The 257,334-nt window shown below is 42.2% G+C and overlaps 6 protein-coding genes and 1 long non-coding RNA gene across 12 annotated transcripts; all 7 read left to right on the top strand.

The window, feature by feature from the left end:
- The first annotated feature begins 55,702 nt into the window (after window positions 1-55,702).
- On the top strand, window positions 55,703-217,477 carry LOC138926845 (uncharacterized). The gene is made up of 2 exons (XR_011443509.1): window positions 55,703-55,762; window positions 217,132-217,477. It is a non-coding gene; the product is annotated as an uncharacterized lncRNA (long non-coding RNA).
- On the top strand, window positions 57,279-97,574 carry Arl4 (ADP ribosylation factor-like 4). Of its 5 annotated transcripts, none has more exons than XM_043213330.2 (5): window positions 57,279-57,437; window positions 57,494-57,613; window positions 57,674-57,771; window positions 57,848-57,950; window positions 86,605-86,757. In XM_043213330.2, the coding sequence occupies exons 1-5, from the start codon at window positions 57,372-57,374 to the stop codon at window positions 86,740-86,742; spliced, it is 525 nt and encodes a 174-aa protein (XP_043069265.1). In that variant the 5' UTR covers window positions 57,279-57,371; the 3' UTR covers window positions 86,743-86,757. The 5 variants fall into 5 exon arrangements, with proteins under 5 accessions (XP_043069265.1, XP_017106031.1, XP_070138436.1 ...); XM_017250542.3 differs by lacking the exon at window positions 86,605-86,757 and adding an exon at window positions 97,355-97,574 and having other exon boundaries at window positions 57,280-57,437; XM_070282335.1 differs by lacking the exon at window positions 86,605-86,757 and adding an exon at window positions 81,975-82,591 and having other exon boundaries at window positions 57,280-57,437.
- LOC138926853 (uncharacterized) lies at window positions 174,107-175,006 on the top strand. 2 transcript variants are annotated; one of them, XM_070282437.1, is made up of 3 exons: window positions 174,107-174,389; window positions 174,465-174,527; window positions 174,587-175,006. In XM_070282437.1, the coding sequence occupies exons 1-3, from the start codon at window positions 174,204-174,206 to the stop codon at window positions 174,587-174,589; spliced, it is 252 nt and encodes an 83-aa protein (XP_070138538.1). In that variant the 5' UTR covers window positions 174,107-174,203; the 3' UTR covers window positions 174,590-175,006. The 2 variants fall into 2 exon arrangements, with proteins under 2 accessions (XP_070138538.1, XP_070138537.1); XM_070282436.1 differs by having other exon boundaries at window positions 174,465-175,006.
- Window positions 217,478-233,613: 16,136 nt separating the features above from the next.
- On the top strand, window positions 233,614-235,809 carry LOC138926910 (uncharacterized). The gene has a single exon (XM_070282520.1). It carries the CDS (start codon window positions 233,614-233,616, stop codon window positions 235,807-235,809), a length of 2,196 nt encoding a protein of 731 aa, XP_070138621.1.
- Window positions 235,810-239,206: 3,397 nt separating this feature from the next.
- LOC138926909 (uncharacterized) lies at window positions 239,207-241,402 on the top strand. Its single transcript, XM_070282519.1, has one exon. It carries the CDS (start codon window positions 239,207-239,209, stop codon window positions 241,400-241,402), a length of 2,196 nt encoding a protein of 731 aa, XP_070138620.1.
- Window positions 241,403-244,799: 3,397 nt separating this feature from the next.
- Window positions 244,800-246,995, top strand: LOC138926908 (uncharacterized). Its single transcript, XM_070282518.1, has one exon. The coding sequence runs from the start codon at window positions 244,800-244,802 to the stop codon at window positions 246,993-246,995; it is 2,196 nt and encodes a 731-aa protein (XP_070138619.1).
- Window positions 246,996-250,622: 3,627 nt separating this feature from the next.
- On the top strand, window positions 250,623-252,599 carry LOC138926907 (uncharacterized). The gene has a single exon (XM_070282517.1). It carries the CDS (start codon window positions 250,623-250,625, stop codon window positions 252,597-252,599), a length of 1,977 nt encoding a protein of 658 aa, XP_070138618.1.
- The last annotated feature ends 4,735 nt before the right edge of the window (window positions 252,600-257,334 follow it).

The raw sequence follows: 257,334 nt of genomic DNA, 5'->3' as shown, positions 1-257,334 counted from the left end.
TCAAAAAAAAGGCTCTAGGAGTATTCCCAACCATTTTTTGGGGCTCCTATTAAAATTGGCACCTATATAGTGGCTAGATGTGCATTGACACACTCAGTCCAAGGTAGCTAAGATATCTGCGAACTGGGCGTAAAAGAGCTCAGTTTAAAATCGTAGTCCTCTGATGTTTCCCCCCAAGTGTTATGGGACACAGAGATTGAGAATTGCCATAGAGCAATAAGTGGGTTTATTGTTTAGCGCAAGACTGTCCGAGGCCTTACATCGGAATGTTTATACAAAATCTTTGGGCTGGAATTAAGCCATCGGATCTCCAAAGCAATATGGCGCAAGGAGTTAAAAATACAACTTGTGTAGGGAAAGATTCTGATCACAGTTGTGGGAAATCAAAAACAAGATTTCAATTAAAAAAAAATAAAATAAAACATAAAAAATAAGTTTTTCCGGAACAACGCCGGAAATACATAAATAATAAATTAATATACGGCGTGTTCTAGGCCAAATATCGAGCAAAAACAAAAAGTCGACAGCCAAAGTCTTTGGTATTTTATACGGCGGGACCATCGTCTGCGGCAGGACCACCGGCTAGTAGAAGAACATCAGCGCCAGAAAAAACAACCAGCTACACCATCAGCAGCATCAAGATCGGATCCTTTTACATCATCTTCAGGAGGAACACGCATCAATAAGGAAATTTTAAAAACTGTACGGTATGGTAAAAATTAAAAAAAAAAATATTTACAATTCAAAAAAATAATAATTAAAAAAAAACATCGATAAAAATTGTCAATTATATTTCCAAGGCCCTTTTGTGGCCCTTTGAAGGATGTTCAAACATTGGGTTGAACATAACAAATGAAAACTTAAAACATTTAAAATATTAAAATTCAAATTAAATTATACTATCACTATTTATTAAAAGAAAAAAAATTTATTATCAAAATACAAAAACAAAAATAGACTTTTATACAGTCCATTTAAATTATAATCGAAGAAAAGGTTTAAGTAACATCAAATTTATTCAAAAAATGTTAATCAAAAACACATCAAATTTACACCTCTTTTTGTGGCTCTTTCCAGAATTTTCAAGCATTGAACACTATTATATATACAAATTGTTAAGTTAGAGTTTCAAGGGATCCGACCCATGAAATAAGACACAAACAGCATGGTCTAAAACCGATCCCCTGTAGCCTAACACAAACACATACATAAGTGGTGCGCTTATCGAACTTGAGAAAGGGTCGCATAGCATGTCAGCGTGCAGTGCGTTGATAAGTAGTTTTAAATAGATTTAGGATTTTCATGTATCGTACTTATAAGAGAAATAACAAATAAAATCAGTTTCCGAAAGGAACTCATTGGAGTAAGACCTATTTATTTAGGGTTCCTCTTAGATTTGGTCCTTCGAGCCGGATCCTCTGTTGTTTCCCCATAAGTCGTAAGGGACACAGAAAAAAGAATTCCATAAAAATTGGAAGTAAGACTTATTTATTTAGGGCTCCTTTTAACATTTGGTCCTTCGAGGCACCCTGACGTTTTCCCCCCTGTAGTAAGAGACTAAGGTTTTAAGCTGGCACCTATAAGTGACTGTAGAAAAATAAAAATTCTCAGCCCAAGGTAGCTAAAAAAAATAAAGCTGCGATCTGGGTAAAAAAGAGCCCAGTTTAAAAATCGTAGTCCTCTGTTGTTTCCCCCAAGAGGTAAGAGAAACAGAGAATAAAATTATATAAATGCCAATGAGCATTCAAATATAAAAAATAATAAAATAAAAACAATAATAAAAATGAGTCAAAAAAAAGGCTCTAGGAGTATTCCCAACCGTTTTTTGGGGCTCCTATTAAAATTGGCACCTATATAGTGGCTAGATGTGCATTGACACACTCAGTCCAAGGTAGCTAAGATATCTGCGAACTGGGCGTAAAAGAGCTCAGTTTAAAATCGTAGTCCTCTGATGTTTCCCCCCAAGTGTTATGGGACACAGAGATTGAGAATTGCCATAGAGCAATAAGTGGGTTTATTGTTTAGCGCAGGACTGTCCGAGGCCTTACATCGGAATGTTTATAAAAAATCTTTGGGCTGGAATTAAGCCATCGGATCTCCAAAGCAATATGGCGCAAGGAGCTAAAAATACAACTTGTGTAGGGAAAGATTCTGATCACAGTTGTGGGAAATCAAAAACAAGATTTCAATTAAAAAAAAATAAAATAAAACATAAAAAATAAGTTTTTCCGGAACAACGCCGGAAATACATAAATAATAAATTAATATACGGCGTGTTCTAGGCCAAATATCGAGCAAAAACAAAAAGTCGACAGCCAAAGTCTTTGGTATTTTATACGGCGGGACCATCGTCTGCGGCAGGACCACCGGCTAGTAGAAGAACATCAGCGCCAGAAAAAACAACCAGCTACACCATCAGCAGCATCAAGATCGGATCCTTTTACATCATCTTCAGGAGGAACACGCATCAATAAGGAAATTTTAAAAACTGTACGGTATGGTAAAAATTAAAAAAAAAAATATTTACAATTCAAAAAAATAATAATTAAAAAAAACATCGATAAAAATTGTCAATTATATTTCCAAGGCCCTTTTGTGGCCCTTTGAAGGATGTTCAAACATTGGGTTGAACATAACAAATGAAAACTTAAAACATTTAAAATATTAAAATTTAAATTAAATTATACTTTCACTATTTATTAAAAGAAAAAAAATTTATTAACAAAATACAAAAACAAAAATAGACTTTTATACAGTCCACTTAAATTATAATCGAAGAAAAGGTTTAAGTAACATCAAATTTATTAAAAAAATGTTAATCAAAAACACATCAAATTTACACCTCTTTTTGTGGCTCTTTCCAGAATTTTCAAGCATTGAACACTATTATATATACAAATTGTTAAGTTAGAGTTTCAAGGGATCCGACCCATGAAATAAGACACAAACAGCATGGTCTAAAACCGATCCCCTGTAGCCTAACACAAACACATACATAAGTGGTGCGCTTATCGCACTTGAGAAAGGGTCGCATAGCATGTCAGCGTGCAGTGCGTTGATAAGTAGTTTTAAATAGATTTAGGATTTTCATGTATAAAATAAAATCAGTTTCCGAAAGGAACTCATTGGAGTAAGACCTATTTATTTAGGGTTCCTCTTAGATTTGGTCCTTCGAGCCGGATCCTCTGTTGTTTCCCCATAAGTCGTAAGGGACACAGAAAAAGGAATTCCATAAAAATTGGAAGTAAGACTTATTTATTTAGGGCTCCTTTTAACATTTGGTCCTTCGAGGCACCCTGACGTTTTCCCCCCTGTAGTAAGAGACTAAGGTTTTAAGCTGGCACCTATAAGTGACTGTAGAAAAATAAAAATTCTCAGCCCAAGGTAGCTAAAAAAAATAAAGCTGCGATCTGGGTAAAAAAGAGCCCAGTTTAAAAATCGTAGTCCTCTGTTGTTTCCCCCAAGAGGTAAGAGAAACAGAGAATAAAATTATATAAATGCCAATGAGCATTCAAATATAAAAAATAATAAAATAAAAACAATAATAAAAATGAGTCAAAAAAAGGCTCTAGGAGTATTCCCAACCGTTTTTTGGGGCTCCTATTAAAATTGGCACCTATATAGTGGCTAGATGTGCATTGACACACTCAGTCCAAGGTAGCTAAGATATCTGCGAACTGGGCGTAAAAGAGCTCAGTTTAAAATCGTAGTCCTCTGATGTTTCCCCCCAAGTGTTATGGGACACAGAGATTGAGAATTGCCATAGAGCAATAAGTGGGTTTATTGTTTAGCGCAGGACTGTCCGAGGCCTTACATCGGAATGTTTATAAAAAATCTTTGGGCTGGAATTAAGCCATCGGATCTCCAAAGCAATATGGCGCAAGGAGTTAAAAATACAACTTGTGTAGGGAAAGATTCTGATCACAGTTGTGGGAAATCAAAAACAAGATTTCAATTAAAAAAAAATAAAATAAAACATAAAAAATAAGTTTTTCCGGAACAACGCCGGAAATACATAAATAATAAATTAATATACGGCGTGTTCTAGGCCAAATATCGAGCAAAAACAAAAAGTCGACAGCCAAAGTCTTTGGTATTTTATACGGCGGGACCATCGTCTGCGGCAGGACCACCGGCTAGTAGAAGAACATCAGCGCCAGAAAAAACAACCAGCTACACCATCAGCAGCATCAAGATCGGATCCTTTTACATCATCTTCAGGAGGAACACGCATCAATAAGGAAATTTTAAAAACTGTACGGTATGGTAAAAATTAAAAAAAAAATATTTACAATTCAAAAAAATAATAATTAAAAAAAAACATCGATAAAAATTGTCAATTATATTTCCAAGGCCCTTTTGTGGCCCTTTGAAGGATGTTCAAACATTGGGTTGAACATAACAAATGAAAACTTAAAACATTTAAAATATTAAAATTCAAATTAAATTATACTTTCACTATTTATTAAAAGAAAAAAAATTTATTATCAAAATACAAAAACAAAAATAGACTTTTATACAGTCCACTTAAATTATAATCGAAGAAAAGGTTTAACTAACATCAAATTTAAAAAAAAAATGTTAATCAAAAACACATCAAATTTACACCTCTTTTTGTGGCTCTTTCCAGAATTTTCAAGCATTGAACACTATTATATATACAAATTGTTAAGTTAGAGTTTCAAGGGATCCGACCCATGAAATAAGACACAAACAGCATGGTCTAAAACCGATCCCCTGTAGCCTAACACAAACACATACATAAGTGGTGCGCTTATCGCACTTGAGAAAGGGTCGCATAGCATGTCAGCGTGCAGTGCGTTGATAAGTAGTTTTAAATAGATTTAGGATTTTCATGTATAAAATAAAATCAGTTTCCGAAAGGAACTCATTGGAGTAAGACCTATTTATTTAGGGTTCCTCTTACATTTGGTCCTTCGAGCCGGATCCTCTGTTGTTTCCCCATAAGTCGTAAGGGACACAGAAAAAGGAATTCCATAAAAATTGGAAGTAAGACTTATTTATTTAGGGCTCCTTTTAACATTTGGTCCTTCGAGGCACCCTGACGTTTTCCCCCCTGTAGTAAGAGACTAAGGTTTTAAGCTGGCACCTATAAGTGACTGTAGAAAAATAAAAATTCTCAGCCCAAGGTAGCTAAAAAAAATAAGGCTGCGATCTGGGTAAAAAAGAGCCCAGTTTAAAAATCGTAGTCCTCTGTTGTTTCCCCCAAGAGGTAAGAGAAACAGAGAATAAAATTATATAAATGCCAATGAGCATTCAAATATAAAAAATAATAAAATAAAAACAATAATAAAAATGAGTCAAAAAAAAGGCTCTAGGAGTATTCCCAACCGTTTTTTGGGGCTCCTATTAAAATTGGCACCTATATAGTGGCTAGATGTGCATTGACACACTCAGTCCAAGGTAGCTAAGATATCTGCGAACTGGGCGTAAAAGAGCTCAGTTTAAAATCGTAGTCCTCTGATGTTTCCCCCCAAGTGTTATGGGACACAGAGATTGAGAATTGCCATAGAGCAATAAGTGGGTTTATTGTTTAGCGCAGGACTGTCCGAGGCCTTACATCGGAATGTTTATAAAAAATCTTTGGGCTGGAATTAAGCCATCGGATCTCCAAAGCAATATGGCGCAAGGAGTTAAAAATACAACTTGTGTAGGGAAAGATTCTGATCACAGTTGTGGGAAATCAAAAACAAGATTTCAATTAAAAAAAAATAAAATAAAACATAAAAAATAAGTTTTTCCGGAACAACGCCGGAAATACATAAATAATAAATTAATATACGGCGTGTTCTAGGCCAAATATCGAGCAAAAACAAAAAGTCGACAGCCAAAGTCTTTGGTATTTTATACGGCGGGACCATCGTCTGCGGCAGGACCACCGGCTAGTAGAAGAACATCAGCGCCAGAAAAAACAACCAGCTACACCATCAGCAGCATCAAGATCGGATCCTTTTACATCATCTTCAGGAGGAACACGCATCAATAAGGAAATTTTAAAAACTGTACGGTATGGTAAAAATTAAAAAAAAAATATTTACAATTCAAAAAAATAATAATTAAAAAAAAACATCGATAAAAATTGTCAATTATATTTCCAAGGCCCTTTTGTGGCCCTTTGAAGGATGTTGAAACATTGGGTGGAACATAACAAATGAAAACTTAAAACATTTAAAATATTAAAATTCAAATTAAATTATACTTTCACTATTTATTAAAAGAAAAAAAATTTATTATCAAAATACAAAAACAAAAATAGACTTTTATACAGTCCACTTAAATTATAATCGAAGAAAAGGTTTAAGTAACATCAAATTTATTAAAAAAATGTTAATCAAAAACACATCAAATTTACACCTCTTTTTGTGGCTCTTTCCAGAATTTTCAAGCATTGAACACTATTATATATACAAATTGTTAAGTTAGAGTTTCAAGGGATCCGACCCATGAAATAAGACACAAACAGCATGGTCTAAAACCGATCCCCTGTAGCCTAACACAAACACATACATAAGTGGTGCGCTTATCGCACTTGAGAAAGGGTCGCATAGCATGTCAGCGTGCAGTGCGTTGATAAGTAGTTTTAAATAGATTTAAGATTTTCATGTTTCGTACTTATAAAAGAAATACCAAATAATGCAAATAATGCAAATATTCACAAAGATAAGTAAGCCTTAAACCTAGTAGACAATAGTTTTACAGTAAGAAGACTGAAAAGATACCACATACTCGATCTCCCCGATGTAAATGCAACCAACTGAAAAGATGTTAAATTTAATATCTCGGTTCATTGGAAAATTGATATTTCTGTCAATTTAATATTAATCATAAAATTTACTTATTGTTTCAACAAACAGATTAGAAATAAAAGAAGTTTAAAAAAAAAAAATTTTCGTCTGCTTTCCTCGAGTGTAAAGGCTGACTTAACTTAATAGACTGACTTAACAGATATTCAACACCTGCTTAAAGTATCGGTTCTGTGACTTCGGTGCTATCACATGCCGCAGGAGCAGTTTTACTATCTGTCCCAAAAGTAACATTTCTTCAGTTGGTATAACGATACCGAGAAAAAAAAATTATATGATAGGTTAGGTTAGGTTGACCTTCCCATCCACTTGAGCCACTGGGGATCCCTGTGATACCGCACAGGCAAAAGGTCTCCAAAGGGGACCTCCTCCCTCCAATCTATTAATGATAGGTAATGTAAGGCGATTCGCGGTCATATCCAGCTTTCCGGATGAAGGCAAAGAGCACCGCTAGTCTAGCCGCGTGCGTTCCTATTAACCAGTGCCTCGTGATGGCCTTGACCGTTGGACAGCAGACCTGCCTATTGAGGGCGATAAGCATCATTGATCTTTTCCTAGAACGGATTGCCCATATCATGCGTAAGTTTCTGCAGTCCTGAAATTCATACATTTTCTCCATGTAAATGCTGTTAACCATTCATTTGTTTTGTTCGCTCATAACAGACAAAGGGCGGTAAGAGCAAGGGCAGCAAGGACTAACAGTGGGTACAGTCGATATTAAGCACTATAAAATTTCTAGAAAATAAGAATCGTAAAAATCGTAATCCAATTTTTATTTCATCATCTCACTTTTCATCCGCTTCCCTCGAGTGTCAAAGTAGAAAGAAAGCTTCGGCACGTGTTTACGTGCTGATTTAATAATCTATAATCGGTAATTTGACGCGGGAGCAGTTTTACGATCAATCTTATCAGAATTACTATTGACGCCGCTTGGCTGATCACGGGGAATGCCTTTAACGTTGGATAAATAGTTCGAGTTCGATTCGTTCGTTCGTTTTATTCTGGAATAATTTACAATATCTACTTAGCTCTTACATTTACAAATGGCTAACGTACCTCAGTTTTCTGTTCCCTCTCCTTGTGATGGCGCAAATCGGTGTAATTGCCAAATATTGTTTTCCTTTTTACCCGATTTTAGTGCGACCAAATAACCTAATAACCTAACTGCGGCTGACGTAGGACGGCTCCTTTCGTTGGAGTCCACTGGTCGTGGCATTCCTCTCCTGCTTCCTCCATCTGCGACTGGCGGCCTTCTGGGATGTCCAGGTGACTCGTGGAGGAGGAAGTGATGCCACATTTGGCATCCAAGAACGTTGCATCCGCGGCTCTTCCTGCTGAACCGGGACATGTGTCCGGGCTCCAGACACGAAAAGCATAGCCTCAGCTTCCTCGCGGACTCGATCCGCGTCGTTGTAGATGCGCTTTTAAAATCCTTGCAGTCCCTGATCTGGTGTTGTCTCTCGCATATAGGGCAACATCTGGGGTGGTCGGCATACCGATCCTCCTCGCGAGTACTATTTGCGTGCAGGATCCTTCGCCTCGGTTGCTCCTTGGCTTCAGCGTCCGTGACAGTGCACACAAGTCTTGCGAATTCGTGAAGCCATTCGCTCAGGTGCACCACTGTCAGGTACGGCTGTATCGTTATAGCGTGCTTCACCCAGTCCAACCTCCTGCTCAGCGGCAACTTGGCGATCAGCTCCTCCATTAGGGTTGGGTTCCCTAGGTGCTGGTTGCCGATCGGGGTTGACTGCAGGAAAGCTGCCAGGTTGTACGAACGGCACGATCCTTGCGATGTCGGCCTCCTGTATTGGCTGCACATCGCGCACGCTATCCAGTTGGCTACGGATGAGTAGCTCCGGACGTCCATACTGGAATCGAAGCTGCTCCATAACGGCTCCTACGTTGCTGGGATGGATGAGCAACGACTTCACCGTCTCGCGGGCCTCGCCTCTCAGGGCTTTCACTAACCTCTGGTTGTTTTGGGGTGCACTGGTAGGCTGTCTTTTGCTACCCGCTGTCTTCCACCAGCTGTTTGCCACCAGCTTCTGGTCGTGGCCTATATACACCAAGCACATCATTAGAGGTCCCTTTGGGCTCTCTATTGCTGCGGATACGTAGTCTTCATTGCTGAAATTAGGTACCAAAAAGAGGATAAGGTTCTTTTTTGGGAGGATGCAGGCTCGCCTTTTACCTGTTTTATCGGCTTTTACTCCGACGCCCCCAAACCAAAAACCCTGTCCAAGGATCCAGGGTTCCTGGACGAGGCCCACATCAACACCACTCTCGGCGAGGTGGAGGTTGAGGGCAGCTGATGCCGCCTTACTGTGGTGGAGGTTTATCTGCAAGATTGTCAGAGACATTCTTGAGATTATCCACCACAGTAACCTCTGCGTCCATCTCGGCGCTCAGCAGAAAGTTATTCTCCACCCCGACGCCTGAGGTCTACCCTTTCAGGATATCCTCCTCCCCATCCGATGTTTCTTCCGGGTGCTGCTTTTCAGTCGGCTCCTCCAAGTCTAGCTCTTGTGCGTCTGCCTCCAGCTCAATGCCTCCGGCTTTGCTGTTGACATCGGACTTGTAAATACGGACCTCTACGTGCTTCCAGGATCTTCACGGTCTCTTCGTTAAGAGTGAGGACAACCTGCCCTACCGCCTCTTCCACCTTAACGACTCTGCAGTCCGCCGTGGGAAGCGTCGGGTTGCACATCCTCAGCATCGCCAGGATGGTGTTAGGGTCAGCCGGCTCTGCCTCTTCGCACTCTGCGCGATCTCCATGGCAGGATCCGTCCCAGCTTGATTTTTTGTCTCCAGCCTCACACCCACCTTTGCCGGTTGGAAGTCGGGTAGGATCTCCCTTGCCCACCTTATGAGTCTCGTAGCTGCCATTGAGGAGGCGGGATGGCTGTCTCCCAAGCAGTTCCAGTTCCGAAAGGGCCTTCCTCGACAGTGTATGCCATAGCAGAGGTGGTTAGCATTGCTGGCTGAGGAGTATCGAGCAGGAGAGGCGGTAGGGTGGAGAGTTGGGACCTGTGTCGGACGAAGCATTGCCTAGCGACCGTCCCACCCGTACTCAAGCCCTAAACTATCCATCACCAACCCCACCCTCTCCCTCCAAATATCTATTTGTTATTTATGTAAACATTATTGTTACCGAGTAACTAAATGCAACGAATATAAAAAAAAAAAATACTGTATCCATCAGAGACATCTTCATGTGGCATATTGGGATGGTCATCTTCTCAAAGTCCGGGATATACCAAAGCCATGGGGTCATCTCAGGCACATCCACTTCACCATATTTCCTGAAATATTAATTTTGCATACATCACGTAGAAGGATATGAGCCTTAAATGATCATATACACCTAATTATACTGAGAAACTCAACACAACAAGTCGATGATAATTTTAGGTCGCCCAAAAGGCATTCTCAGCGTAGCGATTATCTGCGCTTGCGACATGCATGCCGAAGCTGCATCAGATTATCGGCATCCGTGAATCCGCCTAACTCCGTCGTCTGCTCATTCGTTGCGATGAACAAGGGCCAGTCCTCCGACCTACCGAAAAACTTCACCAACTCAGCCGCGCTAGTCTTTCTCGCTGTTCGTAAGATGGTCTGCCCGCAGGTTTACTAACCTTAGCAGCTGAGCTGTCCTCTCCAGTGGTAGAAAAAAGCCATGGGGCCCAGCGTGGACTCTCTACCGTTTCCTTCCACACGGGAAACTTCATTTATTGTATCCGTACAAGCATTTATTGGGACCGTGTACTCCAGGCATCTTCTCTGCGAGTCCATTCTGCGATAGCCACTCCCTTGGGAGCTGCAACCAATTATCTTCTTCCAACAACCTTAGCTCCAGGTCCTGCGCTTCCTTTGAGGCCTCGATGACGTCATCCGTTCCTATTCTCTTCTGGCCGCGACCTTAATAACTCTGGTAGTCCCCAGCCGTCAGGTTGGTCAGCTTTTCTGTCCTGATCAACACCGAGTTCTGTGTTTGGACAGTTACGTCACATTCTGCACAGATCCATCTACGCCGCTATCCGCTAGAGCATGCAGTGTTCATGGTCAAGCTGTCGGAGCCGATACACCCAATCGTAACGTGCCCGTCCTCCACATCACAAAGAAAGCATGTCGCCATCATTCTGGCGTCTCCACCGGATTCAGTAGGCATCTCCAATAATACACTATAAAAGAATTTAAAGAAATTTTGCAGTTTTTCGAAGTTTGTATCGCCGTCCCAGTCAAGACGCCCGTGTAAATGCTGTTAATCATTTCTTTGTTTTGTTTGCTCATTACAGACATAAGGCGGTAAAGGCAAGGGCAGCAAGGGCTAACAGTGGGTACAGTCGATATTAAGCACTATAAAATTTCTAGAAAATAAGAATCGTAAAAATCGTAATCCAATTTTTATTTCATCATCTCACTTTTCATCCGCTTCCCTCGAGTGTCAAAGTAGAAAGAAAGCTTCGGCACGTGTTTACGTGCTGATTTAATAATCTATAATCGGTAATTTGACGCGGGAGCAGTTTTACGATCAATCTTATCAGAATTACTATTGACGCCGCTTGGCCGATCACGGGGAATGCCTTTAACGTTGGATAAATAGTTCGAGTTCGATTCGTTCGTTCGTTTTATTCTGGAATAATTTACAATATCTACTTAGCTCTTACATTTACAAATGGCTAACGTACCTCAGTTTTCTGTTCCCTCTCCTTGTGATGGCGCAAATCGGTGTAATTGCCAAATATTGTTTTCCTTTTTACCCGATTTTAGTGCGACCAAATAACCTAATAACCTAACTGCGGCTGACGTAGGACGGCTCCTTTCGTTGGAGTCCACTGGTCGTGGCATTCCTCTCCTGCTTCCTCCATCTGCGACTGGCGGCCTTCTGGGATGTCCAGGTGACTCGTGGAGGAGGTAGTGATGCCACATTTGGCATCCAAGAACGTTGCATCCGCGGCTCTTCCTGCTGAACCGGGACATGTGTCCGGGCTCCAGACACGAAAAGCATAGCCTCAGCTTCCTCGCGGACTCGATCCGCGTCGTTGTAGATGCGCTTTTAAAATCCTTGCAGTCCCTGATCTGGTGTTGTCTCTCGCATATAGGGCAACATCTGGGGTGGTCGGCATACCGATCCTCCTCGCGAGTACTATTTGCGTGCAGGATCCTTCGCCTCAATTGCTCCTTGGCTTCAGCGTCCGTGACAGTGCACACAAGTCTTGCGAATTCGTGAAGCCATTCGCTCAGGTGCACCACTGTCAGGTACGGCTGTATCGTTATAGCGTGCTTCACCCAGTCCAACCTCCTGCTCAGCGGCAACTTGGCGATCAGCTCCTCCATTAGGGTTGGGTTCCCTAGGTGCTGGTTGCCGATCGGGGTTGACTGCAGGAAAGCTGCCAGGTTGTACGAACGGCACGATCCTTGCGATGTCGGCCTCCTGTATTGGCTGCACATCGCGCACGCTATCCAGTTGGCTACGGATGAGTAGCTCCGGACGTCCATACTGGAATCGAAGCTGCTCCATAACGGCTCCTACGTTGCTGGGATGGATGAGCAACGACTTCACCGTCTCGCGGGCCTCGCCTCTCAGGGCTTTCACTAACCTCTGGTTGTTTTGGGGTGCACTGGTAGGCTGTCTTTTGCTACCCGCTGTCTTCCACCAGCTGTTTGCCACCAGCTTCTGGTCGTGGCCTATATACACCAAGCACATCATTAGAGGTCCCTTTGGGCTCTCTATTGCTGCGGATACGTAGTCTTCATTGCTGAAATTAGGTACCAAAATGAGGATAAGGTTCTTTTTTGGGAGGATGCAGGCTCGCCTTTTACCTGTTTTATCGGCTTTTACTCCGACGCCCCCAAACCAAAAACCCTGTCCAAGGATCCAGGGTTCCTGGACGAGGCCCACATCAACACCACTCTCGGCGAGGTGGAGGTTGAGGGCAGCTGATGCCGCCTTACTGTGGTGGAGGTTTATCTGCAAGATTGTCAGAGACATTCTTGAGATTATCCACCACAGTAACCTCTGCATCCATCTCGGCGCTCAGCAGAAAGTTATTCTCCACCCCGACGCCTGAGGTCTACCCTTTCAGGATATCCTCCTCCCCATCCGATGTTTCTTCCGGGTGCTGCTTTTCAGTCGGCTCCTCCAAGTCTAGCTCTTGTGCGTCTGCCTCCAGCTCAATGCCTCCGGCTTTGCTGTTGACATCGGGCTTGTAAATACGGACCTCTACGTGCTTCCAGGATCTTCACGGTCTCTTCGTTAAGAGTGAGGACAACCGGCCCTACCGCCTCTTCCACCTTAACGACTCTGCAGTCCGCCGTGGGAAGCGTCGGGTTGCACATCCTCAGCATCGCCAGGATGGTGTTAGGGTCAGCCGGCTCTGCCTCTTCGCACTCTGCGCGATCTCCATGGCAGGATCCGTCCCAGCTTGATTTTTTGTCTCCAGCCTCACACCCACCTTTGCCGGTTGGAAGTCGGGTAGGATCTCCCTTGCCCACCTTATGAGTCTCGTAGCTGCCATTGAGGAGGCGGGATGGCTGTCTCCCAAGCAGTTCCAGTTCCGAAAGGGCCTTCCTCGACAGTGTATGCCATAGCAGAGGTGGTTAGCATTGCTGGCTGAGGAGTATCGAGCAGGAGAGGCGGTAGGGTGGAGAGTTGGGACCTGTGTCGGACGAAGCATTGCCTAGCGACCGTCCCACCCGTACTCAAGCCCTAAACTATCCATCACCAACCCCACCCTCTCCCTCCAAATATCTATTTGTTATTTATGTAAACATTATTGTTACCGAGTAACTAAATGCAACGAATATAAAAAAAAAAAATACTGTATCCATCAGAGACATCTTCATGTGGCATATTGGGATGGTCATCTTCTCAAAGTCCGGGATATACCAAAGCCATGGGGTCATCTCAGGCACATCCACTTCACCATATTTCCTGAAATATTAATTTTGCATACATCACGTAGAAGGATATGAGCCTTAAATGATCATATACACCTAATTATACTGAGAAACTCAACACAACAAGTCGATGATAATTTTAGGTCGCCCAAAAGGCATTCTCAGCGTAGCGATTATCTGCGCTTGCGACATGCATGCCGAAGCTGCATCAGATTATCGGCATCCGTGAATCCGCCTAACTCCGTCGTCTGCTCATTCGTTGCGATGAACAAGGGCCAGTCCTCCGACCTACCGAAAAACTTCACCAACTCAGCCGCGCTAGTCTTTCTCGCTGTTCGTAAGATGGTCTGCCCGCAGGTTTACTAACCTTAGCAGCTGAGCTGTCCTCTCCAGTGGTAGAAAAAAGCCATGGGGCCCAGCGTGGACTCTCTACCGTTTCCTTCCACACGGGAAACTTCATTTATTGTATCCGTACAAGCATACTGGGACCGTGTACTCCAGGCATCTTCTCTGCGAGTCCATTCTGCGATAGCCACTCCCTTGGGAGCTGCAACAAATTATCTTCTTCCATCAACCTTAGCTCCAGGTCCTGCGCTTCCTTTGAGGCCTCGATGACGTCATCCGTTCCTATTCTCTTCTGGCCGCGACCTTAATAACTCTGGTAGTCCCCAGCCGTCAGGTTGGTCAGCTTTTCTGTCCTGATCAACACCGAGTTCTGTGTTTGGACAGTTACGTCACATTCTGCACAGATCCATCTACGCCGCTATCCGCTAGAGCATGCAGTGTTCATGGTCAAGCTGTCGGAGCCGATACACCCAATCGTAACGTGCCCGTCCTCCACATCACAAAGAAAGCATGTCGCCATCATTCTGGCGTCTCCACCGGATTCAGTAGGCATCTCCAATAATACACTATAAAAGAATTTAAAGAAATTTTGCAGTTTTTCGAAGTTTGTATCGCCGTCCCAGTCAAGACGCCCGTGTAAATGCTGTTAATCATTTCTTTGTTTTGTTTGCTCATTACAGACATAAGGCGGTAAAGGCAAGGGCAGCAAGGGCTAACAGTGGGTACAGTCGATGAGCACTATTAAACCTTCAAATTCCTAGAAAATTAAGAATCGTACAAAACGTAATCTAATTTTTATACCCTTGCAGAGGGTATTATAATTTTGTCCAAAAGTGTGCAACGCAGTGAAGGAGACATCTCCGACCCTATAAAGTATATATATTCTTGATCAGGATCACCTCCTGAGTTGATATGAGCATGTCCGTCTGTCCGTCCGTCTGTCTGTTTCTACGCGAACTAGTCTCTCAGTTTTAAAGCTATCGTCTTGAAACTTTGCACACACCCTTTTTTCCTTTGCACGCAGTATATAAGTCAGAACGGCCCGGATCGGCCGACTATGTCCTATAGCTGCCATATAACTGATTGATCAGTTATTAAATCAGCAGGTTAATATGTGCCGAAGCTTTCTTTCAACTTTGACACTCGACGGAAGCGGATAAAAAGTGAGATGATAAAATAACAAGAAAGAAAAGCTAACTTCGGGCGGAGCCGAAGTTGATATACCCTTGCAGTTAACACCGGATATATATCGCAAACATCGGATACAGTTGGCCGAACCTTATGATTAGATCATAATAAAACCAAATAAATTAAATAAAAAATCTAAAAAAAGTCTCAAGCTTCTATCTTCAAATATACGAAAGTTGATATATCTACCAAATACTATTTCGAATCGTTCAGTTATATGGCAGCTATAGGATATAGTCGGCCGATCCTAATGAAATTTGGTAGGTTGGATCAACTCAACAAAAATATAATCTGTACTAAGTTCCAGCTTTCTATCTTCAAAAACACGAAAGTTGGGTCATTTTCGATCATTCAGTTATATGGCAGCTATAAGATAGTTGACCGATCCTTATGAAATTTGGCATGCCGTAATGTTTTGCTAAAAATAGCTCTTATGTTAAATTTGAACTCTCTAACTCTAAAAACATTAAAGTTATACCATTTCCGATTCTATATGATCGGTTCTATAATTTTGGCGCTGCCAGATGCCGCGGGAGCAGTTTTACTATCAATCGTAACGTTAAAACTCAATCGTAATCCGCCTAACTCCGTCGTCTGCTCATTCGTTGCGATGAACAAGGGCCAGTCCTCCGACCTACCGAAAAACTTCACCAACTCAGCCGCGCTAGTCTTTCTCGCTGTTCGTAAGATGGTCTGCCCGCAGGTTTACTAACCTTAGCAGCTGAGCTGTCCTCTCCAGTGGTAGAAAATAGCCATGGGGCCCAGCGTGGACTCTCTACCGTTTCCTTCCACACGGGAAACTTCATTTATTGTATCCGTACAAGCATACTGGGACCGTGTACTCCAGGCATCTTCTCTGCGAGTCCATTCTGCGATAGCCACTCCCTTGGGAGCTGCAACAAATTATCTTCTTCCAACAACCTTAGCTCCAGGTCCTGCGCTTCCTTTGAGGCCTCGATGACGTCATCCGTTCCTATTCTCTTCTGGCCGCGACCTTAATAACTCTGGTAGTCCCCAGCCGTCAGGTTGGTCAGCTTTTCTGTCCTGATCAACACCGAGTTCTGTGTTTGGACAGTTACGTCACATTCTGCACAGATCCATCTCCGCCGCTATCCGCTAGAGCATGCAGTGTTCATGGTCAAGCTGTCGGAGCCGATACACCCAATCGTAACGTGCCCGTCCTCCACATCACAAAGAAAGCATGTCGCCATCATTCTGGCGTCTCCACCGGATTCAGTAGGCATCTCCAATAATACACTATAAAAGAATTTAAAGAAATTTTGTAGTTTTTCGAAGTTTGTATCGCCTTCCCAGTCAAGACGCCCGTGTAAATGCTGTTAATCATTTCTTTGTTTTGTTTGCTCATTACAGACATAAGGCGGTAAAGGCAGGGGCAGCAAGGACTAACAGTGGGTACAGTCGATATTAAGCACTATAAAATTTCTAGAAAATAAGAATCGTAAAAATCGTAATCCAATTTTTATTTCATCATCTCACTTTTCATCCGCTTCCCTCGAGTGTCAAAGTAGAAAGAAAGCTTCGGCACGTGTTTACGTGCTGATTTAATAATCTATAATCGGTAATTTGACGCGGGAGCAGTTTTACGATCAATCTTATCAGAATTACTATTGACGCCGCTTGGCCGATCACGGGGAATGCCTTTAACGTTGGATAAATAGTTCGAGTTCGATTCGTCCGTTCGTTTTATTCTGGAATAATTTACAATATCTACTTAGCTCTTACATTTACAAATGGCTAACGTACCTCAGTTTTCTGTTCCCTCTCCTTGTGATGGCGCAAATCGGTGTAATTGCCAAATATTGTTTTCCTTTTTACCCGATTTTTGTGCGACCAAATAACCTAATAACCTAACTGCGGCTGACGTAGGACGGCTCCTTTCGTTGGAGTCCACTGGTCGTGGCATTCCTCTCCTGCTTCCTCCATCTGCGACTGGCGGCCTTCTGGGATGTCCAGGTGACTCGTGGAGGAGGTAGTGATGCCACATTTGGCATCCAAGAACGTTGCATCCGCGGCTCTTCCTGCTGAACCGGGACATGTGTCCGGGCTCCAGACACGAAAAGCATAGCCTCAGCTTCCTCGCGGACTCGATCCGCGTCGTTGTAGATGCGCTTTTAAAATCCTTGCAGTCCCTGATCTGGTGTTGTCTCTCGCATATAGGGCAACATCTGGGGTGGTCGGCATACCGATCCTCCTCGCGAGTACTATTTGCGTGCAGGATCCTTCGCCTCGGTTGCTCCTTGGCTTCAGCGTCCGTGACAGTGCACACAAGTCTTGCGAATTCGTGAAGCCATTCGCTCAGGTGCACCACTGTCAGGTACGGCTGTATCGTTATAGCGTGCTTCGCCCAGTCCAACCTCCTGCTCAGCGGCAACTTGGCGATCAGCTCCTCCATTAGGGTTGGGTTCCCTAGGTGCTGGTTGCCGATCGGGGTTGACTGCAGGAAAGCTGCCAGGTTGTACGAACGGCACGATCCTTGCGATGTCGGCCTCCTGTATTGGCTGCCATACTGGAATCGAAGCTGCTCCATAACGGCTCCTACGTTGCTGGGATGGATGAGCAACGACTTCACCGTCTCGCGGGCCTCGCCTCTCAGGGCTTTCACTAACCTCTGGTTGTTTTGGGGTGCACTGGTAGGCTGTCTTTTGCTACCCGCTGTCTTCCACCAGCTGTTTGCCACCAGCTTCTGGTCGTGGCCTATATACACCAAGCACATCATTAGAGGTCCCTTTGGGCTCTCTATTGCTGCGGATACGTAGTCTTCATTGCTGAAATTAGGTACCAAAAAGAGGATAAGGTTCTTTTTTGGGAGGATGCAGGCTCGCCTTTTACCTGTTTTATCGGCTTTTACTCCGACGCCCCCAAACCAAAAACCCTGTCCAAGGATCCAGGGTTCCTGGACGAGGCCCACATCAACACCACTCTCGGCGAGGTGGAGGTTGAGGGCAGCTGATGCCGCCTTACTGTGGTGGAGGTTTATCTGCAAGATTGTCAGAGACATTCTTGAGATTATCCACCACAGTAACCTCTGCGTCCATCTCGGCGCTCAGCAGAAAGTTATTCTCCACCCCGACGCCTGAGGTCTACCCTTTCAGGATATCCTCCTCCCCATCCGATGTTTCTTCCGGGTGCTGCTTTTCAGTCGGCTCCTCCAAGTCTAGCTCTTGTGCGTCTGCCTCCAGCTCAATGCCTCCGGCTTTGCTGTTGACATCGGACTTGTAAATACGGACCTCTACGTGCTTCCAGGATCTTCACGGTCTCTTCGTTAAGAGTGAGGACAACCTGCCCTACCGCCTCTTCCACCTTAACGACTCTGCAGTCCGCCGTGGGAAGCGTCGGGTTGCACATCCTCAGCATCGCCAGGAGGGTGTTAGGGTCAGCCGGCTCTGCCTCTTCGCACTCTGCGCGATCTCCATGGCAGGATCCTCACACCCACCTTTGCCGGTTGGAAGTCGGGTAGGATCTCCCTTGCCCACCTTATGAGTCTCGTAGCTGCCATTGAGGAGGCGGGATGGCTGTCTCCCAAGCAGTTCCAGTTCCGAAAGGGCCTTCCTCGACAGTGTATGCCATAGCAGAGGTGGTTAGCATTGCTGGCTGAGGAGTATCGAGCAGGAGAGGCGGTAGGGTGGAGAGTTGGGACCTGTGTCGAACGAAGCAATGCCTAGCGACCGTCCCACCCGTACTCAAGCCCTAAACTATCCATCACCAACCCCACCCTCCCCCTCCAAATATCTATTTGTTATTTATGTAAACATTATTGTTACCGAGTAACTAAATGCAACGAATATAAAAAAAAAAAAATACTGTATCCATCAGAGACATCTTCATGTGGCATATTGGGATGGTCATCTTCTCAAAGTCCGGGATATACCAAAGCCATGGGGTCATCTCAGGCACATCCACTTCACCATATTTCCTGAAATATTAATTTTGCATACATCACGTAGAAGGATATGAGCCTTAAATGATCATATACACCTAATTATACTGAGAAACTCAACACAACAAGTCGATGATAATTTTAGGTCGCCCAAAAGGCATTCTCAGCGCACAGTGGTCCGGCTTGTATGGGGAGAGCGGCCAAAAATACTTCTAGTTGAGGTAGGGACTGGAAACTTGGCACAAAATATTTATATTTTTATTCTAAAATAATATGTTAAAATCAGCCAGATCGGTCAACTATATCATATAGCTGCCATATAACTGATTGATCGGAAATGGTATAACTTTGGTGTTTTTAGAGTTAGAGAGTTCAAATTTGACATGAGAGCTATTTTTGGCAAAATATTACGCCATGCCAAATTTCATAAGGATCGGCCGACTATATCCTATAGCTGCCATATAACTGAACGATCGGAAATGACCAAACTTTTGTGCTTTTTAAGATAGATAGTTGAAACTTCGTACAGATTCTATTTTTGGTCAGTTGATCCAACATACCAAATTTCATAAGGATCGGCCGACTATATCTGATTCTTGCGATATATATCTGGTTTTTTCAAATTGAGGTTAGATTACCTTTTTGTATTTTGCAAGCTGCACGGCACCTTACGGCACCTAAACTAAAATTTCTTATATTCTTAAAATGCTTAAGAATATTATACAAAAAGATTATTGAAAGCCAACGAGTGCCATCACAACTAAAACTCTAACCAAACACAGAGAAGACAAACTAAGAACGTTCACAATTATGTACTAAATACAACAATGATTTACACAAAACACAACAAATACCACATATACTTTTTATTGAAAAAAGAAAGTTAATACCTTTCTTTAAAATATTAACAACTTCCATGGCACAAACACTTGTTTAAAAAATGTTTAATAAGCTTTTTGCGGAAAGCTTCACTTGCACGTTGCTTACGCTGCAATTCACAATGAATATCATGCTATCACTTTCGATGCTATTCTTGAAGCGGACAGACAGATTAAAACAAAATGATGAATTATTTCAAATAGGTAGACAAATTATAAATAAGAATTGATACATTTAAAGTCAAAATTTGGTCTTTGGTTTTTTTATTTTTGGCCTACGGGCTGGACCACTGTGCAGCGTAGCGATTATCTGCGCTTGCGACATGCATGCCGAAGCTGCATCAGATTATCGGCATCCGTGAATCCGCCTAACTCCGTCGTCTGCTCATTCGTTGCGATGAACAAGGGCCAGTCCTCCGACCTACCGAAAAACTTCACCAACTCAGCCGCGCTAGTCTTTCTCGCTGTTCGTAAGATGGTCTGCCCGCAGGTTTACTAACCTTAGCAGCTGAGCTGTCCTCTCCAGTGGTAGAAAAAAGCCATGGGGCTCAGCGTGGACTCTCTACCGTTTCCTTCCACACGGGAAACTTCATTTATTGTATCCGTACAAGCATACTGGGACCGTGTACTCCAGGCATCTTCTCTGCGAGTCCATTCTGCGATAGCCACTCCCTTGGGAGCTGCAACAAATTATCTTCTTCCAACAACCTTAGCTCCAGGTCCTGCGCTTCCTTTGAGGCCTCGATGACGTCATCCGTTCCTATTTTCTTCTGGCCGCGACCTTAATAACTCTGGTAGTCCCCAGCCGTCAGGTTGGTCAGCTTTTCTGTCCTGATCAACACCGAGTTCTGTGTTTGGACAGTTACGTCACATTCTGCACAGATCCATCTACGCCGCTATCCGCTAGAGCATGCAGTGTTCATGGTCAAGCTGTCGGAGCCGATACACCCAATCGTAACGTGCCCGTCCTCCACATCACAAAGAAAGCATGTCGCCATCATTCTGGCGTCTCCACCGGATTCAGTAGGCATCTCCAATAATACACTATAAAAGAATTTAAAGAAATTTTGTAGTTTTTCGAAGTTTGTATCGCCGTCCCAGTCAAGACGCCCGTGTAAATGCTGTTAATCATTTCTTTGTTTTGTTTGCTCATTACAGACATAAGGCGGTAAAGGCAAGGGCAGTAAGGGCCAACAGTGGGTACAGTCGATGAGCACTATTAAACCTTCAAATTCCTAGAAAATTAAGGATCGTACAAAACGTAATCTAATTTTTATACCCTTGCAGAGGGTATTATAATTTTGTCCAAAAGTGTGCAACGCAGTGAAGGAGACATCTCCGACCCTATAAAGTATATATATTCTTGATCAGGATCACCTCCTGAGTTGATATGAGCATGTCCGTCTGTCCGTCCGTCTGTCTGTTTCTACGCGAACTAGTCTCTCAGTTTTAAAGCTATCGTCTTGAAACTTTGCACACACCCTTTTTTCCTTTGCACGCAGTATATAAGTCAGAACGGCCCGGATCGGCCGACTATGTCCTATAGCTGCCATATAACTGATTGATCAGTTATTAAATCAGCAGGTTAATATGTGCCGAAGCTTTCTTTCAACTTTGACACTCGACGGAAGCGGATAAAAAGTGAGATGATAAAATAACAAGAAAGAAAAGCTAACTTCAGGCGGAGCCGAAGTTGATATACCCTTGCAGTTAACACCGGGTATATATCGCAAACATCGGATACAGTTGGCCGAACCTTATGATTAGATCATAATGAAACCAAATAAATTAAATAAAAAATCTAAAAAAAGTCTCAAGCTTCTATCTTCAAATATACGAAAGTTGATATATCTACCAAATACTATTTCGAATCGTTCAGTTATATGGCAGCTATAGGATATAGTCGGCCGATCCTAATGAAATTTGGTAGGTTGGATCAACTCAACAAAAATATAATCTGTACTAAGTTCCAGCTTTCTATCTTCAAAAACACGAAAGTTGGGTCATTTTCGATCATTCAGTTATATGGCAGCTATAAGATATAGTTGACCGATCCTTATGAAATTTGGCATGCCGTAATGTTTTGCTAAAAATAGCTCTTATGTTAAATTTGAACTCTCTAACTCTAAAAACATTAAAGTTATACCATTTCCGATTCTATATGATCGGTTCTATAATTTTGGCGCTGCCAGATGCCGCGGGAGCAGTTTTACTATCAATCGTAACGCCAAAACTCAATCGTAATCCGCCTAACTCCGTCATCTGCTCATTCGTTGCGATGAACAAGGGCCAGTCCTCCGACCTACCGAAAAACTTCACCAACTCAGCCGCGCTAGTCTTTCTCGCTGTTCGTAAGATGGTCTGCCCGCAGGTTTACTAACCTTAGCAGCTGAGCTGTCCTCTCCAGTGGTAGAAAAAAGCCATGGGGCCCAGCGTGGACTCTCTACCGTTTCCTTCCACACGGGAAACTTCATTTATTGTATCCGTACAAGCATACTGGGACCGTGTACTCCAGGCATCTTCTCTGCGAGTCCATTCTGCGATAGCCACTCCCTTGGGAGCTGCAACAAATTATCTTCTTCCAACAACCTTAGCTCCAGGTCCTGCGCTTCCTTTGAGGCCTCGATGACGTCATCCGTTCCTATTCTCTTCTGGCCGCGACCTTAATAACTCTGGTAGTCCCCAGCCGTCAGGTTGGTCAGCTTTTCTGTCCTGATCAACACCGAGTTCTGTGTTTGGACAGTTACGTCACATTCTGCACAGATCCATCTAGCCGCGCTAGTCTTTCTCGCTGTTCGTAAGATGGTCTGCCCGCAGGTTCACTAACCTTAGCAGCTGAGCTGGCCTCTCCAGTGGTAGAAAAAAGCCATGGGGCCCAGCGTGGACTCTCTACCGTTTCCTTCCACACGGGAAACTTCATTTATTGTATCCGTACAAGCATACTGGGACCGTGTACTCCAGGCATCTTCTCTGCGAGTCCATTTTCGCTGTTCGTAAGATGGTCTGCCCGCAGGTTTACTAACCTTAGCAGCTGAGCTGTCCTCTCCAGTGGTAGAAAAAAGCCATGGGGCTCAGCGTGGACTCTCTACCGTTTCCTTCCACACGGGAAACTTCATTTATTGTATCCGTACAAGCATACTGGGACCGTGTACTCCAGGCATCTTCTCTGCGAGTCCATTCTGCGATAGCCACTCCCTTGGGAGCTGCAACAAATTATCTTCTTCCAACAACCTTAGCTCCAGGTCCTGCGCTTCCTTTGAGGCCTCGATGACGTCATCCGTTCCTATTCTCTTCTGGCCGCGACCTTAATAACTCTGGTAGTCCCCAGCCGTCAGGTTGGTCAGCTTTTCTGTCCTGATCAACACCGAGTTCTGTGTTTGGACAGTTACGTCACATTCTGCACAGATCCATCTACGCCGCTATCCGCTAGAGCATGCAGTGTTCATGGTCAAGCTGTCGGAGCCGATACACCCAATCGTAACGTGCCCGTCCTCCACATCACAAAGAAAGCATGTCGCCATCATTCTGGCGTCTCCACCGGATTCAGTAGGCATCTCCAATAATACACTATAAAAAAATTTAAAGAAATTTTGTAGTTTTTCGAAGTTTGTATCGCCGTCCCAGTCAAGACGCCCGTGTAAATGCTGTTAATCATTTCTTTGTTTTGTTTGCTCATTACAGACATAAGGCGGTAAAGGCAAGGGCAGTAAGGGCCAACAGTGGGTACAGTCGATGAGCACTATTAAACCTTCAAATTCCTAGAAAATTAAGAATCGTACAAAACGTAATCTAATTTTTATACCCTTGCAGAGGGTATTATAATTTTGTCCAAAAGTGTGCAACGCAGTGAAGGAGACATCTCCGACCCTATAAAGTATATATATTCTTGATCAGGATCACCTCCTGAGTTGATATGAGCATGTCCGTCTGTCCGTCCGTCTGTCTGTTTCTACGCGAACTAGTCTCTCAGTTTTAAAGCTATCGTCTTGAAACTTTGCACACACCCTTTTTTCCTTTGCACGCAGTATATAAGTCAGAACGGCCCGGATCGGCCGACTATGTCCTATAGCTGCCATATAACTGATTGATCAGTTATTAAATCAGCAGGTTAATATGTGCCGAAGCTTTCTTTCAACTTTGACACTCGACGGAAGCGGATAAAAAGTGAGATGATAAAATAACAAGAAAGAAAAGCTAACTTCGGGCGGAGCCGAAGTTGACATACCCTTGCAGTTAACACCGGATATATATCGCAAACATCGGATACAGTTGGCCGAACCTTATGATTAGATCATAATGAAACCAATTAAATTAAATAAAAAATCTAAAAAAAGTCTCAAGCTTCTATCTTCAAATATACGAAAGTTGATATATCTACCAAATACTATTTCGAATCGTTCAGTTATATGGCAGCTATAGGATATAGTCGGCCGATCCTAATGAAATTTGGTAGGTTGGATCAACTCACCAAAAATATAATCTGTACTAAGTTCCAGCTTTCTATCTTCAAAAACACGAAAGTTGGGTCATTTTCGATCATTCAGTTATATGGCAGCTATAAGATATAGTTGACCGATCCTTATGAAATTTGGCATGCCGTAATGTTTTGCTAAAAATAGCTCTTATGTTAAATTTGAACTCTCTAACTCTAAAAACATTAAAGTTATACCATTTCCGATTCTATATGATCGGTTCTATAATTTTGGCGCTGCCAGATGCCGCGGGAGCAGTTTTACTATCAATCGTAACGCCAAAACACTCTCGATAGATAGGACTGCCAGCTTAGTTGCGAGCCGCGGTGCTTCTCAAATCTCACTTCGTTCACCGGATGACCGGGATCATATACATACACGATATCCCCTTCTGCAAGAGGTTTACTCTTCTCGCACCATGATTCGGAGTCAGTGACTCTTCGTTTTCGTCTTCCACTGGAATGTAGGTTAGGGATCGCGAGTTGCAATCGGATCCATCTCCGTGAAAATTGGTGCCGTAGACGCTCCAAAGTTCCACTGGGCACACTCGTAGGGCCATAAAGCTACGCACTTCTAGAGTCAGATACAAAAGGCAGTGGGTCATGAATACGCTCCTTAAGATGTTATGCCCTTGTAGAGAGTCAGGTGAATATCACGCCATAGCCTTTCTCTGACCCGAACCATCAGAGACCCAAAGTAGTCAACATCCCTGAAGCTAAAGGGTCTATGAAAGGCATAACTTCCGTAACTCTCGTATACGGAAGTTACGTTGCTTGTCAGTTTTTGCATCGTTGGCAGGAGCGTCTTATCCGAGCAAGGGTGAACCTCAGCTTTTTTATCCAAAATTTTTTTCAAAACTCGGTGTCTACCGCCTCGTTGTTAGCGTGCATAAATCCTCGGTAAAAATCCTTTATGTTAAGCTGGGTAATGAAACTGCCGCAGGGGAGTACGACGCGGTTTATCATCTTATCACGTTCATCCAGCTTCAATACTCCATCTGAATCCATATTCTATCCAAGCTTGTATAGAAGATTATTCTTTTTTAATGGTTTTCCTTTTAATATTAGTGGAATATTCGTTTGGTAATAGTCTACTTGAGCGTACGACCACAATGACTCTCCGCAACCCGGGCGTCCTCTTATGAGGGCTGATTTGTAATGTCTGGAGTTTTTAAGAGTCGCTCGTCCTAAAGTCTGTGAATCCGTCTCATACGTCGATGAATTACGCCTTCAATTCCAATCCTGATTCGGTTCCAATCCAACCAACGACTTTCTCGGTTCAAATCAGGTCCTTTATTCCACTTAGTGGCGTCATTGGCCACGTTCTCGGAGGAAGGTACCCAGCGCCAGTCTTGACTCTCTTGTAACGTCTAAAATCTCGCTTACTCGATGCTACAAACAGTTTGTACTTTTTCTGGTCTGTTCACAGCCAGCTCAAGACGGTTCTCAAGTCGGTCCAGAATGTCCGTGTGCTCAGCTTTGTGTCGAGTGAGAGCTCCAGAGTCGGAGCTAACCTAGCTCCAAGCACTTCTCCCATGAGACTGCAGTAGACTGCAATGGATATCTGTACCGCTTTAAAATCTTATATAACTTGCGGCGGCAAATCCATTCTAACTTGCGTTCTGAATCCTGAGAGTCGAAGAAAGCGGAAGTGCCTCTTCCAAATACGGCTGAAATTAGAAAAGGAGTGGTTAAAGGGTGACCGGCCAGTTGGGGACGGATTCACCTTCCGTGTGAACTCAAATACCTCCTGGATAGGACACTAGAACGCCTCTTTCTCCTGGTCCGAAGCAGCCAAACAAACGTAGCTGCCCCACTAGAGTTGCGGAGGTCACGGGATCGGATCGTCAATCAGCTGGCGGTCAGCGTTGGGAAACGCATTGACAGAGTCTTGCCGGTAGAGGGCGCTAGCTCAGGGCCGACGCCACCAGGGGTGCTAGGTGGCGCCAGCTATTCCAAGGCGAAGTAGGAGAGTAGCATACCTTTAAGGGCTGCTTTAACCAGCCTACTGCGGAAGGGGCTTAAAAACACTGAACTGGCACGAGGGGATGAAGGTCTTGGAGCTGACCAACTGTCAACCTCTCCGCTACTGCGGTTCACCCATAAAAGGAGCTCTGGCGACATACAGGAGAGTGAGCTATGCCTAAATGAAGACTGGTTCCTTCGATGGATAATGAAAATTAGCTCCCTAAAATCTGTCTTTTTACTGTCCAAATGCTACATTTAACGGCTCACCAATTACACAAAGTACATGTGCCAACTATCTAAGCTTGCATCTCGACCGCAGACCAACATGGAAAACCCTCATTAAGCAAAATGTCAGCCACTGAGAATTAAAACACTAAAAATGTCCTGGTAGAAAAGTCGAAAACCAGAAATCACCTTGGAAACCAAAATTTGACACTACAAATCCATACTGAAGCCTTGGACTTATGCTAAACAGCTCTGGGAAACCGCAATTGAAATATTGAGATACTTCAGCATTACCAATCAAAAACTTTGCGACTAATTGTCAATGCTCCTTATTACGTATCTAATGCAAATATTCACAAAGATAAGTAAGCCTTAAATCTAGTAGACAATAGTTTAACAGTAAGAGGACTAAAAAGATACCACATACTCGATCTCCCCGATGTAAATGCAACCAACTGAAAAGATGTTAAATTTAATATCTCGGTTCATTGGAAAATTGATATTTCTGCCAATTTAATATTAATCATAAAATTTACTTATTGTTTCAACAGACAGATTAGATATAAAAGAAGATTAAAAAAAAAAAATTTCGTCTGCTTTCCTCGAGTGTCAAGGCTGACTTAACTTAATAGACTGACTTAACAGATATTCAACACCCGCTTGAAGTATCGGTTCTGTAACTTCGGTGCTGGCACATGCCGCAGGAGCAGTCCCAACAGTAACATTTATTTTTTTTTTTTTTTTAACGTTTTGAAGGTTAAATTTTATTCTTAAGATTAGCGCACTACTACCAAATTGACAGCTTAATCTAATCGTTTTTTACAAATTTTTTAAAAATACTTAGTCTAAGCGTTACTTAGGGCAAGAGGTGATTTAATGGTTTTTTTATTTTAACTTATTTTTTTTATTTATGATTATGTTGAGAGTGACGAAATTGGCTAGGTCAAGATCCGGTTTGGTAGGTCTTGAGAGTGGTGTCTTTTTAGTCTTCTCTTGACTCGATTAATTGGATCAGCGCTCCTGATAGCAGCGGTACCAAGTTTTTTAGCTAGGCTGTTGGGGTGCTCATTTAGACGTTCCATGTATTTCCGAGCAAGTTCCTGGAGCTTGTCTCCGATTTTAGGCACGTTGAGATCTCGTTCGATGTCTCTGGTTCGCATAAACCACGGAGCTCCAGAGATCCTTCGAAGAGTTTTCGCTTGCAAAACCCGGATTTTGTTTAGGTTGGTTTTTGCAGCGATGCCATAAACCTGGAGTCCGTAGAAAAGACTTGGCGCTAGTATAGACTTGTAAATCTGCACTTTACATCCAAGCGCGAGCTTATTGCGTGGTGTGAGGAGTCAGGACATCCGAGCCACTTTAGTCCTGAAAGAGTTTTGGATACAGGTAATGTGCCTGCCAAAAGTGAGTTTTTTGTCCAAGGTGACACCGAGGTACTTGTATGCAGGAAGGGCTCTGATTGGGTTATCGTTGAGGTTAACTCCTGGGCAGGTACTTCGGCAATTGGTAAAAGTTACATTGGCACATTTGTCTGCGTTTACACGAATGTTCCAGTTCGTGGCCCATTGGTGAAATGCGTCCAGATACTCCTGCAATGCAAAAGTGGCTGCCAAGATACTACTGCTTTTGGTCAGGACGGCCGTGTCATCAGCGTAGGTCGCAATTAGCACGTCTTGTTCGTTCACTTCAGTGATTGGAGTTTTTGTAGGCATATCTGAAGCATAGATAGAGTATAGAGTAGGGCCGAGGACGCTACCTTGGGGAACACCATCGGTTTGGTGGACGACTTGTATCCATCAGCAGATACGTGGAATGTGCGTTCTTCCAGGAAGCTTTTCACGAGCTGGAACAGCTGTGGCGTAAGAAGACTTTTGGCTTTATACAGGAGCCCAGGGTGCCATACTCTGTCAAAAGCCTGGTGAATGTCAAGGAAGGCAGCTACTGCATACTCCTTCTTCTCAAAGGCTTCTAAGGCAAAGTTAACAACGCTGTGCAATTGCTCAGGAGTTCCATGTTGAAGGCGAAAGCCGAACTGGAATTCCGGGATCGCACTGGTGACATTCTCCAGAGTAAGTAGCCTGTTCAGGATCAGCCTTTCCATGATTTTTCCCAGGGATGGTAAAAGACTAATGGGCCTGTATGAGTCCACGTCAGTTGGCGATTTTCCTGGTTTTGGGATCATATGTATGTTTGCCGATTTCCAAGCTTTCGGAAAGTATCCAACAGTTAGTATGCTGTTGAACAACGTCACCAGGAATTGCAAGGCTTGATCCGGTAAAAGTCGGATCGTCCTGTTGTCCAAAAGGTCTTCACCAGGAGTTTTCTTTGGCGAGAGTTTACCTACAAGGTCTTTCACTTCTGTCAGTGAGACAGGGTTAGCAGGCAGACTCATTTGAAATAGAGATTCTAGAAACTCTTCAACTTGTCGACGTATACTGTCAGGCGAGTATTCGTAAGGCTTGAAGCGTTGCTCAAGGTTGTTAGCAAACACTTCAGCTTTCTCTAGGCTCGTACGGCACCAGCCACCTGAGGGATTTCTTATGGCTGATTTTGGGGTGGGCTGAGCCTTATACCGTTTTGTGATACGCCACAGCGAGTAGTTAGAACTAGCATCTGTGTCTAGGTTTTCCAAAAATCTGTCTATGGATGCTTGTTTTCTTCTGGCGAGCGCCTTACTTAGACAGTTAGCCAGCCGATTATATATCTGATGGATTCGGTCGTCTCCCGTTCTTGAATATTCTCTTCTTACTCTTCGCTTTAGATTGAGGAGCGCACCAATTCTGGGCGGTAGCTGGGGATGTATAGATGTATCTGTATGTTGATGGTTGCTGGGTGCAGCTATCTCAGCAGCCTGGTTTATCATGCGCATGAAAAGGCTGATGGCATTGTCAATGTCAGAAGGTTCCTGGATTTCTATGCTAACCTCGCTCAGCTGTTCTAGGTGGACTTTGAAAGCGTTTAAATTGGCACCTCTGGCAAGGAGTCGCGAGCGCTGTGGTTTTCTCTCGGGTGTTGCGTGCAGTGTGGCCATTATAGGAGTGTGATCCGAGGATAGTTCATGGATTGTTCTTACTTGTAGCCTGTCTATAGCGTATCCATTGATAATGAAAAAATCAAGCGCTGTCGGTGTTAGTAGGGGGTTATATGAGTAAAAAGTGGGTTCACCCGTGGAAAGTACTTGGTAATGCCCGTTCGCAATGACTTCTTGTAACAGCTTACCCCTTCTACAGGCTCGTGAGTTTCCCCACCATGCATGTTTGGCGTTATAATTACCGCCGGCAATGAACTTACTTCCAAATTCGGCCAGCAAGGATTCGAATTCTGATTGAACCCATGTTTCTGATGGAGGTAGATATATTGCCACTAATCTGACATTCCCTTCCGAAGTCTGTAATTGGACGCTCGCTATCTGTCTGTCGTTGCTAGAGACGGAGGGCAGGGGTATGTGACTTAGGGAATCCTTAATAATAACTGCAGAGCCACCTCTGCTGTTGCCACTGGGGTGGTAAGCATGGTATATGAGATAGCCTGGCAAGTAGATGTGCTGACCGGCGCGCATGTGTGTTTCTGTGGCAAGCATTATGTCTATGTTATGAGCGCTGAGGAATAATCGAAGCTCTTCAGATACTCTGACTAGTCCACGAGCGTTCCACAATCCGATGTTTAGTGATGGTTGAATCATTTCGGCAATCGCGCAATAAGAGCCTGGACTAGCTCTCTGAAAGCCTTGTTGGACTCTGCATTTTCCTGCATCAGCTTAAACAGAGTGTCCAGTTTGGAATTGATGTCGCGGATGGCAATATCTATCGCTGTGAATTTATGGCTGAGCCTAGGGTCAGAAGGAGAGCTTGCGTCAGTCTGCAGAGTTGAGCCAGTCCTTGCTGGACTCTCTTTGGGTCGAGCTATATCAGCATACGATATATTCGTTCTTAAGGCTTCAGCTGATATGAATCCACGCGAAGCGCATGCTGGATGATTGGTTGTCGGGAGTCTAGGCCTCGGCTTTTGTTTTTTATTTTTTTCTATTCTGACTGGGCAGCTTGAATCTGTCGTGGCGTGGTTACCACCACAGTTTACGCACAAGTATGTGTCGCTCACACAGAGTAAGGAACCAGTAGCGTGAGGCCCACTACATTTACCACAAACTGGGTCCAGGACACAGTAGTTTTTCGAGTGCCCAAAAAGTTGACACCTTTGACATTGAAGCAATTCCTTTCTGCGGGAAGCACGCTCGACAGTGACTCTATATCTCCCAAGATTTGTTATTTTTAGGGAATCTGCTACGTTTGCACCCTGCTTTAGGTTGACATAAAACCAGTTTTGCCTAGTTTTAAAATTTATTGTGGATTCATTATCATTTTCGTTAACCTCTATGTTCTTCCAATCTGTCTTTTTGGGGCAGTATATGTTAAGGACCTCAAAGCCGTTGTCAGTAAATCCCTGTTCAATCTGTGATTTCGGAACATTTGAATGGATTCCTTTGAGAACTACTCTGAAGGCCTTGTCTTGTTTTAGCTGATGGTGCCAAAATTGGCAGTTAAGCGATGTCAGTGTTTTTACAGCTACCCTAAAAGCGTCAGAGTTGGCTGTATATATTCTAGAAACCCCAAATTTGGAAGTGCGAATGTTGTAGTTAGTGGAGCCAATGCTATGATCAAGAGACTTTTCCAATAAGACCGGATCGCTTACGTTCGGTACACAAATAGCAGGTATCTTGTTGGATTTCGCGGAATGATCGACACCACCAGGTGGAATTGTATCCCCACTGATAGAGTCAACATCCTCCAGGTCCTGTTCCATTTTTTCTGCTTCAGCAGCCAGAATTGTGAATCGATTGTTACCCAATGCGTTTGCGGAGGAAGAATCGGCCGGCTTGTTGATCGCCATTGTGGTCTGCAACTTAGTTTTGCGGATCGGGGGCGGAGTGCAGACAGGTAAAGAGGGCTGAGCCACGTCTTTTCGTTTTCGGCTGACTTTTCGTCCAGGAGCTTGGAACAGACATTTACTTGGTTTATTCGCTAACAGAGTTGATACATTTGTCAGCGGAGACGTAGTTGAGCATATGCTGCTGGCCGCAGTCGCAGCCACGGTGTAAGTAGAGGTATTGCCCAAGGTTGTTTTGGTATTTGTAATGGTGCAGATAACACTAGTAGTAGAGTTACTGCTGATTGTCACCATGGAGCTGGTGATTGCTGTTTGATCAGGCATACCTGCAAGGTAGGCGGATTGATCCGAATGGCGGGCGCGGATTTGGGATCTTATATCTCCAGGGTCTGCACCAGCTATTTGTCTCATCTTCTCAAATTTATCGCTCCTATTGCTAGGCTGCGAGCGAGCAGATGACTCTTCCATTATATCACTTGTCTTTATACTTATGACGTATAAAGGAAATGATATTCATAGTTCGATCAAAGTCTGCAGAATAAGTTGTAAACAACCTCCCGCTTACGCAACGCGCAGAGCGAGGGGTATAGACACCACGCTTTAAGTCTCGCTTATCGCTGTTGGATTTCTCGACAATAGCAGCCACCGCTTTGCAGTGGTCGAAAATAGACTTCGTGTGCAAGGTGTACACACGAGCGGTAACGGATTGAAAGAGGTAATTATCGAACACACGTCTTTACTCCACGAATGCCGGGGGGGAACTGGGGTAACATTTATACAGTTGGTATAACGATAACGAGAAAAAAAAATTATATGATAGGTTAGGTTAGGTTGAGGCGGCGATGTGGGGCCAGTCACTGGCCTTCCCATCCACTTGAGTCACAGGGGATCCTTGTGATACCGCACAGGCAAGAGGTCTCTCAAGGGCACCGCCCCCCTACAATCTATTAATGATAGGTAATGTAAGGCGATTCGCGGTTCTATTCAGCTTTCCGGATGAAGGCAAAGAGCACCGCTAGTCTAGCCGCGTGCGTTCCTATTAACCAATGCCTCGTGATGGCCTTGACCGCTGGACAGCAGACCTGCCTATTGAGGGCGATAAGCATCATTGATCTTTTCCTAGAACGGATGGGCCATATCATGCGTAAGTTCCTGCAGTCCTGAAATTCCTCAATTTTCGCAGTGCTACCAGGTCGAAGTGATCCCTGCATTTCAGCCTACACGTTGCTAAGGGAATGCCTACTAGTTCTTTCTCTGGGAGGAGAAGGTTGATAGTACCTGCCCTTGCTATTTCATCAGCAGCGCGATTTCCCTCGTGGCCCCTATGTCCGGTCACCCATATGAGGAGTTGGATGAGAATCCGTCAAGAGCTATGAGTGCCGCTTGAATATCTGAGAAGATTTAAATGGTTTCTTGATTGCCGGTAAGTGCTGGAGATCTAAGTGCTTCCCCGATAGCTAATACTTCTGTTTCGAACATACTACAGTGGTCGGGGATGAAGGATTCATTTTGACACATCCACTCGCTTCCTCCCTCGATGCAATGAAGACATTATATTTTAAGGTAGGATGATCGACAGGTATACAGTAGTCTGTAGCCCCCGTAGGCGTGAAATGGTGTAGGTCCAATTTGGTGTGTCGATAGTTAGTCCTTTTCCATAGACCAGCCTCGCGTAGCCTCATTGCTGATAGCGTAGCTTTCTTGACCCCCACTATCTCTACAGGTAATACGTCGAGTATGAAGTCTAGGGCGTCTATTGCTGTGGTTCGGAGACTGCCTGTAATACAGACCTCCGACATCCTTTCCGTTTTCCTAATCCTCTCTCTACATATGGAGTTTTGTAGGGCAGTCCACCAGACCACTATCCCGTAGAAGAGGATGGGTCTAATGACCGCTGAATATACCCATATTACTAGTTTGTGAGACATACACCATTTGAGTCCAATGGCAGGTATAGACAGCGGTAGTCGCATTGTTTCCTACACCTCCTTGCGGAGTGCCTTTTCTGACGTGTCTTTGATTAGACTCTCCTCCTAAATTCGCCTCAACAGTTCTGTTTACCAGGATCTGCTTTATTAGGCGCACGGATTGATCGTCTACCCAGATTCTCGTCAGCGCATTGATTTTCGAACATGGCAGGATGTGGTTGAACGCACCTTCTATGTCTAGAAAAGCAATAAATACGTATTCCTTATCAAGTGCCTAAGTGCCTTTTTCTAATAATTTAGGGGAGCAGTGCGATGTTTTTCCCGCATTGGGTATGAAGACAACCAAGTTGCTGGCACGAATTTCCTAGCCCATGACCACAAATTGGATTCGGCTTCGATTAATTGTGCCGGGAAAATTCCATCAGGGCCTGGAGATTAGAAGCTCGAGTTGGCTTAGGAGGGAGGCATTCCCCCTGGCTCTGCATCTCCTGGGTTGTTTCTTTCTAAGAACACCCCGAGAAATGTGCATTTGTGAGAGCCACTAGGGATTTTCTTCTGGACGTGATCCAGCTTCCATCCGAGGTTTTAACGTATCCAACATTAGGTGCAGTTGTTGCGAGGACCTTCCTAAATTGGGAGGCCTTAAATATCTCTTGAATGTTTGTGGGGAACTTGGTCCAGGCATTCCTCTTTTCCATACGCAGTTCTTCGTTGTACTGCTTGAGATACTGCTTCATACGCCTCCCACGCTACTTCTATGTTTGCCTTAATACCAAAATTAAAGGCTTAACGGGCCTAGGTCTTAAAGGGCGAAAGTGTTTGCGACCACCATGATGGTTTCTTTGACTTGCTACTGCCCGATCTGCTTGTGGGGCAGGCCTTATTAAATGGCCTTTTAAATATTATCGACGGCATAAGCCGTCGTAAGCGTACCCACCATGTCGTCCAGGTCTACCATGTTGTTAACGTCCCTTGTTGGAGGTTTCTCCAAGGATCTGTCTAGTTTTTTCTTGTATAGCTCCCAGTTCGCTTTTTTACGATTGGAAATTGACCACTAATTCTATGTACCAATGGTCCAAGATGACAATGGCTTATCTGGCAGCGGGTGGCTAGGGGGTCAGAGAAGAGAGTAATGTCAAGTACTTCCCATCTGTTCTTGACTATAAAAGTGGGTTCTGTGCCCCAGAAAATTTGAGCTTAGAACAAAATCGAATATTGATTCACCCCTTTCGTTTGTGTCGGGGCGTCCCCACTGATGATGATAGACGATGGCCTCGCAACCTATGATCAGGTCGATCTTTTGCTTTTCGCTGTCTTCCACCAGCTGTTTGAGTAGCGGGTGCAGAGGGAGGGCCTCGATCTTTTGCTTCCCGCTGTCTTCCACCAGCTGTTTAGTAGCGGGTGCGGGTGGAGGGCGTTTGGATTTTCACGATTCTTTAAGGATCTTTACATTCTCTTCGGTTGGAGCTAGGTCAACCTGGCTCCGCAATCCTACCGCCTCCTCCACCTTAACGATTCTCCAGTCCGCCGTGGAAAGCGTCGTGCTGCACATCCTCGGCATCGCCAGGATGGTGTTAGGGTCAGTCGGCTCTGTCTCTTTGCACTCTGCGCGATCTCCATGGCAGGATCTGTGCCAGCTTGGTTTTTCGGCTCCAGCCTGACACCCGCCTTTGCCGGTTGGAAGTCGGGCAGGATCTTCTTTGCCTGCCTTATGATCTCGGCCTGGTCAGGGTTGGCATCTACCAATGTGTCCACCCTCATGAAAATGAAGGCTGCTCTTCTCCTGTCTTTAAAGGAGCCTTTCCGCTGCATCGAGTGAAACGCTACAGGAACAGGGTTCACCTTAGGGGCCACGCCGGTTGGTTTAGAGGTTGACTGGGGTCTTCCTCTCCACACCGTTCGGTGGTCCCATGGCTAGCCCCGCTTTAAAAGAAGATGCCTTGGCACCCTCCTCCGCACCGGCACGTCTCCCCTCTGGATTTTGCCCCTCTGTAGGAAGCTTCTCCATCCCAGCAACTCCTTGGCTTTTGAGGGCCTTGGAATTTGACGGGTCCCCATTTCCGGACTTTATTAGGGAATTCAGTTCTCCACTGTGTTTTTTTGTTTGATTCAAATTGTTGATATTTGGACCCACGAGTAGGCGGGAAGGGGTTTGTCCGTCATGAAATAGGCCGCTTGTCATACTAAGCCTGGTTAAAACTGGGAGTTCGGCCGGTCCCCCAGAGTCCGCATATTAGCCTTCGGAACCCCCTTCCCCCTTGGATTGGGGTGATTTAAGGAAGGAGTGTTATCTCCCCACTATATATAACTATATAACAATACCTAAAAATTAGTAGGCGTTTTCAGTGATGCCAACTGAAATATACCCTGTTCCTATCTCAGTATATTGATTTTGATTGATTTGTAAGCATATATTTTTAAAAAAATCTACTGCTACCACTTGATTGTCATCTTTAAATAAAATAAATGCTTAAATATTGAAATACGTATTATAAAAAATAATAAAATTTCTTTGTTTGGTGCTGGCTTTGAAACGAAACCGCACACACACATGCACCAGAACGTAAGAAAAAGAGTAAGCTAACTTGGGCTTCAAGGGCCTGTCGCAAGAAATGTGTCGGGTCAAGCAGCAAGCAACTAATTTAAACACAACAATTAATTAGTAACTGATGTTTTGCTGGTCGCAAGCCGACTCTCTTTCGGCCGCTCGGCTTTGCTACTTCGGCGTTTATAGTTAGCGAGCATCCGCTCAGCCTATTCTGCAAGGTTGGCGCCACTCTCGTTCGTCTTCTTACTGCGCTCGCATCCTAAATTGGATTTCAAATATTGTTCATAAATCCTAATTTCATATGTGGCCTGAATGAAGTTTATAACGTTGAAATTAATTAAATTCTGATTTTTTATTTACGGCATCGAAAACTCTCGCTGACCAAACATTGGTGACCCCGACGTGATATAGTTAATATAATTAACAATTTAAAAAACTATTGACCCGCGAAAAAAAACATTTAAAAACATATATACATACGATCCACTTGCAAGTGCATTGGCCCGCGCATAACGCCTTCATACATATATATGTTCCACAACGCTACTTGCGGTTCTGAGCGCACAGTGGGACAGATCGTATTCGCCGCGAGAAAATATGTTTGAGCGATAAATTATGGCGGAGTTTCTGGAGCAGCGATGCAGGACGTTGGAGGTTTTGGATGTGACCACTGGCCACAACTATGGAGCTCATCCCTGGCTGCGATGGAGTACTTCGAGCGGGACGGATTATGCACTGCCTTTCCCCTTACGGATGGAGTTGGAGGACAGGCCCCAACGGCGGGGGGAATGTCGGGTCAAGCAGCAGCACGGCATTAAATGTTTATGTTTAAATAATGTTTATGTAATGTTTAGTGTAATTATGTTTATTTATTAGGCTTAAGTTTGTACAAAGGCTTTGTTGATCGCAAGCCGACTATTTCTCGGCCGCTCGACTCAACAAGCTTTCCATAGAGAGTTTTAGCTCGCAGTGACCAGTCGGGCCGCCCTCTCCATTATTCGAGAGCTTTAGCTTCGCAGTGACCAGTCGGGCCGCCCTCTCTGTACTTTACTTAAGTCTCTGCATGCACCATAGCTGGTCTATCTGCGGATCATCCAGCTTGATCTGCATGCAGAAATAAACATTTATAACGTTCAATTTAAATACAAAATCGTCTTTTATTTACGGCATTGAAAACGCTCAATGACCAAACAAAATGCTTGAGTCCATTTTCTTTGTATGAAATGAGTAGTCTATTACTATGTTTATGCGATGGAGTTCTTGAAATTGGGATATAAAAATAACCGCTGTTTATTTGATTTTAGTAGAGATGCCAGCCGTGTAAAATTAGGTATTTTAGTATAGTCAGACTTTCACAAAAAGTAAACAAACCACGCAAAGCGATGGATAAAGTTAAACTCCTCATTTAAAATCGGAACAAAAGAACCGGAAAATAAATTATTAATAATACTTTTGTGGATAATAATGCATTTATTTTGCATTTAATTAATAATGTTAACCACGGCTTTGCTACCTGATTTTTATAGGGTTATGTTTTTTACGCATCACTGATTCATGCTTTGAGGCTGAAATCGTAGTCAACTTTCGTATGTTGCCGAATTCACGAAATGGTTTTCATGCACAAAATAATCAGCTGAAATCTTGAAATGAAAGAGTGAATTCGGCACCACATAAACACAGTATGTAAAGTAAACAAAAATGTAAAGTAAGCAAAATTGAGTGCATGTTCACGACTCATGTGCATGTTTTGAATAGAAAAAGTGAATAACAGGGCTTTAGTGGACGTATTGATGTGCATCACGGGTGGAGTTCCTGCAGCCATTTAGGTCAAATTCAGGTCAGGTGAAAGACTCGCAGCAATTGGATAAAGTGATGATTGATAAACTGGCATAAATTCCAAATCTATACGTTGCCGTCTGCACCTTCGACCAGACCCCAAGCTTGGGTATGATCCTCGCGATAATCCTACAGCAGTAGTATCATTAAGGCAAAACATTTGAATCAACTTGTTACTTTCAGGCTCCTGACCGGAGCCCCGATTTCTTTACAATTTCTTTATTTCTCGTCCTAATGTTCACATACGGGCACGCCCGCAGACCGATGTAAAGTAGTCTAAACTTCTCACTGTTTGGTCATTGAGAGTTTTCAATGCCGGGAAATGAAAGACGAATTTAATTACAGTACGTTATATTTTATTTATGCTGCAGGCAGATGAAACTGGGATCAACCATTGTGAACATCCAGTTTATGGTGCTAAGCAGTGACTAATAATATGAACAGAGAGTGCGGCTCAACTAGACACACGCGAAGCTAAAGCTCTCGATAGTGGAGAGGGCGGCCCGACATAGTGATTGCGAAGCTAAAGCTCTCTTAAAATAGGCCCGTTAAAGTCGAGCGGCCGAGAAAAAGTCGGCTTGCGGCCAACTAAGGCGATATATCCATACTTTAGCTTAATAAATAAACTATTACTAATTATTACACTAAACATTACATAAACATTATTTAAACATTTTTTAAACATAAACATTAAATGCCGTGCTGCTGCTTGACCCGACACTCACTTTATCTTTTTTTCAAGCTTTAACGATTACGATTATGCGGTTAGGATTTCAAATTTCATTTTAGTTTAAGCCCAACACTTTAGATCAGTGATCGGCACTCAAAACATTGATATGATTTTAACGCATTAGTATTTATAACGAAAAGCAGAAAGAAGGCTGTGAGAATTACGTTTTACACACGTCACATTTCTTTTCCTTTTCTTCTTCACTTAATGTTCTTCCACTGCCCATTTTGAATTTTGAATATTATAAACACTTTGGTTGAAAGAAACAAAGTTAAATAAATCGAATACTTGCGCACAAATCAAAGTAAAAAATTGAATGTCCTATTGTAGTAGCGCCAAAGTCGGGAGTGCCCTTTTAAGAATTCTCATATAAAGCGAAACCAACTTAATAACGGTTTTATTCCAAATCTTGGAATACATCACAGAGAGTAAAGAAGCCGTGCACAAAGAAATTATCCAAAACTACAGTTACATAATCAGAAATACCACGGTTAAATGCAATTTTTCAACAAAATTTCAAATTTTCCTTAACCTTTAGGCTTTGGACTTTGGTTCAGTGGAGACTAAAGGTTATAAAGCAGTAGAAATTATTCATGAAGGAGCTTGTCCGCTTAGCACTACTCGAGCCTGGTAGACTTATTTTTGCTCCGCAGCGGGAAGGTCGATTGGGACCATGCCTCGGATGACGAAAGCTGCGTCATTCGAGAAAGTGCGGAAGCCCGAGCAAACCCTTAGGGCGCCTTATCTATATGTGCTGTCCCTGAGTTGTGCCTCGTGTCCAGAGTTACTCTCAGGTACCTGATGGCCAGGTTGATGTAAACGCGTGTCCGCTTACATTAATCATGGCCGTCTGCACCCGCTTCCTGCTTGAGTTCAGTACAGCTTGCGTCTTGTGGTGGGCGAGGCTTAGCCCTGCTTGGTCGAGCCAATCGTTGACGCTTGCAATTGCAGGAATCCTTGACTTCCTGGATTGTCTTGGCGACAACCACAATTCAATGTCGTACAATGCCCCACGTACATGACGTTCCATAGGGCTGGGACTAAGAAGGAGCCATGAGCGGCACCGCAGGTGACCGCATGCTCTTGGATACCTATGGTCGTCTCGTATCTGTTAGTACGATCCCTAAGGTACGACCTTGTAACCTCCATTAGGCTAGTCGGCCCTCGGAGATTGTGCAGCGCCTCCACCATGACGTCCCACTTGGCTGTATTAACGGCGTTCTTGGAGCCTCCGGCATATGCAGCTCTATAGCGCTTAGCCGGCACGGTTTATGAGGCAGATTAAGTTAACGACAAATCTCACAATATACCAAATTAACAACAAAACCTAAAACAAAAAAGTTAAACAAGTCAGCTGTTTTCGTGTCTTCACAATCCGTTAAAAATCATTCCAACGTTAGAGTATGCAGGCACAAGCGTCTTGCAAAACAACAAAAACTTCAAAGCAATCGGCGTTTTAAGTGATTCCGACTGAAATATACCCTGGTTCCTACCTCAATATATTGATTTTGTATGATTCGTAAAAAAAGATATATATAAAACATTATACTGGTAACACCTAATTTTATTCCTAAATAAATGTATACTGATATATTATTATATACTAATATAATTTCTTTTGTCATTTCACCCAATAACGAATGCCTGAATTTCCTTAGGGTAGCCAATCCTGAAAAGTAAAAACAATACAAATTGTGGACGCTGGCTTCGAAACGAAGTCGCACGCACACATGCGCCCGTGCAAGTGAATGTGCTACACGCATACATACAAAGATCAATCGAAGCGTAGACCAACTTCTTCATGGTGCTCCTTTCAAAGACAGAAAATCAAAAAACATTCAATAAGAATAGGAGCGTATTGTGAATGAAAAATAAGCGAAAGAAAGAGAGTAAGATTCTCTGCAGGGGACTGTCGCCAGAAATTTTTGGGTCCATTTTCTTTGTATGAAATGAGTAGCCTTTATGCTGTATGGTTAGTGATTCTACACATGTAAACAAACAGCGACGCATTATTTTTTCCCATTTTCGTGTTTTTTCTCTACCCACAGAATAACAGAAAACAAGAACGGAAAGCTATATTCGGGCGGAAAGCTAAATTGCAAATATCGTATATAGTGGGCCGATCCTTAATATGGCATTTCCGATCAACCAGTTGGCAGCTATAGGATATAGTCGGCCGATCCCAGCCGTTCCGACTAACATACTGCGTGCAAAGGAAAAAAGGGTGTGCAAAGCTTCAAGTCGATAGCTTTAAATCTGAGAGACCAGTTCGCGAACATGCTCAAATCAACTCAGGAGGTAATCCTGATCAAGAATATATATATTTTATAGGGTCCGAGATGTCTCCTTCACTGCGTTGCACACTTTTGGACAAAATTATAATACCCTCTGCAAGGGTATAAAAATTGAAGTCAACAAAAAACAACTGCGAAGATAGTACATTGGATTGGTAACGGAAGATAGCATTCCTTTTAATGTTTTAAATTCGCTAAACATGAGGAATATTCTACCTAGACCCAATTTGTGAAGGTCATAAAACTGCGGATGGACAAATAATGAGGTCAAATGCATTAAACTGCAAAAATACTTTGAAAGTAGTATCAAATAATATAAGACATATTTATTTATTAACAATGATCTGTTATTCTAGAATCTAGATTATTATAACTAATAGTAATGATAAAATAAGTTAAAAGATATTCCATCATTTTGGATTTAATTACATCTAGGGATAGTTCAGGGGATAATAAATGGGACAATGAGTTATAATTTTTACAAGTAACGCGAAATGGATCGTGTTCAGCAAAATTAGACCTAGAAATAGGTAACCAGAGAACATTAATTTTTCAAGAAGTACTTGTGAGTCAACCTGTCCAAGATTAAGAACATGAAGTACCATAACCCCAGCGCAAGTACGGCGCTCTCTTAAAGGAGGTAGGTTTAAAAGTTTTAACCGGCAATGATACGACGGGAGGCAAGTGGCAGTATCCCAGCTTAAGCTTTTTAACGAAAATAGCAAAAACTGCTTTTGGATAGATTCAATCCTCCTTTGGTGAACAAAGTATTGCGGACTCAAAACGCTAGAAGATGTAACGAACATAGATGCCGCGGGAACCTTGCTATCGACGGTAACGGACGAGAGATGAGCTGCACGCGTTTGCCGGCCTAGATCTCGTCGGCTAGTGGGTGGGTTTCCTGCAAATCTCATCTCTCCCCGCAAGGTTCCTGATGTTCATCATAGCAATCGAATTTGTTCGAATGCGTGCCTGGCCTAACGAACGGCGTAGGCCTGACCGTGGTCCCTATTGAAGCTCCCCTCCGGGCTAATGTTTTGCCCACTACGGCATCCTGGAACGGCTGGGTGTACGCATGGCGGCTGCAAACCAGACTGGGACTACACTATTTACCACATTATAAAATTTTATTGATTAAATTCATAAAAATATTTCATCTAGAGTTCTACGCTAAATACTATTAAATTCAATTCAAAAATTCTCGTATATTCTAAAATGACGGCCTAAGGATTAAACTAAAACTAATTATCTCCATTCAAAAAATCTCTTAAAATCTACAATGTTTTCCTTAACCTAAAGAATGAACCAAATGTCTTAAACGCCTAATAGCAATCCAAGTAGAGATTAAAAAAATGAAGGAGGTAACCGGTGAGAGGCGGATGTTTCATATCGGTCTACGGCCGATTTCGCTGATAAATATCGGTAGGCGATCGACGATGGGGGCGGGGCTACAGGGCTCCAAGTTGGAGAGCGATGGCGGATTGCTTTCTCAGCCTGACCGGAGCTGCCGCGGTAGGGACACAGCGAGGGATCAAACCCGAATTCGGGAAGGGTCCAAGGTACGGACGCCGACGAACGGACCTTTTTCTAAGCCTACTTCACTCACCAATTATTTCCCACGTCGCGATGATGGAAGCGCTTCCAGCATGCCACCTGTAGGGGAGTTTTTTTCAAGATTTAAGGGTCGCCGAACGCTTCCCGTAACGATAAACAAAAAGGCTTTTACGAAATGTCGAGGAATACCGCACGTGAACGCCCGCCTTAGGACGACTCTTCCCTCATCGGGATATCACACATTCGTCTATCCTCTAAGCGGCCACATCCGGCAGCACTAGTCCCGCTATGTCGCCTTTCGCCCACGTTTTGGGCCCGCTTTCGCCCGGGTCAATGCCCTGATCGATAACGGTCGGTGTCAAGCGCGATCCTTGATGGGGGTTAAGGGGGTAACTAGCGCCGCTGCTCCTCTTGTTTCGCGCCTCCTTGTTACTCCTCCTATTGGCTGCCGCTAGAGCTCTTTCTCTTCTCGCCCTCTCTGGGGGCTCACGGAGACAGCTACTTAAAGTTTCACCGCTCGTGACGCACACCACCGTATTTGCTGGGCTCCTATACAAAATTCCATTAAAACCTCCGCTTGATCTTTCGAACTCAACACTCACCTTAACACTTTCAAAAAAACCCGCGCTCAGGGATTATTATTTGTCGGAGGGTCGAATGCCTCCTTTCCTCCCTCGTTGCAAACGTTACGCTTTTCCAATTGCTCAAAATGCCGGCTCAGAAATGAAAATTATCGCACTCTCTCTATCTTTTCCCCTCTTTCCTTTCTCCTTCGATCCTACCCGATCTTACCCGTTTGCAGGGCTGCCAACTCCTGCCGCTTCTACCACTATCGATAATGTCCTAAGCGTTGCCACCTAGCCCCTTTATCCGCCTGCCTCTGTTACAAAATGCCCCCTTCTCAAGAGCTGAATTAGGATCGTTATGGATCCTAATCAGATCACCCACAGAGGCAGGACTCACTGCCGCAAGTCCTTAGCATGGTACACTCCTATAAAACGTCCTTGCCTATCTTCTAACTCATAGGTGGCCTAACCGGTCCGTTTCCTTATCCTGGCTTTGACATACTTCGGTCCAAGCTTGGCGCTATACCCGGTTGCAAAGTTGCTCTGCTTAAAGTTTCTACGGAAGACCTCCTGCCCCTCCTGCGCTCGGGTGTCATACCGTCTCTTATTCCTTTCGCCTTGCATCTCCTTGTAAAGACCTGAGGTACCCGATTCTCACGCATCAAACCCTTGAACGCCACTCCTTTACATTGGGTCCCATTGTCCGACACAACAGTCTCCGGCACGCCAAACATATGAAAAAGCTCCTGCTTCATAAACCTGACCACCGTATCGGCCGACAGCTTCTTTACCGCCCTCAGAAAAACGAACTTGGTATGATGATCTAAAACAATGAATATGCCCACATTACCTGACCGCGACCTTGGATACGGTCCCAGAAAGTCTACGTAGATTTTCTGAAAGAATCTCTGAGATCCAGCTACTCTGCCCATCGTCGGTCTCGTAACATAGTTGGGTGCTTTCGTTTCCTTGCACACCTCACAATTCCGTACATAGTCTCTAACATCATCCACTAACTTCGGCCAATAATACATACGCCGAATCCTCTCCAGCGTTTTATTGAGACCCCCATGAGCTGCCATTGAACTATCATGCGCCTCCCTTAGGACCTCTGGAATGACTTCCTTAGGAAGCCACAACTTCCAAACAAACTGATCAACCAACCCTTCTTCCTGGGCCAATCTCGCTCTCCGGAAGACCTTACCCTCCATCACTTTCAAATCAGGCGTCATATCCTTATTGGCCTCCACCGTCTCCGCCAACGTCTTGTATTCAGCCGACTCGAAGTGCGGCGACTCGGAGTCAACGTCTATGCCCGAAACATCTATCCCTTCGTCTTCGCCTTCAAAAACCCTGGATAGCGCGTCTGGAACCGCGTGTAGCTTCCCTTTCCTATGCTCGAATTTAAACTTGTAACCTTGCAACTTGGCTGCCCACCGACCCAAACGCGACCTCAAATCGGGCTGGGACATAAGCCACTGCAGCGACGCGTGATCCGTAACTACGGTGAATCTATGCCCCTCGACATACGGTCTGAAACGATTGATGCAGATAGTCGCCGCCAGGCACTCTTGTTCTGTGACCGAATAGTTCTTCTGAGCCTTGCTCAACTTCCTTGAGACGAAGGCAATAGGATACTCGTCCCCTCGATCTCCCTCTGTCTTTTGAACGAGCACCCCTCCTATTCCGTAGCTACTTGCATCGCAATGGATGAAAAATGGCTGCGTAAAATCTGGGCTGTGCAACACTGGGGCTTGGCACATCGCTTCCTTCAACTTTGCGAACGCCTCAATTCCAGCCTGCGTCATTGTGAACCTGCACTTCGGTCTGACTAGATCCGTCAGTGGGGCAGCTATGTCCGCGTAGTTGCTGATAAACTTGCTGTACCACCCGGTCATGCCTAGAAAACTACGCAAAGCTCTCAGAGTCCGTGGAATTGGGTACTCCACCATCGCTGCTATCTTTTCCGGATCGGTCTTGATGACTCCCTCCCCGATCACGTGACCCAGGTACCTAACCGAACGTACGCAGAAGTGACTCTTCTCGACGTTTAACGTTAGCCCTGCCTGTTGGATATGCTCTGCTACCGTCGTAAGGACTGCCAAATGCGACTCGAAAGAATCTGATACTACTAGCAGATCGTCCAAATAGACGAAAACTTCGTTCCTCAATGAAGCCGGGATGACCTTGTCCATGAGTCGCGTCATCGTCTGCGATGCGTTCGACAATCCAAAAGGCATCACTGTGAACTGGTACAAAGGCTTGCCTGGTACGGTGAATGCCGTTTTGTTCCGTGACGCTGGATCTAAAGGAATCTGCCAATAGGCGTCCTTTAGATCCAAACTCGAGATGTAAACTGCTTTCGGAAGCCTGCTAAGAATTGCATCGATTTGCGGCAGCGGGTATGCATCTCCCTGCGTAAAACTATTCACTTTTCTGCAATCCAAACAGAGTCTGACCTTGCCTGGTTTCTGGACTAAGACAACTGGTGACGACCAAGCGCTCTCGGCCTCTTCGATTACTCCCAATTTCAGCATTCTGTCCACCTCCCCATACAGCAACTTCTCCACTGCTGGTGAGACGGGATAATGTCTCTGCTTCACTGCTTTAGCATCCCCCACGTCGATGCTGTGACTGATCAGCTGTGTTTTGCCCAATCCTAACTTGGCAAAAGACGGAAATTTCTCTACTACCGCCGTCAGGCTAGCTTGTTGTGCTGCCGTCAACTCGTGACTGACCGACACCTCACTGACTTGGAACTCCGTCGGCAGAAGCTCAAAACTGTTCCAAAAGTCGATGCCCAGATATAAGTCCTGACTCAGTGTGGGCACCAGGTATAGACTTTGCTTTTTGCATTGCCCCTTAAACTTTATTTCGGTTGTCACCTGGCCTAGCACTTGCTGTCGTTGTCCATCGGCTGTTCTCACGCACGATCCCTTTCGCTTGAACTCCGCTCCACTTTGGATAAACCTTTCTGCCAACCTACCTCCCAAGCAGCTAATCGCCGCTCCCGTATCTAGCAGCCCTAGGGCTTTTTCCCCTAACAAATAAACTTCCGCAAACGGTCGCTTATCCGCCTCCTTGTACCTTATTGCTTCAATCTCTTTCACCGCCTGCCAATATAGTTTTAATCTGTTTGTATTCCTAGATTTTTTCGACTTAGTATCTAATTTGTTAATTTCTACAACTTCATTTATGATTCTGTCTACTTCTAAATTCTTTAACGATGGTTTCTCTGGATCTTCTACTTGTCCTTGCTCTGCCCTATCTGAACACGCTGAGTCGGACGGTTTTGCGCATTCACCCGCCCGTTTTTTAAACAGTTTGCGCAAGACGGTTTGTAGGTATTAGGCGCTCCGCATCCGAAACAAAATACCTTACGTTTCCCCGCACAGTCGTGATACCTGTGCCCTTCTTTTCGGCAATTCCAACAAATGAGAGCCACTGCTTGGATGTCCGGATCTCCATCGTCCGAAAACTCACTTGCATCCTCCATTTCCATTCCTTCATTCAACTCCGCTACCGCCTTTCCGGCAGGATGGCTCCTATGATGTCCTCTGTCCTCGCGTCTGAACCCCTCAGCATTCGCCTTCTTCGTATAGCCGGGCTTGTAAAAGCTGCTCTCGTGCCTTACCTCCTCCAAGAACCTCTCGCGGCGCCTGCAGATTTCTCTCCATTGACTGATCGATCGAATTGACACATTTAGCAACTCGTGTCGTATCTCGGACCTCAAATTTCGCCTCACAACCTCTACTATCGTGGCCTCGCTAAGAGGCGTTTCCAACCCGTCCATCAATTGCTCTATTGCGTCATAGAAAGTGTCGAAATCTTCCTTTTCGCGCTGCTTTCTATCCCTCATGGCTTCGCGTATGTCTACGTCCGACCGACTATCGCGAAAGTGATTCCTAAGAGCATCACACAACTCGCCCCATCTCATGCCCCTATTCGCTTTGTGGAAGCGCCAATAGAAATCTCCGGCCTTGCCATCGAATAAGAGACTTGCATTCGCGCAGAGTGCTGCAAAATTGCTATCTAGCGTCTGGTGGGTCAGGGCCTCTACTCGATAGATGAAGTTGTCTATTGTCATGCCATCTGGACTCCCGCTCAACCTGATCTTCCAGTTGTTTAGTATGTGTCCAACCTTGTCTGGACGACATGCTGGCTGTCTTAATTCGTCTATGATGGTATGCCCCTGGTCTCGAAACCCTCCCTCGTTATCAAAGGGTTCGCTAGGCTGTTCATTTCGGGATGTTGTCCTCCCAGCTCTTCCTTCGGCTTCCCTCTCAGACTGATCTCTTTGCTGGAACAAGCTCTCCATCTGTGCTGACAATTGTTCTAGTAGTGTTGCCTGCATGGTACTACCTAGGGACTCTGCTTGAGAATCTACCTGGCTTGTACCACCCGGTGAATCGGCCCTACGAATCTGTTGGCTTGTGCCTGCTGCAGACATTTCGCTCGTCGTCTGAGGTTTTTCAAAACACACCACCTTGCAAGTGGGACATGCTGCCTTGGTTTTCGCGTGAGCCGTTATGCATGCTTTGTGGAACTCATGCCCACATTTGGTTCTGGCCCTGCCTGTTGCCATCTCTTTATTGCATAACATGCATATTGGCACCTTTTGGGGCGTTGCTGCCCCCTTCACTGACTCTGCTGGGTTCATTTTACTGTTGTTATTTTACTGTTATTTTCCTAAAATTCTCAAAAACTAACACTTAAACTATTGAAAGATTGCTAACTTGTTGCTAACTAAAACCAAACTTTGCCACTGTCTGATCTGCGCACCGCCAATACGCCACCTTATTGTTTTTTCTTCTTCTTCCCGTTCCTAGGTTCCATCCGCTTCGTTCGGAAAATAAAAAACCCCCCTTAATCTCTACTCTCGCAAGCTCTGCTGATTCCCAGGTGCCGCGAGGTCGATGTCTCGGACGTGGTTAGCTGCTACTCCTGCTGCTAAACTCCAAGCGTCCGTCTCCTTCTTCGGGGGACGACGGGATCTGCCTGCTACCTAAAGGCGTGGTCAGAACTCAGTGTTTGTTTGAGCCTGCTTCTCCGAACACCTATCCTGGCAGCTTTCCCGTCTGTTAGTTATGGAAGATGTCTGAGGTCGTTTGCGTGGTTAGATGATTCCTCTTATCACCTAAGTTCCAAAGCGCACCTTCGATCTCACCATTCTACTCCTATTCTGTGGGGCTGTTGCGGTATCGTGGTCTACTCTTCTTCTTTTAAAAGTAGAATTCCCAACCGATGTTAGCTTCAGCTCCTGGGTGTTTTGGTCGTGGTTAATGCCATGCCATTATAACCAGCCGAAAAAACGTATCTAAACATTGTTAATTCAAAACATGGTTGCTTTTGTAGCCGTATCAAAAATACATGGCCACTAAGTTGGGCGCCAGAAAAACTATGATGAATTATAAAAATGATTATAACTGTAACGAACATAGATGCCGCGGGAACCTTGCTATCGACGGTAACGGACGAGAGATGAGCTGCACGCGTTTGCCGGCCTAGATCTCGTCGGCTAGTGGGTGGGTTCCCTGAAAATCTCATCTCTCCCCGCAAGGTTCCTGATGTTCATCATAGCAATCGAATTTGTTCGAATGCGTGCCTGGCCTAACGAACGGCGTAGGCCTGACCGTGATCCCTATTGAAGCTCCCCTCCGGGCTAATGTTTTGCCCACTACGGCATCCTGGAACGGCTGGGTGTACGCATGGCGGCTGCAAACCAGACTGGGACTACACTATTTACCACATTATAAAATTTTATTGATTAAATTCATAAAAATATTTCATCTAGAGTTCTACGCTAAATACTATTAAATTCAATTCAAAAATTCTCGTATATTCTAAAATGACGGCCTAAGGATTAAACTAAAACTAATTATCTCCATTCAAAAAATCTCTTAAAATCTACAATGTTTTCCTTAACCTAAAGAATGAACCAAATGTCTTAAACGCCTAATAGCAATCCAAGTAGAGATTAAAAAAATGAAGGAGGTAACCGGTGAGAGGCGGATGTTTCATATCGGTCTACGGCCGATTTCGCTGATAAATATCGGTAGGCGATCGACGATGGGGGCGGGGCTACAGGGCTCCAAATTGGAGAGCGATGGCGGATTGCTTTCTCAGCCTGACCGGAGCTGCCGCGGTAGGGACACAGCGAGGGATCAAACCCGAATTCGGGAAGGGTCCAAGGTACGGACGCCGACGAACGGACCTTTTTCTAAGCCTACTTCACTCACCAATTATTTCCCACGTCGCGATGATGGAAGCGCTTCCAGCATGCCACCTGTAGGGGAGTTTTTTTCAAGATTTAAGGGTCGCCGAACGCTTCCCGTAACGATAAACAAAAAGGCTTTTACGAAATGTCGAGGAATACCGCACGTGAACGCCCGCCTTAGGACGACTCTTCCCTCATCGGGATATCACACATTCGTCTATCCTCTAAGCGGCCACATCCGACAGCACTAGCACCGCTATGTCGCCTTTCGCCCACGTTTTGGGCCCGCTTTCGCCCGGGTCAATGCCCTGATCGATAACGGTCGGTGTCAAGCGCGATCCTTGATGGGGGTTAAGGGGGTAACTAGCGCCGCTGCTCCTCTTGTTTCGCGCCTCCTTGTTACTCCTCCTTTTGGCTGCCGCTAGAGCTCTTTCTCTTCTCGCCCTCTCTGGGGGCTCACGGAGACAGCTACTTAAAGTTTCACCGCTCGTAACGCACACCACCGTATTTGCTGGGCTCCTATACAAAATTCCATTAAAACCTCCGCTTGATCTTTCAAACTCAACACTCACCTTAACACTTTCAAAAAAACCCGCGCTCAGGGATTATTATTTGTCGGAGGGTCGAATGCCTCCTTTCCTCCCTCTTTGCAAACGTTACGCTTTTCCAATTGCTCAAAATGCCGGCTCAGAAATGAAAATTATCGCACTCTCTCTATCTTTTCCCCTCTTTCCTTTCTCCTTCGATCCCACCCGATCTTACCCGTTTGCAGGGCTGCCAACTCCTGCCGCTTCTACCACTATCGATAATGTCCTAAGCGTTGCCACCTAGCCCCTTTATCCGCCTGCCTCTGTTACAAAATGTATTCCAAGATAGGACGAACCAACGATACATATAAAGTTTTAGTTGTGAAAGGATCATCAAATTCTTTAGACCAACGTTTGATAAAAGCTAGCACACCTCTGGCTTTATTAACTGTTTGAGATATGTGTTCGTTGAAGGACAACTTATTGTCTAAAATGACTCCAAGATCCTTAATTAGGGAAACACGATCTAAGACGTTATTCCCAAGAGAATACGAGACGATGTGAGGCACACTGCGATTGAACGTCATAACCTTACACTTAGAGCAGTTAAGTAAAAGGAGATTGTTTGAGCACCACAAGAAGACTTCGTAAAGGTCTAATTGCAGGTGTCTATGAAGGAAATGGTCTGAGAAAGAAAGACATAACTTGACATCATCAGCATACATAAATGTAGTAGCATAGTTTACAACACTAGGTAAATCGTAGACAAAAAGAACAAACAGAAGTGGTCCTAAGTGACTACCTTGTGGGACACCAGATGAAACGTTTATAATCTGTGATGAACTGTTTTTAAACAAAACACGCTGCGTGCGGTTTGATAGATAAGAGGTCAACCACTGTACTATATGTGGAGAAAACCCAATAAGACACAGCTTATGAAGGAGGAGATGGTGGTTCACAGAGTCAAACGCTTTGCTAAAGTCAGTGTATACCACATCAATTTGCATGCGGCTCAGAAAACCTCTGTGGATAAACGAAGGGAATTCAAGAAGATTAGTTGTGGTAGAGCGATGCTTAACAAACCCATGCTGTGAAGTGGAAAAAATGCTTTTACAAAAATGTTGCAGTTGGAAAGTAACCAGTTTCTCAAGCAGTTTGGGTATCGCAGATAGTTTAGCAATCCCCCGGTAGTTCTCAATAAGTGCTTTAGAGCCTTTCTTATGAAGCGGAATAATAAATGATTCATTCCATCTCTTGGGAAGACGTGCTAGCTCCAAGGATAAGTTGAATAAGATAGTGAGAGGATGGCAAAGGATATCAGAACAGTACCTTAGAACACAGCTAGGAACATTGTCAGGACCAGCAGAGAATGATATATCTATTGTTGAAAGAGCTTCGAACAAATCCTGAATTCGAAATTTTGAAAAGAAGATGTTGTTTATACGTGGTAATTTGAATCGGACGTATAAGAGGTTTGAAAAAATGACGCAAAGAGATTAGCAATACCTTGCTCAGAAGAATGTGAAATATTTTTATATGATAGGGAAGGAGGAAAGAGATTTGATTTACGTTTCACATTGACAAAAGAGTAGAAGGAGCTTGGATCATTACGAAAGTTTACCTTAAAATTCCTGATATACTGCTTATAAAGTTGATCGTTGAGAATAATAAGCTGGTTGCGAACATAAGTAAGCTGTACACACTTTTTGTAAGCTCTGGATTTCCTGTTCTTAAGACGAGAAAGGTGTTTATTATACCTAGGTGGTTTTGTAGACAATGATACTGGGACTTCCGGAACAAATTTGTTCAAGGCATTATGAATTATTTTGTAAAACGAATAAAACGAGCTGCTTCAATTGTTTATAGAAAATAGAACATTCCAATCGATTTCAGCTAAATGATTCCGAAGGGCCATAAAATCAGTCTTTCTGAAGCAATTGAAACGAGGTTGAACATTAAAGCAAGCTTCATTGTTAGGCACATCAATTAACACCGATGCTAATAGTGTAGAATGGTGAAAGTCTTCAGGAAGCGATAGCGGCGGGGACCGAATGACTGTCACAGAGGATGACACATTGGAAAAAATAAGGTCCAGAAATCTGCCATGAATATTATGAATTGGATTAGTTTGGAGCAGGGCAAGATCGGTTAAGCCATCGATAAAGTCGTTATGACAACTGGAAAGCAGGGAATTGTCTACCTCAGACGGGATCCAGGAAATTATGGGAAGGTTGAAATCTCCCATGATTAGGATTAAATCACGGTCCTTGACCAACGAAAAAACAGACCTAATGGCATCAAGATAGTGAAAGTACACAATATCTTCAACCATGGGAGGAATGTAGGAACAGGTCAGGAAAATATGAGACGAGACAGTTAATATTTTCACCGAAATGAACTCAATTCCGAACTCGTTCGGGAAAGGAATAAGTTCAGCAGGGTACTCATTACTAACAGCGATGAGGACACCACCTGCAAAAGTTGGACGATCCAATCGAAACACAATGAATTTGTGCTCAGGCCAAGCTAAAGGATCAAGTGCTTTTTCAAGGTAGGAATCAGGTAGGACTATTTTAAAAGAAGAAATAGAACGCTTATGCTTAAAGTTAAACTTAAAAACAGCTATTTCATTAGAAGCTACCTTAAGATGGTTTAACATCATCAACAGCAGCATCCGGCATAAGCCGAGAGACCGCCCTCAGCGTAAGTCCAGAAGATCAGCACTTCAGGCGCCACACCAACCAGAGGCCTTGGAGACATCACAGAAAGAGCACAGGGTAGGTTGTCCAACGATGGGGGTTGTCCAACGATGGAGGCTCCAAGATGAGAGGTGGCTCGAGATTTGTACTCGGTACGCTGATCGCTTCTCGCAAGGGAGAAATATTAGAGTGCCCTGAAGGAAGGCTCATCAAGTCCCTTGGTACTGGAACAGCATAAGTAGGTAGACAAGTAGGCGACGGTAAAATGTTTGGTGTTGAAAAATCATCGACTTGTACAGCATGGGATGTAGGGGTATTCAGTAATTTAGCAGTCAGCAGGTTGTTGTTCGGAATTTTTCGTCTGGGGGATTCGCTTAACAACTTTAGCCCAAGGAATTGAGTTTCAAGAGCGTGGAATTGCTCGTTAAGGGCCGAGAATTGCTTGCGGACATCTAGAAAACCATTTCTCGTCTGTTTCATAAAAGTCCGCATCTCTGACTCAATTTCTCTACAAGCGATGCAAGACCATGTCAAGCCAATTTTCTTGTTGATAAGGTCACTTATCCGTCCATTGTGTCCTCCTCCAGCACATTTAATATGTGAGCAGTTGTTGCAGAGCCAACAAGACAGGTATGAGTCACCCGTGATGGATCCACCAAATTCACATTTTTTGGCTGTGCATGTAAGACTCATTTTTGACTTCTTTTTTAACGGATTGCAGACCACTGTAGTAGCGTGTAAAGAATTTAGGCTCTCTGAAGCACTTTGTAGCCGAGAGTGGATGATCAGATCGGATGTAAGAGATGACGTTACCTATGATGTAACGGGTTACGTCCAGAGAGAACAGCTCGGAGAGACTTATGTTGGAGAATATAGTTAAAGCACAACAGAGATAACTTCAAACGATTAAATGTATAAATTGGAAATAATTAGTTCAATGAACTTATTAAGTTGAATTTATTTTTAGAGATTAATCGTTATATTTCCACTTGTCGCGGAAGGAGAAAGCTTGAGTTCAAGATCAAAAATAATTGCAAACTGCCAAGAGCGATCGAAGAAACACGTCCGGACACGGCAAGTGAATATACAGAAGTGTCACACAATCACATATCAAATGAACTGAACAACAAATTATTATCTCTAAAAATAGACAGTATAACCCGATTATCCAGAAATATATTTAGAATAAGTGCACAATACATAAACGCGGTTGAGATAAAATCAATCATTTTGGGAATGATTGAGTTGAAAGGTGCAGGATCAAGTGGATCCTAAAATCTCGCCGCTGAAGTGTTGAAAGTGCTTAATAATTATAATACTAATATGAATCAAATCGTATCCATAACTTCTGATAACGGTGCGAATATACTAAAAACAACAAATATTTTGTCATTTGTTTCCGAACAAAATAATGAAACGGACGACGAAGAGTGCACCAACGATGATTATATACAAAAAATCGAGCTTATGGAAACAGTGCCCTCTGTATTAATAGGCAATACTTAAGTTTGTCGTTGTGCTGCACATACAGCACAGCTTGTTGCTCTTGGTGTGATAAAATCATTGGATATTATGAAGTATTTACTCAATTGCAGAAATATGACAAAATATATAAGAAAAACCTCCAATGGATATTGTGAAATATTTGAATTGAAAAAATTGAAAATGGCACAATTAGATTGTCCAACCAGATGGGGATCTACGTACATAATGTTAAACAACTTGTTGGTAGCCAAAGATATTTTAAGTAAAATTGAATCTATTAAAAACAAATCGGATGAAGAGAATTTTGATCTAGATTGCTCGATTTGGGATTTTATTGAGGATTATTGCAATGTTTTCAGTCCCTTGCAAAAAAGCATAAAAAAATGTCAAGAGGAACAATTACATTACAGTAACTTTTACGCCCAATGGCTCAAACTTAAAATATCTTAAAGAAAAATTTGTAAAGGATACATTAATGGATAATTTTACGAAAACTATCGGAAATGGAATTTTTAATTCTATTGAAAAACGAACAAAAATATTGTTTAACAACAAATTTATAGTTTCTTGCTAGTTTTTGGATCCACGTTTTCAACATATATTATCGCCGCAACAAAAAAATGACACAATGAAATGATAGACTTAATAGTCTTCACCCTACTGGCAATATGTGCTCAACTACGAATTCCAACTCTAATGAAATGCAGAATAATTTTTTTGATGAGGACGACGAGTTGTTAGAAGCGTACTTATCTCAAGGCGTGAAGTGAAAGGAAAGACAAAACTAGGGTGACCAGATAGCTGAGGTGGGAAATACGGACACCGCCGTTTTGTCGTATCCACCCCCCCCCCCCCCCCCCCCCCCCCCCCCCCCCCCCCCCCCCCCCGGTATATTGAAATTATACTTTGCATATTCTTGATTGACTGATTGAGAATAAAAAAGACAGATGTTACAGAAATACACAAAGCAACGCTAAAAGCAATGTACATATGTACGCGACAGTATGCATACATACATAGCAAACCGAACAACCAGACGCAATCGTACCATATTTCTAGGGAATTTTACCGTTAACGCGTGCTAAACTAATTGCGCGTTCTCTACGTCAGCTGCGAGCGCGGGCGCTTTCGAATGTTTAAGTCTAGAAACTCCTTTCGGAAAAATTGCAGGTGCAACCTGTTTTTTCGTTAAAAACGCGAAAAATACGGACATTTTACAAAAAAATACGGACGAACGGACACAGAGCTGAAAATACGGACATGTCCGTATTAATACGGACGCCTGGTCACCCTAGACAAAACAGTATACCGACCAGGAATTATACGCCATTAGTAATGTTTGTTATGCCGTACCGCCAACTCAGGTAAATGAAAATGGCCTAATTAATTAAAATTGTATCATTTATTTATTATTTTTATAACAGGTGTCGACTATCGAACGACTATCGCTATCGATTAGGACACGATGTTCTTGAGAACATATTGCTCGTGAAATTAAATCCCAGCTTTCTGGGCATGGCCATTGATACGTTGCCACTTTTTGAACAAGAGGAACTTTGTAATGATTAATACAAAAATGAATATTATTTTTATATGTTATTTTATTCCAACGAATTTTGATTTAGTTTTTTATTTTTGTAAACTTAAGAAAAATTAAAAAAGTTTAAAATGAACACAATAATAAAAAAATTCAAGTACACTATGGTATACATATGTAAGTAAATGATAAACATTTCTTTAAGGGGTTATATTCCTTCTTTGTCGAAGAAAAAGAGGAAAGTTCGGATTTTTTTTTAGGTATGTAGCAATAATTTAATTACACAGATGATTTAATTTTTTGATAGTACACTTTATTAACAATGTTTGTGCAAAATTTGGTGGAAAAATATTAAATAGTTTTTAAGGGGTGGCTGTTTCCCTTAGAGGCTTTTTTTTTTAGAGCCTTGCGGTGACAGTTCCCCAGGTCGAACAGGTCAACTTAAACCATAAAAGTAAAAAAGTTTCATTAGTTTAGTGTAATTACTTGTGCTTGAACGATCGATTAAAAAATTTTTTTTTTTTTATGCATACGCAACGTTTTATGCTAAAAATAAACTTTTTGGTCTCTAGAAATATCACTAAAAAAATTCACTTCGGCGAAAAAAAAGAGCACAAAAGAATTTCATTACGAACATTTAAAAAAAAATTTGAAGTAAATCGGTTCAGTAGTTTTCCGCCAATCCATGTCACCGCAAAGTCATTTTTCATTTTTCACACCATTTCGAGATATTCGCGTTTAAAGTTTCAAGTTCAGTTCAAGGCCGCGACAAGGCGCGCGGTTAGGAGCGCTGTAACTTTTTTTCTACTGCTCCAATCTCTATGAAAATTTGGGAAAATGTTCTCAAGGAGTTTTTCTTCAAGAAAAAGCAATAAAAAAATGTTAGATTTTTTGAAAATAAAAAAGGTATATAACCCCTTAAAGTAGTAGCTAATCAAAAACAGTCGCACCGCCGACTTCCGCGAATCGTACGCTTCTTGCTTTTTCGACTTACGCTGCTGAACAAAAGCAAAAGCGACAAAAATCAGAAGTAGGAAAAAGCCTAATGCATTACTTTTCGCGACTGTGACTGTCGACAGCTGCTGCGACAACTTATGTATACGATCGGAGGCAACAGCAAAGCAGAAAGCAGAAAAACGAAAGCCGGCGACTTATGCTGCTTTCTGATTTTCGTAGCTGTTTGATTTTTGTCTATGCTTTGACTGCGACTTCTGATTTTTTCAGAAGCAGTAGCAGAACCAAAATCAAATGAACTGAAATTTGCCGCAGTTTTTTAAGCGCTGAAGGGGAGTATAGGGAAGGCCGGTGATGATCCCAAGGATCCAAGATTTGGACCAAGGAAGGGAAGCCTTCGTGGTGCCCAATACCGTAGTGTTCTCTTGACCGCTGTGTTTTTTTTTTGTTTTGGTGGTTTGATAAATTATGTAACTTAGTCGTTTTTCCTTTTGCTTGTTTGTAATCTAATCTAATCTAATCTATGTAAACGCGTGCTAGCCGGCGAGGAAGAAAAATCCCGATAAAAAAAAATGGGCAGACCCTTACACCCTTATACTGTGTGTGTGCGGCAGAGCTCGGGCAGATATGTCCCTCGAATTGGGCCCTCCCAAGCACTGTTTTTATCCAAAATGTTTCTGTTTTAGGCTGCATCTTTTCGCCACCCTACGCGATATTTCATCGACGCACGTGCTAAATATCCGCGCCAATGAAGATGTCGCACAGACAGAGACAAACATCTAGATGGCGTGGTTACTACACGACAGGGTTGTTCCAATTCTCTTGTTTCACATCGACGATAATTGGCCGACGCTACTGTGACGGTTAATGTATATATTTACTTATGTCTCCCATGCATGAAAATTTGTTTATAAGATGGGCTCAACAATGGTGAAACCGTTGGTAAAAAATGGAAATTTGTTGGATGTACTGCCTACTCAGGTAATTTATCTACACTCATTTTTAAAATACCTAATAAAAATTTGTCCCTATTTAAGGGTACTCTACATGTAGTTATGTTAGGATTGGATTCTGCGGGTAAATCAACAGCACTATACAGACTTAAATTTGATCAGTATTTGAACACAGTCCCAACTATTGGATTTAATTGCGAGAAGGTGTGCTTACAGTTTTTCATGGTACATGTGCTTAACCATACTCATTTAAATTATTTTAAGGTACAAGGAACTATTGGAAAAGCAAAAGGTGTGCATTTTCTAGTTTGGGATGTGGGAGGACAAGAAAAATTAAGACCACTTTGGCGAAGTTATACTCGGTATTTAGTTGTTATTTATCTACTAATGAAAATTTTAACGGGCAATGTCATTTTCTTCATATTATTATTTATATAGTTGCACAGATGGCATTTTGTTCGTCATCGATTCCGTTGATGTAGAACGTATGGAAGAGGCAAAAATGGAATTAATGCGTACAGCAAAATGTCCGGATAATCAGGTAATTTTAAGTAACAAGTCGCCGTAGCATATTCATAACAATGAGGTATAACAAATACATTTATATGACAAGGGATATATTTAGAAATCATCTGTTGAAAAATAATATCTACGCAGATAACTTTAATCCATTGTCTCTGTATCATAGTTTCTTAGCCATGTACACACAGTGCTCATTTGTTCATTTGGATACAACAGGTACTCGTAGAGTACAAGGGTACATTGTATTCGTGTGAATGTATTTATGTATCACCCCATAAAGTAAATATATGTATATCGATCCCTATTTGCAAAACCTATTTGAAAATAGGGTTTCGCGACTACTAAAATAGGCGTTTTCCGCTTGAAATATTTAATATATTATTATTATTAATATATTATATAATATATTATTACCAAAATTTGATTGGTAATAATATACGCATTTAAAAAAAAAAAAAAAACGCAAATAGGACATATATTCTTGATCTCCAAGAATTATCAGTTGGGAGAAATTTTCTTCAATGTGAAATGATTTTGCTTCACTAAATTGGGGCTCGTGGGGACATTGGAGTCTACAGTGGGGTCATTGGAAAATGAAACCCAATATGTCCTGTTTGTTTGTTTCCACTATTTTGTGTTCCCCAACCTTAATAGAATTGGATATTTTAGTTACTTAAATACAACCAACATTTGTTCTACACTTTTTTTTCAAAAACTTTAAGATCACATAAAAAAAATTTAAAAAACCTTTTTTAATTGAAAGATGCATACCTTTATAACTAATAAAGATGTCGAAACCAGTGCTGCCAGATTTTGAGAGATAAAATAAGCTAGATTGAAGAAAATAAGCTTGAATAAGCTAAAAATTAAAAAAAAAACTAAAAACAAGAGAGGAAATTTGGGCGCAGCCGAAGTTGATATACCCTTGCAGTTAAAACAGGATATATATCGCAAACAACGGATATAGTTGGTCAATCCTTATAAGAATATCATAATAAAACCAATAAAATATAATAAAATATCTAAAAAATAGTCCCAAGCTTCTATCTTCAAAAATACCAAAGTTGGTATTTCTACCAAATACCAAAACATAGTCGACCGATCGTTATGAAATTTAATAGGTTGGATCAACAGACCAAAAATAGAATCTGTACTAAGTTCCAGCTTTTTATCTTCAAAAACACAAAAGTTGAGTCACTTCCGATCGTTCAGTTATATGGCAGCTATAGGATATAGTAGGCCGATACCGGTCGTTCCGACTTATATACTGCGTGCAAAAGAAATAAGGGTAAGTGCCAATTTTCACGTCGATAGCTTTAAAACTGAGAGAAACTGAGAGAAAACTGAGAGACTAGTTCGCGTAGAAACAGACAGACATACAGACGGACAGACGGACATGCTTATACAAACTCAGGAGGTGATCCTGATCAAGAATATATATACTTTATAGGGTCGGAGATTTGAACAAAATTATAATACATTAGAAAAGTTGATTTTTTACTTTTATTAATACGATTCGATATGATATTTATATAACTATTATGTTAAAGAAATAATTTCATCAACTTCATCATTAGATTCCATATATTTGGCGGATGATTGAACCAAAGCGAGGTATTTCGTTGGAAGTTTCGTTTATATCAGAGGTCGGCACCCCAATACATTGATATGATTTTACCGCATTAGTGTTTTATACTGTGTGTGTGTGGCAGAGCTCGGGCAGAGAAATTTCCTATGCCCCCGAGATAGGGCCGTGCCGACCTCTGTTTTATATATATAACTTAAAAAAAAAGTACTTAGTATATTTAAATAATTTGAAATTTCAAAAACAAACCTTATTCTTAATATTGCTTTCAAGCTTTTTAAACACATTTTGTTGCGAAACTTTGTTTTAACGATGTTTATTTGGCTGAGGTCCCTCTCAACCGCAGCATTCGACCATGGCAGTGAAAGTATATGCAAAGCAAATAAAACCAGTTGCTCGAAAGCTTTGTTTTGGCCATCATCCTTGTACATCAAAACTTATAGTCTGTTCCTTTTTTTCCCAATTAATTAGGTGGATTTTCCAAATTGGGATACGATTTAATTAATATTTTTATATTTGAAATAATTTTGAAAAAATAACAACGAAATAATTTTATCTGGCGTTTTATTTGCATTTAGCATATTGCCAACGGCAAAAATATCCATTTTTTTTAGAACTTCAATGTTATGAGGAAGTCTTACGCTGCAGATTAATACATATCATTTTATTAAAATCCAATTAAAGCTTACCTCTCCCTTAGTTAAATAATTAAAGCCTTGATGAAGTTTTTACAATCTTCTCTGATTTTATATTTTTCACCAAAATATTTTTCGTCTTTGATTTCCTCCTCAAAGGCATACCCCATATATAAGTCGTTAACTGCACAATTTTCCATGTTTTGTTATAAATTTTTTAAAGCCGAAATTAGCTAAATGAAATTTGAAAAAAGCCAGATTTTAAGCTGTATGCATTTCAAGTATTTTTGAAGCTATTTCATTCAATATATGCTAAATCTAGTTGGAAATAAGCTAAAATGGCAACAATAATCGAAACATGATTAATTAATAAGGAAGGTGTTTTTTATATCTATTACACCTTTAAGATAAAACGTCTAAATCAAGGGTGCCCACTCCCATTGCTTTCGTTCCTCCTACGGCAATTCCAATACTTTGAGAATGCAAGAAATACATTCTTGCTTTTGTTTCTGCCAAAATATGAACTTGAAGCGATACATTTTTTCTTTGAAGAAAATGTCATTGTATAATAAAAGGCTGTTGTAAAAAATGAAAGATTTATTTTTTATTGTTTAAAATAAGTTTAAGTTTACGAGAACATTAATTTTTTTAAAACAAGTTTTGAAAAAGTCCCAGTTTCTATCTTCAAAATGACCAGAGTTGGGAAATTTCCGATCTTTTAGTTGTAGGGAACCTATAGGATATAGTTTTCCGATCCTTATGAAATTTTTTTGGCCAAAAGCCGGAGTTAGTATGTTAATTAGTATGTTAGTAAATATATTCTTTATTAGCCAAGAATATTAGTTATAGCCATTTCCGTCAGTGTTTTTTTTTGTTGGAATTTTATATTTTTTAAGGCTAGTTAAAGAGTGGGTATCTCGTCTACCAGATATACATCTGAGTGTATCAGATATACATCATAAACGACTATAAACGTTATGCTTAATTTAGTAAGACTTGCTGCGGGTATTATAATATTATTGGTCAATAGTGTGCAACGCAGTGAAGGAGACACCTCCGACCCTTTAAAGCAAGCCCATGGCTCCTCGGACTCTCAAGGCTCTCCCCGTTATTCGTAATTTTTGGCGCCAGCAAATCGAGGCAGACGATCGAGTCACGCGGTCAGTGAGCCGTGAAGATTTACAAAAACAATGCTACACAAATTCCGAGGCAGGTAGCGGGCCCAACCCCGAGGTCCCGAGTTTGCAACAACAATTATTAAAGGTGCGTTTGCGCACAACGCGACGACAACCATCGCGAGGGTGGTGGTTGTTGTTGTAATTTGTTGTCTGGCCGTGCTGCGGCTCCGATCGCTAGATTTCGTGCCCATCTAGGCTTTAAAGTATATATATTCATGACCAGGATCACCTCCCGAGTTGATACAAGCATGTCCGTCTGTCTGTTTCTACGCAAACTAGTCTCTCAGTTTTAAAGCTATCGACTTGAAACGTTGCACCCACCCTTATTGCCCCTTATTGCCCACCCACCCCTTTGCTCAGTAAATAAGTCGGAACGGCCAAGATCGGCAGACTAAATCCTATAGCTGCCATCGGAAATGCTGTAACTTTGTTGTTTTTTGAGCTAGAGAGTTTGGATTTTGCATGAGTGCTATATTTGGCAAAATAATACGACACACCATAAGGATCGGTTAACTATACCCTATAGCTGCAATATAACTGAACAATCGGAAATTATCCAACTTTCGTGTTTTGTGAATATAGAAAGCTTAAACTTGGTACAGATTCTATTTTTGGTCAGTTGATCCAACCTACCAAATTTCATAAGGATCGGCCGACTATATCCTACATATATCCTATATCCGACTACTACAGCTGCCAAATAACTGAACGATAGGAAATGGTGTTTGATAAAAATACCAACTTTGGTACTTGGCACTTTTTTGTAACTTTCTTGTAATAAATTGGTTTTATTATGATGTTCTCATAAAAATCGACCAACTATATCCGATGTTTCCGGTTTTAGCTGCAAGGGTATATCAACATCGGCTCCGCCTGAAGTTAGCTTTCCTTTTTTGTTTATAGCAGTGGGGGGCAAAACCCACGCATGTTTAAAATTGTAGTGTAAGCGTAGCAGACAAAAAAAATTAGAGCAGAGCATTCACTGATAAAAAAAAAGTTAGTTTTTGATTTAATTTTTTGTTAATTCGAAATTTTGAATGGGCACTAAAATAGTTTATTTTATTTTAAAGAAAGCTTTTCTAGCAATAGTTCTTAAACAAATGAAAATCTACGCTTTCCTACCTATATTTTTTTATGGAAAAAACTTGTTAAAGTTAAAATACATAAAAAGAAACCCAAAAAATTAAGAGAATTTAATTTAACAGTGCAAAGTATCTGTTATAAAGACATAATTAAGAAAACTAACGAACTCTTGGTAGATTTTATGGTATCAAGAATAAATTCCGTATTAAAAACTCAAGGAAGGCCAACTAAATACTAAAGAACCCCAAAAAAATTTTTTTTAAAAACAAGAATATGTTTTTAAAGTTTTCAAATAAAAAATAAAAATAACAATTAGGAATTTTTTTATTTGAGATCAGAGATTCTTATTTAGACATTGAGGTTCCTATTTAAAAACATTAACTGGTCAACAATATTTGATTTTAAGGCGCATCTCCTATCAGATATAATCTGTCCAGCTTTGCTGAACGCTCGCTCTGAAGCGCAGGAAGATGCTGGCACGCATAATACTTTTTTAGACAGAATTGCTAAGGCTGTTGTATCGTTTGTATGCGCCTAAAAAAAAAGATAAAATATTTATGGTTATACGAAAACATAACATATTACATTGATTATTACCTTCCAATACTCAAGTGGATGCACTTCTTCTCCTTCATGTTCTACTTCAAAATACTGGCGCAAAATTATTAAGGCGTCAGCCTTGTTCGATTGTACTTTTTCTTCCAGCTTTTTGGTCATAAAAGAAAAGCGTTTTGGTTGCGGTGGTGTTGGCTGTGGCTGTGGACGCTGTGCAGTTTTGGATATGAAAGTGGATACCTCCAGTTCTAAGGCTTTTGCTGCCTGCTCAGCATTTGATGGCTGCAGGAATCCATTCTTTTTGAACCGTGGGTCCAAAATGGTTGCAAGCCTTGTCGTTGTTCGCGTCTCGTACTGGGAAAATCTTTCTGGCATTCGGACTTTTAGATACTCGACGACTTGTTTAGCCTCTGACGAAATGAAACAGTTCATTTCCGATATTTTTTGGCGGAGCTCGCAGCATATGGGAATAATCAAAGATATTGTCACTTTTGTGTCTGCAGAAATGGATCCGGTTGCATCCTGAAATGGATTCAGTATCTCAATCAGTTCCCTTATTATTGTTATTTCATCTGCGGTAAACGGCGGTAGCGATTTTGCGGTTTTTAATAAAACCTTCGAAATACTTTCATTTGTCGCCAAAAACGCGTTGGCACCTCCTGGATCAAACCGTACGGCTTACTAACGCCTTGCTCTTCTTAAAATTTTGCATAAGCTACATTGCTAAATTTAAAAAATGCGACTGTACGCTTGCACTTAAAAACAATGTTTAAAACGCATGGCAGTTTTAAGACATCTTGCACTAATAAATTTATTGTATGTGCAAAACAGGGAATATGCACTATCTTGAGATTCTGAGAGAGATGCATGCCTTTTTCATCGATGCATCATTGTCTGTTACAATGCAAACGACTTTGCCTACTAAGCCCCATTCATTTAAAACATTTCTTATAGTATCAGCAATGTTAACAGCTGAATGATTTGTTGGCGTAAGTAATTGAGTGGTTGACAATATTTTGGAAGCAAGCTCAAAAGACTGCGTTACAAAATGGCAAGTAACCGTTATGAAGGATTCATTGGCTCTTGATGACCAGCCATCGGTAGTTAGTGCGACGCTTTCGATAAGCTCCAGTTGTTTTTTTAAATTGTTTTTTAAATTGTTATACTCATTTTTTAAAAGTACATTGCGCAGGTGAGTTTTGCTTGGAATTTTGTATCGCGGATTTTTTTTAACCCGACACAATCAACCACATTTAGGGGGAAGACATCGGACGCGACCATATTAACAACTAACTTGTCAATGCGTTTTTTTTTTCAGACGTATTTGAATATGGAATATTACGCTCCATGAACTTTTTCATGCAGTTTTTCTTTTCTAAATTCTCCAATAATTTTGACCCACAATTTTCCTTTTCTAAGGACTGTTCTTTTAATAGCGTAGGATGCATACGCTTCAAATGATCCATTAGTGTTTCGTCGTGTTTCCACCGGTTTTATACTGCTTACCGCACTGTTTGCATTTTTTAAAAACTTGCCAAACAATCGACGTTCCCCTTTTGCGTTTTTCTACATGCTGTATATAAAGCACCTCTTCATCGTCCTTGTTGCCATTTGATATTGATGTTGCTAAAATAATAAAAATATATGAATAAATTAGCGCCTTTTTAATGCTTCTGCATACCAATACATACATATGTACATACACATGTATACATTTTTACTTGTATGCAGAGCGTCATTTAGAAACAATACTTACTTTTCACAAATTTCTCCATTTTGTAGCACCTCGCCTACAACCAACACCACCGTTCGCTTCCAAGTTTTTTAAATTTCACTACATGTGATCAAAAATTTAATAAAATAAAGTCAAAAATAAGTGTTTGCTCTAGTGTTTGGTCATTGATAGTTGTCAATGCCGGTAACTCAAAAAGCAACTTGTATTTTGTTCTAAACGTTATAAAAATATTTATTTGGCCGCATATGAAATTGGGATTTTCAAGAAGAGCCAATTTAGTGTGCGAGCACAATAAGACAATGAACGCGATGAGTGCGCTAACCTTAGATAATAAGCTGAGCGTATGCTCGCTAGCTTGAGATGCCAAATTAGTTGAAGCCGAGCGTCCGAAAGGAAGTCGGCTTCCGACCAACAATGCTTACGTTATTAATTAATTATTTATCCTTACAGTTGCTTACTGCCTGACCCGACAAACTGGTTATATTAAGATATTCTTATAAGGATCGGCCAACTATATCCGATGTTTGCGATATATATCCAAGTTGGATGAGATTAGTTTATCTCTCAGTAGTTTTCAACTATAAAAAATTAAAAATAAGGGTTTCTGCTAAATAGATAAAAATGTCGAAAGCGAAAATGATGTGTCCTCTTCAACGTTATAAATCGATCTATATTTTCTCTTATACCGCGCCTGTAGGCCCAATACGTACTCCCGGGACCATCGCTGCTTGAGCGATGCAAAACGTTTGCTTGATTGACGAGACAAGCCGCCATCGCCGCAAGCACGTTAGACCCTGCTGGTCCGGGGTCCGCGGTGCTGGTGGGACTGTGAGCGGCCCGCCTGTTAAAAGGTGCCCGGGAGTAAGCGCCCCGCCGTCGCTTATCCTAACACAGAGCCCAACGCCATCCGTTATTTGATGCGTATTGTGTGACCGCGTCGAGCTGCGGACATCCTCGGCGCCCAAAGAACCTTCAAAAAGCCAACAAAAAGGAATCAGTTGTAAGGTCAGAAACTACTTCTAAATAAACTGCCTTGGACGCAAAACAAACAAATAAGGCAATGTAGGAGTTATAGGGTGGCCTACCACGAATTTTCAATGTCGTATCAATAGGGCCACAAAGATCAACACCACATATGGAGAATGGGCGGAGAGCACGAATTCTATATAAGGGTAAATCTCCCATGATTTGAGTCATCAGTCGAGGCTTGCATTTTAAGCAGCTTATGAATGACCGTACTGTCTGACTGAAGACTTCCTGCGCATTTACGATCCATATGCGCTGTCGCAAAAGACTCACAAGTGCTCGTGGACCCACATGAAAATACGACTCGTGTAAGTATCGGACATAGCTCTAAACAAATTGAGAGCGTTATGTCAACAATACTGGAAACTTGGCATCGTACGATATAGGAGCATTAGCTAGTCGCCCCCCAACCCGCAACAACGAAAAGGTAAGCCCAGCCTATGATGATTCGTGTAGAAAGGGATTCAGCTTTATCTTGATACTCGTGCTTTTGGACTATTTCAAATATTTTCTCAAAGGCTTTATTATATTTGACAGGTGAGGAAACAATATCAAAATTCACTACTAATTTCTTCGATTCCCTTATAAAGCGGAACATATAAACGAACACTTGCAGCAGTTTTAGGTGAGAGGAATATCCTTCTATCACTTCCAATAAATATGAGGTAGAGGCGATTGCGGTTAATCCGACCGCATTCTTTTTTGCTTCCATCTGTAGAAGTTCTGGTCTGGTGACCTTCCGGGTCCTTTAAAACGATGGGTCTGTAAACCAGATCAATTCTACAGTCTCCTTTATGTCTCCACCTCTGGACCCTAATCTTCCGGGTTGTCGCCGATATCTGCTGTTTAGTTGGTACATGCCGCCACGTACTGACATCTGACCACTCTAGAATTTCAGCAACTCTAATCGATACGAACGTTAACAACGACGATGGATGGGAACAAATCCAATGAATTGGTTCTTTTGAACCCGACCAAAATACAGTTCGTTCGATCCGAACTATTATTAGAGGCTTTATCTTGCGGCAGAGATCTGCGAGAAGGTGAGCGGCATATAACTCAAGACGGGGAAGCGTCCTTATCTTGAGCGGCGGTTCTTTGGACTTTGCCGTCAACAATGAAACTTTAATTCCTTCTGCAGATTCGCAACGAATATAGACGCAGACTCCATAGGCTCTCATCGATGCGTCAGAAAAGGCATAAATTTGAATCGGGGACATCGGCTCGGTAAACACGAATCTCGGAATTGAGATGCCCTCCAATTGCGACAAGGCAAATTGTACTTTGTTCCACGCTGTTTCTAAGTGCAGTGGAATTGACTCATCCCAATCTAGCTTATTTAGCCAAAGTCTTTCTTCCTTTTATAAGTATAGGGCTTAATAAGCCAAGAGGGTCAAACAACTTCGATGTCACCGAAAGGATGTTCCGCTTGGTCGCCCTTTGACCCATGACTGACGCATCAATTTCAAATTTAAATACATCTTCTTTAGGAACCCAAGCGATTCCTAATGCTTTAGTCAGTTCTGAGTCCGAAAGTGTTATTGGCTTAACCGTGCTCTCGGATGCAGTAACTTCAGGCGAGTTTGAAAACCACTTGCTCAATTCAAACCCAGCGTTTTGAAGAACCTGAGTTACGTCAGACTTAATTGTCTTTAGCTCCTCAGTGCAACCAGCACCCGTTAACATGTCGACGTAATAGTCGGACCCAATAACTTCGGCAGCTCGAGGAAATGTATTTTTCACAGATTCACTCAACCTCTTCAAACACCTTATGGCCAGGAATGGGGCTGGCGCAGTGCCATATGTAACGGTGTTGAGCTTGCACAGTTTCAAGGACTCTGATGGGTCTTTCCTCCACACTATCAACTGGTATCGCCTATCGGCTTCATTTACCATTACTTGGCGATACATCTTTTTTATGTCGGCTATCAGAGCGAATCTGTTCAGCCGGAACCGAAGAAGAGTTGCATACAACTCTTCCTGGATGGTAGGACCAACAGATCGTTAAGGCACTAATGCGTTGATGTCTTACAAGACGCATCAAACACGACTCGTAATTTGGTCGATGTGCTTGGAGGCCGTAAGACACACTGATGGGGTATGACGTAGTGTGGAGTAGCCAGAACATCATTGCTTGTAGGGGACAGATGACCTAAGGATTTGTATTCTTCCATAAATTCCAAATACATTTTTTTAAATTCGGATCTCGAAACAATCTTCTCTCAAGCGACAAGAAACGGCGTTTGGCTACCTCCAACGAGTTTCCCAAAACGCTTGGATCCGATTTAAATGGAAGCGTGACTTCAAATCGACCTGAAGGCAGTACAACTGTATTTTTCTGATAATGTTCCTCACATAACTCTTGTTCAGGTGACAAAAGCTTTTTGGAAGTTGGTACTTTTTCCAACGACCAGAAATTTTTCAAAGTGCCATCTATCGACTCAAGTAATTCTTTTTGGCAATTCCGGCTAGAGACAGGCTGTTGAGGAGTTGAGGTATTTGCCTTATATTTTCCCGATACTATCCATCCAAGGAGAGTTTTTTGGAGGATGGGATGGTTTGGCCCTTGTTTTATTTGGCCAACGGACAACAGTTCGAAAAATGACTCAGCTCCAATTAACATGTCTATCCGCTGAGGTTTGTAGAAATATGGGTCTGCTAACGGCAAGTTCTTTGGTAGGTACCAATCTTTCACGTTCTCAGGGTGATAACCCGAGATAGTTCTCAAAATCCAAAAGTCGAACGGAAACTCACTACCTTTAATTGTTTTCACCACAGTGTGTATCTTTTTCTTAACCTGGGAATTAGCTTGACCAATTCCAAGCAAGTTGATACACGATTCCGCCCTACGGATCTGTAAGCGTTGAGCAAGTTCTTCAGTAATGAAGTTCATTTGTGACCCAGAGTCAAGTAGTGCTCGGGGCAATATGTGCTCGCCATTTTTAGTTCTAACGCTTACGATCGACGTCGCTAACAAAACCCTTTCTAGAGATGACGCATGCAAAGCATGTGACGTAGAAGGGCCATCAAGATGTAGCGCTGGAGAAGGATGTTCATTTGGTGGTGGTAACGCCAAGTTATTTTCGGTCACAGTAAATCGGTGCAGAAGTTTGTAGTGCGATCTTGCACAAATTTGACACCTTGTCGATTTACACTTCGCAACCTTTTACACTTTTCGCAGACAATTTAAACATAATGAGGCTGACTTGACAAACTCAAACCGTTGCATTACAGCAAGGCTAGCGAACGGACTACACTGGGCAAGACTATGGTCTTGTGCGTTGCAATAACTGCAAGCTTGTTTATTGGAAGCGGTGCAAGCCAACGAACTCCTATTGTGCTGCTTCCCGCACCCAATTTTCTCCTGTTTTGGCTTGCCAGTCTCTTCAGCTGAAAGTTGTTGGTACCAAAGATTCAACATTTTTTCGAAATCGGACCACAGCGGCAATTCCTCATAATCTAGTGACTCTTCCCATTTTTCTCTGGTCACTGGATCTACTCTACTCAAAGCTAAATAAATAATCATTGAGTTTGCAAATTAAGTCATCTGCTATGGATAATAATGACCCTTAAATCGATGACACAATAATATTAAAGCTAATTATCGAGGCGAGCACTAGCAACAAGGCCTTCAGCTCTGTAGGTAGATGGAAGGGGCTCTCCTTATGTCCTTTTGGTTTAATGGGATAACCGTTATGGTTGGAGATGTTGCTGTTAACTTAGCTGCAGCGTCCGCGAGCTCGTTGCCTTATATACCCTTGTGGCTAGGCACCTAGAACAGCACCAGCTTCGCAGGCCTCTGTATTAATGAATCTCTGATGTTACAAATCGTTTGATTTCTGTTTTCAATATTTCGAACTGCTTCTAGGTAGTCTGGTAGTTGGCCGGCAGCAATGATGTGTCGATCCTGATCTACACATGCGAATGAGGTGTTGTGTTCGCTTTTTGACCACCGGTGAATAGCCACGTTCGGTTTTTAAATACCGACCTGCTTGATTCTTCGGCAAAAGATTTGCGGTAGGACTCTCCATGGGGTATATCCTTGGGAATTTTTTGAAGTCCAGTCCAGGAGTCCCGTTGGGAAAAGGGGGATCCTTGCGGAATTCCGTTGTGAAGTTTGAACTACGAAGAAACGACATTATTTATCTTAGCGCGAAATAAGCGCTGAGTCATGAAAGTCTTTACTAGACTGTTGCAAGCTGTTGAAGAACCGTATCGACACACATCCGATCAAAAGCTTTTTCAAAATCAATCGCCAACAGGGTGACGTGATTTTTTGTTGAAAGAGCATCCGACGCAAGGTGCTGCAGGATCAGCAGGGAATCCATAGTGCTGTGCTGTGGTTTAAAACCGGCTTGGTTCAGACTTAGACGTTTAGTTTTGGTTATATACCACATAAGTCGACGGGCTAGCATTTTTTCGAGGGTTTTGCTGAGGCATGAAAGCAAAGGGCCGAAATTTGACACTTCTGATGGCGGTTCGTTGGGTTTGCATATACGAGTAACTATTGCAGACTTCCAAACATGGGGATAGCGACCTCGGTTAAATATTGAATTGACAATTTCGAGAAGTTTGTGGTCCTAAGTGCTTCAACATAAAATATAAAATGCAGTCGTTACCAGGGGTTTTCCCCTTAATTCGAGGTCAATAATAGAAAAGTCCTTTTCAAGTTGTCGAGCTGCCAAAGTTAGGTTATTTGGAGAGTATGTATAGCCTAGTAACAATAGTTTTTGTCGGGTATATTCGGTGTTGAAATTTTCATCCCTAGAATATTCCGACCATTTTTTTACCAAATTCGTTAGCAATTTCAAATGATTCTGTGAGCACATTGTTTTGAGCTTGGATATATTTAATTGGTTGAAATGGGGCTCTTGCAATTTTTATAATGTCAGCCCAATCTTCTTTGTTGAAGCCAGTGGGGTTATGTTGGAAGTAAAAGCTTCAAACGATTTCCTTTTTGCTGTTTTAACGGCTCTTTTAAAATATGCGTTGGCTTTTTTTGTAAGAAATAAGGTTTGCGTCGTTGATGTTTGTATACATGTCAAAAATGTTGTTTTTTTTTTGTGTTACTTTTGAAGCTCTTTGTTTCACCAAAAAATCTTTTTTGAATAAGTGTAGGGCTTGTTCTCGGGTATTGAAAGGTTTGCAGCAGTTCTTATGCATTTGGTGAATTTGGCTACTTGTACAAGAGATTCTCACAAACTGAACTAAATTTATCCCAATTTGCCAACTCTATTTTGTATTTGGAGGAAAATTTATTTTTTGTAAAATTATGTTGTTGGGTTAAATTTGTGAGAATCGGGAAGTGATCGCTTCCGTAAAGGTCAGGGAGGGCCGACCATTTACAGAAGGCGTATTTGACTGGCGAAGTTGAAGTGAGATCAACATTTGTGAAAGGCTTGTGTGTGTTTAAATGTGTAGCTGAGCCATCATTTAGCAGTACTAAGTTGCTCTGAGCGACTTTACGCCCTCTGGTGTTTGTTGAACAAGATCCCCAGGCATAGCTCCAGACGTTAAAATCTCCCAAAAGTATTAAAGGATGGCTTGTATGTTTAATGATTAGGAACAGCTCGTTTGCAGAAAAATTTTGGGCAGGTGGAATGTAGGCATTTAAGATTTTTATTTTTTATCCAAAATCTAGTTGAATAGCAATGTGCAAGATATTAGAGTTTTGGGCGGATTGCATTAAAGTGTGGGGTAGGTGCCTTCTAACAAGAATACCCACTCCTTGCTTCGAATTTAAGTTTAGTGGCAAATTAGTAATATAACCAATATATTGTTTTTGGCAGATTATATTTTTTGAATTGTATAGCAAGCGGGTTTCCTGAAGACATAATATCTGGCCTTTTATTAGCTATTCAGATTTTTAATTCATTATATTCGTTTATATAGCCATTTAAGTTCCATTGTATAACTTTAATTTGCATGGATAAGTGTTAAATAATTTAAGTTATATGTCAAAGGGGCTTAGTTATATTATTTTTATAATTGCGGATTAATTATTTATTTATTATTCTGACATTGACCCGTCGGAGTCAAGATCAGAGATGTGTTTCGTTTTGTTAGTCATTAACTCCGGGGAGCCAATGTCCGAGTTAATATTTTCGAGGTTTATGTTGTTTAGTATAGAGGTAGTGAAAGTAAAAGAAGAGTGGGAATGATTGTTAGTTGTGTGTTTTGATGTTGTCGCGAGTTCAACTGGAGCAGCTGATTTGTTTGTAGAGTCATTGTGATATGATTTAGAGTTTTGGGGAGAGGAAGGGGGAGGGAAAGAAGAGTCGCCAGAAACGTGGCAATCGTCAGCATATGAAATAATAGTGTCAAACAAGTGGCTATTTCGTTTTGTGTATGTTATCGTTTTTCGTGCTGCTTTAACGCAGCAACGCCTGCATAGCTGCTTGGGCTGCAAGTTTTGGGTTGAGAAGCTCTGAAAAAGTTATTCGCTTCGGGCATTGTACATTTTTTGTTTGTTTTTATTTTTAGTATTTTTTTTTTGCTATTTGAATGCGTTGTATTGCTTATCAGAGGCGGCGTGAGCTTCGGAACAATTAACGCATTTGGGGGTACAGTTACCGGAGTAGGGGGCTCCACCGCATGTATTGCATGCTGGCTCATTTTTGCAATTTTTTTGTGTGTGGCCTAGTTTTTGGCAAGACTTGCACCTCATTAGATTAGGGATAAAGTCCGATAAAATGAGATACTTATTTTGGAAGGGAGGTTTAATCAAATGTAAGCAATATGACTCCGCTGGGTTGCGGGCCTTTCAGGCCTCAACGATTTCGTCTTCGGGGATACCAATTAAATAGGGTGCGTAGATTGTCCCTTTTTTGGAATTAAAAGATCCCCGAAGCTTGCACTCAATTTCGCATTAACCAGGCAGTTGTGTTGCTTTAATGAACGCGTTTGCATCTGTTTCAGTGTTAACCAGAATTAACAAATTTCCGTCTTTTAAGGGGTTATATACCTTTTTGAGCGAAAAAATTGAGGGAACTTTGGATTTTTATTTCAGGTGTGTAGCAATTATTTTATGATACTGAAGTTATTTTTTATTGATAGTACATGTTTTTACAATTTACAAAGTTTTGGCAATTCTCTCGGAACCCTTTTTTTTTATAGCGGCTTGCGGTGACCACAATAGAAGTCCAGCAGGTCAACCGAAATCAAAAAACCAAACATTTTTTATTAGTATAGTATTATTTCCAGTTAGTGAACGATTATTTTCAAGAATACAGTAAACATTTTTCAAAAAAGTTGATTTTTTGAGTTCTAAAAATTGGGCGAAATCAAAATGGGTGCAAAAAAACTGAATCGTTCACGAACTCGGCACAATCATTACGAATAATTTAAAAAAAAGTTCTTGTGCAATCGTGGTCACAGCGAAGGCACTTTTGGAAAAACACGACTTTGAGATAATCGCATTCAAAGTTGCTTGACGCTGTCCGCAGCCGTGACGAACCGCGCCTCAAAACGCTGTTTTCCTATCGAACTATTATTCGGATCTCCATGAAAATTTGGGAAAATATTCTCTAAGGGATATACTTTAGGATTCAGCAAAAAAAATGTTTCGTTTTTTTTAAGAAAAAAAAGGTATATAACCCCTTAAATTAGAAATTGAGGCAAAATTATTATTTATAAGCTTAAGCGCTTTATGAACCGAAAAGCAATTGTATTCCGAAATAGGTTTGTCACTCCTTTTGGCGGAGATGATAATATATTTGGGGTTCGATGTATTTTTTGTTGGAAGTTCCGGGAAGTCAGAGTAGAGTTTTTGCAGCGGTTTTTGTTTCTTGGGTGGGGGCTGACGTTCGAAGCTAGAGCAGCGAACCGATTGCTCCCCAAATTGGGTGGCCCAGGGCCCCCTGTTGGTCTAACTAAGGCTAGGTTAGTCTTAGGTTAGACACACTTCGCGGTCGAAGAATATAGAGGAGAGAACTTAATTTGTTTTTGCGACCGAATGCGACAGTGATGTGGATATCTATGTATTTTGATGTTTATTAATTTAATCCACCGGCAGTTTGTTAATTATTTTAATCAAACTATTCAAATTGTTAGCTCTACTAATTTCAAGTACGTATGCTCCAAGAATTGAAAGGAGGGTGCAATATTTTAGCACAAGACGGCGATTTAATTCGTCTTTTCTCGACTTTCAATTTTTTGCACAAATACCTGCGGTTCTGCCTTGGGATCTTTTAATCCCGGTGCCACTTTCTTTGTGCAGTCAATGCAGGTACACGGCATGGATGTAGATGCTGTTCCTGGTGGCGATGATCCTGCGGTGATAATCCTGGATTGCGTCTTGAGGCGGTTTCACGACGCGGTGAATTTTGTTTTTTATTTCGCACTTCACGGACGCGTCGCGAGCAGCTCTTTGAATTTTTGTTTTTTTTTTTGTGTGTAATAACACAGTGTCACTGCCACTTTTTGCTTTTGTTTATTTTTTAAATATTTCGCACTACAGTCCACCCGGGGGCGCCAAAATGTTTAATGAGATTAGTTTATCTCACACTCTAAAAAATAACAAAAAGTGGTGGCTGCCAAATATTTAAAAAAGGGCGAAAAAACGAGAACGAAAAAATTATCTTGCCTCTTTAACGTTATAACTTCAATTATACTTTTCTCTAATCTTAAGCCTAACTCTTCTATTGCGGCGAAGCGGGGCGAATTCGCACAAGAGCGAATATGAGCTTTCGCTCCGCCTTAAGCTAGCTTAGAGTAATTTTGGAGACTAACAACTACAAAATACAATTCAACTATAAACTATAATTCAAATTTTCGACAACTTCAATGTAATAACAAATCAATTAACACTTATTTTTCCCGAAATCGACGTGCTCAACTCCCTACTTTAACGAACTCTCTAGTTCTTATGAATGCAGATGATGTAATGCTTTGTCTTCAGTAAAAATCCATCTCTGCCCAATGCAGTCTTCAGTCTGACCTTGATACCTTTCAAAAATGGTGTTTAGCTAATGATCTAATACTTAATATATCAAAATGCAAGCATATGTTTTGATATATATTCCTCGGAACGGAGTTTTGCCTGTTTCAACCTGATAAATGTCAATCGTTCAGTTTCAACTTTCACATACATATGTATCTGCAGCATATTGGTGAAATAGACGCCGACACTTTAAGATGTGATTGTCCTCATTTTGTCAAACCATCAGTCTGTATGAATAATAATTCATTGAACTGACTTTTTTGTTCGTTTCAGCACCTGTAAATAATTTTTTGTGTTAATAATATACATTTTAAGTTAGTAAACATATATTTTAATGTAGTAAACATATATTGTTAGTTTACCTGTAACTAGACTTATCATCTTAATTGAAAAATGCCGTCTTCACCTTGCCAAAATAGGATAGGATATTTTAAGGCATCATATGATCGATGTATTTCGGACACACGCTTAAGTTGATCGTTCCGCCAATGTAAAACAATGTCTCGGTTTTTTAAATTTTCTCCTACGACGACAATATAAGGATCTTCTGAATCTCTGAAGAATATGAATGTGTATTTGGATAATTGTAGAGCAAATTGTTTGCCATCATACTTACTTACCTTGAAAGTAGGTAAAAAATTGTCTCGAATAACTTTTGTTGCGCCAAATGACTTTATTTGAAAGCAATTATTGTATTGCTGGATATGAGTCAAAAAATGATTAGAATCTGGCCCATTTCCGGAAACCAATGAATGTAGTGGCTCTGCTGTGGTACCAATGGCGTCAATCTGATTTGGCCGCTGTCGCAACACAATCCAGGGGCTTCTTTTTTGAATTTCAATGCATTGCAATGTGGACACACAATATTCATTAGTCCAATAGCAACAATTTGCTCTGAACTGTAATCAATTGCCACATTATAACTGAATGCAGCTCTGTGGGGATTAAACACAACATTTCTATGTTGATTTCGATTCTGTTGAAGTTCATTTCGATCTTCGCGTTGCTCGTCAGTTAGATTTGCTCTTATATATCTTTGACTTGCCGTATTTCGAGTTCTGCGGCTTAAGTTTGTACATCTGGTTGCTGGCATTGTTGGTTTCTTGTATTGGTTTCTGTGTAGTCACCAAAAGATGCCAAAAATCGATATAAAGTGAAGTGAACTTACCGTGAGTAACAAACATTAATAACAACAAGAAAGCAAAGCTAACTTCGGGCGGAGCCGAAGTTCATATACCCTTGCAGTTAAAACCGGATATATATCGCAAACATCGGATATAGTTGGCCGATCCTTATGATTACATCATAATAAAACCAATTAATTACAATAAAAAATCTAAAAAAAAGTCCCAAGCTTCTATCTTCAAAAATACGAAAGTTGATATTTCTACCAAATGCCATTTCTGATCTTTCAGTTATATGGCAGCTATAGGATGAAGTCGGACGATCCTAATGAAATTTGGCATGTCGTAATGTGTTGCCAAAAATAGCTCTCATTTCACATTTGTCAAACTCTAAAAACACCAAAGTTATACCATTTCCGATCAATCAGTTATATGGCAGCTATAGGATATAGTCGGCCGTTCCGACTTATATACTGCGTGTAAAGGAAAGCGTGAAAAGTTTCAAGTCGATAGCTTTAAAACTGAGAGTCTAGTTTGCGTAGAAACAGACAGACGGACATGCTCATATCAACTCAGGAGGTGATCCTGTTCAAGAATATATATACTTTATAGGGTCGGAGATGTCTCCTTCACTGCGTTGCACACTTTTGACCAAAAATGTAATACCCTCTGCAAGGGTATAATAACATATTAGCAAACAAAAAAACTTTTTAGTCTTTAAAACAAACGAACTTAATGTGATGTCACTTAATATCAACCAATTACTAAACGCAACCATAATATTTGACAACCAGCCAAAGGCCAGTTTGATTTTCTTGTTTTCAGTTCGAACTTAAGAACGCTTTTCTTAATATTTTTTCCGTAAGTACCTTGTAGAGAGTATTAGAAAACTACAAAAAAACATGAGCTAAATCGGTCAAGCCGTTTTCATGTGATGTCGTGTCGCAAGGCTGAGCTAGCGATGGTAGACGCCTCCTTCTTATGACTTTTTACAAAATATCGATAAGCTTACTTTACCATTTATCCATACTTATATGAATAAGTATTGTATTAATATTATTAATATTTGTCTCATAATTTGAATCTAATGTCTCAGTTCTGCTTCTTCCTCTTCTTTCCGTATTTTCTTGTTCAATTTGACTCATTTGACAGACCAAACTTAAAAATCAAAATGTTTCCACTGAGAAAAATGTTCTCAGAAATTGAGTTGGAAAAAGTTTTCTTCATAGAATATATAGATAGGGAAGCGTAGTTTTTAATTTGTTTAAGAACTTTTGCAGGCAAAGCTTGCCTTAGAATAAAATACACTATTTTAGACCCTATTCCAATTTTTGACGTGTTTCTCTCATTCTCATGCTCTCATTGTTTTTCTCTGCTACGCTTACACTCAAATTTTAAAGATGTGTGCGTTTTGCCCCCCACTAATTTAATATAAAAATAGAATTCAAACTGGTTTGCTCAATAAGGTCGTGTAATAAGCCAATCTCCTCATTCCAGCCTACCAACCATTGCTGGCTATATGAAAACGTTGTACACACCAAGGGTGCCGGGTTCAATGCCTCAGTTTTGGATGCCATTTCCTGTAGGTGTGGTCTCCTTGTTGGGATTCGCCTCAGCCTGCTTAGCTGACAATAACGAAGCCGTTCATATCTCTGGCCACCCCAAGGGCTAGAACTGAGAATAATTTTCCGTCCGAATTTCTCAGTGCAAATGATCAATTGTCCGGAATGTCCTCCGTGACATCCTTTCAAGTGATTCCGCGGGTCCTAGTGAATGAAACCCCCGTTAGAGTCACCCAACAGGGTATTCCGCAGTCTGGACCACCGGTACCGACTGATGCTGCAGTTTTCGTACCTTCAACTCCAAAACCCTTGCAGGTGATTTCTCCATCGAAACATACATTTGTTTCTTGGCTTCCAAGTGGGTATGAACCGCTCATCAAACTTCCACATATTAGAATCAGTGACCAATCTTCCACCTCTTCTTCGACCACAAATTCAAAAAACTGATATCGTCACTAAAATTTACGTATCAGAATAATAGAGATCTACGTAGCTCTATTTCATAACTCTACTAAACTATATTCGGATAATTCATTGCATCCCATGTTATAGCCTTTACAGAAACTTGGTTAAAGCTGAAGATCTTTAGCTCCGAAGTTTTTCCAAGTAAGTACAACACTTATAGACTGGAATTCCTTTACCTTGAAGGTTCTGGAGATCCTTTACCTGAAGAGGTAACATCCCAAGATTTTGATGATTTAGAACTTATTTGCCTTGAAATCATTTTGTCCGGTAAATCTTTATAAATTACTTGTTCATATATACCTTCTTTGTCTGAAGCCCCCACATACTGGCATCATTTGTCCGCTATTCAATCCGTTTTAAATCTTTTGTCCGATTGTGACCAGCTTCAAGTTCTAGGTCTTTAAAATGACAGAACTAGAGTGATCAAATGTCGATAACTTATCATCTTTATCACTTATCACGCAACATGAATTGCTACACCGCGAGCATGTTTGACATCTCCCTAGGTCAAATTAACCATGTTAGAAGTTCGTTAGGTCGGCTATTAGACTTATTTTTGGTATCTGATCCTGATGGTACCACTCTTTTAAGAGCTTTGCCCCTTTAAACTCAAGAGGATCCATATCACCCCACGCTTGTAGTTTTAAACAAAAACTCTTCTCTCTTCCTCTTATGAGAACGGTCGTGTTTTTTTTTTGTGCGCACTGCGTTTATGATAAATATTGATAAACCGGTGTTTACTTGCTTTTTTGAGAAACTTTAGTTATATAAATGAAACTTTCACTTCGCGTGTGCTACGGTATATTTGGAGACGAATTAATAATATGTTTAAATTCAACTTAAATGGACCCTCCGAAGCTCCCGCTTCGGCTTCCTATTTGGCACAGTGGTTCAAGGTATAGTGTTTGTTTGGTCATTGATAATTTTCAATGCCGTAAATAAAAAAGACGAATTTGTATTTAATTTGTATTCGACTTCTTTCTTACGTTATAAAAAATGTTTATTTCTGAATGCAGATGAAGCCAGATGATCAGCTTATGGTGCATGCAGGGACTCAAGTAGTATACAGAGAGGCCATACAAGTCGCCTCGAAGCTAAAGCTCTCGAAAATGGAGAGGGCGGCCCGACCTAGACATTACCGAGCTAAAACTCTCTATAGAAAGCCCCTTGAGTCGAGCGGCCGAAAGAGAGTCGGTTTGCGATCAACTAAGCTTTTGTATAAACTTAAGCCTAATAAATGAACATTGCACCAAACATTACGTTAACACATTTAAACATTAAAATTACACCGCTGTGCTCCTGCCTGACCCGGCAGTGTTTTTTAACTTTTTATACAGTATTCTTTTATTGTTAATTATTAATACATATAGAATTTAAAATGGTTTGTTCGATGAAGTCTTGTAACATGACAATCTCCTCATCTCAGCCTACCATCCATTGCTGGCTATGTGAAAACGTCGTACACGCCAAGTGTGCCGGGTTCACTGCCTCAGTTTCGGATGCCATTTTGCGTATGTCTGGTTGACGTTATTGTTGTAATAATTGTCGTGCTGTCCAAGACGAAATGATGTCGTTCATGAGACAGACTAAGAATGGATTTGAAGAGTTGATCACTGGTTTTCGTAAAATCAATGACCAGCTCTGTGCGCTTGACACTTAGTTTAGCGGCCTTCAGCTGATAACTGAGTTCCCTATGCGTAAAAACTCCGCTGTTTGTGATCCGCCTCAGCCGTCAATAACGCATCCGCCTATATCTTTAGCCACCCCAAGGGCTAAAACTGAGAAAAATTCGCCGTCCGAATTTCTCAAGGAAAATGAGCAATTGTCTGATATGTCCTCCGTGGTATCCGTTCAAGTGATACCACTAGTAAACGAAACCTCCGTCAGAGTTACCCAAAAGGGTGTTCCACAGTCCGGACCACCGGCACCGACTGATGCTGCTCTCGTACCTGTGACACCAAAACCCCTACAGGTGATTCCTCCATCGAAACCTATATTTGTTTCTATGCTTGCCCCTGATACTTCAAAGATTGATATATCGGCTTATATCAAAGCCAAAACTAAAGCTGATATAAAGGTGGAGGACATAGCTAAATATAAATATAATTATGAGAGTCACAGGTCTTCTTTTAAGTTTTGTGTGCCTGCACAGATGTTTAATACGATTTGTTTACCCAGTTTTTGGCCAGAGAACATTTTCGTCCAAGAATATCTGCCTAGTTCCGTGAAAAAAAAAAAAAAAAGAAACCACGGACCAACCTTCGACTATATCCTGTAGCTGCCATATAACTGAACGATCGGAAATGACCCAACTTTCGTTTTTTTGAAGATAGAAAGCTGGGACTTAGTACAGATTCTATTTTTGGTCAGTTGATCCAACCTACCAAATTTCATAAGGATCGGCCGACTATATCCTATAGCTGCCATATAACTGAACGATCGGAAATGACCCAACTTTCGTGTTTTTGAAGATACAAAGCTGGAATTTAATACAGATTCTATTCTATATTCCGTTTTTAACTGCAGGGGTATATAAACTTCGGCTCCGCCTGAAGTTAGCTTTGCTTTCTTGTTTTTAGATTTTTTATTGTAATTAATTTGTTTTATTGTGATGTAATCATAAGGGTCGGCTAACTATATCCGATGTTTGCGATATATATATCAGGTTTTAACTGCAAGGGTATATGAACTTCGGATCCGCCCGAAGTTAGCTTTGCTTTCTTGTTTTTATTATATTTTTATTTTATGCTCATTGGCATTTATATAATTTTATTCTCTGTGTCCCTTACCTCTTGGGGGGAAACAACAGAGGACAACGATTTTTAAACTGGGCTCTTTTTTACCCAGATCGCAGCCTTATTTTTTTAGCTACCTTGGGCTGAGAATTTTTATTTTTCTACAGGCACTTATAGGTGCCAGTTTAAAACCTGAGTCTCTTACCACAGGGGGGAAAACGTCAGGGTGTCTCAATGGACCAAATTTTAAGAGGAGCCCCAAATAATAGGGTCGCACTCCAATGAGCTCCTTTTGGAAACTGATTTTATTTGATACAATTCCAATTCTTATAAGTAAGATACATGAAAATCTTAAATCTATTTAAAACTACTTATCAACGCACTGCACGCTGACCTGCTATGCGAACCTTTCTCAAGGGCGATGAGCGCACCACTTGAGTACATATGTATTTGTGTAGGCTGCAGGGGATCGGTTTTAAACCATGCTGCTTGACTTGTATTTTATGGGTCCGATCCCTTAAAACTCTAACTTAAGAATTTTTATATAGAATAGTGTTCAATGCTTGAACACTCGATCAAATTTTACCGTTTATAACGCTGTATGTTATAGGAAATATATTCACCGCTGCCCGATTCAATTCACTCAGGTTCCAAAGCAGTTTTATAACTTTGTAAACACTAAACGTAAACTTGAATGTTATAACAGTCATTCTCCGAGAATAGCTTATTATCAGATCTTCTAAGGGCCAAACTCGGGCCTATATCTCATAGCTGCCATATTACTGATTGATCGGAAATGGAATAACTTTTATGAGTTAGAGTTAGAGAGTTTCCGAACTCTTCGCATGAGGGCTACTTTTGGCAAAATAATACGACCTACCAAATTTCATAACGATTGACCGACTATATCTTTTTAGCTGCCATATAACTGAACGATCGGAAAAGGTATGTGGTGTTTAGTGAAAATACCAACTTTGGTTTTTTTGAAGATACAAGTTTGGCAATACAATTTTTGTATTGTAATAAATTGGTTATATTATGATATTCTCATGATCGTCCAACTATATCCAATTTTGGATATATCCGCCCAATGTATCCGGCTTTAACTGCAAGGGTCTATCATCTTCGACTCCGCTCAAATTTAGCTTTCCTTTCTTGTTTATTTTTATTTTAAATAAAGTACGTTTTAAATTATTCTTTTAATGGTAAGTCAATAATTTTAAAACTAAAAGACTAGAGTTTTATCAAAACAAAAACAAACAAGAGTAAGTTTTTATGAATGCAACTGCCAATTCGTAATAGATTTACGTGCATATTTTACAAAAATTTCTGAAATAAAGTATATATTAGTATTAGAAATAAAGTATATTAATAATTTATGTTTTAATTAAATATATTTAATATGTTTCATTTTTATAGGGTGTTCCGGTACTGATATTAGCTAATAAGCAAGATTTGCCAAACGCTTGTGGGGCAAAAGAGCTCGAAAGACTTTTAGGACTAAATGAACTTTCTACTACAGTTCCAAAAAAAACGATGACGAGTTCCAGCTCTTCATCCAGCAATTTAATCGGATGCAGCGTCTCAAACCAAAGAAATATTCAGACTCCTTTATCAACAGAAAAAAATCTTCAATTTTCAACACCAATGGTTAATATAGCGCCGGTTCTTGCTCAAAATATCGAAGGAAACTCATCGATAAACGAAGTCTCTTGTACACCTATTATCTATTCCGACTCAACTAGATTGGATCCATATATTCAAAATGACTCAAACAAGAGATTTTGTAACCAAAAATATACCGCTGCTTTTGATAACTTCCAATCGAAGGGTTGGTATATACAACCAACCTGTGCTATAACTGGTGAAGGCTTACAAGAAGGTTTGGACGCTTTATATGATATGATACTCAAACGTCGAAAAATAACAAAATCTTATAAAAAAAAAAGGTAGTTATATGTATGTTTCGATAATAGGCGTTGTCATATTGAAACTTTGTTTAGCACAATTTAATGAATAAAAATGGATAATATAAATTTTTTGATTTAATGGGTAACTTCTCAGATACAAATTTTAGGGTTTCTTTCGAAAGGCTAAATGCAGTCATTGATCTATACATATCACAAATATCGGATGTAGTCGGCCGATCCTTATGAGAACTTCTGTACATAGCTCGCAAATAACTGTTAACCGATTGCTGGGGTCTCAAAATAAGTGTTGCTCAATGAGTCTTTGAGCAAAAATCTGGAAGCAACCGTTTGCGTTTTTGCTCTCGCTTTCGATATTTTCTATTCCTATTTGCTGTGTTCTGTCCAGGACCGTTTGACTTTGTGAGACGATTCAAAAAGTCTTTTGCATGTATGTGTTTATGTGAAAGCTAGCAACAAAGAAGATGCCACTGAAATACAGGCTGCGAAAAAAAGGAAAATTACATACGAAACAAGTGAAAAATTCATTATAAATGCATGTATAATAATTGCAACCACAGAAGGAAACCCATTTTTGTTCCCGAACAGCAGGGGGTTCAATATTTTTAATTCCCTTTGTATGAACACAATTACTTCAAAAAAATATTATGAGTTTCGTTTCTGTCAAATAAGAGGCCATTAGAGACGGAAATGGTATGATATGAATTAAAAAAGGATCCAGAAAAATACAGAAGGGAGTAGATATGTATTTTGAGAAGACCTTGAACTTGAACAATAATAAGCTTAACGAGGTGACCGAACAAATTAATAAGTGCCGCAAATTATGCGAAACGTTGCGCATTGAAACTTATAGGTAAGTTAAGTAAAAACAAGAAAGGAAAGCTAACTTTGGGCGGAGCCGAAGTTTATATACCCTTGCAGTTAAAACCGGATATATATCGCAAACATCAGATATAGTTGGCCGATCCTTATGAAAATATGATAATATAACCCAATTTAATATAATACAAAAACCAAACCTCAAAATATCCCAAACTTCTATCTTCAAAAACACAAAAGTTGGGTAATTTCCGATCGTTCAGTTATATGGCAGCTATAGGATATAGTCGGCCGATCCTAATGAAATTTGGTACGTTAGATCAACGGACCGAAAATAGAATATGTATTAAATTTCAGCTTTCTATCTTCAAAAAAACGAAAGTTGGGTCATTTCCGATCGTTCAGTTATATGGCAGCTATAGGATATAGTCGGCCGATCCTTATGAAATTTGGAATGTCGTAATGTTTTGCCAAAAATAGCACTCATGTCAAATTTGAACTCTCTAACTCTAAAAACACCAAAGTTATACCATTTCCGATCAATCAGTTATATGGAAGCTATAGGATATAGTCGGCCGATCCCGGCCGTTCCGACTTATATACTGCGTGCAAAGGAAAGAAGGGTGTGTGCAAAGTTTCATGTCGATAGCTTTAAAACTGAGAGACTAGTTTGCGTAGAAACAGACAGACGGACAGACGGACATGCTCATATCAACTCAGGAGGTGATCCTGATCAAGAATATATATACTTTATAGGGTCGGAGATGTCTCCTTCACTGCGTTGCACACTTTTGGACAAAATTATAATACCCTCTGCAAGGGTATAATAAGTAAATATTATTGTATATAGCCTTGTAGAGGATATTATTATATTCGTGAAAAGTGTGAAACAAAGTGAGAGAGACATCTCTGACTGTAAAATTGAAAATATATGTACTATACTATGTACTCTATACGATAATATATAGGCATGCCCTTCTATCCGTCTGTATGTTTCTTTCTACACGAACAAGTCTCTCAGTTTTTAAGCTATGTAAGTCAGAACGGCCGGGATAAGGAGTTCTATAGCTGCCATATAACTTCTGTCTACATCGTATAGCTGTTATATAACTCATTGATCGAAATGTTATTTTGGGTGCGTTTGAAGAAATAAGATTTAATCGCATATATAAATATTCAAAATATCAAAATATATAAATTCAAAATTATACATCTATATTGACAGGTATCAACTTTTGTTCGGCCTTAGGTTAGCTTTTTTCATTTAATATATACGAGGGCTGTCAGATAAATAACCGACCTAACCATGATGCACGCGACTTTTTCAAATTTTTGTTTTTTATTTTTCTACATAGTCTCCTTGTAACTCCACACACTTCTTTCAGCGCTGCTTCCACTTCTGCAACCCTTCCAAATAGTACTTGACGCCTTTGTCTGCAAAACACGAGTGCACGAAGGAGATTGTCTCCTCATTTGACGAAAATCTCTGGCCGCCGAGCGCTGTTTTAAGTTGAGGAAACAAAAAAAAGTCGCTTGGTGCTGAATCCAGTGAATAAGGTGGATGGTCAAGCAGTTCGAACCGCAATTCGTGGATTTTCGCCATGGCGACTGTTGAGGTGAGGTGCGTTGTCTTGGTGGAACAAGACTTTCTTTTTTTTTGCAAATGTGGCCGATTTTTCGAAATTTCTTCCTTTAGCTTTTCCAATAATGATGCGTAGTATGCTCCTGTTATAGTTTCTCCTTTTTCAAGATAGTCGATAAAAATAATTCCATGGCTGTCCCAAAAAACACTCGCCATCACTTTCCGAGCCTAAACACAGCTTTAGGTTTTTTTGGGGCCGGTTCCCCTTTTGCAATCCATTGTTTAGATTGGATTTTTGTTTCGGGCGTATAATGATGAATCCAAGTTTCGTCTACAGGTATCAATCGGAGCCAAAACTCGGTCTTATTGCCTATAAACTGAGCAAACAGAGCGCTGGAAATGTTCATGCGCGCACATTTGTGGTCTAGCGTAAGCAAACGCGGCACCCAACGCGCGGACTCATGCTTTCTCATGCCCAAATCTTGGTTTAATATGGTTTTTTTATACCCTTGCAGAGGGTATTATAATTTTGTCCAAAAGGTTGCAACGCAGTGAAGGAGACATCTCCGACCCTATAAAGTATATATATTCTTGATCAGGATCACCTCTTGAGTTGATATGAGCATGTCCGTCTGTCCGTCTGTCTGTCCGTTTCTACGCGAACTAGTCTCTCAGTTTTAAAGCTATCGTCTTGAAACTTTGCACACACCCTTCTTTCCTTTGCACGCAGTATATAAGTCGGAACGGCCCGGATCGGCCGACTATATCCTATAGCTGCCATATAACTGATTGATCGGAAATGGTATAACTTTGACGTTTTTAAAGTAAGAGAGTTCAAATTCGACATATGAGCATTTTTTGGCAAAACATTACGACATGCCAAATTTCATAAGGATCGGCCGACTATATCCTATAGCTGCATTATAACTGAACGATCGGAAATGACCCAACTTTCGTGTTTTTGATGATAGAAAGGTGGAATTTAGTACAGATTCTATATTTGTTCTATAGCTGCCATATAACTGAACGATCGGAAATGACCCAACTTTCGTGTTTTTTAAGATAGAAGTTTGGGACATTTTTATGTTTTGTATTATAATAAATTGGGTCATATTATCATATTCTTATAAGGATCGGCCAACTATATCCGATGTTTGCGATATATATCCGGTTTTAACTACAAGGGTATATAAACTTCGGTTAGCTAAAAGTTAGCTTTCCTTTCTTGTTTTTTTTTTTTTTTTTTTTTTTTTTTTTTTGGATTAGCAGGGTTAAAAGAAAGTAAGTCTCCTGCTTTGAGAGATAGTGTTTGTAAAAATTTTTGTCGGTTGTTATCATAAACTGAACATAAGGAAAAAAAAAGATTAACAGTTATTTGCGAGCTATGCTTCTGTATCAGTCACGAGCTTTTATCTTTAAATACACCAAAGACCAAAGGAAAGAATGATGAGTGCAACGTTTAAGTCGATAATTTTCGAACTGAGAGACTAGTTCGTGTTCAAAGAGGCAGACATTCGACCAGGTAACGGACAAACGAATATGCTTATATCGACGCAGGAGGTAATCGTGACATGGCAGAGCAAACTCCAACACCAATGAAAAAACCACCAATACATTGCACTATGGGGTTTTTGACCACTTTATGTGACATTTAATCATTTTTTAAAAGTTCTCTGATTTAAAAAAATTAATTAAAATTAATTAAAAAAATAATTTTCAGTCGGCTATTTTGGAGAAGAAGCATCTGAGTCCTGAAACAAGCTGTATAAATCAGACAGGCGTCACCACTCAAGAAAACACTACCGATTACATTCTATCGCTGCACTATGGGGTTTTTCACCTGTTTTTGTGGCATTAATTAATAACTCGGTCAGTTTTGGAGATATCGACATGAAACTTTACCAATCGTTATTATTTTATCCTAGGCACATATAATATGCAAATCGTTCGGATCAGGAAACTATATCCTATAGCTCCCATAGGAACGATTTGGTAAAAGTAAAGATAAATTAATGAAATTTAAGGAGCTGATATTTGTTGCTATTTTAATACGATATAGCAATTTTGAACCAAATCGGACAACGCTTTCCCTGGGAACTGTCAGTTTAAAATACCGGATTTCTGTGTTCTAATTGGATCTGATGTATCCATAGCTCTGTTGAACACATAAGCGCACTATGGTCCAAAAGTCGCATTTTTTGGCATAAAGTCGAAATTTTTATGTTAATGTTTAGTATTTTTGGTTTTAAATTCTTAAAGTTAATACATCATACTTCTAAAAACTTAAATAATAAATCTTTAAAACCTTCACTGAAGCTTTTATGAGCTTTCAAAATCATGCAATAGATCAGCTGTTTAGAATATGGTAATTGGCGGCAAATTCTTTTGTTTACGTTTGTGGGTGCAATTAAAAATTATCTGTCCAAACAAAATCAGGTTAATAATGGAAATTGAAGATCAAGGTGTGTATTATTCACTGTATATTGTACATTTATGTTTAGTTTTACTATTTGAGCTGTGTTTAATGTCCAATTTATGTGTATTTTTGTAGAAAATTAACATGCGTCCCCTGTGTTTCGTGTGTCTGATTGGATTTACGAAAAACTGAGCAAATATCACATAGAAGATAGGAAAAACTTCCCAAATGTAACTACATGGTCGATCGATTTAAGTCAAAGCATGCTAAATGGATGTCGTCAAAAATATCAATTTCTTTAAAAGAAAGTAAGACACCACAACAACCTGGACGCCCAACGTTGTCGTATACAAACGCAGGTCCAAGATTGAAAAGGAAATTGGCATCTGAACTAGCAAATGAAAAAGGTCATGAAACAAATTTGCTTATGCATGCTGCAGCAGTTTCCGCTAAGAAGCAATGCAATAGGAACCTGGCTCTGGTCCTTCAAGAAACCATTACAGCACCTGAAAACAAAACGGAGTTAAGAAAGCAACTTCAAGTGCAAAAACCGAGTCAACTTACACCAAATGAAGCTCTAGCTTACATTTTGGAAAATTCATTAACCAAACAGCAATATGTCAACACTAGGGCTTTGAACATAAATCATCACAGCTATATTTATCCTAGTTACAATCAAGTGATAGAAGCTAAAATGCAGTGTCGACCTATGGGTATAGAAGTTACAGAAACTCTTGCTCAAGTTTCACTACAAAACCTTTTGAATCATACTGCACAGCGACTAATTCAAATGCAGTCCGATGTTTTCAAGCAATTTTCTGATAGTTTTGAATTCAAATTAATTTGCAGTTATGGCTTTGCAGATGTTTGAAATACAAACACCTGACGTACAGCTTTCAGATCACTCATTGTTTGTTACTTCTGTTATACCCATAAAAATGATTGACTCATTTCAGCGAAACATCTGGGTTAACAGAACACCGCAGTCTATTCGATTTAGCAGGCCGCTAAAAATTCAATTTGTTAAAGAAACTAGTGATCACATAATTATGGAAAAAAATCAGCTAGACTTTCAAATTGATAATCTGAAAACGTTTTCCTATAAACTCGATGAGGCTTATGATGTGGCAGTAACCTTTAAAATGCATATGACACTCATTGATGGGAAAGTACTAAACGTACTAACTGGTACTAAATCAACTCAATGTTGTCCAATTTGTGGTGTCACCCCAACAAAAGTACTGCAAATCAAAGATTTTTACTCGAAAACCTTTACCCCCAAGCTTGAAGCTTTATATTTTGGGGTGAGTCCTCTACATGCTTGGATCAGGTTTCTAAAATTTGTCCTAAATATATCATATCGAATGAAATACAAAAATGGCATGTAAAAGGTGATGACAAGATTAAAGTAATGGCTCGCAAAAAACATATTCAGGAAACGTTTTGGAATGATATGGGTCTTCGAATAAGCATGCCGAAACAGAATGGCAGCGGCAAAAGCAATGACGGTAATACAGCAAGAAGAGCTTTTGCAAAATTTGAACAACTATCATCCATAACCGGCTTTGACGAAACCCTTTTAAATAACCTCCACGTTATATTAGTAGCAATTTCCTGTAACCACTATATAAACTCTGAAAAGTTTCGAATTTTTTGTAAGAAAACGTTTGACTTATATATGCATAAATACCCGTGGTACCCAATGTCACCAACAATTCACAAGGTATTAGTCCACGGTTTTCAAATAAATAATTCGAAGTTGGTTCCACTAGGGTGCTTAGGCGAAAATGCTTCAGAGGCACGGAATAAAATCTACAAAAAAGACAGACTCTCACACGCAAGGAAAAATAGTCGAATCAATACTATGACTGACCTTTTCCACAGGGCGATAGATTCTTCGGATCCTTTACTATCTAGTATTTGTTTAAAGGAAAGAGAAAGGAAAAACATAAAAAAACCTCTTCCTAAAGATGTATTAAGTCTTCTGGAGTTGCCGTCTGCCGAAAACAAAAACCCAAATGAAAAAGAATTGGATGTGCAATCTGATTCTGATTCTGATGAGGACCTAAACGAAGGATGCTCTATAGAACTAGAAGAAGAAGAAGACTATGTTTAAAACAAAAACCAATTTATTTATTAAAATTTATTACACATACATAAATGTAAGTAACTTATCTGAATCTTAATTTTTAAAAATAATACTAGGAATTATTTAGTATGGGAGGCAAAAGAAGGCGTGGTCGCATAGACTCAAAATTTATTTTGCTTACTCTTCTTAAAAAGAAAAAGTAGTGTGAAAAATTTTAGGTCTGTAAGTCAATTTTCAGAGTTTATGCCAAAAAAATCGACTTTTGGACCATAGTGCACCGCAAGTTCGATGGATAATAAAAATATGGTTTATTTTTAATAATACTATGCTGATGACATGCTGTCGCCCGAGATGATGAGGGAGATTAGATAAACAAGTCCTGTTCATCGCCTGACGATGCGGAGCGACAGAGACGACAAAACTGCAAAAACGAGAGATAAACCGATAATGGAAGAGGTATGCCCCGGCAACCGCTTAACTTCACGGACACAGGTGGGGCACCGCAGAGTGAGGTAGAAAGAGTTGGGTCAGCTCTAACTTGAGGCTTAGACGAGATGCTAGGATCGTTGACCCAATTTGAACCAATAACCTTTTCTATGGTTTCGCCCAGGATTCTGCAGGATGGCCAGTCGACTGTTGTATTTACGTGGTTTTTTATTTTTTTTATGTAAAAAATACATAAAAAAAATCCAAGACTCCACAGGCAGAGGGGTTGATGTTACCGGCGGGATTTTAGCGACGGGTCGTAAAAATATAATCCTTGAAGCTTGGGGAGATCTCCTGTGGAAGAGCCGTGGCACCGTGGTGCTCACGTTGAATGGATGCCGGGGTTAGGTCAGGTGGTACCTCCAAATCCACTGGCATCGAGGGTCATCTAGGAACAAAAATCCGCTAAACGGGAAAATAAACACTAAGCCAATGCAGGGAATGGCGTGGAGCTTCATATTTTCTCACCTCTATTTTGATAACAAAAAAATCACACACTAATTTTTTCCCCATGAGGTTGGGTCACTGGTCCAATAATTTTTATGTACAAAATAAATGATCTGCCCCCAGCGAGATTCAGAAGAAAAGTGAAATCAGGTGGCAGACAGGTCTTTTGGTTGGGAGCAGCTGTGGGGGGGTGAATGTCAGTTGGGGTCAGCTGAGCCTATCGATATTTATAATTAGCTGCATTGGGTCAGAGGGGTAAATAAGAACATATTTTATTTTGTATACTATTTTTTTAAATTTTGAAATTTTTTTTTTTTTTTTTTTTTTTGTTTTGGGTTTGGTCCAACTAGCGACCCCCAAAATCCGCACCAAAATACAAAGACAAATTTAAGTAATCTTGAAAAGTTATAAATGTTTATTTCTTCATGCAGATAAAGCCGGATGATGAACAGATAGACGAGCTTATGGTGCATGCAGGGATTCAATGTTATGTACAGAGAGGTCGGCCCCACTAGTCATTTTATTAGTGCCACATTTTTTTTTATGAATATTTATTTAATAATGAATACTGGAAATTTTTTTACATCCCTATTCATTTTAGGTAGGCACCATGTAAAATACATTATACGTAATACTAATGGACGGTACTAAAACAAATATCAATGACTTGCCTATACTTTTCAATTAGTTTTGTAACCGTGTCTTAAAGTACCGGCAAATATGCATAGTTTTATCGTACGTCCTAAAATGCATTCGAAACAATTCGAAGTCTTGAAGACGACTATCTGTCTCGCCGAATCGTAGTCCTCGATGCACAGTGGTTGGGCTTGTATGGAGCAGAGGCCAAAAATGTTTCTAGTTCTGATATTGCACTAGAAATTTGAAATTATGAAATTTTGTCCTAAAATCTATAAATATATTCTAAACACACTGAAAAAAATTGTATAGTATAGCTTCCATACAAACGGATTGCGCGACTTTTCATAAAATAATTATTTCCAATTCCTGAATTATTTCACCTCCTGAGTTGATATGAGCATGTCCGTCTGTCTGTTTCTACGCAAACTAGTCTCTCAGTTTTAAAGCTATCGACTTGAAACTTTGCACACACCCTTCTTTCCTTTGCACGTAGTATATAAGTCGGAACGGCCCGGATCGGCTGACTATAGCCTAAAGCTGTATACCTTTGGTGTTTTTAGAGTTAAAGAGTTCAAATTTGACACGAGAACTATTTTTGGCAAACTATTACGACATGCCAAATTTCATAAGGATCGGCCGACTATATCCTATAGCTGCCATATAACTGAACGATCGGAAATGGTAGAAATATCAACTTTCTTATTTTTGAAGATAAAAGCTTGGGACTTTTTTTTAGATATTTATTTTAGTTAATTGGTTTTATTATGATGTAATCATAAGTGTGTAGGGGGGCGTGGTTCCGCAAATAGATCCCAGAAAAATTAGAATGTTGAAATAAGAAGTCGGGGGCGTCTTTCGGATGGTATAACGCGGTCAGCTTTATTCGGCTGCTTACATGAGATAACTTAACTTAGAAAAGCAAACAAGGCAAAAGTAATAGAAAAAATACGATCGACGACGGCCGACGAAGGAGCGAGAGCGCAAAGGGGGGCGAGCGCGGATGCGCTCTTCAGCTCGGGTGCGCTCTTCAGTGCTGGTGCGCTCTTCAGCGCGGGTGCGCTCTTAAAGTTGCGGCACAACGGCCCCTCACGTAAACATCCTCCCCCCCTTGCAATCGCTCAGGTTGCAATGGATCCCTCGTCGCTAGCTATGCGTCACTGCAGCTAGAGGGCGTACACGGGTCGATGAAGGCCCCCGTGTCGAAGATCCGGGTCCCGGTGTTGTCGCTGTTCCGGGTCAGCAGCGACGATAGGGTGGGCGCAGCGACCGCGTCCTGCGGGGGCCCTCGAGGAGAGGCGGATGACGCGGGCGGAAGAGCGGTGGACGGCACCCGATGAGTGGCGGACGAAAGCAGTGGAGCGCTTGACGACTGCCAGCCAGTGGCGGAAGAATGCCGAGGAGTTATCGAAGAGTGCCGGAAAGTCTGCGGCCGTGGATCGGTTTGGGAATGCCGGAAAATGGCGGACGCAGGGCGAGAAACACCCGAACCGCGCCGGGAGGTGGCGGATGACGGCCGACGAGAGAGCGGGACACCCCGTGTACTGTCTCCCGGGGGCGGTGACCGGTGCTCCTTGTTCACGGGGTGCAGCAGCGTGTGGTGATCCTGACCACACGTCTTACAGCCGTCCCCACGCCGACAGGATCCGTCGGAGTGCTCGTGGGCCAGGCAGCTCGAGCAATAGCGGTTCACGAGAACCGCTCGGAGCCGCTCCTCGGCACTAAGGCGTAGGAAGCGCCGACACCTCTTCAATGGATGGATCCCATTGCAGACTCGGCATCGGTAGGATTGTGTACCTCGAGTACATCTGCTCTCCAGTGACGGATCAGTCGGATCATCAGCTGATTGCCACCGTGCAGCGTGATGCGATGTGTAAATCGAAGAAGGAGTCGAGACAGAGTTGTGCTCGCATCCTGAATCGAAACCCTGAACCTGTGAGTCACCGAGGCTGCGGGCAACTCTTACGGAAAAGACAGACACGCTGCGGGGGTTAGCTGGAGACAATGGGCCTGTCAGCACCCATCCAAAAATGGTCTCCTGACCGAGAAGCGACCCGCAGATGTTAGCCTTGGAATTACAGAGGAGAATGGACGGAAGAATGTCAGCTCCTAATAACACATCGATTTGGGAGCTCTCAAAGAAGTTGGGGTCCGCCAGGGGAATGTCGGGCAGCCCCTTGAGAAGATCTCGCGAAAACGGATATGATGGCAGATTTCCTGCCAACTGCGGCAGAACGTAGGCCGTAGTCTCTAATTGTAGCCCGGGTCTAGACGGCGACCGAATGGAGAAATGGCACAATTTTGTAGACTGCGCGGAAATGGTCTGATTAAGGCCGGAAACTTGGGCTTGAATCGTCTTGAAGGGAGGCTTGACGAGGTTGAACAGTCGTTCCGTTATGAACGTCGCTTCGGAGCCTGGGTCTATCAGTGCTCGTGCCTGGACGGTGCACCCCAAATGGCACACGTTGATAAGGGCCGTGCCCAGTAGGACGGCTCCTGACCCGGAAGCGAAACACACCTGCACATTCGACTGATCCTCTGAGCCGTTTGTTGACGTAGGCGGACTTGGAGCGGTAAGCTGCGTAGGCGGACTTGGAGCGGTTGCGAATGGATTGCCGCGGTGCAAGAGGGTGTGGTGTCTGCTGTGGCATGTGGAGCAGGTATGGGCGCTCGTGCAGTCTCGCTGCTGGTGCCCTCGGGCAAAACAGTTTAAACATAACTGCTTCCTCCTTATGTAGTCAGAGCGCCCATTTACATCCATTTCTAGGAAACGCGGACATAAGCGAATGGGGTGGTCCTCCCTCGAACAGAGATCGCAGCCCTTTTGGCTCGGAACCACTCGAGTCTCGTATGAAGTGAGCCTCCGAGCAGGGGCAGTAGGAAGTCCCGACCTTGGCGGAAATTGCACGGAGCCACTAGGCCTGACGTCGTCGATGGCCTCCAGAGTGCGATGGCGCTCTGTCAGGAAGTTATCTAACTCCTTCCATGTTGGAATCTCGGCCTTATTATGTACGGATTGCTCCCACATAGAAAGTGTGACCTTGGGGAGTTTTGACGAAATCATAAATACAAGGAGACAGTCCCAAGCCTCAACATTAACGGAGGACATTTCTAGGGCTGTCAAACAACTCTGAATGGTAGCTTGCAGCTCCTTCAGCGCGACCCCGGACTCTTGCGAAATAGCCTGGATGTTGAAAAGGATCTTCAACTGGCTGTTGACCAATAGCCGCCGGTTCTCAAAGCGGTCTGTGAGGCTTTGCCATGCGGCGACAAACCCCTCATGGGTAAGCGGAGCCTTAGAAACAATGGCGTGGGCGTCACCACTTGTCTTAGACAATAAGTGGAACAACTTCTCTACCGGGGTGAGCCGCGAGTTTTGGATGTAAATGGCCGTAAACAAGTCTCTGAAGGTGGGCCACCGAAGATAATCACCCGCGAAGACCTCGGTATCCACCGGAGGTAACCGGCAGCCTGTAGGCGCGGGCGTGTGGACATTGACGGGAGCCTGAGTGGATTGGGACGCAATTTTCTCCCGAAGCTGGGCAATACATCTCGAATAGACGGAGTAACAGTAGCTGTACTTCGCTTCCAGCACTGTCGAGGCGGCCGCATTGTCGTCGGACACGGCTAGCAAATCGGAGCAGCTCTCATAGCTCTTCTCCACCTTCTCCCATAGTGCCCGAATTTGGTCCCGATGAACTTCGCACATGTATTGGGATCTTACTTCCGTATCTCTGGCGCCCGGAGTATTAATGTTAGCCTCAAATTGGCTAATTCGATCTGTTGTGGCGATGAACTTTTTCAACGCCACTTCGACCGCACTTGGAGCCATTTTTGCGACGGAGTGAGTCTGCCTCTGTGAAGGACCGGGGGTTGTATTGACGGATTCGTCACTCCTTGCCCTTGGACTGGCACTGGTAGCCTTAGGCTTCAAAAGAGGCGTCCGCGGAGATGCGGATTGAGATCTGTCCAAACGGATGGCTGGGATCGAACGCGGCTTTTTGTCGTCTCCCGTGGGCATTCTCAGAGTCCAATTCGCTGATCAGCGCTTGTCGACTGACTCGCGCAACAGGTGCCCCGTACGAAGTGGTGGCCGGTCGCACTAATGCGATGAGAACGGTGAGATCGCGGATGAAAGGCAATTACAAGGAGCAAGTGCGAACTAGTGGCGCCGATGTGGAAAGGAAAGTCGTGTGCGGCACAATTCGAATGTGGAAAGAAAAACTTCAGGCACCAGAAAAAACCCAAAAGGAGACGAGGTTTGTTCGGATTGTAGGCGGATGTTGCCTGATGCGGAGTAGAAGCAGAGTTGGAGGCACGAAAAAATGGAAAAGGTACCGGAAAATTCGTGCTTGTTCGGAAAAAAATGATGACGGTCTATATATGTATGTATATTTCGACTTGTGTGGTTCGTACTGAATTTAATATATACTGAGATATTAAACTCTTCACTATTTTCGAATTTGCGGAGCCGGAAGGTGGACTTAACTTTGGCTTGAATTAAACACACAAAAATATAAATAATTAATTTTTGGCTAACTTTCGGATTTAAATATGATGGAGCCAGAAGGGTGGAGTTGAAAATCTTAATTTTTAATCAATTGAGGTTAATTATCACGAAGCTGGAACGGTGGAATTGAAACCTAAATATTTAATTAATTGAATTTAATTAACACGAAGCCGGGAAGATGGAATTAAAAACCGCGGCTCTATTCGGACAGAAGGTGGATAATTAAATTAATTAATTATAATTTTCCGATAATTAAATCTTCGACTTTAATTATTGAGTGGTCGGAAAGGTGAATTAAAAAACCTGGCCCTTTGCTCAAACGGAAAATAAGAATTAAATAAATTTTCGTAGTTATAATTATAAATACATAAATTTATAATTAATTGATTTTTTAATCTATTTTGTTATGCAGCCGGTTATGCCGTCGGCACCCTGTACGTACCTCAAAGAAAAATAAACAGAACCGAAAAACACAACACGGCTAGGTCGAGAATTTAAGCGACACAATCACGGATTTGTAGTGAAATGGCGGTTTATAATTGTTGGTTTTAGAGAATGTAAAATATTTTTTTTAAATTTTATCGGCTATATATTTCCTGAAATTGGAGGCAGAAAATATTTGGAAATTATATGGACATGCATGCAAGTAGGGCAAGGGCATGTGGGGCATATGATGGTACAGTAGAGCTTCGAGAAGTGGACTGTATATGTTAAATTTTATCGGTTATATATTTCCTGGAATTGAAGGCAAAAAATATATGAACATGCATGCAGGTACGGATATATGTAAGGGCATGTGGGCATATGTTGGCACAGTGGATCTTTGATAAGTGGACTGTATAATTGGGGGAACAGAAAAGTTATGTGGTGTAAAAAATGACACTGATTGAGGAAGATAAAAACAAATATTACGACAGCGGCGGACTGTTCGGTGAATTTGGAAATTCCGGAACTAATTCACACCGGTGGCCAATATTAATTATGCCTTCTTTTCGTCACCACACAATTTCACTGTTCACTTGCGAATTTTTCGCGGATTAATTGCACCAAAAAAATATGTATGTGCGTATGTATGTATGCGGATGCACATATGCCTCGACCGTTGGCAAGCGAATGGATAACGGAGAGGCCGAAAACGGCGAGGAATATGGGCAGCACACAAAACGGAGACGGATAGAAAAATTTGCCGAATTTTAAGATTATTATAAATTATTAGAAAATCTCAACCTGCCGTTGTGTCGGAAAACTCGGACTTGGAGTTGACACGGAGGGAAAAACACTCTTGCAGCAGTGTGAACGAAATTTAATGTTCGGATCACTGCTGAAGACCGGCAGAGAGATGGGGACGGAAAAATGTACTTATCTTTTGGCGGAACAATGCCGAGAACTGCTGGCAGAAGAAAATCCAGTAATTATCCGGCTCGAAGGACCAAAATGTGTAGGGGGGCGTGGTTCCGCAAATAGATCCCAGAAAAATTAGAATGTTGAAATAAGAAGTCGGGGGCGTCTTTCGGATGGTATAACGCGGTCAGCTTTATTCGGCTGCTTACATGAGATAACTTAACTTAGAAAAGCAAACAAGGCAAAAGTAATAGAAAAAATACGATCGACGACGGCCGACGAAGGAGCGAGAGCGCAAAGGGGGGCGAGCGCGGATGCGCTCTTCAGCTCGGGTGCGCTCTTCAGTGCTGGTGCGCTCTTCAGCGCGGGTGCGCTCTTAAAGTTGCGGCACAACGGCCCCTCACGTAAACAATAAGGATCGGCCAACTATATATATATCCGGTTTTAACTGCAAGGGTATATAAACTTCGGCTCCGCCCGAAGTTAGCTTTCCTTTCTTGTTCTAGTGTGAAACTCTCGAAATTTTTTTATATCCTTTTTTTTAGATTCGGCAGCCTCTTCCGACAACTTTCCTATCGAAACGAGGGCATAGCTGATAATTTCAGAACCGTGGACTAGAACTTTGTGAATGGATGGTGGAAGGTAATTTAGGCAATGGATAAAATTTAGAAAGAACTTGTGCGTTGTCAAGTGCAAAGTATTGATTTTATAGCCAGATGCCCTAATTAAAACACCTAATAAAAACATTTTTATCCAATCCTGTAATATCAGCAGACAATTTTGTATCGCTAAAAAATTTTCTTGCCGTATTTCCATCATTTGAAGTTCCACTATCTCCACTTCTTGGTTGGTCGACATGTAATCCCATTTGGGCGCCCTAAATAATTTGTTATCTTCTGGTGTAGATATTCGCCAATTTTTCATATGCAATCCATAGGAAAAATGCATGGAATATTACAAAAACCGAATATATGAGTGCAATGGATACAACCTAAATTCAAAATGTTCTTTTGTGATTTTTTTTCTAAACATATTTTCAAATACATAATTTTTTTTGCTTTTATATGTAGCATTTACAAGGAGATTTTTTCACATCCGTGAACCATTGTTAATTGCAAACGATGTGAAATTTTTATAGATTTGGTAAGTACTTTACATTTATATGACTCCAGTCTCTCAAGTATTTAGCTTCATCTTGAGTTAGAATTAGTTTTTGAAATTGGTACCTTATTGGTCTGCAGTAACGTTATGATGACGGTCGACGATTTTTTTAAATTACTTTGTGTTTTCTGGGAGCATTATTTTGAGTAATTACGAGGGTTGCTATATATATTTCTGGCCTAATACTGAAAATGCGAATATTTATGATTAAAAATGGTTTTATTGTTTTTCAAAGTATTCTCCAGAAAGACTTATACACTTTTGCATGCGCTCAAACCAAAGCACTTTGTCCACTCCGATTGAGACATCGTTCACCACGCAGGCGTCGAAAATCGTTGACCACGCATTTTTCTCTTGATGTGCGGGAATAAAAAGAAGTCATTGGGTGCCAAGTCAGGGCTGTATGGCGGATGATCCATCAATTCGACATTTTGGCCGGTCGAAAAGGCGCTGGTTTGAGCTGATGCTGACCACGCAGGCGTCGCAAATCGTTGACCACGCATTTTTCTCTTGATGTGCGGGAATAAAAAGAAGTCATTGGGTGCCAAGTCAGGGCTGTATGGCGGATGATCCATCAATTCGACATGTTGGCCGGTCGAAAAGGCGCTGGTTTGAGCTGATGTGTGAGAGCTCGCATTATCATGGTGCAGAATGATCCGTCTTCTCTTGTTCGTTTTTTGAATTTCTCCGAAGATTTCAGGCAAACAAATTGTGGTGCACCACTCAGAAGTGACCGTCCTACGTTGCTCAAGCGAGCCAGTCGCTACATGATCTGTTTTACCGAAGAAACAGGCCATTTGCTTCGAAGTGATTCTTCCATGAACTACTTTCGTTGGATTTGGTTCGTCTTCGAAGACCCACACGGTCGATTTCTGTTTTGTTTGGGCTCATAAGCATAGATCCATGAGTTGTCACCTTTGACGATCTTATAAACGTCTTTTGAAACACCGCAACTGTATTTTTTCAAATTTTTTTTGCAATAATCCATACGAGTTTCTTTTTGAGCGATTGTCAAATTGTGCGGGATCTAACGAGAACAACTTTTTTTTACGACCAAATGTTCATGCAATATCGAATGTATGCTGGTGGAAGAAATGACCAAGGATGCTATATCTCACGGCATGTCACATGACGATCTTGCATTATCAGTTCATGAACGGCGTCAATCTTCTCTGGAACAAAGACTGTATTTTGACGACCTTCGTCTTCGAGCGAGCGTCGGCCACGATTGAATTCATTATACCAGTTTTTCACAGTGCTATAATATGGGGCTCCATCGCCATACAAAGATTAAAGTTCATCGATGCACCCTTGTCGTGTTAATTCACGTCAAAAGCAGTGAAAAATGATTGCGCGAAAATGTTTACGAGTTATTTTCATTTTCTGGCAAATTGATTTTTACAAGTCACTGTAAACAACACAAATTATGGCCGTACGTGAAAACGTTCTGAGCACGTTTCTGCTAAAACATGTTAAACTTCCAAATAAAAAGTTAGATGGCGCCAGGCAACATTTAGTATGGCCTAAGCCAGAAATATATATAGCAGCCCTCGTAATTTGAGTGGTACATACGAAGTCACGAACAAACTTGAATTATCAATGTTATTTTTCAATGTTTTCTGTTTATATTCGGAATGACCACATGCCAATTGTCCTTGGATAATTATCGGACCTTGTCGCGAGATCGCGAAGTGGAAATATGGGATAATCTACACAGGCTCTACGTATATCAATGTGGAACGCCATTGGTGTCTCACTGCATCTCACTAGAATTCTCACAATACTTGAGCGAAAACCATAATGTCGTTATGCTACTAGTGGAAGCGCTTCTTACAAGCAAATAGAACTTTCAAATAAGAGGCTACAAAATCTACCGCACAGATCATCCAGAGGGGAAAGCCCACGGCGGAACCGGAGTTCTAATCAGAGAACACGTTAAACACAGTTTTCACAAAAGGTTTGTCACAAACTTCTCGCAGGCTACATCGATATAAATTCAGTGAAGTAACGGAAGCCTTTCAATCGCTGACGCTCCCCGCTTTTCAATCTCAGAAGGACAATTTGTCGACTTCTACAATTCAATTGGGAGTCTCCTGCCACTGGAGACTCCAATAAGGCCAATCATACTGGGGATAACGTCTAGTGACTCCCAAAGGAAGGCAAATGTGTCAAATAAACTGGACTATGTTTCCCCTGGAAGCCCCACATACTGGTCAACAGACTCACACAAGCTCCCAGACCTTATAGAATTCAAAAAGTTATTCCTCTGCCAACTACACCTTCATTCCGGCCGTATGAAATTAAAAAAGTCATAAGAGGTCTAAAACAAAAAAATGGTCCCGGTGGTGACCTACTGACGCCAAAGATGTTGATAAAACTTCCAAAATCCGTTATAGAGGTCGTCTTTAAACTATTTAATGGGATCATCAATATTGTCTATTTCCCAAAAACGTAGAAGAAATCCATTATATGAATGATACCGAAGCCTGAAAAAGACCACACAATTCCGAGTTCGGTCCGACCAATAAGACTTCTATCTTGTTTGTCTAAATTGTTTGAATAATGCTTGTTAACTCGCATAATACCATTTGTGGAAGCTTACAATATTATCCCGGCACACCAACCTCGCTTCCGAAGAAACCATGAAACCATCGAGCAGCAAGAATACTGTAGCCCTATTTTTCTGGACGTATTTATATAAAGATTTCTATAGTCTATAGATTTAGACCGAGTTTAACTTCATGGACCCATGCACAAATTTGAAAATTTTTGCTAACATACATGCAACGCATCTACTTCAGGCGACTACATCATCAAAGCTGGTGTTCCAAGAGGAAGCACACTCGACCCTTGTCTATATGTTTTGTATTTTGCGGATATTGCTACGAACGCACAACTAACAACATCAACGTTTGCCGACGATATCCTTATTCACTCCAGATGCCCAACACAAGCAACAAACCAACTCGCTAATCATCTTAGCGTAGTGGAAAGGTGGCTGTCTGTCTAGCGCATTAAAATGCTTTAACTAAACGGTATGCAGATCCCTCAAGCTATCGAAGAAACGTACCTTGGCGTCACACTTGATTGAAGGCTAAGTTGAAGAATGCAAAAAGATGCACCTAAAACCATAAGCTAGCAGCCTAAACTAACAATCGCCACTGTGCCTGGGCTACAGGGTAATACTTAAATTCAATCCTAAAGCCAATCTGGACGTATGGATCCCAGCTGTGGGGGAACGCGCGCAGCAGCAACATAGTCATCATGCAGCGCGCACAATCAAAAATCTTGAGAACTATCACTGGGGCACCTTGGTTCGAAACGAAAACATCCACCGGGATCTGGACATCCTCGCAGGGATAGACTAAATTCAAAAGCAAACAGAGTCCTACAAAGAAAAACTGTCTTCGCACCCAAATTTCCTCGTTCTGGGATTGACTCTGGTTTCACTGGGATTGACCAACCCAGCAATTCCGAGTATCCACCGCTGAACGTAGGGAGCGGCAGAGGAGGCAGCACTTGAAAACTTTGACCTAACCCTGGGTCAGCATGGTGGACATTCCGTTGGCAAGGGTGGAGTGGGCAGCAATTCGAGAAGAGCGAAGGGTCATCCCATGCTCAATTTCGGCCAGCATCGTCGCTACGAGCTCCGAAACAGTCCATCGAAGGTCACTGCTGATCTGCAAAATTTCCAAATCCTCAAGTTCCCCGTGGATGGCCTTGAAGTCGCTGAACATGGTGGCTATCTGACTCTGTCGCACGTGTAGCAAGGCATCATCCACCTTGGAAACAGGCTAAAGAGCTCCTTGGATCCTCTGTAAGTCCTGGAGAATACCCAGGGTCTTGCACTTTAAAATAACACTACGGGTTGGAGTGGATGCTCCTGCGGCGGCGCCGCTGGAGTTCATAACTTATTGTATAAAGTTCCGAACAACCGAAGTAAATTTTATTTGCTCGCGGCGAACACGATCTATCCCAGTGTGCGCTCAGAACCGTAGCTGAATTGTGGAATGTATATTGGATCGTAAATATGTATGTGTGCTTGCGAACTAACGTTTATGTTTCTGTCTGTATTTTTGTACAATATATTATATATTATAATTTGTTTATTATTATAAACAAACGTATAAAACGTGTTCACATAACACTGTTTACAAAATTGTTTTGTTTTTGTTTATGTGTATATATATTTAAATAAATTAACGATCACGCCGGGGTTCACCAATGTTTGGTCATTGATAATTTTCAATGCCAGTAAATAAAAATCAGAATTTAATTAAGTTAAATGTTATAAACTTTATTTGGGCTGCATATGAAATAAGGATTTATGTAAAATATTTGAAATCCAATTTAGGATGCGAGCGCAATAAGAAAACGAACGAGAGTGGCGCCAACCTTCCAAAATAGGCTGAGCGGATGCTCGCTAACTTTAAATGCCGAAATACTAAAGCCGAGCAGCCGAAAGAGAGTCGGCTTGCGACCAACAAAACGTCAGTTAATTATTAATTATTATGTTTAAATTAGTTGTTAGCTGCTTGACCCGACATTCTCCCCCCAGTTGGGGCTTCTACTCCAACTTCATCCTTAAGAGGCAAAAGGCACAGTTTAGTCACTGCTCGCTTGGTAACTCCAGATGAGGTTTTTTTCACCGCCACTCGAAAGATTCCATCTCGACCAGGGATTAACTCCATTATTCTGGCAAGTGGCCATTTCATCGAAGGTAGATTCTCGTCCTTTACTAGCACCACATCGTTCGGAGCCAGGGCAGGACCGGAGGCTCCAACAAAGTTGGTTGCGTTGTCCGACCAAATATGTTGAGGCCTTCGGCGGGTGCATATAAACCGCTTCAAAGCCTGTAAAAAAGACATTGTGGACAGAGCCCTTACAAGCTCCAGATGGACGGCTTTGGTAGCAAAACAAATAAAAATGCTTAAGTAACATTTTACTTGAGCCTCATTGCGCACTTCCGGCTTATAATAGAACGGCCCACAAAAATCCACACCAGTGACTCCAAAGACCTGGGAGCCGCTAACTCTCTGCTCCGGGAGATCAGCCATAATGTGCTCCAACAACCGAGGCTTAGTCCGGAAGCATCGGATGCATGTGTGTATTGCCTTCGTCACGGGTTTTCTCCCCCCAATTGGCCAATATTGGGACCGAATAATTGCTAACAGCGCGCGAGGTCCCGTGTGTAAATTTCGCTAATGCAAGTCAACAATTATAGCCAGCGTAACAGGATGACTTCTTGGAAGAATAATTGGATGCTGACTATCAAAATCCAACGACGAATTTTTTCGACGCGCAACAGACCAAATTTATCCAAGAAGGGAGAGGATCCCTGCCACTATTTTTTTTCCATTTTGAAGCGCCTTTATGTCCTCCAAAAATGCACATGCTGCACTAGACGCAATAACAGATGTGTTCCAGATTTTATATCGCTAGCCGTGACACCGTTGTGGCGAATTCGTTTGGAAAACTTGTACACGTTAGCGAATACCCTCTGCAGAGCTGGAAACGAATTAGCGTACTTAGAAACCGCTGTTATATCCACGTTCGGAGACTGAATGAGCAAAACCCTTGCACGTAACTCCAGGGTTGATCTCTCAGATGGGACCGCGGTTGGCCACGCCTCTTGGGATCCAATGAGAAACGGAGGACCGTGAGACCACAGTTTATTCTCAACCAATTCATTGGGGAGAGCACCACGCGACAGGATGTCTGCTGGGTTCAAAGAAGTGAGAACATACCGCCACTCCATTTCTCTAGTTAGCCTCTGAATGGTCGAAACTCGATTGGCGTTAAACATTAAACCGAGAGGGTTCTTCTCGAATCCAAGACAGAGCCACAGCAGAATCGCACCAGCAAAAATACTTTCCAACGTAGACCTTCAACTGCTCTACTTCCGACATAAGTCGAGCCAACAACTCGGCTCCCGATAACTCCAGCTTAGGCACCGTAACAGTCTTTAACGGCGCAACTCGGGACTTCGAGCAGAGTAAAAAGCTTTCAGATCCTGCGCCCTTGGACACGACATAAACGCATGCCCCATACGCCTCAATGCTGGCGTCACAGAATCCATGGACCTCCACCTCGGATTTCGATGTTAGCGCCCATCTAGGGAATTCGGCGCGCTGCGTACTAACAAAGCTGCTACAAATTATATTCCACTCGCAGTAAAGAGCTTCAGGAAGACTTTCATCCCAGGACAACTTTTCACGGCACAGTTTCTGGAGAAAGATCTTTGCCTTTGAAATTGCAGGACCAACAAGGCCTAATGGGTTATAAAGCCGAGCGACTGAAGAAAGCAGGATGCCCCTAGTGGGCTTGGAGATTGACTAAATCCCTTTAAAGGAAAATATCAAGCGGACAGTTGCAGGATCCCAAGCAAGACCCAGTGTCTTTGTGAAGTTGCTGCCATCATCAAACCTTAGGAAAGACTCCCGATCTTCTTCAAACACCTTATCCAGCACGTCAGCAACATTGGAGCACCACTTCCTTAACCGAAATTGGCCTTTGGCAAGGATCCCGGATGTTTGCTGCATTATGCTAATAGCTTCATCTATAGAGTCGCCTCCGGAAAGTAGATCATCCACATAAAAGTCGCGACGCAGAATTTCGGCCCCCTTTGGAAACATTAATTGCTCATCATCTGCCAACTGATGCATTGTCCAAACTGATAAAAATGAGGCAGGCTTCGTTCCATAGGTGACAGTATCCAGCTTAAAAATCTGTATTTCATCCTGGGTGGAATCCCGCCAAAGAACACATTGAACATAGCTGTCTTCAGGAAAAACCTCAGGAATATCTCCAGTAATGGCAACCCGATGGCATCGGAACCTTAACAGAATATGCAGTAACTTTGGCTTAATAACTGGGCCAGACATCAACACGCCATTCAATGAACATCCAGAAGTGGTGACAGCAGATCCATCAAAAACAACGCTGAGCTTGGTTGTTGAACTGTCCTCCTTTAAAACACAATGGTGTGGCAGAAAGTATTGGCCAGTGACGCTCGCATCAGCAGAGACTGGAGACATGTGACCAAGCTCCAAATTCTCAGGCAGTATATTGCTCCTTCAATTGAGGACGGCGACAGAGCTTCCTTTCGAGGGAAAAAATCGTCGAACGGCTTGGGGGTAAGAGTCGCATTTTAACGGAAGCCTCACAGCGTAAGCGCCGGAATCCAGCCGAGCAACATGTTGCACGAAATGCGCATCGCAATCTAGCTCTTCCTTCGTCCGGTTCACAATAGGCTCGGAGCAGTCTTCGATTTCCCAACACCGGCGGAGCAGAGAATGCAACTGATCATCCAGGATTGTTGCACACTCCAAAACATCCTTGTGGGCAGTGGAAACGAATGATTTTCTCTGGACATGTGAACCGCCTCCACACACGACCCATCCAAGTCGGGTTTTCTGCAGTAATGGCAGCCAGCTGGGAGCTTAATTTGCTGACTGTCTCCGATAAGAAGGTCGATGCGCTGTGGGTGGAAAAATTCAGGATCAGCCAAACAAAGATTGCCAGGAATATTCGAACTGGAGAAATCCAAACTGAAGCTAAGCAGCAGGTCTGTGATATTGGCGGCGATGACGGCGTTGACCAGGGCTGAGTATTCGAAGCAGAAGAACATCAACAGAGAATCCAGCTGTCGCAAAGCCGTTATCGCCAATACCAGACACCGCCATGAATGATTTGTACCTCCGGAGCTGCAGCTGACTTGCCAGCCGGGAAGTGATCACGTGGACCTCCGATCCAGAATCCAACAGAGCTCGGCATGAAACAAGGGATCCAGCGCGACTACGAACAAGAATGTTCGCTGTAGCAAGCAACGATGTATCGCCGCTGCGTCCTTGAGCAACTAGTGCATTAGCAGTAGACGGCGAAGAGGCTCGGCGACCTCGGCTATGGCTGACGAGGGAGGACCAACCAAAAGGTTGGACGCTAGATGACTGTGGCTCCAGAAAATGCAACAGGCTGTGATGCCTCCTTCCACAACTGCGACCATTAGCAGCGAGGCACTCAGGCATGTGATGGCCCGTTTGCAGATACTTCCGACAAAGACCGAGTCGCCTGGCCTCACCAAGGCGGATCTCAGGGGGCATTGATAGAAATCGGGGGCGTGCAGACATTATATGGGACAACCCACCGCATAAAGCACAGGCAGAGGGAAGCGAATTAATAACAATAAAATGTCATAGGATAACTCCAGGGGTTAAGTTTTGTTGGGTTTTTATTTAGAAGGTGCATCTGAGGTGCCGCTCCAACGATCAAAATGTCTCTATTCTTTTACAATATTTTTTAAGTCTAAGTAAGGCTAAGTCTCGTTGCAGCGCTGCTCGCAGGCGGCGGCAGAGAGACGGCTATGTACTTATGTATAAAGGAATATAATTATATACGTTGTTATGCGCTCTCAAGTGGAGGCGCGAGGGGTATGCTGACACTAGCACTTTCTGTGTGCGGGCTAAGCCATAACGATCGGTTCATATTTCGGCCACTTAGGGATTCAATATATGTGCATACTACATCTCCCTCCTTTTGAAAAATAACGTAATATAATGAAGTTATTTTTATAATAAAAATTTCTAATTAGTACACCTTTTTTTTTTTTTTTTTTTTGTTTGTTTTATGTTGTTAGAATCAACGAAAATGAAATTATTAAAAGAAGATGTGTATTTATTTATCTATGTATGTGTGTCTTTGTATGGCCATACTAAGTGTAATTTATGAAATAAAGATTTTTAATCTATCCTTATGAACTGTTTGTTTCTTATGTTTATTATTTGTTATTACTATGTTATCTCTATTTCTATTTCCGTTACAATATACGGACCTGTATGTTTAGGATCTAACTTATGACCTGTCTCGTTTTTTAATAAAACTTTGTCACCTACTGATATATCTATATCCCTTACTTTATGATCGTATAGTAGTTTATTTCTATTCTTATTTGCTTCTAACATAACTCTAGCTCTTTTATAGGCTACTTCTAATCTATACTTATTCTCCTTAGCATAGTCATCAATATTATATAGTGCTTCTACACTATCTATGCTATTAAAATGTTTTGGCAAATTACTTGTTTTACCGAATACTAGCTCATATGGACAATATGTATGTGCCATAGAGGGGGTCGTGTTGAAACAGAAGACAAAATATTGAAGCCATACGTCCCAAACGTAAGATCGTATGTATTCATTGAAAGTTCTATGACTTCTTTCTATTGTTCCAACTGTCTGGTGGTGGTGTGCTGTGGATGTAAAATTTTCAATATTTAAATATTTGCACAAATCGTCTTTAATTGAATTCTTACATTCTGTTCCCATGTCCGTAATGAACGTCTTCATTGGTCCGTACTTCAAGATCAAAAATTCAATTATTGCTTTAGCGACAGTATTGGCATTTTTATTCGAAACAGGTATGGCAACTAAATCACATATTAAAGTGACTGCATACTCATTGCCATTTTCTGATTTTGGCAGTGGCCCAATAGTGTCCACTATCACTCTCTCGAAAGCATTTATTGGTGTGTCTGTAATTGTTAAAGGGGTCTTTGTGTGATTAGTTATTTTGGATTTCTGCCATTTTTGACATTTTCTTACGTACTCAGTTATATCTTTAGACATGCTTTTCCAGTAATAGTGTCTTTTTACTTTGGCCAAAGTTTTTGATATGCCAGTATGACGTCCATGAATTGGATCATCATGAAATGTAGACAAAATTACTTCTTTTTCTTTTAAATTTGTTATTTGGGTCACCGGGTTGAGTAGCGCTACTCCTAATGTTTTCAATATTTTATTGCCCATTAATTTAAATTTATCTATTGAAGTATAGTCAAAGATATTTTCCCACGGTGCCACTTTGAGTTGCCTGATTTTATGTATACCGGCTTGCATTTCAAGCCTTTGATCTAAAAAAATTGATCTAAATCAATAACTCCATTAGTATATAAATCGCTAACATCATATTTTGCAGTAATTTTTCTGCCTTGTTTAGATAAGCATAACCTATTTTTTATCTGCAAGGTGACTACTTTACGTACTTCATCATTGTTTATGACGTCGTATACGTTGGGCTTAGAAGCTTTATTTAAAGATTGCATTGGCAATTCTTGTTCTTGATTTTCCGCGCGGAATTTTCGTCTACTTTGATATCTAGTAGTGACTTTTAATATATTTCTAGTTATGTTTTGTAGATCTTTGATGGTTATTCTTGATAACGCATCAGCTACATGATTATCTTTTCCCTTTAAATATTCGACTGTAAAGTCGTATTCTTCTAGTTCGAGCCTCATACGTGTCAGTTTAGAACTGGGGTTGGTCATTGAGAAAAGGTATATTAAAGGTCTATGGTCTGGTCTTATTAAGAAATGTGTTCCATATATATATGGTCTAAAATATAATATCGCCCAGTGAATTGCAGCTAATTCCTGCTCAGTAGTAAATTTGTTACTTTCACCTTTTGTAAATGCTCTTGATGCGTATGCAATGGGAAGTTGGAGACCATAATGATTTTGAGTTAAAACCGCTCCACATGCTTGCTTACTTGCATTTGTTATTATACAGAATTCTTTAGTGAAATCTGGATATTGTAGCAAGGTAGGTTCCATAAGTTTTGTTTTTAAGTATTGGAATGCTTTTTCACACTCATCCGTCCATTTAAAAGGAACATTATTTTTACATAATCTTGTTATGTGCCGTGAATAATCGTCGAAATTTTTTATAAAACGTCTATAATAGTTACAGAATGCTACGAAACGTCTAGCACTGTTCGCATCGTGCGGAACTGGGTAATTCTTAATGACATCGTATTTCTTGTCAGCTGGAAGTATTCCTTTATCAGTGCATTTATGACCTAGAAAAGTCACTTCATGCATAAAAAATTAACATTTTTCTGAATGTAGCTTTAGGTTGAATTTCCTACATTTCTCAAAAACATCTGTTAAGTTTTTAAGCATATGTTTTTCGGAACAACCGATTACTATTAAGTCATCCATATAAAGAAACGCTTGAGAAGGTTCTAGACCAGAGAACGCAATAGTCATCATACTCTGAAACAAATTAGGAGCTATTTTTAATCCGAAGGGTAATCGTGTGAAGCGATATGAGCCGTTGCTCGTTGAAAAAGACGTTAGGTATCAATTCTAGGTAATGGGAATTTATCAGATAGTAATTTTTTATTAATCTGGCGGTAGTCAATTACTAATCGCCATTTCTTTACCTTTGATCCGGGGGATGATTTCTTAGGAACAAGTAACAATGGGCTATTCGGATACTGACGGTTCGACAATCCCGTCTGAGATTAATCTTTCTACTTGCTTTTGTATTTCGTTCACCTGGGCTTCGATAGTTCTTTATATAAACTGGTTCATCATCTTTTAATCTCAGTTTCTGTTTATAAAAATTATTTGTGGTTATTGATGCGGTTTCCAATCCGAATATATCGCTATACTATCGCGGGTGCATAGGCTAGTAAGCTGAGACTTGAACTGTGGAGGGAAGTTTTTTGATAGTTGTGATAGTACGGATTTTTTTCTATTGTCTGGATTTGTGTTGGATTGTCTGGATCGTAGTTCGAAAGTGATTCATATGTTAGATTATCTGTGCCCACTACTTGGTCGGTATTTGTTGCGTTTAACAGTCTTATGAAGGAATTATTGGATGTTGCTATGGTATTTGCAACGTAAATACCATGTTGAATTTCCTGATTTGGAATTAATACACTGTCTGCTCTTGAATTAAGTTCAATTTTCCGAATAACTTGGGATCTTGCTGGCGGAAGAATTGAATTATTGCCAGAACTATGAGCTATTGGTACTTTAATTGGAAATTTTAAATTATTGGGTCTAATTATAAGCCAATCTTCAGATGGCTTGAAGTCTAATTGACAGTTGTATTTTTTGATAAAGTCGATGCCTATTATCCATCGCATGGAATTGGGAAATGTGAATTTAGGATATGAAAATCGTGTGGAATTATGTATTTGGTTGCCTGTATCTCTATAGAAACTAAACCTTTGGATTTTATTATTTCTTGACTTATGCCTTTTATGTCTATGATGTAATCATCTTGGATGTTTTGGAAATTATCCGAAGTTTCTTTTAAAATGGAAATGGGTGCACCTGTGTCTATTAAAAATATAAGTTCTTTCCCAGTAGCTACATTAAAAAATGAAACGAATATATTTTGGCTGAGATTAATGGTGTGAACTCTGACTTCATTTATTGTTGAGTATTTAAAGGGTTTTGGGAGTTTTCCGATGTGTTTTGGTTATTATTTTGGGTCATTCTTACATTGCCTTGGTTATTGCTATTGTTGCCTCGGTTGTTGTTGTTATAATTATCGTTGTTGTAGTTATTGTGGTTGTAGTTATTGTGATTACCACGAAAACTACCTCTATAACTTCCACGTCCGCGATTTGATCCGCGCTGTGGATAATTCTTATAATATAGGACAGTGTTTGACTGCCCAGTTGCTTCAGTGCAACTATTGACAAATTTGGAAACGACTTCATTTATAGTACTGAATGTGCCAGCTTGCATGATAAGTTTTACCTTATCGATTGTGCAGTTTTTAGTCATTGCTTTGACTGCATGCTGCATGGAACAACTCCTGGCTAGCTCTAAAGATAAACCATCTGATATATATGCACCTTCTAAGGCTTTCGTCATCTGCTCAATTTCTTGTGTGTATTGGTTAGCAGTTGTATTGCGCTGCTGTAGGTTCACTAGCTTCGCTGATAATACCTCAACAGTTTCGCCTTTGACGTTGCTTCTTAGTCTGGCAATCACCTCAGTAATTGTTGTTTCATTACCGATTAGATTTCTGGCGACACCTTTTAGCTTTGTTTTAATAATGGAGACAGCTAATTCTTCGTGCTCGCCTTTTATTGATTGTATTATTTGTAAAGCATCAATGAAACTTGTTAAATTTTCAGCCTTACCATCAAAAACTGGTATAAGCTTAGATGCTGTATTAATAAAATCAATATCTTAATAGCTTCTTGGATTCTCTGTAAGTCCTGGAGAATACCCAGGGCCTTGTACTTTAAAATTGGAGTGGGGTTGGAGTTGGAGTGGGTCGGAGTGGGTGCTCCTGTGACGGCACCGCTGGAGTTCATGATTGATTATATTAAATTCCGAACAACCCGAAGTAAAATTTATTTGCTCGCGGCGAACACGATCTTTCCCACTGTACGCTCAGAACCGTAGCGGAATTGTGGAATGTATATATATATGAAGCTATGTGCGAGCGAATGCACTTGCGTTGTGGAACGTATGTTTGTATGAAGTCTATGCGCGGGCGAATGCACTTGCGTTGTGGAACGTAAATATGTATGTGTGTTTATGTTTACGTAACGTTTATGTTTATGTCTGTATGTATGTATAATATATTATATAATATAATTTGTTTATTATTATGAACAGACTTATTAGCCACGTATAAAAATTGTTCACGTAACACTGTTTACAAAATTGTTTTGTTTTAGTTATTTGTTTATGTTTCATATGTAAATATATTAACGATCACGTCGGAGTTAAATTGATAATTTTTAATGCTTTTTAATTTTAGTAAATAAAATCAGCTTGTATTAAGATAAACGTTATAAATATAAATCTTTATTTGGGCCGCATATGAAATTGTGATATATGTTTCAATATGTGAAATCCAATTTAGGGTGCGAGCGCAATAGAAAGACGAATAAGAGTGGCGCCAACCTACCAGTATAGGCTGAGCGGATGCTTGCTAACTTTAAATGCCGAATTAGTAAAGCCAAGCGGCCGAAAGAGAGTCGGCTTGAAACCAACAATACATCAGCTTATAATTAATTATTATGTTTAAACTAGTCGCTTGCTGCTTGACCCGACATAGACATAGAAGGTGGTTTCAACAACATCCTGCCATGCTCGATAATCAATGCGCTGACGAGACTAGGAATAAATGATTAATCCGTACGCCTTATAAAGCCAATCTTGGTAAACAGGACTGTTGAGGCGTCATTAGGAGGAGAATCTATTCAAAGTTTCGTCAGATGAGGCACTCCGCAAGGAAGTGTACTCTCACCCCTACTGTGGAACGTGGCGGTTAATAGCCTGCTACAATCCCTAGAAGGTGGTGGTTGCAAGGTTATTGCTTATGCGGATGATGTCGCAATTGCCTTCTCTGGAAAAGTGGGGGCCAAGATAGCCACGCTATCGGCAATAAGGCTACGCGAGACGGGCATATGGAAAAGGACCAACTGTGGACATACCAAGTTGGACCTACATCACTGCACTTCAACGGGGGCTACAGACTACTGTATACCTGTTGATCATCCCACTTTAAAATATAAGGTATACATTCTGTTTAGGTTAGGGGCCGTTGTGCCGCCGCCCATCTGAGCTAAGAGCGCATCCACGCTGAAGAGCGCATCCGCGCTGAAAAGCGCATCCGCGCTGAAGAGCGTTTCTATCCTAAGTTAAGTTAGTTACATGTATGCAGCAGAATAAAGCTAACGTGAATGCTCCCTTTTTTTACAATAATTAATATTATAATTTTGTCCAAAAGTGTGCAACGCAGTGAAGGAGACATCTCCGACCCTATAAAGTATATATATTCTTGATCAGGATCACCTCCTGAGTTGATATGAGCATGTCCGTCTGTCCGTCTGTCTGTTTCTACGCGAACTAGTCTCTCAGTTTTAAAGCTATCGTCTTGAAACTTTGCACACACCCTTCTTTCCTTTCACTTAGTATATAAGTCGGAACGACCGGGATCGGCCGACTATATCCTATAGCTGCCATATAACTGATTGATCGGAAATGGTATAACTTTGGTGTTTTTAGAGTTAGAGAGTTCAAATTTGACAAGAGTGCTATTTTTGGCAAAACATTACGACATGCCAAATTTCATAAGGATCGGCCGACTATATCTTATAGCTGCCATATAACTGAACGATCGGAAATGACCCAACTTTCGTTTTTTTGAAGATAGAAAGCTGAAATTTAATACAGATTCTATTTTTGGTCAGTTGATCCAACGTACTAAATTTCATAAGGATCGGCCGACTATATCCTATAGCTGCCATATAACTGAACGATCGGAAATGACCCAACTTTCGTGTTTTTGAAGATAGAAAGCTGGAACTTGGTACAGATTAAATTTTGATCCATCCTACCAAATTTCATAAGGATCGGCCAACTATATCCGATGTTTGCGATATATATCCGGTTTTAGCTGCAAGGGTATATAAACTTCGGCTCCGCCCGAAGTTAGCTTTCCTTTCTTGTTGATGTGGGATTTGTCCCTCTGTGCCTTCTACGACCACATCTGGAATCTTTTTGCGGCAGCATCGCCCCCCAACACATTCCAGCAAGGGAGGAATGGGCCACACAAATCCCGGGACCAGCCAGTTTCCATTGCGAACGGCTGTAGTGTGTTCCAAGCAATAGTAATAGCTATCGGATACAGATACAGATACAATCTGTATCTTCTCAGTCAGTCAAAGCTCTTGACGGATTTTCATCCAACTCCAGGACAGTGAACTGTCGACTGTCGCATATCTCTTAATAATATGGCAGAACAGTATGACATCCACCTTATATGGGTGCCGGACATAAGGACCACGAGGGAAATTGCGCCGCTGACAAAGCTGGTAGGGGCAGGTACTATCAATCCTCTCCTCCCGGAGAAGGAACCAGTAGGCATTTCCATAGCTACGTGCAGGCTAAAATGTAGGGATCCCTTTGACCGCGTAGCACTGAGGAAATGGAGAAATCTCCAAAACTGCAGGAACTCACTCATAATATGGCCTATCCGCTCTAGGAAAAGATCAATGATGCTTATCGCCCTCAACAGGCAGCACTGCAGTCTGGCAGTCAAGACCATCACGGGACATTGGTTAATAGAAGCACACGCAGCTAGATTAGCGGTGCCACATTAAGATTACTGCAGGAGCTGTGGGGATGTAGAAGAGGAAGAGACGGTCGCACACCTCCTGTGTCATTCTGTGTCATTGCCCTGCGCTGGGGCGCAGCCGACTCAATTTCTTTGGTGCAGCAGCACTCTCGGACCTAACAGACCTCGCGGAGATCGCTCCACTCAGACTAATAACCTTCATTCGTGAATCTGGATGGGACCGCAAGCTGCCGCAGTCAAGATAGCATATAGTGGGCACAGTAGTAGATAGGAGGGGGAAGGTCCCCGTGTAGGACCTCTTGCCTGTGCGGTATCACAAGGAGCCCCAGCGGCTCAAGTGGAGGGGGTGTCAGTGACTGGCCCGGCATCGCCGCCTCAACCTAACCTAACCTATACCAAGGAAGTTCTTAAGATTTTCATACCCTCACTGCGGCATAAATAATATCAGTACTATTAAAAAGGGCAACCAAGAATTTAGTATACCAATCATTTTTTGGTCATATAGGTTTTTTTTTTTTTTTTTGTTTTTTTTTACCGGTCTTTCAGAATTTGGAAATGGCTTGTGCATCAATAAGAGCATCAGCTAGCATTCCTGTATTCATCATAAAGCTTAGAGGCCCAGACGACCGAGGGGCGCTCAAGAAACGATTTGTTAGAATATATTAAGTTATTTGTTAATTATTAGGCTAAGAGTAGTTAGTAAGGAAATTTAGAATTCTATATTTTAAGTTAGAGGGACAGGAAGGAGTTGTAATAGAGTAGAGACCATTGTAGTTCGAACATAATACCCTAAAAGGGTCATGCAGTGCATATGTCGAACTACAACGGCTAAGGAACAGAGGACTAAAGTTTCGAGTCCTTCTATTAGGAATGTTGAAATTTAAGCGTGTTAGTAAATGCTGGCTATTTACATCCCCATTAATTAGGTTATGCAGAAAAACTACACCGAGCATTTTCCTACGCTCTGTTAAACTAGGTAAGTTTATAAATAAGAGTCTGCTATTATAAGATCGAAGGTGAAGATGTGCATCCCAGTTTAGGCCTCTAAGGGAAAAAGTTCAGAAATTCTTTTGTACGGATTCTATGCGATCCTGATGTATTCCATATTGGGGACTCCAGACACATGAACCGTACTCCAGTATCAGACGGACCAATGTGATGAATAATGTTTTATTTATGTACGGGTCATTAAATTCTTTTGACCATTTTTTTAATTAAACCATGGACTCCTTTAGCCTTTTTAACCATAAAGGAAATGTGGTCGGCAAATTTTGATCCATTAGGTATTAAATCGTTAGCTGAACACCTTTTTGGAAAGTTATCAAAGTCAGACTGAAGACTGCATTGGGCAGAGATGGATTTTTACTGAAGACAAAGCTTTACATCATCTGCATTCATAAGAACTAGAGAGTTCGTTAAAATAGGGAGTTGAGCACGTCGATTTCGGGAAAAACAAGTGTTAATTGATTTGTTATTACATTGAAGTTGTCGAAAATTTGAATTATAGTTTATAGTTGAATTGTATTTTTTAGTTGTTAGAGTCCAAAATTACTCTAAGATAGCTTAGTGCGGAGCGGGATTCGCTTTGTGCGAAATTTAATACAGATTCTATTTTTGGTCAGTTGATCCAACGTACCAAATTTCATAAGGATCGGCCGACTATATCCTATAGCTGCCATATAACTGAACGATCGGAAATGACCCAACTTTCGTGTTTTTGAAGATAAAAAGCTGGAACTTGGTACAGATTAAATTTTGATCCATCCTACCAAATTTCATAAGGATCGGCCAACTATATCCGATGTTTGCGATATATATCCGGTTTTAGCTGCAAGGGTATATAAACTTCGGCTCCGCCCGAAGTTAGCTTTCCTTTCTTGTTGATGTGGGATTTGTCCCTCTGTGCCTTCTACGACCACATCTGGAATCTTTTTGCGGCAGCAAAATTGCATTGGGCAGAGATGGATTTTTACTGAAGACAAAGCTTTACATCATCTGCATTCATAAGAACTAGAGAGTTCGTTAAAATAGGGAGTTGAGCACGTCGATTTCGGGAAAAACAAGTGTTAATTGATTTGTTATTACATTGAAGTTGTCGAAAATTTGAATTATAGTTTATAGTTGAATTGTATTTTTTAGTTGTTAGAGTCCAAAATTACTCTAAGATAGCTTAGTGCGGAGCGGGATAAGCTTTGTGTGAATTCGCCGCGCTTCGCCGCAATAGATGAGTTAGGCTTAAGATTAGAGAACAATATAAACATTTTTTTGGTTCTCGTTTTTTCGCCCTTTTTTTATATATTTGGCAGCCACCACTTTTTGTTATTTTTTAGAGTGTGAGATAAACTAATCTCATTAAGCATTTTGGCGCCCCCGGGTGGACTGCAGTGCGAAATATCTAAAAAATAAACATAAGCAAAAAGTGAATGTGACACTGTGTTATTACACACAAAAATTCAAAGAGCTGCTCGCGACGCGTCCGTGAAGTGCGAAATAAAAAACAAAATTCACCGGGTCGTGAAACCGCCTCAAGACGCAGTCCAGGATCATTACTGCAGGATCATCGCCACTAGGAACAACATCTACATCCATGCCGTGTACCTGAATTGACCGCACAAGGAAAGTGGCAGCGGGATTAAAGGATCCCAAGGCAGAACCGCAGGTATTTGTGCAAAAAATTGAAAGTTGAGAAAAGACAAATTAAATCTACGTCTTGTGCTAAATAATTGCACCCTCCTTTCAATTCTTGGCGCATACGTACTTGAAATACGATTCAACCATTGTCCGCTGCTATATATGTATGTATGTATATGCATTCGTTTGACGAATTTTATTTTACCGGAACGCAAAGTCACGCGCTACCCTATAATTGTTGGGTATGCACCTTTTTCGGTGTCATTGGCAACCAACTATTTTTTTGGATACTCAGTATCGACCATCAATTAATATATTAATTATTTAATCTTTTTCGCCATATTAATTAATTATTTTTTCGTTTTCGCCAGATATTAAATTAAATATCTTTTTTTCGTTTGTTTCCGTTTTTGCATTTAATTTATTATTTAAATAATTAAAATAAAAAAATTTTACATTACTCAAAAATTTTTATTTTTTACTAATTAACAAATAAATTAAAAAAATTTTTATTTAAAAATAAAACAAAATATTTTAAATTTTTCATCCTTGTCTGTTTATTAAAAAATAATTAAATTAGAAGAAGACTTAAGAAGAAGATTAAATGTCAGGGTAAAAAGCATTCGCCGGTTAGAGGAACGTTTGGAAGCTGGGTCAGTTCCTTTAGTGAAGACCGAGCTAGTGTGCAGGCTTCAGGTTTTAAATGAAACAATATTTAAGGCAAATGAGTTGCAAGACCAGATCGAGCAATTAGATGAGGAAGATGAACTTGGAGCCGAGTTGGAAGAATTAAAGATAACAACTAAGGCAAGGGTGATGTCATTATTAAATGCCTTCACGTTAGCTGAAGAGTCCCCACCAGCTACTGCAATTTCTGCAGCCCCAACTCGAGCTCGACTTCCCAGTTTGGCATTGCCAAAATTCAGTGGAAACTATTCGGAGTTTAAAAATTTCATGAGTCTCTTTGAGACATTAGTAGACAAGGAGGTGAACATTCCTGTTATCGAGAAATTTAACCATTTAATTTCTTGCCTTTCTGGTGAAGCCTTAGGAACTATTAAGGACTTCCAAGTCACCGAGAGTAATTATGACAAAGCTATTGCTAGTCTGAAAAGAGTTTACGATAACGAAAGTCTCATCTTTGCGAACCAAATAAGCAAATTATTCAGCCTTCCGAAATTTTCCCAGCCGTCTGCGTGGTCGTTGAGAGGTCTCATCGACACAGTGTCATCGATCTATGGGTCACTATTATCCATAGGAGATGACACTAAAATTGCAAACTCAATGATCATTCACTTAGTTTTGAGTAGAGTAGATCCAGTGACCAGAGAAAAATGGGAAGAGTCACTGGATTTTGAGGAATTGCCGCTGTGGTCCGATTTTGAAAAAATATTAAGTCGTAGGTACCAGCACCTGTCCGCTGAAGAGACTGGCAAGCCAAAACAGGAGAAAACTGGGTTCGGGAAGCAGCACAATAGAAGTTCGTTGGCTTGCTCCACTTCCAACAAACAAGCTTGCAGTTATTACAACGCACAAGACCATAGTCTTTCCCAGTGTAGTCCGTTCGCTCGCCTTGCTGTAATGCAACGGTTTGAGTTTGTCAAGTCAGCCTCATTATGTTTAAATTGTCTGCGAAAAGGTCACACGGTTGCGAAGTGTAAATCGACAAGGTGTCAAATTTGTGCAAGATCGCACCACAAACTTCTGCACCGATTTACTGTGACCGAAACTAACTTGGCGTTACCACCACCAAATGAACATGCGTCATCTCTAGAAAGGGTTTTGTTAGCGACGTCGATCGTAAGCGTTAGAACTAAAAATGGCGAGCACATATTCATGTATCAACTTGCTTGGAATTGGTCAAGCTAATTCCCAGGTTAAGAAAAAGATACACACTGTGGTGAAGTCAGCAATTAATGGTTGTGAGTTTCCGTTCGACTTTTGGATTTTGAGAACTATCTTGGGTTATCACCCTGACCAGTCAGTGAACGTGAAAGATTGGGACCTACCAAAGAACTTGCCGTTAGCAGACCCATATTTCTATAAACCTCAGCGGATAGACATGTTAATTAAAGCTGAGTCATTTTTCGAACTGTTGTCCGTTGGCCAAATAAAACAAGGGCCAAACCATCCCGTCCTCCAAAAAACTCTCCTTGGATGGATAGTATCGGGAAAATATAAGGCAAATACCTCAACTCCTCAACAGCCTGTCTCTAGCCTGAATTGCCAAGAAGAATTACTCGAGTCGATAGATGGCAATTTGACAAAATTCTAGTCGTTGGAAAAAGTACTAACTTCCAAAAAGCTTTTGTCACCTGAACAAGAGTTATGTGAGGAACATTATCAGAAAAATACAATTGTACTGCCTTCAGGTCGATTTGAAGTCAGGCTTCCATTTAAATCGGATCCAAGCGTTTTGGGAAACTCGTTGGAGGTAGCCGAACGCCGTTTTTTGTCGCTCGAGAGAAGATTATCTCGAGAGCCGAATTTAAAGGTCCTAGGTCCTAGGTTTAATCCTTAGGTCATATGTCCCCTACAAGCAATGATGTGCTTGCTACTCCACACTACGTCATACCCCATCAGTGTGTCTTACGGCCTCAAAGCACATCGACCAAATTACGATTCGTGTTTGATGCGTCTTGTAAGACTTCAACACATAAGTGCCTTAACGATCTGTTGATGGTTAGTCCTACCATCCAGGCAGAGTTCTATTCAATTCTTCTTAGTTTCCGGCTGAACAGATACGCTCTGATAGCCGACAATAAAGATTTATAAGTAATAAGTAAACGAATCCTTTACGAGTCCTTTTTCATCAGAGTCCTTTAAACTGTGCAAGCTCAACACCGTTACATATGGCACTGCGCCAGCCCCATTCCTGGCCATAAGGTGTTTGAAGAGGTTGAGTGAATCTGTGAAAAATACATTTCCTCGAGCTGCCGAAGTTATTGGGTCCGACTATTACGTCGACGACATGTTAAGGGGTGCTGGTTGCATTGAGGAGCTAAAGACAATTAAGTCTGACGTAACTCAGGTTCTTCAAAACGCTGGGTTTGAATTGAGCAAGTGGTTTTCAAACTCGCCTGAAGTTACTGCATCCGAGAGCACGGTTAAGCCAATAACACTTTCGGACTCAGAACTGACTAAAGCATTAGGAATCGCTTGGGTTCCTAAAGAAGATGTATTTAAATTTGAAATTGATGCGTCAGTCATGGGTCAAAGGGCGACCAAGCGGAACATCCTTTCGGTGACATCGAAGTTGTTTGACCCTCTTGGCTTATTAAGCCCTATACTTATAAAAGGAAGAAAGACTTTGGCTAAATAAGCTAGATTGGGATGAGTCAATTCCACTGCACTTATAAACAGCGTGGAACAAAGTACAATTTGCCTTGTCGCAATTGGAGGACATCTCAATTCCGAGATTCGTGTTTACCGATGTCACCGATTCAAATGCATGCCTTTTCTGACGAATCGATGAGAGCCTATGGAGCCTGCGTCTATATTCGTTGCGAATCTGCAGAAGGAATTAAAGTTTCATTGTTGACGGCAAAGTCCAAAGAACCGCCGCTCAAGATAAGGACGCTTCCCCGTCTTGAGTTATATGCCGCTCACCTTCTCGCAGATCTCTGCCGCAAGATAAAGCCTCTAATAATAGTTCGGATCGAACGAACTGTATTTTGGTCGGGTTCAAAAGTACCTCTTCATTGAATTTGTTCCCATCCATCGTCGTTGTCAACGTTCGTATCGATTAGAGTTGCTGAAATTCTAGAGTGGTCAGATGTTAGTACGTGGCGGCATGTACCAACTAAACAGCAGATATCGGCGACAACCCGGAAGATTAGGGTCCAGAGGTGGAGACACAAAGGAGACTGTAGAATTGATCTGGTTTACAGGCCCATCGTTTTAAAGGAACCGGATGGTAAGTGGCCGATGAGCCCCCGGTTTAATCTGTCACCAGAACTTCTACAGATGGAAGCAAAAAAGAATGCGGTCGGATTAACCGCAATCGCCTCTACCTCATATTTATTGGAAGTGATAGAAGGATATTCCTCTCACCTAAAACTGCTGCAAGTGTTCGTTTATATGTTCCGCTTTATAAGGGAATCGAAGAAATTAGTAGTGAATTTTGATATTGTTTCCTCACCTGTCAAATATAATAAAGCCTTTGAGAAAATAGTCGAAATAGTCCAAGAGCACGACTATCAAGATGAAATAGAAAAGATCCGGAAAAATTGAAGTGTTAGCCCTAGTCTACAAAAGCTAAATCCCTTTCTATACGAATCATCAGAGGCTGGGCTTACCTTTTCGTTGTTGCGGGTTGGGGGGCGACTAGCTAATGCTCCTATAGCGTACGATGCCAAGTTTCCAGTATTGTTGACAAAACGCTCTCAATTTGTTCAGAGCTTTGCTGTTAGATGTGGCGAGGCCATCTCCGGTATTAGAGAAGCTCACGCTGGTGTACCCCAAGGCAGCGTTCTTGGCCCGTTGATGTACAATGCTTACACGGCCGACCTCCCTGTTCTTCAGAGGCCTGACCTGCTCGCAGCAACCTATGCAGACGACACCGCCTTCCTTACCACCGCCGATAGCGCATTGGGGGCAGCCGATACGATGCAATTGCAGCTTGACTTGCTCAGCGACTGGCAAAAGCGATGGAACATTGCCGTCAATAATGAGAAGTCCACTGCCTCCACATTTTCTCTCTGCAAAGGCAACTGCCCTCCAGTTAACCTTAACGGCTCTCCAATCCCACAGGTAGACAATCCCAGGTACCTGGGATTCACCCTAGACAGAAGGCTCACCTGGAAGCCCCATCTGATTAAGAAGAGGAAACAGGCTATTCAAAGACTTCGATCCTTCAACTGGCTTATGGGTAGGAGATCGAAGCTGAGAACTTCCACTAAACTCCTCATTTACAAGGCAATAATACGCCCTATCTGGACGTACGGCATACAGCTCTGGGGAACTGCGAGCAAGACGAATGTCCGAACTATGCAAGCTTTCGAAAATAGAGTCCTTCGAATCGCCACTGGGGCCCACGTCTATCATGACAATCGCACCATCCACGAGGTTCTCAATTTCCCTTGGGTCAAGGACGAGATACAAAGAAGCAGCGCACGTTACATGCAGAGGCTTCATAATCACCCGAACCGGTTGGCCAGCTCCCTGCTGGACAGCAGCGAGCAACCCAGAAGACTTAAAAGGACACACCCGCTGGACCTCCCCTTACTACTCTAATTTTTTTTTCTACCATATTAATATTTAAAAATATCTATACGTGAAGTTTACGTGATAAAATTTAATGGTTGTCCCTAATGGACAGTTTTAAATAAACATTACCCTGCTATTACAAAAAAAAAAAAAAAAAAAAAATTTATTCAGAGCTATGTCCGATACGTACACGAGTCGAATTTTCATGTGGGTCCACGAGCACTTATGAGTCTTTTGCGACAGCGCATATGGATCGTAAATGCGCAGGAAGTCTGCAGTCAGACAGTTCGGTCATGCATACGCTGCTGTAAATGCAAGCCTCGTCTGATGACTCAAATCATGGGTGATTTACCCTTAGATAGAATTCGTGCTCTCCGCCCATTCTCCATATGTGGTGTTGATTTTTGTGGCCCTATTGATACGACATTGAAAATTAGTGGTAGGCCACCCTATATGTCCTACATTGCCTTATTTGTTTGTTTTGCGTCCAAGGCAGTTCATTTAGAAGTAGTTTCCGACCTTTCAACTGATTCCTTTTTGTTGGCTTTTCAAAGGTTCGTTGGGCGCCGACGATGTCCGCAGATCGTGCACTGCGACAGCGCGACGAACTTCATCGGAGCGAGTCGCCACTTCGCAGACCTTCGTCGGAGAATCGAGGACGAGGTCGACGCGGTCACGCAATACGCATCAAAAAACGGATGCGTATTTGCGTTCATACCGCCGCGGGCTCCGCACATGGGCGGACTATGGGAGGCAGGTGTGAAGGCTGCAAAACACCTACTCCTTCGAGCGGTAGGGAACGCCAGGCTGACCGCGGAAGAGCTGCAGACCGTCCTCGTTGAAGTCGAGGCCGTCCTGAACTCACGACCCCTGGGGGTTCTGAGTTAGGACCCAAGCGACGGTGGGGCTGCCAGTTGGTTGAAGCCTGATGGAGGCCTTTAACGGGGCCGGTGTTAATTGATTTGTTTTTATATTGAAGTTGTAGAAAATTTGAATTATAGTTTAAAGTTGAATTATATTTTGTAGTTGTTAGTCTCCAAATTTACTCTAAGCTAGCTTAGGGCCGAGCGATATATTCGCTACTGTGCGAATTCGTACCGCTTCGCCGCAATATATAAGTTAGGCTTAAGATTAGAGAAAAATATAATCGATATTATAACGTTGAAGAGGCAAGACCATTTTTTCGTTCTCGTTTTTTTGCCCTTTTTTAAAGATTTGGCAGCCACCACTTTTTGTTATTTTTTAGTGTGTGAGATAAGCTAATCTCATTAAAAAATAAGAATTCTTGCGGACATAAAGGGAGGAAAAGTCTTTTGCGGATCAGGGCAGAAGTAAAGACGTCGCGTCACGCAGAGCGGACGACGAGAAGCATGAATATAAAAGTGTGCAGAATTCGCGAAAAAAAGCACGAGACAGATTCAGAAAAGTACCATTTTGAGTATGCCGGCATAGAAGACGACAACAAAGCGCTAGCCGTCGATACGGCTCTCGATAGGGTCGATAGCACAGAGCGACAAAAAAAAAATGGAGGAACTTTTATAGAGACCTAGTAGGAATTGTTTATTAGTTCGAATATAACACAAAACCGTGTTTGAAATATTTTTAACACCCTCAAAATCTTAATTTATTTGCAAAAAACGGTTTTTCGTGACTTTTTTGCGCTTTAAAATTGCTAAACGCGTTATTTTAAAGCGATTTGAAAAATTTCCGACGCTTTTCAATAGTTAAATGTCGTAGCTTTTGAAAACAAAAATAGATCTTGAAAAAATTAAAACAAAAAGGATAAAATTTATACATAAGAAACTGACATTTTTGAATTTTTGTCCTGTTTTTCGGACTTTGACGCCATTTTTTCGGTTTCTTTAAAAGTTCCTCCAATTTTTTTTTGTCGCACTGTGTTATTAGAAGTATAAAAAGAAGCGTTTTTCTCAATTGAAGAAAATGGAAGAAGAAACCAAAGATTATAAAGTACATAGATGGGACATCAGGGCCCAAAACGGTCAACTTTTTTCGTCGAGCTTGTTGGTGAGGGGGGAACGCTCATGCATACGATTCTATTTTTATCACTCTATACATGTATGACTCAAAAAAATTTTGTGGCTTTGTATGTATGTGTCACAGCTCGCACGACGGCATGAAAATTTTTTGGCTTCCACATTTCAATTTCAATTTCTCGTTTCTGTTTTCAATGCGCCGATGTGGTAGTTAGTAGACAAATAGTATTTTTAATCGCTACAGATCGAGTCAGGGTGATAGCGTAACGCATAGAGTAGTTACCCTATGTATTTTTTTCTGTGTTCAAATCCTCGTAAGGACTTTGAACTCTTACTTTCTTTCATAATTATTATTATTATACCCTTGCAGAGGGTATTATAATTTTGTCCAAAAGTGTGCAACGAAGTGAAGGAGACATCTCCGACCCTATAAAGTATATATATTCTTGATCAGGATCACCTCCTGAGTTTATATGAGCATGTTCGTCTGTCCGTCTGTCTGTCTGTTTCTACGCAAACTAGTCTCTCAGTTTTAAAGCTATCGTCTTGAAACTTTGCACACACCCTTCTTTCTTTTGCACGCCGTATATAAGTCGGAACGGCTCGGATCGGCCGACTATATCCTATAGCTGCCATATAACTGATTGATCGGAAATGGTATAACTTTGGTGTTTTTAGAGTTAGAGAGTTCAAATTTGACATGAATCTTTGGCAAAACATTACGACGTGCCAAATTTCATAAGGATCAGCCGACTATATCCTATAGCTGCCATATAACTGAACGATCGGAAATGACCCAACTTTTGTGTTTTAGAAAGCTGGAACTTGGTACAGATTCTAGTTTTGGTCAGTTCATCTAACCTACCAAACTTCATTAGGATCGGCCAACTATATCCGATGTTTGCGATATATATCCGGCTTTAACTGCAAGGGTATATCAACTTCGGCTCCGACCGAAGTTAGCTTTCCTTTCGAAGTTAGCTAATGTAAGAGCGCATCCGCGCTGAAGAGCACACCCGCGCTCATCCGCTCGCCCCTTTATGCACTCTCGTTCTTTCGTCGGCCGTCATCGATTGTCCGTTTTGTTGTACTAGTTAAGTTCAGTACCATGTAAGCAGCCAAATAAAGCTGAACGCGTTTTTTTGATTTTACCAAAGACGCCCCCGACTTCTCATTTAATCCTTACTCCTGGAGTCTTTTGCGGCAACAACGCCCCCCTACAACATTCGAGCCGGATCATTCCTGGATTTTCTTCTGCCAGCAGTTCCCGGCATTGTTCCGCCAAAAGATAGGTACATTTTTCCGTCTTCTTCTCTCTGCCGGTCTTCAGCAGTGGTCCGAACATTAAATTTCGTTCACACTGCTGCAAGATTGTTTTTCCCTCCGTGTCTACTCCAAGTCCGAGTTTTCCGACACAACGGCAGTTTGAGATTTTCTTCAAATTCTTAAAATTTTTCCATCCGCCTCCGTTTTGTGTGCTGCCCATATTCCTCGCCGTTTTCGGCCTCTCCGTTATCCATTCGCTTGCTAACGTTCGAGGCATATGTGCATTCACATACATTCAAACACACTTACATGTTTTTTTGGTGCAATTAATCCGCGAAAAATTCGCAAGTGAACATTTTTTGCATTTTTGCATCAACGCTCCACTGTGCCAACATATGCCCACATTCCCTTACATATATCCGTACCTGCATGCATGTCCATATATTTTCTGCCTCCAATTTCAGGAAATATATAACCAATAAAATCTAACATAAACAGTCCACTTATCGACGTTCCACTGTGCCATCATCTGCCCCACGTGCCCTTGGCCTACTTGCATGAATGTCCATATATTTCCAACTATTTTCTGCCTCCAATTTCAGAAAATATATAACCGATAAAATTAAAAAAAAAAAACTTTAAGTTCCTAAAACCCACAATTTTATACCGTCATTTCACTACAAATCCGTTATTGTGTCGCGTAAATTCTCGAGCTAGCCGCCTTAAAAGCCGTGTGTGTTTTTTATGGTGCTGGTTTTTTCCTTGGGGTACGTACAGGGTACCCCACCCATGCCGACGGCATAACCGGCTGCGTAACAACTACCTTCAAAAAAAGGAATGAATTAGTTATAAATTTATATTTATAATTATAACCACCACAATTTATTTAATTAATATTTTCGTTCGAGCGAAGGGCTAGTTTTGTTTAAAGTCTTCTTTCCGACCACTCAACAATTAAAATTATTTAAAAAAAAATTAATAATCGAAATATATTAATAATTTAATTATCAACCTTCTGTCCGAATAGAGCCGCGGTTTCAATTCCACCTTTCCGGCTTCGGGATAACTAAATCCAATTAAATAAAGATTAAGGTTTTAAATCCACCCTTCCATAATAATTAAATCCGACAATTAGCCAAAAATTAATTATTATTGATTATTTATTTTTTTGTGTTAAATACAAGCCAAGGTCAAGTACACCTTTCCGACTCCGCAAGTTCGAAAAGAGTTAAGGATTCGATATCTACGTAGGAACCACACTTGTATACATATACATATATAGTTCATCATCAATTTGTCTTTCGAACGAGCACGAATTTTTCGGTACTTGTCCATTTTTCGTGCCTCCAACGCTGCTTCTACTCCGCATCAGGCAACATCCGCCTACAATCTGAGCAAACCTCGTCTCCTTTTGGGTTTTTTTTCTGGTTCCTGAAGTTCTTCTTTCCACATTCGAATTGTGCCGCACACGACTTTCCTTTCGACATCGGCGCCACTAGTTCACACTTGCTCCTTGTAATTGCATTTCATCCGCGATCTCACCGTTCTCATCACATTAGTACGACCGGCAACCACTTCGTACGTGGCACCCGTTTGCGCAAGTCAGTCGACAAGCGCTGACCAGCGAATTGGACTCTGAGAATGCCCACGGGAGACGACAAAAAGCCGCGTTCGATCCCAGCCATCCGTTTGGACAGATCTCAATCCGCATCTCCGCGGACGCCTCTGTTGAAGCCTAAGGCTACCAGTGCCAGTCCAAGGGCAAAGAGTGACGAATCCGTCAATGCAATCCCCGGTCCTTCACAGAGGCAGACTTGCTCCGTTGCAAAAATGGCTCCAAGTGCGGTCGAAGTGGCGTTGAAAAAGTTCATCGCCACAACAGATCGAATTAGCCAATTTGAGGCTAACATAAATACTCCGGGTGCCCCAGAAACGGAAATAGGCTCCCAATACATGTGCGAAGTCCATCGGGACCATATTCGGGCACTATGGGAGAAGGTGGAGAAGAGCTATGAGAGCTGCTCCGATTTGCTAGCCGTGTCCGACGACAATGCGGCCGCCTCGACAGTGCTGGAAGCGAAGTACAGCTACTGTTATTCCGTCTATTCGAGGTGTATTGCCCAGCTTCGGGAGAAAATTGCCTCCCAATCCACTCAGGCTTCTGTCAATGTCCACACGACCGCGTCTACAGGCTGCCGGTTACCTCCGGTGGATACCGAGGTCTTCGCGGGTGATTATCTTCGGTGGCCCACCTTCAGAGACTTGTTTACGGCCATTTACATCCAAAACTCGCGGCCGACCCCAGTAGAGAATTTGTTCCACTTACTGTCCAAAACAAGTGGTGACGACCACGCCATTGTTTCTAAGGCTCCGCTTACCCATGAGGGGTTTGTCGCCGCGTGGCAAAGCCTCACAGACCGCTTTGAAAACCGGCGGCTATTGGTCAACAGCCAGTTGAAGATCCTTTCCAACATCCAGGCTATTTTTCAAGAGTCCGTGGTAGCGCTGAAGGAGCTGCAAGCCACCATTCAGAGTTTTCTGACAGCCCTAGAAATGTCCTCCATTAATGTTGAGGCTTGGGACTGTTTCCTGGTATTTATGATTTCGTCACAGCTCCCCAAAGTCACACTTTCCATGTGGGAGCAATCCGTACATAATAAGGCCAAGATTCCAACATGGAAGGAATTAGATAACTTCCTGACAGAGCGCCATCGCACTCTGGAGGCCATCGACGACGTCAGGCCTAGTGGCTCCGTGCAATTTCCGCCAAGGTCGGGACTTCCTACTGCCCCTGCTCGGAGGCTCACTTCGAGTGGTTCCGGGCCAAAAGGGCTGCGATCTCTGTTCGAGGGAGGACCACCCCATTCGCTTATGTCCACGTTTCCTAGAAATGGATGTAAATGGGCGCTCTGACTACATAAGGAGGAAGCAGTTATGTTTTAACTGTTTTGCCCGAGGGCACCAGCAGCGAGACTGCAAGAGCGCCCATACCTGCTTCACACAGCCGACACGACACCCTTCTGCACCGCGGCAATCCGTTGGCCACCGCTCCAAGTCCGCCTACGCCAGCAAACGGCTCAGAGGATCAGTCGAATGTGCAGGTGTGTTTCGCTTCCGGGTCAGGAGCCGTCCTACTGGGCACGGCCCTTATCAACGTGTGCCATTTGGGGTGCACCGTCCAGGCACGAGCACTGATAGACTTAGGGTCCGAAGCGACTTTCATAACGGAACGACTGTTCAACCTTGTCAAGTTTCCCTTCAAGACGATTCCCGCACATCAGACCATTTCCGTGCAGTCTATTAAATTGTGCCATTTCTCCATTCGGTCGCCGTCTAGACCCGGGCTACAATTAGAGACTGCGGCTTACGTTCTTCCGCAGTTGGCAGGAAATCTGCCATCATATCCGATTTCACGAAATCATCTCAAGGGGCTGCCCGACATTCCCCTGGCGGACCCCAACTTCTTTGAGAGCTCCAAGTCGATGTGTTATTAGGAGCTGACATTCTTCCGTCCATTCTCCTCGATAATTCCAAGGCTAACATCTGCGGGTCGCTTCTCGGTCAGGAGACCACTTTCGAATGGGTGCTGACAGGCCCATTATCTCCAGCCAACCCCCGCAGCGTGTCTGTTTTTTCCACATGAGTTGCCCGCAGCCTCGGTGACTCACTGGATCAGGGAGAGGTGCCCACACAGATTAGCTCGGAATCGGATCCAGGTTGCGAGCACAATTCTGTCTCGACTACTTCTTTAATTTACGCATCGCATCACGCTGCACGGTGGCAATCAGCTGATGATCCGTCTGATTCGGGCCAAATTCTGGATTCCAAGATCATATTCAGCACGATGTCGCCACGCCCACGCAACGCCCCGTCACTGGAAAGCAGATGTACTCGAGGTACACAATCCTACCGATGCCGAGTCTGCAATGGGATCCATCCATTGAAGAAGTGTCGGCGCTTCCTACGCCTTAGTGCCGAGGAGCGGCTCCGAGCGGTTCTCGTGAACCGCTATTGCTCGAGCTGCCTGGCCCACGAGCACTCCGACGGATCCTGTCGGCGTGGGGACGGCTGTAAGACGTGTGGTCAGGATCACCACACGCTGCTGCACCCCGTGACCAAGGAGTATCGGTCACGGAGCGCGGGAGACAGTACACGGGGTGTCTCGCTCTCTCGTCGGCCGTCGTCCGCCAACTCCCGGCGCGGTTCGGGTACTTCTCGGCCTTCGTCCGCCAGTTTCCGGCACTCACAAGCTTGTTGGCAACTCCTCGGCATTCTTCCGCCACTGGCCGAGAGTCGTCAAGCGCTTCATGGCTTTCGTCCGCCACTCATCGGGTGCCGTCCACCGCTCTTTCGCCCGCGTCATCCGCGCCTAGGCAATTTTCCGCCTCTCGTCGTGGGCCCTTGCAGGACGCGGCCGCTGCGCCCACCCTATCAGCCGTAACGACGAGGGATTTGTTGCAACCCGAGTGATTGCAAGGGGGGCGGGATGTTTACGTGAGGGGCCGTTGGGCCGCCGCTCAGCTGTACGTAAGAGCGCATCCGCGCTAAAGAGCGCACCCGCGCTGAAGAGCTCATTCTCTCGCCCCTTTATGCACTCTCGCTCTCTCGCCGTCATCGATCGTCCGTTTTGTTGTACTAGTTAAGTTCAGTACCATGTAAGCAGCCAAATAAAGCTGAACGCGTTGTTTTGATTTTACCAAAGACGCCCCAGACTTCTCATTAAATCCTTACTCCTGGAGTCTTTTGCGGCAACAACGCCCCCCTACAACAATAGTAATAAAGTAAATATGAAAAGTTAAAAAAAAAATATTAATAAAAAAATAAAAGTAAATATAAAAATAATCATAAAACTAAAACTTTCTAACATATTTTTTTTTTTTTTGTAATAGCAGGATAACGTTTATTTAAAACTGTCCTTTAGGGGCAACCATTAAATGTTATCACATAAACTTCACTTATAGATAATTTTACATATTAATATGGTAGAAATAAATTAGAGTAGTAAGGGGAGGTCCAGAGGGTGTGTCCTTTTTAGTCTTCTGGGCTGCTCGCTGTTGTCCAGCAGGGAGCTGGATTTTCGCCGTTTTTCCCGCAGATCGCTTGGTCTTCTTGTCATCTTTTTTCTTCATACCATCAACCTCAATGGCGCTGTCATGATCTTCATCGTCTAAATCAGATACAATTGCATAATAGTTTTTTTTTCAATATTAGCTTTAAATGCAGCTCTGGTTACTTCGCTGGTTGTTGGTTCGTCTTCCATGATGGGTTTTTTAGCAGACTTTCGCTTCATTTCTCCATGTTGGGAGTCGCTGGAATCGTCATCTTGAAAATTAGAATAGGCCTTCTTTTTCGAAGGTGGCTTGATTTTGATGGTTTTGCCCGAGATTGGCCGCAAGATTTTGTAAATAGGAGTGGTTTTATATTTGGTTGGTGTTTGGAAAAAAAAATTTAATTTTTACATATTTTTTATTTCTTTTTTTAACAAACAATTAATTGATGCTTTAGGTTTAAAGCCTTTTCAGCCTAACAATTAAAACAGCCGCCCATTAATGAAATCGAACCCAGGACCCCAAAACAAGGGGCGCGCACTTTCCATCTAGTCTACCCTTCAAGATGATTTAATGATACCATACCATGAATCCATACCAAAAACACAGCTGAAGAGTAAGGATAGTAAAAGATATTTCTGATCTTTGCTCTCACACTGGTTTGATTTGAACGTTTAAAACTTTCATCGTTCCAAAGATTTTACAATCTAAAAATAGAATTCTTTCTTTCCCTCTCTTATCTGCCAGCCGTTTGTCGTAGAACCCGCTCTTAAATGTTTTTACAGCGGGTTCCACGAGGAAAAAAGTGAAAACATTTGAGAGCGGCTTCCACGACGCGGCCTGCCAAAATGCCGTAGAACCCGCACTTATTGACATTTTTACAGCGAGTTCCAATACGAACTGAGACGATGTTAAGGTAATTTTACAATTTTGTATTTTTTTTTATTGGCTAATAAATTTAGGAAAACACATTAAAGAATAGAAGAATAAAAATATAATATAAATAGATTTAAAATTTAAAAAAAAATGGATGTCCTGAGCCTGGTTTGAACTTGTTTTACTTTGCACACCAGCCAATCACTCTACCACTCGGCTATTCCTCATTCGCGCGAAACAGCCGTTATCTTGGGAAGCGCCCGCAAAACGTGGATCAACGATCAACGAACTAGCCCGAAAACAGTGCGTTGTCTACAAAATTTGAGCGATGTTGACTAATGGACCATCTGGTGTGGTGATGTTGGTGTCGGCCATCTTGAAAAATGATCGATACACATGAGGCAGTATCGGTATCCATTCACTGGCGTCACTGGCGGCATACTCTACCAGTGCACACGGAATCTGCCATGGCTGGACACGGGATGCAAGAGGGTATGATTTCAGCGACATCCTTTGTCATGCAGGACTAAACGTAGGGCTTGCCGAAACGTAGGGCTTAACTTCTGGATGGCTCAGGGAATGCAGGGCTGGAATCACGGTTTAGCGTAGGCATCTGGACACGAACGGGCTACGAGGCAGTACAATTGCTTGTTTAAGCCTGAAAAAGACAATTTTAGTGAGATGGTATTTTCTGCATCAGAATTGAGTAGCGACTGTAGTTCTTCATCGTTTTCCTGTTCCAGTGCCGTCTCGTCAAAATCGATGTGTTTGATGACGTTTATACGTGAGAGGAGATCAGCCACCTTTTTTTCTTCTCCAGAGATGTGCTGGCATATCGTGGTGGTACTTTCTCGCTGTCCTGACTAAAGGCGTACATCAACGGCCTGTACCCCACAGTATCGGGGCTTCGTCGTTATTTTTATTGCCTTGGATCAGCGTCTGGAGTATGTATTGGTTCCTGGCTGCTCGTGCGATAAACGACCGATAAAAATTGATCATACCCAGAAAATTTTTCAGATTTTTATCAACAAGCGGTTTTTTAAAGTGGCGGATGGCTTTCACTTTGACAACGGAAGGTTTCAAGCCGTGCAGGCTGATGTCGTTTACCAGGAACGTGAGTTGTGATTTACCGAATTGGCACTTCTCGAAGTTCACGGTGAGATGTTCCTTTCGAAAGCGGTCAAGGATTTAGGTGCGTTTCGTGCTGCTCTTGTCTCTGAAGCGATCAAAATGTCATCGGTGTATGCAAAAGCGAATTCGAGGCCCTGAAAATATAGCCCAAAAGACGTGATAATTGCTGGTTTGAGAATATCTTGTGTCTATCTTCTAATATCTATCTTCTTAACTTGTCAGATGCTCGTTACATACACTAGGTACGGAATAGGATATCAATCCGGTGCTGCCACTCTCCTTTTTCTTTCTTTTTATCAGGAATGGGCTGGACCAGCTGCTATTTGAGGGGCGACATATACATTTTTGCGAAATATTCATTATTGCGACACATTCATTATTGCGACATATTCTGACTATATTCCGAGTAACGAGCCGTTGGACGGGATGAAGTGCCTTACTTTGGACTTTGCTGGCAGCCGGTTCGAGTTGATCATTGCGAGCTCGTGATATTCTTGAGGTAACCGTTGTATTCGTTGCTCGTGTCGTAGGATAAAATCGCGTTGATTCTACGTCGAGGCGCGTGACATGTTCATTCGAGCAGCTTAGCTCGATCAATTAGTTTGCGTCGTTTTATATCAACAAGTAAATCGAAATGTTGAAGGAAATCGGATCTAATGATAGCGCCGTTGACGTCAGCTACTTATCACGATGGTCCAAACTAAGTTTTGTCCCATTACCAGTGACAATGTTATGCGTTTTGAAATAGAAGAAAATTAAAAAGAGCATTGTGTGAGACATTTCTTGACAATTTCCATCACTTTATCTGCCAACTTAGCTATGTTTTCTAGGACGATGCTTGCAAGATCGCTTGCACTTGTGTTGGTAAATGCTGCAGCCGCAGTGCTTTCAAGAAAGTTTCGTTAAATTTTGTTGTGCCGAGTGCGTTAACATCGTTGAGAATCTGTGGGGGGCGCTTGTCATCTGGGTCAGTCTCCGATAGAAACTTCTGGATTTTCTTCTGTTCGCTTTCGCAGAAGCGTTCCAGAATGCACTTTTTTAAGTTTTCGTACGTGCTTGTGAATGATTGGTTGACACTGGCGTCGGCGATTCGGCCCAACACCGGTGTTTCGATTGACGCTGGGATCGTGTTAAACTTCGTTTCGTCTAAGGTTATTCCTGACAGAATGAATTGGGATCCGATTGGTGAAGTTTCTGGAAAATTTTCCCAGACTCTAAGCGACCGCATAACGGACAAATTGAAGGTTCTCTCAGAATGGGCATATTAGAACAAGCTAGAAGTGAAGTGAATCCATCCAGACAGAACTTGTCCTTTTCAAAAGGAAGTACAAAATACCCAGTTTAAAACTTCTAAAACTATCAGGGGAAACTCTACTCTCAGTGGTAATGCCAAGTACCTAGGAATTACGACTGACATAAAACTGGACTGGAAGTTAAATACTATAGATAGAGCAAACAAGGGGACTACCGCGCTCTATTCTTGCCGCAAGGCCATTGGAATCAAAATGGACTATGTCTCCAAAATAGAAAGATGTCTGTAAAGAGCGGTCATCTTCTACGGGGTAGTGGTCTGGTGGCCTGCTCTAACAATCTCCATATGTAGGGAGAGGTATGGAAAAACGAAAAGGATGGCGGAGTTTTGTATAACAGGCAGTCTCTGTACTACACCAACTGGCGCCTTAGACTTCATATTCGATATGTTGCCTGTAGAGAAATTGGTGGTCAAGATAGCCACTCCATCGGCAATCAGGCTACGAGAGGCGGGTATATGAAAATGGACTAACTATGGACACACCAAGTAAACACCTTAAACTAAAAGGTCTCCATTCCATCGAAGGAGGAACGGGCTACACAAATCCCGGGACAAAGATAGTTTAAAGTTGAATGGCCAAGAGGGAGGTGGTTTCCACTGCGAACGGCTGTGTCTAAATGAGTCCTTCAGAGTTCCCAACCACTGAAGTGTGTTTCAAGCGGAAGAAATAGCAATTATGGAATCACGAAACTATTTGTGTCTTCTCCAATAACAGAACTAACAAAACTCACAGAAATCGCTTAACGCAGACTCGTTGCCTGCATCCGGAAAGCTGGATGGGAACGCGAGCCGTCTCAGAAAGGGTATAATTCCTTAGGCACTTTAATAGGGGGGTACGATGGGGTGGGGTCGCCTTACGGGTACTCTTGCCTGTGCGGTATCACAATGAGCTTCAGCGGCTCAAGTGGATTCGGGGGGTCAGTGACTGGCCCCCCGCATCGCTACCATAAGCCATAACATAACCTAACCTATTTAACACTGAATATATCTATATATGTATATACAATTTTCGTGTCACAGTTTTTGTTATCATACTCCTTCGAAACGGCCATATCTCATGAAATTTTGTAAGCGTATTGAGTAGGTCTGAGAATCCTCCAACATCTATTTTTCATCCTCTTAAATCCTGTTCGACATACCAAAAATCGCATATAATGTGAGTTACTACCTCATCACACTGACAAACTCACGCTACCATAGCATTTTAACTCAATTCAAACTGGGACAAAAATCCTTCATCATTAAGTAAATACATTAATTCTATTTATGAGTGTTTTGTACAGTGAGCCAAGAAAATGCAAAGGGGTTAATTTGAGCCGTGATACAATTATATCTCGAAACATGCGAAATAGAATATTGCAAAGAACCGAAGAACAAATCCAGCAACAAAATACTGATGTTCGTGTTAGAATAGCGAAATTGCAGCAAGAGCCAAAAGATACACGAGCTGAATGCAATGAATTCAGAAGATTAAAACAACAATAATCACGCCGTTTCACAGTCAATAGACGCAGAACAAATGACCAACAACTACAACCGGTACATCGAGCATTTTTTATCTGATTTATTCCTAGCATTCCATATGAGCCTGATATTGAGTATTATGGTCACTCAAAAGTGGTAATTGGTGCTATGGAATATGCAATATGAAATTGCCAAATATGCTCTGAAATTAAAAAATGAGCCAGCTGGGATGTGTTGCGCATCAGGAAAAGTGCAACTACCAGAAATTGAAACACCACCTGAACTATTGAACGGCTTACTTATCGGCACGGATCCAGATTCTAACGTGTTCCTAAAGTCAATTCGAACATTCAATTCATGTTTTCAAATGACCTTGTTCGGAGCAAAAAAAAAAAGTTCGAAATACTAATGCAAATGGTCAACATTACAATTCTACATTCAAAATCAGAGGCCAAGTTTATCATAAAATGGGCTCACTGCTGCCAATGCCAAACGAACCACATAAATTCTTACAAATCTACTTTATGGGCGGCGAGGATTCCGGAAGCGCACTTGCCAATCACGTGAATTCACGTTGTGATTATTATAACCTTGATTCATTTTATGCCGGACGTATCGTCAGCGAGCTAGATGCTATTCAATCACATATGCAAATATTCAAATCATATATGCACCAATTATAAAGCGATAATCACGCTAACGTCATTAATCCGGATAAAACATCAGCTGAATATCTAAAATAATTTGTGCCTTTTGTTATTCTTCACAGCGCTCCAGAACCTTATAATTCACAAGAACTGCGTAAATTTTGTACAGAAATTATAAAGTCATCTGGTGGCAAAAAATCGTTTGCCGGGTCAGCTAGTATAGTTATAAAACTATAAAATGATAAAGGAGTGAAAGTGCCAAATACGTAGCAGAAGCGGCGGGCGTAGCTGCCGAAGTCGGAAGGCGAAAAATGAATATGTAATGGAGATGGACTTCAGAAATATCGATACTCGCGAGAGTTATCGAGTTCGGTCTTGTTATCGAAAGCTGATGAGGGTATCTACAGTATAAATTGTTCCGGATAATTAAAAGAAACAAAAAGCTCAAAGCTCCCTAAGCTAAATTCCGTAAAAAATTTGAGCAAGCGATAAACATATTTATTTAGATAAACATAAACATATTTTTTTCTTGTTTTTAACATTTGAGAGATTTATTTAAAATCTGTCCACAAGCAGGGACAATAATTAAATATTGTATGTAAGCATTGACAAAAGGAATTCGAGAAATACAAGTTATGATAAAAGTCTAAAAAAAAAAAATTAATAATTTGGTATATCCAGTGGATGCTTTCTCTGAAGTCTTGTGGTGGGGGTGCTGTTATCCAGCAATTTAATGGCATACGTGTTGGGATGACGTTCCGGCCTTTCCTTGTATTTAGCGGCGAATCTTTTAACTTCGGCGCTGACCATAGGGATGCCCAGTTGAGAGTGGATAGTCACATTGTCGTGATATGGATGAGCCCCAGACAGCGTCCTGAGGGCTCTGTTTTGTGCCAGCTGGATGATTTTCGTATTTCTTGGGCTCGCAGTGCCCCACAGTCGGATGCCATACGTCCAAGCTGGCGTCACTATGGCCTTATAAATTAGTAACTTAACCTTCAGCTTCGAAACTTGGGACAAGCCCCTAGTTTTGTTTCAACAAATCTGCCCGTTTGACACTTTTTTATACAAATTACACAATTTAAGACACAGTTACAATTTTTGGAAAACAAACAAAATTTAAACTGATCAAGATAACAGATCTCAGATAAACTGAGATAAAAATAACAAAACAAATTCGTAAATAAAAATAAATAAATTAAATAAATAAATTTTTTTTTTTTTTTTTTTTTATTATCAATCATTCATAAGTTACATTTAAAATCTGTCCGGAATTATGAACAATAATTAAATTTTTTAATGATATCTTAGCTTAATGGAATATTGAGTAATATGTTATAATGTACAAATATGATTTTTGCTTGTCCTACGAACTATTTTTATGCCCTTGCAGAGGGTATTATAATTTTGGTCAAAAGTGTGCAACGCAGTGAAGGAGACATCTCCGACCCTATAAAGTATATATATTCTTGATCAGAATCACCTCCTGAGTTGATATAAGCATGTCCGTCTGTCTGTCTGTTTCTACGCGAACTAGTCTCTCAGTTTTTAGGCTATCGTCTTGAACCTTTGCACACACCCTTCTTTCCTTTGCACGCAGTATATAAGTCGGAACGACCGGGATCGGCCGACAATATCCTATAGCTGCCATATAACTGATTGATCGGAAATGGTATAACTTTGATGTTTTTAGAGTTAGAGACTTCAAATTTGACATGAGAGCTATTTTTGGCAAAATAATACGACATGCCAAATTTTATAAGGATCGGCCGACTATATCCTATAGCTGCCATATAACTGAACGATCGGAAATGGTATTTGGTAGAAATATCAACTTTTGTGTTTTTGAAGATAGAAGCTTGGGACATTTTTTTAGATTTTTTATTTTAGTTAATTGGTTTTATTATAATGTAATCATATGGATCGGCCAACTATATCCGATGTTTGCGATATATATCCGGTTTTAACTGCAAGGGTATATCAACTTCGGCTCCGCCCGAAGTTAGCTTTCCTTTCTTGTTAACTTTAATTTTTGTTTAAGCCTTGACGTTTCAATTAGAATTTTATGGTGAACCCTTTAGTGGGCGTGGATAAATCTAGAAATGCAGCTCAGTCCCATTCGTTCGAGTGGCAAAGGTCCAGTGGGTGAGTCCGTTTCAGCCTCCTAGTGGTGTAGCTGTTGTCTAACAGGTTGATGGCCTCAGGGTTGGGATGTCGATCCAGTCTCTCCACGTATCTGTTGGCGAATCGCTGAACTTCTTCTTTCACGGATGGGACTCCCAGTTTGGGCGTGGATTGTTGCGTTATAGTGGTACAGGTGGCCTCCGGTTATAGCTCTTAAAGCTTTGTTTTGGGCGATCTGGATGATATTTTGGCTGCTTAGACACGCCGTTCCCCATAGCTGGATACCATAGGTCCAGACTGGCTTTACAATGGCTTTATATATAAGAAGCTTGAACCTTTGCTTCAGCCTGGACCTCCTTCTAATGAGCCAGTTGAGCTGACGTAGCTTGATCCGGATTTGCGTCCGTTTGCGCAGCAAGTGAGTTTTCCAGGTGAGCCTTCTATCCAGGGTCATACCCAGATATTTGGGTGTAGGGCTGGCTGGAATCGGGGTGCCTCCGAGACTGACTCCAGGACAGTCGCCTCTCCTCATTGTAAACGTCGTTTAGCCTGACTTCTCATGGTTGACGGCGATGTTCCACCTTCGAAGCCACGGGTCGAGGATATCCAGCTGGCGTTGGAGTCGTGCAGAAGCCTCCTCTGGCAAGATTGAAGAGGCCAAAAATGCCGTGTCGTCGGCATATGTAGCCACTAGAAGGCCCTCCTCTTCAGCGACAGCCATGTCGGCTGTGTACATAGTGTACAGGATGGGACCAAGTACACTGCCCTGCGGAACTCCAGCTTCGATGGGCCTGTACTCCGATGTCGCATTTCCGCTTCTAACCCTGAACTTCCTGTCGGTCAAGTACGAGTTAAGGAAATCGTTGTGGAAATCGTACTGTTGTGGCAGGTTCCTCTTGAGCTTCGCTTTTATACCAGGGTGCCAGACCCTGTCAAACGCCTGCTTGACATCCAGGAAAACAGCACAGCAGTAATGTTTTCTTTCGAAGCTGTCCAGGATTTTTGCCACGATCCTGTGGCATTGCTCGGGGGTGGAGTGGGAGCGCCTGAAACCAAACTGGTGATCTGGGATCAAACCAGCCTCGTCCAGTACTGTCTGCAATCTGCGCAAAAATACTCTCTCGAGTATTTTGGAGATTACACACAGTAAACTAATCGGCCTATATGAAGCGAGATTAGTTTCAGGCTTTCCAGGCTTGACCTCCGCCTGTTTCCAGCAAGTGGGGAAGTGTCCACTCTCTAGGCACGCATTATAGATCCTTGTGAGCCTCCTTATTCCTGAAGGTGGGAGAAGCTTGACCGCGAGTGCCTCTATCCCATCTGCACCCGGAGATTTTTTGGCGTTGAGGCCTGACACCTCCTCCTTGACCTTTTCCTCCGATACGGGCTCCATCTGGCTAAGGTCCGTGGGTGGTAGGGCCAGTACGAACTCCGTTTCTGCTCTGTCCTCTTCCGTGCACATGTTGAATGGCTTGAAGGCTGCTTCGAGGTGAGCAGCAAAAGCATCGGCCCTTTCCTGATCCGAACGACACCATCCACCGTCGGATTTTCGTATTTGGGCGACCCTTTGCTTGGGACGCTTTAAATGGCGGGTTAAGTTTCACAAGTTGTGTTGGGGGTCCCCAGGCTCGACCTGGCGCAGGTACTCTTCGAATGCGCAAGTCCGCAACCTCTGCAGCAGCTTCTTGAGTTTTTTGGTTGCACGATTGAAAGCTGTTTTATCGCTGGGGTACATGGTTTGGAACCAAATTCTTCACCGTCGTCTCTTCTCATTGAGGAGTGCAAACACTTCAGGAGACCATAGGTGTAAATGCCTTTGCAACTTCCTAGCGTGGGATGGAGCCCTAGGAGTTGCAATTAAGGCAGCGTTGTGCATCTCTTGAGTGAGATTCTCAACAGCCTGATCGATACCAGCACCCGTGCTAAGGTCTGGCTGTTGGTCAAATTTTAAAAAAATTTGAAAATTTGTTAAAAAAAATACGTTTATAGGAATTTACGGAGTTACTTCGAGTTTTGATAATTTCATAGGAATAGGAAATTTCTCTGCCCGATCTTTGCCACACACACTGCCATTCGTTACTAATACTTTTTTTTATGTTCTTATTATAGCTTTGCTTTTATTTATTGAATCTACTTTTAATTTTGAGACTAACAATAAGTTGGCGAATCTTAACATTAAAATTTAACTTACTGCATTCTGGTTGCGCGTCCCTCAGGTCGGTCGCTGGGTGGGTGGGTAAGTCATTGCGACGAAGGCGTGATTGGTTGCTCAACCTTGTTAGACCTCTCGCCAGGTGGTTAGGGTGCACCGATAGCTTGGTTAAGTACTTTACCTTCTGTTCAGCGATCACTTCTTTGACTGGTAGAATGTTTAAGTCGCGGTGTATGTTTTCGTTGCAAACGTACCACGGTGCCCCGGTGATTGTTCTCAAGATCATCGACTGAACTCTTTGAACTATGTCAATGTTGCTATTGCTGGCGTTTCCCCATAACTGGGGATCCATATAGGTTTTAGGGCCGAGTTGTACAGCAGGACTTTATATTCAAGTCTAAGAGGTGACCGAGCGTTGATAAGCCAATGAAGGCTGCAGGCTTTTAGCTTTAAGTGTGTTCTTTTGGCTTCAATGTGCTGGCGCCATGTGAGTCTTCTGTCGAGATGTACTCATAGGTATGTTACTTCGTTTGCTTGTGGGAGTAGAGTGTTGTTTAATGTAATCGGCGGGCAGTTTTGCCTGTTCAGAGTGAACGTAACGTGCTTGCATTTTAGTTCGTTCACTTTAATTCACCAATCTGACAGCCATTTTTCAATATCGACCATATGAATAGCTACTTTTGAGCTGCGCAGTTGCTTGAATCAGGCATTTTGAATAACTGTGTCATCGGCAAACGTGGATGTTGTTAGACGTGTGCTTGTCGGGATGTCTGCTGTGTAGAGGACATATAATAGTGGCCCTAGCACGCTACCTTGATGAACTCCAGCTCCAACAGTGTAATCATAAGATATAGCAGTGCTGCACCTCACGACAAATTTTCTGTCGTAAAGATAAGACTCTAAAATCTTGTGGGTGCTGTAGGGGACATTAGACCTTCTAACCAGACTTTATCTAATGCTTGAGAGACATCTAAAAATATGGCAGTACAGTACTCTCTTTTTTCGAACGCGTTCCGAATTTCGGATGTTATCCGGTTGACCTGCTCAATTGTTCCAAGCTTTTCACGAAACCCAAATTGGTGTGAATTGCGTCGCTGCGCGCCACGCGCCTGGGGGACTATATCCTATAGCTGTCATATAACTGATTAATGGTATAACTTTAGTGTTTTGAGAGTAAGAGAGTTCAAATTTTACATTATAAATACTTTTCGCAAAATAATACGACCTACCAAATTAAGGATCGGCCGACTATATCTTATAGCTGCCATATAACTGAACGATCGGAAATGGTTTTTGGTAAAAATACAAACTTTGGTATTTTTGAAAAAAGAAGCTTGGGACTTTTTCTTTAGATATTTTATTGTAATTATTTGGTTGTATTATGATATTCTCATAAGGATTGGCAACCTATATCCGATGTTTGCGATATATATCCGGTTTTAATTGCAGGGGTATATCAACTTCGGCTCCGCCCGAAGTTAGCTTTTCTTTCTTGTTTTCTATTCTATTTACTATTAAATTACTATTACTTACTACTTTATTATTTTTACTACTTTATTACTATTTGATACTTTACCTTAAAATAATATTTAAACTTAGAGTTTAATAATATTTATACAGGTAAAGTAAGGCTTCTAGCAAACACATCAGCGCCTTTTTCTCTGAAGATCCACTTTTTGTTTGTAAGTTTTCCTTTTGTTCTTCCGGTTATTAGGGCTCTTTGAAAATCTTCAAGGTTTATTTTTTTTTAAACCTAGCTTTAATTTTTTGAATTTTCTCTTTGTGAGACTAACAAGAGGTGTATCAAATCTATATTTTCAGCTTAACTAACTAACTAACAGTCTTATTGAATTTTACTCGATCTTCTCTACAATCGTCGGCAGCAATCCTCGTATTAGTAAGGTGGAAAAGCTGACAAGGTTGCGATCTTGCCTTCGAGATTCCGCTTTCGAAGCAGTTCGTTCCTTGGAAGTCTCCTACGTGAACTACGATGTTGTGCTGAACTTATTAGAGAAACGATTTAATAACCGTCGCTTAATATTTCAGACACACGTGAACGAGATTCTGGGCCCCAGTCTGTTGGAAAGTGGCTCAATAGCATTTCTTCGAGGTCTTTCGGACAAATTCAATGCCCATATACGAGCTTTAAAGAATTTGGGTTCATCAGTTCAGATCGCCAGCTGCATCATCGTCCAGGTTTTGCTTCAAAGGTTGGACCCAGCTACCCAGGCTAAGTGGGAGGAGAGTCAAAACTTCTCAGGTTCAGACGTCATCCCTACTTGGGAGTCGATGGCCGAATTTTTGGAGCAGCGGTGTAGGACGCTGGAGGCTATGGACGTGGCCATGGCTGCATACGCCCCGGGCGCTCACGTGGGAAGGCGTCGAATTGCAAATAATAGTAGATCATCCTTTATTGTTACTAATTCGCTTCCCTCTGCCTGTGCTCTATGCGGTGGATGGTCCCATATAATGTCTGCATGCCCCCGATTTCTATCAATGCCCCCTGAGATCCGCCTTGGTGAGGCCAGGCGACTCAGTCTTTGTCGGAAGTGTCTGCAAACGGGCCATCACATGCATGAGTGCCTCGCTGCTAATTGTCGCAGTTGTGGAAGGAGGCATCACAGCCTGTTGCATTTTCTGGAGCCTCAGGCATCTAGCGGCCAGCCTTTGGTTGGTCCTCCCACGTCAGCCATAGCCGGGGTCACTGAGCCTGTAGCCTCTTCGCCGTCCACTGCCAATGCACTAATTGCTCAAGGTCGCAGCGGCGATATACCGTTGCTTGCTACAGCGAACATTCTTGTTCGTAGTCGCGCTGGATCCCTTGTTCCATACCGAGCTCTGTTGGATTCTGGATCGCAGGTGCGCCGAAGGTACAAATCATTCATGGTGGTGTCTGGTATTGGCGATACCGGTTTTGCAACAGATGGATTCTCTGTTGATGTTCTCCTGCGTTCCCACTGCTCCGAATACTCGGCCCTGGTTAACGCCGTCATTGCCGCCAATATCACGGACCTGCAGCCTAGCTTAAGTTTGGATGTCTCCAGTTGGAATATTCCTGGCAATCTTTCTTTGGCTGATCCTGAATTTTTCGGCCCACAGCGCATCGACCTTTTTATCGGAGCCAGTCTGTTTTATGAGCTGCTGAGTTGGGTCACATGTCTCCAGTCTCTGCTGATGCGAGCGTCACTGGCCAATACTTTCTGCCACACCATTGTGTTTTAAAGGAGGACAGTTCAACAACCAAGCTCAGCGTTGTTTTTGATGGATCTGCTGTCACCACTTCTGGATATTCATTGAATGACGTGTTGATGTCTAGCCCAGTTATTCAGCCAAAGTTACTGCATATTCTGTTAAGGTTCCGATGCCATCGAGTGGCCATTACTGGAGATATTTGTAAAATGTATCGTTGCGTCAGAGTTTTTCCTGAGGACAGCTATCTTCAGTGTATTCTTTGGCGGGATTCCACCCAGGATGAAATACAGGTTTTTAAGCTGGATACTGTCACCTATGGAACGAAGCCTGCCTCATTTTTAGCAGTTCGGACAATGCATCAGTTGGCAGATGATGAGCAATTAATGTTTCCAAAGGGGGCCGAAATTCTGCGTCGCGACTTTTATGTGGATGATCTACTTTCCGGAGGTGACTCTATAGATGAAGCTATTAGCATAATGCAGCAAACATCCGGGATCCTTGCCAAAGGCCAATTTCGGTTAAGGAAGTGGTGCTCCAATGTTGCTGACGTGCTGGATAAGGTGTTTGAAGAAGATCGGGAGTTTTTCCTAAGGTTTGATGATGGCAGCAACTTCACAAAGACACTGGGTCTTGCTTGGGATCCTGCAACTGTCCGCTTAATATTTTCCTTTAAAGGGATTTAGTCAATCTCCAAGCCCACTAGGGGCATCCTGCTTTCTTCAGTCGCTCGGCTTTATAACCCATTAGGCCTTGTTGGTCCTGCAATTTCAAAGGCAAAGATCTTTCTTCAGAAACTGTGCCGTGAAAAGTTGTCCTGGGATGAAAGTCTTTCTGAAGCTCTTTACTGCGACTGGAATATAATTTGTAGCAGCTTTGTTAGTACGCAGCGCGCCGAATTCCCTAGATGGGCGCTAACATCGAAATCCGAGGTGGAGGTCCATGGATTCTGTGACGCCAGCATTGAGGCGTATGGGGCATGCGTTTATGTCGTGTCCAAGGGCGCAGGATCTGCAAGCTATTTACTCTGCTCGAAGTCCCGAGTTGCACCGTTAAAGACTGTTACGGTGCCTAAGCTGGAGTTATCGGGAGCCGAGTTGTTGGCTCGACTTATGTCGGAAGTAGAGCAGTTGAAGGTCTACGTTGGAAAGTATTTTTGCTGGTGCGATTCTGCTGTGGCTCTGTCTTGAATTCGAGAAGAACCCTCTCGGCTTAATGTTTAACGCCAATCGAGTTTCGACCATTCAGAGGCTAACTAGAGAAATGGAGTGGCGGTATGTTCCCACTTCTTTGAACCCAGCAGACATCCTGTCGCGTGGTGCTCTCCCCAATGAATTGGTTGAGAATAAACTGTGGTCTCACGGTCCTCTGTTTCTCATTGGATCCCAAGAGGCGTGGCCAACCGCGGTCCCATCTGAGAGATCAACCCTGGAGTTACGTGCAAGGGTTTTGCTCATTCAGTCTCCGAACGTGAATATAACAGCGGTTTCTAAGTACGCTAATTCGTTTCCAGCTCTGCAGAGGGTAGTCGCTAACGTGTACAAGTTTTCTAAACGAATTCGCCACAACGGTGTCACGGCTAGCGATATAAAATCTGGAACACATCTGTTATTGCGTCTAGTGCATCATGTGCATTTTTGGAGGACATAAAGGCGCTTCAAAATGGAAAAAAAATAGTGGCAGGGATCCTCTCCCTTCTTGGATAAATTTGGTCTGTTGCGCGTCGAAAAAATTCGTCGTTGGATTTTGATAGTCAGCATCCAATTATTCTTCCAAGAAGTCATCCTGTTACGCTGGCTATAATTGTTGACTTGCATTAGCGAAATTTACACACGGGACCTCGCGCGCTGTTGGCAATTATTCGGTCCCAATATTGGCCAATTGGGGGGAGAAAACCCGTGACGAAGGCAATACACACATGCATCCGATGCTTCCGGACTAAGCCTCGGTTGTTGGAGCACATTATGGCTGATCTCCCGGAGCAGAGAGTTAGCGGCTCCCAGGTCTTTGGAGTCACTGGTGTGGATTTTTGTGGGCCGTTCCATTATAAGCCGGAAGTGCGCAATGAGGCTCAAGTAAAATGTTACTTAAGCATTTTTATTTGTTTTGCTACCAAAGCCGTCCATCTGGAGCTTGTAAGGGCTCTGTCCACAATGTCTTTTTTACAGGCTTTGAAGCGGTTTATATGCACCCGCCGAAGGCCTCAACATATTTGGTCGGACAACGCAACCAACTTTGTTGGAGCCTCCGGTCCTGCCCTGGCTCCGAACGATGTGGTGCTAGTAAAGGACGAGAATCTACCTTCGATGAAATGGCCACTTGCCAGAATAATGGAGTTAATCCCTGGTCGAGATGGAATCTTTCGATTGCCGGTGAAAAAAACCTCATCTGGAGTTACCAAGCGAGCAGTGACTAAGCTGTGCCTTTTGCCCCTTAAGGATGAAGTTGGAGTAGAAGCCCCAACTGGGGGGAGAATGTCGGGTCAAGCAGCTAACAACTAATTTAAACATAATAATTAATAATTAACTGATGTTTTGTTGGTCGCAAGCCGACTCTCTTTCGGCTGCTCGGCTTTAGTATTTCGGCATTTAAAGTTAGCGAGCATCCGCTCAGCCTGTTCTGGAAGGTTGGCGCCACTCTCGTTCGTTTTCTTATTGCGCTCGCATCCTACATTGGATTTCAAATATTTTGCATAAATCCTTATTTCATATGCAGCCCAAATAAAGTTTATAACGTTTAACTTAATTAAATTCTGATTTATATTTACTGGCATTGAAAATTATCAATGACCAAACATTGGTGAGCCCCGGCGTGATCGTTAATATATTTAAATATATATACACATAAACAAAAACAAAACAATTTTGTAAACAGTGTTATGTGAACAAGTTTTATACGTTTGTTTATAATAATAAACAAATTATAATATATAATATATTGTACAAAAATACAGACAGAAGCACACATTAGTTCGCATTAGTTCGCAAAAATACAGACAGAAGCACACATACATATTTACGATCCAATATACATTCCACAATTCCGCTACGGTTCTGAGCGCACACTGGGATAGATCGTGTTCGCCGCGAGCAAATAAAATTTACTTCGGTTGTTCGGAACTTTATACAATAAGTTATGAACTCCAGCGGCGCCGCCGCAGGAGCATCCACTCCAACCCGTAGTGTTATTTTAAAGTGCAAGACCCTGGGTATTCTCCAGGACTTACAGAGGATCCAAGGAGCTCTTTAGCCTGTTTCCAAGGTGGATGATGCCTTGCTACACGTGCGACAGAGTCAGATAGCCACCATGTTCAGCGACTTCAAGGCCATCCACGGGGAACTTGAGGATTTGGAAATTTTGCAGATCAGCAGTGACCTTCGATGGACTGTTTCGGAGCTCGTAGCGACGATGCTGGCCGAAATTGAGCATGGGATGACCCTTCGCTCTTCTCGAATTGCTGCCCACTCCACCCTTGCCAACGGAATGTCCACCATGCAGGCTGACCCAGGGTTAGGTCAAAGTTTTCAAGTGCTGCCTCCTCTGCCGCTCCCTACGTTCAGCGGTGGATACTCGGAATGGGCTGAATTTTACTCGATCTTCTCTACAATCGTCGGCAGCAATCCTCGTATTAGTAAGGTGGAAAAGCTGCCAAGGTTGCGATCTTGCCTTCGAGATTCCGCTTTCGAAGCAGTTCGTTCCTTGGAAGTCTCCTACGTGAACTACGATGTTGTGCTGAACTTATTAGAGAAACGATTTAATAACCGTCGCTTAATATTTCAGACACACGTGAACGAGATTCTGGGCCCCAGTCTGTTGGAAAGTGGCTCAATAGCAGCTCTTCGAGGTCTTTCGGACAAATTCAATGCCCATATACGAGCTTTAAAGAATTTGGGTTCATCAGTTCAGATCGCCGGCTGCATCATCGTCCAGGTTTTGCTTCAAAGGTTGGACCCAGCTACCCAGGCTAAGTGGGAGGAGAGTCAAAACTCCTCAGGTTCAGACGCCATCCCTACTTGGGAGTCGATGGCCGAATTTTTGGAGCAGCGGTGTAGGACGCTGGAGGCTATGGACGTGGCCATGGCTGCATACGCCCCGGGCGCTCACGTGGGAAGGCGTCGAATTGCAAATAATAGTAGATCATCCTTTATTGTTACTAATTCGCTTCCCTCTGCCTGTGCTCTATGCGGTGGATGGTCCCATATAATGTCTGCATGCCCCCGATTTCTATCAATGCCCCCTGAGATCCGCCTTGGTGAGGCCAGGCGACTCAGTCTTTGTCGGAAGTGTCTGCAAACGGGCCATCACATGCATGAGTGCCTCGCTGCTAATTGTCGCAGTTGTGGAAGGAGGCATCACAGCCTGTTGCATTTTCTGGAGCCTCAGGCATCTAGCGGCCAGCCTTTGGTTGGTCCTCCCACGTCAGCCATAGCCGGGGTCACTGAGCCTGTAGCCTCTTCGCCGTCCACTGCCAATGCACTAATTGCTCAAGGTCGCAGCGGCGATATATCGTTGCTTGCTACAGCGAACATTCTTGTTCGTAGTCGCGCTGGATCCCTTGTTCCATACCGAGCTCTGTTGGATTCTGGATCGCAGGTGCGCCGAAGGTACAAATCATTCATGGTGGTGTCTGGTATTGGCGATACCGGTTTTGCAACAGATGGATTCTCTGTTGATGTTCTCCTGCGTTCCCACTGCTCCGAATACTCGGCCCTGGTTAACGCCGTCATTGCCGTCATGGACCTGCAGCCTAGCTTAAGTTTGGATGTCTCCAGTTGGAATATTCCTGGCAATCTTTCTTTGGCTGATCCTGAATTTTTCGGCCCACAGCGCATCGACCTTTTTATCGGAGCCAGTCTGTTTTATGAGCTGCTGAGTTGGGTCACATGTCTCCAGTCTCTGCTGATGCGAGCGTCACTGGCCAATACTTTCTGCCACACCATTGTGTTTTAAAGGAAGACAGTTCAACAACCAAGCTCAGCGTTGTTTTTGATGGATCTGCTGTCACCACTTCTGGATATTCATTGAATGACGTGTTGATGTCTAGCCCAGTTATTCAGCCAAAGTTACTGCATATTCTGTTAAGGTTCCGATGCCATCGAGTGGCCATTACTGGAGATATTCCTGAGGTTTTTCCTGAGGACAGCTATGTTCAATGTGTTCTTTGGCGGGATTCCACCCAGGATGAAATACAGGTTTTTAAGCTGGATACTGTCACCTATGGAACGAAGCCTGCCTCATTTTTAGCAGTTTGGACAATGCATCAGTTGGCAGATGATGAGCAATTAATGTTTCCAAAGGGGGCCGAAATTCTGCGTCGCGACTTTTATGTGGATGATCTACTTTCCGGAGGTGACTCTATAGATGAAGCTATTAGCATAATGCAGCAAACATCCGGGATCCTTGCCAAAGGCCAATTTCGGTTAAGGAAGTGGTGCTCCAATGTTTCTGACGTGCTGGATAAGGTGCCTGAAGAAGATCGAAAGCCTTTCCTAAGGTTTGATGATGGCAGCAACTTCACAAAGACACTGGGTCTTGCTTGGGATCCTGCAACTGACCGCTTGCTATTTTCTTTTGAGGGGATTCAGTCAATCTCAAAGCCCACTAGGGGCATCCTGCTTTCTTCAGTCGCTCGGCTTTATAACCCATTAGGCCTTGTTGGTCCTGTAATTTCAAAGGCAAAGATCTTTCTCCAGAAACTGTGCCGTGAAAAGTTGTCCTGGGATGAAAGTCTTCCTCAAGCTCTTCACTGCGACTGGAATATGATTTGTAGCAGCTTTGTTAGTACGCAGCGCGCCGAATTCCCTATGCTAAGCCATGCTGACAGGGAGAGATGATCGAAGAGCATAGGTGTTGCAAGTGAGGGGTAATTAATTTTTCAAATAACTTTGGAATTTCCGACAACTTAGAGATGCCTCTGTAGTTGGCAGCCTCAGACTTTTTCACTTTTTTATGTAGGGGAATTATGAATGATTCCTTCCACTTAAGGGGAAAAATCGAGGTTTCCAAAGATAAGTTGAAAAGTCTTAGACGAGGTTTGCACAGAGCCCTGGCACAGTACTTCAGCACACAGCCTGGTAATCCATCGGGGCCGGGCGAATAAGTGGGTTTGACCCTTAAAAGACCAGATAATAAGTTGTTATCAGACAAAAACGAACAGAAAATAAGATTTGCTGCTTGAATGTTATATGCGTAAGGCTGATCAGCCAATTTAGGAGGAGAATAAGTTGTTTGAAAAAATTTTTCGAATAGATCGGCAACGGCCTGATCAGAAGTCGCAGAGGAATTTTCAAACGTGAAGCAGGGGTGAAAAAGATTCGTGTTTACGCTTAGTGTTTACAAACTACGTCAGCGGTCAATATAATTCCTATAACATTCAGCGTTATGCACGGTAAAATTCAACCGAGCTAGTAGGTATCTTGAGAAATCAACACTACTGCAGGTTTTTTTATATTGAAGTAAAAGCTTATTTTTTTTATTTTTTAGGTTAGTGAGGCACCTTGTAAACCAAGGAGGATTTGTTGAAGCGGGCGGATATTTCCAAGGCACACATGAGTCAAAAAATTTATTTAAAGTAAAATAAAATTTTTCTAAAGTGACATTAGGATCAGTGCACGCCAGAATATCAGACCCGTCAAATGTATCAATAAGGCTATTAATTTTCTGAAGCTTTACGGAAACAGCGAATCTTATTTACCACACTCGGAGACATCTGATCGATACCAGGAGTGGTTTCGATTGAGACCTCCAGTGTGGGGTGATATGGATCCTCTGGGGATGAAAGGGGAAAAGCTCTGGAGAGAGCAGTACCATCAGGATCAGATACAAAACATAAGTCTAAAATCCGACCTAGCGAATTTCTAACATGATTGATCTGACCTAGGGACATGACAAACATGCCCGCGGTGAAGTCATGGTAAGTTATAAGTGACAAAGATGGTGAGTTATCGACGTTGGACCACTTTAATTCTGGGATATTAAAGTCGCCCACCGCTACGAGTTGGTCACGATCAGTCATAAGATTAGAGACGTATCGAATAGCGGACAAATGCTGCCAATATGTGGGCGGTTCAGACATAGGAGGTATATATGAACATGTAATGTATAAAGCTTTCACGGACATAGTGATTTTAACGCAAATAAATTCTATGTCACCAAACTCTTGGGATTTCACCTCTTCAGAAGCAAGAGTAGAGTCTACCGAAATGAGGACTCCACCTCCTCTTCGCTGAGATCGATCCCGTCTAAAAGTGGTGTACTTACTTGGAAAAACTTCGGAGCTAAAGATCTCCGGATTTAACCAAGTTTCTGTAAATGCTATTATATGGGATGCAAAGAAAGAACTATCAGAATATAGCTTTGGGAGTTTGCTACGTAGCCCCCTAGTATTCTGATAGGTAAAAGTTAGTGAGGAAAATAGTTTTTTGGGTTAGTGGCCAAAGAAGAGGTGGAGGGTTGGTCAGTGGTTCCGATATTGGGAAGTCTCACTCCCACTGGTTTTTTAACTTTTTTCTTCAAAGAACTAGGCTGATGTTCTTGGACGAAAAGATTCTCTGGCCAAAAACTCGGAGAACAAATCGTCTTGAACATCAGCGCGGGCACTCGAATCTTGAAAGAAGACGTGCGCCGTGTATAATTATATTTAAATTTAGTTATGTCCTCCACCTTTATATCGGCTTTTGTTTTGGCTTTGATATAAGCCGAGATATCAATCTCTGAAGTATCAGGGGCAAGCCGAGAAACAAATATATGTTTCGATGGAGGAATCACCTGTAAGGGTTTTGGTGTCGCAGGTACGAGAACTGCAGCATCAGTCGGTGCCGGTGGTCCGGACTGTGGAATACCCTTTTGGGTGACTCTAATGGGGGTTTCGTTCCCTAGGACCTGTTTCATCACTTGAAGGGATGCCATGGCGGACATATCAGACAATTGCTTATTATCCCTGAGAAATTCGGACGAATTTTTCTCAGTTCTAGCCCTTGGGGTGGCCAGAGATATAAGCGGCTGCATTAATGTCGGCTGAGCATCCTGAGGCGGATCAGAAACAGCGGATTTCTTACGCTTAGGGGACTCATTTAGCAGCTGAAGGCCACTAAACTGAGTGTCAAGCGCACAGAGTTGGTCATTGACTTTACGAAAACCAGTGATCAACACTTTAAATCCATTTTTGGTCTGTCTCAAGAACGACCTCATTTCGCCTTGGACAGCACGACAATTTTCACAACAATAGTGTATACCCGACCTATGGGAAATGGCATCCGAAACTGATGCAGTGAATCCGGGACACTTGGCGTGCACGACGTTTTCACATAACCAGCAATGGATGGTAGGCTGGGATGCGGAAATTGTCTTGTTACAAGACTTAATAGCGCAGACAAGTTTAAATTCCATTTTTTTTTTTTTTATTTAATAAAACAAAAATTAATATATAAAAAGTTAAAGAACACAATACCTTGAACCACTGTGCCAAATAGGGAGCCGAAGCGGGAGCTTTGAATAGTTCAAAAGAGAAACAGAAATAGAGATAAGCCGGGGAAGAAGCAGAGCCGAGCTATGCTTGGAATTGAAATTGAATAAATATTGAAAATATTGAATATAAAATAAATTGAAAATATTCAATTTATTAATTCGACTCCAAATATAACACAGCACTGGCGAAGCGATACGGTTTAAGCTTAAGATTCACAATATATGTATGCAATTGATTAAGTGAGTAAACACCGGTTTACCAATATTTATAATAAAACGTAGTGCGCACAAAAAAAACACGACCGTTCGCTTAAGAGAAAGAGAGGGAAGTTAAGCTAGAATTGCTGGAAGAGTCCCAAATTTTAACTGGTAACTGAAGCGGATGCGACTCAATGGTGTGCAACGGCAAGCATTATTATGGACGAATAGCAGATTGATGGCATCTCACTTATCATAATGTTGGGTAGTTGCATGCAGGGCAGTGCTTCAGCGTGGCTTGCACAGATCTGCTATCCCGGCATTAATTGGGAGCAGTTTAAAGAAATATTTATACAGCGCTTCGAGATTGTTCCGGCAGCTATGTTCCTGAATCTGCTGAACAGCCGTCCAGCCCACAATGAGTGCCCTGCAGTGTACGCAAGCCGTATGGTGACGTCATTGACCACAAAATGGCGCAATATGAACGCCGAGGAAAGCTGTATCCACTATACATGCGCATATGGCCAATTTTGACAACCGTTTGCAGCGTATGGTGTTTTCGTCAAAGGTACAAACTTCTACTCCAGATGGAACTGAAAGCATTTACATTTGACAAAAAGCGGAGTGCTGGAAGTACTGATGGTAATAGCGGCGACTGCAAGTGAGCCAAAATTGTGTGGCACTTATGCAAGAAACCAGGACATAAAATGGCGGAGTGTAAATTAAAGCAGTCTGGATCGGAGAATAAGTAGCATCGCGATTTACAGAATGTGACCTGTTACCGGTGTGGACAACTTGGGCATCTTGCGAATCGGTGCACGAACAATGCAGCTAAATCTGGAGCAGTTACTGAGAAGAAATGTAGTCAATGTTTTGTGGCTGAGCCAAAAGGTGTTTTGACACACCAGGGTGAGATCTCTCCTATTTGTTTTGACTCTGGAGCAGAATGTTCGTTTATTCGAAGTAGTGTTGCCGAAAAATTTGATGGCAAACTTAATAATAATATTGTCATAATACGAGGTATTTTCGACGCTAGCATTTCTAGTAAGCTACAAAATCTATCTAAATTTATTATTATTATTATTATTAATTTTTTATATTTAATATTGTAGAAATACTGTTTCACTTCATAGCAGATTAGATATTGTAATTGGTAGGGAAATCCTTAGTCCAGGATACGAAATCATCTTAACACGTGATAAATTTAAATTTGTTAGTCTAAATCTTTAAACGTCTGTAAAGTATCTGAGCAATCTGCCTTGTTACTTAATGATGATACTGAAATGATTGGTAATGACAAAGAAAACTTAATTAAATTACTTAAAGACTAATCAGCTGCATTTATTGATGGAATCCCTTGCACAAAGGTCAATACTGGTGAAATGACTATTAGATTAATTGATCCAAACAAAACTGTGCAGCGGCGTCCATATCGTTTGAGTCCAAATGAAAATGAAATTGTACGTGAAAGGATAACTGAGTTGTTAAATTGTAACATTATTCGACCTAGTTGTTCTCCCTATGCTAGCCCTATACTCTAGGTTAAATAGAATAACGGATCCGATCGACTCTGTGTTAATTATCGTGAACTGAACAGCAATACTGTTTCTGACAGATATCCCTAACCACTAATCAATGATTAGATTGCTAGACTTGCGGGTGCAAAATATTTTTCTTGTATGGATATGGCTATACCCATTCATCCCGATTCTGTTGAATATACTGCGTTTGTTACACCTGATTGGCACTATGACTATCTGACAATGCCATTTGGCCTCAAGAACGCCCCGTCTTTTTTTCAGCGAGCCATTATAAACGCATTGGGAAATCTTTCATATTCTTATGTAATAGTCTATATGGACGATATAATGGTGGTGTCATCTACCATAGAATCAGGTATGGAAAGAGGATCGTTTTGGATGTATTGACTGCAGCAATAAGATTGGCGTCTTATTTTTGAAAATTCGTGCATCGGTTCTCACAGATTATGAAACCGATATATTCCTTTACTTCGAGTAAAAGTGTGTTTATTTGGAATAACGAGTTGGAAAATATTAGAAAAAATATTATTGCTATTCTTGTAAATCATCCTGTACTTGTTATTTTTGATTCACAACATCCAATAGAGTTACACACAGATGCAAGCTCTTACGGTTATGGAGCAATGTTAATGCATCGAATCAATGGTAGTACTCATGTAATAGAGTACTTTGGTAAAACTTCTTCCCCTGCAGAGTCTAGATACCATTCATACGAATAAGACTCCTTGGAATCCGTTTGACAGTTGCGTCATTATTAAGTTGGTCGTACGTTTGCAGTGTATACTGATTGCAATTCTCTTAAATCATCGCGGACAACGATTGATCTTACTCCAAGATTGCATCGTTGGTGGGCGTATTTGCAGTCGTTTGAATTTAAAATAGAATATAGAGAAGGAAAGCGCATGTGGATTTTTCATCGAGAAATCATATTCAGGAAGCCAGCAAAGTTGAAAAGTCTTTAGTCGCTGAAAAGAGTCCAATACTATTGGTTTGCTAAGATGAATAAATATGTTAGGAAGTTTTTCGATAGTTGCATTATATGTAAAACTGTTAAGGGTTCATGTGGGAAGATACAAGCCGAGTTACATCCAATTCCAAAAGTGAATGTGCCTGGGTGAGGGCGATCATAATTATACCCTTGCAGAGGGTATTATAATTTTGTCCAAAAGTGTGCAACGCAGTGAAGGAGACATCTCCGACCCTATAAAGTATATTCTTGATCAGGATCACCTCCTGAGTTGATATGAGCATGTCCGTCTGTCTGTTTGTCTTTTTCTACGCAAACTAGTCTCTCAGTTTTAAAGCTATCGACTTGAAACTTTGCACACACCCTTCTTTGCACGCTGTATATAAGTCGGAACGGCCGGGATCGGCCAACTAACAACAGAAATACCAACTTTCGTGTTTTTTAAGATAGAAAGCTGGAACTTAGTACAGATTATATTTTTGGTCAGATAGCCCGAACTACCAAATTTCATAACGATTGGTCGACTATATGGTATCTTATTGCTGTTATAACTATAACTGAACGATTGGAAATGGTATTTGGTAGAAATACCAACTTTGGTATTTTTGAAGATAGAAGCTTGACACTTTTTTTTAGATATTTTATTATAATGAATTTGTTTTATTATGATATTCTTATAAGGATCGGCCAACTATATCCGATGTTTGCGATTTATATCTGATTTAAACTGCAAGGTTATATAAACTTTGGCTTCGCCCGAAGTTAGCTTTCCTTTCCTGTTTTAAATAATTCAAGTAGCAGGTGGCAAATATTCAAAAATTATACGCAGTTTTGAACATTAAAGTGATTCTATAGTTTTATTCAAAACACACTGTACATTGCACATAAGGTATAATTCACAACCTCATTCGATATCTTAGGAACATATATGTAACTAAAATTCTAACGCTATTCATAAATGCAAATTTGTATTAATGTGATGTACATTGATGATTATTGATGTGATGTGAAATCGTTTAAGCCATGACACATTAGAAAATATACTCCTTGTTCGCCTACACTCAACACAATTAGATAATTCGATCGAACACTTCAGTTTATTTGAAGACGACGATTAATTTTTTACTAAATAAATTTTTGAATAGAATAATAAATACATGACTGAATAGCACAATTTTTTAATTTTGATTTAATTACGAGCTATTAATATTTATTTGTTGTTTCTGAATGAACTAAGTATTAAATATTATGATTTATTAATATTTGTTATTACCTACAAATCATTCTTACAGTAGTAATGAAAGTGGGTAAGGAAGAAAGGAGGTAAAGAAAGTGGTCACACAGTGACGGTGCATAAAAATCAGGTGAAAAAACAAAAACAAAACTACGATGGAGCAGTAGCACATACATAAAATATTTTTTGCACAATTTTTTTTCTGTTGTTGCTATAGCTATAGCTTTGAACTTTTCGTAGCTCGGAGCAGACAATTTTCTTTTTCTGCTACGGCTCTGCTTCCGCTCTCGGAAAAGTGACAGCGGTAGCAATAGCAGAGCAATATTTCTATGCATCTCGCTGCTACGGAGTAGTAAATGCAAACCCTGGTGCCTGTCACGACATCTTCATTTCGAAGTAGCAATTTTAGTTGTCATCAATTCAACTTAAAAACCAACGTTAAAACGACTTGATTCCCAGAGTTAATTCCAACTAATTTGTCTACTGAGTTTCAATTTGTTTTGCGTACAAGTTCAATTTTTGTGGAATGATGTATTTGAAACTGTGGAAGGGGGGCGATCGCCCCCCCTTGTATCCGCCACTGGGCACACGGGCATATCTGGCATATCGACATAACTGGAAAATTAAATGGAAAGAATGATCTTAAGGAGTACGTGATAGTACAAATTGATGCCCTAACAAAATTTTTTTATTTGTTTTATCGCTGTTTTTTTTTTAATCGCTGATCAGGGTAGATGTTTTACTAATTTTTTGGAATTTGTACATCACAGAAGATTAAGCTTCATCTTATAGCTACAGGAAGAAGCCGTACACTTAAGAATCTTCTGTCAGCGATTGAATCGAGTCACCGATCTTGGCAGGATGCTTTAGGTGAGATACAACTTTCCTTGAATTGCATAGTTAGTAGTGCAACCAAAGCAAGTCCCCTATAGTAACTTGTTTGCAAGGAGGCTCGTCCTTTGGGTTTGATTCCAGCGTATGATACAGAGATGGAGGTAGATAAAGTTAGTGCTAGAGATTGAATTAACTTTATCTTTTTAGGCAATTGAAAATATGAACAATCAAGCTAGTTACGACAAAATAAAGTTCGATAAAAATAAAGCAGCAGTTGAACGACATAAAATTGGAGATTTCGTGTTACTGAAAAATAAAAAACGACATCAAACTAAATTGGATGTAAAGTTTAAAGGGCCATTTTTGGTTAGTGAAGTTCTAGAAGGAGATAGAAGGAGTTCTAGGAGTTCTAGGAGTTCTAGAAGAGAACTTATAAATATTGGCATGAAGATTTGATAGTTGTAATGTATCCGTGTGAGAGGATATGTTATGTGAAAACCAAATGTCCGTATAGAGTATGGAATGATTAAAATGAAGTTGCAATAGACTTCGATAAAAAATTTTTGTGAATGGCGGATGTGTTTGAAAATTCGAATGGAAATAACCTGGCTAATGTAAAGTTTATGCATGGTTTATGAACCATGACAATGTTTGATTGAAATGTATGAGATAAAGATACGGTTTTGAGATTTGAGCTATGCGTTTTTGGGAAAGTAAAAGTTTTTTTTCTTTTTTTGGATAACGTTTATTTAAAACTGTCCTTTAGGGACAACCATTAAATGTTATTACATGAACATCACTTATAGATAATTTTACATATTAATATTGGAGAACTAAATTAGAGTAGTAAGTTAGCTTAGCTTATGGTATTTAAAGATTATGGTTAGGATATCCAGGGGAAGTCCAGCGGGTGCGTCCTTTTTAGTCCTCTGCTCGCTGTTGTCCAGCAGGTAGATGGCCAACGGGTTCGGATGATTATGGGGCCTCTGCATGTAGCGTGCACTGCTTCTTTGGATCTCGTCCTTGACCCAAGGAAAATTCAGAACCTCGTGGATGGTACGATTGTCCTGATAGACGTGGGCCCCAGTGGCAATTCGAAGGGCTCTATTTTCGAACGTTTGTATAGTTCGGACATTCGTCTTGCTCGCAGTGCCCCAGAGCGTTCTCAGCATCGATCTCCTACCCATGAGCCTGTAGAAGAATCGAAGTCTTTGATCAGCCTGTTTTTTCTTCTTAATCAGATGGGGCCTCCAGGTGAGCCTCCTGTCTACGGCGAGACCCAGGTACTTGGGATTGTCTTCCGGAGATAGCCCATGCACGTAGAGAGTGTCTCCGAACCAGAAGGCTGCATCAAAGAGCCAGAAGAAGGCCGGACTTTAAACAGAAAAGAGAAGACTTTGCTGCAATGAGGAAAATCCTGAAGAAGATAATAAGGGAGGCAAAAACGAGATTCAAGCAAAACCCAGTCTTACTATCAGCTGATTGTCCAAAATTTACCAAGCAACATGGTTTGCTTGGCATTTCTAACGGATCTTTCTAAAAATAGCATGACAAAATGGTAGTCATATTTATGCACTTTTAATTTGTCCGCACTGGACATAATTTTTATAATATAAAACTCTGTTAAACCAAAATCGATTGGAATGGGTATGGTATATAATGGTATATACTTTATTTTTACAGATATATATATAAATTAGTTGTACTGTGTTTCGTGTAAATCTTTGTTAAAAATGTGCGTCTTTTTAGTTCGTATATGTAAATGTTTACGTGAGGGGCCGGTGTGCCGCAACTTTAAGAGCGCACCCGCGCTGAAGAGCGCACCAGCACTGAAGAGCGCACCCGCGCTGAAGAGCGCATCCGCGCTCGCCCCTCTTTGCGCTCTCGCTCCTTCGCCGGCCGTCGTCGATCGTAGTTTTTCTATTACTTTTTGTACTAGTTTTTAAGCAATTAATCTCATGTAAGCAGCCGAATAAATCTGACCGCGTTATACCATCCGAAAGACGCCCCCGACTTATCATTTCATCCCTAATCCTGGAATCTTTTGCGGAACCAACGCCCCCCTACAAACATTGGTCCTTCGAGCCGGATAATTACTGGATTTTCTTCTGCCAGCAGTTCTTGGCATTGTTCCGCCAAAAGATAAGTACATTTTTCCGTCCCCATCTCTCTGCCGGTCTTCAGCAGTGATCCGAACATTAAATTTCGTTCACACTGCTGCAAGATTGTTTTTCCCTCCGTGTCAACTCCAAGTCCGAGTTTTCCGACACAACGGCAGGTTGAGATTTTGTAATAATCTATAATAATCTTAAAATTCGGCAAATTTTTCTATCAGTCTCCGTTTTGTGTGCTGCCCATATTCCTCGCCGTGTTCGGCCTCTCCGTTATTCATTCGCTTGCCAACGGTCGAGGCATATGTGCATCCGCATGCATACATACGCACATACATATTTTTTTTTGGTGGAATTAATCCGCGAAAAAAATCGCAAGTGAACAGTGAAATTGTGTGGTGACAAAAAGAAGGCATAATTAATATTGGCCACCGGTGTGAATTAGTTCCGGAAATTCCAAATTCACCGAACAGTCCGCCGCTGTCGTACTATTTGTTTTTATCTTCCGCAATCAGTGTCATTTTTTACACCACATAACTTTTCTGTTATTATTTATAACAGAAAAGTTTATACAATTATATTATACAGTCCAATTATACAGTCCACTTACCGACGTTCCACTGTGCCAACATATGCCCACATGCCCTTACATATATCCGTACCTGCATGCATGTCCATATATTTTCTGCCTTCAATTCCAGGAAATATATAACCGATAAAATTTAACATATACAGTCCACTTATCGAAGCTCTACTGTACCATCATATGCCCCACATGCCCTTGCCCTACTTGCATGCATGTCCACATAATTTCCAAATATTTTCTGCCTCCAATTTCAGGAAATATATAGCCGATAAAATTTACAAAATATTTTACATTTTCTAAAACCAACAATTATAAACCGCCATTTCACTACAAATCCGTGATTGTGTCGCTTAAATTCTCGACCTAGCCGTGTTGTGTTTTTCGGTTCTGTTTATTTTTCTTTGAGGTACGTACAGGGTGCCGACGGCATAACCGGCTGCATAACAAAATAGATTAAAAAATCAATTAATTATAAATTTGTGTATTTATAATTATAACTACGAAAATTTATTTAATTCTTATTGTCCGTTCGAGCAAAGGGCCAGGGTTTAATTCACCTTTCCGGCCACTCAATAATTAAAGTCGAAGATTTAACTATCGGAAAATTATAATTAATTAATTTAATTATCCACCTTCTGTCCGAATAGAGCCGCGGTTTTTAATTCCATCTTCCCGGCTTCGTGTTAATTAAATTCAATTAATCAAATATTTAGGTTTCAATTCCACCGTTCCAGTTTCGTGATAATTAACCTCAATTGATTAAAAATTAAGATTTTCCACTCCACCCTTCTGGCTCCATCATATTTAAATCCGACAGTTAGCCAAAAATTAATTATTTATATCTTTGTGTGTTAAATTCCAAAGTTAAGTCCACCTTCCGGCTCCGCAAATTCGAAAATAGTTAAGAATTTAATCTCTCAGTATATATTAAATTCAGTACGAACCACACAAGGCGAAATATACATGTACATATATAGACCGTCATCATTTTTTTCCGAACAAGCACGAATTTTCCGGTACTTTTTCCATTTTTTCGTGCCTCCAACTCTGCTTCTACTCCGCATCAGGCAACATCCGCCTACAATCCGAACAAACCTCGTCTCCTTTTGGGTTTTTTTCTGGTGCCTGAAGTTTTTCTTTCCACATTCGAATTGTGCCGCACACGACTTTCCTTTCCACATCGGCGCCACTAGTTCGCACTTGCTCCTTGTAATTGCCTTTCATCCGCGATCTCACCGTTCTCATCACATTAGTGCGACCGGCCACCACTTCGTACGGGGCACCTGTTGCGCGAGTCAGTCGACAAGCGCTGATCAGCGAATTGGACTCTGAGAATGCCCACGGGAGACGACAAAAAGCCGCGTTCGATCCCAGCCATCCGTTTGGACAGATCTCAATCCGCATCTCCGCGGACGCCTCTTTTGAAGCCTAAGGCTACCAGTGTCAGTCCAAGGGCAAGGAGTGACGAATCCGTCAATACAACCCCCGGTCCTTCACAAAGGCAGACTCACTCCGTCGCAAAAATGGCTCCAAGTGCGGTCGAAGTGGCGTTGAAAAAGTTCATCGCCACAACAGATCGAATTATCCAATTTGAGGCTAACATAAGTACTCCGGGCGCCCCAGAAACGGAAATAGGCTCCCAATACATGTGCGAAGTTCATCGGGACCAAATTCAGGCACTATGGGAGAAGGTGGAGAAGAGCTATGAGAGCTGCTCCGATTTGCTAGCCGTGTCCGACGACAATGCGGCCGCCTCGACAGTGCTGGAAGCGAAGTACAGCTACTGTTACTCCGTCTATTCGAGATGTATTGCCCAGCTTCGGGAGAAAATTGCTTCCCAATCCACTCAGGCTCCCGTCAATGTCCACACGCCCGCGCCTACAGGCTGCCGGTTACCTCCGGTGGATACCGAGGTCTTCGCGGGTGATTATCTTCGGTGGCCCACCTTCAGAGACTTGTTTACGGCCATTTACATCCAAAACTCGCGGCTCACCCCGGTAGAGAAGTTGTTCCACTTATTGTCCAAGACAAGTGGTGACGCCCACGCCATTGTTTCTAAGGCTCCGCTTACCCATGAGGGCTTTGTCGCCACATGGCAAAGCCTCACAGACCGCTTTGAGAACCGGCGGCTATTGGTCAACAGCCAGTTGAAGATCCTTTTCAACATCCAGGCTATTTCTCAAGAGTCCGGCGTCGCGCTGAAGGAGCTGCAAGCTACCATTCAGAGTTGTTTGACAGCCCTAGAAATGTCCTCCGTTAATGTTGAGGCTTGGGACTGTCTCCTTGTATTTATGATTTCGTCAAAGCTCCCCAAGGTCACACTTTCTATGTGGGAGCAATCCGTACATAATAAGGCCGAGATTTCAACATGGAAGGAATTAGATAACTTCCTGACAGAGCGCCATCGCACTCTGGAGGCCATCGACGACGTCAGGCCTAGTGGCTCCGTGCAATTTCCGCCAAGGTCGGGACTTCCTACTGCCCCTGCTCGGAGGCTCACTTCATACGAGACTCGAGTGGTTCCGGGCCAAAAGGGCTGCGATCTCTGTTCGAGGGAGGACCACCCCATTCGCTTATGTCCGCGTTTCCTAGAAATGGATGTAAATGGGCGCTCTGACTACATAAGGAGGAAGCAGTTATGTTTAAACTGTTTTGCCCGAGGGCACCAGCAGCGAGACTGCACGAGCGCCCATACCTGCTCCACATGCCACAGCAGACACCACACCCTCTTGCACCGCGGCAATCCATTCGCAACCGCTCCAAGTCCGCCTACGCAGCTTATCGCTCCAAGTCCGCCTACGTCAACAAACGGCCCCGAGGATCAGTCGAATGTGCAGGTGTGTTTCGCTTCCGGGTCAGGAGCCGTCCTACTGGGCACGGCCCTTATCAACGTGTGCCATTTGGGGTGCACCGTCCAAGCACGAGCACTGATAGACTCAGGCTCCGAAGCGACGTTCATAACGGAACGACTGTTCAACCTCGTCAAGCCTCCCTTCAAGACGATTCAAGCCCAAGTTTCCGGCCTTAATCAAACCATTTCCGCGCAGTCTACTAAATTGTGCCATTTCTCTATTCGGTCGCCGTCAAGACCCGGGCTACAATTAGAGACTGCGGCTTACGTTCTTCCGCAGTTGGCAGGAAATCTGCCATCATATCCGATTTCGCGAGATCGTCTCAAGGGGCTGCCCAATATTACCCTGGCGGACCCCAACTTCTCTGAGAGCTCCCAAGTCGATGTGTTATTAGGAGCTGACATTCTTCCGTCCATTCTCCTCGGTAATTCCAAGGCTAATATCTGCGGGTCGCTTCTCGGTCAGGAGACCATTTTCGGATGGGTGCTGACAGGCCCATTATCTCCAGCCAACCCCCGCAGCGTGTCTGTTTTTTCCGCACGAGTTGCCCGCAGCCTCGGTGACTCACTGGTTCAGGGTTTCGATTCCGGATGCGAGCATAATTCTGTTACGACTCCTTCTTCGATTTACACATCGCATCACGCTGCACGGTGGCAATCAGCTGATGATCCGACTGATCCGGATCTTATTCTAGATTCCAAGGTCATATTCAGCACGATGTTGCCACGCCCACGCAACGCCCCGTCACTGGAAAGCAGATGTACTCGAGGTACACTATCCTACCGATGCCGAGTCTGCAATGGGAGTCATCCGTTGAAGAAGTGTCGGCGCTTCCTACGCCTTAGTGCCGAGGAGCGGCTCCGAGTGGTTCTCGTGAACCGCTATTGCTCGAGCTGCCTGGCCCACGAGCACTCCGACGGATCCTGTCGGCGTGGGGACGGCTGTAAGACGTGTGGTCAGGATCACCACACGCTGCTGCACCCCGGGACCAAGGAGCACCGCTCACCGCCCACGGGAGACAGTACACCTGGTGTCTCGCTCTCTCGTCGGCCGTCATCCGCCAACTCCCGGCGCGGTTCGGGTGCTTCTCGCCCTGCGTCCGCCATTTTCCGGCACTCACAAGCCGATCCACGGCCATCGACTTCCCGGCGCTCGTCGGCAACTCCTCGGCATTCTTCCGCCACTGGCTGGCAGTCGTCAAGCGCTCCACTGCTTTCGTCCGCCACTCATCGGGTGCCGTCCACCGCTCTTCCGCCCGCGTCATCCGCGCCTAGGCAACTTTCCGCCTCTCCTCGAGGGCCCCCGCAGGACGCGCTCGCTGCGCCCACCCTATCGTCGCTGCTGAGACGGAACAGCGTCAACATCGGGACCCGGATTTTCGACACGGGGGCCTTCGTCGACCATGTACGCCCTCTAGCTGCAGTGACGCATAGCTAGCGACGAGGGATATGTTGCAACCCGAGCGATTGCAAGGGGGGGAGGATGTTTACGTGAGGGGCCGGTGTGCCGCAACTTTAAGAGCGCACCCGCGCTGAAGAGCGCACCAGCACTGAAGAGCGCACCCGCGCTCTTTGCGCTCTCGCTCCTTCGCCGGCCGTCGTCGATCGTAGTTTTTCTATTTTTTCGTGCCTCCAACTCTGCTTCTACTCCGCATCAGGCAACATCCGCCTACAATCCGAACAAACCTCGTCTCCTTTTGGGTTTTTTCTGGTGCCTGAAGTTTTTCTTTCCACATTCGAATTGTGCCGCACACGACTTTCCTTTCCACATCGGCGCCACTAGTTCGCACTTGCTCCTTGTAATTGCCTTCGAGTCGCTTTTTTAAGTGGTAGCCCCAAGACGCCCGAATTTCCAGCAAGCTATTCTGACGCAACCACGGCACACCGGCCCCTCACGTAAACAGTAAAGTTTTTAAGTATTTTCCCCCGGTTGCCCCCAAATGAAATTTATGTGCTGTTATATACTAATATTTAAAGATTATAAAAATGTTAACTTCAGCTGCGGAAGCCTGCCGCAGCACATTTGCAATTAAAAAATGCAACCTAACCTCTTTTTCCATCTCTATCTAGGAGGGAAGCACTGTCTCAGCACTGTGTGGAAGCACTTTTGTTCTGTGTCTGTTATGTTGTTGAAATATAAATATTGAACATTCTTTGCAACTTTCCATTGTTGATGGTAAAGTTTGTAATGAATAAAGTGAAACAACATCCACAAAATGCTTCGTAGCCAAGCCAACAGGAATGAACAACCTAAAAGTTAAAAAAAAAAAAAAAGTTTATGAGGAGCGATTTGAGTTTGGACTGTCACCGCTCCATGCGTATATTCGATTCTTTGAATATTTCCTTCACCTATCGTACAAATTGGACGAAAAAGTATGTCGAATTCGATCCTAAGAGGCTAAAGATAAGACTTCATTGAGAAAACAATTTATTCATGATGAGTTCAGGGCTAAAATGGATCTAGTAGTAGATCAACCTAGAACTGGAGGTTTTATCTCCTCCCATCGGTTCACAAAGTTTTACTTCATGCTCCTGATATTATAAAATATTCTTTATTATCGATTGGAGAGCTTTCTGAAGAAGCCGCAGTTAATCAATCGGTTAATAAACTGCAGTAGTTAATCAATCATTCCAATATTTTTTTATTTTAGTATTATATTTGTAAATAACTTACAGTAAAAATATTAGCCTGATCTGACCATTAGAAATGATTTTATGACAGCTCTCTCATGAAAGCGCCATCTCTGATGCAATCGTTCCTATGGAAGCTATAGGATATAGTGGTACGATCTGGTAACTTTTTTTTATCATGTGTTTATAATATTTTTCTAGATTTTTAGTGAAAGTTTCATAGCGATAGCACATCTATAAGTATTAATGGCCTCGGTTCCATACAAGCTCGACCACTGTGCTGTGGTGTCCCTCAAGGCTCAGTCTTAGGCCCAGCCTTATGGCCCAGCCATGTATGACGGGGTGCTCATTCCCGAGCTCCCGGAACGTACACACCTAGTCGGGTTCGCGAACGACATTGCAGTAGTGGTTGTCGCCAAGACAATCCAGGAAGTCGAGGATTCCTGCAGTGCTGCAATTGCAAGCTGTATCGGTTGGCTCGACCAGGCAGGGCTAAGCCGAGCCCACGACAAGACGGAGGCTGTCCTGATCTCAAGAAAGAAGCGGTTGGAGACGGCCACGATCAATGAAAACGGACACGCGGTTACATCTATTAGGGCCATCAGGTACCTGAGCGTAACGCTGGACACGAGGCTTAGCTTCAGTGAGCACTTCGCAGAAGCCAATCTTAAGCAGCGAATGTCGCTAGAGCACTGGGGAAGATTGTGCTCAACTGTAGGGGTCCAAAGCAAGGACACAGACTACTGCTCCAGACCGCAAATTAAAACGCAAATAGACTATGCGCTTTAAGGGTGTGCTCTGGCTTCTACACGATCTCGGATGACGCAGCCCTCCTCATGGCAGGCATGGTCCCAATCGACCTTCTCGCGTCGAAGCGACAAGAACTATACCAGGCTCTAGTATCGCTGAGCGGTCAAACTCCGGCGTCGACACGCCGTCAGCTAAAAGTGAGCTTGAGAGCAACGAGCATCCAGAAGTGGCAACGACGATGGGACGAGTTGACCAAAGGACACTGGACCCACCAACTGGTTCCCGACCTTGAGAAATGGCTCCAAAGAAGTCACGGGGAGGTAAATTTCTGGCTACTGGCTACTTCTGGGTACTTTTACAAATTGGGACACGATGACGACCCAAGGTGCCCTGAATGCGGGGTAGGCGAAACGGGGGAGTATGTGGCCTTGGACTGCCCACGCTTTTTTGTCCCTAGGCGGAGATTCCTAGGGGAAATAGCGACGGCGGACATCATTGGAATGAAGTTGCTGGAGGACACCAAGTTCTGGGCAGGCGTGAGCAGCTTTGCCTCCTCAACAATGAAGGAGCTGAGTCGGCTTGGGCGTTAAAGCACGCCAATCCTGGCCCTGCGAAGTGAAGCCTAGCGGCATTACCGCAGGGGACAGGGACTTAGAGCTACTGTTAGCTCTCAGTTTTAAGTATTTGTTAATAAACGATTAAAAAACAAGAAAGAAAAGCTAACTTCGGGCGGAGCCGAAGTTTATATACCCTTGCAGATAAAACCGGTACATCGGATGTAGTTGACCGATCCTTATGATTACATCATAATAAAACTAATTAACTAAAATAAAAAATCTAAAAAAAGTCCCACACTTCTATCTTCAAAAATACGAAAGTTGATATTTCTACCAAGTACCATTTCCGATCGTTCAGTTATATGGCAGCTATAGAATATAGTCGGCCGATCCTAATGAAATTTGGTAGGTTGGATCAACTGGCCAAAAATAGAATCTGTATTAAGTTTCAGCTTTCTATCTTCAAAAACACGAAAGTTGGGTCATTTCCGATCGTTCAGTTATATGGCAACTATAGGATATAGTCGGCCGATCCTTACGAAATTTGGCTGTCGTATTATTTTGCCAAAAATAGCTCTCGTGTCAAAGTTGAACTCTCTAACTCTAAAAACACTGAAGTTATATCTGTTCCGATCAATCAGTTATATGGCAGCTATAGGATATAGTCGGCCGATCCGGGCCGTTCTGACTTATATACTGCGTGCAAAGGAAAGAAGGGTGTGTGCAAAGTTTCAAGACGATAGCTTCAAAACTGAGAGACAGACAGACAGACATATATATAATTTATAGGGTCGGAGATGTCTCCTTCACTGCGTTGCACACTTTTGGACAAAATTATAATACCCTCTGCAAGGGTATAAAAAACAAACGGTAGATCCGAAAACAAGAAGTGTACCGCTGCATACATTTGTATGTACGCCAAATTATTTATTCATGTTAGTATGTACAGGGTGCGCCATCTAGACAGGACCTATTGAAATGTTTAATAACTCCGCCATTTTTCAGCCTATTTTGACAAGCCAGCCAGATTCTGAAACGTCAGCTTATGCCATTTTAGACATGGATCGATTCACAGCAAAAAATCGGGCTGAAATTGTAGCGCTGTACATCGAAAGCAATCGTTCAATTGTGAAAACGTTGCGATGCCGAGGCTGATTTTTGGGACCGAATTTTGATGACGGACGAAGCTCATTTTTCGCTCTCTGGCGGGGTCAATAAACAAAACTGTTGAATTTGGGGAACAGAGAATCATTCACATCATTCACGAAACACCATTGCACGACGTGAAAGTTACTGTTTTGGCCGGAATGTGCTCGAAAACGATTATTGGACCATTTTTTTTCAAAGTTGGAGAAATGTTGGATGTTGGCTCATTTTTTTTGTCCGGAAATGCGTAAACAAGACTATGAGGGCAAGTTCCCGGGACGCGTTGTGTCAAAGAAAGGGTGATTTTGAGTGGCCTCCTGTTGGGCTACTTGAAGAGTAAGGTGTATGTCAGAAAACCGAAGACTTTTGAACAACTAAAAGCTAATGTTAAAGCGGAAATTGCTGCTGTTACGCCTGAAATGTTGTCGAATACAATGCGAAATGCCCAAAAAAAGGCCGCTTTTTGTGTTTCTAATGAAGGCGGTCATTTGATCCATATTGTATTCTGAGTGAATTGTCAATAAATGGCATTCTATACCCTAAATGAATCTTGTTTATTTCCAAAATGGGCTAAAAAATGGAAGAGTCATTCAACATTTCATTAGGTCCTGTCTAGATGGTGCACCCTGTATTATATGCAGTGGCTCATTCTTTCGTCACCCATTAAATCATAATCACACAACCAAATCCAAAATTTTTATTTGTTTACTATTATTTATTTAATTCTGAATAAATTCTTAGCAAAAAAAATTATGCTACGGATGAATTCGAGGATGCATAAATTAAAAACGAAAAAAACTCACATAAACTAAACTTTGTGCGTTTTTAGAGTTTTAATTTCCAAAATAATAATAATATTTTGTTCAAAGAAATTTATTTGAGATAACTTCCTGTACGTGGTCAAACATGCTCTCTACCAAAAATTCTCGTATATCTTTAGGAATACGTATCTGTACGGGCGTTATTTATCTTTTTGATTTGGCGCTCAATCTTCCACGATCTTAGAATCCACCCAGATTTCTCCCTGTAATCTTCGCAGAGCTTTAGTTGTTTTTCCTCTTCCTTAGTAAAGTAGTTGTTTAAGAAGAGTCGTAGAGCAAGCAAGGTGATCGGAGTGGTGGTCAGGGATAAACCACGAGTGATTAAAGCTGACCCATTCAGAAATAATTGTTTTCTAACCAACATAAACAACATTAATTAATTAGCAAATAAATAAATAAATGAAGTTCCATGCAAACCTCTGGCTAGTCGTTTGGATTCCAAGCCCCCGAGGAGAACTGTGTTCAACTATGGCATTCCGCCCATGAAAGGCATTTGACAAAACGAATATCCGACATATCCAAATATTCGACAACTTTACAAGCCTGGGAACATTGCTTGTGAAACTCCAGTGACATTCCGAGTTTCCTCGACTTGGAAACCTTCCTCAACAATCTCTTCGTCAGCATGAGAACCGGAAATGTTCACAGCCCCCGCAAAACTCTACGATCAACAAATCGACAAATTATCCACGCCATCTCTTGCATAAACTGTAAGGGGCATAAACACATTTTGCAGCGATGTCCTGATTTTTTTTCGAAGGATTGCTTTGCCCGGAAATGCGTTGTTGACCATAAAAAGGCATGTCCAAATTGCTTCAGCATCAATCATCCCTTGTCGCAGTGTGGCAGCAACAAGAATTGTTTACAATGCGGACACCGTCAACATACCTTGCTTCACACCGTATACCAGCACATCACCGATTACTCAGAACGCATCAAGGCAGAGCTCCGACCCTGCTCAACCTTTCGATTTCACTACAATGCTGATGGCCACTGCCGCGCAGTCAATTTGATCCATTTTGCTGGCCTCAGCTCTAGTACAACTACATTATAACAGCACCGGACAAACTGCCGTTATTCGAGCCTTGATCGATCATGGCTCTGAGGGCACGTTAATCACAGAACGTCGCACTTAGTTACTGGGACCTTCTCATGTACGGACCCCCAATATCACCATCTAGTACGACCAGCATATGTCCTCAACTTGATAACCTCTCATTTACCAAGAAGCAATGTCAACGTGGACACTTGTCAGCATCTTCAGGGATTACACTTGGCCGATCCCAGGCCAGGCCGCATCGACGCGTTATTTGTCGTCGATGTAATACCATATTTGTTACTGCCAGATTTACGGAAAGGAGCTTCAAATCAATCTATTGCTCAACTCACTCAATTAGGTTGGATCGTGTTTGGCCGTGTCGTGTTGCAGTGATACAAGGGCAAATGTGGTAACCATTCGATGCCATCAGAATCTGACCACTAAAATCTGGATGCACTGGTAAAGGGTTTCTTCGATTTCAATCAAATCACCTCTGAGAGGACGTTAACAGCAGACGTCCGGCTTTCGTTAAAAACTGAATTTGACAAGAAACAAGTCATCGAAAATTCTTACTTAATCGCACTCAATATATTCCACCTCTTAGAACATCAGCTAAACAGAAACGACACGCTTTAGCAACAATATCACTGCACCATCAAGAAATATTTTGACCTTAAGCAACTCTCCAAAGTCACTACCGCTGAAGCTCGAGTGATTAAATGATCACTTCAAGAGGTCAACAGTATTTCTCATCATGTACTCTCCCACACCACGCCGTGGTTAAGGAGGACAGTACAACGACTGGACGGTATACGATGTATTAATTCGAACGAAAAATCCCCTAACGACATATGGTGCATCGGCCCACTGCTACAAAATGATTTGGGAGGAGTCATCATGAAGTGGAGGCTACATCCTTATGTGCTCGCAGCAGAAATCCAACGAATGTATCGCTGTATCAACATGCACCATGATGATGCTTAATTTCAACGCATCTTATGGAGGAATGGTGTACGGTCATTTTCGTTGTCGTAATGTTCATTACGTTGTTAGTGCATACCACAACCCTACAATCGATACCTGATTGGTGGCTATCGATCTCGAGAACCCGGTCCCTTTGGAAAGCGGGACATCTCTAGGTTTCTTCCTTACGACTTCTAAGCTTACGACTGAACACCCACATTTTTTGTTACATTTACCCATTACACATTACACATTTTGTTATATCTAAAATCAATTCAAATTAAATTCAGTGACATATCCAACCCTGTGTTTTTATAAAACGGCAACAGCAAAGTCCCCATAGCAGACTTCTGCTAATCATTGACTCCCATTGTCTATCGGCGCAGTCACAACATTTTTGGTGGCCCATGAGGGGAACCTGTTGTTAAATGTGCCAATGAATGGAATTTGAATTGATTTGGAACTAACAATGGGGCTCAAATTAATCTGAAACAAACGGCTATTAACCTATGCCACGTGGAACCACGCTGCGAGACGAATAACGGACAAAGGAAGGAGAGATTGCTGCGAGACGAATAACGGACCAAAGGAACGACGAATTGAAACTGGAAACTGCTACACAGACTGACTGGAAGCCGGTGAGTGTTTGTATGTGAGGGCTGTGATTTCAAGCGTGCTGTTGTAAATTCAATAAAACTATGGGTATCGACGATGAAAAGACAGGCACACAAGCCAATCCTTCCCCATCCGACCAGTTTGCTGGTTTGCACGCGAGACAGAAGGATTTATGGAACAGGTTGACGCAACTCGAGCGTAACTTCAAGAAGGATAGTCAATCCCGAAAATCCAAACATTATTTTCTTCAGCGACTTAGCACGTTAAAGGATTTATCCACCCTGTTTGATGCGAATCACCAACAATTGGTCGATCAGCTGTGTCCCAGTCAACATGTATATTTCTCAGACAACCTATACGAGCGGTTTGTTGAAGAGCACCAGCACATCTTCTGCAACATCTCGGAAGAATACGACAACAAGTTCTCAGTGATAGCCCAAGGTTCCCCACCAATCGAGTCCGTCACTCCAATTTTATCATCCAACATTCCGCTTCCGAAGCTTCCAGTTCCACGCTTTTCGGGAAGCTTTACGGATTGGCCCTCGTTTTACGATGGTTTCCTACAACTCATCCATGACAACAACACTCTCTCTAACATCCAGAAGTTTCACTTTCTCAAGCAGGCCTTGCCCGAAGGACGGGACCAGGATGTCAGTCACATGGCATTAACGGATTCTGGGTATACGGTAGCCTGGGATCTCCTCGTCAAGCGCTACAACAATCCACGTCTCCACTTTATGCACACCATGGCGGCACTGTATGGGCTTGATTCGGTTCCCAAGTAAGCTTCAGAAGGTATCAGGCGCGTGCTAACCCTGGCTAATGTTTGCATTAGTGATCTTCGACGTTTAAAAATAAACATTGATTCCTGCGATCACTGGCTAGTGCATCATCTGTTAACCAAACTACCAAGCAGCACTACGCAAGCGTGGGAGCACTCATTGGGGAGCTCCACCGAGATTCCAACCTTTTCGATGTTGGAGACTTTTCTGCTGGAGCGCTTAGTTAGCATCGACCTAATCGAAAATCGAAATCAACCACTTGGAACTCGTTCAGCACCAGGACAATCTTCCCATCCACGTGCGCCTAACCGATCCAACTTCAATTCCACTAACCGCCACAGTTTTCATGTGACTACGGAAATGGGAGCACCCCAGTGCACTCTCTGCCAAAGAAACCATGTTCTCCGGAGATGCCCCAGTTTTCTCGCGAAGGATTGCTTTGCTCGTAAGACGATCGTCGATCGCATAAAAGCATGCCTCAATTGTCTCAGCACAGGCCACGCTCTAAGTCACTGCAGCAGCACTCGCAATTGCTTACAGTGCGGCCAACGCCACCATACGCTACTGCATTTTCCGAACGTAGCAACCCAGCCTACCAACTCTGCCCTATCGCGACAGCCAACGAACGGTGTCCATAGCGCGCAGGGCACCCAACAGAGCGTAGCATCCCGCTCATCTGTTTTGTCTCAACAGCACAGCCTAGCCCCCGGCTTAACTGCTTCGAACGAGACGCAACTCCTCAGCGCAGTTGCCACCTATCAAAATCCATCCACCACGATTCTCGCCACGGCCCTAATCCGAATTGTCAACGACCAAACGGGACAATCTGTTTTAGCCAGAGCGTTGATTGACCATGGCTCGGAAGGAACACTTATCACCGAAAGCTTAGTACAGACGCTGGGTCTCTCACGCACCCCTATATCTGCGGAAATAACAGGGATTGGCGACTCCTCTCACAGGTCTACGACGCCTCTTGTAAGAGCTCCAACGGGAAATCACTGAATGACATTTTATGTACTGGCCCAGCTCTACAGAACGATTTGGGAGGAGTGATACTAAATTGGCGTTGTTATCGCTATGTTTTCGTGGCGGACATCCAAAGGATGTACCGATGTATCGAAATGCATCCAGAGGACTCTCAATTCCAGCGCATTTGATGGCGTGACAAAACCGAAAAGTTAAAAGAGTTCCGTCTCACCACAGTTACCTTCGGAACAGCATCAGCGCCATACACAGCGATTCGGGTGATCCACCAAATAGCTCAGGACGAACGAGAAAATTATCCGCTAGCAGAAAAGGTACTGAAAAGGGAGATTTATGTTGATGACGTACAAAGCGGCCATGAGGCCACGGACGGTGCCATTCGAGTGCGACACGAGGTCATAGCAGCCCTCCGCTCGGCTGGTATGCATCTTCGAAAATGGGCAGCGAACCACCCGGCGTTGCTTAGTGATATTCCTAAAGTAGACCTCTGCAACCACTCAATCTTCGAAATGGACAATAAAGACAGCATTAAAACGCTTGGACTGTACTGGCAGCCAAACCCGGACGTCTACGGATTCAAAATCCATTTCTCGATCAATCCCACACTTTCGAAAAGGGCTCTTTTATCAACAGTGGCGCGGCTCTTCGATCCATTAGGATTTTTAGCACCCTTGATAGTCATGTCAAAAATTCTCCTCAAGGACGTATGGAGCTTATGGAGCACTTACCGTGCACTCGATTGGGACGACATGCTACCAGAGTCTTTGGCAGCGCGTTGGCAGCGATATCTCGAACATCTTCCAGAAGTTCAACACATTCGCATACCACGCTGGTTCGGTTGCGATTTCAGCAATGTGGTATCTCTTCAATTGCACATGTTCTCCGATGGGTCGTCCCTCGCGTATGCAGCGTGTGCCTACCTTCGAGTACTCGACACTGCTGGAATGATACATACACACTTAGTCGCAGCTCGCACTAGGGTTACACCAACAAAGCCTCTCGCCATACCGCGAGTGGAGCTTTCCGGAGCAGTTCTAGCTACCAAACTCGCCACATGGATCCAGCAGCAACTTCACGTGCCTCAGATGCGGGTCACAGTGTACTACTGGTCAGACGCCATGATCGTGCTTTACTGGATACATGGAGATCCATGCAGGTGGAAGACTTTTGTAGCCAATCGAATTGGCAGCATCCAAGAGGTCAGCTCTGCTTCCCAGTGGGGTCATGTGTCTACGCAGGACAACCCTGCGGATTGTGCAACGCGCGGTTTAACCCCACTACAGCTCGCGCAGGATAACCTCTGGTGGAGCGGCCCAGACTGGTTGCAGGAACCCGAAGACCATTGGCCCAAGGTAACTCTTACTTCTCCAGATCCGAGCACAATCTGCGAGGAACAGGCAGCAAAGGTTATCCACGCTCACACCTGTGGATCCACTGATTCCTTTGTTGAGTCATTTTCGTCATACAGTCGACTTGTATTTTCCACAGCATTCATTAATCGCTTTATCCATAATACTCGCTGCAAAAGGGAGGCTCGGCTTTCCGGACCAATTAGCGTAAAGGAGTTTTCCAAGGCAATGTATACTCTGGTTCGCGTTGTCCAACAGGAAGCATTCTCTCACGAACTGTCCAAGTTGCGAGCAAACAAATCGCTCTCAAAATCTAACAAGCTTAGCCAACTGTCGCCATTCATAGATGCCCAAGGGATCCGCAGATTGCGGGGCAGACTTCGAAACGCTTTGCAGCTCACCACTCAACAACGCACGCCCATCATCCTACCGAAGTCACATCATTTTACGGACCTCGTCATAAAAAACGCCCATCTGAACACCATGCATGGGGGTGTGCAACTGACCCGTGCGATCATCCATCAGCAGTTTTGGATCATTAATGGCAAACAAGCGGTAAAAAGAGTTCTCCGACAGTGTGTGGATTGCTTTCAGCATCGCCCTAAACCCTCTCGACAATTAATGGGTGATCTTCCATACCATCGTGTTAATCCGCCGAAAAGAGCGTTCGAAGCTACAGGTGTGGATTACACAGGATCTATCGATGTCAAGGCCTCGAGGTTCAGAGGACACACTACATATAAGGCCTATATTGCTGTATTCATTTGCCTCGCCAGTAAAGCTATCCATTTGGAGCTGGTGACAGGACTCACAGCACAACATTTTCTCTGGGCTCTCCAACGGTTCATTGGACGCCGCGGTTTTGTGCGGCACATGTACAGTGACTGCGGCACAAATTTTATAGCAGCAGATAAATCCCTACAGTTGTGGTCTAACGAGTTCCGGCAGGAAATCAACCAGACAGTCGTCCCAGAACTCACAAAGCGCTATATTCAGTGGCACTTTAACCCCCCACACAGCCCAAACTTCGGAGGACTTTGGGAGGCTAACGTCAAAGCCGTAAAGTCTCATCTTCATCGTTCCTTCAAAGGATACCCAATGACTTATGAACAATTATCAACCGTTCTTATCCAGATAGAGGCCTGTCTTAACTCTCGGCCATTATGCCCGTTAACCGCGGATATTAACGATCTGCAAGTATTGACTCCAGCTCATTTTCTCATCGGAGACTCCATGCAATCGCTTCCTACCCCCAGTGACAAGGACAAGTCGCTCAACACACAGTTCATGGAGGGACAACGGATCCTACGCCAGTTCTGGAAAAGGTGGAGCTCAGATTGGTTGTCTCACCTTCAGGCACGCCCTAAGTGGAGACAAGAGGAAGAAAACCTGCAGGTCAATGACCTAGTTATTATCAAGGACGACAGGACAGGTCCAACCGATTGGAAACTAGGTCGTGTTACAGAATTACACCCTGGAGCCGATGGGATGGTACGAGTTGCAACAATCTATACAGGTTCGGGTACATATAAGCGATCAGTATCCAAGATCTGCAGATTACCCATCCCGAATTACACGGAAGCTAAAGTCGAGGAAGCTAATCTTGAACAATAGTGATACACGCATTTGATCTCACATCCATACCACAGCAAACATTTCACCTGTTTCTTTCAGTTACCATTAGAAGGATGTCATAATGCTGGACCCAGCATTGCGGGGCGGCATGTACGGTCATTTTCGTTGTCGTAATGTTCATTACGTTGTTAGTGCATACCACAACCCTACAATCGATACCTGGTTGGTGGCTATGGATCTCGAGAACCCGGTCCCTTTGGAAAGCGGGACATCTCTAGGTTTCTTCCTTACGACTTCTAAGCTTACGACTGAACACCCACATTTTTTGTTACATTTACCCATTACACATTACACATTTTGTTATATCTAAAATCAATTCAAATTAAATTCAGTGACATATCCAACCCTGTGTTTTTATAAAACGGCAACAGCAAAGTCCCCATAGCAGACTTCTGCTAATCATTGACTCCCGTCTATCGGCGCAGTCACAACAAATGGTCAAAACGAAATAGCCGAGTATAACCTAAATACTGTCACCTTTGATACTGCATCAGTAGCGTATACAGCCATAGGCGTGCTCCGTGCTCCTTGGTTTACGGCCCAAAAACTGCAAACAGAAATTGATTTTCTGTAAGACAAATTAATAAATAATAAACGCCCAAAAATTGCCGCCACTCAATCAGTGCCAATAAAAAAAATTAATGAAACACTTATAACAACAAAACCTCCATTACCAAAACTTAAAAAGACATGCCCGAAGGATTGCCCTGGACCACTGGACAGCCCCCAACGCCTGAGCCCAAAAGGCCCCGGACAGCAGCAGAAGCAAATAGAGTGCGGGAGCGCCACCGAGGGAGCGTCAGCGTAGCCAAACCGGCGACGACCAGCTGACGTGGAAGAAAGAAAGGAAACCAACCGAGCTGAAAATTTTTTGACCCATGCACTGCGTTGCAAAATTTTTTTTGATTGCACAACGATGCATATTTTTGTATATAATATAATATTTTGAAAAATTGAGCGGAACCTCTTCTGCCCAATTAGAAAATATGGCCCGTATAGACGTACAAATAACAGGTAGGAAAAAGATGTTAGAGAAAAACTAAGATTTTTTTTAATTTCTTCACTCTTTTCTAATGCGAAGTAATAGCATAAGTAAAACAGATCAAATAAATGATTCTGACTATTACTTTCTAGAAACATTATATGACATTACAAAGTATGACACAAAGAAAAATAAAACAGAAATTGAAAAAAGAAAAATAGATACAATATCTAAAATGGGTTTGGTAGATACAAGAGTTGTAGATTCCACGGCAAATGTCGTTAATAAAATTGAATCCGAAAAAATCGAACAATAACGATATTGTTAATGATAATCGTTATTATAATGTAGACTAAAAGAGTATTACTAAAATTGTATATATTACACAACAAATGTTTGAAGAAAAAATTTCAGAGTCAAGCAAATGACCTGGACAAAATCTAAAAAAAAAAAAAGCACAAACAAAAATTATTACACATAAATGTCAACACCTTAAATCTAAGAAAATGATATTACAGAAAATAAATATAAAAATATATTACGTAATTCTTCTTACAAAGTATGGCTAAACTAAAGGCATGGAATGGAACAAATTGTACGAGGAGTTATCAAACATTAAAACTAATTTTGACAGATCGTACAAGTCGCTAGCTCAGAATAGACCTATTCAAAAGAACGGTTAGGAAGGATGTTGAAATATTAGTAGAGTGCTTTAATGAAGCGCGAATGCTAATACATGATCATAGGGAAAGATTAAATCAAGATCATTGGTCACAGGTATCGAAACTTTTGATACGACTACGATCTAATTTAATATTTGTTAAACAAAAGTTCAGTTTAGAAATATCATTACCAACCGTTAGTTGGTAATAATCTTACTATTCCGGCGGTATACACTGATCTGGATAATTCAACAGATTCAGATACTTCGAGTGTAATAGAAAACAAAATAAGTAACTCCATCACAATGGCACAATTAAATATTGATTTTATTAATACAGCATCCAAGCTTATACCAGTTTTTGATGGTAAGGCTGAAAATTTAACAAGTTTCATTGATGCTTTACAAATAATACAATCAATAAAAGGCGAGCACGAAGAATTAGCTGTCTCCATTATTAAAACAAAGCTAAAAGGTGTCGCCAGGAATCTAATCGGTAACGAAACAACCATTACTGAGGTGATTTCCAGACTAAGAAGCAACGTCAAAGGCGAAACTGTTGAGGTATTATCAGCGAAGCTTATGAACCTACAGCAGCGCAATAAAACTGCTAACCAATACACAAAAGAAGTTGAGCAGAAAACGAAAGCCTTAGAAGGTGCATATATATCAGATGGTTTACCTTTAGGGCAGTGGTGCTCATCCCATTGCTCTCGCTGCTCATTTGTTTTTGCAAATGCTCATGCATACCGAGTTGTGTGCGACTGCTCACGTCATAAGACTCGTTACTCACGCCATAAGCATCGTTGGTCCCAGCATAAGCAAAGGGCAATTAAAAAAACAATTTTTCGTGTTTTCCCTATTCTCCTCAATCGTACTAATCCGAATGAATTTTGTTGTTGGAGTGCCGATACTTCTTATGCGTGTGCAATAGAGATGAAGATATTGCCTTCTTACGAGGCAGGTCTCTTGCCTACACTGTTTTTTTATTATTAATTTTTTTTTTGTTTTTGTCCAATTTTTTTTATTTAATACCTTTTTTTTTTAAAGCTACCTATTAATAATAATAATAAAACCTATAATAAAAAAAACAACACATTTCTTTTCTCTCAGTGAACTTCTTGAAACACACCGACTTTTTCGTTCTATGTGTGCGTGTGATTTCGTTCATATGTGTTGTTTCATGCTCTGCCGTAAGGCAGTTTTGGACACCACTGCTTTAGAGCTAGCCAGGAGTTATTCCATGTAGCATGCAGTCAAAGCAATAACTAAAAATTGCACAATCGATAAGGTAAAACTTATCATGCAAGCTGACACATTCAGTACTATTAACGAAGCCATTTCCACATTTGACAATAGTTGCACTGAGGCAACTGGGCAGTCGATTTTACAGTCGAATATTTAAAGGGAGAAGATAATCATGTGGTGGATTATCAAGGATAACCATCAAATATCTACAAAATATAACTGGAAATATAATAAAAGTCAATACTAGAAATCAAAGTAGACAAAATTCCCGCGCGGAAAATCCAGAACGAGATTTGCCAATGCAATCTTTAAATAAAGCTTCTAAGCCCAACGTATACGACGTCATAATCAATGATGACCTTGCAGATAAAAAATACGTTATGTTTATCTAAACAAGGCAGAAAAATTACTGCAAGATATGATGTTAGCCATTTATATACTGATTTGATTGGATCAGTTTGATTGGATTGGATTTGATTGATTTGATTTAGATCAATTTTTCCAAATGCTTGAAATGCAAGCCGGTATACATAAAATCAGGCAACTCAAAGTGGCACCGTGGGAAAATATCTTTGACTATACTTCAATAGATAAATTTAAATTAATGGGCAATAAAATATTGAAAACATTAGGAGTAGCGCTACTCAACCCGGTGACCCAAATAACAAATTTAAAAGAAAAAGAAGTAATTTTGTCTACATTTCATGATGATCCAATTCATGGACGTCATACTGGCATATCAAAAACTTTGGCCAAAGTAAAAAGACACTATTACTGGAAAAGCATGTCTAAAGATATAACTGAGTACGTAAGAAAATGTCAAAAATGGCAGAAATCCAAAATAACTAATCACACAAAGACCCCTTTAAAAATCCACAGAAAATTTTACATCCACAGCACACCACCACCAGACAGTTGGAACAATAGAAAGAAGTCATAGAACTTTCAATGAATACATACGATCTTACGATTGGGACGTATGGCTTCAATATTTTGTCTTCTGTTTCAACACGACCCCCTCTATGGCACATACATATTGTCCATATGAGCTAGTATTCAGTAAAACAAGTAATTTGCCAAAACATTTGAATAGCATAGATAGTGTAGAAGCACTATATAATATAGATGACTATGCTAAGGAGAGTAAGTATAGATTAGAAGTAGCCTATAAAAGAGCTAGAGTTATGTTAGAAGCAAATAAGAATAGAAGTAAACTACTATACGATCATAAAGTAAGGGATATAGATATATCAGTAGGTGACAAAGTTTTATTAACCAAGAAAGGAAAGCTAACTTCGGGCGTAGCCGAAGTTTATATACCCTTGCAGTTAAAACCGGATATATATCGCAAACATCGGATATAGTTGGCCGATCTTTATGGGAAAAGGAAAATATAATCCAATTTATTACAATAAAAAATCTAAAAAAAGTCCCAAACTTCTATTTTCAAAAATACGAAAATTGATATTTCTACCAAATACCATTTCCGATCGTTCAGTTATATGGCAGCTATAGGATATAGTTAAACCTAATGAAATTTGGTAGGTCGAATCAACTGACCAAAAATATAATCTGTAACAAGTTCCAGCTTTCTATCTTCAAAACACGAAAGTTGGGTCATTTCCGATCGTTCAGTTATATGGCAGCTATAAGATATAGTCGGCCGATCCTTACGAAATTTGGCATGTCGTAATGTTTTGCCAAAAATAGTGTCAAATTTGAACTCTCTAACTCTAAAAACATCAAAGTTATACCATTTCCGATCAATCAGTTATCAGCACATATATTTAATACCCACTGTACCGAGAGTACTTAAAGGGTGCGCACTGTAAGACTTTTTTGCAGTGTTTACATAATCCAAAATCCCGGTCATAAACCCTAAGTGGCCGAAATGTCAGCATAATCGTAACAAACGGTCAGCATATGCATACCCCTCGCGCCTCCACTTGAGAGCGCATAACAACGTATATTATTATATTCCTTTATACATAAGTACATAGCCGTCTCTCAGTCGCCGCCTGCGAGCAGCGCTGCTACGAGACTTAGCCTTACTTAGACTTAAAAAATATTGGAAAAGAACAGAGACATTTTGATCGTTGGAGCGGCACCTCAGCTGCTCCTTCTAAATAAAAACCAAACAAAACTCAAACCCTGAAGTTATCCTATGACAAAGAACTTTATGATTTAGCTTATTGGAATGCGAATCATTTCCAATGATGCAGCTATCACATTGCCACATTAAGTTCGGAATGTTAATAAGTAGTTTTATAGCCTACGAGGGCAAATCAACACAAGCGGTGAGATAGGCACGCCGGCAGATCGATTCGCACCGAACGGCCTCACACCCACGAAGTTGGGTAGCAGTAACTTCTGCACTGTACTCGCTGCAAACGAGTGGCGACATGAGCGAAAAAGTAAACGTCCGAACTCAAAGAAGGCTAGATGCAGGCTGGACAATCTAATTATAATTATTAGTTAGTTGTAATTATTATTAGTTATAATAATAAATAAAAATGTATAATTTATTGATTTTTTTTTTTTTAATTTATTTGTTACGCCGTCGGCACCCTGTACGTAGTTCACCTAAAGGAAAAAAAACAGCACCGAAAAAAACACAACACGGCGACAACAGCGACAAAATCACGGATTTGTAGTGAAATGGCGTTTTATAATTGGGGGTTTTAATAAAATTTGATTTTTATTTAATATTATCAGTTATATATTTCCTGAAATTGGAAATTATTTGGAAATATATGGACATGCATGCAAGTACGGAGATATGTAAGGGCCTGTGGGGCATATGTTGGCACAGTGGAGCGTTGATAAGTGGACTGTATAATTGGGGGAACAGATAAGTTATGTGGTGTAAAAAATGACACTGATTGAGGAAGATAAAAAACAAATATTACGGCGGACTGTTCGGTGAATTTGAAAATTCCGGAACTAATTCACCCCGGCTGGCCAATATTAATTATGCCTTCTTTTTGTCACACAATATCACTGTTCACTTGCGAATTTTTCGCGGATTAATTGCACCACAAAAATATGTTTTTTTTTTTTTATTGCACCATTGAGGTGAAAATCTATCCTAGATACTATTTGCCCGTACCAATAGCATGCACTTGGATGGTATTTAATTGCTTCCTTTGACGTGATGTAGCAGTTGCCCACCTGGATGGTAATGTACTCCACCTTCTTCCTGCTCGTGAAGATAACTGCCTCCGTTTTATGTGCTGCTAGGTCCAGTCCAGAGTCAGACATCCAGGTTGAAATTCTCCGTATTTCTTCATTCGCATTGGTTTCCACGTCCTTGGTTTCCTTCGCCACCACGAGCAGCCGATGAGATCCTTGCAGTCACCTCATAGTATTTTGGTCCTTCGTCCGTGTCGTACAGCAGTGTCCTATCTGAAATGTAGCTGGATAATATTAGTTGTAGGTATCTAGGAGTGCCTGCCAAGAACAAGGCTCGTTGGATACGTGTCCAATTAGCCGAATTGAAGGCGTTGCGGATGTCTAGTGCGGCGGACCATTGCGCAATACTCCTTTTCTCCCCCATTTCCACCGAGTTCCCGCGATGGCTGCTACCGCCGTGTCGGTCAAGGCTTTGAAGGCGTCCACCGTGGAGCGCGCCTTACGGAAGCCGTACTGGTTGACCGAGAGCGTTCCTTTGGCCGTCTCGAGGACTTTCCCTACCGTGTCTAGGAGACATATGGGCCTGAATCTTGATGGGTCGTCTGTCGCCTTGTTCCCTTTCGGCTGCAGAATGAGGTTCTGCCTCTTCCACTTTTTTGGAAAAGTGCAGTGCTGAAGACACTTGTTGAAGGTCTCAGCGAAGACCTCCGGTTTCTCCTGCATGGCCTGCCTCAGGACGGAATTTGGCACTTCGCTTGGTCCTGAAGTCTTTTCAGCCTTAACCGCTTCGACCACCAACATTCAAGCCCAAAAAATTATGTATGTGTGTATGCATGTGTGTGGATGCACATATCCCTCGACCGTTGGCAAGCGAATGGATAACGGAGAGGCCGAAAATGGCGAGAAATATGGGCAGCACACAAAACAGAGACGGATGGAAAAATTTGAAGAATTTGAAGACGAATAAGAGTAGAATAAATCTAACTGGCGTTGTGTCGGAAAACTCGGACTTAGAGTTGACACGGAGGGAAAAACAATGCAGCAGTGTAAACGAAATTTAATGTTCGGACCACTGCTGGAGACCGGCAGAGAGACGGAGACGGAAAAATGTACTTATCTTTTGGCGGAACAATGCCGAGAACTGCTGGTAGAAGAAAATCCAAGAATTATCCGGCTCGAAGGACCAAAATGTTGTAGAGGGTCGTTACTGACGCAAAAGATTCCGAAAAAAATGATGTAATAGGAAGTCAGGGGCGTTATCGAGTTATACGCATTCAGGTTTATGCGCTGCTTACAAGAGACTAAAAAACTTAACTTAGAAGAATAAACGGACGATCAATGACGGCCAACGAGAGAGCAAGAGTGCATAGAGCGGCGAGCGCGGATGCGCTCTTAAGCTCAGCTGAGCGGCACAATTGCCCCTAACCTAAACAACTTGGATTTTATTTGACTTTTCCCGATTTTAAATTTTTTGCACATATACCTGCGGTTCTGCCTTAGGATTCTTCAATCCTGCTGCCACTTTCCTTTTGCAGTCGATGCAGGTGCAGAACATGGGGCTTGCGATGGAAGTGATGCGATGATCCTGGATCCTGTCTTGTCCTGATTTCACGACGCGGTTAATTTTATTTAAATGTGTTTATCACTTAACACACTCGTTGCGAGCAACTTTTTTAATTTGCTTATGTAATTGCTTTTGTAAAGCTGAATAATTTGCTCATTTCGTTCGCAAAGATGAGAAATTCGTCATCGAAAATTTTTTTAGATTTGCGATAGCTTTGTCAAAATTACTCTCGGGGAATTGGATTGCCTGGATATTCCCTAAAGCTTCACCAGAGAGGGAAGAAACTGAAGTCATTTGCTTTAAAAATGGTCTTATGCAGAACCGGAAGCCTGCACTCTAGCTCGGTCTTTACTAGAGAAACTGACCCAGCTTCCAAACATTTTTCTATCCGGCGAATGATTTTTATTCTAACATTTAATTCTCTCCCTAAGTCATCAAGGATCGTGGATTTTAGTTAAGGTTTATTATTACAATTTTATATATTTTTTAATAAACAGACAACAACGATAACAATTTTACAATATTTATTATTTTTAATAATTTTAATCTTTTTAAATAAATATGTATATGTATATTTTTTTTTTTGTTTGTTTTTTTTCAGTTTCACTCCGAGCTTCAAAGAGCTAAGACGCGCTACTAACCTACGCTCCAATCTACAGCTTATCATCTTAATCTACCAACCGATCATCCGATTCGAAAACTTCTTCGCGATTAACCGCAAAAAAAACAAAAACTATAAATCAGTGAACTTGCTTTACTTACGCACCAAAGGGCCCAAACCCAAAACAACTAAAATGTCTCGTCCACCCGACCGACCGCTGACAACGATTTACACGATAAAAAGTGAACCAAATTACATAATAATTGCCAGAACTGATAATGGGAAATTTGAAAAAATATCACCTTATATTATTAAAAAAGTGATATACTACACCTGTAATGAACCAGTCGAAACATGTAAAAAACTTAGATCTGGTACCCTTCTCATCAAAACAAAAAACATATTAAAGCTCAGAAATTACTTAAAATGCATTCATTCCACAACTTTCCGGTACACGCCGAAGAGCACAAAACTCTAAACTCCACCAAAGGCATTATATACTCCAACGATTTAAGGAACATTGATGAAAATGAAATCTTGGAAGAACTGAAACCTCAAAACGTTATTTACGTCCGAAAAATATTAAAAAAAGACAAAAACGATAGCAATAAAACGACAGAAACAGGCCTTTTCATACTTACCTTTGCAACAATTACCCAACCCGACAAACTCTGGGTAGGATACGAAATGGTTAACATACGACCATACATTCCTCCTCCAATGAGATGCTTCAACTGTCTCAGATTTGGACACCCCTCCTCCTACTGTAAAAGCCCTAAAACATGCGCCAACTGCTCCGAAGAAATTCACATAACAAACAACGAACCATGCACCAATTCCCAACCTGCATCAACTGCAAAAACGAATATCACCAAATTAAACACCACAACGCTATGGACAAATCATGCCCCGCCTTTATCAAACAAAAAGAATTAACGGCCATCAAAATAACGCAAAAAGTAGAGCACAAGACAGTCCGTTTCATATACAATACACGCCATACCCACCCACCAATATCCTACGCCCAAAAAGCCGCTATCACTGCACACAAAGAACCAGCTACCGAAACAACAACGCACGCAACCACTACATCAAAAACAAGCCCAGCAACTCCAAATTCTATAACTAGACAAATTATCACCTATGAAGACTCCCCTGAAGAACACATGGACACCACTGCATCATCATCATTATACTCCACACGCTCCGAAATTTCGGAAGAACTTAAACTAACAATATTCACAACCAAATCAAATAAGTTAGGAACTACCTTGAAATCAAAAGACAAAAACAACCAAAACAAACTAAAGCCGAAAAGAAAACTAGTAAGAAATGTAAGATATCTGATAACATGAACATAATGAGCACAGATGAAGATTTCGACCTATGAAATGATATATAACATATTAATTTTAATGATATGAAAATTATTTTAGTTCTAGTTAACCTTAAACTATACCCTTAACATGCTTAAAGTATTACAATTAAATATGAATGGATACCTCAATAAATCTAATCACCTACAAATACTTATAAAAAAAACAACCCTAAAATAATTTCCATTCAAGATACTCACCTTCACTCTACCAATCATATTCCCATCCCAATAAACTACATTTTTTACAACATAAATACCTCAAACAACCCGTACGGCGGGGTAGCTCTCCTAATCCACAACTCTTTGCAACAAGAACAAATCCAAATCCACAATACAAGCTTTGACTCAGTCGCCGTAACAGTACAATCTAAAGTAAAATTTACAATAATTTCTAGTTATATACCTCCCAACAAACCTTTCACCCTACAAGAATTACAAGACACTTATAACATGTATGTTGGACGAACATGTTGTGCTCGACGAAATTTTTCCTGTGGATGGTAGTGTTCGTTGTCAAATTTTGTGTTCGTCAAAATGTTCGAATGGAATTGAAATCGCTCTATTTTGACAACGTTTGCAACAACATGCTCGCCAATGGATGGCAATGTTGGCACGAACGTCAGTTTGAAAAACGTTTTGGTAGAGAAAAATGAATAACAAGTTCCTGCTAGATTTTATTTATCGCCTAAAAAATGAGCTTGCATTATGGCACGCCAAAAGCGATAAATATAAAAAAAGCATTTGCGTATTAATGCATAAGAAGTTCAACTCAAAAAATATAAAGAGTTCGATGAGCACTGTGCTTCCTTTTTTTCGCTTCATTTTTTTTTTCTTTTTTTCTAAGCAAATACTTATTGCCATAAGTGCAATTACAGTGCCGCAGTCGTTGTCCGTTAAAATGTTGATAGTTTAAAAATGTATCGAAAAATGATGTTCGCACGAATGTTGGTTCTAGTTAGTGGGGAAAATAAAATTCAAGTAGGCGAGTAGGTTGACGAACATGCTCGCCTGTGGATGGGCCCCTTAACACTCCTTGCCTAATAACAGGCGATTTCAACAGCTGGCACAAAAGTTGGGGATCACAAAATAGTAACGCACGAGGAAACCTGTTGTTTAAATTTATTAACCAAACCTTGCTAACCACACTCAATAATGGCTCCCCAACCCACTTCACCACACACCACTCATTTACACATATTGACCTCTCTTTAGCTTCCCCTGAACTATTCCTACACGCTAAATGGACAATTGACAATCAACTCTCAGGTAGTGACCACTTCCCGACCTGAATCCAACTTTTTGGAAATGAATCAACTGACTCCTCCACTTGCAAAGCAAAGTTCAATATTAATAAAGCTACCTGGCCTCTCTATAAAAAAATTAGCAAACAGTTCGCCGATGACAGACCACTCAGCCAACAAATAAAGCAAGAAACAGCACGCCTTTGTACCATCATGAAGCATAGCGCCCATTAATCCATACCACAATATCACCCTAACTCATCTAAACAGGTCCCCTGGTGGGACTCCAATCTACAAATTCTAAAAAAAAACAAAAAAAAAAAGCCTGGAAAACCATGTGTCGTAATATAAACACAGCCAAAATAATACCTTACAATAAAGCCAACGCCATTCTTAAACGAGAAATAAAACAGAAAAAACGCAAAGCAAAAGACTGTACGAATTTACCTCAGACGTAAACCCACAAACCCCAATTCAAATAATATTGAAAAAAATCAACAGATTCTGTGGTCTTAAAACTAACACACGGATACACTGTCTCATTAACCCTATCTAACGTCTATCTAAAGTCATGGATATGATAAAATAATATCTAAACGACTATGGTGGCTAGTCAACAACAGCCAGCTACTCGATAGTCGTCAAATGGGTTTCAGAAACACACACAATGGGTTTCACACAATCCTAGACAAACTCATATATTGGAAATTAGGACCAAAAATTATGAAACTTTCTATATATAAACTTTCTAACTAATCGAAAAATTTGCGTTCAAATTCAAGACATACAATCTCAACCCTTGCCACTTAAAAATGGAATCCCCCAAGGATCACCATTATCAGTTATTCTGTTTGCCATTGCCTACAATAAAGTTAATAGAATCATAGGTCTTCACAAATCATTTGCATGTACAGCATACGCTGATGACTATACAATTATAGGTCCCAAACGTAAACCCACTGTTTACTGACATTCAAGAATGGTGTAATGACTCTGGAGCCAGGGTTTCTATACCCAAATCTAAATTTCTACACATTTGTCGCAAAAAAATTGGTTAAAATTGGTTAGTACCTTTAACTTAAAAAACGTAAGGTCTCTTAAAATACTGGGTGTTACCATAACCATCAATTATAAATGGGATGCGCACATAGATCGACTAACAACACAAATTTCTAAAAGACTGAATATTATAAAATGTCTATCTAGCACTAGTTTCAACTGCCACATTAAAACTATCATCTATATAATCCACTCAATTATCATGTCAAAAATTGATTATGGGTTATTTCTATACGGAAAAGCATTCAAATCAAAATTATTTTTTTTTTGTTTTTTTGTAGCTTTGCTTTTATTTATTGAATCTACTCTTAATTTTGAGACTAACAATAAGTTGACGAATCTTAACATTAAAATTTAACTAACAGTATACTAAGACTGCATTCTGGTTGCGCGTCCCTCAGGTCGGTCGCTGGGTGGGTAAGTCATTGCGACGGAGGCGTGATTGGTTGCTCAACCTTGTTAGACCTCTCGCCAGGTGGTTAGGGTGCACCGATAGCTTGGTTAAGTACTTTACCTTCTGTTCTGCGATCGCTTCTTTGACTGGTAGAATGTTTAAGTCGCGGTGTATGTTTTCGTTGCGAACGTACCACGGTGCCCCGGTGATTGTTCTCAAGATCTTCGACTAAACTCTTTGAATTATGTCAATGTTGCTATTGCTGGCGTTCCCCCATAACTGGGAGCCGTACATCCATATAGGTTTTAGTACCGAGTTGTACAGCAGGACTTTATATTCAAGGCTAAGAGGTGACCGAGCGTTGATAAGCCAATAAAGACCGCTGGCTTTTAGCTTTAGGTGTGTTCTTTTGGCTTCAATGTGCCGGCGCCATGTGAGTCTTCTGTCGAGATGTACTCCTAGGTAGAGTAGAGTAGAGTGTTGTTTAATGTTATCGGCGGGCAGTTTTGCCTGTTCAGAGTGAACGTAACATGCTTGCATTTTAGTTCGTTCACTTTAATTCGCCAGTCTGACAGCCATTTTTCGACATCGACCATATGATGAGCTAGCTGCGCAGTTGCTTGAATCGGGCATTTTGAGCGGCTAAGAATAGCTGTGTCATCGGCAAACGTGGATTTTGTTAGACGTGTGCTTGTCGGGATATCTGCTGTGTAGAGGACATATAATATTGGCCCTAGCACGCTGCCTTGAGAAACTCCAGCTCCAACAGTGTAATCATCGGATATAGCGGTATTGCACCTCACGACAAATTTTCTGTCGTGAAGGTAAGACTCCAAAATCTTGTGGGTGCTGTAGGGGAGCATTGTCTTGATCTTGTACATTAGACCTTCCAGCCAGACTCTATCGAATGCTTGAGAGACATCTAAAAATATGGCAGTACAGTACTCTCGTTTTTCGAACGCATTCCGAATTTCGGATATTATCCGGTTGACCTGCTCAATTGTTCCATGCTTTTCACGAAACCCAAATTGGTGTGACGGGATTTCTTCCTGGATTCTCAGGTATGTGTTTATCCGAGTCATTAGGCATTTTTCAAAGAGTTTAGATAGGCAAGAGAGTAGGCTTATAGGTCTATACGACGTGGGGATAGTGTGGTCTTTTCCCGGCTTTGCTTTCATTATTATAATTGACTTTTTCCATCTCACTGGAAAGTAGCCAAGTTTTGCGATGGCATTAAATAGCTGGGTGAGAGTGCAAACGGCACAGTATGGGAGCTCAATGATCATTTTGGGAGTTATGAGGTCGCAGCCCGGAGATTTTTTCGGATTCAATTGTCGTTTGATGATGTTAACGATTTCGTTTGGGCGAAACTCAATCGGCTCATATTGAGGCTGGGGCTCATAGATAGAGTCGGCAAAGTAAACGCATTGGTGGCAGGATTTGGTTGGAAGACATTTTTAAGGTGTTTGGCAAACGTACTGGCTCTGTCTGCGTCGCTGCGCGCCCACCCGCCTGTGGAATTTCTAATAGGCATCACGGTTTCTTTCGGTGAGCTCAGAGTTGGGTGAGCTCTCCATAGTGAGTGTTTCGTACTGTTAGTTGACAATTGCTCTATGTAGCGGTTTTTACTCTCATTTTACATAGCACGCGAGTATAGGGTAGGAAATTCTGCCGCAGCGCTGCCGGCACACTGACAGTGTGAGCACTCTTGAATTTTTTTTTGAAGCTCTCTCATTTTGATTCATTTGACAGCCCAAACTAAAAATCAAAATTTTTCCACTTAGAAAAATTTTCTCAGAAATTGGGTTGGAAAAAGTTTTCTTCATGGAGAATATAAATAGGGAAGCGTAGTTTTTCATTTGTTTAAGAAATGTTGCGCGCAAAGCTGTTTTTAAAATAAAATACTCAATTTTAGTGCCCATTCAAACTTTTGAATTAACGAAAAATGAAATAAAAAAAAACGTTTTTTCGCTCAGTGAATTCTCTGCTCTCATTGTTTTTCTCTGCTACGCACACACTCAAATTTTAAACATGTGTTAGTTTTGCCCACCACTGCTGTAGAGCTTGATCAAGTTGACGTGAGGCATGTTTGAAGCGTTGCTTAGCAGATGGCGATCTGTGACATTGCCATTCTCGACGTAAGCGTCGCTTTTCGAGGACGAGCTGTTCGATTTGTAGATTTGTCTTCTTTTAATTGCGTGTGTGTTTATAATTTGAGGTGTTGAAACTCGAGCTGCAGAGACGAGTACGGACTCCAGCGAATTAACAAAACTGTCTACGTTGGCTTCGTCGCTGAGGTGAGGACTCAGCTCAATGTGTGAGCTGATGTACTTCCTGTACTTAACCCAATTGGTTTTATGTGAGGTCAGATTTGATGATTGATCCCATGTTCCTGGGTGTTGTAGTAGAGTAAAAAGGACGGGCGAGTGATCAGATGAAAGATCCGAAAGGCATTCGGCGCATATAAGATTTTTAGGAATTTTTTTGGTAATCGCAAAGTCAATTAAATCGGGAAGTTTCTTTGGATCTTGTCAAAATCAAATTTTGACAAAATAAAAACAATATACCATTCAGCTATTAGAATAGCCTTTGGGCCCTTTCGCTCCTCACCAATAAACATCCTACTATACGAATCTAACATAAGACCAATAGAACAAAGAATTAAAAAAACTGCACTAAAAAACTTTAAAATGATTTCCACCGCAAAAAAACGCCCCTAGAACAAATTATTAAAAAAATTTCGAAAACAAAACGAATCCCTAAACTGACATCAACAATAAAAGACACTATTGACCACTGCAAAACACTAGAAATTCACTCTGTCCCATAACAAATAAAAAAGAAACCACGCCAACTTGGTCCTTCAACTTCATTAAAGCCAAACAAACCACCAATAGTCTACAATAAAAACTTCCTAGAAATAAAATATACTCTCAATAAGCACACATTCTTATACACAGACGGTTCCAAATCTGACAAGAGAGTTGCCTACAGCGTAACCTCCTCACAACAGGTCATAACTCAGAAAGTACTTCCTTCCTCATCCATTTTCACCGCTGAAGTAGCAGCCATTCTCCACGCATGCAGATATGCGGAAAGGCAAAAAGGAAAATTTGCTATTTGCACTGACTCACTCTCAGCCCTTACAGCACTGGAAAACCCAAATAACTCGACGTACTACATATTAGAAATTAGAAAAATAATGTCAAAATACAAATACAAATACACAATGATATGGGTCCCAGGACCCATACCCATATTATGCCACTGCGGCATAATAGGCAACGAGCTTGCGGACCAAGCTGCTAAGAAAGCAACCTCACTGCCACTAATATCAGAACAAAATTACAACATACCCGATACTGTTCAATACATTAGTAACCACATGAAATCCCAAAAAGACCTAATCTGGAACAACGCATCTGTTCACTACAAACTAATCAACACATAAAAACAGAACAATATAGATCTTTTAAACCCAACTACTTCCCGATTAGACACCATTAAATTTATTAGACTCCGAATTGGACACAATAAACTTACTTACTGCCACCTATTTGACAAAACACCTCCCCCCACATGCCAACAATGTAGTCAAAACCTTACCCTGTCTCACATATTCCTAGAATGTCCTAAATATATTGAGCAAAGACATAAATTCCTCCAACAATCTTTAGAAGAAATAGTAGACCCCATGAATATATCCACAACAATCCAATTTCTTAAATCCATTAACTTCTATAATAACATTTAAGTTTAATCCGAATATACATACAAACCTAGATTAAATACACATATACATATACATCTATATTTAAGTCAAATGTCACATAGAGTTTAAGCAGAAGGCCTTTGTAGCTATTGCTTAATACAAACAAAAATTACCAGCACTTTATAATTGCTGGCAATTTCGTTATAATAATAATAATATTTTTTTTTTGTAATAAAATAAAATGTTTTAGTTATATAAATTTTTATTTTGTTTATTTTTAATTATTTGATTTATAAAATTAAAATAAGTATGGCGATGAATTATGAATTTATGATGAATGAATTTATTAATAGTCGACTAATGTTGATAGTCGAGGCACTGAGTATCCTAAAACATAGTTTGTGAGCAATGACACCGAAACAAAATGCGCCAAATTAATGCATACACATACATACAGCAGCAGACAACGGTAGAGCCCAGGTCTCCATTTTGGGAGTGGGGTAAAACCTCGCATGCAAGATTCTGTCCGAGGGTAGGATTACGATACGATGGACAATGTGCAGAGTCGAAAAGCGCACGGCCCAGCGTTGCTGCTACAGATGCCTTAGTTTCGGGAACATCGGCGCTTTATGCAAAGAGCGGACGGATAGAAGCGATTGGTGCTTCAGACGCTGAAACCGCAAATATTTACGCAGGAACTGAGGATCCCAGATCCTTCGGGCGGCGCTGAACTCTGAAGTTCAGTTCATTTAGATACAGCCGCTGGCAGTGGAAACAGCCTCCCACCAGAGAACTGCAAGGGTGTCAATTTTTGCCACCTTACTCACACCCCATACAATTGTTGTCTCGGTGCAACTCATACCTGCTGAAGCAAAGTAAAAACCCACACTCATCAAACATGTTGTGTGTGGCATGAGTGCCGGAATTTTTAAGCACCCGGTCATACAGGTGCCGATGTTATTTTGACTTTTCACCTATTCTGTTTTGAGCTACGCGTGCCGGTCACACTCGCACAAAAAAGGAAATTAGAAAGAGGCACAAGTAACAAAAAAAGCAGGACGCAAATATGCATGAGTAGGCAAAACACATATAAATCACCCAGGTGTTTTGGACACACCATGGTGTACATATATGTATGGGTGCACACATGTACACGGGTGTTTTTTAATTATTACTTTCTTTTGCGTTCAAGTTCATTTCATTTTTGATTCTGTCTGGAAAGATTACAATGTCGTCGGAAATAATTAAAAATAAAATAGAGCGTGGTGAATACACCGTAACTCCAGCACATAAAGGAAAAAGTGTAATATGGACCATATTATGTGATATTCTACAAGAAGACCAAACTGTCCTTCAAGGCTGGATATTTTGCAATACATGCAGAAAAGTTTTAAAATTTGTTGCCAACCAAACTTCGAATTTGTCAAGGCACAAATGTTGTCTGTCTTTGAGACATCCTAAGGAGGCAAAAAAAGTTTCGACGTTGGACAAAAAAACAGCCATAGAGAAGTGCAGTGAATGGGTTGTTCAGGATTGTCGCCCGTTTTCGGCAGTAAGCGGGACTGGATTTCGAAACCTGGTGGAGTTTTTTGTGAAAATTGGAGCTGCATATGGGGCGAATGTAGATATTGACGATCTACTGCCTGACCCAACTACATTAAGCCGAAATGCGGAAAAAGAAGCAGAAGAAAAGCGGAATTTGATCTCCAAGGAAGTAAAAGAAGCAGTGGATAATGGGGAAGTATCGGCCACTATTGATATGTGGTCGGATCAATTTGTCAATAGAAATTTTTTGGGAGTCACTCTTCATTATTTAAAAGACTTCAAAATGATTGACATAATTCTTGGACTAAAATCGATGGATTTCGAAAAATCTACTGCTGAAAATATTCTGAAAAAACTTAAAACTATTTTTTCACAATTTAATGTAGAAAATATAACTAATATTAAGTTCGTCACAGATAGGGGATCTAATATAAAAAAAGCGTTAAACCATAACGTACGATTAAATTGTAGCACCCATTTATTTTCCAATGTATTGGAAAAATCATTCGAAGAATCCCACGAACTTCAAGAAATATTACAGTTGTGTAAAAAAATAGTAAAATATTTTAAAAAAGCCAACTTGCAACATGGACTAAACACTACATTAAAGAACTCTTGCCCTACTCGATGGAATTCGAATTATACCATGATTAAATCTATAGTAGATAACTGGACAACAATTAATGAAATATTGGGAGATACCGAATGGGTTACAAAACTTACAAGCATTAACATATATTCATTAAAAATAATATTGATTCTGCTTGACGATTTTGAGAGAATTTTCAAAGAACTGCAAACTTGTAGTTCTCCTTCTCTATGCTTTGTGTTGCCGTCTATTACAAAAATAAAAACACTATGCGAACCACAGCCGGAAGATTTTTCATCAATTTCCGTTCTTAAGGAAAGAATTTTAGTCAATGTAAATACGATTTGGGAAAAAAACTTAAGTATTTGGCATAAAACGGCATTTTTTTTATATCCACCTGCAGCAATCATGGAACATGAGGATATAGTTGAAATTAAAAGTTTCTGTTTAGAAAAAATGCATTATTTCAATGATAAAACAAATGAATTTTCCGGAGGCAATAGTTTTTCGAGCAATGAATCACGTCCAGGAAGTCCAAACGTCCAATTAGCAACAAGCTCTAAAAACCAAACAATTGTACCAAAGAATAAGTTTTTCTTTTCTCATCTTGTTGCATATTCAAATAATGGTACTAAATCTGCTTTTGAGGAATTGGAAAGTTATTGTACAGAGAGAGTTGCTTTATGCGAGGACTTCGAACCCATTGAATGGTGGCAATCCAAGAAAAGCTGTTATCCGCTTTTATCAAAATTAGCATTGCAACTTCTTTCTATTCCATCGAGCAGTGCAGCGGCCGAGAGAGTATTTTCATTAGCAGGCAATATTATAACCGAAAAAAGAAATAGATTAGGGCCTGATACCGTAAATAATTTACTATTTCTGCATTCCTACATAAATAAATTTCAATAAAGTATTTATATTATTATATTATTTTGTATTAATTTTTTAAAAAAAGAACGCAAGAAACGAAATAAAATAAGCATATTTATTTAAATAATAAAATAGCAGGTAGGTATTGAGCAGCAGGTAGTGAAAAAACAACACAAGTAAAAAAAAAACAATACCAAAATCACTCAACACATTTTCTGCCTACATTTTTGTGTCTTTCTTTTCACCTGAACTTTTTGAGACGCTTACTCCATATGCAATATGCAATACACACTAATCAAAAAATATACCTAATTAATTTGATGCTTGTAACATCACACACCCATACATGCTTGCAAAGCAATCACCTATACCCAATTTTCTGACAAGTAAAAACACCAGGGTGTCAAAATCACCCTACATTTACCCGGTGCACCTTAAGTGCCGGTGGATTGTTGCAGTTCTCTGCCTCCCACCTGGCCATTCAACTTTGCACCGTCTGTGTAAATATGAAGGGAACCGGCTGGTCCCGGGATTTGTGTGGCCCATTTCTCTGTAGAATGCACACATATATAAATATATATTGTATATCGACCACCCACTGTACCAAGAGTACTAAAAGGGGCACACACTGTAAAACTTTGTCGTAGTGTTTACATAATTCGAGGTCTCAGTCATAAACCTAAGTGGCCGAAATGCGAAACGCTCGCTGTGCCTAGCCGCACGCCGAAAGTGCATATGTCCGTCAAGGAGAAGAATGAGCTTGGAGTGGCAACAACGGCTGCTCCAAATAAAGATCCAAATAAAATAAAGAATCAGTCAAAAGAAAGAAGATGGGATCCTTACTGGTGGAAGAAACCACCCTTCCACCCATCGTAGTAGGCTATTAACCGCCACGTTCCACAGTAGGGGGGAGAGTCCTTAGAGGTGCAGTGCGATGGATTTTCCGCTTTGGGTATGAATACGCAACCATATTGCGGGTACGATGCCCATTCTGAAAATTGCTGAGAAAGCTTTCCTGACCCAAGACCTCAGATTGGGTCTGGCTTTAATTAGTTGAGCCGAGACAATGCCATCTGGGCCTCGGGATTTGAAAGGCTTGAAGCCGTTTATTGCTCATCTGAGATACCTATTACTAAATAGGTATTCGAGTTGGTTTGGGAGGGAGGGGCTGTCCCCCTGTCTCTGCGTTTACGGGGTTGTGAGAGTCTCTAGGGTTTCTTTACTGGACGTGGTCCAGCTACCTCCGATGTCTGTTGAATGTTCGGGTAGAACTTGGTCCAGGCATTCCTCTTTGCCCTACGCAGTTTTTTGTTTTACTGCCTGAGGTCCGCCATGGTGGTTTCTTTGACTTGGCCCGATCTACTTTTGAGGCAAGCTTTATTGAATGCCCTGGCGCATGCCGTCGTTAGCGTGTCCACCATTGCTTCCAGGTCTTTCCTGCTGTCAATTTCCCTAGTTGAAGGTTTCTCCAAGGATCTTTCTAATTTTTTCTTGTTTAACTCCCAGTTTTCTTTTCTCGGGTTTCGTACTATTAGTCGATTGAAGTTCTTGAAATTAACCACTTAATCTATGTATCGATGGTCCGAGAAAGAGTTTTTCTCTAGGACTTCCCATCTAACAATCCTGTCAGCTAGGGAGTCAGCGTAGAGAGTAATGTCAAGTACTTCCTTTCTGTTCTTGACTATGAAGGTGGGTTCTGTACCCCTGTTGAAGATTTGAGCTAAGGATAAAATCGAATATTGACTCACTTCTCTTGTTTGTGTCAGTGGTTCCCTACTGATGATGATGGGCGTTGGCATCGCAACCGATGATCAGGTCGAGCTTTTACTTTTCGCTGTCTTCCACCAGCTGTTTGAGTAGCGGGTGCGGGGGAAGGGCGTTCTGGACGTGGCCTATATACGCCGAGCACACCCTTAGGGGTCCCTTTGGGCTCTCTATTGCTGCAGCTACGTAAGCTTAATTGCTGAATTAGGTAGCAAAAAAAAGGTTAAGGTTCTTGTTTGCGAGGAGGCAGATTCGCCTTTTACCTGTTGTATCGGCTTTGCAGAGCCTATACACCGACGCCCCCAACCCAAGAATCCTGTCTCCAAGGAACCTGGGTTCTTGGATGTGGGCCACTTCTGCGCCACTCTCGGCGAGGTGGAGTAGGAGGGCAGCTGATGCCGCTTTACTGTGATGGAGGTTTATCTTTAAGATTGTCAGGGACATACCAAAGATTCTCCACCACTGTAACTTCTGCCTCCGTCTCGGAGCTCAACAGAGATTCCTCCTTCATTCCGACGCCTCTCAGTGCCCTTGCCAAGTCGCTCTCCTCTAAGGGTTTACCCTTCCAGGATGTCCTCCTCCTCATCTGACATTTCTTCTGAGTGCCCCTCTTCGGTCGGCTCGTCTAAGACTGGCTCTTACGCGTCTCCCGATTCCTCCTAGTTTGCTCTTTGCATCAGATTTTAAATACGGACCATCGCATGCTCAAATCCATACTTAATCCAGTGCTCCGACCTTTCCAGGGCTTTCACGGTCTCCTCGTTGAGCGTGAGGACGACCTGCCTCCGCAGTCCTACCGCCTCCTCGACCTTGGGGCCTCTCCAGTCCGCCGTTGGAAGCGTCGAATTGCACATCCTAAGCATTGTCAGGATAGTTTTAGCGTCGGCTGGCTTTTTCGCGCCCTCGGTTTACTTGGGATCTCCTGGGGTCTTCCTCTCCACGCCTTTCGGTGATCCCATGGCTACACTCTAGCCCCATTGGAAGAAGATGCCTCCAACCTCCTCCGCACCGACGCGTCCCGCCTCCAGAAGTTGCCCCTCTGTGGGGGGCTTCGAAAGGGGCAAGCGCCCCGGGCGCCAATCCTAAGAGGCGCTAAATCGAGTCCGACTAGCAATATATGTTTCGAGAATTCATATTTTCCCGCGGCGCTGCGCATGTAACGCTACCTATAGAATACAAGTTTAAGTGTTTTATGGTGTGATAAAAAGGAAAGGGGACGTCATTTGAAACGTCATAATAAACTTTTTTGCTTAGAGAGAGAGAGAGAGCGAGCAGTATACGTGTTAGGTTATGAGCGAGTTTGTTTACATACATTCCAATCAAGGCAGTATTTTTCTATTGCAACATTTAATCAAGGTACTTATGCTTCGATGTTATTTATCAAATATTATTCACCGAACCTTCCATTTCTTGATGTTCAAATTAGGCGTGGAAAACACAAAAACGACGCTTTTTAGTTGAAATTTTGGACAGCCTTTCAATCGAAGTTAATACTTGCTTTGCTAGCTTGAGAGTGCTGAATGAGCGCTTCGGATTTTTCTTCAACTTCAAAGAATATCTTGATGACGATAAAGAAGTTTTGAATAGAAAACTATTGGAAGTTAACGACAAATGCCAATCATTAGCAGAAATTTATTCTAATGATTCAAATGGTACGGAATTGTTTCACCATATTAAAGATGTAATTTTTCTTCTGAAAAGTGCCAATAAAAAGGGAGAAAGTCTTGATCTCACTCCAAAAGGAATACTATTGTATATTTCATCGTCGGGGTTAGAGGCGTACAAAACCCTTGTGATGGCATTGAAAATTTTGCTGACTCTACCATTGTCCGTGGCTTTGTGTGAGCGATCATTCAGTAAACTGAAATTGATAAAATCTTATCTCCGCACAACCATGAACCAAGACAGGCTGTCAAATTTAGCTATACTATCTGTCGAAAATGGGGGAGAGTGGGGGAAAGGATAAAGGTTAAAGTGTCTGATTGCATTCAACTTGGTGAATGCCAGCATGATTCCTGTCACTGCTTTCTTCAAGCCGACGCACTACCTCCACGTGGTTCTCCCTGGATTGTCGACGAGAGTCCTAACTCTACAAACTAGGTTTTGGCGTACGATTGAAATCTACCCATGTAAAACACAATTTCAGTGAAGGAAGCAAGAGAAGCCTCGGAAAGGAACCGTTCTAACGTTGACGACCATAGCAAGCGTAAAAAGGACAATGATTTGAGAGTATGCACCTGGAACGTACGAACATTGTACAGACCTGGTGCTGCTTAACAACTAGCAGATACCCTCAACAAATGTAGGGCTGACATCACTTCTATCCAGGAAATGCGATGGATAGGACAAGGCTGCATAAAGAAGAAGAACGTACGAACATTGTACAGACCTGGTGCTGCTTAACAACTAGCAGTTACCCTCAACAAATGTAGGGCTGACATCACTGCTATCCAGGAAATGCGATGGATAGGACAAGGCTGCATAAAGAAGAAGAACTGCGACTACAGCTATCATCCAGAACGCCATGAATTTGGTTGAGGTTTCGTTGTAGGTGCCAGGATGCGGCGCCGAGTCTCTCACTTTCGGCCAACAAACGAGAGAATTCCAACGATCCGAATTACTGCCAAATTCTTTAACATCGGCCTGATATGCGCACATGCCCCAACGGAGGAAAAGGATGATGCCACTAAGGACGCTTTCTATGCGGAGCTCGACCGAGCTTATGGCCGCTGTCCCTCCCATGGCATTAAAATTCTCCTCGGGGATTTTAATGCCAAGGTAGGGCGAGAAGACATCTTTGGTGCCACCGTCGGGCGATTTAGTCTACATGAGACCACCTCGAGCAATGGTCTCAGATAAATAGGCTTTGCAGCTGCGCATAATATGGTGGTTCGTAGAACTGGATTCCGTCATTTGGACATCCATAAAGCATCTTGGCTCTCTCCCGATCGACTGACCAGAAATCAGATCGATCATGTTGTGATCGATGCAAGGCACGCATCTAATATACTCGACGTGCGATCCTATCGGGGTCGCAACATCGACTCCGACCATTATCTTGTTGCAGCTAAGATTTGCACACGGCTATGTGTGGCGAGATTGCACGTCGAAGTGCGTTAAGAAGACTGGACATCGGAAAGCTGCAATCACAACAGGCAAAGAATGCATTCTCCACTCACGTCTCGGGGATATTAAGCCGAGCACCTTCAATACCTAAAGACATAAGCGATATGGATTTAGGATTTAAGACTGGTGCAATGGCGTGCAGGGACGATGATGGAAATCTTGTCACAGAAGCTGAGGTCGTGCTGAGGTTATGGAGGGATCACTTCTCGAGTCTGTTATCTGGCTCAAGCACAGACTCTGAAGACTATGATCCACGAACCCCAATCTATGGCACTGATATTGAAGTGCCAATCCCAAGTCATATCGAAGTCAAGGATGCAATCCAACGGCTTAAAAACAACAAGTCTGCAGGTGCTGATGGCCTGCCGGCAGAATTGTTTAAGGCAGCTGGTGATATGTTGGTAGGGCATGCACCAACTAATCAGTAAGATATGGCTCACGGAGAGCATGCCCGAAGATTGAAACCTCAGCATGATCTGTCCCATCCTGAAGAAGGGTGATGCCACGGTGCGCACCAACTACCGCGGAATTAGTCTTCTTCCAGTTGCATACAAGGTCCTAACGAGCGTATTATGTGAAAGACTGAAACCCCATGCTGAAGCATTGATTGGACCTTATCAGTGCGGGTTCAGGCCTGGCAAGTCCACTGTTGACCAGATTTTCACCTTGCGCCAAATCCTGGAGAAGTCTTACGAAAACCAGATCGACACGTACCATCTCTTCGTCGACTACAAAGCCGCATTTGATAGCACCCGGCGAGATCGCCTATATGCCGCCATGTCTGAGCTTGGTATACCAGCAAAGCTGACTAGACTTTGCAAAATGACATTGAGCAACACCATCAGCTCTGTCAAGGTAGGAAGTGGCCCATCCGAAACCTTTACTACCAAGTGTGGCCTCAGACAAGGTGACTTGCTGTCTTGTATACTCTTCAATATTTTAATGGAGAGTATTATAAGAAAGGCTGGTGTACATCGGACGGGCACGATATTAACCAACAGATGTGTCCAGCTCCTTGGTCACGCTGATGATATTGATATCATTGGCCGCACCAAGCATGATGTTACAGGAGCCTTCGGGGCTATTGAAAAGGAATCTGCAAAAGTAGGACTAGCAGTGAATATGGAGAATACAAAGTTTATGGTGTGTTCTAGCAGAGAATCGCGGCGTCTTGATTCTCTCCCGATTCCTCCTAGTTTGCTCTTTGCATCAGATTTTAAATACGGACCATCGCATGCTCAAATCCATACTTAATCCAGTGCTCCGACCTTTCCAGGGCTTTCACGGTCTCCTCGTTGAGCGTGAGGACGACCTGCCTCCGCAGTCCTACCGCCTCCTCGACCTTGGGGCCTCTCCAGTCCGCCGTTGGAAGCGTCGAATTGCACATCCTAAGCATTGTCAGGATAGTTTTAGCGTCGGCTGGCTTTTTCGCGCCCTCGGTTTACTTGGGATCTCCTGGGGTCTTCCTCTCCACGCCTTTCGGTGATCCCATGGCTACACCCTAGCCCCATTGGAAGAAGATGCCTCCAACCTCCTCCGCACCGACGCGTCCCGCCTCCAGAAGTTGCCCCTCTGTGGGGGGCTTCGAAAGGGGCAAGCGCCCCGGGCGCCAATCCAAAGAGGCGCTAAATCGAGTCCGACTAGCAATATATGTTTCGAGAATTCATATTTTCCCGCGGCGCTGCGCATGTAACGCTACCTATAGAATACGAGTTTAAGTGTTTTATGGTGTGATAAAAAGGAAAGGGGACGTCATTTGAAACGTCATAATAAACTTTTTTGCTTAGAGAGAGAGAGAGAGCGAGCAGTATACGTGTTAGGTTATGAGCGAGTTTGTTTACATACATTCCAATCAAGGCAGTGTTTTTCTATTGCAACATTTAATCAAGGTACTTATGCTTCGATGTTATTTATCAAATATTATTCACCGAACCTTCCATTTCTTGATGTTCAAATTAGGCGTGGAAAACACAAAAACGACGCTTTTTAGTTGAAATTTTGGACAGCCTTTCAATCGAAGTTAATACTTGCTTTGCTAGCTTGAGAGTGCTGAATGAGCGCTTCGGATTTTTCTTCAACTTCAAAGAATATCTTGATGACGATAAAGAAGTTTTGAATAGAAAACTATTGGAAGTTAACGACAAATGCCAATCATTAGCAGAAATTTATTCTAATGATTCAAATGGTACGGAATTGTTTTACCATATTAAAGATGTAATTTTTCTTCTGAAAAGTGCCAATAAAAAGGGAGAAAGTCTTGATCTCACTCCAAAAGGAATACTATTGTATATTTCATCGTCGGGGTTAGAGGCGTACAAAACCCTTGTGATGGCATTGAAAATTTTGCTGACTCTACCATTGTCCGTGGCTTTGTGTGAGCGATCATTCAGTAAACTGAAATTGATAAAATCTTATCTCCGCACAACCATGAACCAAGACAGGCTGTCAAATTTAGCTATACTATCTGTCGAAAATGGGGGAGAGTGGGGGAAAGGATAAAGGTTAAAGTGTCTGATTGCATTCAACTTGGTGAATGCCAGCATGATTCCTGTCACTGCTTTCTTCAAGCCGACGCACTACCTCCACGTGGTTCTCCCTGGATTGTCGACGAGAGTCCTAACTCTACAAACTAGGTTTTGGCGTACGATTGAAATCTACCCATGTAAAACACAATTTCAGTGAAGGAAGCAAGAGAAGCCTCGGAAAGGAACCGTTCTAACGTTGACGACCATAGAAAGCGTAAAAAGGACAATGATTTGAGAGTATGCACCTGGAACGTACGAACATTGTACAGACCTGGTGCTGCTTAACAACTAGCAGATACCCTCAACAAATGTAGGGCTGAAATCACTTCTATCCAGGAAATGCGATGGATAGGACAAGGCTGCATAAAGAAGAAAAACGTACGAACATTGTACAGACCTGGTGCTGCTTAACAACTAGCAGTTACCCTCAACAAATGTAGGGCTGACATCACTGCTATCCAGGAAATGCGATGGATAGGACAAGGCTGCATAAAGAAGAAGAACTGCGACTACAGCTATCATCCAGAACGCCATGAATTTGGTTGAGGTTTCGTTGTAGGTGCCAGGATGCGGCGCCGAGTCTCTCACTTTCGGCCAACAAACGAGAGAATTCCAACGATCCGAATTACTGCCAAATTCTTTAACATCGGCCTGATATGCGCACATGCCCCAACGGAGGAAAAGGATGATGCCACTAAGGACGCTTTCTATGCGGAGCTCGACCGAGCTTATGGCCGCTGTCCCTCCCATGGCATTAAAATTCTCCTCGGGGATTTTAATGCCAAGGTAGGGCGAGAAGACATCTTTGGTGCCACCGTCGGGCGATTTAGTCTACATGAGACCACCTCGAGCAATGGTCTCAGATAAATAGGCTTTGCAGCTGCGCATAATATGGTGGTTCGTAGAACTGGATTCCGTCATTTGGACATCCATAAAGCATCTTGGCTCTCTCCCGATCGACTGACCAGAAATCAGATCGATCATGTTGTGATCGATGCAAGGCACGCATCTAATATACTCGACGTGCGATCCTATCGGGGTCGCAACATCGACTCCGACCATTATCTTGTTGCAGCTAAGATTTGCACACGGCTATGTGTGGCGAGATTGCACGTCGAAGTGCGTTAAGAAGACTGGACATCGGAAAGCTGCAATCACAACAGGCAAAGAATGCATTCTCCACTCACGTCTCGGGGATATTAAGCCGAGCACCTTCAATACCTAAAGACATAAGCGATATGGATTTAGGATTTAAGACTGGTGCAATGGCGTGCAGGGACGATGATGGAAATCTTGTCACAGAAGCTGAGGTCGTGCTGAGGTTATGGAGGGATCACTTCTCGAGTCTGTTATCTGGCTCAAGCACAGACTCTGAAGACTATGATCCACGAACCCCAATCTATGGCACTGATATTGAAGTGCCAATCCCAAGTCATATCGAAGTCAAGGATGCAATCCAACGGCTTAAAAACAACAAGTCTGCAGGTGCTGATGGCCTGCCGGCAGAATTGTTTAAGGCAGCTGGTGATATGTTGGTAGGGCATGCACCAACTAATCAGTAAGATATGGCTCACGGAGAGCATGCCCGAAGATTGAAACCTCAGCATGATCTGTCCCATCCTGAAGAAGGGTGATGCCACGGTGCGCACCAACTACCGCGGAATTAGTCTTCTTCCAGTTGCATACAAGGTCCTAACGAGCGTATTATGTGAAAGACTGAAACCCCATGCTGAAGCATTGATTGGACCTTATCAGTGCGGGTTCAGGCCTGGCAAGTCCACTGTTGACCAGATTTTCACCTTGCGCCAAATCCTGGAGAAGTCTTACGAAAACCAGATCGACACGTACCATCTCTTCGTCGACTACAAATCCGCATTTGATAGCACCCGGCGAGATCGCCTATATGCCGCCATGTCTGAGCTTGGTATACCAGCAAAGCTGACTAGACTTTGCAAAATGACATTGAGCAACACCATCAGCTCTGTCAAGGTAGGAAGTGGCCCATCCGAAACCTTTACTACCAAGTGTGGCCTCAGACAAGGTGACTTGCTGTCTTGTATACTCTTCAATATTTTAATGGAGAGTATTATAAGAAAGGCTGGTGTACATCGGACGGGCACGATATTAACCAACAGATGTGTCCAGCTCCTTGGTCACGCTGATGATATTGATATCATTGGCCGCACCAAGCATGATGTTACAGGAGCCTTCGGGGCTATTGAAAAGGAATCTGCAAAAGTAGGACTAGCAGTGAATATGGAGAATACAAAGTTTATGGTGTGTTCTAGCAGAGAATCGCGGCGTCTTGATTCTCTCCCGATTCCTCCTAGTTTGCTCTTTGCATCAGATTTTAAATACGGACCATCGCATGCTCAAATCCATACTTAATCCAGTGCTCCGACCTTTCCAGGGCTTTCACGGTCTCCTCGTTGAGCGTGAGGACGACCTGCCTCCGCAGTCCTACCGCCTCCTCGACCTTGGGGCCTCTCCAGTCCGCCGTTGGAAGCGTCGAATTGCACATCCTAAGCATTGTCAGGATAGTTTTAGCGTCGGCTGGCTTTTTTCGCGCCCTCGGTTTACTTGGGATCTCCTGGGGTCTTCCTCTCCACGCCTTTCGGTGATCCCATGGCTACACCCTAGCCCCATTGGAAGAAGATGCCTCCAACCTCCTCCGCACCGACGCGTCCCGCCTCCAGAAGTTGCCCCTCTGTGGGGGGCTTCGAAAGGGGCAAGCGCCCCGGGCGCCAATCCTAAGAGGCGCTAAATCGAGTCCGACTAGCAATATATGTTTCGAGAATTCATATTTTCCCGCGGCAAATTAGGCGTGGAAAACACAAAAACGACGCTTTTTAGTTGAAATTTTGGACAGCCTTTCAATCGAAGTTAATACTTGCTTTGCTAGCTTGAGAGTGCTGAATGAGCGCTTCGGATTTTTCTTCAACTTCAAAGAATATCTTGATGACGATAAAGAAGTTTTGAATAGAAAACTATTGGAAGTTAACGACAAATGCCAATCATTAGCAGAAATTTATTCTAATGATTCAAATGGTACGGAATTGTTTCACGATATTAAAGATGTAATTTTTCTTCTGAAAAGTGCCAATAAAAAGGGAGAAAGTCTTGATCTCACTCCAAAAGGAATACTATTGTATATTTCATCGTCGGGGTTAGAGGCGTACAAAACACTTGTGATGGCATTGAAAATTTTGCTGACTCTACCATTGTCCGTGGCTTTGTGTGAGCGATCATTCAGTAAACTGAAATTGATAAAATCTTATCTCCGCACAACCATGAACCAAGACAGGCTGTCAAATTTAGCTATACTATCTGTCGAAAATGGGGGAGAGTGGGGGAAAGAATAAAGGTTAAAGTGTCTGATTGCATTCAACTTGGTGAATGCCAGCATGATTCCTGTCACTGCTTTCTTCAAGCCGACGCACTACCTCCACGTGGTTCTCCCTGGATTGTCGCTCGACAGCCATTGAGTGGCAAAGTAAAGCGCGCGACGAGAGTCCTAACTCTACAAACTAGGTTTTGGCGTACGATTGAAATCTACCCATGTAAAACACAATTTCAGTGAAGGAAGCAAGAGAAGCCTCGGAAAGGAACCGTTCTAACGTTGACGACCATAGAAAGCGTAAAAAGGACAATGATTTGAGAGTATGCACCTGGAACGTACGAACATTGTACAGACCTGGTGCTGCTTAACAACTAGCAGATACCCTCAACAAATGTAGGGCTGACATCACTTCTATCCAGGAAATGCGATGGATAGGACAAGGCTGCATAAAGAAGAAGAACGTACGAACATTGTACAGACCTGGTGCTGCTTAACAACTAGCAGTTACCCTCAACAAATGTAGGGCTGACATCACTGCTATCCAGGAAATGCGATGGATAGGACAAGGCTGCATAAAGAAGAAGAACTGCGACTACAGCTATCATCCAGAACGCCATGAATTTGGTTGAGGTTTCGTTGTAGGTGCCAGGATGCGGCGCCGAGTCTCTCACTTTCGGCCAACAAACGAGAGAATTCCAACGATCCGAATTACTGCCAAATTTTTTAACATCGGCCTGATATGCGCACATGCCCCAACGGAGGAAAAGGATGATGCCACTAAGGACGCTTTCTATGCGGAGCTCGACCGAGCTTATGGCAACATCGACTCCGACCATTATCTTGTTGCAGCTAAGATTTGCACACGGCTATGTGTGGCGAGATTGCACGTCGAAGTGCGTTAAGAAGACCGGACATCGAAAAGCTGCAATCACAACAGGCAAAGAATGCATTCTCCACTCACGTCTCGGGGATATTAAGCCGAGCACCTTCAATACCTAAAGACATAAGCGATATGGATTTAGGATTTAAGACTGGTGCAATGGCGTGCAGGGACGATGATGGAAATCTTGTCACAGAAGCTGAGGTCGTGCTGAGGTTATGGAGGGATCACTTCTCGAGTCTGTTATCTGGCTCAAGCACAGACTCTGAAGACTATGATCCACGAACCCCAATCTATGGCACTGATATTGAAGTGCCAATCCCAAGTCATATCGAAGTCAAGGATGCAATCCAACGGCTTAAAAACAACAAGTCTGCAGGTGCTGATGGCCTGCCGGCAGAATTGTTTAAGGCAGCTGGTAATATGCTGGTAGGGAGCATGCACCAACTAATCAGTAAGATATGGCTCACGGAGAGCATGCCCGAAGATTGAAACCTCAGCATGATCTGTCCCATCCTGAAGAAGGGTGATGCCACGGTGCGCACCAACTACCGCGGAATTAGTCTTCTTCCAGTTGCATACAAGGTCCTAACGAGCGTATTATGTGAAAGACTGAAACCCCATGCTGAAGCATTGATTGGACCTTATCAGTGCGGGTTCAGGCCTGGCAAGTCCACTGTTGACCAGATTTTCACCTTGCGCCAAATCCTGGAGAAGTATTACGAAAACCAGATCGACACGTACCATCTCTTCGTCGACTACAAAGCCGCATTTGATAGCACCCGGCGAGATCGCCTATATGCCGCCATGTCTGAGCTTGGTATACCAGCAAAGCTGACTAGACTTTGCAAAATGACATTGAGCAACACCATCAGCTCTGTCAAGGTAGGAAGTGGCCCATCCGAAACCTTTACTACCAAGTGCGGCCTCAGACAAGGTGACTTGCTGTCTTGTATACTCTTCAATATTTTAATGGAGAGTATTATAAGAAAGGCTGGTGTACATCGGACGGGCACGATATTAACCAACAGATGTGTCCAGCTCCTTGGTCACGCTGATGATATTGATATCATTGGCCGCACCAAGCATGATGTTACAGGAGCCTTCGGGGCTATTGAAAAGGAATCTGCAAAAGTAGGACTAGCAGTGAATATGGAGAAAACAAAGTTTATGGTGTGTTCTAGCAGAGAATCGCGGCGTCTTGATTCTCAGCTGACTGCAGAACTATAGCTTTGGGTCCGTCAAGGAGTTTATCTACCTAGGCACTGCTATAACAAGCACAAATAATGTCAGTCTGGAGATTAAGCGGAGAATAACACTTGCCAACAGGTGTTACTTTGGGCTCAGTAGGCAGTTTAATAGTAGAGCTCTCTGTCGACGCACAAAAACCACACTCTACAAAACGCTCATTCTTCCAGTACTTCTATATGGTGCGGAGTGCTGGACAGTGACGCAGTCAGATGCAGCTGCTCTTAGAGTGTTCGAGAGGAAAATTCTTCGAAAAATCTTTGGTCCAATCTACGTAGACGATGTTTATCGCATCCGATACAACCACGAGCTGTATGAGCTGTACGGTGATGTTGACGTAGCCAGTCGAGTGAAATCTCAAAGACTTCGCTGGCTGGGCCACGTTGCCCGTATGGGTGAAGACGCTCCGGCTCGTAAGGTGTTTGATGCGGTGATTGTTGGGACACGAAGGAGAGGACGACCCCAAACGCGTTGGCAAGACCAGGTGATGGAAACCCTGTCCACAGTTGGGGTTACCAACTGGCGAAGGCGCGCTGAGGACAGAGACGCGTGGAGGCACATTGCGCTTCAGGCCGAGACCCGATAAAAGGGTTGTCATGGCCATATAATAATAATCTATCGAAAATGAAGTAGCAGCATCACTCGACTACAATGATATTATTGCTGAATTTGCGGCAATCAAGCCCAAACAAGTTATATTCTAAAAGTAATATTTTTTTGTCTTGCAAAAACACAAATAATGTTTTTTTCCGTTGTTACTGACAAACGTATCGATATGAAATACAATTTTTCAAACATATAAGCTTTTAATAATTAATAACCTACTTACACTTAAAATACTCCTAATGTTATTCGTGCAGCAAACAGGGAGGGGGCGGAATTTTTCGCTTTGCCCCTAGCGCCAGCAACCCTAGATCCGCCACTGGAAGTGTTCTTCTCCCCGGCCGACTGTTGAATGCGAGATCTTGAACGGGTTCCGCGCGCATTTGACGCTTTACTCTCAGATAGACCACTGAAAATGAGACTCTATGCACCGCCTATAAAAATCGTGATTACAAGGTGTTCTAAAAAATTCGGCTGCCTTTCTAACTCTGTCTTGCAAAGGGGGCATGTAGGCTTTCGGTCCAAACCCATTTTAAATTTTTTGTAAATATTATATATATATATAGTCAATGTCGGGTAAGGCAGCAGCCGCTAAATTAATTTAGTTTATTTATGAAGCTAAAGTACGGACATATCGCCTTAGTTGGTCGCAAGTCGACTTTTTCTCGGCCGCTCGACTTCCATAGGCCTATTTTAAGAGAGCTCTAGCTTAGCAATGTCTATGTCAGACCGCCCTCTCCGCTTTCTTGAGCTTTAGCTTCGCATATGTCTAGTCGGGTCACACTCTCTGTGCATATCATAGTCATTGCTAAGCTGTGTTGAGAAGGACTTTTGCTTGCTATAGAGTCCGGCTCTTGCTCGTCGGCTCAAGTTACATATTAATTGAGCGTGCTAGCGACAAATTAATGGCAAGATAGAACCGGTAGAAATTTATAGAAGTTCCAATTTTTAACAGAGAGAGTAGAAATGGGTATAGGGTGAACGAAAGTGTGAACGAAGAGATACCACTGGTGTAGATATGGTCACGATTTGCCATCCCAACTTATGATCACCATCCTTGAGATCAACTCTGGTGACTCCTTTTACCCACGGTTACTGACATTGGGCGGGAGACTTGCTTTAGCATGTGCATACATGTACAAGGGGAGAAATTAAATTCAAATAAAATTGAAAACTTTAAAAAAATAAATAAACAAGAAAGGAAAGCTAACTTCGGGCGGAGCCGAAGTTCATATACCCTTGCAGTTGAAACCGGATATATATCGCAAACATCGGATATAGTTGGGCGATCCTTATGAGAATATAACCCAATTTATTATAATAAGAAATCTAAAAAAAAGTCCTAAACTCCTTTCTTCAAAAATACCAAAGTTGATATTTCTACCAAAAACCATTTCCGATCGCTCAGTTATATGGGAGCTATAAGATATAGTCGACCGATCGTTATGAAATTTGGTAGGTCGGATTAACTGACAAAAAATATAATCTGTACCAAGTTCCAGCTTTCTTTTTTCAAAAAAACGAAGTTTGGGTCACTTCCGATCGTTCAGTTATATGGAAGCTATAGGATATAGTCGGCCGATCCTTATAAAATTTGGCATGTCGTATTATTTTGCCAAAAATAGCGCTGCTGAAAAATGTTAGACCGATCAGTTTCTTTATTTATTTTCGAGAAAGCGATACCACTAACTTTTGTTTTGAGAAAAATGAGTTCAAATTAATGTTGCACCATTTGAGGCTCTATACCAGTGTGGCTCATCCCATTGCTCTCGCTGCTCATTTGTTTTTGCAAATGCTCATACATAACGGAGTTGTGCGTGACTGCTCACGCCATAAGCTTCGTTGGTCCCAGCATAGGCAAAGGGCAAGTACAATAAAAATTTTTCGTGTTTTCCCTATTCTCCTTAGTCGTGCTAATCCGAATGAATTTTGTTGTTGCAGTGCCGAAAACTTTTCACTGCAAGAAATTCATTCTTGTTTTTGTTTCTGCCAAAATGGTAGACCTGAAGCGATGAATTTGTTCTTCGCAGAACATTTTTTTTAAAGTAATAAGCACTGCATATTTGTCATAGTATAATAATAAGCTGTTGTAAAAAATGTAGGTCCTTTTTTTCATTGCTGTAATAAAATGTTATTTTTATATATTGATTTTTTTAGACCCCTTGTAAATGTGACTATAATTTTATTTTTCAGTGCACCCACATGGATGGGAAAAAAATTCTTGCACCAATGCATTGCACAGTGGCCGGATTGACCGATTTTTTTTGCATACAATCCAAAAATGACCCTACAGTGCTGTAACTTGGCACAATTGATGATAAGATCACCACAAGGATATAGCCAAAATTTGAATTCGATATAACCACGCCCACACCTACCGCCCCCAATTCCATTAATTTAAACAAAACCCATGTACGCATGAATATTATTAAAAGACATTTTATATATTTTATTTTTGTTTTTAATGTTAAAACTTAATATTATTCATAGTAGTTATATTATTTCTACGTCCAGTTCCAATGAAAAAGAATCATTCGAATCGGAGCTGGAGTCGCTGTGTTCAGCTTCAGTTGTACTTTCGCTTGTCAAATTTAAAAGAACTGCAGGACTTTCCAAAAGTTTGATTACATCATGTGGGAGAATTTTTTTTTTGTTTTTGCATAGTCTTTTGTTCAGATAAAGGCTGGACAATAAAGTATCAAAGGAGTCCGTGGACCTATATTGAAGGATGGACCTATAGAGGAGCTATATTTCTATTGTATTTAGCTACATTTTGGCTAAAATATATGTCGAAACTCTTGACTTTTTTCAAAATGTTGCTTTTAGCTTCCGAGTCAAGATTTTTTATGCTCAGTTTTTCCAAAATGTAATCAGATACAGCGTCTTTGTTTTTTTTGCGGCGCAGCCAAACCCCAAAAAGTGTGCAGTGGCTGAATTCGACCTTGTCTTTAATCGACAAGTTTTTAATAAGATTATCAAGAACAAATATACATTAATACTTCTGCAAACTAAAATGGTGACAGAAAATTAGTTACACTCTATAATGCACAGACACTTTTAATACGAATTAACTATTTTAAGACATCACGAAAACAATTCACAGAAAAAACACGTAAGGTTGATAACAAATTGGTTTCATTACATTATATTTTACATACCACAAATAACATTTTCCATTTTGTTTCGTTAAAATTGGTGCCCGTATTACAAATTGCGGAAAGTTCAAAGTCTGTGTACAGCTTTCCGCCTTTTTGTTTGCGATAACCTGCTGATCTGTTAATGAACTTTTCAGCCCTGGTAGAAGCTCAGGGATGCAGATATTTAAATAAAACTAATGGTTTATATCTAGTTGGAGAAGCTACTTTAAGAATCCATTGACCATATACGTTTGTTTTGTCATGAATTTTTAAAAATAAATATAAGAAAAAAAATAATAATTTATAATTAACTCGTGCAAATTAATAATAATTGACATTGGCGTCGATTGACATCTCATTCAGCCCGATCTGATCCGTTAAAATGTTATATCGATTTTTCTCCTTCTCAATCAAAAGAATTGTGTCTAGTTTGTCCATCCATTTGTGGGTCGGTCTGTTTGTTTCCTTTACAGTACAATATTAACAAAAAATTATATTAATTATCATTTTTCAAACATCTTTTGTTATACAATGTTTTCGACATTTTACAATTAACGTTAAAAATTGTGTTATTATAGTTGTTTTGTAGGGGGGCGTTGGTTCCGCAAAAGATTCCAGGAGTAGAAATGTTGAATAAAAAGTCGGGGGCGTCTTCCAGTGGATATAACGCGGTCAGCTTTATTGGGCTGCTTACATCGAATTAAAAAACTTAACTTAGAAGGAAAACAAGGCAAAAGTAATAGCAAAAAATACGATCGACGACGGCCGATAAAGGAGCGAGAGCGCAAAGAGGGGCGAGCGCGGGTGCGCTCTTCAGTGCTGGTGCGCTCTTCAGCGCGGGTGCGCTCTTAAAGTTGCGGCACACCGGCCCCTCACGTAAACATCCTCCCCCCCTTGCAATCGCTCGGGTTGCAACATATCCCTCGTCGCTAGCTATGCGTCACTGCAGCTAGAGGGCGTACACGGTCGATGAAGGCCCCGTGTCGAAAATCCGGGTCCCGATGTTGACGCTGTTCCGTCTCAGCAGCGACGATAGGGTGGGCGCAGCGAGCGCGTCCTGCGGGGGCCCTCGAGGAGAGGCGGAAAGTTGCCTAGGCGCGGATGACGCGGGCGGAAAAGCGGTGGACGGCACCCGATGAGTGGCGGACGAAAGCAGTGGAGCGCTTGACGACTGCCAGCCAGTGGCGAAAGAATGCCGAGGAGTTGCCGACGAGCGCCGGGAAGTCGATGGCCGTGGATCGGCTTGTGAGTGCCGGAAAATGGCGGACGCAGGGCGAGAAGCACCCGAACCGCGCCGGGAGTTGGCGGATGACGGCCGACGAGAGAGCGAGACACCAGGTGTACTGTCTCCCGTGGGCGGTGAGCGGTGCTCCTTGGTCCCGGGGTGCAGCAGCGTGTGGTGATCCTAACCACACGTCTTACAGCCGTCCCCACGCCGGCAGGATCCGTCGGAGTGCTCGTGGGCCAGGCAGCTCGAGCAATAGCGGTTCACGAGAACCACTCGGAGCCGCTCCTCGGCACTAAGGCGTAGGAAGCGCCGACACTTCTTCAACGGATGGATCCCATTGCAGACTCGGCATCGGTAGGATAGTGTACCTCGAGTACATCTGCTCTCCAGTGACGGGGCGTTGCGTGGGCGTGGCGACATCGTGCTGAATATGACCTTGGAATCTAGAATTAGACCCGGATCAGTCGGATCATCAGCTGATTGCCGTGCAGCGTGATGCGATGTGTAAATCGAAGAAGGAGTCGTAACAGAGTTATGCTCGCATCCGGAATCGAAACCCTGAACCAGTGAGTCACCGAGGCTGCGGGCAACTCGTGCGGAAAAAACAGACACGCTGCGGGGGTTGGCTGGAGATAATGGGCCTGTCAGCACCCATCCGAAAATGGTCTCCTGACCGAGAAGCGACCCGCAGATGTTAGCCTTGGAATTACCGAGGAGAATGGACGGAAGAATGTCAGCTCCTAATAACACATCGACTTGGGAGCTCTCAAAGAAGTTGGGGTCCGCCAGGGTAATATTGGGCAGCCCCTTGAGACGATCTCGCGAAATCGGATATGATGGCAGATTTCCTGCCAACTGCGGAAGAACGTAAGCCGCAGTCTCTAATTGTAGCCCGGGTCTTGACGGCGACCGAATAGAGAAATGGCACAATTTAGTAGACTGCGCATGGTTATGTTAGTATGGTTTAGTATGGTTTGATTAAGGCCGGAAACTTGGGCTTGAATCGTCTTGAAGGGAGGCTTGACGAGGTTGAACAGTCGTTCCGTTATGAACGTCGCTTCGGAGCCTGAGTCTATCAGTGCTCGTGCTTGGACGGTGCACTCCAAATGGCACACGTTGATAAGGGCCGTGCACAGTAGGACGGCTCCTGACCCGGAAGCGAAACACACCTGCACATTCGACTGATCCTCGGGGCCGTTTGTTGACGTAGGCGGACTTGGAGCGGTTGCGAATGGATTGCCGCGGTGCAAGAGGGTGTGGTGTCTGCTGTGGCATGTGGAGCAGGTATGGGCGCTCGTGCAGTCTCGCTGCTGGTGCCCTCGGGCAAAACAGTTTAAACATAACTGCTTCCTCCTTATGTAGTCAGAGCGCCCATTTACATCCATTTCTAGGAAACGCGGACATAAGCGAATGGGGTGGTCCTCCCTCGAACAAAGATCGCAGCTCTTTTGGCCCGGAACCATTCGAGTCTCGTATGAAGTGAGCCTCCGAGCAGGGGCAGAAGGAAGTCCCGACCTTGGCGGAAATTGCACGGAGCCACTAGGCCTGACGTCGACGATGGCCTCCAGAGTCCGATGGCGCTCTGTCAGGAAGTTATCAAATTCCTTCCATGTTGGAATCTCGGCCTTATTATGTACGGATTGCTCCCACATAGAAAGTGTGACCTTGGGGAGCTTTGACGAAATCATAAATACAAGGAGACAGTCCCAAGCCTCAACATTAACGGAGGACATTTCTAGGGCTGTCAAACAACTCTGAATGGTAGCTTGCAGCTCCTTCAGCGCGACCCCGGACTCTTGAGAAATAGCCTGGATGTTGAAAAGGATCTTCAACTGGCTGTTGACCAATAGCCGCCGGTTCTCAAAGCGGTCTGTGAGGCTTTGCCATGCGGCGACAAACCCCTCATGGGTAAGCGGAGCCTTAGAAACAATGGCGTGGGCGTCACCACTTGTTTTGGACAATAAGTGGAACAACTTCTCTACCGAGGTGAGCCGCGAGTTTTGGATGTAAATGGCCGTAAACAAGTCTCTGAAAGTGGGCCACCGAAGATAATCACCCGCGAAGACCTCGGTATCCACCGGAGGTAACCGGCAGCCTGTAGGCGCGGGCGTGTGGACATTGACGGGAGCCTGAGTGGATTGGGAAGCAATTTTCTCCCGAAGCTGGGCAATACATCTCGAATAGACGGAGTAACACGGAGCACACACGGACGGAGTACTTCGCTTCCAGCACTGTCGAGGCGGCCGCATTGTCGTCGGACACGGCTAGCAAATCGGAGCAGCTCTCATAGCTCTTCTCCACCTTCTCCCATAGTGCCTGAATTTGGTCCCGATGAACTTCGCACATGTATTGGGAGCCTATTTCCGTTTCTGGGGCGCCCGGAGTACTTATGTTATCCTCAAATTGGATAATTCGATCTGTTGTGGCGATGAACTTTTTCAACGCCACTTCGACCGCACTTGGAGCCATTTTTGCGACGGAGTGAGTCTGCCTCTGTGAAGGACCGGGGGTTGTATTGACGGATTCGTCACTCCTTGCCCTTGGACTGGCACTGGTAGCCTTCAAAAGAGGCGTCCGCGGAGATGCGGATTGAGATCTGTCCAAACGGATGGCTGGGATCGAACGCGGCTTTTTGTCGTCTCCCGTGGGCATTCTCAGAGTCCAATTCGCTGATCAGCGCTTGTCGACTGACTCGCGCAACAGGTGCCCCGTACGAAGTGGTGGCCGGTCGCACTAATGCGATGAGAACGGTGAGATCGCGGATGAAAGGCAATTACAAGGAGCAAGTGCGAACTAGTGGCGCCGATGTGGAAAGGAAAGTCGTGTGCGGCACAATTCGAATGTGGAAAGAAAAACTTCAGGCACCAGAAAAAACCCAAAAGGAGACGAGGTTTGTTCGGATTGTAGGCGGATGTTGCCTGATGCGGAGTAGAAGCAGAGTTGGAGGCACGAAAAAATGGAAAAAGTACCGGAAATTCGTGCTTGTTCGGAAAAAAATGATGACGGTCTATTTCGATGTATATTTCGACTTGTGTGGTTCGTACTGAATTTAATATATATACTGAGATATTAAATTCTTAACTATTTTCGAATTTGCGGAGCCGGAAGGTGGACTTAACTTTGGCTTGAATTTAACACACAAAAATATAAATAATTAATTTTTGGCTAACTGTCGGATTTAAATATGATGGAGCCAGAAGATGGAATTAAAAAACCGCGGCTCTATTCGGACAGAAGGTGGATAATTAAATTAATTAATTATAATTTTCCGATAATTAAATCTTCGACTTTAATTATTGAGTGGCCGGAAAGGTGAATTAAAAAACCTGGCCCTTTGCTCGAACGGAAAATAAGAATTAAATAAATTTTCGTAGTTATAATTATAAATACATAAATTTATAATTAATTGATTTTGTAATCTATTTTGTTATGCAGCCGGTTATGCCGTCGGCACCCTGTACGTACCTCAAAGAAAAACAAGAAAGGAAAGCTAACTTCGGGCGGAGCCGAAGTTGATATACCCTTGCAGCTAAAACCGGATATATATCGCAAACATCGGATATAGTTGGCCGATCCTTATGATTACATCATAATAAAACCAATTAACTAAAATAAAAAATCTAAAAAAAATGTCCCAAACTTCTATCTTCAAAAACACGAAAGTTGGGTCATTTCCGATCGTTCAGTTATATGGCAGCTATAGGATATAGTCGGCCGATCCTATTGAAATTCGGTAGGATGGATCAACTGGCCAAAAATATAATCTGTATTAAGTTTCAGCTTTCTATCTTCAAAAACACGAAAGTTGGGTCATTTTCGATCGTTCAGTTATATGGCAGCTATAAGATATAGTCGGCCGATCCTTATGAAATTTGGCATGTCGTAATGTTTTGCCAAAAATAGCTTTCCTGTAAAATTTGAACTCTCTAACTCTAAAAACACCAAAGTTATACCATTTCCGATCAATCCGTTATATGGCAGCTATAGGATATAGTCGGCCGATCCGGGCCGTTCCGACTTATATACTGCGTGCAAAGGAAAGAAGGGTGTGTGCAAAGTTTCAAGACGATAGCTTCAAAACTGAGAGACTAGTTCGCGTAGAAACAGACAGACAGACGGACAGACAGACGGACAGACAGACGGAGAGACAGACGGACAGACGGACAGACGGACAGACGGACATGCTCATATCAACTCAGGAGGTGATCCTGATCAAGAATATATATACTTTATAGGGTCGGAGATGTCTCCTTCACTGCGTTGCACACTTTTGGACAAAATTATAATACCCTCTGCAAGGGTATAATAAACAGAACCGAAAAACACAACACGGCTAGGTCGAGAATTTAAGCGACACAATCACGGATTTGTAGTGAAATGGCGGCTTATAGTTGTTGGTTTTAGAAAATGTAAAATATTTTTTAAATTTTATCGGATATATATTTTCTGAAATTGGAGGCAGAAAATATTTGGAAATTATATGGACATGCATGCAAGTAGGGCAAGGGCATGTGGGGCATATGATGGTACAGTAGAGCTTCGATAAGTGGACTGTATATGTTAAATTTTATCGGTTATATATTTCCTGGAATTGAAGGCAGAAAATATATGGACTAGGGATGTCGGAAATATATCAAAATATCAATATATCGATATATTTTCTCTTAAAAAAAATATTATTATCGGAATATTTTTTGGGCAAAAATAGTCGATAATAATATTTTTGAGTTGGTATTTCCGATATTTTATGTTTGGTCACTCTTAAGCCAGAAATTGGCATTAAGTTATCTTATCCCGCCTGGAAGTTCGGTTCCATCTGAACGGTTGGCTTCTGCCATTAAATGTGTTGTCTGTGACTCCCGCACCAGCATATAACCGAAAGAGTTTTTTTAAAATCATTGAAGAAAGATTTGTTTTGTAATTTAGAGTAATTAGGAGCATTAAATACGAGAATTAAGTAATTAGCATTATTTAGTACATATTTCATGAATTAATTAAGTTTTTTAAAACTTTTTTTTTTATATAATGTTTTTTTATAAATAAATTTGAATACTATGTCCTTAATAATTTTGTTATTTTTTATTTCAAAGAACGTAAATAAAAGTTGCTTGAGAGTGGGTATACATAAATATTTGTTGTTTTTCAATTCACTTTTTAAATAAAAAATAGCTCTTATTTGCAGTTCATGGCGGATGAAAACACATATTAAAACCTTTTTTTAAATTTACAAACGACCTTTTTTCAATTTTAGCTGACCATAAAAAATATCAAAAATACTCGATATATCGATTTTTTTTTGTGATATTTCTTAATATTATCGATTGATATTTTTTTCACAGCAAATATCATCAATACGATATTTTTTCAAAAACCAACAACCCTAATATGGACATGCATGCAGGTACGGATTAGAGGTCTGCATGAATAGCTAAAAAACGACATTCAAATGCACAGCCTCGAAAATGAATTGAGTGAGATGGAATGCTGAGACGAAAATTAATGAATGAGTGAGTGCGACTGTGTAGGTCTCACTCGCACAACATTCGGGGGATAAAAACCGAATTGAATGAGTTAGAGTTACAGTTCGCATTCGAATTGTTTCGAATGCATTCTAGAATGTACGATACAACTATGCATATTTGCCTGTATTTTTAGACGCTGAGAATAAAATAATTCAAAAGTGAATTAAGTCATTGATTTTTTTTCCAGAAATATTCATTATTATGCTGTATATTTTATTTTACATATTTTACTTATACAAATGTAAAAATATTTTCAATATTTATGAATAAATAATTTTCCACCACAATTTTGCCGCTAAAAAAATTTGCAAAATAATTTAATTTGGAAAAACTAAACAATAAACACTAAGAAAATAATAATAACAGTTAAAAACCAAAGTAAAAAAACACTCTATCATAATTCACCTTTCGGTCAATTCCCTCATTATTAAGGAAGTATTTAAGAAGCGTTTTGCGCAACAGAAGAAAATAAATGAATGCATAGAGTGTGTTAAAAACCATTCGAGACATTCGGCTGCATTCCTCATTCCAAAAGCACTCTTTTTACTTCCCACACCAACTCACTCTGTTTCAAAGCAAGAGAATGCCCATGAGTTACAATACTCTCTCACACTCTCACTCCCTCTCATTCAATTCGTTGTGTCTCTTGCACTCATTCATTCTATTCCATTCGGATGTATTCTATGGCTGAGGCAATAAGAATGTATTCCTGCAGACCTCTAGTACGGATATATGTAAGGGCATGTGGGCATATGTTGGCACAGTGGAGCTTTGATAAGTGGACTGTATAATTGGGGGAACAGAAAAGTTATGTGGTGTAAAAAATGACACTGATTGAGGAAGATAAAAACAAATATTACGACAGCGGCGGACTGTTCGGTGAATTTGGAAATTCCGGAACTAATTCACACCGGTGCACTATGGGCGATTTTTCATAATGGGCGGCATAAAGTCATAAAATTTATGGTGAAATATTAAGGAAATGTTTTTTTTATTAATAGTAAACAATTCTGTTAGCTGAAAAACAATTTTTTTTTTATCGGGTAGCAACTCTCTTTTTGTGGCAGCCCTTCAAAACCAGATGATCTGTTGATGCTCGAATTATATAAATTGGCACAAAAAATTTCATGCTGTTGAAAGTGCCTAAATTATTATTGGCTTCGTTTAAATTAATAAGTGTAATATGGATAGCAAAGCTCAACGTATTTAGAATCTTTTATTTACGATAAATGTGTATAAATGTTCGTGGTGTTTTTAATTTCCAGTGTTATTGTTGATTGTATTTTTAGCAAAAATCTAACAATTTTAATTGTGTTTCGTGGAGTATTTCTTGAAAAGTGCATATCAAAACATCCAACTAAAAATGGCAAGTTACTAACGAAAGTGTCTAGTTTATTGTAGTAATCATGTTTTTTGCTCTTTTTTGTTCCTTTAAAAGAAAAATGCACTTGAACATCCAACATCAGAGCTGAGTTCATACAATTTTTTTTAATGATGAAGACACCGAATCAGACAACGAAAGCGATGACAAACATGAGAATTCTTTTGTTTTAGATGAAGAAGATTATTAACTTTTTGTTTTTTTAAGTTTAGAATATTGTTAAAACATGGTAAAATATTATTTTTTCTATTTTTATGCTTTGCTAAAAAAATTTAAGTTTTTGTACAAGTGCCGGGGCTATAAAGGGGCGGAAAATAAAGGCATAGTCAAATTAAATAAAAAAAAAAAAATACGAAAACAAACTAAAATATTAGTAACCTTAAAAAAAAAATTAAGCTCCTAGCTCTATGTGTGGACTTTATGCCGCCAAAATCAACTAATCGCCCATAGTGCGGTGGCCAATATTAATTATGCCTTCTTTTTGTCACCACACAATTTCACTGTTCACTTGCGAATTTTTCGCGGATTAATTGCACCAAAAAAATATGTATGTGCGTATGTATGTATGCGGATGCACATATGCCTCGACCGTTGGCAAGCGAATGGATAACGGAGAGGCCGAAAACGGCGAGGAATATGGGCAGCACACAAAACGGAGACGGATAGAAAAATTTGCCGAATTTTAAGATTATTATAAATTATTAGAAAATCTCAACCTTCCGTTGTGTTGGAAAACTCGGACTTGGAGTTGACACGGAGGGAAAAACAATCTTACAGCAGTGTGAACGAAATTTAATGTTCGGATCACTGCTGAAGACCGGCAGAGAGATGGGGACGGAAAAATGTACTTATCTTTTGGCGGAACAATGCCGAGAACTGCTGGCAGAAGAAAATCCAGTAATTATCCGGCTCGAAGGACCAATGTTTTGTAGGGGGGCGTTGGTTCCGCAAAAGATTCCAGGAGTAGAAATGTTAAATAAAAAGTCGGGGGCGTCTTCCAGTGGATATAACGCGGTCAGCTTTATTGGGCTGCTTACATCGAATTAAAAAACTTAACTTAGAAGGAAAACAAGGCAAAAGTAATAGCAAAAAATACGATCGACGACGGCCGACAAAGGAGCGAGAGCGCAAAGAGGGGCGAGCGCGGATGCGCTCTTCAGCGCGGGTGCGCTCTTCAGTGCTGGTGCGCTCTTCAGCGCGGGTGCGCTCTTTAGTGCTGGTGCGCTCTTCAGCGCGGGTGCGCTCTTAAAGTTGCGGCACACCGGCCCCTCACGTAAACAATAGTAAATACCAAGAAAAATATATTAGAGACACGCCTTCTCGTGCTCGTGCTGATGTTCAAGATGATTTGTTCACCCAGTTTTTGGTCAGAGAACATCTACGTCCGAGAACACCAGCATTGTACAGCATTAGGAAAAAAAATGTTAAGCCCGTTTATCAGAATAAAACGTTCACATATTAGAACCACTTACAACTTTACAGCAACACAACTTTAACAAAACTAATATCGTCAGCACCGCAGCTTAATAAAAAAAAGCCGCCAAACCTTATTTTTTGCAGTCTTCAACAATTCGGGCAGCACTAACAAAGCTTTGCACATTTAAGGATGTAGTCTCATGTTCCGACCTAATTTTTAGAGATTATTTCAAAAAAATTTTTTTGGAATAAAAAATAATGCGATTGTGTTAATTTTCAAATATGTTTTTATAGGCATCATAAACTATTTGAAAATATTTTGTTTAATTTATTCTTGTGTAGTTTAATACACTTTATAGCATGTCAAAGTATGCATATAAAAAAAAGGTAGGTCCCTGGCGCAGGTGATTTCGACTGCTAGAGTCATTCGAACCAAAAAATTAGAATAGATTATTGTTTTGTAAGCTTATGGCTCTGTCCCGTACTAGAATGAAATATTTTCATTAATAAACAACAAAATAGTGAACTCACAAAACAAAAAATTAAAAAAATGTCTCTTAAATTAATGATAAAAAAAAAAACTAATCATTAAAAATAAATGATTCTAGTACGGGACAGAGGTGTTACTTTTTAGAACATATCCAAATTTCAGCTAGTTCGGTACCATAGAATTTTGTGAATAACCTGCGCCGCACACAAAATGTCGTTCCGAGAAAAAAGCGTTTAAAGTTTAGACGCTACCGAGTAACTCATACTATTCGGTGTAGGCACGCTCTCGATTATGGGCTGTATCTCTGTCATTATTTGATATTTTTATTTGAAACTTTAACAGTACATTCTTAATAAACAGTACTTTCGAAATATGTGAACAAAAAAAAAATCGATTTTTTCAACCTTACACATGAGACTACATCAGAGGTCGGCACGGCCCTATCTCGGGGGCATAGGAAATTTCTCTGCCCGAGCTCTGCCACACACACACAGTATAAATGTGTGAAACGTCATGCTCACAGCCTACATTCTGCTATTCGTTACTAACACTAATGCGGTAAAATCATATCAATGTATTGGGGTGCCGACCACTGGACTACATCCTTAAGAACAAAGTCATTCTATGACGTCACAATGCATTTCCGCACTATTACACTGTGGCAACCCTTTTCAGTTCTCGTTAGCACGACCAAACTTTATAACTCACGCGAGTATCGATATTACGGGAGTATATCTCCAACACACTCTCTCCTAACGACTTCGTCAGCTTCGTCCGCCGCCACTGCAGAGTCTTTGCCGCATACATCTCTCGATCATCTTTCTAGTTTTAAATATATGAACAATAACTATAAGAAACGCAAAACTCCTTACCTCAAACTTTCAGTCGATAGACCCGCTGCATCTGCCGTCTTGTTCGCGACCGTCACTCGCTTTCTAACTCTCTTGACTTGGTCTCGGTCGCCCCTCTAGAAAGGGCGGATGGATTGCGAGGGTATGCGATTAAAGACTGTTTCTTACACGTCCCCGCATTTGTGTGGGCTCCACTGCTTTATAGGGTCAGAGATTATTTTTTCAATGCATTACAAACATCTGAATAAAATTAACATACTTCCAAGGCTCCAACATAGTCTTTTTAAGCTGCCAAATTAAACTACATTTGTTTCTTTTATAAAAATGGGAGTTTTATTTTTTTTGCTTTTATTGTATGATAGAAAAATTTAATTTTACCAACGTCCTCGATTGTTTCCACCGGAATTACCCCTTCCTTTTCCTCGGCCATTCCCTCTGAACCCGCCATTTCCAAAGCTATTACGCCCACCGCGTCCACCTTTAAAAATATAAAAATAAATTTAAATAATGTTCTATGTTCTTTTGTGAAGAATTACCTGATGCCCCTCGAAACGAAAAGTTTTTTTGTCCAGAATTATTTGTTGCACGATTTAGAGATTTTTTCTTCTGTCCCTTTGGTGGCCGTGGGTTAGGTAAGAATCTAGCTATCGGTAAAAGCTTTCCAGGGTCGATAAACAAAGCTTGATTTAGTTTGAAACTGTTTGCAACAACATTCTCAGACAATTTTATGGAGACCGAATAATCGCGAACTGTACCAAAAATTTCATCAATTTTTCCAATTTGCTCCTTGTTTTCAAGGTAAATTGGAGCGTTAAAATATGGTACATCCTGAATTTCTACTTTGCATACTAAATCATTTTGGCAAGAGTAAATAAAGTTTCCAAGGGGAATTACTCTTTCAGGTGGACCTGCAACAAAAAAAAGTAATCATATAAAAAATAGAAGAATCTTAAAATTAAAAAAATAATAATAATTTTTTTTTACATAAAAAAAAATGAAAAATTCTAAAGAATATTTTTTATACCCTTGCAGAGGGTATTATAATTTTATCCAAAAGTATGCAACGCAGTGAAGGATACATCTCCGACCCTATAAAGTATATATATTCTTGATCAGGATCACCTCCTGAGTTGATATGAACATGTCCGTCTGTCTGTTTCTACGCAAACTAGTCTCTCATTTTTAAAGCTATCGACTTGAAACTTTGCATACAACTTTCTTTCCTTTGCACGCAGTATAAGTCGGAACGGCTGGGATCGGCCGACTACATCCTATAGCTGCCATATAACTAATTGATCGGAAATGGTAAAACTTTGGTGTTTTTAGAGTTAGAGAGTTCAAATTTTACACGAGAGCCATATAGAGAGTTCAAAATAATACGACATGCCAAATTTCATAAGGATCGGCCGACTATATCCAATAGCTGCCATATAACTGAACGATCGGAAGTGACCCAACTTTTGTGTTTTTGAAGGTGGGTCTTAGTACAGATTCTATTTTTAGTCAGTTTATCCATCCTACCAAATTTCATAAGGATTGGCCTTATATCCTATAGCTGCCATTTAACTAAACGATTGGAAATATTTTTTGGTAGAAATACCACCTTTGGTATTTTTGAAGATAGAAGCTTGGGACTTTTTTTTAGCTAATTGCCGAAGTTAGCGTTCCTTTCTTGTTTTAATCTAAACTTGTTACATCAATTCCAATTGCAATTTTTCAAATGCTTTCTCTCTCAATTATTGAGCGTGGTCGGAACAGACGATTGCGCTGCCGTCGCCGAATCACGTAAATAGGAATACGACGGTGGCTGAAACGTTATAACTTTTTTTTTTATAAATTCCGCATAATATGAAAGCAGTCAGTTGCGAATATTGCCAAACGGAGCAAGGTTGTCAGAGGAGGCTTTCGCTGAAAGAAGCAGATTGACGAATGTCAGAAGAAATTAATCAAGAAGACATCTTTTGACGTATCAAACCGTGTTGTCGTGGTGAGGAAGGATTATTGTTATCCGTTTTTGGGAGCTTATGTAGAGACTTCCCTACCTTGGAATCTACCTTGTGCCTAACCTTAATGGAATGGTTTAGGGTTTTACACAAATTCGCGATTCAAAAAAGGAGCATTTTTAAATTTTTTACGAAGAGAACTAAAACTGTTTTAAAAAAATTATTATACTTAAGTAGATGCTACTTTTAAGATGATAATAGCATTTCGATTATGTAAAAATCTATATATACGGAGGGCTGACAATAAAGTAAGGTCTCCAATTTTTTGTATAGAAAATTACATTTATTTACAAAAAGCGAGACATCGTTGGAAAGGCCAAGGTCTTGGCTACTTTTCTACATAATCGTCATTTTTTTCCAACACCTTGCGCATCCGCACGATGAACTTGTCTATGCCGGCAGAATACCACACTCCGTCCGCCTCGCGCAGCCAGGTGCTGACCTCTTTCTGAACCTCCGCGTCACTATCAAACTTCTTTCCTCCGAGATGTTTTTTCAGGGGGGGAACATGTGGTAGAATTGTCGCACGGGGGTTTTTGAACATTTCTGCCTCCACTGCTTGAACAATCGCATCCGAGACCGACGGTCGGCCACTTCTCTCCTCGTCGTGCACATTAGTGCGCCCGAAATTGAACTCGCGGCTCCACTTACGCACGTTTTTTATGTCCATACACTTTTCCCCGTAAACTTCAACTAGTTGACGATGGATTTCAATAGGTGTCACCTTTTTCGCACTCAAAAAACGTATTAAAGAACGCAATTCGCACTTGGACGCTGACGCGAGAGGTACCTCCATCGTTGACGGCTGCTCAGCCAAGACTGAGCGGGACGCCTCACACAGCAACAAAGTGCTAGTGGGGAACCAAGAAACACGGCGGTGTCGCCAGATTTCGCCTAGCGCGTGATCCGGCGAAGTTGCAGCGTTGGAGACCTTACTTTATTGTCAGCCCTCGTATAAAAATGAAACCAGTTTTCATTTTTTTTTTTTTTTTGTAGTTTTCTAATAGGTATTCTTTACAAGGTACTTACGGAAAAAAATATTAAGAAAAGCGTTCATAAGTTTCCGCGTTCTTAAGTTTTAAACCATAAAAACAGCTTTTTCTATTTCCTATACACAAGAAAATCAAACTGGCCTGGGGCTGGTTGTCAAATATTATGGTTGCGTCTAGAAATTGGTTGATATTAAGTGACAACACATTAAGTTCGTTTGTTTTAAAGACTAAAAAGTTTTTTGTTTGCTTATAGTGTTTGTTATTCACGGTAAGTTCACTTCACTTCATATCGATTTTTGGTAACTTTTGGTGGCTACACAGAAACCAATACAAGAAACCAACAATGCCAGCAACCAGACGTACAAACTTAAGCCGCAGAGCTCGAAATACGGCAAGTCAAAGATATATAAGAGCAAACTGATGAGCAACGCGAAGATCGAAATGAATTTCAACGGAATCGAAATCAACATAGAAATGTTGTGTTTAATCCCCACAGAGCTGCATTTAGTTATAGTGTGGCAATTGATTACAGTTCAGAGCAAATTGTGCTATTGGACTAATGAATTTTGTGTGTCCACATTGTAATACATTGAAATTCAAAACAGAAGCCCCTGGATTGTGTTGCGACAGCGGTTAAGTCAAATTGACGCCATTGGTACCACACCAGAGCCACTACATTCATTAGTTTCCGGAAATGGGCCAGATTCGAATCATTTTTTTTACCGATATGTCCAGCAATATAATAATTGCTTTTAAATGACGTCATTTGGCGCAACAAAAGTTATACAAAACAATTTTTTACCTACTTTCAAGGTAAGTATGAATGTACGAAGGGATGAATGTACGATGGCACACAAAAAATCTTTGGAGGCAAGATGGAAGATTTACGAAATAACAAAAACAGTTTGGTGGTGCAATGATACTATTGACAGGTTATTTTCGACAAATAGTTGCCAGTTGTTCCACGCTCAACGCCTGCTGATGAACCGAATGCATTTTTGAAGTTGAACATTTTATGGAAATACATTAAAATACTTAAATTAAGTATAAACATGAGAGACGAATTGAGGGAAGACCAGTCTGGAGAAGTATTTTCCAAACAACTGCTCGATATTGTTAATGGTATTATTATTGCTATTGCTATTATTATTGGTATTATTATTGATACATCATCTGGATACATTACTTTCCCTACCAATTTTTGTAACTTGTGAATCAAAGACCGAACTCATGGAGATGGTTTTCCCAAACATTGCTCAAAATTACGTAAATCACGTTTGGTTAAACAAACATGTTATATTGGCAGCAAAAAAGTTGATGTGCATAAAATGAATTTTCAGATTCAAGAGAAAATAGCTGGCGAATTGAAGAATTACAAATCAGTGATTCCATTACTAATGAAGATAAAGTTGTCAATTATTCAACAGAATTTTTAAATTTGCTGCAATTGCCCGGCTTACCACCTCATAATCTGCAACTGAAAATCGGATCAGTAATTATTATGTTCCGGAACATAAACCAGCCACGTCTGTGGCTGGCACCGCAATGTCACCCGGCTGGCGGTAAAGAAATTATTAAACAACGTTATCGAAGCCACAGTTTTGAAAGGGAAGTATAACGGCGAAATTTGTATACCCGTGCAGAGGGTATTATAGTTTTGTCCAAAAGTGTGCAACGCAGTGAAGGAGACATCTCCGACCCTATAAAGTATATATATTCTTGATTAGGATCACCTCCTGAGTTGATATGAGCATGTCCGTTTGTCCGTCTGTCTGTCCGTTTCTACGCGAACTAGTCTCTCAGTTTTGAAGCTATGGACTTGAAACTTTGCACACACCCTTCTTTCCTTCGCACGCAGTGCGAGCGACCGGGATTGGCCAATACTGCCAATACTGCACAGGCACATAAGCGGATAAACATATATACATACTTATTATATACCATCTGAAAGGTATTGATGTGTAGATCATATATATATATATATTGGATCTGGCTTCAACGGATCAAAAGATATATAGATTCAATCTTTATTTTTAATTTTTAAAATAAAAGTTATCGAATAATTTTTATTTTCCAATTTATATAATAAAAATTACAAAATAAAAGTTATTGCGTAATTTTTATATAAAAATTGATACTTAATAATTATTACTAATTTTTTACTATTAAAATTAATTTTAATTATTAAAAATAAATTTTTTTCATAAAAATTAAGAAATAACTTTTATTTTGTAATTTTTTGCTTTTTTAATTATAACCGTTACAGTCCGTCCCTGTTTAAAGCACAAAAAACGAAAATCTTATACGTTGAAAAAGTACATTTTTTGTTAAAAACGTCGCCATTTTTTTTAAATCAAAATTTTATAAAAAATCCCTCGTTCACGGACTAGACAATACAATATACTAACTAAACTTTTTTGAATTTTGGATTTCGGATGAACCGTTTTCGAGAAATCTTGTCCACCGCAAGACACCATCGAAAAAAGACGATCAGGGAATTCGCCTATAACATTTTTGTTATGTAATATTTTTTTATGAAAAAATTTAATTAAGTACCCAGAACCATGTACTAAACAACGTCGGTAAAACATTTTTCATAAATATTTTCTATGGTGTCAAAAAAAATCGATAAAAATCCATATTTTTGCGCGGTACAACTGTATATAACCCCTTAAGAGCGCGCGTGGTGCGGAGCTCAGGTTTACTTCAAAATGCAAAGTTGTTTAATGGCGATTTGTAAAAAAATGAGTAAAATTTGAACCCTATAAAATAAACAATATTATGAAAATATATATGTTGTTAAATCCTTGCATATATGGCAGCAATAAGATACAGTCGGCCGATCGGAATGAAATTTGTTAGGAATTAACTGGCAACAAACATAATCTGTACCAAGTTCCAGCTTTCTATCTTAAAAAACACGAAATTTGGGTCATTTCCGATCGTTCAGTTATATGGCAGCTAGAGGATATGAAATATGAAAATTTGGAAAGTTGGGTCAACTTAACAAAAATAGAATCTGTACGAAGTTGCAGTACGAAGTTTGTAACTTCAAAAATCTTCTCCAAACTTCTTTCTTCAATAACACCAAAGTTCGTATTTTTACCAAATACCATTTCCGATCGTTCATTTATACGGCAGGTTGGATTAACTGACCTAACATAGTTATGTACCAATCAGTTATATAGCAGCTCCGACTTATATACTGCGTACAAAGGAAAGAAGGGTGTGTGCAAAGTTTCAAGTCGATAGCTTTAAAACTGAGAGACTAGTTTGCTTAGAAACAGACAGACGGAGATGCTTATATTAACTCAGGAGGTGGTCCTGATCAAGAATATAAATAATTTATAGGTATTTTTTATTTTATTTATAGGTATAAATTATAATACCCTTTGCAAGGGTATAAAAAGAAAGAAAAGCTATGTAGCTTAATATGTACTTTAACTTATATACGTGCCAAGGAAAAAAGGGTGTGTGGAACATTTAAAGTCGATAGCTTTTTAAAAGAGTCAAGTTCGTGTAGAAACATGCTTACATATGTACATATTAATATTAAAAAAACACAAACAGGCGTTTTTCTTGCATGCAAAGTCAAAAATTATGATTTTTTTTCTATGTGTAAACAGTTTCTTGACATACTGTATGTACAAATATCAATCCACGAGGTGATCCCGATCAAGAATATATATATGAACATATGTGTATACATTATAGGGTCGTGTTTCTAAGACTGCTTTCAACATATTTGACAAAAATTATAATGTTCGCTGCTAGGGTGTAAAAAACTACAAGCCATGAAACACTTTGTGAACACTTATTCCTATTATATCCACTAAAGTTTAGTGACTAAACACATTGTTTTTACTTTATTGATACTTGTGTGTCATATACATATGTATGTGTGTACAATATGTCAATAGTTTGCAAAATAAAAATGGCACAAAAATGTATTTTAAAGTAAATATTTAATGGTTCCACATTGTTTTTGATCTCTTGTTATAGTTAATAGTTCTAAGAACATTACAAATAAAAAAAAACCAATTTTAAAAACTTAATTAACAAATTATAATTTTTTATTTTTCAAACAATTAATTGACATACTGTACATACATATATATGTACTTAAAAAATGTAAGATGAATGAACACTTAGAGCAATGAACACTTAGTTTAGAGCCATACTTTTTTATTTTTATAATTTTTCATATTTGAATTAAAATATTCAGACTTAAAAAAAGAGATCATTACCATTATCAAATCCATTACGACCGCCCCGAAATCCCTTGTTGAATCCACTGCTAGTAGACTTAAAATTGGATCCACTGTTGCCGCCGCGGAAACCCCTTCCGGCACCAACACGACCTCGAGCAAATCCCATTTTAATGTTCAATAACAACACGTGTAGGTGAGTAATAACAATCCTAACAGCGTGGCCGCATCGATGACGATAAGATTCTTACCAACAAAAAATACTATAAATACTGTTTTTCAAAAATACCATTTTAATGCCCGGTATAAGAACGTCGCTTAGCTAGCGACGAAATGGAATGGTGAAAGAGAATCATGGGTTTGTGCCAAAGATTTTTTTAAAGTTTTATTGTATTATTAAAGGTTGGTACTATGATCGAATAACATGGACGAATAAAATCGTTCATTCTTTATGGTGTGAACGAATTTTTTGAGTTCACTCTAATTTTTTTATTATGGTCTTAGTGTCAACCAGCCGAGTCAATCATCTTAACCTATAAACTTAAATTTTATATTAATCTAGCTGACCAGGCAAACGTTGTTTTGCCACATAATGACTTTATAATTTCTGTAAAGAATTTACTCAGTTCTAGACTTATGTATTATAAAGTCATCTGGAGCGCTGTGAACTATGAGGGAATATAAAAATAACAAAAGGCAAACATTATTTTTAAGTTATTATTTTATCGTCATTCAGCAAGTCAATCTCTTAGTGCTATAGCGTGAACAATATTTTTTTTTAGTCCATCTTTAGCTAACACAAACAAACTGGATGGTTTACCCACTAGAGAGCATGCCACGTAGAATTGTCCGTGTGAAAAAAATGGTCTTCCTAAATCTAAGCCACAAATAGACATCGTTTGACCTTGGGATTTGTTGAAAGTCTGTTAGGTGTCGATAGTGTCTGCAAATGATAGCTAGAGAAGGGGCACATCGGGGCGAATTGATTGGACCCGAGAAAGAAGAAGCCAGGGCGAACCAGCCGGGATCCAAGCGTTGTGACTGCAAGGAAAGCAGGGATCTAGGAGAAAATAAAAAAAAGGAAAAAGAACGGCAACAGTAGGAGGACACGTGGGAAAAATTCAATTTAAATTTCTAAAGAATTTTCTACGGAGCTCTGATGTAAGTACGAGAAAAAAAAAAAAGAAATCGAAGCCAAGATCATAACGATTCTTAAATCATAATTGTAGTTCTTCAGTACATTTCGAAGAAATAAGATTTGGAGCTCATCATCCAACTGGAGCCAACTTCCAACTTCCTGGGTGGCCCCAAGGTTTTTTTTTTGGGAATTTGAATTTTAAAAGTACCTGAAACCCTGTCTGTTGTTTTATAAATTTATTTATTTAAATTATCTATTCAACGATCTATAGATCAACTGAAAACATAAAAGAAAAAAAATGAAACAATAAATATTAAATTAAATTATCAATTAAAATGAATTGTGAGTGAGAACATACAAAAAGGGGGGAAATGAAAACGTGGAATTCAAGATGTGATAGTGCGGATCGGTAAAGGGGAGTATAAGGAAAGCCGGTGATGATCCCAAGGATCCAGGATTTGGACCAAGGAAGGGAAGCCTTCGTGGTGCCCAATACCGTAGTGTTCTCTTTTCCGCTGTGGGTTTTTTTTTTATTTTGGTGATTCGATAAATTATGTTACGTAGTCGTTTTTTATTTTGCTTGTTTGGAATCTATTTATTTATTATTTTTATACCCATACAGAGAGTATAATTTTGTACAAAAGTGTGCAACTCAGTGAAAGAGACATCTCCGACCCTATAAAGTTTATATATTCTTTATCAGGATCACTTCCTGAGTTGATATAAGCATGTCCGTCTGTCTGTTCCTACGCGAACTAGTCTCTCAGTCTTAAAGCTATCGACTTGAAACTTTGCACACACGTGCACAAGTCGGAGCGACCGGGATCGGCCGACTATATCCTATAGCTGCCATATAACTGATTGATCGGAAATGGTATAACTTCGGTGTTTTTAGAGTTACAGAGTGAGAGATGTTTAACATGAGAGATATACGTATACATATACGTGTACTAAGCTGAAACTTAGTACAGATTAAATTTTTGGTCAGTTAATCCAACCTACTAAATTTTATAGGGATCGGCCGACTATATCCTATAGCTGCCATATAACTGAACGATCGGTTATGGTTTTTGGTAAAAATACCTACTTTTGTATTTTTGAAGATAGAAGCTTGATACTTTGTTTGAGCTTTATTTTTTATAAATTGGTTATATTATAATATTCTCATAAGGATCGGACAACTATATCCGATGTTTGCGATATATATCCGGTTTTAACTGCAAGGGTATATACACTTCGGCTCCGCCCGAAGTTAGCTTTCCTTTCTGGTTTTTTTTTTAATTAGTTTATGGTTAATTATTTATTCACCTTATCTATTTTTTTTTTTGTAAGGCTGTCTTTCGTGTTCTTCCGGGTGTTCCCATCCCTGCAGATAAGATTCAGGGATAAATGAATGTTTTTTTTTTATAGAATTAAATAAAAGTACATCGGGCGAAAAACCCGGCAAGAACAGAATGTGTTTGGACTCACGGAAGCTAAATGCATTGACGGTGAAGGATGCCTACCCGTTGCAGAATATAGATTCCATTCTCAGCCGGGTCGATGACACTATTTTCATCAGCAGCATCGACCTGAAATATGCGTTTTGGCAAGTAGAGCTGGATGAAAAGAGTCGTCCGTATACGGCTTTCACTATACCTGGTAGGCCGCTATATCAGTTCCGGGGGATGCCTTTTGGGTTATTCAATGCGGCGCAAAAACGATGCAGGTTGATGGATAGAGTCATCCCACAGAGACTCAGAGACCGAGTGTTCGTATACCTGGATGACCTGTTAATGATCTCGAAAGCCTTTGAGGAGCATTGTGAGTTGCTAGCAGAAGTGGGAAGATGCTTACGGAGGGCGAATTTGGCCATCGGGTTGCAGAAGTCAAAGTTCTGCTTTAAATACTTGCGGTATTTAGGGTATGTTCTAGGAGATGGCGCTCTGAAAACAGATCTACGGAAAATCGCAGCCATTAAAGAAATTGAAGCCCCAAAAAACGTCCGACAGTTGCGCAGTTTCCTTGGCACCGCGAATTGGTACAGAAGGTTCATATAAAATTTTTCCGAGATAAGCGCTCCTTTAACCGATTGCCTGATAAGAGGAAAAGGGCTACAGTGGACATCCGAAGCGCAGGTAGCGTTCTAGAGGCTGAAGCAAGCACTGAGCTGTGCGCCGGTTTTAACCCACCCGGACTTCCGGAAACACTTCTGGATTCAGTGTGATGCCAGTCATGTAGGAATCGGCATGGTCTTGTTCCAGAAGGACGACAAGAAAGCGGAACGGCCGATCGCTTTCTTTTCGGCAAAGCTGAGGGGCGCACAGCTGAATTACAGTGTAACCGAGAAGGAGTGTCTGGCTGCAGTCAAAGCTGTTGAAAAGTTCCGTCCATACATAGAGATGATGCCGTTCACCATCTTGACGGCTCACGCGAGCCTTAAGTGGCTGATGTCTTTTAAAAATCTGGAAGGGAGACTGGCCAGATGGTTTCAAGCGCTACAGCCTTACCAATTTAACATTGAGCATCGAAAAGGAAAGGACAATGTGGTGGCTGATACTCTCTTACGCCCCAACGATAAAGAAGAGCTGAGCCTGTTAAACATGGAGACGACGGCATTCGCAAGTGAGTACCTGGAAAGAATGAAACTAGTTAAAGAGCAAGGAGATCGATTCCCAGACTTACGGGTGGAAGAAGGCTTACTCTTTAAGAAGACTCGTTTTTGCCGGGAGGACAGCGAGGATTTCGACTGGATATTGTGGATCCCCGAAGAACTAACAAATACAATAGTGCAGCAAGCCCATGAAGGGGAGATGGCACTTCATGGAGGAATCCGGTACACATTAGCGAGGCTACAGCGAATGTACTATTGGCCGAACATGGTGGTACAGGTGAAAGAATGGGTTACTTCCTGCATCAGCTGTAAAGAAAATCAGCACACAAGGCACACTACGAGACCTCCGATGGGAAAAGAAGTTTTCAGACAGACAGACCGTTGCAGAAGTTGTAATTCGATTTCCTCGGAAAATACCCCCGATCCAGGCGCGGCAACACCATGCTGTTAAAGCTATGTCCAAAGCAACGTCGGTGGCGGTGGCCGGATTCCGAAGAGAACATATTTTCACGCCATTTGGAGTGCCGCAAATTATACATATAGACAATATAGGGAATTTGTCTCTATGAAGAGGCAGCGCGGAGGTACAACTTAAAATCCAGGGAAGTGAAGTTGTTACCGCCGTCATAGAATTAAGTTTATATTTGAAAAATGAAATCGTTAATATTAGTGTTGAATAATGTTTAGATTAAGTTCTGAAAAACGCTAGACGTAAGCTTATCGATATACAGAAAAATGGCGGAAGGACGAGGCGTTTGCGATCGCTAGGTGAAGCTAACGAGACGAGGGAAAACGACGAAGTTTTTTAGCTCGCGCGCCCAGCATTTGATTTGATTTAAATAAAGGAAAGAACAACCAAATCGATGTTTGCTTAAAGAATCGTGCACCAACCTCGCCCCGACCTCAACATTTCTAAAAAACTTCCTCCAAAACTTCGTTACCTGCGGATTAAGGCAGAAAAAACAGCGTCGCGTCGCTAGCAGACAACAGCTAGACCGACAGGAGGCGACAAATTTTGGAAGGAACGAAAGGGAAGGCGTCGCGTCCCTAGCAGCCAAGGCTAGGTCGAGTTGAGCACGCCATTCTTGGGGAAAACCAGAACTCTTGCGGATAAAGGCAGAGGTAAGGCGTCGCGTCCCTAGCAGCCACAGGCTAGGTCGAGTAAGCACGCAACCAAGAGGAAGAAAAGCAGACGCCATATTGCAAGCACGCCGGACGACGCGAAGCATGAACGTTGAAGTGTGCAGAATTTGCGAGAACAAAAACGAAACAGCGTCAGAAAATTTGGTACAGTGCGACGTTTGCGGAAGGTGGTACCATTTCGAGTGTGCCGGCGTAGAGGACGACATTGAGAGCAAGGATTGGAGTTGCGATTACTGTCTTGCGGGTTGCAGCCACATAGCACCGTTCAGCGGTATGCAAAGATCACCAGTACAGTCTCAAACACGTGAAGACGCAATGGATACCCCAGAACCGCACAGCAAAGCGCTAGCCGTCGATACGCTAATCGATGCTGCCGGCAACGAAGAGAACATGAATGTTCGGGAAGGCAATCCGGACACGAACAAGAACCAACTCTTGTTAGATATGCTCGAGGAGAAAAGAAAGTCTGAGGCAAAGTTCATAGAAGAAAAGTACAAAATTCTCATGCAGATGAACCCCGCTGACGTAGCGGTAGCTGGGATGTTTCGAGCCACAGGTTCATCTACAAGTACTCAAATAGCGGCCCGGCAAGCTATACCCAAGGACCTTCCAACATTCAGCGGGGACCCTGAGGACTGGCCGTTATTTATCAGCACATTTAAACACAGTACGACAGCAGCGGGATATACGAATGTGGAAAACATGCTACGTCTGCAAAAGTCGCTTAAAGGGAAAGCTCGTGACTTGGTTAGAGATAAACTCCTACTTCCTAACCTAGTCCCAGAAGTCATCAGTACTTTGAAGATGTTCTTCGGCAGACCAGAGCACATCCTAGAAAGAATGGTGGAAAGGGTGCGAAGACTGGCACCACCCAAAGACAGATTGGAGGCGTTAATAGAGTACGCGCTGGCAGTGCGAAACGTCTGTGCCACTATGGAGGCGTGCGATCTGAAGGCGCATCTCAACAATCCAATGTTGGTCAAGGAGCTGGTAGATAAGCTTCCTAACCAACACAAGCTAAACTGGGCAATGCAACCCCGCGACGATAGAGTGGCCGCAGTTAAGGCATTCAGTGATTGGCTCTATAAAATCGCAGAAGCAGCGTCGTTAGTGGTGGCGCCATCGTTTTATAAAACTGGCGCAGTTAATTCCCACAACAGTCGCTGCCCGGACAAGGGAGAGGCAGATGAGACTGGACCAGCACGAGGACAAACACGATCGAACGCGATCCATACGGAAGCAGCTCAGCAGCAAGTTCAACAGAGGTGCGTAGCTTGCGGCGACCCGAGTCACAACCCAGCACAATGTCAGGTATTCTCGAACCTTGACGCGGAGCACAGGTGGCAGGTAATCAGAGCGGGTAAAGCCTGTTTCTGCTGCCTCAAGGTACACCGGAACAGATGCCGAGCCGGGAACTGCGGAATTAATGGCTGTACAAGGAGACACCATGAGTTGCTTCATACAGAATATGTTTCCAACACAATCGGTCAAGACAGACCACAGAGTCACGTGAGTACGCATCGAGACGACAATCACGGAAGTCAGTTCTTTCGCATCATTCCAGTCAAGCTGCACTACGGCAGCAGGCAGACCGAGATCTACGCCTTCCTAGATGAAGGATCATCCGTGACCTTAGCAGATGCATCAGTATTCCAAAGACTGGGAATACAAGGCCAGGCAGCGCCAATGTGTTTGCAGTGGACCGCAGAGACGACTCGACTCGAGAGTGGATCCGTAAAGGCATCCGTCCAAATCTCGGAAATGAACTGCGATAAGGTTTACTGGTTGAACAACGTCCAGACCGTTCAGAACCTAGCACTACCGAGACAGACAGTCAACATGAAGGAGCTATGCGACAGATTCCAGCATTTGAAAGACTTGCCGCTACGGTCCTACTTTGCCCAGCCGACTTTGCTAATCGGAACCAACAACTGGAAGCTAGCAGTCCCTCGCAAGATCCGCGCAGGAAAATGGAACGAGCCGATAGCATCGAAGTGCATGCTAGGATGGAGCATCCAAGGATCGGCAAACCCACAACGATCCATTTTCATGCACCACTGCGACTGCGACTGGCAAGAACTCTATGATGACATCAAGGAACATTTCAACCTTGATGCACTCGTACCACGAAAGCTGTACTCAGCTGAAGATGAGCTGGCAGTGAAGATACTGGAAAACACGTGCCAAAAGAAGTCCGGAAAATATGAAGTTGGACTTCCGTGGCGCGGTGGTATCGACAAACTCTCTGAGAGCCGGAGCAACGCTCTAAAGCGGCTCTGATGCAAGTAGCATGAGGAAAAAGGTCTCTCAAGAACCAGATCTGTATGAAAAGATTGACGCCCAAATCAGGAACCTCCTAGACAAAGGATACGGGGTTAAGCTATCCGAGGATGAAACCAGCCGGGAGAACAGCCGTACATGGTATCTGCCAATATTCATAGCGCTGAATCCAAACAAGCCGAAAAAGATAAGGCTCGTATGGGATGCAGCCGCAAAGGCACACGGCTTCTTCTTCTTTCTTTTTGCACTCAGTATATAAGTCGGAACGGCCCGGATCGGCTGACTATATCCTATAGCTGCCATATAACTGATTGATCGGAAATGGTATAACTTCGGTGTTTTTAGAGTTAGAGAGTTTAAATTTGACACGAGAGCTATTTTTGGCAAATTATTACAACATGCCAAATTTCTTAAGGATCGGCCGACTATATCCTATAGCTGCCATATAACTGAACGATCGGAAATGACCCAACTTTCGTGTTTTTGAAGAAAGAAAGCTGGAACTTGGTACAGATTATATTTTTGGTCAGTTTATCCGACCTACTGAATTTCATAACGATCGGCCGACTATATCTTATAGCTGTCTTATAACTGAACGATCGGAAATGGTTTTTGGTAGAAATACCAACTTTGGTATGTTTGAAGATAGAAGTTTGGGACTTTTTTTAGATTTTGTATTGTAATAAATTAGATTATATATTCATATTCCCATAAGGAGCGGCCAACTATATCCGATGTTTGCGATATATATCCGGTTTTAACTGCAAGGGTATATACACTTCGGCTCCGCCCGCAGTTAGCTTTCCTTTCTTGTTTTAAAGTAAAGTACGTATCTGAATAGATCCCTTTGTGGTGTTTTGCGGTAAGTCCAGCGGCTCGAGGATGTTGGTCCACGTACGATAGATGTGATAAAAAAGGTGAGTTCCGTCCGAGAGATATTATTGACTGTGAACAAAAAAGGGATAAATGAATGTTTTTTTTTTATAGAATTAAATAAAAGTACATCGGGCGAAAAACCCGGCAAGAACAGAATGTGTTTGGACTCACGGAAGCTAAATGCATTGACGGTGAAGGATGCCTACCCGTTGCAGAATATAGATTCCATTCTCAGCCGGGTCGATGACACTATTTTCATCAGCAGCATCGACCTGAAATATGCGTTTTGGCAAGTAGAACTGGATGAAAAGAGTCGTCCGTATACGGCTTTCACTATACCTGGTAGGCCGCTATATCAGTTCCGGGGGATGCCTTTTGGGTTATTCAATGCGGCGCAAAAACGATGCAGGTTGATGGATAGAGTCATCCCACAGAGACTCAGAGACCGAGTGTTCGTATACCTGGATGACCTGTTAATGATCTCGAAAGCCTTTGAGGAGCATTGTGAGTTGCTAGCAGAAGTGGGAAGATGCTTACGGAGGGCGAATTTGGCCATCGGGTTGCAGAAGTCAAAGTTCTGCTTTAAATACTTGCGGTATTTAGGGTATGTTCTAGGAGATGGCGCTCTGAAAACAGATCTACGGAAAATCGCAGCCATTAAAGAAATTGAAGCCCCAAAAAACGTCCGACAGTTGCGCAGTTTCCTTGGCACCGCGAATTGGTACAGAAGGTTCATATAAAATTTTTCCGAGATAAGCGCTCCTTTAACCGATTGCCTGATAAGAGGAAAAGGGCTACAGTGGACATCCGAAGCGCAGGTAGCGTTCTAGAGGCTGAAGCAAGCACTGAGCTGTGCGCCGGTTTTAACCCACCCGGACTTCCGGAAACACTTCTGGATTCAGTGTGATGCCAGTCATGTAGGAATCGGCATGGTCTTGTTCCAGAAGGACGACAAGAAAGCGGAACGGCCGATCGCTTTCTTTTCGGCAAAGCTGAGGGGCGCACAGCTGAATTACAGTGTAACCGAGAAGGAGTGTCTGGCTGCAGTCAAAGCTGTTGAAAAGTTCCGTCCATACATAGAGATGATGCCGTTCACCATCTTGACGGCTCACGCGAGCCTTAAGTGGCTGATGTCTTTTAAAAATCTGGAAGGGAGACTGGCCAGATGGTTTCAAGCGCTACAGCCTTACCAATTTAACATTGAGCATCGAAAAGGAAAGGACAATGTGGTGGCTGATACTCTCTTACGCCCCAACGATAAAGAAGAGCTGAGCCTGTTAAACATGGAGACGACGGCATTCGCAAGTGAGTACCTGGAAAGAATGAAACTAGTTAAAGAGCAAGGAGATCGATTCCCAGACTTACGGGTGGAAGAAGGCTTACTCTTTAAGAAGACTCGTTTTTGCCGGGAGGACAGCGAGGATTTCGACTGGATATTGTGGATCCCCGAAGAACTAACAAATACAATAGTGCAGCAAGCCCATGAAGGGGAGATGGCACTTCATGGAGGAATCCGGTACACATTAGCGAGGCTACAGCGAATGTACTATTGGCCGAACATGGTGGTACAGGTGAAAGAATGGGTTACTTCCTGCATCAGCTGTAAAGAAAATCAGCACACAAGGCACACTACGAGACCTCCGATGGGAAAAGAAGTTTTCAGACAGACAGACCGTTGCAGAAGTTGTAATTCGATTTCCTCGGAAAATACCCCCGATCCAGGCGCGGCAACACCATGCTGTTAAAGCTATGTCCAAAGCAACGTCGGTGGCGGTGGCCGGATTCCGAAGAGAACATATTTTCACGCCATTTGGAGTGCCGCAAATTATACATATAGACAATATAGGGAATTTGTCTCTATGAAGAGGCAGCGCGGAGGTACAACTTAAAATCCAGGGAAGTGAAGTTGTTACCGCCGTCATAGAATTAAGTTTATATTTGAAAAATGAAATCGTTAATATTAGTGTTGAATAATGTTTAGATTAAGTTCTGAAAAACGCTAGACGTAAGCTTATCGATATACAGAAAAATGGCGGAAGGACGAGGCGTTTGCGATCGCTAGGTGAAGCTAACGAGACGAGGGAAAACGACGAAGTTTTTTAGCTCGCGCGCCCAGCATTTGATTTGATTTAAATAAAGGAAAGAACAACCAAATCGATGTTTGCTTAAAGAATCGTGCACCAACCTCGCCCCGACCTCAACATTTCTAAAAAACTTCCTCCAAAACTTCGTTACCTGCGGATTAAGGCAGAAAAAACAGCGTCGCGTCGCTAGCAGACAACAGCTAGACCGACAGGAGGCGACAAATTTTGGAAGGAACGAAAGGGAAGGCGTCGCGTCCCTAGCAGCCAAGGCTAGGTCGAGTTGAGCACGCCATTCTTGGGGAAAACCAGAACTCTTGCGGATAAAGGCAGAGGTAAGGCGTCGCGTCCCTAGCAGCCACAGGCTAGGTCGAGTAAGCACGCAACTAAGAGGAAGAAAAGCAGACGCCATATTGCAAGCACGCCGGACGACGCGAAGCATGAACGTTGAAGTGTGCAGAATTTGCGAGAACAAAAACGAAACAGCGTCAGAAAATTTGGTACAGTGCGACGTTTGCGGAAGGTGGTACCATTTCGAGTGTGCCGGCGTAGAGGACGACATTGAGAGCAAGGATTGGAGTTGCGATTACTGTCTTGCGGGTTGCAGCCACATAGCACCGTTCAGCGGTATGCAAAGATCACCAGTACAGTCTCAAACACGTGAAGACGCAATGGATACCCCAGAACCGCACAGCAAAGCGCTAGCCGTCGATACGCTAATCGATGCTGCCGGCAACGAAGAGAACATGAATGTTCGGGAAGGCAATCCGGACACGAACAAGAACCAACTCTTGTTAGATATGCTCGAGGAGAAAAGAAAGTCTGAGGCAAAGTTCATAGAAGAAAAGTACAAAATTCTCATGCAGATGAACCCCGCTGACGTAGCGGTAGCTGGGATGTTTCGAGCCACAGGTTCATCTACAAGTACTCAAATAGCGGCCCGGCAAGCTATACCCAAGGACCTTCCAACATTCAGCGGGGACCCTGAGGACTGGCCGTTATTTATCAGCACATTTAAACACAGTACGACAGCAGCGGGATATACGAATGTGGAAAACATGCTACGTCTGCAAAAGTCGCTTAAAGGGAAAGCTCGTGACTTGGTTAGAGATAAACTCCTACTTCCTAACCTAGTCCCAGAAGTCATCAGTACTTTGAAGATGTTCTTCGGCAGACCAGAGCACATCCTAGAAAGAATGGTGGAAAGGGTGCGAAGACTGGCACCACCCAAAGACAGATTGGAGGCGTTAATAGAGTACGCGCTGGCAGTGCGAAACGTCTGTGCCACTATGGAGGCGTGCGATCTGAAGGCGCATCTCAACAATCCAATGTTGGTCAAGGAGCTGGTAGATAAGCTTCCTAACCAACACAAGCTAAACTGGGCAATGCAACCCCGCGACGATAGAGTGGCCGCAGTTAAGGCATTCAGTGATTGGCTCTATAAAATCGCAGAAGCAGCGTCGTTAGTGGTGGCGCCATCGTTTTATAAAACTGGCGCAGTTAATTCCCACAACAGTCGCTGCCCGGACAAGGGAGAGGCAGATGAGACTGGACCAGCACGAGGACAAACACGATCGAACGCGATCCATACGGAAGCAGCTCAGCAGCAAGTTCAACAGAGGTGCGTAGCTTGCGGCGACCCGAGTCACAACCCAGCACAATGTCAGGTATTCTCGAACCTTGACGCGGAGCACAGGTGGCAGGTAATCAGAGCGGGTAAAGCCTGTTTCTGCTGCCTCAAGGTACACCGGAACAGATGCCGAGCCGGGAACTGCGGAATTAATGGCTGTACAAGGAGACACCATGAGTTGCTTCATACAGAATATGTTTCCAACACAATCGGTCAAGACAGACCACAGAGTCACGTGAGTACGCATCGAGACGACAATCACGGAAGTCAGTTCTTTCGCATCATTCCAGTCAAGCTGCACTACGGCAGCAGGCAGACCGAGATCTACGCCTTCCTAGATGAAGGATCATCCGTGACCTTAGCAGATGCATCAGTATTCCAAAGACTGGGAATACAAGGCCAGGCAGCGCCAATGTGTTTGCAGTGGACCGCAGAGACGACTCGACTCGAGAGTGGATCCGTAAAGGCATCCGTCCAAATCTCGGAAATGAACTGCGATAAGGTTTACTGGTTGAACAACGTCCAGACCGTTCAGAACCTAGCACTACCGAGACAGACAGTCAACATGAAGGAGCTATGCGACAGATTCCAGCATTTGAAAGACTTGCCGCTACGGTCCTACTTTGCCCAGCCGACTTTGCTAATCGGAACCAACAACTGGAAGCTAGCAGTCCCTCGCAAGATCCGCGCAGGAAAATGGAACGAGCCGATAGCATCGAAGTGCATGCTAGGATGGAGCATCCAAGGATCGGCAAACCCACAACGATCCATTTTCATGCACCACTGCGACTGCGACTGGCAAGAACTCTATGATGACATCAAGGAACATTTCAACCTTGATGCACTCGTACCACGAAAGCTGTACTCAGCTGAAGATGAGCTGGCAGTGAAGATACTGGAAAACACGTGCCAAAAGAAGTCCGGAAAATATGAAGTTGGACTTCCGTGGCGCGGTGGTATCGACAAACTCTCTGAGAGCCGGAGCAACGCTCTAAAGCGGCTCTGATGCAAGTAGCATGAGGAAAAAGGTCTCTCAAGAACCAGATCTGTATGAAAAGATTGACGCCCAAATCAGGAACCTCCTAGACAAAGGATACGGGGTTAAGCTATCCGAGGATGAAACCAGCCGGGAGAACAGCCGTACATGGTATCTGCCAATATTCATAGCGCTGAATCCAAACAAGCCGAAAAAGATAAGGCTCGTATGGGATGCAGCCGCAAAGGCACACGGCTTCTTCTTCTTTCTTTTTGCACTCAGTATATAAGTCGGAACGGCCCGGATCGGCTGACTATATCCTATAGCTGCCATATAACTGATTGATCGGAAATGGTATAACTTCGGTGTTTTTAGAGTTAGAGAGTTTAAATTTGACACGAGAGCTATTTTTGGCAAATTATTACAACATGCCAAATTTCTTAAGGATCGGCCGACTATATCCTATAGCTGCCATATAACTGAACGATCGGAAATGACCCAACTTTCGTGTTTTTGAAGAAAGAAAGCTGGAACTTGGTACAGATTATATTTTTGGTCAGTTTATCCGACCTACTGAATTTCATAACGATCGGCCGACTATATCTTATAGCTGTCTTATAACTGAACGATCGGAAATGGTTTTTGGTAGAAATACCAACTTTGGTATGTTTGAAGATAGAAGTTTGGGACTTTTTTTAGATTTTGTATTGTAATAAATTAGATTATATATTCATATTCCCATAAGGAGCGGCCAACTATATCCGATGTTTGCGATATATATCCGGTTTTAACTGCAAGGGTATATACACTTCGGCTCCGCCCGCAGTTAGCTTTCCTTTCTTGTTTTAAAGTAAAGTACGTATCTGAATAGATCCCTTTGTGGTGTTTTGCGGTAAGTCCAGCGGCTCGAGGATGTTGGTCCACGTACGATAGATGTGATAAAAAAGGTGAGTTCCGTCCGAGAGATATTATTGACTGTGAACAAAAAAGGGATAAATGAATGTTTTTTTTTTATAGAATTAAATAAAAGTACATCGGGCGAAAAACCCGGCAAGAACAGAATGTGTTTGGACTCACGGAAGCTAAATGCATTGACGGTGAAGGATGCCTACCCGTTGCAGAATATAGATTCCATTCTCAGCCGGGTCGATGACACTATTTTCATCAGCAGCATCGACCTGAAATATGCGTTTTGGCAAGTAGAACTGGATGAAAAGAGTCGTCCGTATACGGCTTTCACTATACCTGGTAGGCCGCTATATCAGTTCCGGGGGATGCCTTTTGGGTTATTCAATGCGGCGCAAAAACGATGCAGGTTGATGGATAGAGTCATCCCACAGAGACTCAGAGACCGAGTGTTCGTATACCTGGATGACCTGTTAATGATCTCGAAAGCCTTTGAGGAGCATTGTGAGTTGCTAGCAGAAGTGGGAAGATGCTTACGGAGGGCGAATTTGGCCATCGGGTTGCAGAAGTCAAAGTTCTGCTTTAAATACTTGCGGTATTTAGGGTATGTTCTAGGAGATGGCGCTCTGAAAACAGATCTACGGAAAATCGCAGCCATTAAAGAAATTGAAGCCCCAAAAAACGTCCGACAGTTGCGCAGTTTCCTTGGCACCGCGAATTGGTACAGAAGGTTCATATAAAATTTTTCCGAGATAAGCGCTCCTTTAACCGATTGCCTGATAAGAGGAAAAGGGCTACAGTGGACATCCGAAGCGCAGGTAGCGTTCTAGAGGCTGAAGCAAGCACTGAGCTGTGCGCCGGTTTTAACCCACCCGGACTTCCGGAAACACTTCTGGATTCAGTGTGATGCCAGTCATGTAGGAATCGGCATGGTCTTGTTCCAGAAGGACGACAAGAAAGCGGAACGGCCGATCGCTTTCTTTTCGGCAAAGCTGAGGGGCGCACAGCTGAATTACAGTGTAACCGAGAAGGAGTGTCTGGCTGCAGTCAAAGCTGTTGAAAAGTTCCGTCCATACATAGAGATGATGCCGTTCACCATCTTGACGGCTCACGCGAGCCTTAAGTGGCTGATGTCTTTTAAAAATCTGGAAGGGAGACTGGCCAGATGGTTTCAAGCGCTACAGCCTTACCAATTTAACATTGAGCATCGAAAAGGAAAGGACAATGTGGTGGCTGATACTCTCTTACGCCCCAACGATAAAGAAGAGCTGAGCCTGTTAAACATGGAGACGACGGCATTCGCAAGTGAGTACCTGGAAAGAATGAAACTAGTTAAAGAGCAAGGAGATCGATTCCCAGACTTACGGGTGGAAGAAGGCTTACTCTTTAAGAAGACTCGTTTTTGCCGGGAGGACAGCGAGGATTTCGACTGGATATTGTGGATCCCCGAAGAACTAACAAATACAATAGTGCAGCAAGCCCATGAAGGGGAGATGGCACTTCATGGAGGAATCCGGTACACATTAGCGAGGCTACAGCGAATGTACTATTGGCCGAACATGGTGGTACAGGTGAAAGAATGGGTTACTTCCTGCATCAGCTGTAAAGAAAATCAGCACACAAGGCACACTACGAGACCTCCGATGGGAAAAGAAGTTTTCAGACAGACAGACCGTTGCAGAAGTTGTAATTCGATTTCCTCGGAAAATACCCCCGATCCAGGCGCGGCAACACCATGCTGTTAAAGCTATGTCCAAAGCAACGTCGGTGGCGGTGGCCGGATTCCGAAGAGAACATATTTTCACGCCATTTGGAGTGCCGCAAATTATACATATAGACAATATAGGGAATTTGTCTCTATGAAGAGGCAGCGCGGAGGTACAACTTAAAATCCAGGGAAGTGAAGTTGTTACCGCCGTCATAGAATTAAGTTTATATTTGAAAAATGAAATCGTTAATATTAGTGTTGAATAATGTTTAGATTAAGTTCTGAAAAACGCTAGACGTAAGCTTATCGATATACAGAAAAATGGCGGAAGGACGAGGCGTTTGCGATCGCTAGGTGAAGCTAACGAGACGAGGGAAAACGACGAAGTTTTTTAGCTCGCGCGCCCAGCATTTGATTTGATTTAAATAAAGGAAAGAACAACCAAATCGATGTTTGCTTAAAGAATCGTGCACCAACCTCGCCCCGACCTCAACATTTCTAAAAAACTTCCTCCAAAACTTCGTTACCTGCGGATTAAGGCAGAAAAAACAGCGTCGCGTCGCTAGCAGACAACAGCTAGACCGACAGGAGGCGACAAATTTTGGAAGGAACGAAAGGGAAGGCGTCGCGTCCCTAGCAGCCAAGGCTAGGTCGAGTTGAGCACGCCATTCTTGGGGAAAACCAGAACTCTTGCGGATAAAGGCAGAGGTAAGGCGTCGCGTCCCTAGCAGCCACAGGCTAGGTCGAGTAAGCACGCAACTAAGAGGAAGAAAAGCAGACGCCATATTGCAAGCACGCCGGACGACGCGAAGCATGAACGTTGAAGTGTGCAGAATTTGCGAGAACAAAAACGAAACAGCGTCAGAAAATTTGGTACAGTGCGACGTTTGCGGAAGGTGGTACCATTTCGAGTGTGCCGGCGTAGAGGACGACATTGAGAGCAAGGATTGGAGTTGCGATTACTGTCTTGCGGGTTGCAGCCACATAGCACCGTTCAGCGGTATGCAAAGATCACCAGTACAGTCTCAAACACGTGAAGACGCAATGGATACCCCAGAACCGCACAGCAAAGCGCTAGCCGTCGATACGCTAATCGATGCTGCCGGCAACGAAGAGAACATGAATGTTCGGGAAGGCAATCCGGACACGAACAAGAACCAACTCTTGTTAGATATGCTCGAGGAGAAAAGAAAGTCTGAGGCAAAGTTCATAGAAGAAAAGTACAAAATTCTCATGCAGATGAACCCCGCTGACGTAGCGGTAGCTGGGATGTTTCGAGCCACAGGTTCATCTACAAGTACTCAAATAGCGGCCCGGCAAGCTATACCCAAGGACCTTCCAACATTCAGCGGGGACCCTGAGGACTGGCCGTTATTTATCAGCACATTTAAACACAGTACGACAGCAGCGGGATATACGAATGTGGAAAACATGCTACGTCTGCAAAAGTCGCTTAAAGGGAAAGCTCGTGACTTGGTTAGAGATAAACTCCTACTTCCTAACCTAGTCCCAGAAGTCATCAGTACTTTGAAGATGTTCTTCGGCAGACCAGAGCACATCCTAGAAAGAATGGTGGAAAGGGTGCGAAGACTGGCACCACCCAAAGACAGATTGGAGGCGTTAATAGAGTACGCGCTGGCAGTGCGAAACGTCTGTGCCACTATGGAGGCGTGCGATCTGAAGGCGCATCTCAACAATCCAATGTTGGTCAAGGAGCTGGTAGATAAGCTTCCTAACCAACACAAGCTAAACTGGGCAATGCAACCCCGCGACGATAGAGTGGCCGCAGTTAAGGCATTCAGTGATTGGCTCTATAAAATCGCAGAAGCAGCGTCGTTAGTGGTGGCGCCATCGTTTTATAAAACTGGCGCAGTTAATTCCCACAACAGTCGCTGCCCGGACAAGGGAGAGGCAGATGAGACTGGACCAGCACGAGGACAAACACGATCGAACGCGATCCATACGGAAGCAGCTCAGCAGCAAGTTCAACAGAGGTGCGTAGCTTGCGGCGACCCGAGTCACAACCCAGCACAATGTCAGGTATTCTCGAACCTTGACGCGGAGCACAGGTGGCAGGTAATCAGAGCGGGTAAAGCCTGTTTCTGCTGCCTCAAGGTACACCGGAACAGATGCCGAGCCGGGAACTGCGGAATTAATGGCTGTACAAGGAGACACCATGAGTTGCTTCATACAGAATATGTTTCCAACACAATCGGTCAAGACAGACCACAGAGTCACGTGAGTACGCATCGAGACGACAATCACGGAAGTCAGTTCTTTCGCATCATTCCAGTCAAGCTGCACTACGGCAGCAGGCAGACCGAGATCTACGCCTTCCTAGATGAAGGATCATCCGTGACCTTAGCAGATGCATCAGTATTCCAAAGACTGGGAATACAAGGCCAGGCAGCGCCAATGTGTTTGCAGTGGACCGCAGAGACGACTCGACTCGAGAGTGGATCCGTAAAGGCATCCGTCCAAATCTCGGAAATGAACTGCGATAAGGTTTACTGGTTGAACAACGTCCAGACCGTTCAGAACCTAGCACTACCGAGACAGACAGTCAACATGAAGGAGCTATGCAACAGATTCCAGCATTTGAAAGACTTGCCGCTACGGTCCTACTTTGCCCAGCCGACTTTGCTAATCGGAACCAACAACTGGAAGCTAGCAGTCCCTCGCAAGATCCGCGCAGGAAAATGGAACGAGCCGATAGCATCGAAGTGCATGCTAGGATGGAGCATCCAAGGATCGGCAAACCCACAACGATCCATTTTCATGCACCACTGCGACTGCGACTGGCAAGAACTCTATGATGACATCAAGGAACATTTCAACCTTGATGCACTCGTACCACGAAAGCTGTACTCAGCTGAAGATGAGCTGGCAGTGAAGATACTGGAAAACACGTGCCAAAAGAAGTCCGGAAAATATGAAGTTGGACTTCCGTGGCGCGGTGGTATCGACAAACTCTCTGAGAGCCGGAGCAACGCTCTAAAGCGGCTCTGATGCAAGTAGCATGAGGAAAAAGGTCTCTCAAGAACCAGATCTGTATGAAAAGATTGACGCCCAAATCAGGAACCTCCTAGACAAAGGATACGGGGTTAAGCTATCCGAGGATGAAACCAGCCGGGAGAACAGCCGTACATGGTATCTGCCAATATTCATAGCGCTGAATCCAAACAAGCCGAAAAAGATAAGGCTCGTATGGGATGCAGCCGCAAAGGCACACGGCTTCTTCTTCTTTCTTTTTGCACTCAGTATATAAGTCGGAACGGCCCGGATCGGCTGACTATATCCTATAGCTGCCATATAACTGATTGATCGGAAATGGTATAACTTCGGTGTTTTTAGAGTTAGAGAGTTTAAATTTGACACGAGAGCTATTTTTGGCAAATTATTACAACATGCCAAATTTCTTAAGGATCGGCCGACTATATCCTATAGCTGCCATATAACTGAACGATCGGAAATGACCCAACTTTCGTGTTTTTGAAGAAAGAAAGCTGGAACTTGGTACAGATTATATTTTTGGTCAGTTTATCCGACCTACTGAATTTCATAACGATCGGCCGACTATATCTTATAGCTGTCTTATAACTGAACGATCGGAAATGGTTTTTGGTAGAAATACCAACTTTGGTATGTTTGAAGATAGAAGTTTGGGACTTTTTTTAGATTTTGTATTGTAATAAATTAGATTATATATTCATATTCCCATAAGGAGCGGCCAACTATATCCGATGTTTGCGATATATATCCGGTTTTAACTGCAAGGGTATATACACTTCGGCTCCGCCCGCAGTTAGCTTTCCTTTCTTGTTTTAAAGTAAAGTACGTATCTGAATAGATCCCTTTGTGGTGTTTTGCGGTAAGTCCAGCGGCTCGAGGATGTTGGTCCACGTACGATAGATGTGATAAAAAAGGTGAGTTCCGTCCGAGAGATATTATTGACTGTGAACAAAAAAGGGATAAATGAATGTTTTTTTTTTATAGAATTAAATAAAAGTACATCGGGCGAAAAACCCGGCAAGAACAGAATGTGTTTGGACTCACGGAAGCTAAATGCATTGACGGTGAAGGATGCCTACCCGTTGCAGAATATAGATTCCATTCTCAGCCGGGTCGATGACACTATTTTCATCAGCAGCATCGACCTGAAACATGCGTTTTGGCAAGTAGAACTGGATGAAAAGAGTCGTCCGTATACGGCTTTCACTATACCTGGTAGGCCGCTATATCAGTTCCGGGGGATGCCTTTTGGGTTATTCAATGCGGCGCAAAAACGTTGCAGGTTGATGGATAGAGTCATCCCACAGAGACTCAGAGACCGAGTGTTCGTATACCTGGATGACCTGTTAATGATCTCGAAAGCCTTTGAGGAGCATTGTGAGTTGCTAGCAGAAGTGGGAAGATGCTTACGGAGGGCGAATTTGGCCATAGGGTTGCAGAAGTCAAAGTTCTGCTTTAAATACTTGCGGTATTTAGGGTATGTTCTAGGAGATGGCGCTCTGAAAACAGATCTACGGAAAATCGCAGCCATTAAAGAAATTGAAGCCCCAAAAAACGTCCGACAGTTGCGCAGTTTCCTTGGCACCGCGAATTGGTACAGAAGGTTCATATAAAATTTTTCCGAGATAAGCGCTCCTTTAACCGATTGCCTGATAAGAGGAAAAGGGCTACAGCGGACACCCGAAGCGGAGGTAGCGTTCTAGAGGCTGAAGCAAGCACTGAGCTGTGCGCCGGTTTTAACCCACCCGGACTTCCGGAAACACTTCTGGATTCAGTGTGATGCCAGTCATGTAGGAATCGGCATGGTCTTGTTCCAGAAGGACGACAAGAAAGCGGAACGGCCGATCGCTTTCTTTTCGGCAAAGCTGAGGGGCGCACAGCTGAATTACAGTGTAACCGAGAAGGAGTGTCTGGCTGCAGTCAAAGCTGTTGAAAAGTTCCGTCCATACATAGAGATGATTCCGTTCACCATCTTGACGGCTCACGCGAGCCTTAAGTGGCTGATGTCTTTTAAAAATCTGGAAGGGAGACTGGCCAGATGGTTTCAAGCGCTACAGCCTTACCAATTTAACATTGAGCATCGAAAAGGAAAGGACAATGTGGTGGCTGATACTCTCTTACGCCCCAACGATAAAGAAGAGCTGAGCCTGTTAAACATGGAGACGACGGCATTCGCAAGTGAGTACCTGGAAAGAATGAAACTAGTTAAAGAGCAAGGAGATCGATTCCCAGACTTACGGGTGGAAGAAAGCTTACTCTTTAAGAAGACTCGTTTTTGCCGGGAGGACAGCGAGGATTTCGACTGGATATTGTGGATCCCCGAAGAACTAACAAGTACAATAGTGCAGCAAGCCCATGAAGGGGAGATGGCACTTCATGGAGGAATCCGGTACACATTAGCGAGGCTACAGCAAATGTACTATTGGCCGAACATGGTGGTACAGGTGAAAGAATGGGTTACTTCCTGCATCAGCTGTAAAGAAAATCATCACACAAGGCACACTACGAGACCTCCGATGGGAAAAGAAGTTTTCAGACAGACAGACCGTTGCAGAAGTTGTAATTCGATTTCCTCGGAAAATACCCCCGATCCAGGCGCGGCAACACCATGCTGTTAAAGCTATGTCCAAAGCAACGTCGGTGGCGGTGGCCGGATTCCGAAGAGAACATATTTTCACGCCATTTGGAGTGCCGCAAATTATACATATAGACAATATAGGGAATTTGTCTCTATGAAGAGGCAGCGCGGAGGTACAACTTAAAATCCAGGGAAGTGAAGTTGTTACCGCCGTCATAGAATTAAGTTTATATTTGAAAAATGAAATCGTTAATATTAGTGTTGAATAATGTTTAGATTAAGTTCTGAAAAACGCTAGACGTAAGCTTATCGATATACAGAAAAATGGCGGAAGGACGAGGCGTTTGCGATCGCTAGGTGAAGCTAACGAGACGAGGGAAAACGACGAAGTTTTTTAGCTCGCGCGCCCAGCATTTGATTTGATTTAAATAAAGGAAAGAACAACCAAATCGATGTTTGCTTAAAGAATCGTGCACCAACCTCGCCCCGACCTCAACATTTCTAAAAAACTTCCTCCAAAACTTCGTTACCTGCGGATTAAGGCAGAAAAAACAGCGTCGCGTCGCTAGCAGACAACTGCTAGACCGACAGGAGGCGACAAATTTTGGAAGGAACGAAAGGGAAGGCGTCGCGTCCCTAGCAGCCAAGGCTAGGTCGAGTTGAGCACGCCATTCTTGGGGAAAACCAGAACTCTTGCGAATAAAGGCAGAGGTAAGGCGTCGCGTCCCTAGCAGCCACAGGCTAGGTCGAGTAAGCACGCAACCAAGAGGAAGAAAAGCAGACGCCATATTGCAAGCACGCCGGACGACGCGAAGCATGAACGTTGAAGTGTGCAGAATTTGCGAGAACAAAAACGAAACAGCGTCAGAAATTTGGTACAGTGCGACGTTTGCGGAAGGTGGTACCATTTCGAGTGTGCCGGCGTAGAGGACGACATTGAGAGCAAGGATTGGAGTTGCGATTACTGTCTTGCGGGTTGCAGCCACATAGCACCGTTCAGCGGTATGCAAAGATCACCAGTACAGTCTCAAACACGTGAAGACGCAATGGATACCCCAGAACCGCACAGCAAAGCGCTAGCCGTCGATACGCTAATCGATGCTGCCGGCAACGAAGAGAACATGAATGTTCGGGAAGGCAATCGAACAATCGAATCGGACTCGAACAAGAACCAACTCTTGTTAGATATGCTCGAGGAGAAAAGAAAGTCTGAGGCAAAGTTCATAGAAGAAAAGTACAAAATTCTCATGCAGATGAACCCCGCTGACGTAGCGGTAGCTGGGATGTTTCGAGCCACAGGTTCATCTACAAGTACTCAAATAGCGGCCCGGCAAGCTATACCCAAGGACCTTCCAACATTCAGCGGGGACCCTGAGGACTGGCCGTTATTTATCAGCACATTTAAACACAGTACGACAGCAGCGGGATATACGAATGTGGAAAACATGCTACGTCTGCAAAAGTCGCTTAAAGGGAAAGCTCGTGACTTGGTTAGAGATAAACTCCTACTTCCTAACCTAGTCCCAGAAGTCATCAGTACTTTGAAGATGTTCTTCGGCAGACCAGAGCACATCCTAGAAAGAATGGTGGAAAGGGTGCGAAGACTGGCACCACCCAAAGACAGATTGGAGGCGTTAATAGAGTACGCGCTGGCAGTGCGAAACGTCTGTGCCACTATGGAGGCGTGCGATCTGAAGGCGCATCTCAACAATCCAATGTTGGTCAAGGAGCTGGTAGATAAGCTTCCTAACCAACACAAGCTAAACTGGGCAATGCAACCCCGCGACGATAGAGTGGCCGCAGTTAAGGCATTCAGTGATTGGCTCTATAAAATCGCAGAAGCAGCGTCGTTAGTGGTGGCGCCATCGTTTTATAAAACTGGCGCAGTTAATTCCCACAACAGTCGCTGCCCGGACAAGGGAGAGGCAGATGAGACTGGACCAGCACGAGGACAAACACGATCGTACGCGATCCATACGGAAGCAGCTCAGCAGCAAGTTCAACAGAGGTGCGTAGCTTGCGGCGACCCGAGTCACAACCCAGCACAATGTCAGGTATTCTCGAACCTTGACGCGGAGCACAGGTGGCAGGTAATCAGAGCGGGTAAAGCCTGTTTCTGCTGCCTCAAGGTACACCGGAACAGATGCCGAGCCGGGAACTGCGGAATTAATGGCTGTACAAGGAGACACCATGAGTTGCTTCATACAGAATATGTTTCCAACACAATCGGTCAAGACAGACCACAGAGTCACGTGAGTACGCATCGAGACGACAATCACGGAAGTCAGTTCTTTCGCATCATTCCAGTCAAGCTGCACTACGGCAGCAGGCAGACCGAGATCTACGCCTTCCTAGATGAAGGATCATCCGTGACCTTAGCAGATGCATCAGTATTCCAAAGACTGGGAATACAAGGCCAGGCAGCGCCAATGTGTTTGCAGTGGACCGCAGAGACGACTCGACTCGAGAGTGGATCCGTAAAGGCATCCGTCCAAATCTCGGAAATGAACTGCGATAAGGTTTACTGGTTGAACAACGTCCAGACCGTTCAGAACCTAGCACTACCGAGACAGACAGTCAACATGAAGGAGCTATGCGACAGATTCCAGCATTTGAAAGACTTGCCGCTACGGTCCTACTTTGCCCAGCCGACTTTGCTAATCGGAACCAACAACTGGAAGCTAGCAGTCCCTCGCAAGATCCGCGCAGGAAAATGGAACGAGCCGATAGCATCGAAGTGCATGCTAGGATGGAGCATCCAAGGATCGGCAAACCCACAACGATCCATTTTCATGCACCACTGCGACTGCGACTGGCAAGAACTCTATGATGACATCAAGGAACATTTCAACCTTGATGCACTCGTACCACGAAAGCTGTACTCAGCTGAAGATGAGCTGGCAGTGAAGATACTGGAAAACACGTGCCAAAAGAAGTCCGGAAAATATGAAGTTGGACTTCCGTGGCGCGGTGGTATCGACAAACTCTCTGAGAGCCGGAGCAACGCTCTGAAGCGGCTCTGATGCAAGTAGCATGAGGAAAAAGGTCTCTCAAGAACCAGATCTGTATGAAAAGATTGACGCCCAAATCAGGAACCTCCTAGACAAAGGATACGGGGTTAAGCTATCCGAGGATGAAACCAGCCGGGAGAACAGCCGTACATGGTATCTGCCAATATTCATAGCGCTGAATCCAAACAAGCCGAAAAAGATAAGGCTCGTATGGGATGCAGCCGCAAAGGCACACGGCTTCTTCTTCTTTCTTTTTGCACTCAGTATATAAGTCGGAACGGCCCGGATCGGCTGACTATATCCTATAGCTGCCATATAACTGATTGATCGGAAATGGTATAACTTCGGTGTTTTTAGAGTTAGAGAGTTTAAATTTGACACGAGAGCTATTTTTGGCAAATTATTACAACATGCCAAATTTCTTAAGGATCGGCCGACTATATCCTATAGCTGCCATATAACTGAACGATCGGAAATGACCCAACTTTCGTGTTTTTGAAGAAAGAAAGCTGGAACTTGGTACAGATTATATTTTTGGTCAGTTTATCCGACCTACTGAATTTCATAACGATCGGCCGACTATATCTTATAGCTGTCTTATAACTGAACGATCGGAAATGGTTTTTGGTAGAAATACCAACTTTGGTATGTTTGAAGATAGAAGTTTGGGACTTTTTTTAGATTTTGTATTGTAATAAATTAGATTATATATTCATATTCCCATAAGGAGCGGCCAACTATATCCGATGTTTGCGATATATATCCGGTTTTAACTGCAAGGGTATATACACTTCGGCTCCGCCCGCAGTTAGCTTTCCTTTCTTGTTTTAAAGTAAAGTACGTATCTGAATAGATCCCTTTGTGGTGTTTTGCGGTAAGTCCAGCGGCTCGAGGATGTTGGTCCACGTACGATAGATGTGATAAAAAAGGTGAGTTCCGTCCGAGAGATATTATTGACTGTGAACAAAAAAGGGATAAATGAATGTTTTTTTTTTATAGAATTAAATAAAAGTACATCGGGCGAAAAACCCGGCAAGAACAGAATGTGTTTGGACTCACGGAAGCTAAATGCATTGACGGTGAAGGATGCCTACCCGTTGCAGAATATAGATTCCATTCTCAGCCGGGTCGATGACACTATTTTCATCAGCAGCATCGACCTGAAACATGCGTTGTGGCAAGTAGAACTGGATGAAAAGAGTCGTCCGTATACGGCTTTCACTATACCTGGTAGGCCGCTATATCAGTTCCGGGGGATGCCTTTTGGGTTATTCAATGCGGCGCAAAAACGTTGCAGGTTGATGGATAGAGTCATCCCACAGAGACTCAGAGACCGAGTGTTCGTATACCTGGATGACCTGTTAATGATCTCGAAAGCCTTTGAGGAGCATTGTGAGTTGCTAGCAGAAGTGGGAAGATGCTTACGGAGGGCGAATTTGGCCATCGGGTTGCAGAAGTTAAAGTTCTGCTTTAAATACTTGCGGTATTTAGGGTATGTTCTAGGAGATGGCGCTCTAAAAACAGATCTACGGAAAATCGCAGCCATTAAAGAAATTGAAGCCCCAAAAAACGTCCGACAGTTGCGCAGTTTCCTTGGCACCGCGAATTGGTACAGAAGGTTCATATAAAATTTTTCCGAGATAAGCGCTCCTTTAACCGATTGCCTGATAAGAGGAAAAGGGCTACAGTGGACACCCGAAGCGGAGGTAGCGTTCTAGAGGCTGAAGCAAGCACTGAGCTGTGCGCCGGTTTTAACCCACCCGGACTTCCGGAAACACTTCTGGATTCAGTGTGATGCCAGTCATGTAGGAATCGGCATGGTCTTGTTCCAGAAGGACGACAAGAAAGCGGAACGGCCGATCGCTTTCTTTTCGGCAAAGCTGAGGGGCGCACAGCTGAATTACAGTGTAACCGAGAAGGAGTGTCTGGCTGCAGTCAAAGCTGTTGAAAAGTTCCGTCCATACATAGAGATGATGCCGTTCACCATCTTGACGGCTCACGCGAGCCTTAAGTGGCTGATGTCTTTTAAAAATCTGGAAGGGAGACTGGCCAGATGGTTTCAAGCGCTACAGCCTTACCAATTTAACATTGAGCATCGAAAAGGAAAGGACAATGTGGTGGCTGATACTCTCTTACGCCCCAACGATGAAGAAGAGCTGAGCCTGTTAAACATGGAGACGACGGCATTCGCAAGTGAGTACCTGGAAAGAATGAAACTAGTTAAAGAGCAATGAGATCGATTCCCAGACTTACGGGTGGAAGAAGGCTTACTCTTTAAGAAGACTCGTTTTTGCCGGGAGGACAGCGAGGAGTTCGACTGGAAATTGTGGATCCCCGAAGAACTAACAAGTACATTAGAGCAGCAAGCGCATGGAGGGGAGATGGCACTTCATGGAGGAATCCGGTAGACATTAGCGAGGCTTCAGAGAATGTACTATTGGCTGAACATGGTGGTACAGCTGAAAGCACCACCCACTTTACAAGACCTTCGATGGGAAAAGAAGTGGAAAAAGACAGACCGTTGCAGAAGTTGTATTTGGATTTCCTCGGAAAATACCCCCGATCCAGGTGCGGCAACACCATGCTGTTTATAGTGATAGACCACATCACAATGTTTGTCTGGCTTAAATCTATCCCAAAAGCAACGTCGGTGGCGGTGGCTGGATTCCTTAAAGAACATATTTTCACGCTATTTGGAGTGCCGGTGAAATGTGAAGTGTAGGGTATTTAAAGTTCTTGGCAACTCACTTTATGCGCTGGAGAACCTACAAGGGCAGCCAATAGGCGTCTTTCATGCCAAAGACTTGAAGCAATGAGAGCCCGGCTAGCTCCTGAATCAACAGGTATCTCAGGGTTTGGTCTAAGCATCAAAGCAGTCGACACTTTTTCTTCCACTCCTGTTATCCTTGCAAGCTCAGGAAACCGTAGTGTGCTGTTAGGTGTCGATAGTGTCTCCAAACGATAGCTAGAGAAGGCATGGTGGTAATAGAGATGGCACAATTGGGCGAATTGATTGGATCCGAGAAAGAAGAAGCCAGGACGAACCGGGCGGGATCCAACAGTTGTGACTGCAAGGAAAGCAGGGATCTAGGAGAAAATACAAAAAAGGAAAATGAATGGCAACAGGAGGAGGAAACGTGGGAAAAATTAAATTTAAAGATCTAAAGAATTTTGGGTTAGTCGACAAAGAAGAGGTGGAAGGTTGGTCAGTGGATCTGATATCGGGTATTTTAACTCCTGCTGGTTTTAACACTTTTTTCTTCACGGAACTAGGCTGATGTTTTTAGACGAAAATATTCTCTGGCCAAAAACTGGGTGAACAAATTGTCTTGAACATCAGCGCGGGCACACGAATCTTGAAAGAAGATGAGCGCCGTATACAATTATATTTAAATTTAGATATGTTATCCACCTTTATATCGGCTTTTGTTCTGGTTTTGATATAACCGGCCTATATAGGGAAGGCCGGTGATGATCCCAAAGATCCAGGATTTGGACCAAGGAAGGGAAGCCTTCGTAATGCCACTTACCGTAGCGTTCTCTTGTCCGCTGTGGGCTATTTTTTGTTTTTGTGATTTGATAAATTATGTAACGTAGTCGTTTTTACTTTTGCATGTTTGGAATCTATTTATTTATTTATTTTTTTTTTTTAAATTAGTTTATGGTTAATTAATTTTTCACCTTATCTATTTTTTGTAAGGCTGTCTTTCGGGTTTTCCCCCTTTAAAAGAAAATTAAGAGACCTAAAAACAAACAAGAAAATAGAGAATAAAATTAGTTAAACGTATTAAATTAAGATTATTTAGGAGGAAAAGCCAATCATAGAGAAAGATAGAGTAGAGACAGGTAGAAAAATAAGAAGGAGTGTGGAGTTTTTGCGGAATCGGAATGCAGAAATAATGAGTCCAGCAGTGACCAGATCTCAAGGCCAACAGGAAAACCATTCCATGGCCGGACTGGAGGAGGTATCGCCCGAAGGAGATTTGGATAAGCGACAGAATGTGCATTAAGCCATGGACCCATTGAAGCGGAAGTAGCAAGGGGCTACGAACAAGGAAGCAGTAGCAGAGGAGCGGTACCGAAGGGCCAGCCGGAGTTGCCGTCAAAGATTCGTTCAGCAGTAAATACGGCACTGTTGCAGGCGTAACAGACGTATGAATCAGGGAGGTACTGCAAGTTCAATGCATTTAAGGAATAAATGCAGGCCGACATGATGCTGTTTATGAAGGACATAAGCGATTGTATGTCGTCTTGGAGGAAGGACTTCAAGAGCCAGTGGAAGAGGCAACAGTAGCAGCACCCGGCAGAGTCTCATCCGATGAAGCCTCCCGAATGGCAGTGCCAACAGCCACCTCCGTGTCAACCGACGGCAGAGGGTTCAGGCCGACGATGGCAGGGGCCATCATCCGCACCACCAACCGGACAAAATGCGGTGAGACAGGTGGTCCCGTTGCCGGGAGACTATTCAAAGCCACCACCAAGTATCTACGGCAAGCAGGATCCGTCGGGGCCGCCGGAACGAGCCGCATCCAGGAACGGCTGGGAAGCACGGGGTTAACAACACCCCGGGAAAGCGTTGTCACTGGAGATGGAGCCAGACCCGCTGCAAGGAGTCAAGCCAAGTCGGTGGGACAGAGTCGGGGGTCAAGCCAGGCCCGAATGGAAGGGGGACATCTCCGCAAATGGGGCTTGTTGTTTGATGGCAGTCCCATCCATCGGTAGGGTATGCAAGCACCATTCATATGCA

Source organism: Drosophila bipectinata, chromosome 4 (assembly GCF_030179905.1).
Source record: "Drosophila bipectinata strain 14024-0381.07 chromosome 4, DbipHiC1v2, whole genome shotgun sequence".
Taxonomy (NCBI): Eukaryota; Metazoa; Arthropoda; class Insecta; order Diptera; family Drosophilidae; genus Drosophila; species Drosophila bipectinata.
Note: the sequence above shows the minus strand (reverse complement) of the source record. Positions and strands in the feature narration are given on the sequence as shown.

Coding starts and splice junctions, on each gene's coding strand:
- LOC138926910 (XM_070282520.1), top strand. CDS start 233,614: ATGAACGTTGAAGTGTGCAGAATTTGCGAGAACAAAAACGAAACAGCG.
- LOC138926908 (XM_070282518.1), top strand. CDS start 244,800: ATGAACGTTGAAGTGTGCAGAATTTGCGAGAACAAAAACGAAACAGCG.
- Arl4 (XM_070282335.1), top strand. CDS start 57,372: ATGGGCTCAACAATGGTGAAACCGTTGGTAAAAAATGGAAATTTGTTG. Junction 57,614..57,673: donor TTGGATTTAATTGCGAGAAG/GTGTGCTTACAG, acceptor AATTATTTTAAG/GTACAAGGAACTATTGGAAA. Junction 57,951..81,974: donor CAAAATGTCCGGATAATCAG/GTAATTTTAAGT, acceptor TCATTTTTATAG/GGTGTTCCGGTACTGATATT.
- LOC138926909 (XM_070282519.1), top strand. CDS start 239,207: ATGAACGTTGAAGTGTGCAGAATTTGCGAGAACAAAAACGAAACAGCG.
- LOC138926853 (XM_070282436.1), top strand. CDS start 174,204: ATGTACAGTGACTGCGGCACAAATTTTATAGCAGCAGATAAATCCCTA. Junction 174,390..174,464: donor GGGAGGCTAACGTCAAAGCC/GTAAAGTCTCAT, acceptor GTTCTTATCCAG/ATAGAGGCCTGTCTTAACTC.
- LOC138926907 (XM_070282517.1), top strand. CDS start 250,623: ATGGATACCCCAGAACCGCACAGCAAAGCGCTAGCCGTCGATACGCTA.